The 283358-nt window shown below is 48.2% G+C and overlaps 7 protein-coding genes, 1 long non-coding RNA gene and 1 other non-coding gene across 28 annotated transcripts; 5 read left to right on the top strand and 4 right to left on the bottom strand.

Moving 5' to 3' along the window:
- Positions 1-548: 548 nt before the first annotated feature.
- LOC137775326 (uncharacterized) lies at positions 549-20002 on the bottom strand. 3 transcript variants are annotated; one of them, XR_011076002.1, is made up of 4 exons: positions 19910-20002; positions 15073-15221; positions 5645-5700; positions 5222-5302 (listed from the first exon to the last, which is right to left on the bottom strand). It is a non-coding gene; the product is annotated as an uncharacterized lncRNA (long non-coding RNA). The 3 variants fall into 3 exon arrangements; XR_011076004.1 differs by lacking the exon at positions 19910-20002 and adding an exon at positions 15324-15420; XR_011076003.1 differs by lacking the exons at positions 5222-5302; positions 5645-5700 and adding an exon at positions 549-684.
- Positions 19653-53351, top strand: FAIM2 (Fas apoptotic inhibitory molecule 2). The gene is made up of 12 exons (XM_068561100.1): positions 19653-19890; positions 23185-23380; positions 26070-26173; positions 26592-26656; positions 27119-27172; positions 33200-33250; positions 33586-33625; positions 34124-34161; positions 34699-34786; positions 35080-35175; positions 36875-36928; positions 49694-53351. Exons 1-12 carry the CDS (start codon positions 19876-19878, stop codon positions 49841-49843), a joined length of 951 nt encoding a protein of 316 aa, XP_068417201.1. The 5' UTR covers positions 19653-19875; the 3' UTR covers positions 49844-53351.
- An 18570-nt stretch (positions 53352-71921) lies between these two features.
- BCDIN3D (BCDIN3 domain containing RNA methyltransferase) lies at positions 71922-82134 on the top strand. Its single transcript, XM_068559644.1, has 2 exons — positions 71922-72202; positions 75513-82134. The coding sequence occupies exons 1-2, from the start codon at positions 71969-71971 to the stop codon at positions 76155-76157; spliced, it is 879 nt and encodes a 292-aa protein (XP_068415745.1). The 5' UTR covers positions 71922-71968; the 3' UTR covers positions 76158-82134.
- A 7312-nt stretch (positions 82135-89446) lies between these two features.
- NCKAP5L (NCK associated protein 5 like) lies at positions 89447-120078 on the top strand. 10 transcript variants are annotated; one of them, XM_068559642.1, is made up of 13 exons: positions 103857-104027; positions 106654-106715; positions 107834-107962; positions 108684-108752; positions 108856-108894; positions 109614-109733; positions 112660-112773; positions 113884-116513; positions 117476-117638; positions 117900-117981; positions 118332-118640; positions 118716-118858; positions 119160-120078. In XM_068559642.1, exons 2-13 carry the CDS (start codon positions 106680-106682, stop codon positions 119376-119378), a joined length of 4053 nt encoding a protein of 1350 aa, XP_068415743.1. In that variant the 5' UTR covers positions 103857-104027; positions 106654-106679; the 3' UTR covers positions 119379-120078. The 10 variants fall into 10 exon arrangements, with proteins under 10 accessions (XP_068415739.1, XP_068415742.1, XP_068415743.1 ...); XM_068559640.1 differs by having other exon boundaries at positions 103935-104047; positions 107801-107962; XM_068559638.1 differs by lacking the exon at positions 103857-104027 and adding an exon at positions 89447-89529 and having other exon boundaries at positions 118332-118858.
- A 16496-nt stretch (positions 120079-136574) lies between these two features.
- On the bottom strand, positions 136575-156127 carry TMBIM6 (transmembrane BAX inhibitor motif containing 6). The gene is made up of 10 exons (XM_068561723.1): positions 156039-156127; positions 143912-143999; positions 143402-143510; positions 140884-141004; positions 139606-139654; positions 139404-139501; positions 139117-139196; positions 138677-138777; positions 137908-137983; positions 136575-136777 (listed from the first exon to the last, which is right to left on the bottom strand). The coding sequence occupies exons 2-10, from the start codon at positions 143965-143967 to the stop codon at positions 136754-136756; spliced, it is 714 nt and encodes a 237-aa protein (XP_068417824.1). The 5' UTR covers positions 143968-143999; positions 156039-156127; the 3' UTR covers positions 136575-136753.
- A 23464-nt stretch (positions 156128-179591) lies between these two features.
- FMNL3 (formin like 3) lies at positions 179592-234464 on the top strand. 4 transcript variants are annotated; one of them, XM_068560216.1, is made up of 27 exons: positions 179592-179953; positions 212840-212923; positions 215054-215134; positions 215411-215487; positions 218656-218739; positions 221501-221653; positions 222867-222975; positions 223165-223241; positions 223594-223687; positions 224773-224847; positions 225428-225538; positions 225841-225987; positions 226422-226523; positions 227501-227780; positions 228235-228303; positions 228393-228517; positions 228717-228919; positions 229698-229932; positions 230071-230139; positions 230267-230347; positions 230452-230581; positions 231198-231358; positions 231675-231776; positions 232133-232225; positions 232516-232639; positions 232774-232890; positions 233545-234464. In XM_068560216.1, the coding sequence occupies exons 1-26, from the start codon at positions 179828-179830 to the stop codon at positions 232863-232865; spliced, it is 3084 nt and encodes a 1027-aa protein (XP_068416317.1). In that variant the 5' UTR covers positions 179592-179827; the 3' UTR covers positions 232866-232890; positions 233545-234464. The 4 variants fall into 4 exon arrangements, with proteins under 4 accessions (XP_068416317.1, XP_068416316.1, XP_068416319.1 ...); XM_068560215.1 differs by having other exon boundaries at positions 225838-225987; XM_068560217.1 differs by lacking the exon at positions 179592-179953 and adding an exon at positions 180903-180921 and having other exon boundaries at positions 225838-225987.
- On the bottom strand, positions 185547-185653 carry LOC137776013 (U6 spliceosomal RNA). Its single transcript, XR_011076135.1, has one exon. It is a non-coding gene; the product is annotated as a U6 spliceosomal RNA (small nuclear RNA).
- Positions 234465-234744: 280 nt separating the features above from the next.
- PRPF40B (pre-mRNA processing factor 40 homolog B) lies at positions 234745-255236 on the bottom strand. 6 transcript variants are annotated; one of them, XM_068559945.1, is made up of 26 exons: positions 255164-255235; positions 249054-249134; positions 248017-248160; positions 247641-247706; positions 246924-246951; positions 246674-246699; positions 246427-246537; positions 246018-246138; positions 245912-245936; positions 245480-245680; positions 245122-245251; positions 244974-245038; positions 244270-244434; positions 244062-244170; positions 243540-243690; positions 242689-242822; positions 241905-242019; positions 241665-241756; positions 237392-237508; positions 237027-237164; positions 236723-236818; positions 236387-236473; positions 235992-236169; positions 235679-235740; positions 235422-235597; positions 234745-235320 (listed from the first exon to the last, which is right to left on the bottom strand). In XM_068559945.1, exons 1-26 carry the CDS (start codon positions 255164-255166, stop codon positions 235290-235292), a joined length of 2652 nt encoding a protein of 883 aa, XP_068416046.1. In that variant the 5' UTR covers positions 255167-255235; the 3' UTR covers positions 234745-235289. The 6 variants fall into 6 exon arrangements, with proteins under 6 accessions (XP_068416046.1, XP_068416045.1, XP_068416047.1 ...); XM_068559944.1 differs by having other exon boundaries at positions 235422-235565; XM_068559946.1 differs by having other exon boundaries at positions 235422-235565; positions 246066-246138.
- Positions 255165-282875, top strand: FAM186B (family with sequence similarity 186 member B). Its single transcript, XM_068561943.1, has 7 exons — positions 255165-255442; positions 255492-255688; positions 274058-274240; positions 276376-278029; positions 278510-278702; positions 280784-280962; positions 281669-282875. The coding sequence occupies exons 1-7, from the start codon at positions 255165-255167 to the stop codon at positions 281856-281858; spliced, it is 2874 nt and encodes a 957-aa protein (XP_068418044.1). The 3' UTR covers positions 281859-282875.
- The last annotated feature ends 483 nt before the right edge of the window (positions 282876-283358 follow it).

Genomic DNA, 283358 nt, shown 5'->3' with positions numbered 1-283358 from the left:
ATTCAATATCAGTCTCCAGTTTACACGCTCTGCTGCCATCCTTCCCTCCTCCCTCCAGCCTCAGCTGGGGGAAGGGAGAACTGAGTACTCTCCGTGGCGGTCCTGAGACACCCTTGGGAGTTCCCCCAGCTGACCACAGCCCCGGGCCTGCTCAGGGCTGAACGTTGGCCTTGGGACAGAGGGACCACTGTGCCCACCAAGGGAGCAAGACCTGATGTCCAGCGGCCTGGGGTGGATTCTGGGTCCACCTCATAGGCGGCCTGTCTGTGGAGTCCAAAGCCACTCAGGCTTTCCAAGCTTCCTGGTGAACAAATGTAAAAGTACCTGCACGTGGCAAGTGTTCAAAAATACCAGTTGAGGTTTCCCCAGGGGCTGAGGGCTTGTGGCTCTGGAGAATCCCTTCTTCACCCAACCACCCGCCTTGGGCTGCAACGTGGGCTCATCTGCCTTGGTTCTAGCTAATGAATGTTTTCTCAGGGTTTTAGGGCAGTTAAAGCAGTTCACTGTATTTAATTATTCATGCAACAAATATTTATTGAGTACCAGTCATGTGCCAAGCAGTGTTTTAGGCTCTGAGATATGTCAGGGAAAAAACAGACCGAGATCCTTGACCTGGCAGGGCTGACCGTACGGGCAGTTAATTAGACGGCGCCTCTCTGCCTGTTCTCCTCCACTTTAAGCAACCTGAAAAGAGATGGAAAGAAACTGTCAACATTGGAAAATAACAGTGCTTACTCTCCCATGTTACTTTCACCCCTGTCTTACCACCACAGCTTGAATTTAAGTCATGTCAGACGAATGTAATAAAAAGTGTGTGCTCTTCCTCAAAAAGTTAAACACAGAGTTACCATATGACCCCAAAGTTCCACTCCTGGGTTTAGACCCAAAAGAGTTGAAGTCAGGTGTTCAGACAGAAACTTGGACACACATGTTCATAGCAACATGATCCACAATAGCCAAAAGGTGGAAACAACCCAAATGGCCATTAACAGATGAATGGATAAACAAAATGCAGTATATCCATACAATGGAATATGATTTAGCCATAGCAAGGAATGAAGTACTGATACCTGCTGCAACGTGGATGAAACTTGTATATGTTACGCTGAGTGAAAGAAGCCAGGCACAAAAGATCGCAAAGTATGTGATTCCATTTATATGAAATGTCCGGAATAGGCAAATGTGTAGAGACAGAAAGTAGATGAGTGGTTGCCAGGGGCTGCGGGGTGGAGAGAGAAGAATGAGGAGTGATTGCTTAATGGGTACAGGGTTTACTTTTGGGGTGGTGAAATGTTCTGGAACAAGAGAGTGGTGGTTGCACAACATGGTGAATATACTAAATGCCGCTCAGTTGTACACTTTGAGACGGTCGAATGGTGAATTTTTTTTTAATTAATTAATTAATTTTTGGCTGCGTTGGGTCTTTGCTGCTGCTGCTGCTGCTGCGTGCAGGCTTTCTCTCTAGTTGCAGCGAGCAGGGGCTACTCTTCGTTGCGGTGCGTGGGCTTCTCATTGCGGTGGCTTCTCTTGTTGCAGAGCATGGGCTCTAGGCTCGTGGGCTTCAGTAGTTGCGGCACGCGGGCTCAGTAGTTGTGGCTCGTGGGCTCAGTAGTTGTGGCTCGCAGGCTCTAGAGCGCAGGCTCACTAGTTGTGGCACACGAGCTTAGTTGCTCCGAGGCATGTGGGGTCTTCCCGGAGCAGGGATCGAACCCGTGTCCCCTGCATTGGCGGGCAGATTCTCAACCACTGCGCCACCAGGGAAGCCCCATGAATAATATTTTTGTATAACAAATATGCCCTGAAGGGTGGCAGAATACACCATCTCCAAATAGACCCCTCTGACATAAGGATTATTTTGAGCTAAAGGCACTTGAAAAACAGCAGATTCGGAAAGGGCATTCTAATCTCCTCTTTTCTTCCTGAAAACAGGACATTAAAAACTCCCACGTGAAAGATTCCCTCCCTGTACCAAGAAAAAAAGATACATTCTCTTAAGGTTTGTCAAAGTCAAGAGCCTTTTGTACAAACAGACCTTGTTAAAGTAACTCTTATTTTCCTTTAGCCTCACCATATAGTTTGGTTACTTTTCCACAGTTGTCTCTCTTTGTTCAATCCAGTATAAAGGCAGTAGTTTTCACCACTTCTTTGGGTCTTATAGAAATAAAACTTATAGAAATGTGTATGCTTTTCTCCTGTTAATCTGTTTTATGGCAGTTTAATTCACAGGCCCAGCCAAAAAACTCTAAGAGGATAGAGGTAAATTTTTGCCTCCCCTACAGTCCCAAATATTGTGTGGGACATACTTATAATAAATTTGTTTTGGTTGTTTATCCGAAATTCAAATTTAACTGGGTGTCCTGGATTTTTATTTGCTAAAGTTGGCAGCTCTCGCCATTGATCAGCCAGTAGAACACTTTAATGACCATTACATCAGCTGTGTGCTGGCCTTTGCAGTCAAGGTCACACCCACAAGCTGGTATGACCTTCCTCTCAACAGATATGGCCTGGTGGCACACTTGACACCTCAGTGGAGTGAGGTACAAATGCTGCTGAGGGGACGGTCAGAGGCAAGACCAGAGAGTGAGCTTGGAAGTGGGTGGAGGCTGGCTTTGGGGAGACCTCAGTCAACAATAGTATTATTACTCCCATTTAACATCCAAGGAAACTGAAGCACATTTATTTAAAAATGTATTGAGCCCGATATCTCTCAAGGCCTGAGAGGAGAGGTTAATTGATTTACACAGGGTCCCCCAACTGGTAGATAATGACCTGTTGAACTCTGGTGGTCACTTACCTCTCTTGTTTGAGAATCTGAAACAACACATTGTATATACATTAGAATTTTCTGCATCTGTGTTTATCTCCTTTCCTACCCAGCTCCACTCCTCCAAGCCCACCACCCCAGGCTGGGACCCCCAGGCAGGCACAGTCTTATTTATCTTGGGATTCCCAGCCAGAAGCTCAAAGTGAGTAATTCCAGGGACAGTTATTCATGCGGGTCCTCTCTTTCCTGGATGCTGTACCCTAAGCCGCTGCTTCCCTGCGACAACGAGAATGACATTGGTCACATGCTCTCCACCTGCCCTGTTCCCCTGCCTCCAGGCCACGCATACCTGGGGGCCCTGGAAGGAGTTGGGAAGGGAAGGACAGATACTTGAGTGGGACAGACGACTAGGCGAGGCTGAAGACGCTTAGGATTAAGGAGGGAAAATACAAAATGCGTACCTATACAAGTGACGCTGTTTTGGTGTTAGCAGTTCTGGCATTTACTGTGATGGGTGGTCCCTAAAATGAAAGTTCAGTGGGGGAGAGGTCAGGGCAGGGACAGCTTCAGGGTCAATATCAGAGTCAAGATACTCAGGGAAGTGCTGAATATGTCTTAACATGCTAGAGCAGCATTGCATGACCGTCTCCTTCCCCTCACCCCACCCCTAACTCTCGCCCACTCGGCTCCAGTCACAGTGGCCACCTTGCAAGCACACTGTTGTACCAGGGCCTTTGCTCTAGCTGCTGACTGCTCAGAGTATCCTTTCCCCAGATATGCACTCAGCTACTCCCTCGCCTCCTTCAAGTCACCTTTGCTCATACTACCGAATGCTGCAACTCCTCCCCGAACCAACACTCCTCATTGTACTTTGCCGGTGCTGCTCTAACTACTAGAAAATTTTACCTATTTATCTTGTATTTTGCTCACTGATTTATCCCAAAGCTGCAGGATAGCGCTTGGCATAGGGGGTACTCAATAAACATGTGTTGTATTGAATTTATTGAACTGGATTTGGAAGGGACCTTGATAATCTAGTTGTTTCTAATCAGGTGTGCTTTCAGAGTTTCCCGTGGAGCTTGTTAAAATACCCCTACCTGAGTCCCTTCCCTGGATCTCCTGAGTCAGCTTGAGATGCTCCTCGAGGCTTCTGACATTAAAAACCCCTTCTCTGGGGCTTCCCTGGTGGCGCAGTGGTTGAGAATCTGCCTGCCAATGCAGGGGACACGGGTTCGAGCCCTGGTCTGGGAAGATCCCACATGCCGTGGAGCAACTGGGCCCGTGAGCCACAATTACTGAGCCTGCGCGTCTGGAGCCTGTGCTCCGCAACAAGAGAGGCCGCGATAGTGAGAGGCCCGCGCGCTGCGATGAAGAGTGGCCCCCGCTTGCCACAACTAGAGAAAGCCCTCGCACAGAAACGAAGACCCAACACAGCCATAAATAAATAAATTAATTAATTAAAAAAAAAAAAAACCCTTCTCTGGTGCAGTCTCCTCACTTAGCAACGGGTTTAAGGAGGGCCTGCCTTGCTCAAGGTCACAGCGAAGTCAGGGTCTGAGCTGGCAATCCCCAAACTCTCCCCCACTGGGGCCCTTATTAGTTCTTCAGGCAGATCTGGGGGAACCTCCTAGTGCAGCGCGGGGAACTCTCAGTTCAGAATATTAGTTATCAGAGTGAGTGTCTTCTGCTTTTGTTCTCTGTCTAGTTTTCTCCACAGCACCTCTAACTACTAGACATTTTACTTATCTTGTATTTTGTTCACTGATGTATCCGAAACCTAGCACATAGTTGGAGCTCAATGAATATCTGTTCTTATTACTTGCTGTCATATTCTTGGTAAGAAGTTGTTAGTTGCTTTGTGGCCTGAGCACGTCTCATAACTATTCTGAGCCTGTTTGCTAATCTGCAAAACGGCTAGCTCTCAGGATTGACATGAGGCTTCCACCTGATAATGTACCTCGAGAAGCTCCTTGTAAACCACAGATCACCATGCAAACCCAAGTTATCACCGTCATCAGTCCTCTTGCTTAATGCCTCCCATGGTCCCACACCTTCCCCTGCCCAAGGACAAAATTCCAGCTCCTTGTCCTAGAACCTGACGTTTCTACCTTGGCCCCAGCAGCCCCCTCACTCCATTTGCTGCCCCTCCTCCCTACACACCCTTCACTCTGGCCACAGAGTTAATCACCATCCTGAACAGGCCATACCTTTTCACACCTCCACACCGTCTCATAAACCGTTCCTCCTGCCCGGAATGCTCTCCTCCCTTTGCTACCCAGAGAACTGCAGCATCGCCTGCCTCCACAATACCCTGCTTCCTTGTCTGTCTGTACCCAATATGGAGTTGGGCAGCCTGGATTAGATTCCTGGATCTGCCACCTGCCTCAGGCAAAGTTGCTTAACCTCTCTTAGCCTCAGTTTGCTCATCTGCAAAATGGAGATATTAAGAAGACCCACCTGGGACTTTCCCGGCAGTCCAGTGGTTAAGACTCTGTGCTTCCAGTGCAGGGGGCGCGGGTTCCATTCCTGGTCAGGGAACTAAGATCCCACATGCCAAGTGGTGTAGCCAAAAAAAAAAAAAAAAAAAAAAGACACACCTTTTCTGGATACTGTGAGGATAACTTAGGGTCTGGCCTCCACCTGGCACACAGCAGGTGCTCAGGAAATGCTGCTCTTGGTGTTCTTATTGATACCTCCCCCCTCCCAGCTGCACCCAGGACCTCTGCCCTCCCTACCAGCCAGGTAGGACCTGGACTGTCCTCTAAGACTACTCGAGGGCCACCCAGGCCTCTCTGGGGAAGCAGAGGGAACTTTCCTGCCCTTACTGATTAACAAAGGAATTAGGATGAGAACCATAACAGCAGTGGACATAGAACCTACCAAGAACAGCTGCATTCTTAGGCAAGAGGCCTGCATCTCCGCAGTTGAGGGGGAGCCTGGGGAGGGAGAGAACACAGCTGCAACAGAAGTTTTGCCCCCTTCCCCATGTGCCAGACCTGACTGTGCTCCATTTCTGAGGGGAAGTGCCAAGGGGCAACGATAGGCCTGCTCGCCCTGACTTTCCCAGGTTAGTTCCTTGTTCCATCCCTCGCTCCCATGGTGGTTACTTCTACAACCACCAATAATTCTCACTAATTATGCACCAACCGCAGGCCAACACCATGAAAATAGGGTACCGGCTAAGACTGTGAGCTTTGGAGTCAGGCCAAGGGCCTGGCATGCAGTAGGCATACGATGAAAGATCATCACCAGCTCAGATCTTCGCAATAACCATCAGATGACGGTGTGCTTTGGAGCCAGACTGCCCTGGGTTCAAGTCCCTGTTCCACTTCTTTCTAGGTGTGCAACCTTGACAAATTGCTCAACCAATTCATATTTTAGTTTCCTCCTCATCTCTAAAATGGGGATGATAATAGCTCCTACCTCATGGAGCTGATATGAGGATTACGTGCCATTATGTCTTTTTTTAAATTTTTTAAAAAATTAATTAACTTATTTATTTGTTTTTTTTTATGGCTGTGTTGGGTCTTCGTTTCTGTGCGAGGGCTTTCTCTAGTTGTGGCAAGCGGGGGCCACTCTTCATCGCGGTGCGCGGGCCGGTGCACGGGCCTCTCGCTATCGCGGCCTCTCTCGTTGCGGAGCACAGGCTCCAGACGCGCAGGCTCAGTAATTGTGGCTCACGGGCCCAGCTGCTCCGCGGCATGTGGGATCTTCCCAGACCAGGGCTCGAACCCGTGTCCCCTGCATTGGCAGGCAGATTCTCAACCACTGCGCCACCAGGGAAGCCCGCCATTATGTCTTTAAAGAACTTAGCACTATGCTTGGACGATGGTAAACACTCAATAAATATTAGTTATTATTAACCGTTTTCCTCTTTGGGGCATGAGGAAATAGAAAGAAAAATTAAGTAACTCTACCAAGGTCACCAAGCTTGTAAATAGTAGAGCCAGGATTCCACCTCTGGGTTGTTTACCTCCGGAGTTGGAGTTCTCTCGGCTTTCCCACGGTTACCTTTATTTTTATTACCCTCATTCAATAAATTTCAGCCAACAAGTTTTAAACTATATCCTAACTATAGCGGCAATGATTTGAAACGCTTCAAATATATTTAAATTCACGAGTTCATGATTTTTTTAAAAAATCGATCACTTTTGGGGATGCTAAGGAAGTAACTCATTAGTTTGGAAACTGTAAATAAAGGGAAAAGAATCAAGCACTGATCTGCTTTTCCTGTATAGTTTATAAAAGTTAACTCAGGTTAACCAAATAGTTGAGAGAGGCAAGTTTCTCTTAGTAAAAGAATTTTAGGGACTTCTCTGGTGGCGCAGTGGTTGAGAATCCGCCTGCCAATGCAGGGGACACGGGTTTGAGCCCTGGTCTGGGAAGATCCCACATGCCGCGGAGCGACTAAGCCCGTGCGCCACAACTACTGAGCCTGAGCTCTAGAGCCCTCGAGCCACAACTACTGAGCCTGAGTGCCACAACTACTGAGCCCGCGTGCCACAACTACTGAAGCCCGAGCGCCTAGAGCCCGTGCTCTGCAGCAAGAGAAACCACAGCAATGAGAAGCTGCACACCGCAACGAAGAGTAGCCCCCGCTCGCCACAACTAGAGAAAGCCAGTGTGCAGCAACGAAGACCCAACACAGCCAAAAATAAATAATAAATAAATAAATTTATTTTTTTAAAAAAAGAATTTTAGCTATTAAATGCGGAGGAAGATGGAATCTCACTATTCTGCAACCCCTAATGAAATACTGGAGGGAAGAACTGACCAGCAGCACTGCTCACATTGTCTCTGAGATGGAAGAACACACCATTGCCTACGGGGTTACTGTCCCACATGTTGAACCTGAATCACATCGAGCCTCTAGACAGAGGGGTGCAACAAAATTCCAGACAGTGGGAAACTCTACAGAACAAATGACCTGGTTTCTTCAACAAATATATTGTAAGGGGTGGAAAAAAAGAGGAAAAGGGGGAACCTATAGTTTAAAAGAGACAGCAATCATTTGCCATATATAGACTTTATTTGGACTCTGATTTAAACAAATTGTTTTAGAAATGAGACAATTAGAGAATCTGAACAGTGATTGGATATTTGATGATATTGACATATTATTGTGAATATTTTAGTAATAATGGTAATGTGGCTATTTTTAAGTCCTTTTCTTTTAGAGACACATACTGAAATGTTTACAGATGAAATGATATAATGGCTGAGATTTGCTTCAAAAGAACCCAGGGGTGGACTTCCCTGGCCGTCCAGTGGTTAAGACTCCACGCTTCCACTGCAGGGGGTGCGGGTTTGATCCCTGGTTGGGGAACTAAGATCCTGCATGCTGCGCACGGGCGGCCAAAAATAACCCACCAGGGGTATGTTGGGGGTATAGATGAAACTCAGTGACCTGATAATCGCTGAAATAGGGTAATGAGTACCCTACTTCGTAATGAGTTCATCATATTATTACTTCATTTTTGTATGTTAAAAAATTTCCATAATAAAAACTAAAAGAAAAAACTGAATGATACAAAACCATTTTGTCTCACTAACCGTGCCTAGTTATTACTCTTCTTTGGGCCTCATTTCCCCAAATGTGAAGTGAGGGAGCTAGACTACTTCTAACATTGAGTGTTTACCGTGTGCCAGGCACGGTTCTAAGTCCTTGATTTGTTTTCAGTCATGGAATCTCTGAACCACCCTATGGGCAGGGGACCTGTATTGTGCCCATTTTCGAGGTGAGGAAGCTAAGGTCTAAAGCGGTTAGCTAACTTGCCCAAGGTCACACACAGCAAGTGGAGAGGCTGAGAGTTAAACCCAGGCGTTCCAGCTCCGGAACCCCAGTGCTTAAGTTCCACAATAGGTTGCTCTCAACACGCAGCACTAATCATCCATCCCTCTGAGCTCCTCTGGGGTCCTTTCTGTATCCTCAAGCCCTCCCTGATCCTGCTGCCTCCTTACCTTGCCTGCTGCTGGGCAGAAGAGGCTCGCTGAGGGTGGGGGCTGTGGGAACCTGGGAACTGGACCCCACCTCGAGACTTGAGGTGTGTGAGAAAGGAGCTGATCCATGACTTGGGCAAGGGTGGGGTCCTGGCTTGAGATGGAGGCAGAGCTGTGCCAGACAGGAGTAGCTGAACCTGCTGAACTCTACCCCAGGCACGTGTGCACACCTGGGGAAGCACCAGGCCAGGGCTAGAGGGCTGACTGCAGGAGGGGGAGGAATCTGCTCCCTTGAAGGGAGCAAAGAGGCAGGAGGCTGGATGCAATGACCTCGGGGTGTCCTCACTGGCTGTTCCCTGTTGTCTTCAGCTCCTAAGGAGTATATACGAGTTTGGCCTGGCTGTTCTCTGGAGACTATAATTTAAGATTTAAGAATTAAAATCTCCAAATATTCCAAGTGCTGTAGCCACCCAGGCGGGCCCGGCAGCATCTCAGCACCATCCTCTGCTGTCTGGATTCTCTCCCCATCCTATCCCTTGCCTCATTCCTTAATGCAGTGCCTGTTTTCAAGCGCTCACCCTATGGTAGGCACTGTGCTTGGCACTGAAGATATGAAGATGAATAAAACAAGCTCTTATTTATCTCGGGGAGCTCATAGTCTTCTAGGGAGGCAGACATATGAACAGAGAAATATGAATGTGAAAGAGAAAATACCTGCTCCAAACTCCCGTCTTCCGGGAGCCTCGTCAGCACAGCTATCCCCCTGCACATCCCTCCCCATCTCCAGCCTAGTCTGGATGGATCTTATCTCAACATGTCACAATCCCTCTCCATCTGAGTCTCCCCCATAACATCTCCCCATGGGTTTTCTCTCAGAAGAGTGGGCAGTGGGGAACGGTTCAGTCTAGATCAGCACAGTTCAGTAGAAAGAAATATGTGAGACACAAATGCACCTTTGTAATTTTTTTTTTTTTTTTTTTTTTTACTTAAAAAAAATTTATTTGGGCTTCCCTGGTGGGGCAGTGGTTAAGAATCGCCTGCCAGTGCAGGAGACACGGGTTCGAGCCCTGGTCCGGGAAGATCCCACATGCCGCAGAGCAACTAAGCCCGTGTGCCACAACTACTGAAGCCCGCGGGCCTAGAGCCCGTGCTCTGCAACAAGAGAAGCCACTGCAGTGAGAAGCCCGCGCGCCGCAACGAAGAGTAGCCCCCGCTCGCCGCAACTAGAGAAATCCCGCACGCAGCAACGAAGACCCGACGCAGCCAAAAATAAATAAGTAAATTTATTTATTTATTTATTTATTTATTTATTTATTTATTTTTGGCTGCGTCGGGTCTTCGTTGCAGCACGCAGGACCTTCGTTGATCTTTTCTTACGGTGCACCGGCTTCTCTCTAGTTGTGGTGTGTGGGCTCTAGAGAGCATGGGCTCTGTTGTTGTGGCACATGGGCTTAGTTGCCCCATGGCACGTGGGATCCTAGTTCCCTGACTAGAGATCGAACCCGCGTCCCCTGCATTGGAAGGCGGATTCTCAACCACTAGACCACCAGGGAAGTCCCACATTTGTAATTTCAATTGTTTTAATACCCCCATGAAAAAAGCAAAAAGAGCAAGTAGAATTACCTTTAATATTTTATTTAACCCAATATACCTAAAATACTGTCACTTCAATATGTAGTCAATATAAAAGTTTATGAATAAGATACTTTACATTCGCTTTTCATACTGTCTCAATAGCAAAAAAGCCCCAGACAACCTTGATTAAAAAATAGGCAAAGGTAGGGGGGAAAGGGGGGGAGGGATAAATTGGGAGATTGGGATTGACATATACACACTGCTATATATAAAATAGATAACTAATAAGAACCTACCGTATAGCATAGGGAACTCTACTCAATACTCTGTAATGACCTATATGGGAAAAGAATCTAAAAAATAGTAGATATATGTATATGTATAACTGATTCATTTTGCTGTACAGCAGAAAATAACACAACATTGTAAATCAACTATACTTCAATAAAAAAATTTTTTAAATAGGCAAAGGAATTGAATAGACATTTACATTTCTCCAAAGAAGACATACAAATGGCCAAAAAGCATATGAAAATATACTCAATATCACTAATCATCAGGGAAATGCAAATCAAAAATACAATGAGATACCACATCACACCTGTTAGGAGGGCTATTATTTAAAAAAACAACTTGATAACAAATGTTGGTTAGGATGTTGAGGACCTGGAACCCTTGTACACTGTTGGGAGGAATGGAATGTAAAATGGTGCAGCCACTATGGAAACAGAATGGCAATTCCTCAAAAAATTAAAACTAGAACTACCATATGATCCAGCAATCCCACTTCTGGGTGTTTATCCAAAAGAATTGAAATTAGGATTTCAAAGAGATATTTAGACTCCCACGTTCATTACAGCATTATTCACAATAGCCAAGATGTGGAAACAACCTAAATGTCCATCCACGCATAAATGGATAGAGAAAATGCGATATATATATATATATATATATATAGTAAAGTATGATTCGACCTTACAAAGAAGGAAATTCTGCTATATGTGACAACATGGATGAAACTTGACGACATTATGGTAAATGAAACAAGCCAATTGCAGAAGGTGAGATGCCGCATGATTCCCTTTTGTGAGGTATCTAAAAGTCAAACTCATAGAAGCAGAGAGTCGAATGGCGGCTGCCAGGAGGTGGGGGAAGCGGGCAGTGGAGAGTTGCTATTTAATGAGTACCAAGTTTCAGTTATGCAAGATGAATAAGTTCTAGACATCCCCTATATAATATTGTGCCTACAGCTAACAACACTGGATTGTACCCTTAAAAATTGGTTAAGAGGGCTTCCCTGGTGGCGCAGTGGTTGAGAATCTGCCTGCCAATGCAGGGCACACGGGTTCGAGCCCTGGTCTGGGAAGATCCCACATGCCGCGGAGCAACTGGGCCCGTGAGCCACAGGTACTGAGCCTGCGCATCTGGAGCCTGTGCTCCGCAACAAGAGAGGCCGCGACGGTGAGAGGCCCGCGCACCGCGATGAAGAGTGGCCCCCACTTGCCACAACTAGAGAAAGCCCTCGCACAGAAATGAAGACCCAACACAGACATAAATAAACAAAAAATAAATTTAAAGTGTGATAATTGTATTGTGGTACGTTTAAAAAAAAAAATTGGTTAAGAAGGTAGATCTCATGTTAAGTGTTCTTACCACAACAAAGTTTTTTGTTTTTTTTTTTAAAAAGAAGTCAAAGTGCTCCAGAGGCACTGACCCAGGTCAACTTGCCCTCAATTCTAGCTTCCACCCCTGCTGTAGGGGCACCACCTGTGCCCCTTGTTTTCTTTTCTGGGCTCGCTGCAGCCCTTCCCCCAAGTGTGACAGAGCCCTCAGCACAGTGTCCGGGTTGGAAGGAGGAGTCCACGGCTGGCTGTCGGGCTTGGCAGCCAGACAGCCTGGGAAATGGGACCCTGCTTGGGAAATGGGACCCTGCTTGGGAAACGGGACCCTGGGCCGGCTCACGCTCTGGACTCTCTCCAGAAAAAGTCTGCAGATCTGTCTTGCGCTAGTGACTATCATCTCTGTCAGCTGTTCCAGGAACAGGTCTTTTTTTTTTTTTTAACTGAGGCTGATCAAATACTTGCAGCAGGCCTGGGACATCTCCCAGACCTCACTGTCACAAGTGCTGCAGAGAACAGGCTGCACAGCCTCAACCACACAGACACCACTGAAATATTTACGAGGCTCCTGGCTCATGAAACAGAGCTTTCCACTCAGGAGAAAGGGAAGGGACACGGCACATGTGAAGACCTACAGCATGTCACACCACTCAGGGAGTTTTACTTTTGGCTCAGTGGAGGAGCTGCCACTAACCCCATCTAACTGGTTAGAAAACCAGTATCTGAGGCAGGACCCCATGTGGCTTAGAGCTGGTCTCTGGGGTCCAGCTGCTGACTGCCAGCTGTGGGAGACCTTGGGCAAGTCACTTCACCTCTCCAAGTCTCAGTTTCCTCATCTGTAAAATGGAGATAAGAGGACCTACCTCTGTTGTCAAGGACTAAATGAAACAATCCATGTAGCACACTTAGCTCAGTGCCTAGCATTTAAGTGCTCAATAAGAGTTAGCTATTATTATTATTATTATTCCCCCAGTCACATCACCCTGTTCTCCACTGTTCCTAGGTCTCTTTTCCCCACCATTCCTCTCATGGCCCAGAACCATCTTTCCATGTTATTCCTGTGGGGATGATTTGCCCCCTGCTAGCAACCTCCTGGAGGCTGAATGCTTACCAAAAGAAATGAATTGCTAATGGTGGAATCTTGAGCCTGGTGTCCTCTTGGCCAAGGGCAGGCTGGGACAGGGGTCCGTCAAACCCCACCTCTTGGACAGTTGTCCGTGTGCCTGTGAATACAGCTGCCTTCCCTAGATCAGCCTCCAACCTCACCCTAGGCTAGGCCATCTTGGGATTAGCACAAAATTGGTACCTCACATTTTCCTTTCTCCATGCCTTTGTGTGCCATTCTCCTCTGCTGAAGGGCCTCCCTTCCTATTTCTGCCACCATGGTCTCTGTCTATTAAATTTTACTTTTTTGTTCCAGATGCAGTTGAAAAGCCACCTCTCCCAATCCCTTCTCATCTCCCAACCAAATATAACCACACCTCTTTCTGAACCTCCCCAAACCATAGTGTTGATAACCATCAATCATGCATGGTTTTGTCTGAAGGATATTGGGGGACAAACAGCAGTCTCTGCTGTACCTGACATTCTAGAATTTTATGGTTCTTTGTGGTATGCAATATAAGCTGGTGTTGGTTACAGGCTTCTGAACAATGATGGAGATGGTGCCCATTGTTACATAGTAGGTGTGTTAGACTGTGAGTTCCTCGAGGGCACAGATGGGTGTTCTGCACCTATGTCTCCCTGACACCCAGCACGGAGCTGGCTCACAGTAAGTTCTCGGTAAATCGTCTTGAATGCATGTTCACAACAGCTCCTGTGTGTCATGCCTACTGTGTCAGGCACTGTGCTAAGCCTTTTCCATATGGCGGCTCATCGAGTCCTCACAATCGCCCTATAAGATAAGCACTAATATTCCCCACTAAGAAGTAAACCCCGCAGGGTTGAGAATTGCATCTTTTGTGTTCGCTGCTGTATATACATGAGTGCTTGAGATGTAGTAGGCCCTCAGTAAATATTGGTTGGATGAGTGAATTAATTAATGGATGTCCATTACTAAGCTCCGAGAGGTTTAATGACTTGCCTAAGGTCACTCATGTGATAAGTGGCAAGGTCAGAATTTGCGCCCAGATGGACCTGGATCCAAAACCTGTATTCTTCACCACTGAACTCTAGCAGGTGGAAGAGATGGGGTGGGTGCTGAAAGGATCAAGATAACACAGTCCTACCTTTAAGGAGCTTTCCATCTGGTGGAGAAGCAGAAATGCACACGCGCAGCACACGGAACACAACAAGTGATTGTACAACCTGTGACCATCCCGGGAATCAGGGAGGGCGGGCGCCCACACCAAGACCCAGGGGAAGGAATGACTTCTCAAGGCACTCAACACTGCCAAGAGCAGCAAGAATGCGGTTTCACTCCATAAGCCACCCTTGCAGCTGGGAAGAAGGGTGATTCAGGGTGTTGGTGCTTGCCAAAGATTTCGTGTCCCTGAGCTTCGGAGACCATATCTGGGGAGGCAGTGTGTCCTGGGGTGAGGGGAGGGGAAGGCAGGAATGGACACCCCAGCACAGAGGTGTTGTGCAATCAGGTTATGACTGGCCAAGACAGGATGTCGGGCCCTTTGCTGTAGGGCTGGGGGGGGGTGGGGCGGGGGGATGGGAAGGGGGGAGGGGAGGTAGAAAGGGCCTGTAAGGATAGCAATGAGAGGGGTAGGGGGTCAGGGACCTGCAGGGCAGAGATAGGCTTCAAAACCTGTGGGAGGCAACAATGGCTGAGGCCCAGGTATACACAGGGGGTGCATTGGTACGCCAGAGCTGGCCCGGACCACCACCTCTTGCAGCCCAGCCTGAAATCTGCCCACTGCGAGCCACTGGGCTCTAGACCCTGCCTCTGCAGTTCTCTCTTCACCCTCGGGCGCAGGCGCTGCTGCAAGCTGGGTGTGCAGGCTTGAGTGTATGGGGGATACGGGGGAGGGTCTGGGGAGGGATGACTGGCTAGCTCTGATTCTGCCCACCTAGGAAGACTGGGAACGCCCAACTCCTCCCCCTCACCCAGTCTAAGTGTTGCCACTGAATCACTCTTGGGCTGATGGTCCCCTGCTGGGGTACATTCATTCCTCTTACCTTGGCTTGGCCCCCAACATGTCATGTAACTTTGGGTTAGTCACTCACCCTCTTTAGCCTTTCTCTTCTACGGCTGTAAAATGAGAAGTGACGCCGCTGTCCACACCATCGGCCTCCTCCCCTGGCACCTGCCCCAAACGGAGCTAGCTGGCAACCACAGCAGAACAAGGATCGGGATGGGCCGCCACAGTGTGAGCCTGAAGGGAAGGAAATGAAACAGCTGGAGCCCCCATGCTCCCCTGCCCGAGGAGCAGCCCTGAAGACACTGAGGCATGGTCTTCGAATCTCTCCACTCCCACCTCCGCTTGGTGGCTGAAGACGGTGACGGGGATTCTGGAGGCAGGAAAGAACTTCCTTCCATCTCCTCCATCCCCCAGTTGCTGCTCCAGGCCTGCTCGACCCCCCTTCCCTCCTTGGCCTCGCTCTCCAGGAATGTCCTCACATACTCTGTGATTCAGCCACTGCCCACATTCTAATAATGGCTGGTAGCCGCTCAGTCCCCGGCACCCATATTGCTCGACTCCGTGAGGCCCCAGGGCTGGGCTCCTGGGCAGAAGGGGCAGTGGTGTTCCCCTAGAATCCAGTGCATGGTGCCCCCTGAGCTGCATAAGGCCCTGCCTGGACCTCTTGACGACTGCCTACGGGACTTCTCCACCTGGATGTCCCACGGGCACCACAAACTCAACCTGACCCCATCTGAGCACATCAGCACCTTCCTCCCTTCTCATAACGGCACCATTCGCCCCGAGACTCAGCCCCCATCTCTTCTGATGTCCCTTCACCCCTTATCTATGTCCAGCCTCTTCTCAAGTCCTGTCAATCCTGCCCCAAGCCGATTGCCTCTCTCCATCTTTTCTGCCCCTGGATTGTTTGTCTCACTTTAAAATTACCAAACACACATGGAGCACTTGTTATATGCCTAGTCCTGTTCTGAGTGCTTTACCAATACTAACTCATAACCTTCATTTCACAGAAGAGGAAACTGAGGCACAGAGAAGTGAAGCATTTTACCCAGCGCCTGGACTTGAGCCCAGGCAGCCTGCTCTCAAGTCTGGGCTCTGAGCGCCCCTCACGGGAACTCTCCCGAAGTCTCCTTGCTTGTCTCTGCGCCTCCAGTCTCTTCCTCATTCAGTCCCTCCCACGTGTTGCTCACAGATGCATCCTTCTGCCCTTCTCGTTTAAGAAAATGCTTTAATGACAAAAGTGACTCCAGCAGTGTGGTCTTTCTGGAGCATGCCCTGCTCAGAAAACCTTGAAACCTGCCCCTTCTCCCCCAGCCCCATTTCCCTACTTCATGCTAACAGAATAAAGCCAATTCCCTGGGCTAGGGATTCAAGGATGTGACCCCAACGAGCTCCCAGCTCCTCTGGGGAGCCCCTCACTGTTCCCGGCTCCCCTCAGGCACCCTGTCTTCTAACCTCCCTGACGGCACCGGTTCCGGCCCCGGCACTGCACGGGGGTGAGTTCTGAATATGTGATGGATCGTTCCTCCTTGAGGAAAGGCTGCAGGTCTGATTCCTCTTTGAACCACCAGAGCATCTACCACAGTGTGTCGCACAGAGATAGGCACGACACACGTGATGAATGAATAACAGTGGAGCCAAGCTGCTTTATGAGGGTGGAAATTAATTATTTCATTAAACGACATTTGTGGAACCCCTAAGGCTAATAGCTCACTTACGCTGAGAGCTTATTATGTGCTGGTCACTGTGTGAAGCCCTTCATATATATTATCACTTAAACCTCTCTGCAGCCTTGTGAAGTCAGTACTATCACTATCCCCCATTTTATAAATGAGGAAACTGAGGCTCTGAGAGGGGAACTAACTTGTCCGGAGTCATACAGCCTTCAAGTAGAGAAGCTGGAATCAGAACTGAGGCTACCTGACTCTGAAGTCCGTGCTCTTGATCACCAGACCTCACTGCCTCCAGAGGCCAGCAAAGTGATAGACAAACATTCCAACATTTGGGTGATGTCTGAAGACCACATAACGGGACATATAAGTGATGTCAAGGTCATAGAGTCCAACATCTGAGAAACATCATAGCACTGACAATGTCAAAATGTCTGAGGAATATAAGGATTGTATATAATGTTGCCCTTTACTCAGCCAAACATTTACCAAGCACCCATTACATCCATGCCAGGCACTATTTTAACCCAAGGGTGTAGTGCAAAAATGTGTTCTCTCATATAGTTGATGGGGGGGGTGGGTGGAGAGAGAGAGAGACCAAAAAACTAAACAAAAAGTATATGTCAGATATATACACTACCAAATGTAAAATAGGTAGCTAGTGGGAAGCAGCTGCATAGCACAGGGAGATCAGCTCGGTGCTTTGTGACCACCTAGAGGGGTGGGATAGGGAGGGTGGGAGGGAGATGCAAGAGGGAGGAGATATGGGGATATATGTATATGTATAGCTGATTCACTCTGTTATAAAGCAGAAACTAACACACCATTGTAAAGCAATTATACTCCAGTAAAGAAGTTAAAAAAAAATTATATGTCAGAGGTGACAATTGTCATGGAAAAAAATAAAGCTGAGTTAGGAAAAAGGGACTGTCCAGTGAGCTGGGTGGGGTTACATTGGTGGCACTGCTACTTTTATAGGATCAGGAAGCCCCCCTCCCCACCCCCCAGTAAGGTGAAGTCTGAGCAGATCAGTGAAGTAAGTGGGGGAGTGAGCCATGCAGCGACGTGTAGATATCTCAGGCAGAGGACACAGCAAGTGCAAAGGCCTTGAGCTACGCTTGGCCCAGTCTAGGAACAGCCAAGGAGCCTGCGTGGCTGGAGCAGAGGGAATGGGGAGAGAAGGAGTAAGCAAGAGTCACAAACACAGGAAAATGCCAAGGCCTACATAAATTCAGGCTCTGTGTAACACTGCACGTCTGGGTAACAGTAATAGGATTCATTCATTCCACATGCCTGGCACTGTCCTCAGTCCTGCCAACACAAACACTGCTACAGACAGGATCTCTTAGAGTCTAACGGGGAAACAGACAAACTCCACAGTGCCACGGTGACAGGTGCTATGTCAGGGCGCTATGAAAGTACAGAAGAGCACATCTAACCCACACTAGGGACCAAGGAGGCTTCCTGGAGGAGACGGCACTTGAGCTGCCAAACAGGAGAAGGAAAATGCTCCAGAACACAGATGTGGAGAGGGAGGGGAAGGCCAGAACCTGGAATGCTGGGCAGAGCTTCAGCAGCAGTGCCAGGGCCAGGGAGCAGCTTGTGGGAGGAAGGGGTCAAGGAGAAGGGCTTGGGGAGGAAAGTGATGGGATGGGGAGGGGGTGGGGAAGGGCTTGGGTGTGTGGGGACTGACAGAGCATCTGCACAGGGAGGCCCAGGTTTAAGCAAGTGTGTTGGAAGTTGGTGGTTATGGAGTGGGAGATACCAGGTGAGTAGAGGTGATAAAAAGACTTCAGCAATTTACCTGCTGGCCCAGGGCCCTGCTATCTCACCAGCCATTAGGTGGGTCCACCTGGGAGATGACAGGGAAGCAGAAGGTAGGGGGCCACCCCCACCTGCACCAGATCTTGGTTTCTCATCCCATCCTACAAGGTTCAGATCCTTCTTTTAGGTAGATCTCTGTGTCCTCACCCTGGGGCAGCTCCAGGAGATTCCTCAAATAATAATAACTCAAATACTCACAACCCTTTGTGGTCTTCAGTGTGCTTCCACCATCATAACCCCTGTGTCTCACAGTAAATCTAGGATGGACAGAGCTCCGCTGTTATCCTCCTTTCCATAGGAGATGCTGCAGCTCAGAGAGGTTAAGGCTTTGTCAAAGTCACACGGCCAGTGGGTGACTAAATTGGGACTCGAGCCCAGCTCTTGAGATTGCAAATCCCACGGTAACACTGCAGCAACTGCAGAAAACAAGGCCCGGTGATGGCCAAGTCCCAAGGATAAGACTGGGAAAGGGGGTGGGACAGGCTCTGGAATGAGGAGGAGATGGATACAGGGGTGGTGGAGGCTGAGAATGGAGGCAAAAAGGGAGCAGTGTAGGGGGTTGGAGAGGTTTTGAGACAGACCTAGAGGCCTCTCCAGAAAGATCTGGTAAAATGTGCCAGCAGGGTTGAAAAAAATAGAAGCTGCATCCTCCTAGCCCCATGTCTCTGTGACAAGGTAGGGAGGGGCCTCTTGCTCCCATTTCACAGGTGGGAAAAGGGAGTTAAGGAGAGGTGCCCACATGGCTTGCCCAAAGGCCCACAGGAACTTAGGGCCCAGGGGGCCTTTTAGAAGCCGGTAGGGTAGACAAGACATCGGAGACTTCTCCCACTCCAGCGTGAATGACGAAATAGAGATGATGAGAGGAGAGGTGGTGATGGAGAAACCAGGGCCGCATCCAAAGAGGGAGGGGAAACAGGCAGAGGTACAACGGAGCCTGTCAGCGGCAAAGATGGTGGAGAGATAAGGCCCTGACACCCAGCTCCAGTTACAGGCAGACAGCATCAGCTGGTCTGGTGTCACGGACTCCCGGCGCCTCCTCCCGCCCGCTTGGACCCATCCACTTGGGCAGTTCCGCAGCGCAGAGCTGCCTGGTCCCTGAGGGGTGAGGATACCAGGAAGGAGGGGGCGGAAGGAAAGGGCTGTGCGCCGCCTCCTCCTCTTCCGCTTGCAAATCCGCAGAGGCCTCCGCCGCAGCCTCCAGGCCCGCCCTGGCCCGCTCCTCCCCCCATCTCCCGCCCCCCTCCCTGCGCCTGGATGGTATGCTCCGGTCCTCCTGGCCCGGCTGCAGTGGATGTTGCTAGAACCCACGCGGAGGAAGGAAGAGACGCAGGCAGGCTGCGGTGACCCAAGCGGCTGCCCCTGCCTCAGGGACCCCTTCCCGGAGAGACGGCACCATGACACAGGGAAAGGTACCGGCATCTCCCCCACCTGCATCATCCTCCATCCTCTGGTTCCCCCACCTCCCTGTCATCCTAAGTAAACTCTCAGGACCACTGTAAGCATCCTCCCTTGGCTCTTATGCGAAGGTCCTGCGTGGTCCTTGCTGAAGTCAGAGGCCCAAAAGGCCTGTTTCAAGGAATGGGTTGTGGCCTCTTCCTGCCCACCAGGCTCACCTCTCCTCCCATCTACATTCCACCAATTGCTTTGGCATCACAGGAGCCTTCACAGACGCCCACATCCTCTTAAGGAGTCAGCTTAGGCGGCTGGTGTGTGTGTGTGTGTGTGTGTGTGTGTGTGTGCGTGCGCGCGCGCGCATCCCCAGGGTGAACCCTGAGGGGCAGTCCCTATGGGGCATCCCCCACTCTGTCCAATCCCAACCCCACCCATATTATACTCATTTTTACACCCTCCACAGAACACCCCCCACCCAACTCCCTGTCATTATTCCATATCTGGATACAGCCCCTGTGGTTGGGGGGTTACTATGGCAACCCTGCTTCAGGATGTTCTAATTTTTGTTTTGGCTTTGGCCAGACCTAGGACTGAATGGGACCGGATAAAACATCTTCTCTTTTTGTTCCTGTTTTAGGCCTGAAGTGTAGGGGAGGGGCTGGGGCAGAGACTTGGCTGGCCTAGTAGGGTTATGTAACATCAATAGCCTGTGGAATTATACAACTGCCAGGGCCTGGGGCAAAGAAGGAGGGTCCTCTGGCCCTCTGCTTGGGGGTGCTAAGGATTGGGCAGAGAAAACAGAAGAAGGGCCTCCCCTCCACTCCCCCTTCTTTTCTCAGAGATGAGCCTCAGAGCCAATGGCATCTTTCCTGGGCTCTCAGACACTCCTTTCACTGTTTTTTAAGCTCATCAGGCCTCAGAATGATGTCATTGGGTGATACCACCTCGTGCCATTTGGACAGACTTCACTTGGTAATGCCGGATGTTGGGGGGCCAGGGCCTAGGGTCAGCAGGGTGGTTGTTGGTGAGGAGGACCAGTCTGGACTGGGCTGAAGTCAGAGGTGATAATCCTTTTCCCAGGCACAAGCCCTGGGTCTGGGCTCAGAGAACCTTGGTTCCAGTGGGCTGAAATGGATTCTCCTGGACATGACCCTTCTGATCTGGGTGATGAAGGGGGTTGGGGAGTAGGAGGGATGAGCCCTGGCCCTACTCCCACAGGCCTGGGTTCTGAGGCCCTTCCCTAAGGACGCAGGGGTGGGGTTCACCATGGTGAAAATGAAGAGCTCCCCGCTCTGTGGATTCTCTCCCTCCATTTCCCACCTCCACCTCCACCAGTCACTTTGCTGACGCTGCTTCCTGTCTTGAGGTGAATGTATTGCCCCTGCCTCCTCTGCCCCTCACCCCCAGCTTGCTCCCAGGCTTTCTGATGATGGAAAAGACCCCTCCAGTTCAGTCATCCTCAGGGCTGGATGGAAGCAGGAACCTTCTGGTGCTCTTCCATCTCTGGGCTGCCTCAGCTAAACGCTGCCCGCAAAGAAGGAACTTTGCAGCCTTCCTCAGTGGCCCTGCAGGTTTAACTCATTCTTTTTGGAACCAGACCTAAATCCCGTTTGTTTTCTGAGGTTCAGTCCTTTTGGTGACGTTTCAGTTTTCATACCATCCCCGCCTCCCCAATCTTCCCTTCCCTGGCGGCATCATTCGGGCCCTCCCAGCCCCTATCTTCTCACCAAAGCTAAACTTGCACATTGTGGAACCGGGACCATATCTGAGTGTAAACAGACTTGAATTTTCAACCTGCCATGGGTTATTTCCCACTGGGCCTCAGTTTCCTCATCTGTAAGATGAAGGAAGGAGCTGAATGAGGAGGTGCTTTCCCTTCCATCAGTGACAGTCTGATTCTCTTCTGGTTTGAGGGAGAGGCTGAGGTTCCAATAGCATGAGGCCAAAATGGACTCTTAGCCAGGAGCCTCTTGCCCCTCCGCTCCCCTGCAGCCCCCATTCCTCTTCCTCTTTTTTTTTTTTTTTTTGTCTGCGCCGCCCACAGCATGCGGGATCTTAGTTCCCTGACCAGGGATTGAACCCGTGCCCCCTGCAGTAGAAGCATGGAGTCTTCACCACTGGACTGCCAGGGAAGTCCCCCTCTTCCTCTTTTTTCCCTCTCCTCTCCCCTTTCTGTTTCCCTGCTCTCCCATCCCCACCCTCCTTGGTTATCTGCAGCCCAGCAGAAGGAGGCCAGTCCCAGTGGACGGTGCCTGGGCTCTGCAGCCCGGTGGGCCATGTGTGGCTCTGAGTCATTCTTCCTCTCTGATCCTCAGTTCCTTCATTTAAAAACAGGGATCAAAATACAACGAGCAAGGTAGCAGGGAGATTCAATGAGAGGACCTTCCATTCAGTAATACTTTTAAGGGCCTACTACGCTGTGCCAGGCCCTTCCCTGGACCCCAGGGAAAAGGTGGAACCATATGGCGCCAGTCCCTGCCCTGGGGACAGTGACCACCAATGGTGGGCTCTCCTAAGAATTTTCTCCTTCCTCAGTTCTTATCCAAGCTCCAGTGTGTGCCCCTGGCCAGCCCTGACCCCCCTGGAGCTCAGTTCTCCCATCTGTGAAATAGGGAGATTCTTTTTTTTCCAGATTTATTGGGGTATAATTGACAAATAGAAATTGTATATATCTAAGGTGTGTGATATTTTGATATACATATAACTTGCGGAATGATGACCACAATCAAGCTAGTTAACACAGCCATCACTTCACACAGTTACCTTATGTGTGTGTGTGTGTGTGTGGCAAGAACACTTATGATCTACCCTCTCAGCAAATTTCAAGTACACAATACAGTATTGTTAACTATAGTCACCAGGCTGTAATTAGATCTCCAGAACTTTTTCATCGTGCATAACTGAAACCTTGTGCCCTTTGACCAGTATCTCCCCATTCCCCCCACCCCCCAGACCCTGGCAACCACCATTCTACTCTGTGCTTCTACGAGTTCGACAATTTTAGATTCCACATACAAGTGAGATCCTGCAGTTTTTGTCTTTCTGTGTCTGGCTTATTTCACTTAGCGTGATGTCCTCCAGGTTCATCCATGTTGTTGCAAATGACAGGCATTCCTTCTTTTTTAAGGCTGAATAATATTCCATTGTATATATACCCCACATAAAATAGGGAGTTTCTTGTCTGCACCACCGCCGTTCCTAGTGCAGGTGAGAAAGTACCCATGGAAGTTCCAGAAATTGAGGGGCTGGGGAAGAGGACTTAGAAGGTGCCCTCTCCCCGGTGACTGTCTCTCTCTGCCTCTACTCCACAGCTCTCTGTGGCTAACAAGGCCCCCGGGACAGAGGGGCAGCAGCAGGCGAATGGTGAGAAGAAGGAGGCCCCAGCAGTGCCTTCGGCCCCACCCTCCTACGAGGAGGCCACCTCTGGGGAGGGGCTGAAGGCAGGAGTCTTCCCGCCAGCCCCCTCGGCTGTGCCTCTCCACCCCAGCTGGGCCTATGTGGACCCTAGTAAGTCTCTCAGCTCCTGGAGGCTGGAGCATCAGGGGGAGTGGTGGGCCCAGATGGAAAACCTGCGTAGGAAGAAGTTGCCCAGAAATAGACACACTGTGTGGTTGTTGTATGAGGCTCTGATGTCAAAGGCTTGGGATTTGGAGGACTGTTCTGAGGGTAGGGCAAGGAGAGCTCCATGAAGAAGGAGTGATACAGTTTCTGCAGTCATAGTTCTCTTGGATGGAGAAGAGGGGCTTTTTCAAGTCACCAAGCTAGGGCAAAAAGAGGGGGCAGATGGGGGAGAAAAACCAGGGGCTGGTCTAGAAGAAAGGGATGCAGAGAGGGAGTGAGAGAGGTCAGAGTGGACACAGGAAGGAGTAGTACAAGGCTACAGCTAACTGTGGCCTCAGCTGGGGCTGGCTCCCTGGGATCGTGGGTACAGTTTGCTGACATGCTGCCTGATCTGAAACCTGTCCCCCTGGAGGCCCCAGGGTTGTTTAGGGCGGGGGCCTGAGGATCCACTTCACCCATCACTCTCCTTGTCTCTCTACCCTCCCCCAGGCCTTAACTGGGGGCGGGAGAGCACGATGTGGGGAAGGTGTGTGGATGCCAGCCTTAGCGTCCCTCACGGCCAGGCACAGTTCCTAGGCCGACCCGCCGTGGCTTACACCAGCTCCTTGCAGACTAAGAATCGCGGCCGGTGGGGGCCCCTCTGTTGGGTGTGGCAGCCTGTGGGAGCTTTGCCTCAGGGCTGGGAACGTACAGCTCCCGCAAGCTACAGGGAAGTCTTCCTCAGCCCCTTCGGCCTCCCTCAGCAGCCCCTCGACCCCCTCCCCCACCTTGTCACCCCACCCCCACCCCCAGCAGAATTCTAGAAGGCATCCTGGGGACAATGCCTCAGACAGTCTCTACTCACAAGGAGCGGCCACCATGGTCCACACCTCCCACCACAAAGCCCCTCGGCCCAAACCCAAGCAGACCCACCCCACCGTGACCTACTGGAGGGCCTTTGAAGGTCTGGTGTTCATGGGAGCCCTTCCTCCTGCCCCTGACACCCACAGGACTGCTTTTTCTCTCCTTTTCTCCCCCTCTGTGGCCTGGCCATTTGGGCTTTGGTGGGGGACGTGGACAGAATGTGAAGGAGTGAAGGATAAGAGGTTTAGGGTCTCCAAGCCCCAGGTTGGCAGTGGGTCCACCTCCCTCCCCCTTCCTCATTTCCCATATCCTGGTTGCCAGGACTGGCTGCCTTAAGGAATGTTTTCCAATGAACTGTCAGGGCAGAGGAAAGCAGCTCATTTCAGTCAGCATGTAACAAACATTTACTAAGCGTGCACCAGGCACCATGTCTGGCACTGAGCTAATTTCTGGGGATGCATTGATTTGCAAGCCCTTCCCTCACAGAGCTGACAGTGTAGACAAGTAAATGGATGATTACCACATGGTGAAAGGCAGTGATGGAGGCCTTGGCAGTTCAGCTAACCCGCCTGACAGTCAGGGAAGACTTCCTGGAGGAAGGGGTATCCATGAGGGTAGTCCTGAAGGATGGCATGTATTAGCTTGGTGAAGAGGTGGGAAAATGAGTGTCCAAGGCTGAAAGAAAGAATGTGCAGGGGCCCAGAAGCAAGAGAGCACATTACTGAAAAAAATATAGTCAGGCTGGAGGAAAGTAGAAGGGAGTAGTGTGCAGTGGGGCTGGAGGGCTCGTGGGAGGCTAAGTAGGCTTTGTTAAGGAACTTGAACTTGAGTAAAAGGCAGTGAGGAGCCATCAAAGAGTTTGAAGCAGGACAGTGCCGAGGTCAGATTTGAAAGACCAAGACAGGCTATTGCTGTGGAGGGGAAGGTCATGGAGAACTGGCAGGGATGGTGGAGAGCAGAGTGGACACATCTGAGGCCTTAGGAATGACCCAGACGAGGGATGAAAGAGAGAGGGTGGTGTCGTCAGCATCAGGCACAGAGCTTTCACTTTTATCTCGTTTCATCCCCATGAGGTGGGTATCACCAACCCATATCACAGAAGAGACAAAGAAGGCTGGTGACTTGCTCAAGGTCACACAGCTAGTCAGTCTTGGGGAGGGATCCACGTGTTTGCTTACAGAGCCCATGCCCTTCCGAAAGCCTGAGTTCTGGGACCAGGCCCCCAAACTTCACCCACACCCACACGCCACTTCTTGCCCTTGTCCTGGCTCTATTTCCCCTCCAGCCTCCCCACATCTCTGGTTCCCAGCTGGAACACCAGCAGGTCCACCCCACCAACGAGTCCCCAGTTCCCACCCCAGGGGCCTCAGAACAAGCCGGGGTAGGACCCTTGACTCTGGGATGTGTGAGGTAGCCCCGGGGGAGTGGCTGTCCTTCTCTGATTCTCAGCCACAAGGGAGCCAGAATGTCCAGGAAGGGGGATGGGGGGCACAAGGGGGAAGGGCCACATTTGTATGGCAGAGCTTGGGCCCCAGGGAGCCCGCGCTTGGGTTGGGAAGGGGAGATGACAGTTCCTTCTCAGACTCGGAACAGGAAAGGTGAGGGGCAACCTGGGAGAGATCTGGGATCTCTGTGGGATGGGATGGGGTTGGGCAGGAGGAGGTTTGAGAATGGGGCTGGAGAGAAGGGCTTTGCCTGGTCCAGAAAACCAGTCTGACGAAAGGTAGCTCTGAGCCGTTGGGGGTGGTGTTTATGTGTGTGGGAGCGCTCATGGCCCTCCCTGCCCACCCAGGCAGCAGCTCTAGCTATGAGAGTGGTTTCCCCACTGGAGACCATGAGCTCTTCACCACCTTCAGTTGGGACGACCAGAACGTTCGCAGAGTCTTCATCAGAAAGGTAACTGCCTCCCCCAACTCTCCCAGACTGGGAAGCTGGGTGGGGGGAGCCTCTCGAGAAGCTGCTGGCCCAGTCTCCTGCCCAGAGGCCATCCCTCTCCCCATCCTTGTGATCCCAGCTGACGGCACCTACTGGGAAGTTGGGGTGCCCACTGCCCCCTGCTGCGGCTGAACACGTGGTCTCTTCTCTCCAGATCCCATGGGTGTGGGCTCTGGAGCGTCTTTGCTGTCCTTTCGCCTTGTCCTGGATTCATTCCGATGCCCCCTAAGAAGGAGGGTGGAAGGCCCAGGATGCGGCTCTGGAGGGTAGATCGAGTTGCCAGGAAGTTGGGGTCTCCCTGAGCCTTGCTGGGGGCTTGAGCCTCCCTGGCCTCCAACAGGGCCCCCCAAGCTGAGCGGAACCCCCCTCTCACCCCCAGGTCTATACCATTCTGCTGATCCAGCTGCTGGTGACCTTGGGTGTCGTGGCTCTCTTTACCTTCTGGTGAGTTGGCTGTGTGGACCAGGACGTTCCACGGGTGGTGGCGCCAGGTCTTGGCCTGGGGAGGAGGGTCCAGAGTCAGACTGTTCTTAGAACCGTCTGCCTGAAGATGTTGGTGCAGGGCAGCGGCCCACCTCATACTGGGAAGAACCTTGGACCGCGCACAGGGAGGGGTTCTCTGTCCAGCAGGGGGTGGCCCCGTGCTTTCTGGGCCTGCAGGTGTCTGTGAAGCAGTCGTTCCTCTCAGATGCAGCAGCCCTACACCTGGGCGCATCCAGGTCTCAGCCGGAGACTGGGAGACTGTGGCTGGAGCTCCCTCCCCCACCAGGGGTGTGGTCTCTCCTTTCTTCCTCTCAAGTCCTGTGAACTGGCAGGCGGGGCGGGGCGGGGGGGCAGGTACAGATGTTGAACCAGAAGTGGAGACAGAGGGTAAATTCTGATTCTCTCTCCCTCCCTTCTCTGCAGTGACCCCGTTAAGGACTATGTCCAGGCCAACCCAGGCTGGTACTGGGCATCCTAGTAAGTATACCCAGGCCCCTTCCCAGAACACCCTCCGCAGCCAAGGTGGGAAATCTCCGCTGACAGAATCCCAGCCCATGACCTCTCCCCATCCCATAGGAACTGCCTCACAAGAGCATGGCCAGAAGGGGCCTTCTGGGGTGTTTAGAGCTGAGGGGGAGGGGAGGAGACGGGCGTTGGTTCTGGTGCCTGCACAAGGACGGAAGGGTGGAACTGGCTAGGGAGACCCAGACCTTGGCCTGGAGGAGAAGGGGGGCTGGGACACCTTGGCCCACACTAATGATAATGTTGCTACTCAATATTAACATAGTTGTTATTAATGCTTGTGAATTATTTATCATAAGAGCTACCACTTATAAAGTGCCTAATAAGAGCTGGGCATTGTTCTATGTGCTTGATGTGCAGTGTTCCATTCACTCCTCAGAAAACTAATCCAGTGTTGCATTCACTCCTCAGAAAACTAAGCCTCAGAGAGGTTGAGTAATTTGCCCAAGGTCACACAGGTAGGCAGTGGTAGAGCTGGGATTCAAACCCAAGATTCAGGTTGAGGCTTGTACTCTTAATCCCTCTGCTTGACCTCTGCTTCCCCTCGAGCAGTTGGCTCTTGCTTGTTCTATACTCTTTAAGGAACGTAGCAGGTAACTTGAGAGGTTATTCTGACCCTCCTATGTGGGCAATTAAGGAGTCATTCTGGATACTTCCAGGCCGGACCACCCTGTTCAAAGCAGAACTACTGTCAGCAAAGTCTCCTTCAGCACCCACTGTGAGCCCAGGCCAGAACTGGAGCTGTTGGGGAGGAGGCCTCTGCAGGGGAAGGGAGTGGGCATACAAGGCAGCCTGTGAAAGAGCAGCGTTCAGAGGAGGGGGAGCCCTCAGTCCATGTCGGCGGGTGCGCCTCAAAGGGTGAGCCAAGAGGCCTGGGGACCGGGGTGACTTAAGCAAAAGCATGGGAGTGGGAGCACACGTGGCACATTGGGTAAATTAGGGACCGGGCTGGCGGAGCACAGCAAGCCTCCATGAGGGGAATCGGGACATCCCAGGGAGCCGCGAGACCTTCTGGGGTGGAGGCTCTGAATGCCCACCCAAGCAGCTTGCGCACTACAGCTGTCCCAGGCCTGTTCCTGGATGGGGATCTGGTGGGAACGTAGGCTCAGCCCAGAGCCTCCTGGACCACCCGAGCCCAGAACAGTCCCAGAGTGGGTCTCCAGTTAACAGAAGCCAGCCAAAGGCTGACAGGAAGGAGGCATCCTGGCCCCTGGGGCTCCCCAGGGGAGCGGAGCGGTGGAGGAGAAGCTCAGCCAAGTTGGGGGTCCCAGGGGAGGAGACATTCACACCCAGAGCCTTTCTTAGGGTGCAGGACAGAGGGCCTGTCTGCAGACCAGGCAGGGAGGCGGGCGTCTTGGGGGACGGGGGGCACTGTGGGGGAAAGCTAATGAGGCCCCAGGGACTGCCACCCCGGCCAGCCCCCGTGGCGGGTTGGCATGGCTCCCGGCACGTCAGCACCGCCTGGCAGCCTCTGCGCCCTGCCACCTCGGGAATGCGGTCCCCAGGCCCCTCATCAGGCCTCCTGCGGGAGGGTCTTTGGAACTCTGTGTCCTAAGCAGATGGTGGCAGGGGGACAGTCCAAGAATAAGCAGGCTCTAGAATTGAGGGCAGAGTCCACCCCACTGAGGGTGGTGTGAGAATTTGACCTCTGAGTGGTGAGAGGTCCTTCCTCCTCAACATCTCCAGGCAGAAAACAGATGCTGTCCCAGACTCAGGGGTGGATGGGTGTGGAGAGAAGTCGGAAGTGTGCTTTCCATGGAGTGTCGCAAAGCCCTAAAGGTGCTTGGGAATTCACCACCAAGATGCTGCCCTGTTCTCTAGAAAGCCAGCCTGTTGCTCTGCCCCACCCTGCCCCCTCCCCACGTCACTATCCAGTCCTGAGTCTGCCTCTGGGTCTGAGACCTAGCAGGTCTGACACCTAGTGGGTCTCACGTCCTCCAAATACCAAGCCCTTAATAGCAGTAAGAATAAAACAGGTCTTTTTCTATGTATGAAGCACTGTGCCACGTGATTTGCAGATATTCTTCATTTGATCCTTAACAACAACCCTACGAGGCAGATACTGTTTTTATCCCCATTTTATACGTGAGAAAATTGAGGCTCAGAGAGAAGATGTTGCTTCCTAAGCAGCAGAGCCAGGATTGAACCCTGTCTTTCTGATTGAGAAGCTCGTGCACTTCCCCTCCATGCTCTGCTGCCTCCCCACAGCCTGGGACTGGTCCTGGAGCATCATAAGTTGGGGGAGGACACTGGGTTTGGACCCTGGCCTCCACCTAAGCCTCGTGCTTCGGTCTTGACATTCTGTAAACAGACCATGGCTCTAGCTCAGGCCCTGGGGCCCAGGCTCTGACAAGCAAGTCTGTCTTTCACTTCTTCTGTGACTTATTCTTCGCTCCCTGGGATGGCAGCCTTCCAGCACCACCCCCCTCCCCCCAGCCCACGCTTTCTCCAGGCCCCAATCATCTCCCTCAGTGGGCTCTCGCCTTATTGTCTGATTGCTCCCTCTGAGCCTTGGCAGCAGGAACTGCAGGTCTCCCTACCGTGCGGGGGAAGAGTAAGGGCTGTGGGGTGGAGGTGGGGGGACCGGACAGAGGAGGAAAAGTGTGAGACCAGACTTGGGGGAGGTGGGTCCGAGCCTCTCCAGGAAGCTGTCAGTTAGCCAGGTTCTAGTTATAATAATAACAACTCCCATCTTCAGGTCCCTACCCAGTGCCAGGCCCTGTGCTCAAGGCTGGACTGCATGCTCTCATTCGGTCCTCGCTACAGCCCAGTGAGTTGGTACCAGTATTCCCCTATTACAAAGCAGGAAGCTGGAGCTCTGCAATTAAGTAGCTGTTCAGGGTCACACGATAGCGGTGGCAGAGCTGGGATGTGAAATGCGAGGGTCAGCCTCCCAAACTGCCCCATACGCTCCAGGTCATCCGTCCCTCTGCCCTTCCTCCCGACCACTCGTCTTGAGGGTTGAGGAGCTCTGGACCAGAGAGAAAAGGAGGCTGGGCCCTGCCCTCAGGAGGCTTCCAGTCTGGCCAGGGAGACAGGCCCCACACCCAGGATACACATAGACAAGGGTATTATTATTATTCTTCTTGTTGTCGAAGTGACTGGTGACTCAAGGGAGACCAAAAGAGAGCAGATGCTGGGGTATTTCTTAACAACTGGGGCAGGACGACTCCGCTGTTCCTCACGGAGCAGGATGGCCTGCAGCCCTGGCCCTGGCACTGAGAACCCCTCCGTCACTGCGACAGTGGTGATGCATCAGTTGAGAACCACTGAAGAATAGGAGAGGGTGAAGATGGAGGCCTCCTGTTCACCAAATCCAATAGGCTTGTCTCAGCCCCTACATTCCCTGTGCTTCCACATTTCATCCAGAAACATTTAAAGATCGCCTGACCCGTGCCAGGCCCTGGGTTGGATGATAGGTTGTTCCAGATGCTACATCTGGGTGGGGATCAGATGAGCAGACCCGTGGGGTGTGGGCCGCAGGCTTTGGTTGAGTTATGACCGTGGTGCACAGAGGAAGCCCCTCCAACCTCAGCCCCAGGCATCCTCGCCAGTCGGTCCTTTCCAGCAGGGGCAGAGAGCGGTGGGCACACTGTGAGGGTGCAGAGGGCAATGAGAGGGTAGATGGAGGGGTGGAGTGGGGTGCGGGATGGGCTGGAGAGGTAGGCGGGGGCGGATCACGCAGGGCATCACCAGGTCTTTGGAATTTTAAACAGGAGCGTCACATGATGGGATCTGCCTATGGCTTGGAGAGTGGAAGGCAGGGCTGGAGGCAGAAGGACCAGATAGACAGAGATGACCCGACCTAAAAGGGTGGTCGTGGGGATGGAGAGAAGGGGACAGATTTGAGAACTGCCTGGGTAGAGGATCAAGAGGTCCAAGTGATTAGTTGGGCATGGCAGGGTGAGAGTCAAGGCTGACCGAGGTCGCTGGTTGGGTGACTCGGAGGCTGCATGACATCCTCTGCAATAGGGGATGCAGGAGAAGGAGCAAGGAAGAGGGCAAGTTCGGCTCTAACCTGCTGCATTTGGCATGTTTCTGAACAGCCGTGTTTGCCCAATAGGCAGTTGGTTATTCAGGTCTGAGGTTGAGAAGGAAACTCTAGATCAGAAATATGGTGTGTGAGTCATGAGCATCTGCCTAATAAAGGGAGTCCCAGGAATGAGTGAGCCCACCCAAGAGGATCATGAAGGGAGACAGTCTGATGGGAGAGACCCTGTGCTGAAGGAGATGGAGAAGGAGTGACCAGGGAGGTAGGAGGGGACCCAAGGCTGTGTCATTGTGGAACCAGGGAAACAACGAGAGAGATCAGATGTCAGCATGTCCAGGTCAGATAAGGATGGACAAGTGTCAGTTGGACTCAACAAGGTCATAGCGATGTGGCAAAGCCAGCTCTCATTAAGTGGGACAGGGGCTGGTTTGTTAAATTGAGGAGTAATTGTGAGATGGAGAAGGTGCCGTGAGTGGAGACAACTTTTTCAAGAAGCTTGGCTGTGAGGGTGGATAAAGTGACAGTAGCTGGAGCCGGGAAAGATGTTGGTTAAAGATGGAGAACAGCTGAGGAGGTTTGTGAGGGAGAAGATGTAGCAGTCGATGGCAGGGCAGTGGAGGGTGTGGGACCCAGAGGCTTGGGGGGATTCACCTGGGATGGGAGGAGGGACAGGAGGAAGGACACATAGATGCAGGACGTGATGTTTGCAGGCGGCAGGCAGGGAGCCAGTGGAGCCCCACCTCATCTCGAATCTTTCTGGGGCACATCAGGCCAGACCAGGCAGGAGAGTGAGGCAGCCTGGGAGGTTTGCAGATGAAGGAGGATGGTTGGCATTGTTGCTGTAGGGGATGGGTGAGAGAACCGAGGAGGGAGATGGGGAAGGAAGACAGGTGCCATGTGTTGAGGGCACACTGAGAGCTGGAGACCATGCATTGGTGTTGGCACCAGTCTAGGTAGACATGAGCATGCCCCACCCTTGGGTCTTCAGCCCTCATGTCCCACCTCCTGGACTGGCCTCCACCTCCACTGCTCTCCAGAAAATCCTTAATCCTCAACCCCAGTCTCTGGGTTCCACCTGAGCTTCCTGCCAGTTTCCCAATGGATATGGCCACCTGATCCAGAAATTCATGCCACAGGTACTTCTTGCTGTGCCAGGTGCTGGCAGGACAGACAAGATCATTGTAGGTAGTGACAGGGCCAGGGAAAGGCCTAAAGGAGGCAGTGTTGGGTGGTGGTTATAAGCTAGGACTCTGGAGGAGAATGCCTGTGTTCTAACCCTGCCTCTGCCATGTGGTAGCTGTGTGACCTCGGACAACTCACCTGGCCTCACTGTGCCTCAGTTATAAAGTGAAGAACATGCTTCCACTATAGATATTCTTTTCTACTTTGCTTTTTTCACCTAACAATATATCCTGGAAATCACTCCATATTAGTTGGTAGATATTTTCCGTATTATTTTGTTCAGCTGTATAGTCCTCCTCTGTGTAAATGTACCATAGTTCATCCTGTGTATTTTGGGAGTTTCTGATATTTTATAAAAATAATGATGTTAACAAAAAAAAAAAAAAAAAAGAACGTGCTTCATAGAGAAGATATGAGGATTATATTAGCTAATACTCATAAAGCATGTAGCTCTCTGCCTGGCATATAGAGAACACTGTATATGAGCTTTCCAAAATATATATAAGTAGTAAGATGTTGTCTGGGGGGAACCACTTTGCATTGGGTGGTTAGCTATCACATGGCACCCAAGATTCAGTATTTCTAGAAGCAGGCTCGTCTTATTCCCCTTCCTTTCTTTTGGAATTATACCATCACCCTGCCCATTGCAAGGTTCTAAGATGATCGTGCGCTTAACCAACCCCTGCCCCTGCCCCGTGGCACCCTGCTTGGTGCCCTGTAGGCAGGGGTGGCAGAGAGTGGAATGAGCAGGGGACTGGGTGGAGGGCCTTCAGGGAGGACCAGCTCACCCATCCATCTGTCTCTCACAGCGCTGTCTTCTTTGCGACCTACCTGACCCTGGCCTGCTGTTCTGGACCCAGGTATGATGATGGCTTGAGGAGCAACATGGCTTGTGGGAACATGAGCAGGACCTTGGAAGTTCTGGCCCCAGTCCTGCTCGCCACCAGTGCACCCCTAAGAGGGCCCCATCCTTCTCTGGGTTCCCATCAAGCAGGCCTGCCCCTCCTTCCTTTACTTGGCACCTCAGAGGTGGGGGGAGGGTGAAGGCACAGATGGGGGTACATGGGGATGTGGCTGAAGGAAGAAGCTCCGGGGAGTGGGGATGAGTTTGTCGGAGAGCACTTGTACAGCATGACCCAGCCTGTGCTGCAGGCACCCCCCAACTCTCCTCTGAACTCGGTGGCTTGCCTTACAGGAGGCACTTCCCCTGGAACCTGATCCTCCTGACCATCTTTGTAAGTGATGTGGGAGTGTCTGGGGACAGATGCTGAGTGGGGATGGAGGGAGGAGGGTTGAAGGGTGAGCTTCGAGGGCTAGGAGTTGGAGATAGCCGATGTGAGGTCACTGGGGGAGGCAGGGGTATTTTCGCCCCACTTCTTCTGCAAAGACACCCCACCCTCTCTTTCCAAATGGCCTTTCTCTCCCCACTCCATCCACTCTCTCTTTCCATTGTGATTTTGTTTTTAAGAGGTTTGTATGGGGACTCCTAGAGCTATGGATAACAAGAGCCGGCGGGGGGGAGGGTGTGAATCTTAGAAAGGGGGAAGAGCAGGGCTGCAGAATAAAGAAAGGGACAGCTGGGACCTCCTTCACCGGGAGAAATCCTGGAGGTAAATGTGTGTGTGAGCAAAGCAGACTCAGAGTTGAGGGGTACGCACAAGGGGTGGAGACCCAGGCTGGCCCTTGAAGGTGTCTGGGCCCCCAGCATTCCCTCATCCTGCTTCTCCTTTCAGACCCTGTCCATGGCCTACCTCACTGGGATGTTGTCCAGGTAAAGGGGCCAGGCGGAAGGGGGCTGGCCACACCCCGAGGGGAGCTGCCCCAAGCACAGTCCTTCCGGGGAGCGTTTGGACGGGGGGTGGGTGTTCAGGCAGGCAGGAGACGTTGGCTTAGGGCGCGCTCCTCCTGCACTCTGCCTTCAGGACCTGGCCAGGCTGGTGGGTGGGGGTGGGAGACGGAGGAGAGCCAGGTGACACCTCTCAAGCTGCAGCCGAAAAGACCCCAGGTTCACCATCACACAATTCCCTATAAGCCACCTCCAGGCACCGGCACAAACCCCTCCCCACCCCCATTTCCACCTCTTCAAGATCCTTCTAACAGGATTTTGAGTCTGAGCGTGATGGGGAGGGTGGGTCCCAGTAGTAAGGATGAGGAGGCAGAGAGAGGGGGGATCCTGGGAAAGGGGAGAGGCTGGGGGCCAGAAGTCGTGGGATCAGGTCCTGGCAGAAGGGGGAGGGCCTGGGAGGAGGGCGAGGGGAGACCAGAAGCCCTGGCCCGAAGCCGACCCCCTGGCCTGCCCGTCCTGCAGCTACTACGACACCACATCTGTGCTGCTGTGCCTGGGTATCACGGCCCTCGTCTGCCTCTCGGTCACCGTCTTTAGCTTCCAGACCAAGGTCAGCCCTGGGGCCTTCGGGCCGAGGAAGGTTGGCAGTGGATGGGGTGGGTGGCGCTCCAAGCTTGGATTCCCTAGCTGGGGGAGATAAAAGGCGTGAGTAGTGTCTGGGGAGGCCACCTGGGATGGGAGGGGGAGGAACGCCAGGTTCTGGGGTGAGCACAGGAAGGTGGCCTGCTGCAGAGGCCTCGGCCTTCTGGCCAGCACACTGCCCAGCCGGGGCCCCCAGGAACGCCAAGCCATTCTGTGCAGGCCTGAGAGGCCCGGCAGCTGACGCCCATCCCATCCCTGCAGTTTGACTTCACGTCCTGCCAGGGTGTGCTCTTCGTGCTGCTCATGACTCTCTTCTTCAGTGGCCTCATCCTGGCCATCCTCCTGCCCTTCCAATACGTGAGTCTCCAGGTCTCCCAGCCGGCCCCATGGGGATGGAAGTGGGGGGGGGGGACTGCTGGCCCGAGGGTGCTGTTTCCTCCTACACCCTCCAGGGAAGGCCGGGAGCCAAGGGCTCACAGCCTGCCATCCTGTCCTGCCTCTCCTGGCACCTGCCCTGGGCTGGTTGGCAGTGTAAGCAAACAACGAAGCGAGGCTTTTCTTGACAGGTCTGGGCACCTGCCCACTCCACAAGCCACATCCGCTTCACCTTTCCCATCTTCTCCACTAGGGGGGGAGGTGAGGCTGAGGGGGAGGGCTCGGATCACTTAAACCCTAGGCCAGGGAGGGGGCTCCGGAGCTCCATGGGGCCCCCAGGCCCAGAGGAGCCCTGAGGAAGGGCTTCCTGGGACTCTTGGGGGATCAGTCAAGTCCAGAGAGGCAGGATCTGGCTGTCCAGGCAGGCGGGAAATGGGACAGTGGGGCTCCGAGCATACCCCTGTCTCATGAGGGTGTCCGTGGGGACAGCTGAATCTCAGCTCTTTAAGAAGTGTCCGGCCTGCCTGGGACATCCCATTAAGACTGCTCAGGGCTCAGTGACCCATTCCAGGCACTCAGGCTGCTGCAGGTGGAGAAGGGGCAGACTGAGGGCATCACAGGAGGGGGTTTGAACCCTGGGAACCCAAGAGAGCAGCTGTTGGACCCGTGCTGAGGGCTCAGGGCTTGTACCTGCCGCGGGCTCCTCTTAGCTACCTCTAGTACGGGGGTCCCCCACTGCCCCTTTTCTGCCAGGCTGAGAGCAGTATTCCTCACTCCCCCTCCCTACCCCATGCTGCCCAGCCCCAGATTATTGCCTCCCAGTCCAGAACGTCAGGATTGGTTCTGGCATTTCCTTGGCTCTTCCCAGGATCCTGTTGACGAAGGGAGGAGCCGGAGCTGGCCTGGGGCCCTCTGTGTATCTAGGATGGGGCGGGGGGCGGGGTACAGGAAGGGGACCCAGAGCTTCAAAGAACCCTTTATTGACCCGGGTCAGGCTGATGGAATGCCTATGTTTCCAGGAATCTTCTGGGGGAAGGCTCTTCAGAGGGCACAGCTGGTTTGGCACCTCTTGCAAGGTTCCCGCACTCAGCTGGGTGCCCCTGAGGCCTGGGGGTGTGGGCAGAGGTTGGGAAGGGGTGCTGTTCCAGCCTCTGCAGGCAATCCCATCAAACACAGCTGGCAGGGATGCCAGATGCTCCCCCCCCCCAACCCCTGGGCCTAAGTCTTTGTCCCCTTCTACCTGAGCCCCTTTACCCACACAGGCAGAGCCAGGAAGCTCCCGACATGGGGACAGACAGCACAGGGATGAGTCCACACTGGGAGAAGGGCGCAGCCTCAGGCCAGACCCAGGCTGGGAGGACGGCAGGGACCCCATAGGATGAGTCGCCCTGGGCCAGCCTGAGCCTGGGGCTGTGTGTGGAGGAAAGAAGTGCTGGCCCGTCTGGACCTCCCCTGCCAGCCCCTCCAGGATCACTGTTATCCTGGGGCTCCCCCACCCACCGTGAGCACACAGGGGATTAAGGACCTCTCAGTCTGGGGCTGGGTTTGGGGGGGTGAGAGGGGGCCCCCACTGGGGAGGTCTGTCCCACACCCTCCATCCTCGGACTGATCCCTTCTCCCTGGCCCTCTGCCGCACTGCCCATCTCGCCATCCTTGAGCCCATTTTTTGTCTGCCCCGCAGGTGCCCTGGCTCCATGCCGTGTATGCCGTGCTGGGAGCAGGAGTGTTTACGTTGGTGAGTGTGGCCTCCTGGGGACCCTGCCTTCTCAGCCTCCCACCGTCTCCTCAGGCCCCTCCACCATCCCTATCTTCCTCATAGTCCTCTCCTCTGAACCCTTGTGAAGGACCAGTGGGCGCAGAGGGGCTCAGTGCTGCTCAGGTCTCTAAGACAGACCAGCTGACCTGGGCAGAGGGGCAAGGAAGGTTGTAACAACAACATTGATGCTTTAGACAGAGCTGGGAAGAGGTACCCCTGGCTCCTGGGGAGGTTCAGTGCTGCCTGTGGGAGTGGGAGAGTGAGGGTGTCCCAGCCGCATTGACTAAGTTAGTCCTTGCTCTGCTGGGAGTAATCTGGGAAGGCTTCTTGGAGCAGGGGAGATTCCAGGTACCCTGTGACAGATGCACTTAGATTGAGCTTGTCCTTGGCTGTCCTCACCAAACTGAGAGTGTTAATGATGATGATTATGGCTGTGATAACAATGATAGCTGGTATTTATTGAGCACTTGCTTCTCCCACAGCAAGCTCTGCACATATACTGAATCCTCACCATAACTCTATAAACTAGGTTCTATTGTTCTCAGATTAAGATGAGGAGCCTGAAGCTCAGAGACTTTAGATGACTTGCAGACAGCATACAGCATCCTAGGAAGTGGAGGGTTAGACTGGGAATATGCACAGATGGCCCCACAGCCCCACTCAGGGTCTGAGGCTAGGTGGGGAAGGGAGTGGGGTGGCTGGAGGCAGATGCCCGGGAGATGGAAGGTGACCAGGGGCAGATGTCTGCCTAGAGCAGCCCAACACAGGCCCTTTGCTCAGTGGGCTCCCAGCACCTGAATGCAATGGTGCTCCAGGGCAAGCGTGTGTTGGTGACATCCTCTTGCGGGGTGGGGTGGCATCCAAGGTAAACATCCACTGCCAGCGGGAGCAGTGACCAGACTCTCCTCTCCCTCCCTGGTGTTTTCAGCTCAACTCAGTCTGGTCAGAGTTCTGGGCTTCATCACACGTTCCAGAGGCTTATGGCTGACAGAGTGGGGGAGCAGAGATAGGGGGGAAATGGGGGTCAGAACTATGAGCAGAGACTTCGGGGGTGTGGATAGGGATCGAGCCAGGAATGGGGGTGTGGTAGATTCATTCATTCATTTTCACAGGTCTTTATTGAGCACCTACAATGTGTGAGGTGTGTGCTGTGTGCCCAGGATGCCACAGTCAGCAGGAAGAGCACAGTGCATGGCACATAGTGGCACTCAGTAAATATCTATGGAGTAAATGGCCTCCAGGCTCAGAAGCTGAGGGCTGGACAGGACTAAAAAAGGGGTCTAGTGAAACTTCAAGCCTCTCATCTTAGAGATGAGAAAACTTAACCCCAAAGAAGTTAAGTGATTTTTCTAAGGTTTCCCTGCAAGATAATGGTAAATCAACTAAGTGTGATTGGCCTTGGTCAAGACTAGGGTGACCAACTTATCCCAGTTTACCCAGAACTTTCCCAGTTTTAGCACTGAAAGTCTCACTTCTTGGGGGAACCCCCTAGGAGCTCCAAGGTTGGGCAAACCAGGATGGTTGATGATCCTACAACACTAACTTCTCTGGCTCCAGAGAAGTTGAACCCTGGGAACCCAGGAGAGCAGCTGTTGGACCCGTGCTGAGGGCTCAGGGCTTGTACCTGCCGCGGGCTCCACACTCTTTCCTCCACACAGTACCTGCTAAAGACAAATTTTGATGAAAAGGTTGGGGTGGGGGGGGTGTCGGCTAGGAGGAAAGGAAGAAGGAGGGTCAGACTGAGGGGAGGGAGACTGGGGAGGCCTCAGAGGACAGCGTTTGCCAGGGACAAATGGAAGAAGAGGGGTCCGTGCCGGGCAGAGTGGGAGGAGGGTGAGCGCTGCTGGAGCGTCAGGGAGTTTACTTGGCTTCGTGCTGATCAGGACACAGCATGTGTGTCAGCTATGCGGGGAGGCTGTGTGTACAAGTCGGGTTGGATGAACAGTAATCCTTTAAATTTGTTTAATAATCCCTTGCATTATTAGAATAATAAAAATAATCTCAACCATCTGTTCCACCCTTTACATTTTACAAAGCACTTTCACACCTATTACCTCACTGGATCTCCATCACAACCCAGGAAGGGAGGTAGTGCTGCTGTTAGACCGGTTTTTACATGTGAAGACCCGCTTTCCACATCTGAAGTCCCGGGTGTTAAGGGGCTGGCACAGGGTCCCACCTCCAGTAAGGGGCAGATTTAGGACAGGACCCAGGTGTCCTGTGCCCAGCCTGGTGCCGTTGCCAGAACCCCCATCGTCCCTCTCAAAGAGTACAACTTCTATTGGCTTGAAGTGGGGAGAGGCTGGGGTGATCTCTCCAGCAATGTTCCCCTTCCCTCTCTCGCACCATCAGTATTGCCCTCTCTACTGGATTATTTCCATCTGCATAGAAACAGGCTGTAATTTCTCCCAACTGAAAAAACAGCAACACACAAAACACTCTTAACCCACATCTCCCTCTAGCCCCACCCCAGTTAGAGCAAAGCTCCTTAAAATGGAATCTACACTCTCTCCAATTCCTCTCCTCGCTTCCTCCCTTCTCTCTACTCAGTCCTTCTCCCATTCTCTCTTACCCTCTTAAAAGTGCTCTCTCCGCGGTCCACAATGGCCTCCCTGTGACTGAATCCAGCGGTCATTTCTCAGTCCTTATCTTGCTCGACTCTCAGCAGCATTTGATACAATTGCTCATTCCCTCCCCCCAGAAGCATCTTCTTCACTTGGTATCCAGGCACCAGCTCTCCTGGTTTTCCTCCTTCTTCCCGGGTCACACTGGAGGGCTCTGGGGCCATGGACCGTCCACACTCACTCCCTAGGGGATCTCAGACTGTCTCAAGACTTTGAATACCATCTTTTATGATGATGACCCTAAATTTTACATCACTAGCCTGGAATCCCACACTAGACTTTCCAATTGCCTACTCCGTGTCCACATTTGGAAATCTACTAGGCACCGCAAACTTAATGTGCACAGAGTTGAGCTCCTACTCTTCCCCTGAACCCCTGCTCCTCCCACAGCCTTCCTTGTTGCTGTAAGTGGCAGCTCCATCCTTTCAGCCACTCAGGCCAAACACCTTGATGACACCTCGACTCCTCACTCTCCCCACACCCCACAGCTGGCCCAGCAGCAAATCCGGTTGGCCTCACCTTCCATCTAGAATCTGATTGCTTCTCTCCACCTTCACGGCTACTTCCTGGTCCATGTTGCCATCACCTTCCACCTGGATTATTGAAATGGCCTCCCACGGGTGCTGCCCGGACAGTCCGTGTCCCACACCACAGCAGCTAGAGTGATCCTGTTAAACATTAATGAGGTCAGGTCATTCCTCCGCTTGGCCTCCAGCAATCGCTCTCCACTGCCTGCAGGCCCTCCCTGACCTCACGGCCTCCCGCTCCCCGTCACCCACTTGCTGCCGCCACGCTGGCATCCTTGCTGCTCCTGAGGACGGCAGGCTCACTCCCAGCCCAGGGCCCCTGCACCCGAGGTTGCCTCTGTCTGTTCCTTCCCATCTGCTCACAGCTCCCTCTCTCCCCTCCTTCAAGTGTTTGCTTTATTTACAATCTCTTGTGCTGAGTGTGTACACATGCACATGCAGGCACGCACACATGTTGCTCCCTACGCCCCTGTTTCTCCATAGCACGTCTCATCCTCTGACATACTACACATTTTTCTGGTTTATTTATTGTTTGTCTCCGTCCAGCAGAATTTAAGTTCCTTGAAGGCAGGGATTTGGGTCTGGCTTGCTCATCGCTGCATCCATGGTGCCTAGAACAGTGCGTGGCGCACAGCAGGCACCCCTAGATGTTTGCAGAATGAACAGACGCCTGAGAGGCCAGGTCCGGCTGAGGCGCTGTCAGAGTGAGGCAAAGAAAGCATGGGTGCGTAGCTGACTTAAGCATCAGTCTTCTGTGAGTCACAGGGGGGAGGAACCACTGCACCTAATTACTGTTAATGTCTTATTAGGAGAGCAACACTCCGACAGTTTTGGGTTCATCTGGCAGGTTATGTAAACAATGGTTAGGAGCACGTGACGTCAATGCCCCAGTCACATCTCCTGCCCTCTGCCACCTGGCTCAAAGGAGGGACAACCTGCAGCCCGTCCCCTGGTTCCCATGGTGTGGGGAGAGTTGAGGAGGGGCTGCTAGACTCATTCCCCTCCCTCCTCTCAGTGTCAGGTGGGTGGAGACCTACAGAGGCCCAGCCCCATAAGAACTAAGGTCCCCATTCCTCCCCATTAACCTCAACTCAGAAGGTCCTTGACCTCAATCTGATCCTGCTTCCAGCATCACTTCTGTCCTTTGGAGTCTGTGGTCCTGTAGCTTCAACCCATCCCCAGAACGAGTGCCCAGCACCCTTGGTCTCTCCATCTGCCCATCCTGGCATCTCCTACCCTAGCTGATGGAGAATTCTCAGCACCATGAGGGGCCGTTCCAGCACTGCAGCTAGGCAAGAATTTCACTCAGCGATCCCTATCCTCCTTGCTGCCTCGAGGAGGATGTGTGAGCAAAGGGAGAAGAGAAGTGTCAGAGGCGGGCCCAGATCCCAGTGAGAACCACCCCAACCCCCAGCAGTCGGGGCCTTGGAAGGGCTGTGAGCAGCAAAAGATTTTCTCCTAGAGACCTCAGCCCCTCCCCCGAGGCACTCTGCCATCTTTGAGAGCAGGGCCGCCCAGATGGAGTAGGCTGAGACTGGGGAGGTGGGGAGCCAAGGCCTCTTAGGGCCGTGGTCCTGCCTGCAGGCAGGGGCCCCTCCTGGGCCTCACCCTGACTAGCCTTGGCACATTCTCAAGAGGCTTGGGTGTTCTCCCTCACCCTACCACGTAACCCGCCTCTAGGCACTTAGACTCAAATGCCAACGGAAGTGGGTGAGTCAGACGAAAGGTACTGGCCTCAGGCTGGCCCCCTCCTCCTCTCCCCTCTAGTGCCCTCTCCTGGAGTGCTTTTCTGTAGAAGCTCATGGAAAGTGAGGCAGAGGAACATGAGGGCTAGGCCGGGGTGATGAGGCAAGGTGGAGGGGCTTGGACAGAGCAGGAGGGTTGAGGCAGGGAGAGGGGGAGAGAGAGAGAGAGAGCGAGGGAGCACAGGTGGCACCCAGGGCCTGGCCAGCTGGTTTCCTGCAGTGACTGAGCCTCTTTGCCTACATGACTCTGGACAGGTTGCTCTGCCTCAGAGTTGGTCCTTCTTTGGGGAAGCTAAGTCTCCCAGCCACTTAAATCAGGAAGCCAAGCCTGGATACCTAGGGAAGAAACCAGGAATAGGACTTTAGAAATTAGGTGATGGGCCCAATGGGAACAGCACTCTCTCCTGCCTGCCCCATCTGGCCAGTTTGAGGACCTCAGGAAACACCAGTCGCTATGCTTTAAGGAAGATTAGTGAGAAGCCAGATTAATGAATAGGAGAGAGGCTGAGAGATTAGTTAGGAGGCCACTGCAGTGTCCCAGGGTCAGGGATGGGGCGGCACGGAGGACCTGTGTGGTCAGTACTGGATGCGTCAGGGCCTGATGGTGTTTGGATGAGTGAAGCTTGGATAGGAAGATGCTTTGTTTGTGGAGGTGCTGGGCCTCCAGTGCTAGGTATTGACTTCTGACCATTGAGGGGACACACACAACGGTCTGCTCTCAGTTCCTAGAAGAAAAGGAACACTGAGACTGTGAGCCCTCAGAGAGACAGGGACCTCCCTGCGCTGAGACCCAGAGAGAGCACACCCAGACACACACACCACACACACGTACACACCACACACACATACATACTACACACTCACACACACACCACACACATGCATACCATACACATGTCACACACCACACACACATACACACACACCACACACATGCATACCATACACACGTCACACATACCACCACACACATGCATACCATACACACGTCACACATACACACCACACACACATACACACCACACACATGCATACCATACACACGTCACACATACACACCACATACACACACACCACACACATGCATACCATACACACGTCACACATACACGCCGCACACACATACACACCACACACACATGTCATACACACATCACACACACACCACACACACACACCACACACACATATACACGTGCACACCATATACACATCACATATACACTACATACACACACACCACACACGCATACATACCACACACTCACACACACATCACACACACCACACAAACATACATACCATACACACATCACACATACACACCACAATACATACACACATCACACATACACTCCACACACACATACACACACCATGCACACATATACACATGCATACCATTTACACATCACAAACACACTACATACACACACCACACACACACACCATACACATGCATGCACTGTTGGCCGCCAAGCTGGATGAAAGCCCCATTTTCCTGACTCTCAGCCCAGCATTCTTTCTACTCTGTCTCCTTGTCCATTACACAGATGGGAAGATAGAGGCCTAGAGAGGTCCCCCCACAGCAGGAGGGCCCAGAGAGGCCTTCTCAGCCTCTGTCACCCTGAGGCTAGGCTTTGGGCAGTTACTTCCATCCAGCCCCAACAGGGACTCTGTGTGTCCTGTGAATCTTCCCACAGCATGTGAGGGATTTGGGGAAGAGACTCCAGTCTGCCCCCACCCCACCCCTTACCCTGCTTTTCTAATGGGGGCTGTGATAGATGCCCTGCCTTCTTCACAGTTAGAGAAACATTTTGAAAAGTAAAAATGGCTGCACAAACCCAAGGCAGGGGTATCACTTTATTTTAGACTCATCTTTATTTCATTCAGAGTTTAGAGACTCTTTTGCCTCAGTGGTTTACATGAGCCTGAAAGATCCAGTGAGAACCTACTCTGTCCTGCCGCCCACACTCTGTCACCACAACAGCCCTGATACCCACCCGAGGCCTCATCTGAACCCACTCGAGATTGAGTGGATTCCTCTGAGGGTGACAGGAGGGAGGGTGGATTGACCAGTAATTGCTCCTTCAGGGGGAAAGTGCACTCGTGTCCGCCTCCTGGACCTCACCTGAGTCTCACTTCCTGAGACACTAATCCTCAGAAACCAATGCCCTGCTCAAACCAAGCCTTTCAAACCAACACCCTGACCCGGAGAAGGTGAAAGAAGCCCCCCAGCCCCAGTGCTGGTAGACTGAGGGAGGGGTGATTCAGAGTCCCTGTAGGGAGCAGGGCAGGGGAGCATCTACACAGGCATACAGGGGCAGAGCCGGGAAAGGTGCTATCAGGAGGGCCAGGGGGGCTCTCCAGGTGGCCACGTGCACCCCACCCAAACCACAGTCAAGGCCTAGCTCATCCTCTTACCACTGTGACCTTTGGGCAAGTTACTTGATCTCTCTGTGCCACATCTTAAAATGAGGCTAATATTAACTATCTCACAAGGCTGTGGTAATGCTTTATAAGGTAATATATGAACAGAAAAAAGAAAACAGCCTAGCACCTGGAACATGGTAGTCTCTCAACTACGATGGTAGCTTTCACCCTTATTGTAAATGTTAACCTTATAATTCAGAACACCAGATTTTGGAGCACAGTAGCTGGGTTCAAATCCATTCTCTGCCACATTCGAGCTGTGTGGACTGATCAAGTCATGTCACCTCTCTGTGCTTCTGTTTCCTTATCCGTAAAATGCAGATAATAATAGTACCCACCTCGTAGGTTGTGACTTTTCAGTGAATTAATATGTGCAAAGCAGTCAGAAAGTGCCTGGCATGTCATCAGTGATCAATAATATTACCTGTTAGTAGTAGTCAGTTGCCTAAGGTCATAGGCAAGCTTTGAACCCAGGTCTATGCGACTCCCCAGTCCGTGCTCTTAAGCACTGTACTACACGCACACCCTTCCTCTTTCACATACCTTTTCACACTGCTCCCCTTTTATCTTGGGCCAGACTTTCTGGCTCACATGGCTGCCAGACCCTGTTCCTTTGGTGGTGGTGACCCACCTGGGAGTGCTCCCCAGGACCCAGGGCTGCATGCGGAGGTCGTCTGTGCCATTTAAACTTTTGACACCCAGGTCGCTGAAGACAAGAGAAGTATCTTCTATGGGCCCCAGGCAGGTCTCCACTCAGCTCCCCTCTCCTTGTCCTGCATCCCAACTGAGGGCACAAGGGCTTAAAGCTGGTAGTCTCTTTTCTCTGGAATCCTCAAAGCCCACACTCACCTTCTAGCCCAGAAAGTGGGCGCGGGGCCAGGTGGGCCCAGCGCTCCCTGCATCCCCCCAGATAGCCTGCTAGGCTCTTGGCCATGAGCTTTGTTTACACTTCTCACCTCTTCCATCCTTCACAGACACACACACACACACACACACTCCATGCCCCAAAGCAGTGTCACATGGTGGAAACAGAATGGGACTGTCTGTCCTCTCAGCTGTGTGAAGTGGGTGAGTCATTTATACTCTCTGGGCCTCAGTCTCCTCAGCTCCATGATGGAGATGATCATGCAATACCTGTCCCAGGGGATTATGGTGACAGTTAAATGAAAGAGTTCACAAACTCTTCTTTTGTGTTACTTTAACCTTTCTCTTAATTTTTTCTAATATAATGTATGAGTACACTTATTCATATATTTCATTTTTTAAAATCTTAAATAATATAGATAAAGCAAATGTCATTTGGCCGTGTAACAGCTGTGATCAGTTGTCTCTCCTTCCAGACCTTTCTATATGCATTTTATAGGTATATGCTATGTAGGCCCCTATAACATATAGTTTTGTGAGGTTTTTTTGTTACATAAACGGGCTCATGCGATTTGGATTTTTCTGCAAGTTGTGCTTTTCTCATAAGAGTGTATATCAGAGATGTTTCTGCTTCAGCACTGCTGCCCACAGTTTACTTCACAATCCCCTGGTTGATAGAGGTTGGGTTTGTTTCCAGGATTTCACTGTTAGAACCAAGGCTGCCGTGAACAGCCTTGGGTGTGCTGCTTTGAGCCCTTATGCTGGCATTTCTGTAGGATGGACATGGTCCACGTATATTTTTTATGCTGATTCAACACATTGCAACCCCAGCTTTTTGTATTCAGTGCCTGTTTGTTGGTGGCTCTGAGCTACCCTTTCCATGGCATGGCTCCCCCAGAGCCTCTCAGCCTCATTTCTGGGAGGCCAGCAGACATAAGCCTGGATGAGGCAGGGTCAGGCCGAGTGTATGGCCGTGGGACCCTGACCAGGTGCAGCCCTGGCCAATAGGGTGAACCAGGAAAGTCTGCCTTTGTCTCCTCTGCCCTCTGTGCGTGCTTCCTCCCTCCGTTCAAGCCCACCCTCCCTCCTTCTCTGTCGGAACGTGGGAGACAGGTAATCTGGTTCCAGCTAGATAAATGACCATCAGCAAGTCATTCACCTGCTATGAGACTCCTTTCCTCATATTTAAAATAATAAGGGTGAATATCCACCTCCTAGAGTGAATTGGGCAAGTGAGATAAAGGACTAGCGCGTGAAAAGACGGTTCAGATGTAAGTTAGTAGCGTCCTCGTCCAGCTCCTGCCTCTTGCCCCTGACCCACATGCCCCTCCTGCAGGGTCTTGTATCCAGTTGCCTCACAACTCAAGCACCTGCTGTCCTCTTTTTTTTTTTATGACTTTGGCAGGATTGGGGAATTTTTTTTTATATATAAATTTATTTATTTTACTTATTTATTTTTGGCTACATTGGGTCTTCGTTGCTGCGTGCGGGCTTTCTCTAGTGGCGACGACCGGGGGCTACTCTTGGTTGCGGTGCGTGGGCCTTTCATCATGGTGGCTTCTCTTGTTGTGGAGCACGGGCTCTAGGCGTGCGGGCTCAGTAGTTGTGGTGCATGGACTTAGTTGCTCCGCGGCATGTGGGATCTTCCCGGACCAGGGCTCGAACCCGTGTCCCCTGCATTGGCAGGCGGATTCTTAACCACTGCGCCACCAGGGAAGTCTCCTGCTGTCCTTTTAGGTGTCAGTGGTCAATCTGGTCGTTAGCTCTCAACTAAGATCTTAGCTGCCAACTAAGATGTTAACTATGACCAAGATATCTGCTCTCAGCCAACATGTTAGGGAACAGTGCTCATCACCCAGGGAGATTATCAAGTTACTTTCCCCTATGTGAGTGCATGTTCGTAATGTAATCTCTGATCATGTCTTTTGCTTTCATGTTCCCTGCAACATAGTAGATGCTCAACAAATGCTGCTGGGAATAAATGAATGGAAAGCCTTCAGCTGGCTTACAGGCATGAGGTTGCAGTGATGGGTGTTACTGGGCAGTGGGGTTGAAATTTGTGGCAGGCTCTCGCAGATAGCCCATGTAGATAAGCATCCATGGCCATTGGCCAAGGACAGGGGCAGAAACCATTTCATTCCTCTTTTCTCCAAGAGAAAAGCCATCTGGCTGTTCTAGGAGGCTCCTTGGAGAGGCCACCCCCAGACCGGGTCAGGTCCAAGCCTTCTAGTTGAGAGATTCAATTTCATTAGCTCACCCAGGGGTGACCAGGCTCTGGGAAATCAACCAAGCAAGCGACTGATTGGTAAGCCAGATCAGCAGTTTATTAACTTGTGCTGGCAGCCGTGACTGCTAAGCAGCCTGTAGCATTGAGTCAGCCCCTCTCCTTGCCTGTTCTTGCTACAGAAGGAAACTTTACCTGGCAATCCAAATCAAATTGAGAAGGAGCAGAGTAGAGTGGAGTTAAATGATGCTAAAAAATAACAATAGGGGCTTCCCTGGTGGCGCAGTGGTTGAGAATCTGCCTGCCAATGCAGGGGACACGGGTTCGAGCCCTGGTCTGGGAAGATCCCACATGCTGCGGAGCAAGTAAGCCCGTGAGCCACAACTACTGAGCCTGCGCGTCTGGAGCCTGTGCTCCGCAGCAAGAGAGGCCGCGATAGTGAGAGGCCCACGCACCGCGATGAAGAGTGGCCCCCGCTTGCCACAACTAGAGAAAGCCCTCACACAGAAACGAAGACCCAACACAGCCATAAATAAATAAATTTAAAAAAAAAAGAATAACAATAGTTGATGACACATATGCTGTCATACATTTACCCTCAAAACCACACCATGGTGTGGTCGTCATTACTGTCCCATTTTGCAGGTGAGGACACTGAGGTCAAGTGGGTGATGGCTCCAAGGTATAGAAGCCCAAACCCAGGCATTCCGACTCTGGTCCTGTATTCTCATGCCCTGAGCAGGGCCCCCTCAGCCCTGGCTATGGTTCTCCATTTGCCTGCTGTTAAGGCTACACAGCTTCCCTAGTGACATTTCTGCCTCCTTGCTGAGTGGCAGGAGACCTGAGTCTCAGCAGCAGCGCACACAAGCTCTCTAGAGGGCTCCTCTCCTTCTGCAGATATAACAATAAAACTGCACTAATAGCCACCATTCATTAAGTGCTTACCATGTGTCAGGCACCTTGCCAGGCACCTTGCACACATTATCTCACTCTCACAACATCCTCAGGAGGCAAGCACACTCATCTCCCTTCTGCCGAGGCGGACTCATGGGCTCAGAGCGACTAAATAACCTGGCCCAGGATCCCAGAGCTAGTGAGTAACAGAGCTGAGACTGGAATCCAAGTCCGTCTGACTTTCAAGCCCACACTTGTAATCACCCCCACCTCCCCGCCCTCAAGGGTGACATGCCTCGATGTCCCACATGCTGGAGCTGCTCCCTGTTGGAGCCTCTGGCCCCTGGGCTCCAGCCTCTGTCCATCCATCCCTTTGCCCCACTGCTCCTGCCACAGTGAATTCCTCATTCTGCACACCACCGCCCTCACCTCCAGGGCTTCCCCAGGCCTGCTTAGTCTAGCAAACTCCTACTCATACTTCAAGCCCCAGGGAAAGTGTCACCTCTCCCGGGCCACCTTCCCCCTGCCCAATCAGCCCTAATTATGGCATTTACCAGGTTTTACTGTAATCATCTGTAAGTGTCCCCCGCTAAGTGGTGAGCCCCCGAAAGCAGGCATGATGTGGTGTTCCTCGTTGTCTGCAGCTCTGAGCAAGTCACTGGGGCTCTTGGGGGAGCCTGTTTCCTGGCAGGAAACACATTAACCCTGGGTGCTGCCCATAAGCTGCAGAGCAGAATGGTTAAATGAGCGGGCTCTGGAGCCAGCCTGCTTGGGTGCAGATCCTGGCTTTGCTACTTCCCAGCTGTGTAACCTTGGTTAAGTACTGAACATCTCTGGACCTTGGTTTCCTCTAAGAAAGGTAGAATCCCTACTCAATAGGGACATTATTAGGACAAAGTAGGCTAATGTCTGTAAAGCACCTAACAAGTGCCTGCTCCCTGCTCACTGTTACATGGAGCATTCATTCATCCTCTAAGAGTAGGGCCCTGAGGGAATGGCAAGAAGACTATGCCTCTGCTTGAAGGTCCCCTCCTCCAGGAAGCCTTCCCTGACCCCTGACACACTCACATTGGTCAGGTACCTGTTATCAGCCCCCTGTGGCACTTTGTGTTTCTCTTTGTTACTCACCATACTAACAATTACTTTCCCGCTAGACTCTAAGCTCTATGAAGTCGGGGTTCTTGTCTGTCTTGTTCTTTGCTGCATCGGTGGCTGGCACATAGTAGGTGCTCAGTAAAAAAGTGTTGAATTAGGGATGGAAGGTGTTGGGAAAGTGCCATATTCTGGGCTGTCACAGGAGGGTCACTGAGCAGCCAGGCAGCCCGTGATAACAAAATTGGGGGTGGGCCTGGGCTGGGACACTGGGCTCCCTTGGTCAGTGTCACAGTGACCAGACCTTCTGACCTCTCTCTCTCTCTTCCCCCTTCCCTCAGTTCCTGGCATTTGACACCCAGTTGCTGATGGGTAGCCGACGCCACTCGCTGAGCCCTGAGGAGTATATTTTTGGAGCCCTCAACATTTACCTGGACATCATATATATCTTCACCTTCTTCCTGCAGCTTTTTGGCACCAACCGGGAATGAGGACCCCTTCCCACCCCCCCTTCCTTCAGAGAATGCCCCCTTGCTGGTCCTCTGACCCTCCCTGTGCTCCTGCCAGCCCAGATATAAAGCTAGCTGCCAGCCCAGCCTTTGGCAAGCCTGCTCACTTCCCTCAGCCAGCCCTCATCCTCACCCTCTGCAGCTTGTACCCATGCCATCAGGGGCCCTGCGGTACCCAGGTCACACCATCCCCTGTGCTGCCCCTTCCCCCCAGTTATATCTCCCAAACTGAGACAGTCGAGGCTGGAGGTTCCTCTGGGTTTGAGGACGCAAGGGATGGGTGGGAGAAGCCCAGCAGGATTTCAGAGGTGGGAAAAAGATCCCAGGAAGCCTGGCCAAGGCCTGCAGCCCCACCATGATTCCTCCTGAGGCTGCCACAGCTGTGGGACTATGGGACACACTGTCCTGTGCCCACCCCCTGCCTCTTCTCCCTCCTTCCAGGTTAGGCTTTGACATTCGGTAAGAAAGGGGTGGGGAGGACAACTGGGAGACAAGATGTGGGTGCTCTGCAGTGGGGGGACGGGGATAATGGGTGAACAGGATGGCTGTTCCAGGCTGCCCATCTTCTCTCAGCTCTGGGACCAGCGGCTTGTTCTAGGCACCTGAGCCCTGCAGCAGAGAGAGGGGCAGGAAGCCAGTGCCATCCGTGCTTGCCTTGGTTTACCCTCCTGGGTCATGACACAGAGCTGTTGGGGCAGGAGGTGGGGGCAGGGGCCCTGCTACTGAGTGGGGACCTGTCCTGAGACTCCAAAGGAGGTGGGAGCAGGCAGCCAACCAACTGGGAGGCCTGGGCTCTGCAGCACCGCTGACTCACCCAGACCTGCATCCTCCTGGGAGGCGTGGCAGGACTGAAACCAACATCCGCTCACGTCTTCTCTTAAACTCCCAGGCTGCTGCCACAGGCCTGAGGCTGAGTGAGGGCTTGGGCCCTGGAGGACTGGGTATTCTAGGGAAGGGAGGCTTATCTAGCAACTGAGCCAGCCCCATCAGGAGGGAATCCGGCCCTGCCTCCAGCCCTTCCCCACGGTCTTTCTGCCCATCTCACTTCCTAAAACCTCCCCCATCCTCTGCCAGTTGCTGGCTTATCCCCAGTCAGGCCTCCTGAGGCCTCCATTGGCAGTGCCCGTGTCCCTTCTCCTAGCTTCTCTGGCCACTCAGGCCAGAGGTCTAGGCCGGTTCACTCCTTATCTCCTCATCTCTCCAATTTGGAAGCCGTCCAGCTGATGTTAACAACCAGGGCAAGTCCCTCCAGCTGGTCCCCATGTGATGGGGTCGGGTCTCCTTATCAGCCTCTGGGCGGCTGAGATCTCAGGCAGGGTGTGCGTCAGCCACCCAGCCCCCTGCAAGTCTGCCGGGGAGTGGACCAGGGGGCCACACCTGGGGGAAGCGTGCAGCCTGCCCTTGCTAGCGGCTAACTGGGCCAGTGGAAAGTTACTGTGTGGAGTCAGGGAGGTTCAGAGTGGATACCTGGACCCTTCCCTGGCCTCTCCCTCCAGGGTTGCCTCTCTCCCCATATGCCGGTGGCTCTGTTTGCCCCTGGGGGTGGGGGGATAACTAGGTATGTTATCTATGTGTTCCTGATCCCTCCCTCTCCACCCTTCCTATTTCCAACTTTTAAGAAATATTGCAGAAGCATTTGAAGCTTTGTTCCATCTTGGGTATGAGGAGAGAGGGAACCAAGAATGGATGGCGGTGTTGGTGTGTGAGGTAAAGGCAACTGGGAGCACAGGTGGGATGCGCCCTGCGTGCTGGTCCAAATTAATCCATTACGGCAACCCTACGAAGGTAGTACTTGGCGTATCCCCATTGCAGAGAGGAAAGCTGAGGTGAAGGAGAGGCTTGGTCCAAGGTCATACAGCTAATAGACTGGATGGGGGCTGGAATGAGACTGGATGGTCAGGCCCTGACAGCTCGGGGGATTCGTTGTCCTCGTTACCACCCCTGGCCTTCCATCCCCACCCCACCCCAGCTACCACCACCAGATTTTGTACTCTGTAGTTTCCACCTTCTAAACACAAGCTGGGAAGCAGGATTCTGGTGTCTGATTTCCAGCCTCATTGCCAACAGGCTCATGGTATTAAGCAAGTGTTTCTTACTGACTGTGATTCAGTTTTCCTATCAGCAAGATGGAAGACCGTGGCCAGAGTGCCGCAGGGACAGGCACCAGAACACTTATTTGCACTGACTTCCTTATCCAGTTGCCACCTCTCCTCTGAGGTCCCCTCGATTCCTCTCCTAATCTCCAGTTCCAGTACTAGAGGGGTTACTTCTCCCACCCCTTGCCCTGTAATTCTCAGCCTGGGCTTTGGTCATGCTTCCCAGAATCCACTTGTCAAAACCCTCCTCTTCCTAGGACAGTTTATGCAGAAGTTGGGGACTGAGAAGCTTTTCCAAGGCTGAGCTCCAAAAGCATGAAGGGGGAGGCAAGCACTCAGCAATAGACAATGTGACGGGGCAACTCAGGGCCATCGCACAGCAGAGTATGCTGCAGAGTCTCCTATTCTGGGTCCTGAGAGGGGTCCAGGACCAGGGGTCCAGGTCTGAGCTGGCAGCAGAGCCAAGGCTGAGGCTCCTGGGTTCCACCTGTACTGAAGCCATGAGGCACCCCAGGGACACCTGGATGGGTCTTGGAAGGAGGAAGGGTGGGGAACAGGAATGCAGGATTACAAGAAACAGAGAAACCGAAGCTGGGCAGGTGCCACAAGCTGCAGAGGAGGAGGGAAGCCTGCTTCCTTGCCCGGGAAGGGGTGGGTTGGATTTTATAAAACTGCAGGCAGCCAAGAATCTGACCATCTGTGATGCAGGTTAGAGGTCTCTTACTGAGGGGAAAACAGAGCAAAAGATCCTCTCCTGGGGATTGTAGATGGGGGGCCAGGGAGGTACACACAAGTCCCTGGCCTCTAGCACCGATTCCCAGGCTCAGGTGTGGCTCCTGTATCGCCTGGGGAAGCCCCTGGAATCTTGGTTCTGCCATCCTCAGCTTTTGCTCCTGGGGGCATCAGGATCAGACAGACACCCTTGTTCCAAAAGGCTCCGCCTCTCCCTCCCTGGCCCACCTGGGATTTCACTCAAGCACTTTGCTGCCCCTCAGTGGCTGCCTGAGGAAAAGCAGGGCCTGGTTCTGCAGGCGAGAAGCAGAAGGATGTGTGGCCTGAGGTTTGCGGGCAGGATCTGGCCACTGGCCTTCATTCCCGGCTCTTCTCGGATCACCCCAGACCACTCTCTGCCTCAGCCTCCTGCTGTTCCCTTCAGTCCAGCACTGTCGTCTCTCAGACACTGTTTACCTGTCTGTTGGAAACCACTCCTGTGCCACCCAGGCCCAGAGCTTTCTCTCGAGTGTCTGAGGGCAGAGACACACCCCCAGAAACAAGCCCTTCAGGCCTCAGCTCCTCCAAGTTTCCTGGGATCTGCGCTGTTCCTTTCCCTGGCCTCACCTTCCTGGTCCATGACTGACAGGAGATAAGAATAAAAGTAATAATGACACCCGAAACTTCTCCTTTGCCTGCCTTTTGCTCGTCCCCTTGGATGGCTCAGGGAATGTGTGTGTGTGTGTGTGTGTGTGTGTGGGGGGGGGGGGCAGTGTGAGGGGTTCACGCCAGAGCTGCTGCCCCTAGTGTAGCTAAGTGAGAATTAAATCTCCACGTTCCACACTGGCCGTCCTGTCGATATATATAGACCCTTGCTGGAGGCCCTTGGGATCCTTGCACCTGTGACAGCCCTGACAGAGGCTCCTCCCAACGGAAAGCCTTCCATGGAAGGCTGTTCTTTTGTGCGCAGTTCTGTTAGAAGATTCTTCCTTATTTTGACCCAAACTCTGGTTCCCTAGAAGGAAAGCCTATGTTGTACCTGGAAGGATCCCCAAGAACAGCAGCTTTGAGAGTTGCCTCTCCTATGAAGCCTTTCTCAATCCTTCCCCCAGGTGCCCTGGCCACTCCCTCCTCGGAGCCCTCCTGGTCTGTACCACTCTAGCTGCGTTTTAACCTCTCCTTCTGTCTCCTCGTATAAGACCTGAGCTGCTTGAAGGCATGAACTGTGTCTTGTTCACCCTTGAACTCATAGGTCTTATGGCAAATGGCGTCAATAAACAGCCTTTGAATGAATGGAGGAAGGAATGAATGAACCCCCTCCAACCCTTTTATTTTACCTAAGAGGAAACTCCGGAACAGAGGGTGCAGTGACTTGTCCAAGTTTATGCACGAGTGAGTGACTGGGGGTGGGATTACAGGGCACAGGGGGTGATGATTACATTACCAAGTTCCTCTGAGGAACTCAGGGCTGAGCGTGGCATGTGGGAGGGGACACATCACACTGGGGCAGTGGGAGACCTTATCTCGCCTCCGACAAGGTTTTGGTATCAGTGCAACTGGAGCAGGGAAAGGAGCAGGGCAATAGTTAGGGGACTCTGAAGAAAGAATAAGTAACATGTATTAAGCACCTCCTGAGTACAAAGCACTTCCATAGCCGGCAGGAGATAGGAGAGGGAGAAATCACCAGCGGTGATTACAGGAGAGAAAACATACCCGGACAGCTCCAGACCACTTAGCTGAGAGTCCCAAATATTAATAAATGTGCTCTAACGTAGCCCCAGCAGGAAAGCAAGTGCTGAGATGTGGAGCAGTGGAAAGGGGAGGCCTCTGTGTCGGGGCTGGAAGTGAATGAAGGCTGAGGGGCCTGGATGGGTACAAAAGGAGGGATGGCAGCCCAAGCCGGCCACACTGGGCTCCCTCGCCACCGCCTGCTTCCACCCAGCCCTTCAGTCTCACTCTATTTACCCATTCTGTCTTCACTAGTTCCTAGGGCTGCTGTAACAAATTACCACAAACTGGGTGGCTTAAAACAACGGAACTAAGTTATTCTCCCACAGCTGTGGAAGCTCGAAGCCTGAAATCAAGGTGTCGGTAGGGTTGGTTCCTTGTGGAGGCTCTGAGGGAGGGTTCATTCCGTGTCTCTCTCCCAGCGTCTGGTGGCTGCAGGCAGTCCTTGGTGTTCCTTGGCTTGCGGTTGCCCTCCAATCTTTACCTCTGTCTTCAGCTGGCCTTTTCCTCTGTGTCTCTGTGTCTTGAATCCATCTCTCCTTTCTCTCATAAGGATACTTGTCATCGGATTTAGGCCCACCCTAAATCTAGGATGATGATCTCTTCTTGAGATCCTTAATTACATCTACAGAGACCCTATTTCCAAAAAAGGTCATATTCACAGGTACCAGACGTTAGGACTTGGACATCTCTTTGGAGGGGGTGGGTCACTATTCAACCCACTAAACCATCCACACCCTTCTGGCAGCTGCTGCCTCGACTGGTGACCTTTGTGTACATCCTCCCCACCCCAGGAATGGTCTTCACACTGAGGTTCTTCATTCCCATTCCCAGGCTCCCAAGCTAGGCTGGAGAAATTCCAGAGCTGAGCTGACCTGATCTGGCTTACACCTGCCATCTGTCTTCACTCAAGTCTGGCTACTCTCAGCAAACCTGTGTTTGCCCGCTCACTAATTGTCCCCTACCCCCATCCCCACACACAGACGGCTAAGATCCTTTCTTCCCAGCCCACCCTCCCCAACCGCTCCTGGGGTCTCTGCTTTCTTTTCTGGGAAAACCCTGCCAAAAGGAGCAAACCTCACCCTGTCTCAAAATGAAGAGGACTTTGGACTCCTGAACTTCTGTGGGCAGGAAGCAAGCTGAGAAAACAATTCAGAGGCCCCACCCCGACTCAGAGGCCTCCCCTTTCCACAGCTCCACATCTCCTCAGCACTTGCTTTCCTGCCGGGGCCACTTTAAAGCACATTTACTTGGGACTCTCAGCTAAATGGTCTGGAGCTGTTGAGTATGGTTTCTCTTCTGCAACACTCCTGGTGATTTCTCCCTCTCCTATCTCCTGCCGGCTATGGAAGTGCTTTGTACGCAGTAGGTGCTCTGTGCCCCTTTGTTAGCTCCTTTTCCACCACGCTAGGGAGGCATGTGTGGGTGCTCTAGCCAAGAGACCAGGCTGAGCCCGGTCTTCCAGCCATGCTCACCAAGTGGCAGCCATGTGAGGGAGGAAGCCGTTTTGGAAGTAGATTCTCTCACTCCAGCCCCCAGACATTTGAGTCTTCCCAGTTGAGGCCCAAGACATCACGGAGCAGAGACAAAGCATCCCCTATGTCCCCTGTTCAAATTCCTAATCTACAGAATCTGTGAGTACAACAAAATTGTTGTTGTGTTATGACACTAAGTTTGAAGTAGTTTGCTATGCAGCAACAGATAAATGGAACAGAATCTGTTCCCTGGAAGTGAGGCACTGCCATAACAAAACTTCAAACACACAGCATTGATTTTGGGACCAGGTGGTAGGAGATGCCTGACGAGTCTCAATGAGACTGTTAAGGAAAGCTTGAAGGGCTTCCAGGAGACTGCATATGAAGGTTCAAAGGAAATTGAGGAAAATATAATTGAAACCCAGAGGGACATAGACCCTTGTTATGTCACGGTAGAAAGTTTAGCAAAACTTTTATCTACACTCATGTGAAAAATAGAAAAAGATACCTAATGAACTGATGGATCTGGCTAAGATAATTTCCAGGCAGACGCTGAAAGGGTCAGTTGGCTTGTTTTGGCTTTTTATCACAAGAAACAGATAGTGAGAGAAAACCTAAAGAAGGAATTATTCCGTTAAACAAAATTTGGAGGAGATATAAAAAGCCTAGGACAGTCTTTCCAGCCAGCAAAGAATTCTCAAAGTAGTAAGGGCCTCAGGACAAAGATCAAATCCAAGGCACTGTCAGGAAAACATGGTCTGCTAGCAAAGATGAAGCCAAAGGTGTTGACTGTACAACCCTTTGTTAAGACCTCAGAAAGATCTAAGATGGTGCCTCATAGAATCTTTCCAATAGACAGAAGCACTCCTAAGGATCTTAAACACATTTGTTGCAAACCAGCTCTGATAAACAATAGGGCTACTAAGGATCTTAAAGATATTATCCTTCAGCAGCCTCACTGGGGGCCCAAGATAGAGAAGGCCTTGTCTTAAAAGGATTTATGAGTGTGACTGTTGTCACTTATTGGACTGATCCTCAATAAGATTCATAGAAAAACCACAGAGTTTCTAAGACAGTTGTATTTGTAGTAGCACCACCAGTTCAAATGGAAAGGGACAGAAACAGTACAAAATGAAGAGGCCTCTGGACTCCTGAACTTCTATGGACAGGAATTAGACTGAGAAAACTATTCAGAGGCAACGTGGGCTACTTCCTATGGAAAAGAAGGTGACTCGGAAGGCAAAACCAAGAAGGCCAGAGAGTACAGTTAAGAGCCACAGAGAATCATTGCCAGAGAGCAATTTTGGGCCCTAGTCAAGGAATGGGCAACATGTGCCCAGAGGAAGTTCAAAATTGCTACAACCGGTGTCTGCTGTATCCCTCTCATTTCCTCCCTTTTGAACCAGAGCAACTATTGTGGTTGTCCCATCCCTGTCCCCCTACTGTATGCTGTGGTGGGGGGTGGGATATGGGGATAAATAACTTGTCTCTCTTCTGAAGTTTTCAGATTGAGACCAGCCTTACCCAGGAACCAAACCTGAAGAGCCTCAAATGCACATAGACTTGGTTTAGATGTGATTCTGGACCTCAAGCTTGAGCCTGATGCTGCAATGGTATGAGACTTTGGGGGGGGTCTTAGGAAAGGTTGGGTATATTTTGCATGAGGCCTGAGGATACAGTGGAGGAGTTTAAAACAATGACCTCAAGTTCTTTGACCAGTGGAATGTGATAAAAGTGCTGCTGTGTGAGTTCCAAGAGTTCTCTGGCCCAGCAATTCCAGCAGAAGTCCTGGCTGACCCTAATTGGTCCTCCCTGGTTCAGAAGTTCTCTGCTGGACCAATCACTATGGCACTAGGGTGGAATGCACTGACTGACTGGATCTAGGTCATATCTTTATCCCGGGAGCCACACTCATTGATAGGAGTTGGGGAAGTGAGGGTTATTTCCCCAAAGGAAAATCAGAGTATGGTTCCCAGGAGAAAGTTGAATGCCAAGCAGGCAAAAACAGCACATGTCCATCACCAGAGGACAGACACCCTGCCCTCAAGGAACTCAGCATAGTGGTATGGAGATGTCAGTGAAGTAACCAATATAGTAAGTGCCATTCTATTATAGTTAGATAGGGAATTAGAAAAGCCTTCTCAGCGGGAAATCCCTGGCGGTCCAGTAGTTAGGACTCTGTGCTCCCACTGCCAGGGGCCCAGGTTCAGTCCCTGCTTGGGGAACTATGATCCCACAAGCCGCCGTGTGGCCAAAAAAAAAAGTCTTCTCAGAGACCTTTGAGCTTAAAAGATGAGCACATTTTAGTCAAGCAGACAAGAGAGAAGAGGGCCTTTCAGACAAAGAGAATAGCTGAAACAAAGGCCTGGTGGCATGGAATGTTATAATGTGTTAGGGGATGGCAAGTTGTCTGGTGTTAGCTGGAGCACAGGGGGTTTGAAGGGAATGGAAAGAGAAGACGCTAAAACATGGAGAGGAGTCGGGATATGAGGAACCAAGCAACACTCTGCCAGGGAGATGGAACTAGATTCTGTAGGCAGTGAGAACACTGTAGATGGTTAAGTAGAGGAATGACAAGATCAGATCTGTGTTTGGGAAACAACTCTGGAGGATAATTTGGCCATATTTATCAAGTGACTTTTAGAAGTATATACCCTGTGTCCCAGAAATCATACTTCTAGATATTTATCCTAAATAAACAACTGGATGAATGCCAAAAGGATACAGATTGTCCACTGGGATATTGTTCATAAGAGTGAAAATTTGGAAGCATAAATATTAAACAATAAGGGACTGTTTAACAAATTGTGGTACACTTATTGTATGAACTACTAAGCAGTCATTAAGAATGATAATATGGGTAAATATTTACACAGAATCACAGTATTACATAATACTAGATTAAAAAGCATATTGCAAAATATTATGTAGAGTGTAATCCCATTTTTTATTTTTTAAAATATATTTTATGGCTCTTCCTTATAGTAAACTGCCAATGAATAAATATAGATGGAATGAGAGAATTAGAAAATTACCATTTTGTAATAATTGATTCAAGCAAGAATCATTAAATGAATGCTAAACTTTTAGGTGAAAGTTTCATAGGGACAGAATATTAATATAGTTTCAGCTTATCTCCACACAGATTACTTTCCTCTTTTTTTCTAAGTTTTTTTAAGGTAACATTAGTTTATAACATTATATAAGTTTCATGTGTATAATACTACATTTCTGCTTCTGTATCCCATAGAGCATGCTCACTACCAAAACTTTGGTTTCCATCCATCACCATATGGTTGATCTTCTTTACCCCATTTGTCCCCACCACTACCCTTTCCCAGCTAGTAACTACTACTCTTTTCTCTACAAGTTTGTTTTTGTTTGGTTTGTTCATTTATTTTGTTTGGTTTGGTTTTTTGTTTGCCTGGTTTGTTTTTGTTTTTGTTTTATAAATTTATTTATTTGGGGCTGCGTTGGGTCTTCGTTGCTGCACGTGGGCTTTCTCTAGTTGCAGAGAGTGGGGGCTACTCTTTGTTGTGGTGCACGGGCTTCTCACTGCGGCGGCTTCTCTTGTTGCGGAGCATGGGCTCTAAGCACGCAGGCTTCAGTAGTTGTGGTGCACAGGCTCAGTAGTTGTGGCTCGCGGGCTCTAGAGCACAGGCTCAATAGTGGCACACGGGCTTAGTTGCTCTGCGGCATGTGGGATCTTCCTGGACCAGGGCTCAAACCCATGTCCCCTGCATTGGCAGGCTGATTCTATTTTTTTTTTTTAACATCTTTATTGGAGTATAATTGCTTTACAATGTTGTGTTAGTTTCTGCTGTATAACAAAGTGAATCAGCTATACGTATACATATATCCCCATAACCCCTCCCTCTTGCATCTCCCACCCCTCCCACCCTCCCTATCCCACCCCTCTAGGTGGTCACAAAGCACCAAGCTGATCTCCCTGTGCTATGTGGCTGCTTCCCACTAGCTATCTATTTTACATTTGGTAGTGTATATATGTCCATGCCACTCTGTCACTTCATCCCAGCTTATCCTTCCCCCTCCCCGTGTCCTCAAGTCCATTCTCTACGTCTGCATCTTTATTACTGTCCTGCCCATAGGTTCTTCAGAACCATTTTTTTTTTTAGATTCCATATATATGTGTTAGTATACAATATTTGTTTTTCTCTTTCTGACTTACTTCACTCTGTATGACAGACTCTAGGTCCATCCACCTCACTACAAATAACTCAGTTTCGTTTCTGTTTATGGCTGAGTAATATTCCATTGTATATATGTGCCACATCTTCTTTATCCATTCATCTGTCGATGGACACTTAGGTTGCTTCCATGTCCTGGCTATTGTAAATAGTGCTGCAGTGAACATTGTGGTACATGACTCTTTTCGAATTATGGTTTTCTTACAGTATATGCCCAGGATTGATGGGTCATATGGTAATTCTATTTTTAGTTTTTTAACGAACCTCCATACTGTTCTCCATAGTGGCTGTATCAATTTACATTCCCACCAACAGTTTGCTTGTTTTTTATATTCCACAAATGAGTGAAATCATGTGGTAGTTCTCTTTTTCCATCTGACTTATTTCACTTAGTATAGCACACTTAAGTTCCATCCATGTTGTCACAAATGGCAAGATTTCATCCTTTTATAGCTGAGTAGTATTCCACTCTGGGAATCTTTATCCATTCATCCACTGGTGGGCACTTAGGTTGTTTCCATATCTTGGTTATTGTAAATAATGCTGTGATGAACATAGGGGTGCTTATATCTTTTCAAGTTAGCATTTTCTTATTCTTTGGATAAACAGCCAGAAGTGGGATTGCTAGATCATTTCTAGTTTTAATATTTTGAGGAACTGCCATACTGTTTTCCATGGTGGCTGCACCAATTTACATTCCCACCAACAGTGCCCAAGGGCTTCCTTTTCTCCTCCTTGCCAACACTTATTTCTTGCCTTGTTATTTATTCTAACAGGCATGAAGTGATATCCATTGTGGTTTTGATTTGCGTTTCCCAAATAGTTAGTGATAATGAGCATTTTTCATGTGCCTGTTGGCCATCTGTATGTCTTCTTTGAAAAAATGTCTGTTTAGCTCCTCTGCCCATTTTTTAATCAGGTTGTTTGTTTTTTTGTTGCTGAGTTGTATGAGTTCTTTATATATTTTGGATATCAACAGCTTAATGGATATATCATTTGCAAATATCTTCTCCCATTTGATAGGTTGTCTTTTTGTTTTGTTGAGGGTGCAGAAGTTTTTAGTTTTATGTAGTCCCATTTGTTTATTTTTGCTTTTGTTTCCTTTGCCTGAGGAGACATATCTAGGAAGATATTGTTAAGACTGATGTCAAAGAACATACTGCCTTCTTACACAATTTATGTAATTTTTGGTATAGAAAAATTAGTAAATCTAGATAAAACAAATAATAAACAAATACAGGGACAAATACAGAAAACATACATGTTTTCTTCTAAGAGTTTTATGGTTTCAGGTTTTACATTCAAGTCTTTAAATCTACTTTGAGTTGATTTTTGTGTATGGTGTGAGATAGTAGTCTAGTTTCATGTTTAAGCTGCCCAGTTTTCCCAACCCCATTTGTTGAAGAGATTATCCTTTCTCCATTGTATGGTCTTTGCTCCTTTGTCATAAATTAATTGTCCGTAAACCCATGCATGGGTTTATTTCTAGGCTCTCAATTCTCTTACATTGATCTATGTATCTGTTTTTCTGCCAATACCATGCTGTTTTGATTACTGTGGCTTTGTAATATAGTTTGAAATCAGGGTGTGTTATACCTTCAGCTTTGTTCTTTTTTCTCAAGATTGCTTTTGCTATTCAGGGCCTTTTGTGGTTCCATATAAATTTTAGAATTTTTTTGTTCTATTTCTGTGGAAAATGTCCTTGGGATTTTGATAGGAATTGCATTGAATAGGTAGATTGCTTTAGGAAATACGGACATTTTAACAATGCTAATTCTTCCAGTCCATAAGCATGAATTCCTTTCCATTTGTTTGTGTCTTCTTCAACTTCTTTCAACGTCTTACAGTTTTCAGTGCACAGGTCTTTCACCTCCTAGGTTAAGTTTATTCCTAGCTATTTTACTCTTTTTGTTGCAATTGTAAATGAAATTGTTTTCTCAATTTCTCTTTCTACTAGCTCACTGTCAGTGTATAGAGACGCAACAGATTTCTGTGCCCTGTCACTTTACTGTATTTGTTTTTTTAAAATATTCATTTATTTATTGGGCTGCGCCGGGTCTTAGTTGCAGCATGGAGGATCTTTGTTATGGCATGCAGGATCTTTCGTTGCGGCGCACGGGCTTCTCTCTAGTTGTGGCACGTGGGCTCTAGAGTGTGCAGGCTTAGTTGCCCCGTGGCATGTGGGATCTTAGTTCCCCAACCAGGGATCAAACCTGCGTCCCCTGCATTAGAAGGAGGATTCTTAACCACTGGACCACCAGGGAAGTCCCTTTATTTGTTTTATCTAGATTTACTAATTTTTCTATACCAAAAATTACATAAATTGTGTAATAAAATATACTGTAAAGGGAAGTTAAAAAAATAAATAGAGAAAAAAAAAAGGAAGGAAGGAGGGAAGGATGATAAGAGGAAAGAAGGAGAAAGGGAGGGAAGATGGAAAGGAAACTATTTTTATCCATTATACAACTGATAGGCCTTTCAGTTCTGGGAAATTTTCTTGAATTATTTCTTTGCTAGTTCTTTGATTTATTTGCTAATTCTTTGACAGATAGTTTGATAGTTCCCTCAGCTTTCTCTTTCTGGAACTCCTATTATTTGGATATCAGACCACCTAAGCCAGACTATATCTTTTGTCTTCTATTTTCCATTTTTGCCTTTTTTGCTCCACTTTGTAGAAGACTGCCTCAATTTTATCTTCCAACTACTCTATGGAGTATTTCGTTTCTGCTATCATATTTTTAATTCCCAAGGCTTCATTTTGTTCTTTAAACGTTCTTTTTTCCCAATATTTTGCCGTGAGAAGGTTCCAAACATATAGAAAAGTTGAAAGAATTTTATGGTAAACATAACCATCACTTGGATTCTATGTTCTTTTTCTAGCTTGTTTCATGGATGTAATATCTCTCTTAATTCGTAGAGAATGTTAGTATTTTAGGATTTGGGGGATATTTTTCTTCTCCCTGCATGGTCTTTGCTCCTCTGACTTACTTGTTTCTAGGCTGTTTGAACTCTATTTTTCATGTTAGAGACTTTCCTCAAATGTCTGATGATCTAGGGTCATCTGCTCTACTTTGAGTGGGCCCCCCGATGTGATACAATAGGAAGTACATCCCCACCTAGTAGTTTTCCTGCCAAAAATCAAATCTCAATCTGAACAAGATTCTAGAGCTAACCAAGAGTTTATATAGTATACAAAAGTTGAGAAAATTATTACATGACTTCGACAATCCAGAATATGGGAAATGCTACAGGACGAAATATCTAATTTCTTCAACAAATAAGCTGTAAGGTTTTTATTTTTGTTTTGTTTTGTTTTGTTTTTTAACGAGGGTGGGTACCAACAGATTGAAAGTATAGAGGTACGGAAGAAATAAGATTGGCTGTATGTTTGATAATTGTTGGAGCTGAGTAGCAGGTACATGGAAATCATACCATTCTCTCTACTTTCACATACACTTGGAATCTATTTTAAAAAGAATGGGGACCTCCCTGGTGGTCCAGTGGTAAAGAATCTGCCTTTCCAATGCAGGGAATGGGTGTTTGATCCCTGGTCAGAGAACTAAGATCCCACATGCCACGGGGCAACTAAGCCCGCGCACTACAACTACTGAGTCTGCACACCACAACTACTGAGCTCATGCGCCTCAACAAGAGAGCCCATGAGCTGCAAACTACAGAGCCCGTGCACTCTGGAGCCATGCACCACAATTAGAGAGAGAAAAACCCACACGCCACAACTAGAGAGAAGCCTGCGCACCGCAGTGAATGGTCCTGCATGCTTAAATGAAGATCCCATGTGCCACAAGTAAGACCCAACACAGCCAAATAAATAGATAAATAAATAAATAAATATTAAAAAAAAAAAAAAGAATGACTGGGGCACTAAAAAGCTCTGAGCTGGTGGTAGGGTTGTCTCTGTGAGCTTCACTAGTTCTGGCTGGGCCGTTTCCCTAGAGAAACCCCAGATGTCAGTAAGTTTCCCCAAGCAGGGCTTCCCTGGTGGCACAGTGGTTAAGAATCTGCCTGTCAATGCAGGGGACAAGGGTTCAAGCCCCGGTCCAGGAAGATCCCACATGCTGCGGAGCAACTAAGCCCTTGTGCCACAACTACTGAGCCTGCGCTCTAGAGCCCGCGAGCCACAACTACTGAGCCTGCGCGCCACAACTACTGAAGCCCACATGCCTAGAGCAACTACTGAAGCCCACGCGCCTAGAGCCCGTGCTCCGCAATGAGAAGCCACCGCAATGAGAAGCCCGCGCACCGCAATGAAGAGGAGCCCCCGCTCCCCACAACTAGAGAAAGCCGCAGGCAGCCACAAAGACCCAATGCAGCCAAAAAATAAATTAAAAAAAAAAAAAAAAAAAGTTTCCCCAAGCAGGCTCTCTAGACCTCCCACCTGAAGGGTGTAACCCTGGCTGCCAGTTATCTGGAAAGTGGTAGGGCGAGAAATCTGGGGTTTTCAACATTTACTGTGTAAACTTTCACTTAAGCCTGCAGCAGGTTATCCTTGCCTCCAGTGGGCTGGTGTCCCCCAGACCAGAGATTCTCTATTTTACCCCATCCACTTTGCTGCCAGGGTTGGAGGCAGGCGGGGGCATAGATGGCTACATTGGGTGGTGGAGAGGGTGAGGGTGTAACTGCTTCCTATATTGATTCTCTAATAATTCCTCTTATTTTTTTAACTGTTTATTTTGAAACAATTATAGATGTACAGGAAGTCACAAAAAGGTATGGTGAGGTCCCCTGTACCCTTCACTGTTTCCCTCAATGATTACATCTTATATAATTATACCACACTACCTAAACTGGGAAATTAACATTGGTACAACATGTGTAAATAGTTCTGTGATATTCTATCACATAGATTCATGTAGCCACTGCTATAATCAAGATACAGAACCATTCCACCACCACAAACATTTCTATTAAGCCACCATGATATGGTCACATCCACCCCCCTTACCCTAGCAAAGCACTGATCTCTTTTCCATTTTCTATGATTTTTTCATTTTGAAAATGTTATGTAAATGGAACCATGTAGTTTGTATTTTTTGAGATTTTTTTTCACTCAGCATAATGCTTTAACATCCATCGAAATTGTTGCAGGTATCAATAGTTCATTCCTTATTATCACTGAGTAATAGTCCATACTATAGATGTACCATGGTTTGTTTAACCATTCACTTACTGAAGGACATATTGGTTCTTTCCAATTTTTAGCTACTACAAATAAAGCCACTATGAACAGTCACATAAAGGTTTTGTGTGGATATAAGTTTTCATTTCTCTAGGATAAAAGCCCAGGAGTGTGATTGCTGGGTCATATGGTAAGTGTATGTTCATTTTTTTAAGAACAGATTTATTGAGATATAATTCACATACCATCTAATTCACCTATTCAAAGTGTACAATTTAGGGACTTCCCTGGTGGTCCAGTGGTTAAGAGTCCATCTTGCAACGCAGGGGACACCAGTTCAATCCCTGGTCGGGAAACTAAGATCTCGCATGCCGCAACTACTGAGCCCACATGCTCTGGAGCCGGCGCACCACAACTAAGACCCGACGCAGCCAATAAATAAATAAATAAATAAATATTTAAACATAAATAAATAAAGGGTACAATTTAATATTTTTTTCATATATTTAGAAGGTATGAATAAACCATCACCACAATCTAATTTTAGAACATTTTGTCCCCCCAAAAGAAACTCTATATCCATTAACAGTTAATCCTCATTCCTCCCAATTCCAATTGTTGTTTGTTTGTTTGCTTTTAAGAATCTGCCAAACTATTTACCAGAATGCCTGTGCCATTTGACATTCTCACCAACAATACATGACAGATCTAATTTCTCTGCATCCAAGAATTCAAGCATTTGGTGTTGTCAATATGTTTTTATTTTCACTGTTCTAATAGATGTATAGGGATAGCTCATGGTGGCTTTAGTTTGCATTTCCTTAATGGCTAGTGATGTTTAACATCTCTTCATGTGTTTATTTGCCTCCAGTGAAATGTTTCCAGATTTTTTTTAATGTTTCCAGATGTTTTTTAAAGCTTCTAGATGGGTCCATGAAGTCTCTGAGAAGCAGAGGCCCCCTCCACCCTACCCTTGACTCACATTGAATTGAGACGTGAGGGAGAAATAAACCTTTATTGTGGTAAGCCGCTGAGATTTGGGGGTTGTTTGTTACAGCACTTAACCTACCCTCACTAATTCGGTTCCAGCTTTGGAGAAATTGCCTTGACCTCCTGGGTCTCAGTTTTCTCATCTGAAAATGAGAGGTTTACATATCCATACATTTATAAATTGTATGGATATTATTTCCAAGTGGTTTAAAAATCTACAAGGATTAATTGCAGAATTTCTCAACCATAATAAAAAGTAAATTCTCCATTTATAGATGGTTTGTGTTCCAAAAGTCCAGGTATGAGTCCCTTATTGGAACATTGTTTCTGGGAGAAAAGAGATTTAATATTTTAAAATATGCATAGATTCCTGCTTAACCACCAGTTCTGAGGCCCCCCTAAACCCCAGCTGGAGGTAGTGAGTGAGGTGGGAGAGCAGACACTGAGCAGAGGCTCTGGGTTGTGATTAGAGAGGGACAGGATGGGAGGGTAGGATGGGCTGGACCACCGGCCAGGATGTCAGCTGTGCAAGGTTCCTTGGGAGGCCATAGATGCCATTATGCATGTGAATAGTTCCTAACTTGGTTATTTCAAATTCTACATATACTTCTTCATTTTAACTGTGCTTGGATACATGTTCTGTGCAGGACAGAGATGGATTTACCATGGAGCTAATGAAACTCAACCTTCAGGGTCCTCACTCATACCCAGGACCCTTCCAAGGCCTTAGAAATTTTTCTAAGTGTTTACAAGGTCATTTGATTTTACAAAATTTGAAAAAGTTAAGATATTTTAATTGCAGTTGATTAAGACTGCTGTTTCCACTTTGACTTACCCTCCTTCACATTTCCCCTTCTGTTAGATGGCACTGGAATGGCCACAGGCATTCTTGGAATCCAGTTAAGGGGAAGTTTAGTTGGGGATACACTCTGTTTGGGATCTGTTCACATGGTTTACAGTCACTTCCATGCATAGTTGACCTATTACAGCTATTACCTGACGCCCAGATGAAGGAATAGCTCCAGGAATCTCTTATCTGCCCACCGTGCTGACTCACCTGAAGTTGTGACCTGAAGGTGCAAGGCCAGAGTTCAAATCTAGGTCTAAAGGTGTCCTACTGCACCTGGCACCAGAAGTGTGTGGGAGTAGAAGAAAATCAAGTTTTGAAAATATATGAAGCCGAAGTCAGACAGAGAAAGGCAAATATCATATATCGCTTATACGTGGAATCTAAAAAAATGGTACAAATGAACCTAAACAAAACAGAAATAGAGTCACAGATGTAGAAAACAAACAAACTTATGGTTACCAAGGGGGAAAGGGGGGGGGGAAAGGATAAATTGGGAGATTGGGATTGACATATACACACTACTATATATATAATAGATAACTAATAAGAACCTACTGTATAACACAGGGAACTCTACTCAGTACTCTGTGATGACCTATATGGGAATAGACTCTAAAAAAGAGTGGATATATGTATTTGTATAACTGATTCGCTTTGCTGTACACCTGAAACTAACGTTGTAAGTCAACTATACTCCAATAAAAATTAATTTTAAAAAAAGAATATATATTGAAAAAATAAACACATTTTCTTTAAAAAAAAAAAGAAAAGAAAAGAAAAGAAATGTATGAGGCCAGAAGCTAGTCTGAAGAAAACTCTTCCACTTGTCAGCTGTACAAAAATATAAGCAGAGGATCCTGTCCTTATTGACATCCAGTCAAAACAAGTTTTGTGGTGTCAGCAATATACTCAATAACACAGCAAATATCATTATATATGCATTCTTTTCTCTTTTGATAAGAGCTGTGCAAAATACAAATTATCAAAACTCCTATCTTTACACCTTTTGATGACTTGACACAAATTACTGATATCAATGCAAATAATAAAAAACTCATAATTCACCATTTATAATGAGGTTTTCAAAGACAAATTGGCTAGTAAACGTAGTCAATTTGAAGAGCATAGTCCCTTCACAAGAAAATTTGAAATGCTCTGAGATTGTATAGCTCCTAGATGAAAGAAACTTGATCAAGGTTTTTCCCCAATTTGGTAACAAACCTAAACATTTACACGACATTGCCAATAGCAAATCATGAACCTGAAAGAAACTTTTCTAAATGATCAAATAATAAAAAGGCAAATTTGATAAGACTGAATCATCTTTCTAGTCCTCTTAGTGAAATGATATTTTCAAATCATTACCATGTGAAGAAGCAATCAAAGCCTATGCAGCCAAACAATGTAAGAAAATAGAAATATTCAAGTGTGACTGGCATTTGATTCATCAAACTATTATGGGAATTTTTGTGATGTTTGTGGTATTTGTCAGCTTTTTAAAAATTGTAATTTGTTGTGATTTGTTTTCTCATTGTAAATATTCACTTTCATGCCTATCTTTGTAATTTTTTTCTTTAAAGCACTGCCCACCCACACAATTGTATAAGCATCAGGCTCCACACAATCTAGCCAGCTGCAGTACAGAGCATGCTCTTAGGTGCTATTACAGCTATTTGAGGTATTGGGGCTGGTTACTTAGGCCCCAGGCCCCAGCTGAGCATTGTCAGGTCACTTGGGCTGATCAGGCTCTGAAAAATGGGCACAGGTTCAAAAAGTCCCCGGAGTGAGTCAAACTCTAATGCCTCTTTATGGGCTCACCTCTAAGGCATTTCAGGTCCCCAGTAGCATTACCTGGCCCACTCCTATCTTTACTTCTTGAGGCTCCCAGGATCAGGAGGAGCCTGTCATTCACCACCTAGGACTGTTGCCTATTCCTTTTCGGGTGAACAGTGTTTTGAGAACTCAAAAACCATGCCCATGTCCTTGATGAAATTAAACTCTTTACTGGCAAATATATATATACTGTGTTTAAACAGGCAAAGAAAAAACTGCCTACAAAAGCAAGGTGATTCCTGCTCTTTGGAAATTAAGGGTTGCCGAGTGTTTGTGCTAGCATCATCTAGTGACAAAAAGGGGTAAGTTCAGCTCACCAAAATCTGTCAAACACTGGGGAGAGAAATGGTGGTGCTGCTGTTCCCCCACCCTCCCCTGCCCCCCTTTTGCTAGAAGTTGTGCAGAATGTTGTGGTTAATTCAATCCCACTGTGACTTTTGGTCATTAACTTATGTCCTCTCTGTCTGATAGAGCAGACAGAGATGAAAGTATGAAATAAAAATTGAGAGGAAAAGGGACAGGGCCTATTTTAACCTCTGATGGTACTGTCTGCAGAAGTCATGCTTCAGTCCTTGGAAGAAGTTCAGCAAATCGCTAGCCTCGAAGCTGGAGGCCCCTTGAAGATGGCTGGCCAGGTGGGGAGAGGTCAGCACAAATCTGCAGACCCCTGGCTGAACCTGCTGGATACTCTGGCCCATCCTGGCTGCTGACTTGAACCTGCTACCTAGGCCGATGCCGTGCCCCATCCTGCCCCCTCGGCGCAGTTTCTCACCAGCTCAGTTTTTTTTCTTATCTCTGGCTCAGCCCACATTTTGCCTAGTTCCATTCCACCAGTTCTCTTTCAGTTCAGTTCCCTTCTTTCTTCCTTCTCAGTTTTCCCAAATCAGACCTGGCTTTAGTTGCCTACTTGCAACCTGTATGGAGTTTGGGGTTTTTTTAAATTTTATTTCATTGCCACAAGAATACTTAACATGAGATCTACCCTCTTAACCAGTTTTTAAGTGTACAGTGCAATATTGTTATCTATAGACACAATGTTGTACAGCAGATCTCTAGAACATATTTATCTTGCATAACTGAAACTTTATACCAGTTGACTAGCAAGTCCCCCTTCCCCTCACCCCAGCCACTGGTAACTACCATTCTAGTCTTTGCTTCGGTGAGTTTGACTATTTTAGATACCTTATATAAGTGGAATCATGCAATAATTGTCCTTCTGTAACTGGCTTATTTCACTTAGCATAATGTCCTCAAGGTTCATCCATTTTGTCACATATGGTAGGGTTTCCTTCTTTTTGAAGATGAATAATATTCTACTGTATGTATATACCACATTTCTTTTATCTATTCATCTGCAGATGGACATTTAAGTCATTTCCACATGTTGACTATTGTGAACAGTGTCACAATGAACATGTGAGCACTAATATCTCTCCGAGATCCTGATTTCAATTCTTTTGGATAAATACCCAGAAATGGGATTGCTGGATCATGTAGTAGTTCTATTTTTAATTTTCTGAGGAACATCCATACTGTTTGTCATAGAGGCTGCACCATTTTACATTTCCACCAACAACGCACAAGCATTCCACTTTCTCCACATCCTTGCCAATACCTCTTGTCTTTTGTTTTTGTTTTCATAATAGCCACCCTAACAGGTGTGAGATGATATCTCATTGTGGTTTTGATTTGCATTTCCCTGATGATTAGTGACACTGAACATCTTTTCAGATACCTGTTGGTCATTTGTATGTCTTCCTTTGGAAAACTGTCTATTCAAGTCCTTTGCCCATTAAAAAAAATCAAGTTATTGGTTTTTGTGCTTTTGAGTTGTAGGAGTTCCTTATATATTTTGAAAATTAATCCCTTATCAGATAAATGGCTTGCAAATATTTTCTCCCATTCCATAGGTTGCCTTTTTACTGTCAGTGGTTTCCGTTGCTGTGTAGAAGCTTTTTAGTTTGATGTAGTCCCACTTGTCTATTTTTGCTTTTGTTGTCTGTGCTTTTGGCATCACATCCATGAAATCATTGCCAAGATCAGTCTTGAAGCCTTTCCCCTATGGTTTTTTTTCTAGGAGATACACAGTTTCAGGTCTTACATTTAATCCATTTCGAGTTGATTTTTGTGTAAGGGTCTACTTTCATTCTTTTGCATATGAATATCCAGTTTTCCCAATACCATTTGTAGATATTGAGTTTTCATTCAGCATATACTTATTAAGCCTCCTTGGGTCAGGCATTATGGCAGGTATAAGGGATTCAGGCTGAGAATAACATAATGGTTGCAAGTACATCCTCTGGAGCCAAAGTGCCTGGGTCAAATCCTGGTACTATCATTTCTAACTGCAACACCTTGGGCAAGTTACTAACTTCGCTGTGCCCCAATGTCCTCATCTATATAAAAGGGATATTAATTACCGTTCTTTCCTCACAGGGTTGGTGTGAGAATTAAATAAATACACGTAAAGGGCTTAGAAAGGTGTCTAGCGCCTGGTAAGCACTCTTAAGTACCGGCTCTTAAGGCACAGTCCTTGCCTCTCAAGAGCCCACAGTCTACAGTTGCCCCTGTCCACCTGACCCACGTGGCAGGCAGGGCCATCTGGGTCTTCTGGCACCTCGAGTGACCCATAGTTCCTGGCATCACAGGATGAACCGGGTGAAGTTCCAGTGTCACAGATTCACGCGTGACCCTGGACAAGTAAACTCCTACTCTCTGGATCTCACATGCATTTGTAAAGGAAGGAAGCTGGACCAAAAGTGACTTCCAAATCCCAACAACCTCCTTGTTCTGGGTAGTCCAAGTTGAAATTATGTCAGCTTGAGCAAGTCACTCAACCTCTTTGCGCTTGTTTCACCAGAAAAATGGGATAATATTACTAACCACCTCCCAGGTTACGGCGAGGGTTCCACAAGCCAACGCAAACCCCAAGCTTCTGCGCTGGCTCAGGGGAGGCCGCCTTTATAGTCACTCGCCTTTGCCATGCAGCGCAGGCGCGCTGGAGCCCGGACCGCGCTCGCCGAGCCTGCAGGTTCCCGACTTCCGGTTCCGAGGGGACCCAGAGGCGAGACTGAGACTAATGGCGGCGTCCACGAAGCAAGCCACCGGGGGCGTTGAAGAGACCGCGGCGGAAGAGGAACCGCGAGTTCTGGAACCCGGGGCCGCCCCATTCGGAAATTTCCCTCATTATTCCCGCTTCCACCCTCCAGAGCAACGGCTCCGCCTCCTGCCTCCAGAGCTGCTTCGCCGGCTCTTCCCTCAGAGTCCCGAGACAAGGCCGATCCTGGGGCTCGACGTGGGGTGTAACTCCGGGGTGAGTGACGGGGGAGGGATCGGACGTCGGTCGTGCCGAGAGGTTGGCAGCCTTCACATCCACTGGGGTTCCGGCCTGGGCGTGGCACCAGACCCCTCACAACTTTCCCAAAATGAGTTTAAAGGCGTAGTGTTCGACGCCGTGTTGCTGCTACCTCACCTCTAGGGTCCCAGCACCATCTCTTTTAGGAATCTTGGGGAGGAATCGTTTTCAACTACGTTCCGAATTCCTGCGTCCCCGCCTCCGCGCTTGCGGCCTCTTGGCAGAACGCCGGGTGGGAAGGGCCACTGTGCCTGGGCTTCCAGCGCTTGCCTCCTGTCCAGCGTGGCTGGCGACCTGGCTGGGGGAGAGGGGACTTCCCGAGACCCAAGTTTGGGAGCGTGGGGTTGGGATTGGTTTACTGGGAGCCAAGGGTGACAGAATCATGCCGGGAATCAAGATTAGTGTGAAACAGTGCAGAATGGACCCTGGAGCCAAGTGGATATTTATTTTAAAAGCAATCAGTTGGCTGAGTACAGTGAAGAAGATCGAGAAAGAAAATAAAGCACCCTGCGGGAGGAAGGCATTGCCACATTTTCTTACCGCAAAGTATTTTTAGGCGTAAGAATGATTATAGTCAAACCACAAGCAAAATAGCGAAATGTCTCTCTGACACCTATTTGTAGCCACTAGGATATCCTAGAGGAGCAGGCATTCTGACCCTATGATTACAAATGCTTCAAAAAGTTAGTACCCTCACTCCATTCCAGACCAGGAGTGGGAGGGGAGGAGGAGAATTTTATCGTGTTTCTGGCCTTAGGCAGAAGAGAATTTGGTAGAGGGTTGAGGGCTGTAGGCACAGGGCTGGTAAATGGGAGGGAGACATTTGGACACAGGCTAAAAAGCTGGAATGAGCAGATGGGTGGGTGTCTGGCTGTCCCTTGCAGACATTTCTCTACTGTGATGATACAGCAAATCAAAGGGGAAAAGAGACTGGGTTTAAGACTTGGGATTTCATGAAAGGCATTAGGAAACTACAGGAGATTTTAAAGTTGAAAGTAGTATACGTGTACCTTAGGGGCCAGGACATAGTTGCAGTTAACTAGGGCAGTGGTTCCCAAACCTGGCTGTACATTTAGGGAGTTTTTTATTTTGCCTTTAAGAAAAGATGCTTGCACTTGATAAGACCAAAAAAAAAAAAAAAATTTCAAAATACAAAGGGGCATATAGTAAAAAACAAGTCTCTACTCCTGACCCTAAATCCTCTTCTCCTACACAATGGCAACTGCTGTTTATAATTTCTTGAGTATACACCTTATGTGTACACAAACATTTATGTATGTATAAATATCTCACCTCTTCTAGTTTTACAAATAGTAGCACACTCTTTTGCACCTTGCTTTTCATTTAATAATTTGGAGATCACTCATGTCACTACAGTCTTTTTTAGCAGCTTCATAATATAGATGTGCGATAATTTGGGGGGTGCTTTGTTTTTAGAATTTTAGATTTTAGAAATTCCTAGGCCCTACTCTAGACCTACTGAATCAGGATCTTGGGGATTGAGCCCTTGAGTCTGTGTTTTCTTTTTTAAGCTTCCAGGGGTCTCTAAGATTGGGGAATTGAGGATGGAGAGGATTAAGAGATGTGGTAGAGGAGGGACTGATGTGATGAAATGACTGGTCAAACATGGGGCACACCCAAGATCAGATAGGAGGAGGAAGACAGCAGAGAAATAAATAGAAAGATGGGGAGATATTTTTAAGCAGCATAATCTTCCTACTCAAAATGTGGTCCTTGAACTACAGCATCAGCATGACTTGGAAGTTTATTAGAAGTACAGAATCTCCGCCCCCAACCCAGATCTACTAAATCAACATCTTTATTTTAATAAGATCCCTAGCTGATGTGTATGCCTATTGAAGTATGAGAAGCCTGGTATGGAGGAAAGTGCTTAATGTTGCCTAAATCCTGCCATGTAGTAACCATGTGACATTGGACAAGTCACTAGCCTCTGAACCATAATTTTTAAAATACAGGTGTTTTTGTGAACTATGCCACACATAGAGAAAAGTGCACAAAACATAAATTCACACTTTATGAATTATTATAAAGCAGACACCTTTATGACTACTGTCTATATCAAGAATAAAACATTGTCAGCTCCCCAGGAAGTCTGCCATATGCCTTTCCCTGCTCATAAACGCCCCTCTCCACCCAGAGAGCCCAACTCTTATTATTATTGTTTCCTTGCTTTTTTTTATAGCTTGCTATTTTTGTATCCGTAAACAGTGTAGTTTAATTTTGTCCATTTTCGAACTTCATATACATGGAAGCTTGCCATGTATTTTCTTTTGTGTCTTGCTTTTTTGCTCAGCATTATGTATTTGTGTGAGTCATCCATGTTGCTGCGCTGAGCTGAATTCCTTCATTTTTAATTGCTATCGGGTATTCCATCTTAATCCATGCTACTATTATTGGACATCTGGATTGTTTCCAGCCACACTTTCTTCACCTGCACAAAGGGCATAAATATTTTCCTCACAGAATTGTTGCACAGAGCAAATGAGGTAGTGAATAGAAAAATGCCTTAAAAAAACAGATTAGAACATGAATTTGAGTTAGTTATAATGGTTATAGAAGTCAAAGTTAGAGAAAGGAAATAGTGACTTGTTTAAGAGTCAAAAAGGTGCTAAGATGGTGAAAATCACAAATTATTGGATTTGGCTGGAAGGAGGTCAGCAGGTAATGGATGCAAAAGCAGAATAAGTCTCAGAAGGGGTTGGTGAAACATAACACATGTAGCAAAATTGAAGCTGTAGAGTGAAGGCTGACTGAAGACTTTGGAATGCAGACTTTCCCAACCACAGGTCTGAGAAGTAGATTTTTATAAGATGGTGCTTGCTCTGTTCTTCACCTTCCTGGTAAGGAGCACTGGTTATGCCCCTGCAATCTTTTCCTCCTCCCTGGGGTCTGAGATACTCAAAAAAAGAAAAAGATAGTGAGTTTACCAGCATATTACTTAAGCTGGAAAATACTGCTCTGGACTCCTTTGCTGCATCCATTGGGCTGTAACTTTCAACCACACAACCCATCAGTGTCAGGAAAGTATGGAGATGATGCATTACAGCTTGAGACTCCTGGAGGGCGCTGAGAGCCTGCTTTGTGGAAAACTTTTGGAGGGCAACCTCCTTAGGCTATAGTTTAACAACCTTACATCCTATAAAGCCAGGAGTAAGTGGCAGTCTCAATGGGAGGATAAGAGATATAGGTTTCTCTTCCATTCACTGGTTGAGAGCTGCAATGACAAAGCTCTTTTGGATTCCTCTAGGATCTGAGTGTGGCTCTATACAAACATTTCCTTTCCCTACATGATGGGGAGACCTGCTCAGATGCCTCAAGAGAACTCCATCTCCTCTGCTGCGACATAGATCCAGTCCTCGTGGAACGAGCTGAAAAAGAATGCCCTTTTCCTGATGGCTTGACCTTTATCACCCTGGACTTCATGAATCACAGGACCCGGAAAGTTCTCTTGAGCTCTTTCTTAAGCCAGTTTGGACGCTCAGTTTTTGATATTGGCTTCTGCATGTCAATAACCATGTGGATTCATCTGAACCATGGGGACCAAGGCCTTTGGGAGTTCCTGGCCCACCTTTCTTCCCTGTGCTGCTACCTCCTTGTGGAACCACAGCCCTGGAAGTGTTATCGGGCAGCTGCAAGGCGTCTCCGGAAGCTGGGCCTCCATGATTTTGACCACTTCCGCTCCCTAGCTATCCGAGGTGATATGGCCAATCAGATTGTGCAGATCTTGACCCAGGACCATGGCATGGAATTAGTATGCTGCTTCGGCAACACCAGTTGGGACCGAAGCCTTCTGCTCTTCAGGGCAAAACAAGCCACAGAGACTCATCCGATCCCTGAATCACTGATAGAAGAAGGGAAAGAAAGGAACAGAATAAGATTCTGGAGACAATGAGATGGGAGGGAGGATAGAGATATTGAAAGGGTTTTATGCAAAGAATTAAGTTCATTCTCCTTAACTCCTGATAGTTAGGCAGCTTTAAAACTGGGCAGAAGCTTTTTAAATGTCCAGGACATGCAATGAAAAGAATCAGTATCTTCCTCATTTGGGGGGATGATCCCTGAGGAGAATATTCATGTGGGGCAATGATCTGTCCTATCTGGAATGACCTAGAGAAAGTGATCCTGGTTCTGGGATATGCAAGGGGCTGCTTTTGGTGGTTATTTAGGAAGACTTAGACCAGGTTAGCCTTAGAATGTCCCTTCCCTGGTCTCCTTAAATCTGATCTGCCTTCTTCAGGCTTATTCTAGACTTACTCATCCTGTCTATGAGACAAAACCTCACAATACAATCTGGAATGAAAAGTCACTGGGCTGGCTAAAGGAGAAGCTTTGGTAGGAAGAACATCTTTCCAAAGCAGGTCAAGTTGCCAACATGCCCAGGCTGAGCACAGCAGTTATAGATACAGTACTAACCAAGATGCATCGACTAGCATTTAAAAGATATTTAAAAGATTAAATTATGAACTCAAAATCCAACCGGTACAAATGAAATGAATGAAGTGGGATTGTATACAGTATATACAATTATATTTTATATATAATAAAAGTGACTTGAGTATGGTTGAGAATGCCCTGTGAATCTGGAGTAGAAAAGAAATTTCTGCCTTTAACCACTCTACCCATGGAGGTTTCAACTCAAGAAAAAGAACCTCACCCAAGCTCAAAACAGAAAACATGCCAGCGAGTAAGTTAATTCAGGACATTTTTTGTCAGTGTCCTCTGTCAAAGCACACCAGTATGGAGGTAGGGGGCATATACCAGTATGGGGGTGGGAATACGTGCAGAGAAGGCTACACAAAATGCAGCCTACAATTGGATGGCTACAGCGTCAGTGCTGTGGGATAGGTGTCACTGATGTCTGGCAGGTGTTGATTTTTAAAACACCCATGAGTCCACTTCAAGGGAAAGTGGAAGATAGAGAAGATTTGGTGGAGAGAAGATGGAAAAATAAAACATACCTAGCTAAGAAGGGAGATTGGATTGATGAGCTTCACAATCTCTAAGATCCTGTTATTTTCTGAGTTGATGTTATAGAAGGAGGAACAGGGAACAAGAGAGTCTGAACCACCAATTAGAGGTTGGACTTCTTGAAGAAGTTAGTAAAAGTTCCTACTAAGGAATTTGAACTTTATGCAGAGAGAGCAGAAGCCAGAGCAGTTCCTAAATAATAGGAGGATGGAACCAAAACCTTCATTTAGGAAAACCAATTTTTCTATTTTGTGCAGGATAATTGTATGGTTGGTGCCATTTCCAGTCTCAGTTAGACTCTAATACTACTTCTCAGTCTTTTTATATTGCTGCTCCTGATCACTTTTATCCTAGAGACTCTTCCAGACTTTTACCCTTCTGCAGGCAGGCTCTTGACTCTATTCCTGCTCCATTAATCTAAGCAGGTGACCTAACCACCAACTAGTGCCATTTTTGTTTACTGTGTCAGGAAGTCTTTTCTTGCCCTCAGTCTTGAACCCCTTCATCTTCCCTTGTTTTCACTTCTAAACTTACCCAGTGAGCTTTTACCCAAATAACCTCTGCCTAAGTTCCAGATCCCAACCTCTACTACCTCTCCCAAACTGTATTTTATTAAGGATCCCCTTGGTGTCTCCTTGGCCTCATTGAACCTTGCTGTCCACCTACCAACATGCTCAGTTCTCGCTCACCTTCAAAACCACCAACTTTTCCTGTGTCCTATCTCCCTCTCAGCCTTATGCAATCTCCATCTCTTCACCACCATACATGAGCAAAGCCCTTGAAAGAATACATGCCACCGCCTCTGCTCCCTCATCTCCCATTCATCAGTAGCCACCTGAATGCCATATTTTGAGGCCTCTTTCCAGTCTTCCTCCTGGGCCATGGAACCATTCAACACTATTGACTCCTTCCTTATTGAACCGCGCTCCCTTTGATTCTCTGCCATTCTGTGCTATTATTCTCTTCCAATCTCTTAGTTTCTCTCTACACCTTAAGCAATTGGTTCACATTTTAATTTGCATAAGCATTACCTGGGGGAGTCCTGGATTCATCTCTAGAAGCTGTGATTCAGGTCAGAAATGGGGCTTAGGATTCTGGATTGGTTTGATTTGGGTTTTTTTGCAATTTTTATTGTGGAAAAATATATGTAACATAGAATGTACAGTTTTAACTGTTTTTAAGTGTATATTCTGTGGCATTAAATACATTCACAATGAGGAATCTTTTTAACAGGCATGCCATATGATTATGATGCAAGTCGAAACAGACCACACTTTGACGCTTAGGGTCCCTTAGGGTCCATCCAGTCCTCTTCTACATTTTTTTCCTGGGGTGAGTTCCTCCACTCCCATACCTTTAACAACTACCTATATGCTAATAACCCCCAATAGTTATAAGCCCCACCTTCACAATTCCAGATTAATATTTTTCCTGTTTTGTAGTCATACTCCCCTAGATAGTTCTTTGGCACCTCAAATTCAACATATCCCAAAAGCAAACTCATTACCCTCATTCCAAACCTAATCCTATCTCAATTGTTGGCATCCACCCATTGCTCAAGCTTCAAACTTCAGTTAATTCTCCTCATTTATACTTCCCACACTGAAACAGTCACAAAGTCCAGTGAATTCTACCAATAACATGTAAGTTCCACTTATTTCATCCATGTGGCTGATGCCTACCAAAGGTTTCTATGTTAAATCCTCTACCCTCCAATCCATTCTGTCTTGCTGCTAGTGTTCCCTTTCTCAAATATCTAGCTATGCTAGTATTATGCTTAAAAACCTTCAGTGGTTTCCTAGTGCCTAGAGTCCTGTCCTTTATCCAGTGCCTAAACCAATATTGTTCAATAAGGTAGCCGCTTGCTATTTAAATTTAAATTAAGGAAAATGAAATAAAATTTAAAATTCAGCTCCTCCGTCCTACTAGCCACATTTCAGGTGTTCAGTAGCCCTGTGTGACTAGTGACTACCTTATTGGACAGCACAGATATAGAAAATTTCCATTGTTGCAGCAAGTTGTATAGGACAGTGCTAGTCTTCATGCCTTTCCTCTACACATCAGCCACACTGAACTTCTTAGCACAAACTCCTGCTTCCCTTCTCTCTCCCCCAACTCTCCCACTTTGCAATGTGGTTCAACTGTTTGTCCTAAAAATGGCTCAGATGTTACATTTTCTCAAAAATCTTCCCCAACTCCTATAGCAGTTTGCATTTGTTACTATATTCTAGTGAGGACTTTGCATAGAGGCCTCTATCACAGTGTTTACCTCATTATATTATAATTGTTTCTGTGCCTCTTCCCCACCACCAGGAGACTGAGCTCCTCAAGCCCAACTTATTTTTGTATACCTAAGCCTAGCTCAATGTCTGACACATGGCAGGCAGCTGAGAATTACTTGTTGAATGAATATATGAGTGAACAAAAAAGAAATGCACCCGAATTCAAGTACTGAGAAGAAAAGGGAGATCTATGATTGGGCAAAAGACTGCCCAGGATACTGTAAAAATGGGGAGAAATTAGAAAGTCGAGAGGAGGATAAGGTTAGCCTTTGGCATGGATTTTTGAGTTATGTTTCCCAAACATCTTTGAGATAAGACGTCCATTTCAAGGCCTTCATTATTGATAGTTTGGGAGAGGACAGTGGATAAAGACTAGATGTAAAAATTTGGAAGTCATTCACATAGAATGATTGAGATTTAATGAGTAGTAAATTTAAAAAGTAAGTGGATATAATAGGAGGGGACAAGATCCTAGGCTTGGGGGCTGCTAATACTTCTTGAGTGAGGAAGAAAGGAAGAACCAAAAGAGGTCTGGTTAGGGCTTCCCTGGTGGCACAGTGGTTAGGAATCTGCCTGCCAATGCAGGGGACACGGGTTCAAGCCCTGGGCTGGGAAGATCCCACATGCTGCGGAGCAGCTAAGCCCTTGTGCCACAACTACTGAGCCTGCGCTCTAGAGCCCGCGAGCCACAACTACTGAAGCCCATGTGCCTAGAGCCAGTGCTCCACAAGAGAAGCCACTGCGTTGAGAAGCCCACGCACCGCAACAAAGAGTAGCCCCCACTTGCCACAACTAGAGAAAGCCCGTGCGCAACAACGAAGGCCCAATGCAGCCAAAAATAAATAAATAAATAAATAAATTTGTTAAAAAGGAAAAATAAGAGGTCTGGTTAGAAACAGGAAAATAAGAAAACAGAAAAAGATAATAATATAGCACCGTGTGCCAGACAACAGAACTTTTAAAATCCTTAACCCTATGGGGTAGATACTATTATCATCCTCATTTTGCAGATGTTGGAACTGAAGCACACACAGGTTAAGTGACTCTCCCAAGGTCACATACCTTGTAAGTGGCAGAGCTGGGCTTACCTAAGCAGTGTAGCTGCAGAGACTGGGCCTTGGCTACCATGCCTTGAAATGTCATAGAAATCAAGACTGAGAAGAGACTCCAGAGAGCCAGTGTAAAAGAGCATGGACCTTGGAGTTACTGTGCTTCCTCAAATTATGTGTTCAGACCTGGGAATAAGAGACCCAGCCAGGCCACTCTTAGCTATCCCTGATGTTCTTAGAATTCCCCTCGCAGAAATCAGGCCTAATTCTAGGTTGAGTACCTAGTAGCACCCCTGCTGCTGTCTACCAGTTAAATAGGCACATATAGCAAACATAGACACTCTTACGTCTCCATAAGTCCTAACTACCCTCTTACTGTACCCTTGACTTGACAGCAACCCTGACCTTCCCCTGAATTCCCAATCTGCCCCTAGCTTTGACTTCTGGGTAGGACCTCAAAAAAGTAGGTTTCATGCTCAGGAGGTAGGGATTCCAAGGCCAACTCTAGGATGTATTAAGATCCCAAGATCAGTTAGATCCTCCTCAGCCTTCTGGGATTGAGTTTGGCCTGGGAACAGAGCAGTGGAAAGAACATCAGGTTTGGAATCAGGATCTGCCAGTAACTTATTGTATGACCACCCTATTCAATTCATTTAACCTTTCTGAGCCTCAGTTTACTCATCTGTACAACTGAAATAACAAGACCTTCCTTTTCCTATGCCCAAATGTGCTAAAGGATATGAAGGTAATCTGCAGAATATGGATCGTTAAAGTGCTGTTACATTCTAAGCATGCTACAGACCACAACCATGCCTGTTAGATCAAAGACTTACGAGAAAAACATCTCATCTCTGTAGAAAACATGCATCTTAGTATTTCAAATAATTTGTTTTTTAAGATGAGGGAGTAATAAGTAGTTCAACTTCAGCCTACAGAGCATTTTAAAGGAAGCAGCGCTGGGAGGGAGAGAGTGATCGTTGCTAATGGAAATGAGGTTTATGATGGTTGCAGAGTGATAACAGTGATTATAGACGTGAATTTACCTACTTCTCTGTAGATCTTAATTTAAGAACACTTTGACACCTTGTGAACCTGCTGGTGCTCTCTCCCTTCACCAAGGCAGTGCAAAGAAATATATATGTGCTGTGGCAGGCTGAATACTGGTCCTCCAAAATGTCCACATCCTAATCCCTGGAACCTGTGAACGCTACCTTAGATAGCAAAACGGACTTTGTAGATGTGTACAGTTGTGTAGATTACGGATCTTGATTAAGGATTAAGGATTTTGAGATCAAGAGATTAATCTGGATTATCAGGGTTGGCCCTAAATGTAATCACAAGTGTCCTTATAGGAGGAAGGCAAAGGGAGATTTGACCACAGTAGATGTCATGACAGAAGCAAGAGGTTGGAGTAATGTAAGCAAGGGCTGCAAGCCAAGAAATGCAGTTAGAAAAGGCAAGGAAATGGATTCTCTCCAGAAGCCTTCAGAAGGAATGCAGCCCTGCCAATACCTTGATTTTAGACTTCTGATCTGTAAGAGAATAAATTTGTGTTGTTTTAAACCACTAAGTTTGTGATGATTTGTTACAGCAGGAACAGGAAACCAACACAGGTACTCTGACTACAATGAGACTAGGCTACACGCCAAGCAGCACCAGTCTCGGGTAACTCCTGATGGCAGGAAACAGCCACAGCGACCAAAGGAACAGGCTGGGGCTCCATCTACATGGGTAACTGAGGAATCTTCGATCAGTAAAAGCTTTGGGAGATCCTTCAGCATCTGAACCCGACCTCTTCCCTCCAACATTTCTATTGGCTGAGCAGTTACCTGACGTGTTGGGAGGAACTGTTGTATTTGAAGTCTGTAGCTGTTAGTTTCAAAAAAGATGTGTAAATAGTGCTTATAACGATGAGGTCTCGGTACCAAGAAAGTAATGATTGTGTAATGGCCTAGGAGAGCCCTTGGAGAGGGTAAGAATATCTTTGGCTTCAAGAAAAGATCATCTTTATCCTCAAAACAGCCTAATTTAGGAACCAACACCAAACATGACAAGAGACTTACTGAGGGACAAGAATGAAGAATGGTCCTGGATATACTTTAAATATATAGATATGTAATCCAGTATATTAAAAAATTAGCATTTCAACATGCAGTCAATATAAAAATTATTAATGAGATGTTATATTATTTTTTTAATACCATCTTCAAAATCTAGTGTGTATTTTATACTTACAGCTCATCTCAATCTGGACTAGCCACATTTCAGATGCTTAGCCACATGTGGCTAATGCTACACATTTATGGCAAATCAAAAAGTAATTTATCAAGTTCCTGCCATATACCCAGCATGCTTTTAGCTGCTGTGGAGGGTAAAGAAAAATCAGTTAGACAAACCGGGACTTCTAAAGGTTAGATTTGATTCTTTTAGCAACTATGTTAAAGTTGAGGAGAAAAGGAGAGGCTCATACATGGTAGCACGTGATCATGTGAGCTTCAGAAAAGGAAAAATCTTTGTGGACTACAATGGGCATGGAAGAATTTCTGGAGCGTATGGGATTTGAGCTGTCCCTGAAAGTCATATCTGCAGGTTCTGCATCCACAGATTTAACCAACCATGGATCAAAAATATTTGGGGAAAAAAATTCCAGAAAGTTCCAGAAAGCAAAACTTGAATTTGCTGTGCACCTCTGGCATAGCATTTACATTGTACTTACAACTATTTATGTAGCATTTACATTATATTAGTTATTATATGTAATCTAGAGATGATTTAAAGTATAAGGGAAGATGTGCATAGGTTATATGCAAATAGCACATTTTATATGAGGGACTTGAGCGTCCATGGATTTTGGTATCAATTGGGGTCTTGGAACTAATTGCCTATGGCTACCAAGGGACAGCTGTATAGCTTTTGCAATGATAACAAGAGGGACAGGAGCATGCCCTATGAGACATGTAGAAAGGAACCTCTCTGCAAAGGTACACAGGAATGTGTGTTTTGTACATTGAAAACAGAAAGGACTGGCTGGTCTAGAATGGAGATGTCATTCTGAGCAGCAGTGAGAAATAACAGTGGTCTTTGCCATTTAAATAGATTCTGGATGGAATATTTATTTATTATTTTAAAATATTTTAAAATTAATTTTTATTAGAGTATAGTTGCTTTACAGTGTTGTGTTAGTTTCTGCTATACAGCAAAGTGAGTCGGCTATACATATACATATATCCCCTCTTTTTTGGATTTCCTTCCCATTTAGGTCACCACAGAGCATTGAGTAGAGTTCCCTGTGCTATAGTTAGGTTCTCATTTATTATCTATTTTATTTATTTATTTATTTTTTAAAGAGAAACCCTTCCAGTTAAGGCATTTGTGCTTTTTTTTTTTTTTTTTAATATTTATTTATTTAGGCTGCGCCAGGTCTTAGTTGCGGCATGCAGGATCTACTTCCCCGACCAGGGATTGAACCCCAGGACCCCTGCATTGGGAACACTGAGTCTTACTCACTGGACCACCAGGGAAGTCCAGTTATCTATTTTATATATAGTAGTGTACATATGTCAATCCCAATTTCCCAATTCATCCCACCCCCTTCCCCCCACCGGTAAGCCATATGTCCATTCTCTACATCTGTGTCTTGATTTCTGCTTTGCAAATAAGTTCATCTGTATCATTTTTCTAGATTCCACATATAAGTGATATTATACGGTATTTGTTTTTCTCTTTCTGACTTACTTCACTCTGTATGACAGGCTCTAGGTTCATCCATGTCTCTGCTGGATGGAATATTTAAAGTAAAAAGAAAACCGTAAGCATACTAGAGAAAAAAGGTAATTTAAAAAATTGGAGTACATCCTAAACACAAAAAAAACAAAAGCCATAAAGAAAAAGATCAATAAATTTGACTACCTAAGGCAAAGGAAAAAAAAATTCCAATAAACTCACATGATAAACTCCCAACTAGAAACACTATTGGCAATACATGTGACAAAGGGCAAATTTCATTATAATACAACCAACTCTTATATATCTATTAGAAAAAGACATTCACAGAAAATGATAATGGCAGATAAACACCTGAAAATTTGTTTAATCTCTCTCTTTGTTTTTTTTTTTTTTTTTTTTGGCTGCGTTGGGTCTTCCTTGCGGTGCACGGGCTTCTCATTGCCATGGCTTCTCTTGTTGCAGAGCACGGACTCTAGGCGCACAGGTTTCAGTAATTGTGGCTCTCAGGCTCAGTAGTTTTGGCTCGTGGGCTCTAGAGCTCAGGCTCAGTAGTTGTGGCACACGGGCTTAGTTGCTTCACAGCACGTGGGATCTTCCCAGACGAGGGCTCGAACCCGTGTCCCCTGCACTGGCAGGCGGATTCATAACCACTGTGCCAACAGGGAAGTCCCATACTCCCTGGCTTTAGTTACCACCTATGATCTGATGTTCTGATGACTCACAAATGTCTTAGTCCAGATATCTCTAGTCCAGATATCTCTTCTGAGCTTCAGAATTATTTATCCAACATCATCGTATATTAGTACTTCCCAACATTTCCCACATCATGGCACGCATAGAAAATGATGGTGTTTTCGTGGCAGTCCACCTTACTGAGACTGCTGTTTGTTGGAGGGAGCTTGTGCTGCTCTGAGTGTTGAGAAGATCAACATGCAGCACATCTGTAACCTCTTCCTGAGGCACAACAGTTGGGAAGCTCTGACCTCTTGGATAGACATTTCCACTTGGACGTCTCCCAGGCATTTCATTGTCAACATGTTTGGAAGAGAGTATATCATCTCCCAAACCTGCTCTTCTTCAGGTGTTTGATATTTCAGTGATTGGCCCAAAGGTCTTGGCTTAGCACTCTGCTTCCCTCTACTTCCAATCCCAAGACCTCCTGACTTTAATACTATTTATTTCTTGAAGTCATCTCCTCTCCATCATCACTATCATTTTTCTAGTCCAGAGCACATCGTTTCTCATTTTTCCCAATTACTACAAAAACTTTCTGTCTGGTCTCCCTAACTTCAGTCTTGCTCTCTCTTGTCTGTTCTCCACACTGCAACCACAGCGATCTTTTTAAAATGCAGTTCTAATCATGACACCCCCTTGCTTAATACCATTCAAAGGCTCTGCATTGCTTTTAGGATAAAGTATGATCATCCCCCTACTTATCTTTTCAATCTTATTGCTTATCATACCCGACATGAATTCTTTATTAGGTAGCTAATACTATATGCATAGTTCCTGGGATACAGTAAAGACTCAATAAGAATTTTCGAATAATGAAAATGAGGAGAAAGGGGTTCAAGGACCTAAGCAGATCCATCATATCTGTACCAGGTATGAGGTTTCAAAGCACATACTGGCAATGCTGTCAGAACCCAAGGAACATGTTGTCCTATGTAGAAGTAAGCAGCACTAGCAAAGATCTATTCCTATTCAGCAAATGGACCAAATAATAGCCTCTTCCCGGCTCCTTTCTTCCTCTTAGTGAGCAGGAAAGACATCAAGAATGCACTCAGAGGACCTCCCTGGTGGTTGAGTGGTTAAGACTCCCTAGTTGGGGAACTCAGATGCCACATGCTGCGTGGTGCGGCCAAAAAAAGAGAGAATGCCCTCAGAGTCAATCCAACCTGGAGAATAGTCAGATTATTAAAATCTTTCGAGAGGTCAGTTACCAACCTGACCATCTCCTGATGTCAGGAATTCTAAACTGGGGTCAGTTCATCAACCAATGTAACACAGTAGCCAAATGGCTACAATGCCAAACTGAGGAATGAGGATGCTCCAACACTGAATGAAGGAACACATAGTATTGAAGCAGAGGACCCCATTCAAAGTACTGATGTGAGCAGTGAGGGCATGGTTCTCTGAGATGCCATTGACCAGTCATTCATCAGCACTATCTGTACCGTTAGACCATGCCACCAAACTGGCTTGTTACCAACAGCTTGCAGCAACCAGAGACCTAAAAGGCCTAGCTTGGTTTGTAACATAGATAACTCAAGTAAAGAACAATTTATGATTAGTGGTATATAACAAGGTGGAAAACCAACATTGGAACTTCAGTGTAATTTTTAATAAGTGAATAATACAACTAAGTGTGGTAATTGAAGTGTGTTGGGCCTCATCAAAGACAGAAAGCATGGAGCAATGGTAGCTATACTTCTTTCACCTCCTGTCAGTGACGATAAAGGTCTGTGAAGCATAGAGAATCTGCCCAAATCTGAATGTCTAAACTTTCAAGTGTGTAAGAGCCTTTAAGTTAAGGAGAATAGGTACTTGTTCTGACAAGTGCAGATGTTCCAGCTGTGTTTATTAAACAGGGGCGAACATCTGAATGTAAAGTAAAAAATCATCTACATGGTTTGTTTGCTTCCCAAAATTTAGTTATTTGGAAACATCCAAAAATAGTTAGAAATGCCTGGCAGACTCTTAAGGTTTTTCTACCCCATGGCTTTGGAATGCAACAGATTAGTGGACTTTTACTGGACTTTTAAGCCCTTGGAGGAAACGATCATGTGTAATTTTTGTTGTAAACCCAGGACTGGGACACGGATTCCTATTCAATAAATGTTAGATGATTGAATGAATAGAATTAATCAGTGCTGCAGGATTCCAAAGATGCCACTAGCTATAATCAAGAAATAAGGTGAGCTTTCTCAAAATGAAAACACATTCACAAAAAGATTTGCACAAGAATATTTAGAGCAGCCTTATTCATGATAGCCCCAAACTGGAAACACCCAAATATCCATCAATTGGAGAATGGATAAACAAATTACAATATATTCATACAATGGACTGTTACTCAGCAATATAAAAGAATAGACTACACATGGCTGAATCTCAAAAACGTTACTAAGCTAAAGAATATAGACACAAAAGAGTACATACTGTATGATTCCACTTATGTGAAATTCAAGAACAGACAAAACCATGGTGATAAAATTCAGGAAGTTGCAGGGGGTGGGTGTTGGTAGGTGCAGGGTAACTGACTATACAGGGGAATGAAGGAATTCTTTGGGGTGATGGTTCGGTACCTTGTTTGGGGGGGTTACATAAGTGTATATATTATTGTTGAAATTCACCAAACAAAACACCCAAGATCTGCATTTTCTTGTATGTTAAGGATAAATCAATTTTAAAAATTGTTTTAAAGCAAAGGTGAGGGAGCTGGTGGGAGTAACCTCCACGACATCTTCTAGGCTCCAATAATCACTATCCTCAGGCATTCTTTTCATCAAGCTACCTCTATACTCAAGAATCCAAAATGACTTATTTATTTATTTATTTATTTACGGCTGTGTTGGGTCTTCGTTTCTGTGCAAGGGCTTTCTCTAGTTGCGGCAAGTGGGGGCCACTCTTCATCGCGGTGCGCGGGCCTCTCACTATCGCGGCCTCTCTTGTTGCAGAGCACAGGCTCCAGACGCGCAGGCTCAGTAATTGTGGCTCACGGGCCTAGTTGCTCCGCGGCATGTGGGATCTTCCCAGACCAGGGCTCTTCCCAGACCAGGGCTCGAACCCGTGTCCCCTGCATTGGCAGGCAGATTCTCTACCACTGCGCCACCAGGGAAGCCCCCAAAATGACTTTTTAAAATCACCTGTCCTGTCAAATCCATATCCTTTTTCTGATCTCCTCCATACAAAACTTCCTCCATTAACTTCTCCCACTTCCCACCCTACCAATGTTCTCTGCTCACTGTCGCATGCAGATAATTTGCTCTTTCCTACCTGAATCTCCTTGTGTCCTTACTTCACCTGGATCCTATTCAAGTTCTCTCTGCCCTTCAAATCCCATTTTAAATTAAGGAGCCTCCTTCAGAGAGGCACTCTTGGTCAATTCTAGCCAATTTGAGCACTCTGTGTTCCCTGAGCTTTTATGTTCATTTATTGGATAATACGGTGCTTTAATACATCCTGTGTATACCCGCAGTAGAAGCAATTTTAATAAAATGAGCAGAGCCTGTGGCTAGGGATCCCTTTGTATTTCTCTGCAGAATCCCCTTCAGAACCTGCACTAAGGGGCCAGATTGTGAAGATTATATGGTATCCAGACAAGGGCAAATAATTGTTTAACCAAGGACCAATGAGAATGATATCGAAGGGAGCTCTGAGGCCCTGCAGGGCCCTAGGTGGGCTGTTTGCTTTTCCTCCTTCAAGCACGCAGTTAGTTCAGCAGGGAAGGAACTCGCCCCCACTGAGACAGCAAGTGGCTGAGAGCAAAATTGTATCCTTTTTCTGGTCAGCCTTCCCTCCTCCTTAACCAGTGAGGAAAAGGCCAGCACTGCTCTGAGAGGCGCAGAGCCTGTTCTCAGCGCCCAGGTTTCCATATTGCTGGAAGGACCCGATCTGGGAGGAAGAAAAGGGAGATGGGAGCATTTAAGGCCAAGCAGTCACTCAAGCCTCTTCCCTTAGATTTACACCCAACACGTATGCGGGAAGGCAAATTACAAACACCGACGCTCACAATCACATATACACGTGCACGCCCAGCCCTACAGAAGCAGACACGCATGCCCACGGGTCCGCGTGCACCTACTTAGTTTTCTCTGCTATAGATGCCCCCCATTCCACCCCCGCTCGGCCCAGCCCGGCTTCTCCTACCCCGGCACTGGGGAGGTTTACCGGGCCTGACCCGGCCAGGTCTGGGAAGTCTGTTTCGCTATAGGGGGGAGGCGAGGTCCTTTCCTCCAGGGCGGAAGCAGCGCGCTCGGGCCGGGCGGACCTAGCTCTCGTCCTGGGAACATCTGGAGGGGGCTGGGAGGGGCGCGCATCCAGAGTGAACGTGGATTGGCTGCGCGGGAGGGGGAGGCGGGGTTTGAGCGAGGGGCGGGGCTCACTGGCCCCTTTAAAGCCTTGACATCAAGAGGCGGCCCCAGCACCCCCCTTTTTCTCTGCCCCCCGCCCACGAGCCGCGGCCATGGACCTGGCGGATCTGGCCTGCCCTGGCCCAGCTCAACACCTGATTTCGGTGAGTTCTGGGCCCACTTGCGATTTAAAGGGCGGCGAGTGGGGGTGTCTGTAAGCCCGGGCTGGGGGTGAGAGATATGGAGGGTAAGGCTCTTGTGGCAGCCTTGGGTCGGAGAGGGCGGCGCGGCTTCCTGCCGGACCTCGCTGGCCTGCCCTCCCTCCCGCCTCACTCACGCCGAGGGGTCCGGCCGCGACTCTGTCCACCCCCACCCCACCCCACCCCACCCCCTCCCGCCCCTCGCGCCATCCTCGCGCACACTCCGTGGCCCCGGAAGGGAAACTTTCCGGAGAGGGGGATGTTCCGGGGGCCGGTCTACCGCCCCCTTTGAAAGCACTGACCTTGCCCCAGCTGCGCACCCCACCCCACCCGCATCCCATCGTACGGGTGCCGCTTAGCGGTGCCGGGTTGTTGCGCGGGGGAGGCTCTCCCCAAAGCGCAGGCGCGTAGACGAGCCTCGGGCTTCTCTTCGCACTCCTTGCTGTCTCCGTGGCCTGGGGCGGTAGGGTGTGGGAGAGGTGGGGGGAGGCGGAGAGATCGGGGTCTTCCGGAACGACACTTCAGTGGCACTGAGGGATTGCGGGAAGGAGAAGGGTAGCCGGGCGGGCTGAACACTAAAGAGAGGCTGAGGAAGGGAGAAGGGCTGGGCAGGGAGTGAAGCCAGGACAGCTCTTGCAGGAAAGGCTCTCTGGGTCCTGGCTGCGGTGCCAGAAGAATGCAGAGAATTTATCTGTGCCCGACACTGCACTGGCCTAGGCCGACTAGGAAAGCGGCTGTCTGAACCCCAGCCCCCGTGGTCTCTCCAACCCTGGCACTGCCCCAAGGGCACGGAGGACCCTTACCTCCCACAGGCCTGGTTTTCCAGGTGTCTCAGCGCTATCCACCAGCCTGTGCAGCTGCTACTTCTTAAATGCCTGCCTTCCTGAGTAGCCAGGGGTCTTAGGCTGCCCGGTTGTCTGGCTGTAAAGGCAATGCTTCTATGCCCTCCCTACCACTGCTCTCCCTCCCCCACAGGTCCTCCTGCTTAAGCACAGTTGTCTGACAGAGATAGTGGTGGAAACAAATGCCTGGGACAGGTGTGGTCCTGGAGGACAGTAGCTAAGGGTCAGTGTCTAATGGTTCTGTGGGCAGTACTTTGGGGAAAGTGAACCTAGCCCAGTTGCCTTGTTGCAGACCCTCTCTTGCAAGATATGCCAGCTGACTCAGAGACTCCTTGTCTTTCAAGAAAGGCGACACAAAATTCACTTCTCATATTTATTGGGTGCCTGTCTTTCTAAGAACAACGTGGGGTTAGTGGGTTTCTTACCTCAGAGAAACACTTGCATCCCTGTCTAGGGAGATATCCCCACTTGGTTCAACTTTGTTTTCAGTCTATGGTCTGTGCATGAGGTGGTGTGAGCCCTCCAGCATCTCTCTCCAGCTCAGGCCTTTGGAAGAGAGTGAGAACCTGGAGAGGCAGATGGCCTGGGCTGCAGGGAAGAAGGCCCTTCTACAATAGGCAAGCGGAAACCAGTGTGTATGAGGACCAAGCTGTTATCACTGTGCACTGGGAGAAGCTCTGGTCCCTGCTCCTCATAGGTTGCTGTGTGACCTTAGCCAAGGTAGTTTGCCTCTCTGGTGCTCTTTTCTACCATCTGTAAAATTCAGCAGTTGGATTAGAAAGCGCTACTATTCCTTTCCACTTTTTGACATTGTGTGGCTCCACTGATGAGTGAAATTGGAGGGGAGTAAGGTCCTCCAGCAGGGTGGCTAAGTTTGAAGAGGTAAGTTGCTTAGGAGTAGAACCTTGGGTGGAGGGGCGCAGACTCCCTTTTCCTGCCTAAGAATAGCCACTGTGCTGCTCACCCCTGGTGCCTTGGAGTATGAACTGCTGCTGTCTGGGATTTGGCCCACCCATCAAGGCCTCTGGTGAGACATCCTGGCAGGCCAGTCTTTGAGCTGTGCCTTTGGGGAGGGGTTGAGAGAGGAGGAGGCAGCCAAGGGCCAGCAGGGGAAGCAGATTCCCAGGAGACAGTTTGCATCTCAGCTGTTGGGACTTGTTTTAGGATCTGGGCCAGGGAGTACAGCACACTCATCTACCCTGTTATGGGAAGAGGACAAGGAGAGCCCCGCTGCTGTTGCCCATCCCACCCGCTGGCCCTACTCACCTCACCTCTGTACTCACACCCCCAGCTCCCAGGCAAGGGGCGTAAGGAATCTTCCCTGCTGCCCTCGCCCAGCCAGCCTCCCAGACCCTGCCACGCCAGCCAGGCAGCAGCAGGGAGAGGCTGCCGCAACCCCACCTTTCCCAGACTCCTTCCCTCCTGGGGGGTAGAGCTTTCTCAGGAGTCAGACTCTCCAGGTTGGGACTTGCTCTCTAGCCCAAGAACCAAAGGCCTTCACGTTCTCCTTGTTTGTTTTCATCCTTGGCTTCCCAGGTGCTGAGGGGGATGTCAAAGGAGAGGTGGTGGTTAAAAAGGTCGTGGGATCGGTTGGATGTGAAGCACATTCTCCTGCATTGCTTTTCCCTCTGCTAGCTCCCCAGGAGCCCTCTTCCCTGGGCCCTGCTGCCCATGAGAGTGAAGCTACAGCAGGAGGTATTTAGGTTAGACCCCAAGGAAACCTTCCTCATTGCTAGAAACCCCTGGGATGGAGAATGGAAGCTCCCAGGAAGGTCAGTTTCCCAGAAAGTGGTTAACAGTGGAGTCCCTGTCAGAGTGAAGGATGTGGCTGTTGCTAGGCAGAGGCTGCCGTTTCCTCTTGGGGTGTGGCTCTGAGGCCAGCCAGCCAGAGGCCCCGTTAGAAGCAGGAGGAGAAAGGAATCTTGCCTGATAGCGAAAGAGGGGTCCCTGGCCCCATCAGCCTTGGGGCACCAGAAGCGCGTCTCTCAGAACAAATGCCGCTTCTGCCCCCGCTTCCCCGGCTCCTCCCCTAATTCACCACCACTACCACTGTCTGCTTTGACAATCCTCACCCAAACCTGGCAGACTCCTCCAGCCCCAGTCTGGCTGCACTAATGGACTGATTGGATTTGCTATACTTGGAGTTTGGGATTTCTGATTGAACATGCAAATTTATGTAAATCAATCTGGGATCTGCCACTACGTCAAAACAACATAGAGTCACAGGCTGGAAGGAATCCTAGAGACAGTCTAGTCCAATGCCCTCATGTTAAAAATGGGGAAACTGAAAAAAAAAAAGGTGGGGAGTACACTGAAGTCTAGAGGGGGAAGTGATTTGTACAATGATGAGTGTCAGAGGCAGGGCTCCTGACTCTGGTCTAGTGTTTTACATTGTACCATTCTGCCTTAATTTCTTGTGCATGAGGGGGCCTGGCCAGATTTAAGGCAGAGAGGGCAGTTCTTGAACCTGAGATTGTGGAGAGCTAAGCCCTTAGGGGTCAGAGTGTTATCTCAGGGTACCCCATGGGCTCGGGCCAGCTCTCTTAACATGCTGAAGAAAAACAACTTCAAATTCCTTAGAATAACACCCTTAATATTTTTCCCTAGGCCCTACCCTGGAGGGTTGGAAGACAAGGTCTTTGGTTGCTCCCTGGCTTGGCACTTATGGTTCCCCAGAGCTGAGATTGTGTCTGTTCCCAGCATCTGTCACAGTACCAAGCACGTAGTAGGCTGCAGCTGGATCTGCACAAGCAATGCCTCCATCTTTACATTTCATCCACATTCAAGTGTGTGCTGCTTCCCTCCACGGCCACAGTGGGAAAAGATCTTTGGTCTTCTGTGACCACCCTCCCCTCCTCTCCTGGAGGAGGCACAGACCAGCTGAGCCTCCTCTGCCAGTTTCTAAAGCAGTGACCGACTAGGCAGGCCTTGCTGTAGAAAAGATCTCATTATTTTAAGGTCAGTGCCAAAGGTGGGTGGGGGCCGCCGAGATGGGCTTGGGTCCCAAAGAAGCAGTCTCCCCACTTGACATGATTTTGATCTGATCTACCCACCTGGCTGCCAGGTGCCTCCTGCTCCCACTTCATGGACTGCGCCTGTCACATGGGGCTATTTGGAGAGCTGAGCCCTCACTTAGCCTGTAGTGCCTGTGCATGTTGCAGAGATGGCGGAGATGCTCAAAGCAGCTGTTGGCCTGCTTTACAGTGCTTTGGGAGAGTAGTGTTTTGGCTCAAGATCAGAACCCTGGACTCCCTGCCAAGGCTTCCACCAGGCCCTGGCAGCCTGGGGAGGGGGCTTGGGGCACATATTTGGGGTCTTCCTCACCTTCACCCCAAACCCAGGTCTGGCTGACCCTGAAAGAAGTGCCCTTGTCTTCAGCACCTTCCCAAAGCACGACAGATATGAAGCCAGCACCTCTAGTTCCTCACTGCCCAGTGGCCCTCGGCACCTGTATCCTTAGCTCCGTATGAGCCAGATCTTTCTCCCGGGGCCTCAGTTTCCCAGTCTGTGCTGATGGATTTATAAGACATCATCACTGGGGTGTGGCACCTGCTTGATAATTAACGTTTTCCCTACTCTGGGAGTTACACAGATGGAAGAGGCCTGAGGAGGCCAGGTTGTTATTAAGGTGAATTATCATTGCTGCTATTCCTGATTTCTAAAAATCCAGCAGCGGCTGAGAAGAGCCCAGTCAGGCACAGCTCCCTGAACCTTATGCTGGTCCTTAAGCTCTGGGAGTTCTCCAGGACTCGCTAAGCTTTAAAAAAAAAAAAAAAAAAAAAAGTATAGGTATTTTAAAAGGAGAGACGCTTCATTCTGCTGCTCATGCTATTGCCTGCAAGACTTGAGTGGTGAGTGCTGCTTGGGGTGTTGGTCTGCAGTTCTCACTATAATGCAGGGCTTGAAATTGTCCCTCCCTGAAGACCCTCTGGGTAGGAGAATGATGAGGTCTTTCCTGGAGGGGAATGTGAGAGGCCCTGGAATTCCTGGGGTGTGGCCTTGGGGTTCTCAGCAGCTGCTGTTCCAGGGGCTGATTCATTTCACTCCCAGCTGGCTTGATGTGAGGGCTGTAATTGGCCCTTTTGTGTGAAGATCTGTTGAGACACCCCCAGAACCTGCCCGCGGAAGCCCCGGGCACTTCAGGAGTCCTTTACCCTACCTTACCCCCACCTGCCCCAAACCTTCCCCTTGCCCAAGCTCCCACCTCTGCCTCTGCCCTTGGCCAGACCTTACCCCCTTCCCAAGGGTAAGAATGAACCCAGCTCTTATCCAGGCGGAAGTAGCCCTGACTAACTTCCTTTTTTTTTTTTAAGATTTATTTATTAATTTTTTTTGGCTGCGTTGGGTCTTCGTTGCTGCACGTGGGCTTTCTCTAGTTGCAACGAGTGGGGGCCACTCTTCATTGCGGTGCACGGGCTTCTCATTGCGGTGGCTTCTCTTGTGGCGGAGCACGGGCTCTAAGCGCACGGGCTTCAGTAGTTGTGGCTCGTGGGCTCTAGAGCGCAGGCTCAGTAGTTGTGGCGCATGGGCTTAGTTGCTCCACAGCATGTGGGATCTTCGCAGACCACGGCTCGAACCCGTGTCCCCTGCATTGGCAGGCGGATTCTTAACCACTGCGCCACCAGGGAAGTTCCCTAACTTCTGAATAGTTTGTTGCTACCAGTGCCCACCACAGCGGGGGCTGGGGGTCCTCTCCCCTAGGTCGGGGAGAGATTGCTGGGAAGAAAGAGAGTAAAGACACTGATGTTCCTTGGCCAGACCCCACACTCATCTGTCTAGACCTCCTCACCCCTCCCTTGTCCTGGGGCCTGGTCCTTACTTCCTAGCATGGGAAGAAGAGAGTAGTTGGCCCCATCTGGGAGGGGCTTTAGAAATCACCTGGTCAAGTGGTTATTCCTTCTAACTTTTTTTTGTTTTATATTCTTTTATTTTTTCACTAGATTTTTTTTTACATAGTCCAAAGATCAAAATGATACAAAAAGGCATACATTGAGAAATCTCATTCCCCCCTCCACCCCCTTCTCCCTCCATACATAATCACTTATTAATTTCTTACATGTCCCTTGTTTTTTAATACAAAAATAAACACAAATATATATTCTTTTCCCCCCCCTTGCCCAAAAGATAGCATATAGAATATACTGTCTTCATCTGTCACCAGTTGGCAGTATCTGCGTGTACAGAGATTTCTTCTGCCACCATGTTGGGACTCTGGTTTCTGACGTTCACCACCCACCTCAGGGTCCCCCAGTCGACCCCAGACCAGGAGCAGCGTTCATTTACCTTCATATACCAAACTTCATTCGGATGCCAAAACCAAGGAATTCTCAAGCTATGGCTAGCTCTTACTAAGTACTAGGTGTGGTGCCAGACTCTGGGGGTACAGTGGTGATCCCAGAAGTCCATGTTAATCAAATAATTAAACAGTTAAAAAGTTACAGCTGTGATGGAGGCTGCACAAAAAGGACAAGTACTGTGAGACCAGATAATCAGAGGCCCTACCCACCTTGGTGTGTGAGGGATGTGCATGTGTTAGGGGCAGGCACGTGACACAGCACAGAGCTGGGGCAGGAGTCTGGGGCCAGGGCTGCAGAAGTGGTACCACGTGACCTGGGAAACTGGGTTTCTCAACTTGACTTCAGTGGTGTCTCTTCTCCCCACTACCCCAGTCTGTGGGACGTCCTGGACCCCTTGAGTTTTACTGTGTCCAAGACAAGAGGCCCCCTTCTCTGCCAGATGGTGCTGAAAATGCCTACTCCCCTGCCTCCACCCCACTGCCTTCTGTTTCCCCAGCTCTGGGCCTGTGGGCTCCTGAAGCTAGAGCCTTCCTTTCCATTGCAGGCTGAAGGGAAGTTGGGGGGGTGTTTGCTTCTCACTTCCTCTGTAGACGGCACCTCACTTCCTGTCCCCGGGGCTAGAAGAAGGCTAAAGCTCTTGGCTTTGCTGTCCCTTCCTCTCTACCCCCCTTGCTTTCCTGGGAAGCCTGTGGGGCCCATAGGAGGAAGGCAGCATCAAATCCAAGGGCTTCTCCCTAAAGGCCCTGCCGGGCTCCTCACCCCCACGTCCCCCACCCCACACAAGGGGACCTCTCTTCTCAGATGCAGTCCATTTCCAGACGTGATCTCATCCTCCTCTTCTATGCCCTCTGGGAAGAGAGGAGTCAAGAGAGAGAGCTCACCCCATTTGACAGATAAGAAAACTGAGTCGGGCGTTTCTAGGCTTCATCTAGGGGCATGCAGTATGGCTGAGCCAGACTGGAATCAAGGAAGCCTGACTCCCATTTATGGGCACAAACGAGCAGAGCCTAGTCGGAATTGTGGGTGAACCAGAGCTACTTTCTCCTCTCAAGAGCAGAGCTGGCAGCTTAAGAGGTCACCTATGGGCTCTGGCCAAATGGCACCCACTGAGTCAACACTAAAGCTGCCTGGACAGGAAGACACTTGGTTGGCCAGAGCCCGTTCCCTTTGAAGAAAGAGGCCAGGATATGACGCCTGCGGGAGTGAGCACTAGGGACTGAGCATGGGGGGCTGGCTGAGTGTATGCCCAGCTCTTTGGGGCCTGCAGGTGTAGCCTGAGAGCCAATAGGCTGTGCAGCCTCCCAGGCCCTTTTTCTCTTGGATCGGAGAGCAGATAGCTGAAGTTGCAGTTGTCAGCTCTGGTATGGTCTCCAGGAGCCTCTGTGCCTCTGTTCCTCCTGTGGGGCCCAGCATGTGTCTCCGGTTACACCCAGGATGTTGAAAAGATGCTGACTCTCCTGTTCGGTCAGGGGGTAGGAGATGAGTTGGTAACTGGCATGGGCCAGGGGACCAGGAAACACTCACCTTCAAATGCCCTTCAGTCCAGCTGTACTGAGTCATTCTGTTTCCATACACACCCGGAGACTTCTGCCTCCTGCTGCCTGGAATGACCCCCTTCCCTTTTCCTTGTAGCTAAACCCTATCTGTCTATAAAGGCTGAGTTCCCTAGATGCTCAAATTCTGAAAAACTGTTCCAGCTTAACATTTCTCTCCTGATTTTTAAAGTTCTCCAAAGACTTCTCTTGTGGAACGTCCTTCACAGTACAGCTATTTACCTACATGTCTTACATCCTCTACTAGTCTGAAAGCTCCAAGAAGTCTGAAAAGAACTGACCCATCTCTAAATTGCATCCCAATACCCAGCACTGTACCTCCCACTGAGTGATCTGTCCAGAATATTTGCAGAATGAATAGTTTAGTCCCTTTGCCAGAGGGCATCACTGAGACCTGGGGAGAAGGTTGAGAGCTTGGAAAAGGTCATATCAATGTTCGGGACAAATCTGAAAATGTCCTTGCTCACCTCTCAGTGTGGCTTGTCATATGGACCTTCAGAGCCACTTGGGTTGGGGGCCGTCACTGGGGATCTTTAAGGGAACCTGATGAGTCCACTGTACCTTCTCACCTGTCCTGTCTTTCTGGTCTTTTTCTGTCTGGAATGAAAGGAGATCACCAAGTTCAGGACCTCGTTGGCAGGAGCAGTGCCCTGGCAGGAAGTAGGAGGGGAAAAACGAAATATAAGCAGGGCCCTTCCTCAGGGAGCTCCCCTTCTAACAGCATGGAAGTTGCCCCTTCTCTCAGGGAGTACTAGAGAACAGGATGCATTACAGTTTGAAATACTGATCCTGCAGGAGGCACTTGAAGAGAGATCAACGTGGGCCACGTCAGTCCAGGATAGCTTTTCAGAAGAATATTGCTCTGCGGCCAGCCCAGGGCAGGGCTTCCAGGGCCATGTTGAGGGCTTTTATCTGTCCCCAAAGCAGTAGGAGGTCACGGGAAGATTTGAAGCAGGAAGGACGCAATCAGATTTACAGTTTTAGAAAGAAGATTGCTAGAGCTCCCTTGGAAAAGAGATTGTGGCAGGGAAAATACAAGATCAGCCTGGAACATCTTCTCGTGCCAGAAAGTAAGCAAATGTTAAAAAATAAATAAATAAACTTTTTTTTTTAATGGAGGCATGTTGAAAGGACACAGGAGCCAACCTGAAAGCATCGCCAAAGCTGGAATTTAAGCAGTAAAATAAGTGGTGATGATAATATTGGATTAAAATCCAAAGAATAAAATAATGCCTGTGAGTCCATACTCATACAAATATGGAATTAAGTAAATAAATGGGAGTGAAGAGACAGCTTTTTCTTACAGAAAACTTCCAATTAATAAATTACAAGGAATGAGGGAAATCGAAAATTATTGTTAGGGCACCATAGTAATTGCTGCAAGCAAGATCCACTGATGAATCCTAAAATGAGTGGGTGAAAATTTAAGCAGAAACAGGATTTTGCATGGTCACAAAGTATTGCCCTCCCCCCAACTATTTATTATTACAAAAGAAAAAGTATGTTTTCATTCTACAGTACAGAAGCACACTAGTAGACGCCACCTAACCAAGTGATCAAGGTTAACATCACCAGTAATAAGACATCTCAGCATCATGTATACACACCCCCTGATAGAATGCACTGAGAAGGGCACATCACCTCTGTGATATTCTTTCCCAAAATCCATAACCTCAATCTCATTGGAGAAAACATCAAACAAACTCATATTAGGAAATATTCTCCAAAGTACTGACCAGTTACCTTGCAAAGTGTCAAGGTCGTAAAAGACAAAGACTGGGAATTCCCTGGCGGTCCAGTGGTTAGGACTCCGCGCTTTAAGCACAGAGGGCTTGGGTTCGATCCCTGGTCGGGGAACTAAGATCCTGCAAGCCGCTTGGAGCGGCCAAAACAAAGACCGAGGAACTGTCATGGATCATAGGAGACTAAGGAGTCATGGTGATTAAGTACAATGTGGGATCCTGGATCGGATCTTGGGATAGAATACCAATGGAAAGGGCATCAGTGGAAAAACTGGTTAAGATCCAAATGAAGTCCGTGGGGGTTTTTTTTAATATTTATTTATTTGTTTACTTATTTATTTTGGCTGCACTGGGTCTTAGTTGTAGCATGAGGGATTTTTAGTTGTGGCATGTGGACTTCTTAGTTGCGGCGTGCGGACTCTTAGTTGCAGCATGCATGCGGGATCTAGTTCCCTGACCAGGGATTGAACCCAGGCCCCCTGCATTGGGAGCGTGGAGTCTTACCCACTGGACCACGTGTGGGTTTTTTTTTAAATTGTTTTGCTAATGAATGATGTAGAACAGTGAGAACATGCTGCTATGTCTGTTTGTTTTTTTAAGGTATACACACATACACTCACAAATAAATAACACAGAAGAAGAGGTGGAAGATAGCTGCAGAGAGTGGTAGACAAGGGAAACGTTGTCCAGGAGGAAGTGGTCACTATCAAGACAGAGAAAAGACAACCACAGAATAGGAGCAAACATTTACAAATCATATATCTGATAAGGGACCTCTGTTCAGAATATATAAAGAATTCTTACAACTCGACAGTAAAAAGACACATAACCCAACTAAACGATGGGCAAAGGGATCTGAATAGACTTGTCTCCAGGGGAGATATACAAATGGCCAATAAGCCAATGAAAAGATGCTCAACATCATCAATCGGAGAAATATAAATCAAAACCATAAAAATCACTTCAGGACTTCCCTGGTGGTGCAGTGGTTAAGAATCTGCCTGCCAACGCAGGGGACAAGTGTTCGAGCCCTGGTCTGGGAAGATCCCACATACCGCGGAGCAACTGAGCCCGTGGGCCACAACTGCTGAGCCTGCGCTCTAGTTTCCGTGCTCCGCAACAAGAGAAGCCACCTCAATGAGAAGCCCGCACGCTGCAACAAAGAGTAGCCCCCACTCGCCGCAACTAGAGAAAGCCCGTGCACAACAACAAAGACCCAACACAGCCAAAAAAAAAAAAAAAAAAATCACTTCACATTTACTAAGGTGACTTAGAATCAGAAAATCAGACAATAACAAGTGGTGAGGATGTGGAGAAATTGCAGCCCTCACACATTGTTGATGGAACTCTAAAATGGTGCATCCACTTTGGGAAACAGTTTGGCAGTTCCTCAAAAAGTTAAACCTAAAGTCACCATACAACCCAGCAATCCCACTGCTAGGTGTATACCCAAGAGGAAATGAAAACATCCATCCAGACGATTTGTACACTGGTGTGTACACTGCTTAGAGCAGCATTATGCACAATAGCCAAAAAGTGGAAACAGTTCAAATGTCCATCAGCAGCTGAATGGATAAACAAATTGTGGCATAGCCATACAATGGAATATTATGTGGCCATAAAGAGGAATGTAGTACTGATACATGCTTCAACAGAGATGAACCTTGGAAACATTATGCAGAGTGAAAGAAGCCAGTGACAGAAGACCAGCTATTGTATGATTCCATTCATATGAAATGTCCAGAATGGGGAAATCTATAGAGACAGAAAATGATTAGTGGTTGCCTTGGTTTGGGTGTGAGGGGCTGGTAACTAAGGAGTAATGAAAATGTTCTAAAATTGACAATGGCCATGATTGTATATATCGGTGAATATACTGCAAACCACTGAATTGTACACTTTAAATGGGTGAGTTGTGTGGGAGTTGAACTATGTCTCAAAGCTTTAAAAAACGTAGTCCAGCAGGAAGTGGCCACCAGAGGCATTTGTGCTTGAGAAGGCAATGGGGACTGAAAAATATTGTAGGATTTAGCGTTGTGGCAGTTACTGCTGAAGTTTGACCAGGTTGAGGAGGGAGTGAGAAGTGAGGATGGCTTTTTTTGAGAAGTTTGGCTGTGAAAGGCAAAAGAGGGCAGTATCTGGAGAAATGTCAGGGGGAAATTATTTTTAAGATGAAAGGTACCTGAGAAGTTGTAAAGGTAGATGGGAAAGATCCCTTCAGGAAGTAGACCCTAAAGACATAAATGGGGAGGGTCTGGGGTAGGAAGGATTGGCCTTGCCTGGGAAAAGGGCAGCCCCTCTGCTGTAACAGGAGGAGAGAAGGAAGTACAGAGGATTCCGATGGGGCTGGGACTGGTGGCGGGAGGTTTGAGGGGTTTCCCCTCTGCTGGCTTCAATCCGCTGGGGAAGCGAGGGGAGGTGGTAGACCAGAAGTCTGAGGCGATTGGAGAGGGTGTGAAGTAGTCGTTGCAGAGAATGAGAGAGCAACTCTAAGCCTTGGTAAGAGTGCCAGGAGGACTGCCCATGTGGCTGAGATGGCCTTCCTTTGGTGAAGAGAGAGTGAGAAATAGTGTGAGCAAAAGCCTGGGGACAGGAGTGTGAAGTCCTGTCCTTCCCTTCCCTTCCCTACTCTAGACTGGAAAGAAGCATTGACCTCGAATGCTCAAGTCAAGGAATCCCAGGGATCTTCTAACTTCGCTGTCCAGTATAGTCGCCACCAGCTGCATATGGCTATTTAAATTTAAAATTCAGTTCCCCAGTTGGACTAGCCGCATTTCAAATGCTCAGTAGCCATGTGTGGCTGGTGGCTACCATATTGAACAGCATGAAATAAACATTTTCATCATCACAGAAAGGTCTACTGGACCACACTGTTCTAAGAAAAGTGATTCTTTTCAAACTATTGAGTCTAAGGACCCTTCTACAATATAAAAATTGAAGATCCCAAAGAGCTTTGATTCATATAGATTGTACCTATTGACATTTACTGTCATACAAATTAGAACTGAGAGTTTTAAACATTTATTTAATTCATTTAAAAGTAACAATAAACCCATGTTAACATATTTTATGAAAAATAATCATATATTTTCCAAAACAAAAAGTAGTGAATGGCATTGTTCTTCATTTTTGCAAATCTGTTATGTTTGACTTTATAGAAGGCAGCTGGATTCTCATATCGGCTTCTGTATTAAATCTGTCATGTTATCACATATCACGTAGTCTCTGGAAAATGCCACTATATACTCATGAGGGAATGAGAGCTAAAAAGGTAAATAATGTCTTAGTGATATTGTGAAAATAGTTTTGACCCTGAAGATTCCTTGAAAGGGCCTCGGGGTCCCTGGACCACACTTTGAGAACCACTGTTCTAGAACAACCTCCACTTGGCATGAAGGAACGTATCCTTGAGAAACTGAGTGATTTGCCTAAAGTCACACAGCAAATAAATTGCATTGTTGGGACTAGAAGTCTTCTGCCTTCTGGTCTGAGGCTTTTTCCAGTACCCTTGGCCGGGCTAGGATGGGCCTGCTGAGCTTTTGGGAGTGGGGCCTGGGCTTCTTGGCTGCAGAACCCCTGGTGTGTGGCCCTATAAATAAACCCATTGTGTCTGTCCGAGCCCCTTCCCTCTCCCCACCCCCAGCAGTTGCTTTTATTGTTGGGTTATGCTGTGAACAAGGAACGTTGAGGATCTGGGGGAGGAGAGATAAAGGGTATTGAAATCTATAAGCCTTTTGAGCTCATAACACTACTGCCCTTCCTCCTGCCCTGCCTGGAAAGGCAGGGGACTGGCCTACTGTCAGTTTGTAAGAACCTATACCATGGTCTGGAGGTTCTTGGAGTGCCTGTGAAGAGGAAGTTGGAGGAGGGGTGCAGTGGGCCCCTTCCCCACGGACACTTGCCTCTCAGAAGGGCTATTGTGTCTTGGGGCCAGTTGTCAGGAGGAGGAAAGGAAATTCTTGTCTGCCTCTTTCCCTGAGGGGGGAGGAGACCAGTTGGAATACTTAGGGCTAAAAGATGCTTTAGGCCAGATTAAGGTGGCCACTTTCAGGCTAGGAATGCCCTGGGGCCTCAGTCCTCATTTTCCTCCCCACACCCCAGGGCAGCGCAGGGCTGATCTAGTCTGGAAAGGAGTGTTTGCTGTGGGTGAAGAAGTGGCTGTTTACAAGTAGACTTTTGGGTGTGACTGGGATTTCAGAAAGCAGCTGGGGGATGGGGGGAGCAGAGGGGAAATGGTTGTGTTACGGATGATTCTGTTATTAAAGTGAGCTCCATCTCTGCCTTCCCACAGCTGCCCACCCCTCCCCCACCTCCTGGCCCCTTGCTTTTTTCCCTAGAGGACTCCGGGGGGAACAGCTGGTGAGTGAGGGGCTCATCAGGGCCCAAAGGCCTTGGCTAAGGGCCAGGGTAAGGGAGCCTGGAGGACAGGCTTGCTGCCATCTCTCTGGCCCCTTCCTCCCAGGTCTGGACTCTGAGTTTAGGGAGGGGTCTTGTGGGTGCCCGGGCTGGGGAGGGGGTGGGAGCTGCAGAGTCTACGCCTTTGATCTGGCTGACTGAAAGGCCAGGACAGTCCCATCTTTTGGGGCTGGGGGGCCTTCCATGAGTGACTAGGCTGAAGAGATAGTGGTCACCCAGATTCACTCAGGGATGGGGCTGTACCCACCTCATCCCCGGGTTACCCAGAAACCCCCTGAGCAGCTGTTCCCCCTTCCCTGTCTCCGAAGGAGGGCCAGAGAGGCTCTGCTCTTCCTCCCTTCCTCCCCCTCCCTCCCCTCGGCACTGAGGTCACCTCCCTCTGAATCAGGCTTTTGCGGGGGCGGGGTTGCCCGTTGGCAGTTCTGGCGGGAGAAGCCTCCCATTCAAGCTCGAGCTCCCACCCACTGCAGCTCCATCCCTACCCATCCTGGCCAGCATCATGTGTTCCAGACCTACATCCACCATGTGGGATATGGTGTGGGACCACCAGAGGAAAGCCTGAAACCAGGGCCATCCTGAAAAACCCAGGCCAGGGCTTTTCCTGGGCCCCAGGTGGGCTGAGCACAGAAGCTGTGAGTAGCAGTTGTGGGGCCTGAGGGAGGACGAGGGTGCTCGGCCCTGGGGAGGTGGGTCCCACTGACCCTGCAGGGACAGCCACTGGGGAACCAACCTGAGTTTTTTTGTTTTTGTTTTTGTTTTTTCTCATGAGATTTGGGTCGAAAACCCAGACTCTGAAGGGCCAAATTCCTAATTGGGCTCAGATTGGGAGCTAGAGGTGGTATTATCTCTCTCGATCTTAATGTTCCCTAGAGGAGGGTAAAGACGCAGGAAGTTTTCTTTTCACCATAGAAATCTTGAGCTCAAACTCACCCTGCTCACAGCGTGCGTGTCTCCCCAGCGCCAAGTTTAAATGCAGGCCTCTTCCGAGTGACTCAGCATCCCAGGCTGACAGCTTCCTGCCTGCCCTCTGCTTGTGGCCCTGCAGACACAGAGAAAACCCGTCGCCCTGAGTTGGCCGGACCACTTTGGCAGAGGGCAGAAAACTTCTCCCCAAGGTGGGGCTGAGTCACAGCCTGCCTTCAGCCGACATTTCCGGAGCCTCTCCCAGGCCCTGCTCAGGATACGGAGACCGACCCCCATGACCGAGCTGTTGCGCTTAGGGGGCTTGTCCCTTGGAGGGTCTCCCCTAGGTCACAGTGGGACTCAGGCCTCCCTGCCCTGGCATCCCAGGGGCTCAGATCAGGAGGGTGGCAGTAGTTGGCTTTGTGGGGTGTGTTGGGTCCCTGCCCTCCTCAACACGCGAAGCCACATATACCTACCTACTCCACAGCCAGCCCTCGCAGTCTGGGCCTCATGCCTAAGCTGGATGCTTTTTTATTTTTATTTTTTTAAATTTTATTTTAGGAAAAGATACCCTCCTAAACCACCTTCACCCTTAGTTTGGTTTTTGTTGTGTGAAGAAAACAAAGACTCGAGGTTTCTACTGTTTTATCTTTCCCTTTTCTGGCCTCCAGACACTGCCCTGTTCATCCTACTCCCCTCCTTCATCCCACTGGTTTTTTTCACACTCCCCACCCCAGCCCCTCTATTCCTGGAGGTGTCCACTGGGGAACTAAGTGGTGAGGGGGCTGAGGGGACGCTGGTGATCTGTGGGGACAGGCCTCTCCTAGAGCAGTGGGAGCCTCTGCCTGGCAAGAGGATGATGGCCCAGAGATGGGTGATGTGGGGTGGCCTGGAACTGGTCCAATGGTGGAGGTAACCCGAGGGCTTTTTTAGTTTTAACCCCTATTTGTGTATGTGGGAAGGAGGATTTTTCCTGAATTTTTTTCGTTTCTTTTGAGGCCTGTCCATTTCTAAATATATCAAGCATGATAATGTTGCGAGCAAAATGAAGTTATACTTGATACATTTTTATGACGTTAAAATAACAAAGGACTTTAGATTGTGGCAGAGTGTTAAAAATAAGCATTACACAGTTTTTCCTTTTATTCTGGTTTTCAGAAGCCCCCTTCCCATTATTGTGCACACATGCTTGTTCTCTCTCCCTCCCCCACCCAACCCAGAAAGGAGCATTCTCCCTTTCTGCTGTTACCCTTTCTCTTTCTAGGGTATCAGGCAGAGAAGAATGAGGACTGGGCTGGCCCTGCAGCTGGAGGGCTGGCAGGGAGGGGGTTGGAGAGGAGGAGGCCCCTGAGGGCAGGGCAGAGGGGCAGCACCTCACATCTTCAGGAGACCCTCCTGCTCAGACCCCCAGGGTGAGGGGCCTGGGACTCAAGGGTCCACTTGCAGGTGAACCGCTGAAGTAGCAGTGGGCTCCAAAACGTGAAAAGCCTCCATTTATTGAGTCCATGCAAGACACTCTACATACGTTATCTCACTTCATGCTCCAACAACCCTTTGGACTAAGTATTCTGATCCCCATTATACAGGTGAGGAAACAGATTTTGCAGAGTCAGATTCTAACCCAGATCTCTCTAACTGCAAAGCTCTGAGAGCACTGGGACTAACTACACGGAGCACACAGTACCACGTGTGTGTACAGAGAGGCTGCATAGGAAGGGGGGACCCAGGCCCGTCCACTGTGCTTTGTGAACCTGCCATATGATGTGGGCAGCATCCTTTGCCTCTGGAGCCTGCTTCAGACCAGGCTGGCACCCCCGCCTTGCCCTCCTTTTACAAGGTCGATAAGAGAATCAGATGCGATTGATGATGCATGAGAAAGTGCCAGCACACAGGATGCACTCTGGGTATGTGGGTGTAGCTTCCTGTGCCTCAGTTTCCTCATCTCACATATAGGTGTGGATAATAGCACTTAATTCCCTTTGTAGTTATGTGGATTAAAGAAGAATTTTGGAAGGGCTGTGTGGCTGTTCATTCCCCTCTGGCTGAGAGCTGGGGACGTTTGCACTGGCTCTTTCCTCTGCCTGGAATGCTTTTCCCATTCCAGGATTTCATCCAGCCTTCATTCAGGTCTCTGCCTTGCTGTCACCTCCAGAGCCTTCTTGGAACCTGATGTCTGTTCATTGGTTTATCTGGTATTACCTGCCTCCCCCAATAGAATGGGAGCCTCATAAAGGCAGGGCTTTCTCTGGCTTGTTTATCCCTATGGCCCAGGATGCCAGGCAGCAGGAACCCAATAAATGCATGGCTGACATCGTCTCCCTCTGTGTCTCCACAGGCAAGGTGACCATTCTGGCTGCTTGCATGAGTGTGCCAGCCTGGGTGAGAAGGCAGAAACAGGTGAGAGGCTGTGGAGACTGTGCACGCTGGTGGTGGGGACTGGAGGAGGAGGGCTGGGGTGGGAGAGGCCGCCCCTGTGCCCCACGGGAGGGAAGAGCATTCAGAGGCCTGGTAGCTGCCGAGAGCTCCTCTCTTCCTTGGTCCAAAAGTGCTAAGCCCCTTTTGTGGGAGCTGCAGTGGGTCAGGGAGGCAAGTAGTTGGTGGTAGACTGGGGGCCTCCAACCTTTTATGTTAGGAAGGGTTTCCCATCTACTGGAAATTTCTACAATATTTGTGCAGAGGAAGGAAATGAGTACTTTCCTCTAGCTGAGAAATTGAAACTCAAATGGAAGGTGAAGACTAGTCAGGTAAAGCCAGTCACTATGGCAACAGTTTGGGGGCAGGGGGGTGGGGATCACATAATGCGATACAGGTCAGAACCCTGGCTCTATGTGCTCAGGCAGTGACACACTAGTCTGTACAGCTGTCAGTCTGTCTCTTATATGCCACGTATCACACCAAGAAGTGTGAGTGTGGACAGTGAAGTGAAGACAGTGTCCCTGCCCTCGCAGAGCTGACAGTCTTGGGGGACAGTCACAGAGCCGTGCGGGAGCAGTACCTGACCTGGCCTTGGAGTGGGGGCCCTGGAGAATGAATAGGAAGGAGCTGGCCAAGCAGTAGGGGGGGTAGGTGTCAAGAGACCCCTGCGGAGGGCCCAGCGTGCACAGAGGCTGGTCCCCCGGGGCCTCGCTGCAAGCAGGGAGTCTTGGAGGCATGCAGGCCACCTCCCACTCTGCCCGAGAGGATACCGGGCGCCAGTCTGAGGCCAGCGTCAGCGGAGAATTCAGGTTTCTTGGCTCCTGGCCAGTGTCTGTGTGACCTGTGAGAGGGCGAGAACAATTATAGGGTTTTATAAAACAATGGTCTCTGTTCTTGAGATGGGAAGAGTGTGTCTATGTGTCTGTCCCATGAGCAGGAGTCTTAGCCTGACCCTGAGCTGTTACAGTGTCCGTGGCACGGGGGTCACACTGATCCAAACTCCGAGAATACTGACAACCTTCGTCTCTGTCCTCCTCCTCCTCCGCTCACCTCCCCGTGCCCTGGAGGAGCCTGCCGGGGCTTCTCTCACTTGTCCCCAGGGCCTGATGTCGGAGGCCATGGACCAGCCAGCCGGGAGCCCTGGAAACCCGAAGCCGGGAGAGGGTGGTGAGGGCAGCATGGAGCCGGGCACCTGCCAGGAGCTCCTGCACCGGCTGCGGGAGCTGGAGGTGGGCCACGGGGCCACGGGGGGCAGCAGTGCTGGCCAGAGCCCTGGGGAGCTTGGGTGGGTTCTGGGGTGTGGGGGGACCTTCCTCTCAGGCCGCTTTGCCAGGCTGGAGCAGAGCTGAACGTTTCTCTAGCAGAGCCCCTCTGAGAACCCCTTTCCTTGCTCTGCGCTCTGCAGCCTGTGTGCCAGCTCAGGACAAGAGGCGTGCACAAGGGTGGGGCCATCCTAACCCCCTGAGTGTCTCCCTTCTTTACCCCTCTTCTCCCCTGCTTTCATGCCCCTGCTCTAGGAAGGGGGTGGCCACAGAGGCCACAGAAAGAAGGGTCTCAGGAGTTGAGGGACAAAGACATGGATCCTTAAACTAGGCCTTTTACCACATTCCTAAGACCCTGCCCTCCTCCCTCCAGGCTCCTCTGCCCTCTCCCCAGGGAAATAAGGGTTACTTTTGGCACCTCCCACCTTCGGTCCTCCTGGTTGCTGTGTCTCCCCAGCCCCTGCAGCCTCACTGACTGAAGTTGGGGTAACAAAACACCAGCCATCTCAGCTCTGCCTTCTTCATGCCCTGGGGCTGCAGGCCTCCCCCTGGCAGAATCAGACCAGAGCCAAGAGCTGGGGCAGGGGTAGAGCTAGTAGACTCCTTGCCTCCCCTTCCCCAAGAGGGACTTGCCCGGGGGAAGAATGATCCCTTAGCCTCCTATTTGCCCTCCTCCTCCTTCCTGCAGGCAGAGAACTCAGCGCTCGCCCAGGCCAATGAAAACCAGCGGGAGACCTACGAGCGCTGTTTGGACGAGGTCTGTGGAACTGATGCTCCCCACGGGGAGGATAGCTTGTCGATTCCAGGCAGAGGCTGGGTTGGCTGACAGCTCTTCCTCAGCTCTGCCTTTCTGTCCCCAGGTTGCCAACCATGTGGTGCAGGCGCTGCTGAACCAAAAGGTAAAAGGCCACAAGAGACGTTCTCACCCTCTGCCCTGAGCCCAGACGCCCTGGGAGGAGGCCCTGGGTACAGCAGGGGAGGTCCTTCCTGTGGACCCCTGTACCTGCTTAGATAGGGAATAGAGGAGGGTGGAAATGGCCTCTTGGTCCTCCAGTGAAGTCCCCTTTCTCTGTCTTGGACAGTCCATACTGTTCTACCTGGCTAGGTAAGGCCAAGTCTCTGAGCTATGGTAACTTTGATTTGGGCTTGAATCCTTCTGTTATCCTGGCCCCAACTAGTTTCTCCAGGTTGCGATAGCCCTGATAGCAATGTTGATGTTGTAAGCATAAGGTGACATCTAAATATTTACTCAAGTAGTGTGGGTAATTTCTTGACATGTGGGCCACTCTGACCCCCAGGTCTTCCTCTGCCTTATATGGGCCCTTCTTTGACATGTGCTTTCTAAGAGGCAGGGGATTGGCTCCAGGATTGTGAAAGTTGCCAAATGGAACGGAATTACCTCTGACCAGGGGTGGTAAACGTTAGAAAATTTACCATCCCCAGAAGATGTGATAGCCATAAACATAGGCAGGGTCAGCTCCCTCTTAGAAGGAGGTTGCAAGAGAAGGGCATGCCCAGCAGGAGTGCCCGCTGCTCTGATGAAGGTGACTGTGCTCATACCACTCTCCCTCTCCCCACCATCCTCTCTTTGTCTTCCTCCACCTCCCGGGGGTGGCAGGACCTGCGGGAGGAGTGCATCAAGCTGAAGAAGAGGGTATTTGACCTGGAACGGCAGAACCAGATGCTGAGCGCCCTGTTTCAGCAGAAACTTCAGCTCACAGCAGGCTCCCTCCCTCAGGTGGGCGCAAGAGATTCTCCTTCCTTCCTCACATCTCGGCTTCCTGCCTCCCCCCAGCCCTGTCAATATCATCACCCTCTCTTCTCCCAGACACCTACCGAAGTAGGCCGTCAGCCATTGCCCTCCATTCTGGGGGCTGTGGCCATCCAGGGCAGGCCGACCGAGCCTGATAGATCTAAGCCTTAGATGAGGGGGAAACTTCCTGAGTTCCCTTAAGCTTGGCTCTCCCCCACCTCCCAGGTGCTCCCCGCCCAGCTGGATGGTATCCCTTCTTGTTGACAGAGAAGGTCCTTGCTTCCTCCGCCCTCAGATGGGTGGAGGCTGAAAATGCAATTATTTCGAGCTCCCAAGGGGCCCCTTTGGCCACTGCGTTGCCTTCTTCTTGGCCAGGGGCAGGGGTGGGGCCGGGTGTAAGGCACCCAGTGCTTGGTGTCACAGAGAGGTCAGGAAAGGCACTTCACCCGGATGACTCTGCGCATGCCTAGCTGCATGTGCTCACCCACTGACCCAAGCATGGCTGCAGACGCTGTCCCTGCTTCTAGCCCTGAAACCTGCCTTACCCAGGAGAAGCAGGAGGCTACTGGGAATGAGTCCTGGGCTCAGTTAAGCTGTCACTTGGGGTCCACTCTGTCAGGAAGCCCCAAGGATGGGGTGAGACCTGGGTGGATCAGGAGCAGCTCCAGGTACCTGAGGTGAACGGTGGGTTCTGAGGTCAACCAGCACACCGCCAACCCACCCCGACCTTGACAAGAAGAGAAACACCTTGTGTGTATGTCTGAATTTGTGTGTCTGTGATGCAAACCAGGCAGCTCTTGGCCCCCAGATCCTGAGCAGGATGCCCTCAGCTCTCTGGGAAACCTGACCCCTGGCAGAGGAAGCGTCTCACCACCATGGCCTTTCTGCAGCCCCTGTCTCACCAGGCCGGTGCAGACCTGGGTGAATCAGCGGCAGTGACTCTGCAGCTCCCCCTGCCCTGGGTCTGTCCCTGCTGTAGGGTTGACCCAGGAATCCCCAGAGGCCTGACCCACACCAGCCAAGCTTACCCTGTGGTCCATACCCTTCTCAGTGACTGATGATAACAGAGGTGTAGATCATCCTGAAATCGTTTGTTTTTTACTTAAATGAATTCTGGGATTTGAACTGGGAATTTTTAAATGAATTTTGGGGTTTGGGACCATAGATTTATCTTCCCCAGAAGTAACATGACATAATGGAAAGAGCACGAACCTTGGCCTCAGATAAACTTGGGTTGGGTCCCTAACTTAGCTAATTCTTAGCTGTGTGACCTTGGGTAAATTATTTAACCACACAAACCACAGGTTTTTTCCCTTGTAAATGGGGATAAAAATACCTATATTGCAGGTTGTTGTGAGGATTAAATGAGATAATATCTAGTGCTTGGCCCGTAGTAGATAGTCAGTGACTGGCGACTAGTTGTCATTATTAATGTTATTTCCAAGTTGTGCTTTGCTAGGGTGGAAGCTCCATTGAGCAAATGCTAATTAAGCTCTCACTGTGAGCAGTGCCTTTGCCAACAGGTATGGAATTGGACAGAGCTGTGGCCTGTGCAGAGCGAACGTAACCGCTGAGAGCTGGGGCTGCTAGACACTAAGGCAGGGCTACAGAGTGTGACACTGCTGACCAAGAGCCCAAGGGGCAGAGAGGCCATCAGAGATGGGATGGGGAGGGTTCCTTGAAGGAGGCGACGTCAGACCTGGGCCCTGATGGATGGGAGATTTTAAAAGACTGCAGTAGGGGTCTGGGAGATGGGGTACCCTGTGGAAGGAACAGAGCAGGGAATCCTAGGGAGCCAAGAGTTGTTTAGCTGGACTTGAGCAAAGGATGTGTAAAGAGTGAGTGGGAGAGAGCTAGGGGTGGCATCAGGGAAGAACCAGCAGGCCCGGCCGGAATGCCGGCAGAGGGGTTCAGACTTGTCTCTGGAGGCAGTGGGCAGGCAGAGGAGGCTATGAGCACAGAGATGCTTTAGACAAAGAAGAAAAAGATGCTTTAGGCTGCCTTGTGCACAGGAGATTGAAAAGCCACCCAGCCAGGTCAGAGAGACTGAAATGCTGAGCAGCGTCCAGGCCAGAGGTGTGAGGATCGTGGGCCGCAGGAGCGGCTGCAGCTGGCCAGGCTGGAGGGGAGGCAGAGACACCACAGAGACAGGATTTAACAGCCATGGAGAATGACACGGGGAGAGTTAAAGCTGACCTGTATCTAGTCGAGATGCCTAGCAGAAGGGGAATGAGAGAGAAGTGATCCATGATTAAGTAATCCATGATTAAGTGGTTAGGACTCTGCTCTTCCACTGCAGGGGGCGTAGGTTTGATCCCTGGTTGGGGAATTAAGACCCCACATGCCGTGTGGTGCAGCCAAAAATAATACTACTTTTGTAATCCTCAGAGCAGAGATTTCACATGAGGCCATTCAGGGGAGACAGAAGTGTGATAACTCCCACCATCTCTTTTCCAGGACCCAGTAACAAATGCCTCTTCCGTTAGTCTCAGCCAACCCTGTGGATGCTGGGTCACGGGTAGTCAGAACAGGAAGGGGCCTCGAGGCTCACCCTCTCTGTAATCAGGGAGGAGGCCCCTCAGAAAAGCAGAGGGTCCTGGAGGCTCGCTGGACACCCGGGTTAGGCCTGCCACTGCCTGCTGGCCCGGGGGCACTCCTCTTTCTCCAGATCTCCCTACCCTGTCCCACCTCCCGGCCACCTGGGCTTGCACTTCTTTAGTCTACCTGTGCTGTGGTCTCCCGAGGCTCCTCTGACAATGTGGTGAGAGCCACACCTTGGGCCAGGAGACGTCACCGAAGGAGCAGACTTGGAAGAATGTTTCCCTGCCCCTGGATGGGAAGCCATAGCTTCCTGTGGGAGTAGGGACCTGGGACGGACAGCACCTGTGCTAACCTCGCCTCTCCCCTGCAGATCCCACTCGCCCCACTCCAGCTGCCTTCAGAGCCACCAGCCACCCCCTCCCTGAGCTCCGCTGAGGGACCGGCCACCTCGCTGCCTCTGGGGCGCTGTACTGGGCAGAGAGAGGTAGGAGCGCTGGGCACTGTGGTCTGTGGCTCCGCTGGCTCCGGGCTCGTCAGCCGGTGCTCCATGGCTGTTTCCTAATGAGTCCCAGGGGAAGGGCTGCTTCCGGGCACACAGATTCTTGTCCAGGCTGGGTGTGAGCCCTCAGCTGTCAGCCTCGTACCAAGAAAAACAGATCCCCACCCCCAGCCACTGGTCTTGCGAGCAAAGGCGTTATAGTACAGCAGTCAGACTCACAGTTAATACTTCCTGAGCTCTTAGTCTGTGCCAGGCACTGTACTGGACACCTGGATCTCATTTATCTTTTTTTTTTTTTGGTAATTTTTGGCTTAAATTTATAATCATGCACATATTTATTTATCCCAGTCCAGAACTATTATTCATTCATTCTTTTGCATATCTGGTTTCATTTATCTTATTTTGTGAGATTAAACATAATCACCATCCTATTTTACAGGTGATACAATGAAGCTTAGAGATTAAATAACTTGCTGAAAGTCATATAACTAGTTAAGCAGCGGACCTGGGTCTTGAACCCGTACAATCTGGCTCCAGAGCCCATGTAGTTAACCACTGTACCAGACTAGACGGGGCCTAAGAAGGGGCCTGGGAGAAGCAGGAAAGGGTTTGCAATGGAGTCATTCCCAGTCTGCTTCTCCACGGGGATCAGCGCAGCAGGACAGCTGCCTGACCTGAGGAGGCCCGGGCTTGCCTGCAGCAACTGACTTAGGACTTGGCCACATCACATCCCTTTCTTGAGTCTGTGTTCTTTCTGGAGACTGAGAAATGGACAGGCCTCCCTCTCCTGGGGCAAACATAGATTCCAGGGTCGTAGGTGGTCAGCCCTGCTAACCCGCAAATACTGGTAGGAAGTGGTGCAGAGATAAACAGAAAGGGAGGTGCCCACCCAACCCCAGGTGTACCAGGAAGGACATTTGGGGTAACCAGGACTCAGAGACTCTTGAGGAAGCTTTCCAACATATCCCAGAAGCTATCAGTTCCTTTTGGGGACACAGACAAACCAGGCCAGCTCTGTTCCTGGCATACTCAGTTATGCCCGCTCGGGTCCCTGGCCTGCACACGATCTCCTCCTCATGCCATTTCTCCCCCAAGGTGTGTTGGGAGCAGCAGCTGCGGCCAGGAGGCCCAGGACCCCCGGCCGCCCCACCCCCAGCGCTGGAGGCCCTATCCCCGTTCCTTCGAAAGAAAGCCCAGATCCTGGAGGTGCTGAGAGCCTTGGAAGAGACTGACCCCTTGCTTCTGTGCTCACCTGCCACCCCCTGGCCGCCTCCAGGCGAGGGTTCCGGCTCCCCAGAGCCCATCAATGGCGAGCTATGTGGCCCACCTCAGCCTGAACCCTCTCCCTGGGCCCCCTGCCTGCTACTAGGTCCTGGTAGCCTGGGAGGCCTGCTGCACTGGGAGCGCCTCTTAGGGGGCCCAGGGGAGGAAGACAGTGCTGGGCGGCCCTGGGGCCCTAGTAGGGGCTCCCCACAGGCCCAGGGCACCGGTTCCGGGCCACCCTGTGCCCCAGGCAGCAGCTCCTCCTCCTCTTCTGATGAGGCAGGTGACCCCAGCGAGGCACCCAGCCCTGACACCCTGCTCGGGGCCCTGGCCCGCAAACAGTTGAACCTGGGCCAGCTCCTTGAGGACACAGAGTCTTACCTACAGGCCTTCTTGGCCGGGGCTGCTTGCCCACTCGGCGGGGACCAGCCGGGTCCCAGGCAGCCATCCTCCCCAGACCAGGGGCCCCCACAGCTGTCCAAGTCCAAAGGCCTCCCCAAGTCAGCTTGGGGAGGGGGTACCCCGGAGGCCCACAGGCCGGGCTTTGGTGCTACCTCAGAGGGCCAGGGGCCCCTCCCCTTCCTCAGCGTGTTCATGGGTGCAGGGGACGCCCCCCTGGGCTCACGGTCTGGCCACCCCCACTCCTCATCTCAGGTGAAAAGCAAGCTCCAAATTGGCCCCCCTTCTCCGGGGGAAGCCCAAGGACCCCTTCTGCCCTCTCCAGCCAGAGGTCTCAAGTTTCTAAAGCTGCCTCCAGCCTCAGAGAAGGTACCCAGCCCAGGGGGCCCCCAGCTCAGCCCCCAGCTCCCCCGGAACTCCCGAATCCCCTGTCGGAACAGTGGCTCAGACGGCAGCCCCTCCCCGCTGCCGGCCCGCAGGGGTCTGGGCGGAGGAGAGCTGTCCCCAGAGGGGGCGCAGGGCCTGCCCACCAGCCCGTCACCCTGCCCCACAACCCCAGATTCTGCACAGCTCAGACCTCCCCAGCCAGCCTTGTCCACTACGCTTTCCCCGGGACCAGTGGTGTCTCCTTGCTACGAGAACATTCTGGACCTTTCCCGGAGCACCTATAGGGGGCCTTCCCCAGAGCCACCTCCATCCCCGCTGCAGGTGCCCACCTACCCACAACTAACTCTGGAGGTGCCACGGGCCCCTGAGGTCCTCAGAAGCCCTGGAGTCCCCTCCAGCCCCTGCCACCCAGAATCCTGCCCCTATGAGAGTGCCCAGGAGAAGAGTTTGGACAAGGCAGGCTTGGAGTCTCCCCACCCTGGCCGCAGGACCCCAGGCAGCTCGGCCAAGAAACCTGGCCAAGGGCCGGCCCGGCGACATGGGGATCCTGGCTACACACCTCTGCGGGACAGACTAGCAGCCCTGGGGAAACTGAAGACTGGCCCCGAGGGGCCCCAGGGCCCAGAAAAGAATGGGGTGCCAGCTAGGCCTGGCACCGAGAAGGCCCGGGGAGGAGGGAAGTCAGGGGAGAGCACTGGAGACACAGCGCCCTCTGCCTCCAGGCCCCCTGAGCAGCCAGAAGCCAAGGGGGCCCTGCGGGGGGCCGTGGCCTTAGGCACAAGCAGCCTGAAGCAGCAGGAATCTGGGCTCCTGGGGGACCCTGGGTCCCGAGTCTACTCTTCCCACTCCATGGGGGCCCGGGTGGACCTGGAGCCTGTCTCACCAAGGAGCTGCCTCACCAAAGTGGAGCTGGCCAAGAGCCGGCTGGCAGGGGCCCTGTGCCCCCAGGTACCCCGCACCCCTGCCAAAGTGCCAACCTCAGCCCCCAGCCTCGGCAAGCCCAATAAGAGTCCCCACGGCAGCCCGACAAAGCTGCCTTCTAAGTCGCCCACCAAGGTGGTGCCCCGACCTGTGGCCCCACCAGCCACCAAGGAGCCCCCGAGGCCTGACAAGGGGAAGGGCCCACCCTGGGCAGACTGCGGCGGCACTACGGCCCAGCCCACACCCCCAGCGCCTGGCCCTGCCGACCCAGGCCCAGGCCCTGAGGGGCGGGCCCCACACTCGGCCATTGAGGAGAAGGTGATGAAGGGCATCGAGGAGAACATGCTGCGGCTCCAGGGCCAGGAGCGGGCCCCCGGCACCGAGGCCAAGCACCGCAACACTAGCAGCATCGCCAGCTGGTTCGGCCTTAAGAAGAGCAAGCTGCCAGCGCTGAACCGCCGCACAGAGGCCGCCAAGGGCAAGGAAGGGGCTGGCGGGGGCTCCCCGCTCCGGAAGGAGGTCAAGATTGAAGCCCGGAAGCTGGAGGCTGAGAGCCTCAACATCTCCAAGCTGATGGCTAAGGCGGAAGACCTGCGCCGGGCACTGGAGGAGGAGAAGGCCTACCTGAGCAGCAGGGCCCGGCCACGGCCCGGGGGACCAGCGCCGGGGCCCAGTGCAGGCCTGGGGCAGGTGCAGGGCCAGCTGGCCGGCATGTACCAGGGTGCGGACACCTTCATGCAGCAGCTGCTCAACAGGTGAGAGCCTGGGACCAGCTGGCAGGGGCTTGGTGGCTGGGGGCCCTTTTCCCTACACGGGCATCCCTGGGGTTGGGACTGCCTTTCCCAGGACCTGGGGCTTCCCAGAGGTCAAAGGGTGTAGGAGGTCAAATGAAATGGCACCAAAGCATCCTGAGGGTTAATGGCCTGGCCCAGAGGAGAGACTGGGGCCTCGAACAAGGAGCAAGGGGTTTGTGCCCCAGCTCCCCTCCTCTCTGGCTGGCTGACATTCAGCTTGCTGAGACCGAGTTTCTCATTTGAGAAGAGTTAACAGTCCACATTTTCTTGGATTGTCTTGAGTCAGATGAGGCAGCCTGTCTGAGGTGCAGCATGCAGTAGTTAAGGGAGTGCTAGTACCTAACTGGGTTGATGCAGGTCTTCTCCCTCCGGTGTTTTCTATCTATCCTGTAGAAAAAGGAGGGCTCCCTTCCCATCTTGCCCTTTGGCACCTGCCACAGACTCAGCAAGGGAGCTGTGGTTTAGAGAAGGGGCTACCCCATCTTGGGGTTGCTGTGTCTGGGCCAGGTAAGGCAGAATGTCCTCAGGAATCGGGCTCCAAGTAGGGTGTGGTTTGGACAGCAAGTGCGCTCAAAGTCAGCTGGGGTAGGCAGGGTGTGTCACATGTGGACCAGGATGTGACCGCGTCTGCTCTCTACCGGCAGACATTGTCGGAGAAGTCTCTAGGCTTGACCCTGGGTAGCTTTGGGGGAGTTCTCCCATATTCCCTGCCCCTGCTGATCCTCTGGAGTTTTCCCTGGGGTCTTGGCCTGTTCCTGGTGTCAGGAGAGGTTGATGTGGGAAGCCACCAGGGATATGTCCCCTTCCCCAGGGGCAGGGGGCAGTGGGTGCCTCGCTAGGCCCAGCACCAATGGAGGGAGGGAGGCCAGAATGTGTGAGTGGGCCCGGGCCTCCCTCACGGCAATCTGCACTGCCGCCCCTAGGGTGGATGGCAAGGAGCTGCCCCCCAAGAGCTGGCGGGAGCCCAAACCTGAGTATGGTGATTTCCAGCCAGTGTCCTCTGACCCCAAGAACCCCTGGCCGGCCTGTGGGCCCCGAAATGGCCTGGTGGGCCCTCTTCAGGGCTGCGGGAAACCTCCTGGGAAGGTAAGTTCCTGGGGCGGGGGCTGGGTGGAGGGCCTGGCTCTGTGGCCCTGCCAGGTCTCTTACCGCCTGGAGGGCTCCCCTTCCTTGGGACCTGGAAGCTGCTGGATGCCTTTCTGGTCTCCCGAGGAGAATGGGGAGGGGAGAGGGCCTCCTGAGGGCTGGCAGGTTGCCAGGACTCTCAGACCCATACTCCAGGGATCCTGATGGAGGGGATTAGGGTGGAGGAGGAATGGGCTCTGAGGTCTCCTGTACCCTGTACAGCCAAGCAGCGAGCCGGGGAGGCGGGAAGAGATGCCCTCAGAGGACAGTCTGGCTGAGCCAGTGCCCACCTCACATTTCACAGGTCAGCAGGGTCAAGGGCCAAGTCTGGGCCAAGGCTGGGACCTGCCCCTTACCCCCTGCTCGCTTTACTCCTTCCTGTCACCACAGCAGGTGCCAGGCCCTATAGCATCTTGGTGCCAAGCATCAGTGGGCACTGGGGCTGCACAGGAATAAATCCCTCCCTGCCTCATAGGGTACCTGCCCTGCCCTCTTCCCCAGGACTAGGGGAGGTGGGGCAGGGCAGGCAGGGATGACTGAGCCGGTGGGGCCAGGAGGGGCCCTGACCAAGGGTGGAACCTGGGCAGGGGCAGAAAGCCAGAGGGGCTGAGCCGCCTGCAGCTTCACATCCCTGACTTCCCCTCCCCTCCCCAGCCTGTGGCTCTTTGACTCGAACTCTGGACAGTGGCATTGGGACCTTCCCGCCCCCAGACCATGGCAGCAGTGGGACCCCCAGTAAGAATCTTCCCAAGACCAAGCCGCCAAGGCTGGAGCCCCCGGCCGGGGTGCCCCCAGCTCGGCCCCCACCCCTTACCAAAGTCCCCCGCCGTGCCCACACACTGGAGCGTGAGGTGCCTGGCATAGAGGAGCTGCTGGTGAGCGGGCGGCACCCCAGCATGCCGGCCTTCCCCGCCCTGCTCACCGCTGCTCCGGGCCACCGGGGCCATCAGACCTGTCCCCACGGTGAGTGCCTGGGCAGGGGGGTGGGCCTCTCTGGGAGCTCCACCCACCACCCATCTTCCCCTTGTCCCTGGATAGATCCTTGTGAAGACCCTGGCCCTCCTGCTCCTGTCCAGCTGGCCAAGAACTGGACCTTCCCCAACGCGAGGGCAGCCAGCGGCTCCTCTGACCCTTTCCTATGCCCGCCCCGACAACTGGAGGGGCTGCCCAGGACCCCCATGGTGAGCATGGCCGAAGGGGAAAAGGGAACAGCAGTGGAGGGCAGGAGGGAATGACGTGGGGTGAGGTACAGCTCTGTCCGGGAGGAGGACTGAGTGGGCAGCCCACCCTCTCCCCCGGCCTTCTCACACCCCTCTTGGGGAAAGGGCTTCTCTCCCTTCCAGAACCTTGGTGGGACTGTAGGGCTGTGCTCAGTCGCGCCTCCAGCCTGCTTCCTCTGCAGCGCCCCCGTCAGGTGGGCAGAGCCTCTCAGGCGGGGAGGGGTAAGAGGAGCTTCCTCCCGAGCCTTCCCTCCTTCCCCAGGCCCTGCCCGTGGACGTGGACGGAAAGCGGAGCCTGGAGCCCAGCCGCCCAGCCCCTGCGCCCCAGGGCCCAGCGTTTGGGGGTAGCCGCACCCCCAGCACATCGGACGTGGGCGAGGAAGGGAGAGTGGCCAGTGGGGGTCCCCCGGGGCTGGAGACCTCAGAGTCTCTCAGTGACTCACTCTATGACTCGCTGTCCTCCTGCGGGAGTCAGGGCTGAGCGGTTGCAGCGGCCACGCCCCGCTCTGGCGTCGGAGACCGAGGACTGGGCCGGCTCGCCTCATGCCCCGCCCCCTCGGGGCCCGTGGGGCCCCTCCCTGAAGGGACCAAGGAGGTAGATGGACAAGAAGGTGAAGGGGGTCCCCGGCACGCGCCACTGCCCGCCGCTGCTGTGGAGGAGATGACCGCTCTCAGCTCAGGGAGAGACCCCACCCTTGGTCCCTTCTCTCACCCAGAGTAAGGCTCTTCCTCTGCGGGACTGGGGGTTCAAGGCCGCTGTGTCCCGGCCCCCAGCTCCCACTTCAGGCTGAGCCATCTTGTGGTGCTGGGCTTCCTGCCCACCAGCCGTGCCATCTCCACCCACCCTGGCAGCTCCCCTGCCTCAGAAGGCCCGTGCTGGTGGAGTTCAGGGGCGAGGGGTCAAGTTGCCTTCTCTCTGTCTGCCCCGGCCCTCCCCGCTGTCTGGATGGTGCTGCCCTCTCCTGCCCCATGTCTTTGGGGCCCATTTGTCTGTCTTTTTTGTTGGTTTTTTTTTTATATATTAAAGCACCTGGCCCAATCTCCACCCGCCCGCGCCCCCACCCCCCACCATCCCCGCACTGCGGTTAATTTATCTGTTGTTAAAAACGCGGCTGCTCTGCTTCCAGCCTCTGCTTCTGCCGTATCCCTAATAAAACGTGGAGGCCCCTCCGTGCCCCTGACTCAGCTCATTCTGTGGGAGGACTCAGGGATGGACAGGCAGTTGAAGACTGCGTGGGCCCCAGGGTGCAGGACTCCAGGGCCCTGGACTCTGCCCCAGGCTCCCTTGTGAGGCAGCTCCCTCCACCAGGGCCACTGGCTGGAGTCACCCTAGAAGGTAACTAAGGGTTGGGGAAGTGGGGTCTGTTTAGACCTGGAACGGTGCCTGGGGGTGGGGCAGTTCCCCTGGCCCAGGGCTTGGGCAGGGCAGAAGGCTGGGCTGCCCCTCAGAGGGAAGAAGATGGGGAGGGCAGCTATGGGCATGTGCTCAAACCCTGGACATACCAGGTCAGGTGGGACGTGCAGACTCTGAGCCTCAGGGGCCCAGGGGTGGACAGAGGTAAGTGTCCACAGCCTCCCGCTGTCGTGAAGTGAGGCACAACTGGGCCTCCGACTTGCCGCCTTCTAGTCTCTCCACAGACTTCGGGCTTTCCTCAGAGCTTCTCGCCCCTATTTCTACCTCAGATTTCAGCCGGAAGTTCCCCTGGCTCTCAAATTCTCACTTTAGGATGGGGAGGCCAGGAATGAGGCCGTGTGGAAGGGTCTAGGCTTCTAGGAGTCGTTCCGGACTCTCCGTGTGACGTGAGAAGGCCATGGGGTGGGTGGTTGTCGCCCTCCAGCCCTTGGATTTCCTGTTAGGCGTGGAGTTGGACAATGACCCGAAGGTGACCCAGGTGGCCCCAGCCCGTCTCACATTGGCCAGTCAAGTTGGGCCTAGGAAGGCCTCCTTCCGGCCCAGGTTGTAGGATGTGGGGTGACTCGTCCAGAGCAACCCCCCTGCCGTTGTCTGCATTCACCGCCTCGCCATGGCATACCGTCTGGAGGCCACCTGGGCATCATGCATGCTTAACACCCCTGGCCTTGTGGCTGGGACTCTGGACAGTTCATCATGGAGGTAAGGGGCCCTGTACTGAATACATGGTCTTTGTTAACATCACAGGCTTGCCAAGCTGAGGTCAGGGGTGCCTGGACAGGGAGAAGTGCTGGGCCTGTTCACAACTCGGTTATACCACTGGATGCTGTCCTGTGCTCTGACCAGCCCAAGGAAGGTCATGGGCGGGGAGGTTGTTAACGCCTCCCTTTATACTAACTCCTTCCAGCAGTGTCTCTCCAGCCCTGAATGGTCCAGAGAGCAGTGAAAGAACTCCCTGTTAAATACCTACCGTATTGCCAGCCTCCTGATTCATTTAATAGATGAAGACATTGAAGCTCAAAAGCATTCAATGGGGGAATTTCCTGGTGGTCCAGTGGTTAAGACTCTGTGCTCCCAGTGCAGGGGCGTGGGTTTGATACCTGGTGGGGGAACTAAGATCCTGCATGCCACATGGCACAGCCAAAAAAAAAAAAAACATTCAGTGGTTTTCCAAGGCTGAGAAGTGATGGAGCCTGGTGGGAGTGATTCTTTTTGGGTGTGTAACTTTGCTCTCTTCTGCCAGGACTTTAATCTCCTCCTCCCTTTTTGGCCTCGGATCACTTCTGAAGGGCAGGGCTGGAGAGCACTAGACTGGGCGTCAAGAGTCTTTCTTAGCCACTGAGTCTGGTTCTGTGGGGAAAGTTACATCCCTTCTCTGGGCCTTGGTTTTTCTTATCTATGGACGATTGGGAAATTGGACCAGACCAGCTTTCTCCTCAGCTCTCGGCTGTTCCCACCCCTCTCCCATCCAGGCCGTTCTCCCTCCTGTTTCCCTAAGTTGATGTCGTCATTGAGGAAATTAACACGACTTAGAGAAGGGTCGAGTCAGACGTCTTGATTTTCTCCAAATGTCAGGATCGCATTTTCTTCTATCTTCTGCTTCCAGGTAGCTATCCCACTGTCCCTTCTGCTTTTAGGGGCTTAAGGATGTTATTACCAAGCTGCTGATCTCTGCCTCTTGCCAGGCGGGCTCAAAGAAGTCTACATGCTTCTCTTAACTTTTTATTTCTTGGTTTCTTAAGCCCTTTATTCTGTTTGAACCTGATAGATTACCTCATTTCCTTGTTAAAACAGAATTGTTCGCCTACAGGATATTTATCCTACTTCCTTTCCGGGAAGGAGCTTGGCATGGTGGGTTCGTCTCTGGACTCCACCTCCTAAAGCTGAGACCAAGGATCCGTGCATGTTTCTGTCACCAGGGTCTGCTCAGTCTGCTGCTGGGCTCTGTCCTGCAGTGTTTGCAAATGCAAGGTGGCCTCTTAGGCCCCAGGGCAATGTGGGCCACCTGAGAAAAAGCTCAGTGCCAGTCACCAGGGCAGAGTAGCATCAGCCACACCTGGTACCTGGAGCCAGCCCTTCCCTACCAACTCTTCCAAGGTGGGCAGCTCTCGTCCCTAGGTCCCCCAGTGTGCTACTAAGGGATGCTGGGCCCAGACAAGCCACCCCTGGCGCACATGACTGTGTGTGCCCTCCACACAAACAGAATATTCCATCTGAAATAATTCTGTGGCAGGGGACACACAGGTTAGTTCAAGACACTCCCGGGAAACCAATTTCTCTTTGTACTTCAGGGAAGGGTTTGGCTAAAAGACCACTTGATCCTCACTATGGCAGGACACTTGATATCTCAGTTTGCAACCTCTGCTTGCAGGATTAAGGTGACCTCACTTTTTTCTCCATGAACAATGGGTGAATGTTTGCCTCACCATTGTGTATGACCCTTTCTGCTGGATTTCCCAAACAAAAGAAGCCCAAACTTCCAGACCCCCCTTCCTTGTCCCCCATAAATGGCATCAAGTCATCAGCAAAAGACTATAAAAAGGTTCCAGATTCCACCTTAATGGGTACCCTGTCTCTTGCAGGAAATATCCCAAAATGTTAAGTGAGGTTTTCTGTGGGTTGCCAGTGGTTTTTTCTTCTTCACCCTCTTCTAGATTTTCTACAAATAGTGTTTTGTTTCCTTTGTCAAAAAGGTTTTAAAGGAAACGATCATTCTCTGCAGCAAATTCTAGGTATATATCCCCTTCTATAGTGCTGGGTAAGTTAATTCAAGCATATAAGTAATTTTTTTTAAGACATATGAATTTAAGTATAGGTGAGCATTTCTTTGATCTTGGGGTAAGGAAGACCTTTTTTAAAAACCTTTTGTAATTATTAAAGACATAGATTATAAAAGTGCATGTTCATGGTTTAAAAAATAATTGAGATTGAATAGAATATTCATATAAGGAAGAGGAAGAGCCTCTCATATTCCAACTCCCAGTCTTACTCCCCAGACATAACCCAAGTTGATTGGAATTCCTTTCAAATCACTTTTTTTTTCTTTGAGAATTATGTTTTATTCGGTGGACATTCTGAGGACTTCAAGCCCAGGAGACAGTCTCTCAGATAGCTCTAAGGGACAGCTCCCTCAAATTGCTTTTTAAATGCACACACACGCAAACACACAGAGCATGTTTATGTTGACCTTTTATTAGACAATGAGATTATTCTATAATTACTGATCTGCTTCTTTTAGCACTTACTAATGTATCTTGGAGATCTTTCCAAAGCCCATGAATGTCCATTATCCTACACGGTCTTCCATTGTATGGGTGTGCAATGTTTATGTGTTTTACCATGACAAACAATGCTGCAGTGAACGTATGCATATGTGTCTTTGGCCACTTGTGTATTTCCATGAGATAAATTCCTATAAATGGAATTGCTGCATTACAGAATATGCTTAATTAAAAAACTTTTATAGGTATTAACAAATTGTGCTTCATCAACAATGTATAAGTGAGACTATCTTCTACATCATTGAGTAGTATCAAACTTTTTATTCTTAGCCAGTTTGGTAGGATTTAGTGATCATGTCTTGGAGTCTTGGAGCCCAGTGTAGGGACTTTGGCTTTTACTCAGAGTGAAATGGAGAGCAATTAGAGAGTGATAAGAATAAACTGTAGAGGGCAAGTCTGGAAGCAGACCAGTAAGAAAGCCTCTTGGGCAATTCCAGTGAGAGACGGGGGCCTGTTCCAGGGCAGAGGCACTATAAACAACAAGATTTGCTAATGTAATTGATGTGGGGAAAAGAGGAGAGTCAAGGATAACTACGACATACAGATGGCCAATAGGCACATGAAAAGATGCTCAACATCCCTAATTATTAGAGAAATGCAAATCAAAACTACATTGAGGGGGGCTGCCCTGGTGGTGCAGTGGTTAAGAATCTGCCTGCCAATGCAGGGGACACAGGTTCGAGCCCTGGTCCAGGAAGATCCCACATGCTGCAGAGCAACGAAGAGTAGCCTCCGGCTTTCCGCAACTATAGAAAGCCGGCGCGCAGCAATGAAAACCCAAAGCAGCCAAAAATAAGTGAATAAATAAATAAATATTTTTTTTTTAAAAAAGGATAACTCTAAGGTTTTTGGAGCAATTGGTAGGAAGAAGTTGCCGTTAACTGATATGGAAAAGACTGTGGATAGAGCAGACTTGAGGGAGGGAAGATCAGGAGTTAAGTACTGGATGTGTTAAATTTGAGATGTCTGTTGGACAATATCCAATGGAAAATGTGGAGTAAGCAGTGGGTTATAGAAGTCTAGAGTTCAGAAAAGAAGCCCGGGCTGGAGATATAAATTGGTAAGTCATCAGCATATGGATGTTATTTAAAACCAGGGGACTGTATGAGATCACCAAGAGAGTCAGAAGAGGAAAGGTCTGAGTCCTAAGCCCTGGGATAGTCCATCTCTTTAGAGGTCAGAGGAAATGAAGCAGAAGCAGCACAGAACATAGTGGTAAGGTACTTTGAAACTATGTAAATATTTCACTTTCATCAAACTTTCTATTTATGCATTTATTTATATCAGTGTGGACTCATGGTGTCCTATTTTATTCAATAGTTTATAATCCATTACTACCATTATTTACTTTGGTGCTCAAATTGTCCATGATTTGGCCAGTAGAATCCCTTTAAAACTGGCTTTTGTTTTGTTTTGTCTTTTGACAAATCTCCATCATTCTTTTTGAGTACATACTTTCTGGTGTAACATGTTCAAGGTTCATCTTCCCAAACCCAGCCCTGAAATCAGCCATTTTTCCAAAGAGCCCTGGTTTCTTTCAGTGGGGAACAATCTCTAGAAACCAAGATCTGGGGGCTGGGTGTGCTCATTATTATGGGGGAGTTGCTGTTCCCAGGCTCTAAGAGAGGGTTTCTTAAAGATAGAAGTTAAAGCATTTTCTTATACTTATGGGGATGACAAAATAGAGAAAATTTGATGATGCAGGAGAGAAAAGAGGAAATTGTTGGGCTTCAGTGCACAAGTGGACTTAAGCAGCATCCACAGGTACAGGAAGGCAGGTAGGTGAGTGTATGTGGTGGTGTCTACTTACAGAAAAACTTTATTTATTTATTTATTATTTTTTGGCTGCGTTGGGTCTTCGTTGCTGCGCACGGGCTTTCTCTAGTTGCGGCGAGTGGGGGCTACTCTTCGTTGCGGTGCGCGTGCTTCTCATTGCAGTGGCTTCCCTTGTTGCGGAGCACCGGCTCTAGGTGCGCAGGCTTCAGCAGTTGTGGCGCATGGGCTCAGTAGTTGCGGCGCACAGGCTTAGTTGCTCCACGGCAAGTGGGATCTTCCGGGACCAGGGCTCGAACCCATGTCCCCTGCATTGGCAGGTGGATTCTTAACCACTGCGCCACCAGGGAAGTCCCAGAAGAACTTTTATGATTGCTTTTATTTTCTCAAGGAAATAATCACGGTCATTGGCCAAGAGGAAGAATGGGAGAAAGAGTTGTTGGAGGTTTGAGAAGAAAGGAGATAGAATGAGTAGTCATCTAGGAGCTCAAAAGTTAGTGAATAGGCTAGAGAATATAGTAGGATTACCAGGCAGCATGAAGGGTCCACTTGAGGTGATTAGGAATTAAAAGTGAGACTTACTAATATGAATGTGTTGGGGGGTTTTCTCCTGCCATATTAGGTACAGAATAGGGAGCAAGTTGGATTAGCCAGGGCTGCCAGTTTGCTAAATAAGTGCAACAAAGAGAGAGAGGCAAGGGAATCGAAGATACATGCATGGAAGCGATTCTATTAACTGGCTGTGGGCTTTACACTGGTTAAAGAGGGAAGAGAGAGCAATAAAGGAGAGAGGCATGAAGGGAGGTAGAATCAGTAGATTGAAGGTCCTGGTGGAATCAAAAGAGTTTTGGAGATATAGTACTAGGGGGAATGAGTTGGAAAGATGTCGGGAAGAAAAGAGGTGATATTCAGAGGGTGGGATGCATGAAACTGAGATTATGGGAGAATGGGAGATGTTACGGGTTGAATTGTGTCCCTCCCCTCCTTAAAAAATATTGAAGTCCTAAACCCCAGTACCTTGGGAAATGACCTTACAGAAGTAATCAAGTTAAAATGAGGTCATTTGGGTGGGCCCTAATCCAAAATGACTGATGTCCTTATAAAAAGTGGAAAATTGGACACAGGGAGAATGCCACGTGAACATGATGGCAGAGATCAGGGTGATGCATCTGCAAGCCAAGGAATGCCAGTGATTGCCAGCAAACCGCCAGAAGCTAGGGGAGAGGTCTGAGAGGAACAGATTCTCCTTCAATAGCCCTCAGAAGGAAGCAACCCTGCTAACACCTTGATCAGATTTCTAGCCTCCAGAACTGTGAGCAAGTTACTTTCTGGTTTTTGAGCCACCCAATCTGTGACACTTTGTTATGGAAGCCCTGGGACACTAATACAGAAGGGTTGCAGTTATGGGTAATGAGAAGGACCAGGGGATGACCATGGGAGTGAGTGGCTCAGATAGGGTAGAGGGCAAGGTCATTGGAAAAGAGGTCATGGAATGCAGAGGCCAAGGTATTGGGAGGATTACCTCTGTAGATACTGAGAGCTCTCAGAATTAGGACAGAATTAGCATCAGAGGGGGTGACAGTGAGGCAGGAGCCAAAACCTCAAGAAATAAGAGGAAGTAACCCAGAGATTGATAGACAAGTGGAAAAGAGGGGTATGGTGAGTGGAATAGTCCGTTGACATGAGATTCAAAGCTGAGGGACTTTAGGGAAGAAGAACGGTCTGAAAGCACTGAGGAGTACAGGGGGTGCCTACACACCCTCTGGCCTCATGGCACAGGGGCTGAGGGAGAGAAAGCAGTGCCCACTTGAGAGGTCTGCAGGGAGGGCATCCTCAGGGAGAGCCAGGAGGTCAAAGGGAACATTCAAAGAGGCTGTGTCCATGAGAAGTTTGCTGATGAAGAGCCATGAGCTCGAGAGGGCCCAGTGGAAGGGTTTCAGGAGACAGGAACAGAGCAGGGAATGTGCAGGGCTGTGAGGATCAGAGTGTGGGAGACAAAGGGTCATCCCACGTCAAGAGGATAGACTACAAAATATGGTGGCACGTTTATCAAGTTACCACAGAGGGACTCTTTTTTCACTGTAACCTTTTATACCTTTTGAATTTCATACCACGTGTATGGGGAAATGGTGGCGATGTGGAATGGTCACTGCAGACAGAGGAGAGGGACAAGGGTAAGGTCAAGTCAAGGATTTTTCAGAGGAGGCTGGAGCCCAATGGAGGCTGAGAAGCAGAAATGTCCAGTGGCACAATCTGCAGGAAAGTGGGATTTTTGTGGTTCCTGTTTCTTCTCTTAGCAGGGTGCAGAGGCCTGGTTCTAGGACTAGAAAAGGAGGATTGTGGGCTTAGTGCAAGGATGGGCTTTGTTGAGGTGGCTGGTGATGTCATCCACCATAGGCTCCATCTTGAGCAATAATAATAACATATAAGAGCAAACACATACACAGCATTTACAGTGTGCCAGGCACTGTTCTAAGTGCTCACACATATTAATTCAGTTCATCCTCACCACAACCTTTTTAGGTAGGTATTATTTTTATCCCCATTTTAATATGAGAGTGAGGCTCAGAGAGCTTACGTAAGCTGCCCAAGGTCAAAGCTTGTCTGTGGAAGACCTGTGATTCAAACCCAGGCAGTCCAGCTCCAGAGTCTGCATTAAACAAAGACAGGTGATGCCTGAGGGGCCTTGAAAGGAGCAGGATAAAGTGGAGGGGTTAAGGGGCAGGACTGGAGTTTCAATGCACCCAGAATGCAAGGGAGAGAGCATGCGAGAGCTGGGACGATGTGGGCTGTGGTCTGAGAGTGGAAGAGTAGACGTCTATACTCTGAGGCTAGCTGAAATGAACCAGAAGTGAAAGTCCTGGGAGGGGTGAAGATCGAGGAACCGGGGAGTGGGTGGTGGAGGACCATCCACGGGAGCACAGTTGAACACAGGTCTCTGATAAGTGCCGCGGATGATTCCTGCGGGAGAGTGAGTGGGCAGGGAAGAGTCTGAGCAGAGGGCAGCTGGGGCCTAAGGTGGCAGAAGCCACCAGAAAATCGGGTTTCCGTCGTTAACTCGTAGGGTAGCTAAGAGGGTAGCACTGGGGGCCTTCTCTAAGGCGGAAGCAATCCAAGGAGTTATTGAAAAGCCTCAAATTCAAGTACGCCGCATATGTTCTTTGTTTGAGATTCTTCAACGTGAAAAGAAAAAAATCATTTCCTACGGAACAGTCGGAAAATACATGGCCACCAGGTGGCGCAATAGCGGCAGCGCCCATCTAAGAGGTTTGCAGGCCTGAAGTGCCACCCTGTGGCGAGAAGACGAGATGCAGGGTGCCCTCCCTTCACCACACACCGCATCCTGGCTGCTCTCTCCCCACACCCAATACACGCGTTGCACAAAGTACAGAGAACATGAATATGTGGACTTGGACGGACGTAAACTGTCCCTGTCAGAGTCTGTTTCACCTGGAACCTCCCTCGCCAGTCCAGCCCCAGCTGGACCTCAGGGTGGGCACTTTTCCCACAGCCAGTCCCAAGGCAGGCAGCGTTGGCAAGGGAGCAGAAGGGACTCTGGGCCTGGTTTGCCTCTCTCTTCCTGCCCCTTCTGAAGTCAGGACACTCTGCAGGGGCCCTTCCGCCCCATGCCGGGCCTCCCCTTTCACTCCTTCATTTCCTCATGCACCCATATTGTCGTTCACACAAGGAACATTCATTGGGCACCTAGTAGGTGTGAACACTGAGCTAACTGAACCAGGGACCCAGGGATAAATGTGGCATGTCCCAGCCCTTGGGACTCACAGTTCTGATGCCAGTCACTGGGTGATGGATCGTAGGAGAGCGTGGGTAGTGCTCTGATGGAGGGTGCCCAGATGCTGTGGAGGCCCCAGAAGGGGCTAAAACCCGGTCTTGGGGGCTCAGAGAAGGCTTCCTAGATGAGGTGGTATCAAAACTAAGAACTGCAGGGTGGGTATGATGAGTCAGACCAAGTGGGTGTGGGTGAGAGTTCTAGGCAGAAAAATAAAAATACCAAGGCCTAGCAGTGAGGGATCAAATGGAACATTCTAGCATAAATATGAGTTTATTATGGCTGGAGGACTAAAAGATGAGAGGACAGAGGTAAGCAGGAGACTTGAATGTATGATGGGAAGTTTGGACTTCATCCTGACAGCAAAAATGAGTCATTGAAAAGTTCAGTGTTTGCCATCAGAAAGATTCGTTTAGAAGTAGTGTGCAGAGTGCACGGGAGAGACCCAAGGCTGGGGCACTGGGAGGCCGGTGAGGAGGCTGGAGCAATATTCCAGGCAAGATTCAGTAGGGCCTGCACCTAGGCAGCAGGAGTTGGGTTTGAGGGTAGTGCACAGATTTAAAAGATTTCCATATACTCCTTAAATGGTGAGGTTCCTGGAGTTCCACTGGGCTCACTCAATCTTCATAAAATAATGCCTTTGAGATCCACCTGAGTTGTATGTATCTATAGCTTTTCCTTTTCATTGCAGAGTAGCATTCCATCGCTACTCTGCATGTATTTACATGCATGTATTACTGTTAGTTTGTACATTCCCCTGTTGAAGGATGTTTGGATTGTTTCCAGTTTTTGGCTATTACAAATAAAGCTTCTCTGAACATTCTGCCCAGACTTTTGCGTGGATACAAATTTTTATTTCTATAGGATAAATACCCAGTAGTGCAATTGCTACGTTATATGGTTAATACCTGTTTAATTTTATAAGAAACTGCCAATTGTTTTCCAGAGGTTGTACCATTTTACCTCACCACTTGGCAGTGTGAGGGATCCAGTTGCTCCACATTCTCACCAGTACTTGGTTTTATCACAATTAACAAAAAAAAATTTTAGCCATTCTCATCAGTGTAAAGTGGTATTTCATGGTTGACTTCATTTGCATTTGCCTAATACCTAATGAGGTTTAAGAGCTTTTCATGTGCTTGTCTGCTATTTGTGTATCTTTTTTGGTGAAGTGTCTGTTCAAGGAGCTGACTCGTTTGTATGGGTTTAAAATGTGTCAAATCATCCACATCTCTATCCCTGACTTCTCCCCTGAGCTTCAGATTTATATGCAAAGGCCTCCTGGCACGTTCGTGGAAGTCCCTGATGGTGGCCTTCTCAGCATGTTCAAAACCAAAAGTGCCATCCCACCCCCAGTCCTGGGCTTCCCCAGTGGAAGAGGTAATGCTTGGAGGATTTACTACTATGTGCCAAACACCGTACTAAGTGCTTTCTTTACATGTTTTAATTAACTTAATCTTATGGGGTATTATCCTATGAGGTAAGTCTGTTTATCCTATGAGGTAAGTCTGTTTTTACCTCCATTTTACACAGGGGAAAATGAGAGACAGAAAGGCTGACTGACTCTCCCAAGTTTGCAGAGCTGGCAAGTGGCTGGTAGGACCGTCCAGACACCTGAGAGTTACCCTAGATTCTTCTCTCTCTTCTCTCTGCATCTATTCATTCACTACGGCCTGGACATTTCACCTCCTGAATATTTTATTTCATTGTCTACCTTCCTATCCTTATAACTACTGCTCTATTTCAGACCATCTTTTCTCTTGCCTGGACCATTGTTAAGTACCTTTTTTTTTTAAACTTTCTATTATAGAAAATTTCAACCGTACAAAAAAGTAGAGAGAATAGTACAGCGAATATGTCCATTGCCCAGCTACGACCAATATAAACTCATGACCATTCACTTCATCTATACCCTCCACTCCCTGCTACCACACAACCTCATTATTTATTTATTTATTTATGGCTGTGTTGGGTCTTCGTTGCTGCATGCGGGCTTTCTCTAGTTGCAGCGAGCAGGGGCTACTCTTTGTTGCGGTGCACGGGCTTCTCATTGCGGTGGCTTCTTTTTTTGTGGAGCCCAGGCTCTAGGTGTGCGGGCTTCAGTAGCTGCGGCAGGAGGCCTCAGTAGTTGTGGCGCATGGGCTTTGTTGCTCCACAGCATGTGGGATCTTCCGGGACCAGGGCTCGAACCCGTGTCCCTTGCATTGGCAGGTGGATTCTTAACCACTGCACCACCAGGGAAGTCCCTAACTGCATTATTTTGAAGCGAATCTCAGACAGCATATTAATACATCTATAGATATTTCAGTATGCACCTCTAAAAGATGTTTTAAAGAACATCATCACAATTACATGATTAGCATTATTTATATTAATTATATTATATACTTAGCATTAGCAATACTTTTTTTTTTTTTTAAGTTACTCTTATTTATTTTGGGCTGCATTGGGTCTTCGTTGCTGTGCACGTACTTTCTCTAGTTGCGGCGAGCAGGGGCTACTCTTCATTGCGGTGCGCAGGCTTCTCATTGCGGTGGCTTCTCTTGTTGCGGAGCACGGGCTCTAGGCGCGCAGGCTTCAGTAGTTGTAGCACGTGGGCTCAGTAGTTGTGGCTCGCGGGCTCTAGAGCGCAGGCTCAGTAGTTGTGGTGTACGGGCTTAGTTGCTCCGCGGCATGTGGGATCTTCCCGGACCAGGGCTTGAACCCGTGACCCCTGCATTAGCAGGCAGATTCTTAACCACTGCGCCACCGGGGAAGCACCAGCAATACTTCTTTAAATCCTCAACTATCTAGTTCGTGTTGGTATTAGTTATCTATTGCTGTGTAACTTAGTGGTTTAAAATAACAATAAACATTTATTGTCACTCAGTTTCTGTGGGTCAGGATTTCGGGAGCAGCTTAGCTAGTTCCGGCTCAGTGTCTCCTGAGATTGCAGTCACTTGAAAGCTTGACAGTTCCTGGAGGATCTGCTTTCCAGGTTGCTCAATCACACTGGCTGGCAATTCAGTGCTGGCTGTGGCTTGGGTCCTCTCTGCAAGCACTCTCCACCGGGCAGCTTGAACGGCCTCAGAACCCATGCCTGGTTTCCCTCAGAGCAAGTGCACCAGAGAGCCAAGGAGGAAGCTGCAATGCCTTTCATGACCAAGCTTCGTAAATCACACACAGTTCAGCAGCATTCATCCCATTATATGTACCAGCCTGCTTCCACGTAGAGGGTGTGAATACCAGGAGGCCAGGATTTTTGAGGGGTGGGTGGGCATCCTGGAGAATGGTTACCACAGGTTCAAATTGCCCCAGTTCTCCCTCTCTCTCCCTCTCTCATTTACAGTTGGTTTATTTGAATCAGGATCCAATTCAGGTCTACATCATTGCATTTTCTTGATATGGCTCGTAAGTCTTAACCTCTAGGTTCCTTTCCCTCTATTGTTTTTTTATATTTCGTTCTTCCTTCTTTGCCTTTTCTTTTTCTTAAAAAAGAATCTAGGTTGTTTGTCCTTAGAGTTTTACTAGGTTTTGCTACTTGCATCCCCATTATGTCATTTAACATAGTCCTCTGACCCGTCTTCCCTGTAAACTGGTACTTGATCTAGAACGTAATATGCCTGAGATTCAACTTTTTTTTGGAAGTGTTGCTTACTTGCATCAGGAGGCATATGTCAGGTTGTCTCTTAATATGATGTTGGTGGCTATTATCATCTCCTAGCTTCATTATTCCGTCAGAGGTTTACAATAGTGATACTAATCCTATAATTCCTTCATGTAATAGCTGGAGTACTTCTATAGAGAGAAACTTTTACTTACTTTTTGATTACCCTGAAGTACAGTTTATACAGACAAGAGAGGATAAATGCTGCTGTTTATTGACAAAGTGACTGGTTTCTAGCATCCACCAAAGCTGACCAATATTTTTAAAATATCATGAACTTATGAGTTTATTGATGCTCAAATTATCCCATCTTCGGCCAGGAGGAGCCTCTTTAGATTAGCCCCTGAGTCCTTCTGAATGGTACTAGTCATCTTTGACAGCTCCTTTGCTTTCTGGCATAACATTATGTTCCAGGTTCATCTTGTACATTTCCTGGGCCATTTCTCCAAGGAGCTCTGCTTCCTTTTAATGAGACAGGAGAGGGACCACATCTGGGCATTAGTGTATAATTGCCTTTCAACTAGCCCCTTTCCCCCAGTCTACTCTCTAGTCACCTGAGATGTGAGGACTTAAATCTGACCATTCCCTTGCTCAAAGCCCTTCAATGCTCTCTGCTGCCGTCAGGACAAGGCCAGCTCCTTAGCACCGAACAGCAGGCCCTCAGTTATTGTTTACCCCCTCCTTCTCATTTCCTACTGGTCCCCTCCGTAAAATTTACAACCCAGCAATTGCACTCCCAGCACTCCCCATGCTGAATCACGCTCCTGTGCCTTTTCTCATACTAATCCCTTGACCTGAAAACACCCACTCCTACCACTGCCTTTCTAACCTCACCACTTGTCTCACTTGACTCAATCTTCGAGATTTCACCTTAGTTCAGGTATCATCTCCAACACACTTTTCCCTGAACCAGGAGCAGGGCTGTCTCTGTTGTCCACGGCCCTGTGTTTACCTGTAAGAACTTAATGTCTGCATGTAGCTCTCCTGCACTGCTCCGCCATGATGACTGAAAAGCAGTAACTATATCCACCTCTAGCCCCAGCATGGAGCACGTTACCTGGCGCCAAGTGGGCGCCCCCATCTGACCCCCTGCTTCGCAGAACAGACTGTCTATTCTCCCAGCACAGACATCCTTCCACTTCTGCCGCCCACCGATGCCTTCCCCACTCTAGCTCAGCCTGCAGGTCTGCTAGGCGTGGAACAAGCTATGTGTTAACCTCTTCTGTTTAACTTGTGACTGGTGGGCTAGTTGGGAGAAGACTAAAAGGGAGCTCACTGCCCTGCTCTGGTTACAAAGATTGAGGGTGCGAAGACAGTACCTGAAACACCTCACATTTCCTGCTCCACCTCAGCTGGGGCCTCAGCCAGGAGTCAGAGTAACAGGAAGCTGTTTACAATGAGGGTGACAACCAGAGGGCAAGTGTGCCAAAATGGAGTAACCTGACCGTAATGCAAATTTTGGTTTATAATCACATATATAAACTCTACGAGGACAAGGATTTTTATATTTTCACTGATGATTTCTACCGTCGAGAATAGAGCCGGGCCCAGTGGGTGACCACAGATATTGCAGACCACGATACTTGCAAAATCAGTGAATTGTCATGCTTTTTCCATTATGCATCCCCAAATGTCAAAGCTTGGCTGTATACTGGAACCAACTACACGTGCTGCTACCATGAACCCCCTATGATAAAGGCTGGGTAGGAGGACCAGAAAAAGGCCTGGGCTGTGTATGGAACAGAGAATATCCCCAACATTTGTGGCAAGCTGGGGCTACAGACTGAGAGGCCCAAGTGGGGGTCTCTTTATTTCTATTCATACCTAGAGCAAACTTAATCCTATCCTACTCCCAGCCCCAAGAACAAGAAGTCAGACAGCCCCCCAAACCTCCCGTTCAGCTGTGGCCCTGAATTTCACACACACTTACACAAGGAAAGGTTAGGAATTTTCTTTATTTTTTACAAATTAAGACTATGTAGATTCCATATATTTCTGAATCAAAAACACCTTTGTCTTCACAGTATGAGTTAGAGAATACAGCCTGAGCTGGAAACCAAGGAACTAGAAAAGAAAGTGATAATTACAGTGATTACTGTATTAAAAACCTGTTAGGCATTTTCTTTAAAAGTAGTTTTTTATATCTTGTCATTCTTGGCACTGCTTCTAAAGAAAAACTCCTTCATCCCAAGCAAAAAAAGCACAAGAGGTGGAGTTTGGCTTCAGGAGATGTAACGCATATTCTCAGGCCTAGCAGAGAATCAACAAATGTATGGAGAGTTGCTATTGGGGGCTGAATGGGAAGGAAATCCCTTTTAGTAAATTCTCAAGCCACAGGCTGGAGACAGCAGCTAAATCAGAGGGCAGCATCCTCTGCAGAAGCAAGACATTCTGAGTGGCATGCCACTCCAGGAATCACACAGCCTGGGAACAAAACTGTTTCATGGGATGGCACAGTGATGTGGTGTGCTGTGAACCAGTAGCCACTGGGTCAAACTGTGTACTGGTTGTGAACAGGGGAAGCCAAAAATGGTGTCCTACTAGCAATGAGTTTTCGATGGCTCAGTTCCCCTTACGTTGAAGCCCTGTGAGTAGCCAGAGCCACAAATGCTCCCAAGGCTGCCTGACCTTCTGTGCCAGCTGGCTGTGGCAGCTCACAGGGAAGGAGCTGGTGACCCCATTAGTAATGCCCCCCTACACTTGCAAACACAGAACTGTAGGAAAGCAGAAGTCTTGCAGGTTTGGTCGCCCAGCCCCTGCCTAAAGAAGGCTGCAGATTTCTGCAAACAGGTGAATAGACCAAAACCTGAAGTGCATCTGTAAAATGGACATTTACCTACTGCCCCAAATCTCTGACCTGACACTACCTATTAGTGCCCAAGATAAGACAAAAACGCACCTAAGGACTGTTATGAATGCTGCCTCCCAAGCCATCACAGCCCGTGCCACTGGTGTGAACAAAGACCCACTCAGTTAGTGGGGGAGATACTACTCTCCCCTGCCCCAAACAGGTCCTCATCTGGGTGTCTGGCAGGATTAGTCACAATTACCTCAGAGGCTCAGCCATGCCCCTTCTCTATCCTTCCTCTCCCGGGACCCTTAATCACTGCCACGTGGTAGAGGCCACTCAGTAACTAAGGTAGTGATCAATTTAACAAAAAAATGGGGAAGTCTGGGAACTCTACATTGTATCTTGCCATACATAATCAGCCATTTCATAGACGCCTGACAAGAATTTCCCTTTGTGCTGAAACCCTCCCACCCCACGGATGGAAAGCAGGCAGATTCCGAGGGCCAGACAAGGGATTGGAAAGGGAACCCACACAAATCCACACTCCTTTCGTGACAGCAAGGCAGAAAGGCATGTCTGCCAGACCAGCAGTGACTCGGGCAGCTCAGGGGAAGCAAAGCATCCACCAGAAGAGGCTTTTCATGTTCTCTGTAGGGGTTGGCAGCTCAGACGTAATAAGCCTGAGTAACAATGGGACCAGCAAACGTCTTTCCAATGGAAAACACACTGCCTAGTCCCATAGGAAATGCGCATAAAGCAAACAACGCTGAGGGAAGAAGGGCCGAGCAAGGCGTCTCTACCAAACGGTTCAGGTCCACTCGGTGAAGCTCAGTCCTAAAGCGGACTCCTGGAGTTTGCTTCCTCTGCAGATCCAGCTCCTCATCACGGCAGACTGGCTGCCTGAGCAGAGGAAGAGGCTAGGGATGGGGGATGACAGAAAAGGGAGTGGGGAAGAATCCCAGAAATATGAAGCCAAACTCCAAACTATATTTTGCTAATCATTTTTTTGATCAAAAAATTCAAAATAGAGAAAACCACAAAGTACAAAAGCTTTTCTGATGCTTTTCATTATCACAGAACACGCAACCTGTATGTAATGTGTGCAAAGAGGAAATGAGGGGCGGAGGGAGAGGAAGTCAAATTGGGGAAGGCTGGATGGTCATTTCACTTCTTCTCCTTCTTCTTATCCTAGAAATGGAGGAAAATTACCCAATTAACTTCTGGCATTGACATTTAAGCTAAAACTCTTGAGTCAGCCGATACCTCACTGCCTTTGGTTAGTGATTGGAAGGGATCCGGACAGTAAAAAGGGAGGAGAGGTGCTCCTTCAGTATAGGAGGAACTAAATCTTAACCATCTTCTGCTGGTGGTCTCCCAAGTCGCTACAGACTTGACAACAATAAAGGTTAAGCAGTTGCTCCCGTTGCTACCCCATGAGTAGCTAGGTGGGCTGCCTAACCACTCCTGGTTACTCACGACCACGACAGCTCAGATCCCAACCACTGAAGGTTGCAGACCAGCGGTCTACCCTAAAATAACTAAACGAGAGGCCAAGACCAAGCCAAGATCAACTTTCCATTAGGCCTGAGAAGAAAGCATAAATCCTCAGCATAAATCAACATTCGAAATAATATAGTCCAGTTGAACTCTTCATTGCACTGGGGGGGAAGCCCAGGGTATCATTACATGGATGAAAGGGATGTTGTTTTGACTGAAACTGCTTGGTCCTCAGTCCAATCGCAGTACAGACCAGAGGACCACCAATCCCATCTGGTCAACTGCTTCCATCACCACTGCACCGACTCACATTCCACCTTAAGTTCTGTAAAGAAAGGCCTGTGCTTTTATTTGTTCCCCTGCTGCTGGAGTGGATGATGTTTGCCACTCACTAACCCTATACAGAATGCCTTTCTTGAAAAAAATTAAGACTAACAAATGGGTAAAATTGGCCTATTTCTAAAATATATATACAAAAGCTGGTGGTATTATATAAATCCTCTAGATTATCTTTTTGAGTCACAACTATCTTTACAGCCTTTAAATCCTTCATATAGTAGATTGTTTCTTGTTGCCACTGAAGCTCTTTTCCTTTTGATACTAATCTCAGGGATTCATTTAAAAAAGAAAAAAAAAAAAAAAAGGATGATTTTTACTTGTTCCTTTTTCTCCAACAGCTAAAGACTTCTAGTTGAACTCTTACTCAGTGGCCTGCCTTACAGTTACCCTGGACCCACACAGTGTGAGCAAGTTCTCAAGCTTTAAGTACACATAAGATGCCGAGCTCAGGAGCCAGTCTTTCATCTTTAGGTGGTGCTAACCTTCTCATTCATAGCCAGGATCATCATGAGTTTTCTGAAGAGAGTAACGAAATCTAAGAAGAGGTCAACGCAGTGCCTGAAAGAGAAGAACCAGGTCACAAACTGCACTTCCCACTTTCCTTTATCCACAAGCCCACAAAGGTGCAGAACATAGAAACCCCGCCCCAACTCCAAGAGTCAACTTCACCAGCACTCCACCACCAACTAAGTAAAACTCTAGTGTCTGAGATCCTCTTCAACTCAGCGAAGCCATGGAGCATAGAGAAAAGAAAATTTAGACTCTGCAGAGGCCTGAGTCTGAACCTGGAACTACCATTAACTAGTTGAGACTTTGAGAGGATTACTACATTAAAAAAATTATATGCATATCTTCTTCTCATTGTTAAAGGTTTAAAGAATACAATAGTATAAAGAGTAAAAGGTGAAAGATCCCTTTCCCTCTCCTCTGCCTAGAGGTAACCACTATTCAAAGTATGGATAATTAAATACATATTATTAGTCCAACTTTTAAAAATCTGATGTCTTTCAGGAATTGAGGGAAACGATGCTTTTTGGTGCACAGTTCCAAAACCATGGATATCCTATCATGTATGCCCCTGAAGGCTGGCCACATAAGTCAGCCAGTGCCATCTGGTCCTTCTTATTCCTACCGATGTGGAAAGAAAGGTGAGTCAAGCAAAAGATCATCCCAGAGATCAGAAAAGAGTCGTCGAATGGAAGAGTATGCCTCCCCGCTTCATGCTCATTAAAGACCAGGTTTCACACTCACCAGATATAATCTTTATCTCCACTTTCAGCCTTTTCAATAATGAGTTGAGTATCAAAAAGGACAAAGCCACACATGACCACCAGTCCCACATACAGGTTTGCCTAACAAAAGAAGAATGAGATGAGGTTACCACGTGGTAGACATTGTAAAGAAAAAACAGCCATACCTCCTTCTGGCCCTTGGCCACTTGAAAGTACATCGAGCGCTAACCCTACTGACATTAACATTCGTGGGAACTGAAGCCACAGTGAAGACCATATTACTTCCCTAGGCACAATTCTGCACTTCAGAAGGCTCCGTCCTGGGAGGGTGAGTGGCGAGGCTTCAAGAGCACTGCCCCACAAAGATGAGAATTCTTAGTCTATCTTGGCTATAGGGGGTTAAGCAAGAAAAAGAAATGCAAGGTAAATGGCTGCTGCAAAGTTATATGCAAATCTCACCTGGAAAAGCCAAATGGATCTGAAGAAAAGGTTCCCCAGGGAAGACAAGAGCATCAGGCTCATGGCTGACATCAAGATACCTGTAAGAGAAGACAAAAAGCCATCTTGAGAAAAGCCAAAGCAAAGTAAAGCAAAGCAATCCCATTAAGGGCATTCATTACTTTCCCCCCAAAATGAAGGCTTTCAATTTCAACCCAACAGTCACAAGTTGGAGGTGAGGGGAAAGGTCCTAGTGAGAATTCTGGCTAAAGTGGAGACCCTCGCCCTATTTTCCAGTCCACACATACCTCCCAGAAAGAGGTAGCTACGGCGCCTGGCATAGAGTGCACTCAGGGTGAAGCAGGTGAAGATCATTGCTGTGCCCAGGAAGGCGGTGGGAAGGATGCTGTTAAGGGAAAAGACCATTATATCAAAGGCTACAGGTATACAACCTATATTTAGAAGGTATATTTAGAAGGTATATTCGTAAGACACTAGTAACATAGTTACCTGGGGTTGATGGCAATGCACAAGTCCAGAGCAGGGCCCAGGCCAACTCCTAGAAAACAAAAAGCCCCAGAACACAGCATTAACACCGATTTTTGAAGAGGACTCTCATCCAAAAGCTGATCATCAATAGCATGGGCATGCCTACAGTCCTAGAAAACAACAAAACAAGTGGACTAACGTAATTAAATCTCTCTCTCTTCCATCCTCAACTGTTTTCCAGAGAACAAATACTTGACTGAGTTATTTATGGACAGACCTGCACAACTGTCCCCTTGGCTGAAAATCATAGATGACCCAGGAGGAATAGACATTAGGAAAAATGAAGCAGGCACGTCAAACATTTTCCAGCTAAATTATAAGGCTGCAAAACTCTGAAGAGCAGTGATGTGAGACTGTAATGTAGGCCAGATCAGGAATTAGATGAAAAGGATAAAGAGCAAAGCAGTGCCTTGTGGCCAACAACCTGTAGTCATGCAGGCTGACTCCCTCTGTAGCAGAAAAGGCCAGACCGGTTCTGCAGGTGGACACCTGCCAACAGGAGGGTGCGGCGGCAACCTGTTCCAGCTCCAATCTCTCCTCTACTCTGGCTTTTCTCTCCTTCTGATAATCCCACCCCTTTAATACCTTCAAAAACTAGCTTTCCCTGATCTAAAAATCTTAATCTCTAAATCCCTTCCTTTCTACAATTTCTTCAACACTGTATAGATTAGACGCACTCAGAACAAGTTGTACTAACTCAAATGTTGCTTTGCAAGTACTTTTACTATGTATCTTGAGACCTGTTTTCCTAAATGACAATTCTAGAAGATCTGCGCTTTTAATTCTTTCCTTGAGAATCAGCAAAGTGCCCTGTAGGATGGATCTCAATGTATGACTTTAATTAACTGTCCACAAGATTCAGAACAGATGCTCCTATGATAGTTGCCAGTGTGAGTTCAACTAAGTCAGATTCTTGGCCTAGTTTAGTCCCATGTCCACCATTAACAAGTTACGCTACCTAAGCTCTTAAACCTCATTCATTCAAGCATACAAATGCTTATTTTTGGATACAAAAGTAGAAGTCACAGACACTAGTCACAAAGAGCCCTCTAGATGGGGAAGCAAGATGCACCTCTATGAAATAAGAAAGCAATACAAGGCACACTCAAATACAAGATAGGATGGTACAGTGTGCCAGTTGGGGTGCATCAGAATAAATATATATCTTGGGCCTTAATCTAAAGAGATACTAAAAATACAGTGTCCCTCCCTCAAAATTAAACCAATCCCTTAACATACCTGTAAGGAAAGCAAATCCAGCAAGAAGTCCCAGTCTTTTTTGCTCAGTTTCATGGCTATGAGGTGTTGCCATCAGCCAAATCATCAACCCCAGGGATCCCAAGGCAGAGAGCAGGCCAGCCTGTTAGATCCAGTCAATAATTAAACACTTGAAAGTATCAAATTTATTTTGCAAGAGACCTTATTGGGTTCAAATATTCACCTGGACTTCCTAATATTTGCTTCTAACCTGGAGGCAGCAGAAAAGGCAGTGAGGGCTGAGGAGAAAAACCAGAAGCTTGGAGGACAAGGTCAGGACCATGGTGGATGCTGGAGGCAGTCCATCAACTGTAACTGCCCAAGTCAAATTATGAGTCTGACCCAAGAAACAGAAAAGATGAATCAAAGTGACAAGTGCTTGAAGCATATTCCAATCTGCAGAACAAGTAGGAATGACCTCTTTTTGATCACTTTAAAACACACACACTCAAATGTATATACACACACACAGAAAAAACTGAATGATTGTGCCCCCCCCCCTCAAATTCATGTTTAAATCCTAACCCCCAATTTAATGGTATTTGGAGGTGGGGTCTTTGGAACGTGATTAGATCATAAGGGTGGAGCCTTCACAAAGGGAGGTTAGTGACCTTATAAAAGAGATCCCAGAGAGCTCCCTTGCCCCTTCTACCATGTGACGACACAGGAGAAGATGGCTGTTTACACAGGAAGCTGGCCCTCACCACAGAACAAATCTGCCAGCACCTATCATGATCTTGGACTTCCCAGCCTCCCAAACTCTGAGAAACGTTTGTTGTTTAAGCCACCCAGTTTATGGTATTCTGTTAGAGCAGCCTGAATGAACTGAGACAGAGAGTAAGAACCAAAATGTTAAGTTAATTTAGGGTGATGGGATTATGGAGTTTTATATTTCCTTCTTATCACTAGTCTGTTTTCTAAATTCTCTACAATGAACATGCATTAGTTTTATAAGAAAAAAAAAATTTTGTTTTAAAGCAAGTGGGAAAAGTTACAAGCATTAGAAAGAGAGGAAAATCATCAAGGATATATGTAGACACCAAAGTTCCTTCCTTCTTTTAAAGGTAGTCAATCCTCAGTTTTCACAGTAGTTCTGCTCTATACAGCCACTGTAAGCAATGAATCAGTGATACTGAACAAATGCTCCTGGAGGAAACAAAGGTTTAAGCTCTTTCGAGCCTCTTGTCACATTTTTATCAACTGGTCGATACAAAACCTTGTCGTATATGTCTTTTCTGTTTAAAGACACTTGGATATATACTGTTGACTCATCAACATAGAACTCGTGCCCAGCCGCACTGTAATTCATGCCTGAACACAGCTTATGTAACACACGTATTTTCTCTATAAGGCACATCACAGTCTTGCACTTAGCAATACCACTCAGCACTTTTTAGCACTATGCCTGAGGCCATTTTAAACATCAAAATCACCAAGAAAAATTATAAGAACGCAGGTGGCACTAAACAGACTATGAAAAAGACACTTGTTTACAGTATGAGAGCTTGAAAGAAGGCAGTGTTGCCTTGTTCAACCTCAGCCAGAACATGGTGCAGTGGACAACTCGAATTTTTTGCCACTCTGTGTATGGCTGCAAATGTCCACAAAAGCACCATGAGAACTGATTTTAGGGTTACAAATGAATTCTGCTGAGTAGGTAAATCACAAATACGGAATCCATGAATAATGAGGATGACTATATTACTTAAAAAAACAAACAAAACACAACCAGAAACCAAAAGAGCCACTTTTGCCTAAAAGGTAGAAAATGTTTTAGTCTGAACTTGAGGGATCAAAGCCCTATCTTTGAGTGTCTAGAGTAATTTTTCACACAACCTCTGCCAGGAGATGCCTGGGCATGGGGATGCCTTGATCATGCCACTCCTCAGCAGTGGCAAATGCCAACACAGGCACACCCCTGTACTTACACTAAAAAGGTCACTCCAAAAGGGACAAGTCTTGGTTAGTGAGCTTCAAACTTTTTGATTATTCCTCAACCATCCCTTTTATTGTTTCTAGCCAAACTCAAACTCTCACTCAACAAAGGAAAATGAGTTTATCAAAGAATAAAATGGGCCAAATCCTTAAAGGTCTCAACCCTGTCTCTCCTGATAATCATACAATCAGTGTTCTGTATCCAACTACTACACAGTCATTCAGGCAAAAAAAGAGGAAGAATGGAAGAAAAGATAAAAAGGTTACTGTGCAAAACCAGCCCAGCACGCAGACCTCTCCCCAGTGGGTGGGGGTCTTGTGTGTCAGCAGCACAGCGTTCAGTGTCAGGGTCAAAACATCCTGTTTTCAGTATTTAGAGAGGGCAGAGTTGCCAGAAAAATTAAATGGTTCTGCATGTCCTGATTTACAACTGGCTCTGGCTGGGTTCAGATCCCAAACTACTGAAAAGTATTAAGGAAGGACATAGGCTTGTACCACCCTGCTGAGCTAGTTTCTTCCTAATGCGATTTGTGCCACAGCAACTAGAGGAGAAAACCGCTCTTACCTGAATGAAATGGGTGACCACATGGACATAGGCCCCGGAAGCTGCCACAAACATACAGAGGGCAAAACTGGCATAGACCTTCTTCAGGTGCTGCTGTGTCGAGGGGGTTCTAGGAAAGAATGTTAATAATGGCCATTACTCCAGGACCAATCTCATCTCTAAGCTAAGATTAATTTTCCTTCTTCTTCCCAGAGAATATGTGAAAGTTTTGGTACAATAAAAAAAGAATGCTTTGAAAACTAGGTTAACAAACAGAAAATCTTAAATGCTGAGGAAGGCCCCAATGCCCAAACTATGAACAATCATCACCCAAACTATAATAACTAAATGGCTTTCCAGCGACCACACCGCAGCCCTTAGAATTTGGGTGCTTTTATCAGATCCTCTGGATTCTAGCAAAGTTAATATGTTAGTTTATACGTACAAAAGTTAATACATCAGGAAAAGGAAAAGAAACAAGATATAAAAGGAAATGTAATAAGGAAGTACAGTCAAGGTCAAAGCACTTACATGTGGGAAAATTTAAGGAGTGCATCAAAGTTGATCTTCCGATCAAATATGTTCATGATGCTAGAGTCTGTGGGACACAGCCTCCACTCTGTGGAATCAAGGAAATAAGAAAAGTTATTTTAAAGATACAAGGACACACAAAATAACAAACAACTTTCTTATGAAAAATAGCAACATACAAGTTTGGAAAAATGAAAGTTATATCTAGAATCCCACTGCCCTAACACCACCACTTGTATTTTTATGTATTTCCTTCTAGAATACATTTGCAATCATACGCAACCATTTTAAAGGGGACAGAGGAACCCATCTTCTTCTCCCCAAACTGTTTCATTACTAGCATTTGATTTCTATTCTTTCAGAAGATAACCTGCCCCTTTAAAAGACAGTTTGTTTCTTTGAGAAATTCTCTATTAGCAAGCTAGTTAAAGGGACCCAGTCTTACTGGAACATAAAGCAACTTGTCATTTTTTCAAGATGCCAGAGAATTCCCTCAGCAAAGGCACAGAAGCTTAAAGATAAAAAAGAAAAACTATAAAGCTGGGTCTGGCACTAGGGCTTGCATTTTTTAAATATACATTTAGAAACTTTCCACCCAATGCAATTTAGAACTGAAGTGTAAGGGAGCCACAATTTTAAAAAGAGGAAAGTTCCTCCATGAAAAAGAAATTTGTGCAGAGAGAATTTTTTAAAACACAATTTCAAGACCTTTCTTACAGAAGAGTTGGAATAGTACAAGGAATTTCTGCACACTTCACCCAGATTTCCGAAATGTTAGTATGTCACCATATTTGCTTTATCCCCCCCTCTCTATATAGCAATATATGGAGACCTTTTCCTAACTATGCAAGACACAATGCCTCTTTACACCTAAACACTTCAGTATGTATATCCTGAAAACAATGATCAAAATCAGTAAATTAACAATAATACAATACCATTCTCTAATCTACAGATCTTATTCAGATCTTGTCAACTGTCCCAATTGTCAGAAAGGGCATTTTAAAACTGAACTACAGCCAGGTTACATTACATCAATACCATAAAGTCAGGATCTTAAGTTTTGCTCCCTCCCGTATTGCACATGCAATCCTAAATAAACACATTTAACCTATAGAACTAAAAATCTAATCAAGAGCTTTCATCCTTCCTAAATATCAATGCTCCAGATTCTTATTAGACCCATAATACCCATTCATTTCAAATCAGCCAAAAACGGGGGAGAGGAGGGGATTAAAGCTAAGCTGTTTGAAAGACAGGCCTACTACTCACACCCATTCTATCAGCACCTAGCCCAATACTCAGCAAAATTAATCCAGGCAATAAAAGTTACAATCCCCAAACTGACTTCCTGAGGAATCCTGGGCCAGTGGAAAGATGCCATCCTTAGAGTTCACAAGCATCACTACCGCTTGTTTCCTGAGGCTCTCTCTCATATATGGAACAATTACAATGGCTGGCTTGCTTTCTCTGATTTCCTCTTTCCTTTCTCACTAACATCCCTACTCACCTCAGTTGTACTGTTAGTTTTGTTCTGAAGGATAGATACAGTGAGAAGCTGCAGAACCTACTAAAGCTGTTCCTCTCACCTCTAAATCATGGGGCTCTGGGCCCTCTTGATCTAGATGGTGCAATGGTTGCAGGCTATTGCACGGCCAACCAAAGCCTTCCATAACCATGATGAATCCGTCCTCTAGAGAACACACTTACAGGATGGCAGAATCCAGCACCTGGAAAGTGTCTTTGTTTAAAGCTTCCATTAACAGCCTTAATGACATCCCTAGACAGAACTTGCAACAGCACTGAAGCAACCTTCAGAGCCAAGTTTCTCAGTATTCACAACAAAGCTAGAGTGCCTCTTGCTTCCAATTTCAAGAGTTCAAGTGTGTGTGTGGGGGAGGGTGTGTGTTAAATCCTCAAATACCCTGGGGATTATTAGTCAGAAAGGGGCAACACTCTGTAACCAGACCCCCCTGAATGGAAACTGTGGGAGGGGAGAATGGCAGTTTGCTCTCTGGCATATTGATGTAATGTAACCAGGCTGTAGTTCAGTTTTAAAATGCCCTTTCTGACAATTGGGACAGTTGACAAGATCTGAATAAGATCTGTAGATTAGAGAATGGTATTGTATTATTGTTAATTTACTGATTTTGATCATTGTTTTCAGGATATACATACTGAAGTGTTTAGGTGTAAAGAGGCATTGTGTCTTGTATAGTTAGGAAAAGGTCTCCATATATTGCTATATAGAGAGGGGGGGATAAAGCAAATATGGTGACATACTAACATTTCGGAAATCTGGGTGAAGTGTGCAGAAATTCCTTGTACTATTCCAACTCTTCTGTAAGAAAGGTCTTGAAATTGTGTTTTAAAAAATTCTCTCTGCACAGGGGGTACTGACTGTCTCTCTTACAACTGCTGATGGAAAAACCAAAACCATCAAAGGTGGTGAGGATAGGGACAGAGGTATCAAATATGAATTTCTCCATGATTTAGTGCCTTGCAATTTAAAATCATTAAAAAATTAATTAAAACCAGTTTTCCAACATTACTACCAACTCTAAAATTTAAGTGAAATATGTTAATCACCAAATTTTCTAGATGCAAAGGTACACAGCAATTTTAGTAGCAGCAGCTTCATGGGGAAAAATGCAAGAAAGTATACATTTAATAATTATGACATGATGTATATATGACATAATTTCAGAACTATTAAAATTAGAAGGGGAAAAAGTTAGGTCTTAGAATCAAGGAAATATATGACAGTTTGCTCTCGGTCTGTTCCAAACAGACAAGAACTAACATACAGATAAGTAATGAGTTAAAACTGTTCTTATAACTTTTGCCAGATAGACTAAACTTACCAGTTTTCTATCTTAGCCTCAACTACTTGTGCTCAGAAGCTGTAGAGAAAAGATATCTACCATTTCAATGGTTCATATGCCAACTCAACTGAACAAGATTAAATTGCATTCATAACTCAAAAATAGCAGCTCCCATACCAAAAGTATTTTCAGTCCCAGGGACAGTCAGCTCTCAACAGGGCCTGAAGTATTCAAAACCGTTAACCAAGTAACTCAGCTAACATTCCAGAGGGGCCCCCCATAGTTAAGCAAAAATCTTGGTTTTAAAAAAAAGTACAGGGAATTCCCTGGCAGTCCAGTTGTTGGGACTCCACATTTTCACTGCCGGAGAGCCCAGGTTCAGTCCCTGGTCAAGGAACTAGGATCCTGCAAGCCGTGCAGCGCGGCCAAAAAAATAAACAAAATAAAAAATAAAAATAAATGTAAAAGTACATTAAAATGATAAATTTTATGTTATATATATATTACCAAAATAAAGGGAAAACGTATACCTACAAGTTACTCAAAAATTATTCATTATAGGACTCCCCCTAACATACACTGAAGCCCACTACGGAACGGATACCAGCATTGGTCTGTCTCACCCTGGACCCCAACTCGTACAGAGTGCTATACTCAAATCTAAAATAGGGAGGTGGACAGTGCCTCAGAGACTCATGGGAAATTTGCCTGCACTGCATTTGTAAATGAGAAGTAAATGTTCAGGTGTTACATAACCAAATTCCTTTTATTTAGTTTAGAGACTCATTTTATGCCTTCATCCTTTGAAAGGCAGAATACCAAAACTTGTCAAAATTTGTCATGCATATATTGCTCAAGCTTTGTTGGAAGTGTCACCATCCGTGGTTCCCCAGGCCAGCCTCTCTGCCAGAGCCACCCAAAAACAAAACAAAAAACTTATTGCACAATAGGACTTCCCTGGTGGCGCAGTGGATAAGAATCCCCCTGTCAATGCAGGGGACACGGGTTCGAGCCCTGGTCTGGGAAGATCCCACATGCCACGGAGCAACTAAGCCCATGTGCCACAACTACTGAGCCTGCGCTCTAGAACCCACACGCCACAACTACTGGAGCCCGTGCGCCTAGAGCCCGTACTCCGCAACGAGAAGCCACCGCAAGAAGCACACACACCTTAACAAAGAGTAGCCCCAGCTAGCCGCAACTAGAGAAAGCCCGCGTGAAGCAACGAAGACCCAACGCTGCCAAAAAAAACAAAAACAAAAAAACCCTTACTGCATAGGTTTATCAAGATAGAAAAACTCAAGTAAACACACTGTTTTGAGTTAGGTATTCCTGGGGTCTGCTTTTGTTTGAGGAGGGAAGGGCAGCAGGGGCAGGTAGGAGGAGACAAATATTCTTATCAATTAACATCTTTGTCTTCTTACATATTGTTAAATCTCTTGTTGTTTTCTAAGAACCTTCCTTACCCATGTCCTAAAACAAAATATTATTATCAACAGCCAAGCCTTAAATTAAAAAAAAAAAAATTCTCCTCAATCTTATTCCAACACCTATTAAGTACAATGCATATGAAACATGGCCAAGTGGCCAAAAGCTATGCAAAACAATCATGCATTTAGTATTCACTTTTTAAAAATCCTTGCCTTTGAAAAAGAAAAGCTTACTGACTCCTGTAGCCAGCCCAGAAGCTGCCTCAGTGTATACAATTTAACAACATTAAACCAACCAAAGAAACACTGTTCACGCATTTAATTAAACATACAGTGCATGAATTATATGGTTCTTCATTCCCGTTGTAGTTATTCAAACATCTTGAATCCTGTTCCCACACACCCAAAAGGGACCAAACTGATACTTGAGAGAAGAAAAATCTCATGTGGTTAAAAAAAAAAAAAGGTGGTGGGGGCCGGGGAATTGTAATTTTCTTAGTAGTTCTTTCTACTGAATAGTTTGTAGAGTCTACAACCATGTCCCTAGCATAGTGGTTAAGAGCACAGCCTGCTGCGTTTGAATCTTGGCTACTTCCTTAGCTGTGTGATGGAGCAAGTCTCTGGCACTTAACGTCACTGTGCTTCAGTTTCCTCATTTGTAAAATAATAACATTTAATATTCCCTACTTCATACAGATGAGGACTAAGTGAGATAATACAACATGCTAAGAATAGTGCTTCGTACATAAGAACAGCTCAATATATTAACCATTGTTTTTACTAGTGTAATTCATTACTCTCATGTCCTCAGTGCACAAGTTTCCCCCTTTTCTTAAATTTTTGTTGTTGTTTATAATCATTTAATGAATGTTCCAAACACACCCTTCACAGGCTACAGGTGATGATTTTCCCTTTTAGAAGTCTAGTTTTAGGGACTTCCCTGGCAGTCCAGTGGTTAAGACTTCGCTTTCCAATGCAGGGGGTGAGGGTTCAATCCCTGACCGGGAGCTAAGATCCCACATGCCTAGTGGCCAAAAAACCAAAACATAAAACAGAAGCAATATTGTAACAAAGACTTCGAAAATGGTCCACATTTAAAAAAAAATCTAGTTTTATAAGACATTTATCATAGGCCTAATATACATATGCTCTGTATTTTAATTTTAAAAATGTATTACTGAAGAATTAGAAATGAAAAAGGAGAGTAACAACTAACACTGCAAAAATACAAAGGATCATGAGAGATTACTACAAGCAACTATATGCCAATAAAATGGACAGCCTGGAAGAAATGGACAAATTCTGAGAAAAGCACAACCTCTGAGGCTGAACCAGGAAGAAACAGAAAATATAAACAGACCAATCACAAGCACTAAAACTGAAACTGATTAAAAATCTTCCAACAAACAAAAGCCCAGGACCAGATGGCTTCACAAGCAAATTCTAACAAACATTTACAGAAGAGCTAACACCTATCCTCCTCAAACTCTTCCAAAATACAGCAGAGGGAGGAACACTCCCAAACTCATTCTACGAGGCCACCATCACCCTGATACCAAAACCAGAAAAAGATGTCACACAGAAAGGAAACTACAGGCCAATAACACTAATGAACATAGATGCAAAAATCCTCAACAAAATACCAGCAAACAGAATCCAACAGCACATTAAAAGGATCGTACACCATGAGCAAGTGGGGTTTATCCCAGGAATGCAAGGATTCTTCAGTATACACAAATCAATGTGATACACCACATTAACAAATTGAAGGAGAAAAACCATATGATCATCTCAATAGATGCAGAAAAAGCTTTTGACAAAATTCAACACCCATTTATGATAAAAACCCTCCAGAAAGTAGGCATAGAGGTAACTTACCTCAACATAATAAAGGCCATATATGACAAACCCACAGCCAACATCGTTCTGAATGGTGAAAAACTGAAACCATTTCCTCTAAGATAAGGAACAAGACAAGGTTGTCAACTCTCACCACTATTATTCAACATAGTTTTGGAAGTTTTAGCCACAGCAATCAGAGAAGAAAATGAAATAAAAGGAATCCAAATCGGAAAAGAAGGAGTAACGGTGTCACTGTTTGCAGATGACATGATACTATACATACAGAATCCTAAAGATGCTACCAGAAAACTACCAGAGTTAATCAATGAATTTGGTAAAGTAGCAGGACACAAAATTAATGCACAGAGATCTCTTGCATTCCTGCACAATAATGATGAAAAATCTGAAAAAGAAATTAAGGAAACACTCCCATTTACCACTGCAACAAAAAGAATAAAATACCTTGGAATAAACCTACCTAAGGAGACAAAAGACCTGTATGCAGAAAACTATAAGACACTGATGAAAGAAATTAAAGATGATACAAACAGGTGGAGAGACATACCATGTTCTTGGATTGGAAGAATCAACACTGAAAATGACTATACTACCCAAAACAATCTACAGATTCAATGCAATCCCTATCAAACTACCAATGGCATTTTTCACAGAACTAGAACAAAAAATTTCACCATTTGCATGGAAACACAAAAGACCCCGAATAGCCAAGCAATCTTGAGAAAGAAAAACGGAGCTGGAGGAATCAGGCTCCTGGACTTCAGACTATACTACAAAACTACAGTAATCAAGACAGTGTGGTACTGGCACAAAAACAGAAACATAGATCAATGGAACAGGATAGAAAGCCCAGAGATAAACCCACGCACATATGGTCACCTTATTTTTGATAAAGGAGACAAGAATATACAATGGAGAAAAGACAGCCTCTTCAATAAGTGGTGCTAGGAAAACTGGACAGCTACATGTGTGAATGAAATAAGAACACTCCCTAACACCATACACAAAAATAAATCAAAATGGATTAAAGACCTAAATGTAAGGCCAGACACTATAAAACTCTTAGAGGAAAACATAGGCAGAACGCTCTATGACATAAATCACAGCAAGATCCTTTTTGACCCACCTCCTAGAGAAATGGAAATAAAAACAAAAACAAATGGGACCTAATGAAACTTAAAAGCTTTTGCACAGCAAAGCAAACCAAAAACAAGACGAAAAGACAACCCTCAGAATGGGAGAAAATATTTACAAATGAAGCAACTGACAAAGAATTAATCTCCAAAATTTACAAGCAGCTCATGCAGCTCAATATCAAAAAAACAAACAACCCAATCCAAAAATGGGCAGAAGATCTAAACAGACATTTCTCCAAAGAAGATATACAAATTGCCAACAAACACATGAAAGGACACTCAACATCACTAATTATTAGAGTAATGCACATCAAAACTACAGTGAGGTATCACCTCACACCAGCCAGAATGGCCATCAAAAAATCTACAAACAATAAATGCTGGAGAGGGTGTGGAGAAAAGGGAACCCTCTTGCACTGTTGGTGGGAATGTAAACTGATACAGCCACTATGGAGAATAGTATGGAGGTTCCTTAAAAATAGAACTACCATACGACCCAGCAACCCCACTACTGGGCATATACCCTGAGAAAACCATAATTCAAAAAGAATCATGTACCACAATGTTCATTGCAGCACTATTTACAACAGCCAGGACATGGAAGCAACCTAAGTGTCCATCAATGGATAAATGGATAAAGAAGTTGTGGCACATTTATACAATGGAATATTACTCAGCCATAAAAAGAAACGAAATTGAGTTATTTGTAGTGAGGTGGATGGACCTAGAGTCTGTCATACAGAGTGAAGTAAGTCAGAAAGAGAAAAACAAATACTGTATGCTAACACATGTATATGGAATTAAAAAAAAAAAATTGGTTCTCAAGAACCTAGGAGCAGGACAGGAATAAAGATGCAGATGTAGAGAATGGACTTGAGGACACAGGGAGGGGGAAGGGTAAGCTGGGACAAAGTGAGAGAGTGGCATGGACATATATACACTACCAAATGTAAAACAGATAACTAGTGGGAAGCAGCCTCATAGCACAGGGAGATCAGCTCGGTGCTTTGTGACCACCTAGAGGGGTGGGATAGGGAGGGTGGAGGGAGATGCAAGAGGGAGGAGATATGGGGATGTATGTGTATGTATAGCTGATTCACTTTGTTATAAAACAGAAACTAACACACCATTGTAAAGCAATTATACTCCAATAAAGATGTTAAAATATATATATATATAATTGAATCACTAATTCACAGCTAGCTATATTCTCAAGGCATAATATTTACCCAAATGAGAGAGTAAAATTACATGGGGGGGAGGGGGAGTCTAAGAAAATTATAAACTGGAATTTAAAGGAACTTGGTAAATCTTACTACTGATTAAAACGACTTTTGTTTAAATGCCATGCCTCTCCTCTGGCACATTTACACTGTACCTCCTGTCCCCCAGGACCACAAAGGTGTTTTGAGACAGCCTAATGACCACTAAGTGATAATCTGATGTGGTAGAGAATTTGATGAAGTAAATGTTTGTTTATTAGCTTGATGCTTTCCTTGCCACCCCTAGGAAGTAAGTCAGTTTGATTTCAAGAAATCCAAGAAATTCTGTCTCGACTAGGGCTGGGCTTTGACTGTCCTAGATCTGGACTCCAGATGTCCCAGCCCATCCCTTAACTTGACCCAAAATCCCTGGATTAGGTAACCCTGAATCTCTAGGAGGCTGCCTCAGAACCAAACCAGTAACTGGAGATGGAATCCCTACTTCCTTCAATAAATTATTATTTTTTGCATCAAACTGACACTGCTGAATCTCCCTCTCTATAAGCACAACTGTTTGACAGACAGTGAATCACAGAATGGTCCCAATGTCCTAAATACATAATCCTCCTCCAGTATAAACCAGCAATCCCTGCCCAATAAAACCATATTTAGCCCAAATAAGAGTAGACATAGATTAGGACAAACAGCACACTCACTCAGCCCTCATCCTTGAAGCTCTTTTTCCCCCAAGTGTTTTGGATTCCAGTTAATTGTTCAGGAACTTTTCTCACACTTTTCACTGTAAGCAGCCCCACACTTAAGTCTCTAGAATAAATCTAGACCCCCATCATCTAATCAAGCGTTGCGACCACAAATCAACATTCCCCAGCTGGCTCAGAGAGGAGCCTACCTTAATAGAGGGTCACTGAAGTGGCCCTAAAAGCAGTCTCTACAGTTTTTCTCTCCTTGGTTCGAATATTGTTTTTGAAAACAAAAATGAGTATGTATAATATAAAAACTACTTCATGAAATTTGGTTAGAAACTCTAGAGGAAAACAAGGTGGAGTAAAAGACACTTCTAGCAGATTCTATAGCCAAGTCAAAGTAGCAAAGGAAAATTTAGCAGGATAGTGCATCAAGAGAATATTCAGTGTTTTCCCAGGAGACTAATACCCTTGGGTAGTTTATGAAATAAAGTGAAACTCTTCAGGCTAGCAATAGTACCTTTTATAACAATACCACTGACTGCATTTATATGAAATTAAACAAAATTTCAAAGTGTTTTATTATATACACTATTCCCTTTGATCATCACACACATGAAGAAAGGGCAAGAATGATTAGTCCCACTTTAAAGATTAAAAAGTAAGTTCAAAAAGGCAGAATAGTGGCACGAGCACTCGATTTGGAGTCACAAGTCCTGCCATAGTCTACCACATAACTTTGGGGAAATCATTTTACCTAAGGTCATCTAGGCTTCCTCATCTGGAAGGATGATTAACTAACACCTGCTCTACTAAGCTCATTGAATGCCAATAAGAAAATCTGTGTGAAATTATTGTAAAGTGCTAAACACTTTACAATGGACATTAAATGGACATTAGTACTGACCAACATCAGAAAGTTGAAATAAATAGTAGAGCCACGGACTTCCCTGGTGGCGCAGTGGTTAGGAATCCGCCTGCCAATGCAGGGGACACGGATTCGAGCCCTGGTACGGGAAGATCCAATATGCCGGGGAGCAACTACTGAAGCCCGCGCGCCTAGAGCCCGTGCTCCGCAACAAGAGAAGCCACCGCAAGGAGAAGCCCGCGCACCGCAACGAAGAATAGCCCCCGCTCGCCCCAACTAGAGAAAGCCCGCGCGCAGCAACGAAGACCCCTAATGCAGCCAAAAATAAATTAATTAATTAATTTTAAAAAAAAAATAGTAGAGCCAGAACCAGGTGAGGGGTCTTCTGACCTCTCAAGCCTGGTGCTCTTTTTACTATTACACCCTACAGTAGAGCAAGTTTTCCTTAAAGCAGTTTCAGCTATAGGTCAAGAGAAATTGTAAAACAACAACAAACATATGTTGATTCCTATTATACTTTTCTATATTTTTCAGCATTTCTACAGTAAGTACGAACCATATGCATAAATCAAGAAAAGATGTGGAAATGCTGACCAAATATCTGGATTAATTTTACCTTTCCTATTCTTTAGGAGAGTGAGACTTCACTGGATCAATAGTGGGGAAGGGAGAGAAGGGAAGAAAGAGGGTACTAAGCCAGGTTTCCACAACAAAATGAATAATGGAAGAAGGAAACTCTGAATCCAAATTACAGACTGCATTTCTCAAGGATTCAACCATTCTGACCCCACTGGAGGAAAATGGCAGAGAATCTAAATGTCAACATACTCCTGAGGCCAGGCCAAAAAAAATATTAGACAAGGAGGAATAATAAAACACCACAGAGGGTAAATCAAATAATTACAGAAATGTGTTTGCAGAAGCCGTAAGAAATGTAGTTATGAAACTTTTATCTTTCTTGAACTTAATTCTTAAACTACACATACAACCAAAAGATAAACTTGAAATAAATAAGTAACTAGAAAAGCCCATTCGCCATTAACCTTTAACCTTGAAATTTTTGTCTACGTTTCAGGCACAGTCAGCTCTTCTACGTGATTACACATTCACAAGTTAACTATTGCTGGAACAGAGATTCAAGTTCAGACAGGTTTTTGTTGTTTGGTCAATGAAAGGCTCATGCGGCAGGCAATGCAACCTGGGCTGGCACCGGGCTGCAATTCCTCACTTAATAAACACACAAAAATACCACAGCTCCAGCAAGTACGTCCAAGAAAAAAAGAAAAACAACCGCCCAACGACGCCTTTCCTGAGCGGACTTTGAGAAAGACGCCCACAAGGCCCAGGACCAAGCAAAGCCAAAGCCACCTCACCTGTCCAAAAGTAACCAGTCAGACCTGAGCGGGGCTGCCCTGGGGGGCTGGCAAGCCAGGCCTGGCCCCGGTCTCTCCTCACCTCCCGCCTCTGCTGTTGGCTTCCAAGAAACTAAGGAGCCTCGCGGGTCACAGAGGAGTGTGACATCACCCGCCCCGCCGTGACAGGGCAGCCTGCCGGACCAGGCCCTCCTGAGTCCCAGTCCCCGCCGCTCACCCAAATGGGGCCCGGCCAGAGGACCCCCAGCAGGCCAGGGATCTGTCGGGTGGGGCGGCGATGACCACAAACCCGTAAGGTTTCGCTTTCATTCTCCTCGGAAGGAAGGTGCGGGGGACGTGCCCTGAATTCAAGGGATCGAGGCTGGGCCTGGGCCGTCTACACCGGGCGGAGGAGGAAGAAGAGGGACGCGCAATGGGGGGGAAAGGCCAAGCAAGAGTCTTCCCTAGCGCTACCGTGCAGAATCCGCGCCTCGACGCCCCCCAGAGACCCCTTGGACTCGTCCCCGCCCCTCCCCCGCTCCGGTACGGTTGCGCATGCGCGGTAGTAGTTCTCGTTTTCCTCCCCTCCCCGCCTAGCTTTCCGGAGTCCAGTTGTCGACCAGGGCCCACTTCCCCCAGGATGCAGTCAGTCCGAAAACGGAGACTACTCCCACTCTTGCTCAAGCAATAACTGCTAACCCTCTTTCCATTTCTCACTCCCGGCTTGCACAGTCCTAGCTTCAGACGTACCTTCTGACTCGCCGCTCAGGAGCCCACACAGCTCTCCTACCACCGGATGTGCTTCTGACGCTCCCAGGGTCAGCTCCGGACTCTTTACCTCGCGTCCGCCCCTCGAGGGAAGCCCCGCCCCCGCGTTCCGCTTAAGGCAAGTCCTCATTGGCAGTTGGTTGCACTTCTGCCTTTCCATTGGCTATACTTGTATAAACAACGGCTGCTTACTTCAGAGCCATTTGCTTAACGCCCGTGTCGATCAAGACTCTAGCCGCCAACCAGCGTCGTAGCGAAAGATATCCGCCTTCTTCCCTCATAGTAAGAAAGGGTCGCGGTCCAAAGCCGCCTCTAGTGGACAAAAAGAAGAGGGGCAGCCCCACCCAAGACACAGGGCAAGTAATTCAGCCTCCAATACGCGCGGTAGGATAGCACCGCAAAGTCCCGGGATTCTGGTTTAGGCTGGTCATGGAATGTTAAAGGGGGCAAGAGATTCAGAGAACATAGAAAAGCGCTCTCACAAGGGCCAATTTACCGTGAATCTAGTGAAGCTTAGAAGGCTCAGCGAATTCTCCAGCAACTCGAGGAGGAATTAGCAGCCCCAGTCCTGCATCGGACGCACGGACCCCACCCTGGAGATCACCCTCTAAGCCTAAGTGGTGGTCCTGGGGTCTTGGGCGGGGCCAGGGGGTTGCAAGGACCACCTCCCCATCCACCTTGCTTGGGGGAGGTGGGTATTAGTGCAGCGGGCGGGAGGGGAACCAGTGTGGCTATCTGGCTGAGCTGCTCTGGCAGCCCTGAAGAAACTAAGCCAAGGAAGATCAAAGGACTGGAGCTCCCCGAGGACAAGAAGCAATACTTGCTCAAGAACTTATAGTAAGGAGTTCTGAGACTGATTTTAAAAAAAAAGTTTCTGCACTATCAATTTTTTTCAAAAACTTTTTTTGCTAATTTATCTTTCTAGTATCGCTTAATATCTTATAAAAATAATACAACATGGTCATACGAAGAGGCAAAGAGTATGCAGCCAAAAAAAGTAGAAAAAGATAAAAAAGCTTATAGTGGTTGACAGGCAAGTTGGTAGTAATAATGTGGGTTTTTTGAATTGTGTTATGTTTGTGGTTTTGTCAGCATTTTAAAATCTGTAATGATTTCTTATTCTAAATAAATATTGACTTTATTACATAATTTTGTATTCTTTTTCTTAAATACAGCATTATAATTGTAGATGTTTGGGGCTGCACAAAACATAGATCCACCCCTGGCCCTCATTTTACAAATAAGGAAACAGGCCCATGGACAGAAAATGTTCTGGCAAAATAAGAGAAGAAACTTAGATTAAGCATTTGATCAGTGAAGATCAAATCAGCATGCAGGATTTAGGAAACTGCTTTCTAGAAGGATAGAATAGTTTTTTTTTTTTTTTTTGGCGGCATCTCCCCGACCAGGAATGGAACCCGGAACCCGGGCCCTCAGCAGTGAAAGCGCACAGTCCTAACCACTGGACTGCCAGGGAATTCCCTAGAAGGCTAGAATAACTATCTTTTCAGTAAAGAATACAAATGGACAGGGTATGATTCTCGGTACACAAATGCAGATATGCAATGAACATTTTATTTTCTATAGTGCAACATAATGTTTACTCTGAACCTTATTCCACTGGAGTGGGAGAAAATACATTATCAGTCTTCCTTGAGGTTTCTCTCCCTACCCCACCCTAATTTCTGCCACATTTCTGGGGCTAAAGTGCTTGGGAACAGGGCCTATCTGGTTCCTGGTCATCAGTTCACACAGGTTGCTGCAGAAGTTTTTACCTTTGTACTGGTGTGGCCCTTTCAGGTACAGCAGTAACTATTTCCTTGCCATACTTAAGCCGCAAGAAATCTTTTGTCAAGCTAATATTGAATTCTCCACCTAGAACAAGAGGTTGCTAAGAGTTTGGCCTGTACAGTGTTGACCGACATAGTTTATTCATTCATTGATGACATAGATTATTCCCTCCATTTCTGACTCAGGGTCTCTCATGAGGTTGCAATCAGATGTCAGCCAAGGATGCAGTTATCCAAAGGCTTGACTGGAGCTAGAGGAATTACTTCCAAGGTATGGCTGACAATTTGGTGCTGGCTATTGGTAGGAGGCCTTAGATCCTCTCCAGATGGGCTCCTCCATAGGGCTGTTTGAATGTCCTCACAGCGTAAGGGCTGGCTTCTCCCAGAGTGAGCAATCCCAGTGATAGAGAGAACTAGGTGGAAGCTTTTTTTACAACTTATCTTCACAAGTTGCAGAGCAATCACTTATAATAATACCCTTATTCCCAGACCCCTGTCCTGGGTCATGTGCCTCAGAGGGCCTCATGCTTTGGAAGGCCTTCCTGGAAATTTTCTAAGTCTCCCTCATGTGCCTGGGACCAACCTGGGCCAGTAGTGCCATCAAGGCTCAGCCCAGACCAGTTCCTGCTGAGCCCTTGTCCCAATTTCTCCCCTTCATGGGGTTCTCCAATTCCAGGGTGCCCAAGGAACTCTGAAACTCATGCCTGTGTCATTATCCCAAGGCCCTGTGATCAGGTCTCAATTCCAAGAGGGCATCCTGGTGAGCTGATCACTCGTGCTAGCCAGCACAGTATTTCTTTTGTGGAATCGCATGAGATTGGGTCTCCAGGATCATGCTGACATGCCTACTTGTGGGTCAGACAGAAGATGAGCTCAGGCCTCTGGGCTACCAACAGTCTTCTACTAACCTTTGGGCTTGAGTTGTATGTATGGGTCCCTGTATTGATCCTCTCCTGTCAGTGTTCTGACTGTGGAGCTGTGTGTGGTCCATAGCACCAGAGGACAACAGAATGAGAGCGGGCATCTTTTATCCTGTACATCACTACACTCAAGCCACTCCCACCCCCACCCGCTGCCCACCCCACCACTGGCACCCAGGGTAGTCACTCCATCTCCTCCAAAGACTCTGGAATGTATGTCAGGCAGTCCTCTGGGAGTAGCCCCCCCTTCCTCCTCCAAGATCACTTCTGGATGTTTTTGAGACTGTTGCTGCACAGTGCCAACAGGCCCTTCCCAACTAATGTCCTCTTTTGCTTCTGAATGCTGTGGTGATACAATGTTCTCACCCATGTCAGTCTTAAGTCATGCCAAAGGAGACATGCACAAATGACATCATTCCTCTTGCTCTATCCATAATGTGTGGAAGATAAGGATGTGGTTAACACTGAAAGAAATCACAGTCTGGGAATGCTGTGATTATGGTTTAAAAAGTATAAGAGAAGATATGGTTAGAAGAGGTGTTGTTCTATGCTTATGGTATAAAATTCTACATGAAAATTTAACATGACCATAAAACAAATTACTGTTCAAATCTTCTTGCATATTCTGGGTAAGACTTGCATTTGTGATCACCATAAACAAAGCACAGTAATAATTTTTGAGAGAGTCATGGGTGACATGTGGATAACATGGTGTCATGGGTAATGATATAACCTGGAGAAAACAATAGTATAAGGGAACTACAGGAACAAGAATATCTATATTGTTTCACTATAAACAGAGTACAAAGACCCTTGGCATTGTATTAACAGTGTTACTAAACAACCCAATCAAAAAATGGGCAGAAGATCTAAATAGACATTTCTCCAAAGACATACAGATAGCCAAAAAGCACAAGAAAAGATGCTCAGCATTGTTAATTATTAGAGAAATACAAATCAAGACTATGATGAGGTATCACCTCATGCTGGTCAAAATGGCCATCATCAAAAAGTCTACAAACAGAGCTTCCCTGGTGGTGCAGTGGTTAAGAATCCGCCTGCCAATGCAGAGGATACGGATTCAATCACTGGTCCAGGAAGATAGCACATGCCACAGAGCAACTAAGCCTGTGCTCCACAACAAGAGAAGCCACGGTAATGAGAAGCCGGCGCACTGCAACACAGAGTAGCCCCCGCTCAACGCAACTAGAGAAAGCCCGTGTGCAGCGGTGAAGACCCAATGCAGCCAAAAATTTAAAAATACAAAAAATAAGGTTTAAAAAAAAATGTCTACAAACAATACATGCTGGAAAGGATGTGGAGAAAAGGGAACCCTCCTATACTGTTGGTGGGAATGTAAATTGGTACAGCCACTATGGAGAACAGTATGGAGGTTTCTTAAAAAACTAAAAATAAAATTACCATACGACCCAGCAATCCCACTACTGAGCATATACCCAGAGAAAACCATAATTCAAAAAGACACATGCACCCCAATGTTCATTGCAGCACTATTTACAATAGCCAGGTCATGGAAGCAACCTAAATGTCCATCGACAGGGGAATGGATAAAGAAGATGTGGTACATATATACAATGGAATATTACTCAGCCATAAAAAAAGAATGAAATAATGCCATTTGTAGCAACATGGTTGAACCTAGAGATTATCATGCCAAGTGAAGTAAGTCAGATAAAGACAAATATCATATGATATCACTTATATATGTAGAATCTAAAAAATGATACAAATGAACTTATTTACAAAACAGAAACAGATTCACAGACTTAGAAAACAAATGTATGGTTACCAAAGGGGAAAGGGAGGGGGGATGGATAAATTAGGAGTATGGGACCAACACACTACTATATATAAAATAGATAAGCAATAAGGATTTACTGTGTAACACAGGGAACTATATTTAATATCTTGTAATAAACTATAATGTAAAATAATCTGAAAAAATATATATATAATTGAATCACTTTGCTATACACATGAAACTAACACAATATTATAAATCAACTATACTTCAATTTTTTAAAAAGTGTTACTATTACTTTTCTCCTTGTAGGAGATGTGAAATTAGCCAGCAATCACACATTTGACAGTAAAGAACATGAAGAACATGATTTCTGAACCTGAACAAGAAGAGATGATACCTGGACACTGAAGAATCACCACATCCTCTGATGTGTACAATAAACTGATTGCTATCCATTATTCTAAGTCTTCATCAATAAGTCATTATACCTCGTATAGGCTCATAAATTTGGTAATCCATTTTAAAAATGAGATATAATTCTCATACTATAAAATTCCTCCTTTTGGAGCTCGTACAATTCAGTATTATTTTTTTAGTATATTAACAAGGTTGCGCAACCATCACCACTATCTAATTCTAAAACATTTTTGTTACCCCCAAAAGAAACCCTGTACCTGTGAGCAGTCCTCCCCATTCCCCTTTCTCCACAGTGTTGGCAACCATTAACTCCCTTTCTCTATGAATTTGCCTATTCTGGACATTCCATGTATTAGAATCATACAATACGTGGCCTTTTGTGTCTAATTTCTTTAACTTAGCATAATATATTCAAGGTTCATTCAAGTTGTAGCATGTATCAGTAATTCATTCCTTTTCATGGCTGAATTACATTTCATTGTATGGCAATACCACATTTTGTTTGTCCATTCATCCATTGACATTTGGGTTGTTTCCACTTTTTGGCTATTATGAATAATGCTGCTGTGAACATTCATGCACAAGTTTTTGTGTGAACACATGTTTTAATTTCTCTTCGGTCTATTCCTAGGAGTGGAATTGCTGGATCTGGAGCCATAATTGGGGTGGTTTTTCTAAAATGGCCTTGAATGCTTGACACTTATCAAGAGATTAAGTCTATTTCCTCTCCCTTGGATCTGGGCAATCTTATGACTGCTTCCCATAATAGACTACAGAAGAAGTAGTGCTGTATAACTGCCAGGACTAGCTCATAAATGCTGTGCAGCTTCTGCCTGTTTCTCTTGGAGCGCTTCTACTTGGAATACTCTCTGGAGACTCTCTTAGAACCCAGCTGCTAGCTTGTGAGTCTAAGCTATTTGAAGAGGCCATGTAAAGGTTCTCCCACCAACAGTTGCAATTGAATCCAACGTCTGAGTCATCCTAGCCCAGATGTTACACATGTGAGCAAAGGAGTCTTCAGATGATTCCAGCCTCCAGATGATTCCAGCAATCCAAGTCTTCCCAGCTGATACCCTGCTGTGCCCTATCCAAATTCCTATCTCATAGACTCCACAGGCCTAATCAAATGATTGTTGGTTTATGCCAACTTTGGGGTGGTGTGGATAAATGTGGTCTTTCTACAAATAAGTAAGAAAAAGACCAAACCAACAGAAAAATGGGCAAAGGGTATAAACAGGCAGTTCACCCAAGAGAAAACCCAAATGGCCAATAAACACATGAAAATATATGTTCATTCTCACTAGTAACTAGAAAAATGCAAATTGAAACAATGGTATACCATTTTACACAAGATTGACAAAATCAAAAAGTCTGACAACTCCAGTATTGGTGAAGAAGTGGAAAAACAGGAAATCGTATGCTATTGGTGTAATGAAAAACTAGCATAAACATTTTGGAGAACAATTTGACAAGATCTAGCAAAGCTGAAATGAACATACCTCATAACTTCTAAGTATATATTTTAAGGCATATGTATAAAGATACAAAACTAAGGCTATTTATTGCAACATTTCTTGAAAGAAAAAAATTAGAAACACGGTATATTTATACCATGCATTCTCAACAGGGGCAATATCACCCTGACAGGGGTGAAAATTGGTTCTTAGGGGTGCCAAAAATTAGATGTGGTTTGTGGTAGTGACCCTCCAAAGTTCAATCCTATCCAACAAAAATCTTATTCCTTAGTATTTAATTTCTGTTGTTGGGAGAAATTAAAATTAAATGTTATTCATTTAATAACTCATAATTAGTGAAATTTTCCCTTTGGGGGAAATTACAAAATAAAGGTTGAAAAACAGATTAATACAGTGAAAAACCGTGCTGCTGCTACAACAAATGTAGTACGTTTATATATATCAACATGGACTCCTCTTGAACACAATGTGAATGAAAACAAATTACATAATGTTACACGCAAAATGGTGCAATTGACTTTAATGTAAAATAACACCCAGAACAATACTATATATTGCTTAAATATATACATAGCAAAGTTTTAAAAAAAAAAAAACGGGCTGTATAAACATTAGATTCGTGACAATAGGGGTCTCAGAGGAGAATGCTTGGTGAATGAGATTAGGGAAAGGAAGTTTCAACATATTTATAATATCCTATCTTTTTTTAAAATAAATTTAGTTATTTTTGGCTGTGTTCGGTCTTCATTGCTGTGCGCGGGCTTTCTCTAGTTGCAGCGATTGGGGGCTACTGTTCGTTGCAGTGCGTGGGCTTCTCATTGTGGTGGCTTCTCTTGTTGCAGAGCACCGGCTCTAGGCATACGGGCTCAGTAGTTGTGGCACACGGGCTCAGTAGTTGTGGCTCACAGGCTCAGTAGTTGTGGCTCACAGGCTCAGTAGTTGTGGCTCACGGGCTCTAGAGCGCAGGCTCAGTAGTTGCGGCACACAGGCTTAGTTGCTCTGTGGCATGTGCTATCTTCCCGTGCCAGGGCTTGAACCCGTGTCCCCTGCATTGGCAGGCGGATTCTTAACCACTGCGCCACCAGGGAAGCCCTATAATATCCTATCTTTATGAGAAATTATCTGAAGAAAAAGTTATGAAATCTTAACATTCATTAATTCTAACCAATAGGAATGTGGGCATTTATTTTTATTCTCTGCACTTTTCTGGGGTTTTTTTTCTCCCAAACTTTTCAAATTGAAAGAAAATGAAAATTTAAATATTAAAAAATCCTTTTTGTTTTAGGTGTATGTGCAGTGCATCTGTTTTGAGTGGGTCTTTGTCAGTGAAATCCAATTTAGCAAGATAGAATATGAATGGATGAAGCAGACAAGGTTTGCATATAAAACAAATAGTTTTTAAAAACCCTGCCTGCTTCACCCTCTGCTCTCAGGCCCCTACAGACCTCCCCTCCATCCTGTCTCTAATCCAGGGGAGGGAAATTCTTCTTGGTTTGGTGAAATGAAGATCCTTCTCTTTTCTTATCTGGCCAAGACACTATGCCCACGCCCTTGAGTATTTTGCCAATGAGCGAAATGCTTGGCAGGCATTATTTGTACACCGACCCTGTCCTACTTGCCATATTTTCCCCCAAGGCAATAAGCATAAAGCAAACTAACTGCTTGATAGGGGAAAATAGGGGAAAAATAAAGGGGAACATCTTAAAATGTGATTTAAGGCACTCAGCCATAGCTGCCATGTTTGGAGTACTTACTGTCTGATAGGCACTGTACTTTAGATCCTTTTACAACGTTGTGAAAAAATTTTTAAATATTTATTTATTTATTTGGTTGCACCGGGTCTTAGTTGCGGCAGTTGGGCTCCTTAGTTGTGGCATGCGAACTCTTAGTTGTGGCATGCATGTGGAATCTAGTTCCCTTATCATGGATCGAACCTGGGCTCCCTGCACTGGGAGCACGGAGACTTAACCACTGCACCACCAGGGACGTCCCACAACATTGTGAAATTTAAACTGACAAGATTCCTAAATTAGACTTTGTTTTTTTCCCCCTTGCTTCTTTATTTGTCCACATCACTGTCTACCCTTTGGTTCCCATTCTACCCACCAATGACAAGCTCAATTACCTAAAAGGCACCTCCCAGGAGAGCCTGGAACTTGGCTTTTAGAAAGCATAGAAATATTCTTAGGAAATGGCTCAAGGAGACTGTTTCTATATAGGACAGAGGCCCAGGGAAATGGCCATCACCCAGCTCACCTGAAGATCCTCAGTGTGTATATGTCCAACCTAAAGTTAAGGGAGCATTTACCTGGGTCTGAGAGGTTTCCCAGGATGCAGGACTTTCAGTGCTAAAAGTAGGACAGGCAAATTGGGATGATTGGCAGCCCTAAACCTGGGACAGAATTGGGGTGTAGGATGGAGGGCTAGGCAGGGAACATGGCAGGAGAAGAGAAAGCTAAGTGACCTCCTCCCACAGAAATAAATTTGAAGGAAAACTCTGTTGAGTTTCCAATTATTTCAAAGAGCATATATGCAAATAATGACCAAGAAGCAAAAGACCTCAGGAAGATCTCTTAAACCCTGTAACTTCCTCATATTTGTAATGTTATTGTTTGGCTGTTTTTATTAGTGAGCAGAAGCAAAACGTGTAATTATAGGTTAATTTTTTTGTTTTTACTTTGCTTTCTGTAATAATACTAGTTAATATGTATTGTGTGCTGCTTTTTGTATGCTAGACAGTGTTTAAGATGCTTTATATGTATAAACTAATTCAATCCTTGCAGACACCCTGCAAGGCAGGAGCATGTATTACACTTAAGATGAGGAAACTAAGACTCAGTCCACCCAAGGTCACAGAGCTCAAATTTGAGCTCTGGGCACCTCATTCTGAAGCCCATACTTTTTTTTTTTTTTGGCTGTGCTGGGTCTTAGTTGTGGCACTCGGGATCTTTAGTTGCGGCATTCAGGCTCTTAGTCACGGCATACGGGATCTAGTTCTCTGACCAGGGATTGAACTTGGGTCCCCTGCATTGGGAGCATGGAATCTTAACCACTGGACCACCAGGGAAGTCCCTCAATCATTTTTTTTCCCATGTGTTTATTTATTTATTATACAGCAGGTTCTTATTAGTTATCTGTTTTATACATATTAGTGTATACATGTCAATCCCAATCTCCCAATTCATCCCACCACCCCCCACCACCCCCTACTTTCCCCCCTTGGTGTCCATACATTTGTTCTCTACATCTGTGTCTCTATTTCTGCCTTGCTAACCAGTTCATCTGTACCATTTTTCTGGATTCCACATATATGTGTTAATATATGATACTTGTTTTTCTCTTTCTGACTTACTTCACTCTGTATGACCGTCTCTAGATCCATCCACGTCTCTACAAATGACCCAATTTCATTCCTTTTTATGGCTGAGTAATATTCCACTGTATATATGTACCTCACTGAAGCCCGTACTTTTAATCGTTAAGCTATACTGCCTCTCACTGTAAAACTGGCATGTATTTGCATGTTAATGCAATTTTGTAAAGTTTTGTCTTTTTTTTTTTTAAATAAAATCTTTGAAATAAAATAGCAGTTGTACTTGACTTTAAGGGCTAAGGGAGATTAAGAAATGGTGGGGAGGTGGGAAGACAGCAACAGACTCTTCATCCCAGAAGTTAGGGAGGAGGTGAAAAGCAGGCTGGATTCCTCAGCCTAGGGCAAGGATGGAGAGGAGCAGAAGCAGGACAACTTGGAATGACTGGGGGCCCTACTCTCAGCTTAACCGTAGGGAGGCTGAGTGGTTCCCCAACAAATGGCGATAAACATGGCTTCCCTGAGGTCACGTCTTCTGAATCTTACACCTTTCCTTGTCTACTTTTATAGCTCCAGTCCCTCCTTCAAACTCACTGACCCTGTTCTGCTCTATGGTTATGAGAACAAGCAGCTAACAGGAAAAAAACACATTAAAATCCACATCATCACCTATAAATGTGTGAGTATTTAACATTCTGTTTAAGATTCAGGAGGAGCCTTTTCACTTCCCAGATCTCATTTGCATTTCCACTGACATCTGAAGGACAGGAGTGAAGAAAATTGAGCTTTCTTTTTCCAATTACAGTATTGTGGGCTATTATTACTGAAGACTGGCAGGAGAAAAAAACTAAAAAATATAGTTTGCAAGATTTTTTACTATCAACTCAGTCCCTTTTAACTTTTCAGAGTGCAGTGATTAACAGTAACAAGAGTATTAGAAGAATGCTTTACTCTTTTCAGAGTAATTTTCCATCTGTCATTTCACTTTATCTGTATAACAACTCAGTGGAGAAGGTAATGCAGATATTATTAGTTCCATTTTACAGATGAGGAATCTGAAACTCAAATAGATTAAGTTAGTTTCTGTAAAGAGCTATGAGAGATGCTTCATTCTTAGAAGTAATTAGCTCTCTCTATTTTACTGTGGCGCTTCAGTCTGAGTTCCAGATAAATTACTTTAGTATCTCCCAGCACTCTAAAGTCTACACTCTTCTATCCAATCACCACGTCCAAGCCCCGAACACTTGGCCAACCTCTTCGTCTGCTTTCCCTGGTCCTGCCTCTGACATGTAGTGCAGGTAGTGAAACAGAGCAAAGGGCTTGTGTGCCCAAGGCGCAGAAAGCCAACCTCTGACAGCAGGAGTTTGCAGCAAAGTAAGGATTTATTGCAGGGTGCCAAGCAAGGGAATGGGAGACAAGCTTCAGATCCTTTCCCACTCAGTCTCTGAGTTAGGGGCTTTTTAAAGGGGGAGAGCAAAGAGGCTGGGATTAATCATCATCTTGTGACAGTTCTGTGACTCTTCTTAAGCATAGTTTTGGAAGCCAGGATATCTCTGGTTTATGAGTCTCTGGCCAGGTGGTCCATGGCTTGGGGGTCTGTTAGCTCATCTTGCCCTGGAGAAACAGTCTGAGTTTGTATGGTAGCGATATTATCTACAACAGCAATTTTAGTCATTAACGCTGTTATTGACAACAGCAATTTTAGCCATCTGACTCTGACTGATTATCACTCAGTTAGTACAGGATTGAGGTCAGAGGGGACCGGAAAGGGAATAAAGTTTTGGATAGAGAAGTTAATCATAAACTCCATAGGGAAACTCGGTTTTAGGGGGACTCGGTTTCAGTAGAAAGGCACTACATTTGTATAACTGTTGCTTACTGCACTGACTTCTTGAATCACTATTCACAAAATGACACAAATCTTTTCTTCCTTAAGGCTTTAACATATCTTTTTTTCTTTGGCTTACTGTGATGGTTTTAAAATAGGTCCACAAGTTCCTTGACACTTCTCCCTTCAAGAGGTGGAGCTTAATTCTCCTCCCTTCAAGCACAAGCTGGACTTAATGAGTTGCTTCTAATAAATAGAATATAGATCTTCCTCAACTTACAGTGGGGCTATATCCCAATAAACTCCAAGAATTGAAAATATTTTAAGTAGAAAATGCACTTAATATATCTAACCTACCCAGCATCATAGCCTGGCTTACCTTAAATGTGCTCAGAACACTTATATTATTAGCCTACAGTTGGGCAAAATCGTCTAACACAAGGTCTATTTTATAATAAAATTTTGAATATCTCATGTAATTTATTGAATGCCATACTGAAAGTGAAAAATATAACAGTCGTATGGGTACAGAATGGTTGTAAGTGTATCAGTTGTTTATCCTCATGATCACATGGCTGACTGAGAGCTGCAGCTCCCTGCTTCTGCCCAGCATCAGGAAAGAGTATGGTACTGCATATCAATAGCCTAGGAAAAAATTAAAATTGAAAATTCTAACTACAGTTTCTAATGAGTATGTATCACTTTCACACCATCATAAAGTTGAAAAATTGTAAGTTTAACAATGGTAAGTTGGGGACTACCTATAAAGTGGAAGTGATGAAGATTAGGAAGACTAAGTCAGAAAAAGCACAGCAGCTTCCTCTCTGCTCTCTCTCTGATCACTCATGACCAGCTGCCATGTCAGGAGGACACTCAAGCAGCCCTGTGGAAAGGCCCAGGTGGTGAGGAACTGAGGTCTTTTGCCAACAACTAGCAAGGAACCGAGGCATCCTGCCAACAGCCATGTGAGTGAGGCATCTTAAAAGGAGTCAAGGGAATTCCCTGGTGGTCCAGTGGCTAAGAATTGTGCTTTCACTGCCGAGGGCGAGGGTCGGGGAACTAAGATCCTGCAAGTCACGCGGCGCAGCCAAAAAATAAAAAAATAAAAATAAAATACACCACACTTCCCTGGTGGTGCAGTGGCTAAGAATATGCCTGCCAATGCAGGGGACATGGGTTCAAGCCCTGGTCCGGGAAGATCCCACATGCTGTGGAGCAAAAAGCCCGTGCACCACAACTACTGAGCCTGCGCTCTAGAGCCCACGAGCCACAACTACTGGGCCCGTGCACCTAAAGCCCATGCTCCGCAACAAGAGAAGCCACCGCAATGAGAAGCCTGTGCACGACAACCAAGAGTAGCCCCCGCTCGCCGCAACTAGAGAAAGCCCGAGCGCAGCAACGAAGACTCAACGCAGCCAAAAATAAAAAGGTAGTCAAGCCTTCAAATGACTGGAGCTCCAGTCGATAGCTTTATTGCAACCTCATGAGAGACCCTGAGTCAGAAGTACCCAGCAAAGCCTCTCCCAGATTCCTGACTCTCAGAAACTGTAGGATAATAAACGTTGCTTTGGTTGTTTTTGTTTCAAGCCTCAAAGTTTTGGGGTTATTTGTTAGGCAGAAATATATAACTAATACGCTTACTTAGTTTCCATTCTTGATTCCAGCTGATGATGTGACATAGCTTGAGAGTTTCACAGCTTGAACACATTTGGGTGCCAATCCTTGGGGTAAAGAGAGGAACTAAATGACAAGGAGATTCTGTGGAAGAACTAGGCACATGACCTGATTAGTGTTTTAAAACCAACATTCTAACAAAAGAGAACAAGAGTGGCATCCAAGAAAGGAGTTAAGCTATTGGAACAGAAAAAGTGAGAGAGAATGAGGGCTTGGACTAAAATGGCAATTTGTGAAGATGGAGGGAACCAAATGCATATTTTACTGTATAGGGAAGTTTTGTGTTTTGTGTTTGGGGAAGACTGGGGGAAGGAAAAACAACCTGGCTTCTGTCTGAAATCACTTTCTTCGGGGAAGCCAATGCCTTCTAACTGCTGAATCCAAAAATCCAAAGGCCTTTTCCTAATTCTTCTCCTCCCTGAAACTCTGTGTTCCTTTGGCTTTGCTGGCACAGCGTTACCTGGCTCCCCTTCACCCTCTCAGACTGTATCATCTCTGCCTTTCCTCCTCATTCCTCCACATCTATCAACAACAACACATTCTCTCTTTCACTCAGGGTTAGAACTTGCAGTTATTCTCAACTGTTCTCTCTCTCTCTTCTTTCTTCAACAAATATCTGTCAAATCCCTAACATGCACCAGATTCTATGTTAAACATTAGAGATGCAAATAGGCACGGCCCCAGCCGTTATGGAGTTTTCACTCTACTGGGGAAGACAGACATCAAACAATCACATAAGTGAGGCAAGTGAGGGAGTTCCCTGGCGGTCCAGTGGCTAGGACTCCGCTCTTTCTCCGCTGGGGCCGGAGGGAAGGGGGTGGGGGGTGGGGGGTGGGGGTGGGCTGGGCAGGTGGGGTTTGATCCGTGGTCGGGGAACTAAGATCCCGCAAGCCACATGGTGTGGCAAAAACAACAACAAATCACGTAAGTGAATATACACAGGGAGTATAGGGTTTTTTTCCCCCCAGTCCAAATGTCTCTGCTTTAATACTTAAATAACTTTATTTAGGTATAATTGGTATATAATAAACTGCACACATTTAAAGTGTATAATTTCGTGAGTTTTTGACATGAAACCATCATTATAATCAAGATAATGAACATACCCTTACCTCCCCAAACTTCCTCATGCCCCTTTGTAATCTCTCTTGCCTTCACCCTCCCTTATCCCCAGGCAACCACTGATCTGCTTTCTATCACCATAGACTAGTTTGAATTTTATGTAAGTGGAATCATACAATATATACTTTTTTTCTTTGGCCTCTTTTTTCTCAGCATAAATTTGAGATTCATTCATTGTGTGGTACCATAGTTCATTTCTTTTTATTCCTGAGAAGTATCCCATTGTATGGATTACCATAAATTGTTTATTCATTTACCTGGTGATGAATTCCGGGATTGTTTCCAGTTTTTTTGTGTTTTTTTTTTTGTCATTATAAATATGGTGCCAAGAATATTTGTGTACAAGTTTTTCTGTGCTCATCTGTTTCTTCTTCCCTGGGGTAAGTATCTAGGAGTAGAATGGTTGAATCATACGGTAGATATATGTTTAATTTTTTAAAAAATTGCCAAATTGTTTCCAAAGTGGTTGTACCATTCATTTTACACTCCCACCAGCAGCGTATGAGAAATCCAGTTTCTCCACATCTTCATCAACACTCAGATCAGACTTCTGAATTTTAGGTGTATGTATAGTGGTTTCTCACTGTGGTTTTATTTGCATTTCCCTAATGACTAATGATGTTGAATATTTTTTCATGTGTTTATTTGTCATCCATATATCTTCTTTGCTGAGCAATCCTCTAAATCTTTTGCCCAATTTTTTTATTGGGCTGTTTGTTTTCTTATTATTGATTTTTTAAAAACATTTTTGTTTTTTTAAAATTACTTAATTATTTTGGCTGTGCTGGGTCTTCATTACAGCGTGCGGGCTCTCTAGCTGCGGCCCAGGGGCTTCTCTAGATGCAGTATGTGGGATCTTAGTTCCCTGACCACGGATCAAACCCAAGCCCCCTGCATTGGGAGCGCAGAGTCTTAACCACTGGACCATCAGGGAAGTCCCATTCTTATTATTGATTTTTGAGAGCTACTTCTATGTTCTGGATACAAGTCCTTTGTCAGATATGTGATTTGCAATAGTTTCTCCTAGTTCGTGGCTTATTTTTAGTTCTCTTAACAATGCCTTTCAAAGAGCATTAGTTTTTAATTTTGATGAAGTCCAGTATATCCATTTGTCTTTTTAAGGATTGTGCTAAGGATAACTAAGAAATTTTGCCTCACCCAGGTCACAGAAAAGGGCAAACTGTAGCCTGAAGGAGAAGACTGAAGAGACAGGGCCAGAGACAGTCACCAGGGGGGCCCCTGGGCAAGGGGGGTGGGGGAGGAGGAAGAGACCCAGTTGCAGGTGATTAAGACATTGGGTGGATTTTCGCACAAGCAGAGTAGTGGATATGGTTTATTAGCATTCAGCATATATTCCCACATTCCCAGCATGTATTTTCCTTCTAGTGTGCTTTCCTATACTGCAGAGGCTGAAAAAATAAGGATTATATTTCTCAGAACACCCTGTAGCCAGTCAGATGTACGTGGGTGAGATTTAGAAGGCAGAAGTGAGACAAAGGCCATCACGCTGCTGCTTGGGCTATTTCTCCAGGCAAGCAAGCCCATAGAGATGTGATCTATTTCTACTGCAGTAATCCAATGATGTCTCAAGCTTTGCAAATATTGAGAGGTGGTTGCATCAGAGTGTAGCAGCGGCAGTGTCCTGATCATAGATTCCAGATCCTTGGATCACAGCTGGCAACCACTTGTTCTCAAGCCCCATCATCAGTGGAGACCTCTAGGTGCCCCACCCTCTCTGACTACGGCAGAGGTAGCACCTTCCCTGGCAGAGCACTTTTATCATGTTCTGGAGCTCATTGCTAGAGTTTCAGCCCAGAGTGGGCCCCTCTAGACTTTCCAATTGATTTTGTAAGCACCTATGTCTTCATATCCTTGTACTACTTGGAGGGCTTTTTTGTTTCCTGCATTGAACCCTCAGTCATACAAGCAGTCAGACTGTATCTGAGAGGAATGATGAAGAGTAAAAGGGCTCAGTGGTGTGGGAAGAATGTCACAATGTATGAAATCATTCATTTGTTCAATGAGCATGTAACAGACACAAAGTGGGCGCTGTTGCTAGACACTAGGAATATCAGCCTGCCCTGAAGGAGCTTACACAATCTGATGATTCATGATCTGATGATAGAGATATATTAGGAAACTATGTGCTCACAGACATGTTCTCATCAAATTTGGAGAAGTCATGAAAGAGGTGACCTGTAAGCCTAGTTTTGATGGATGAATAGGAATTAGCCAGCCAAGAGGAAGGGGAAGATCCTTCTATCATTAACAGTTTAAGTTATTATGAAAAAGTTTTAAATTTCTGTATTCACATCCCCTCCACACACACACACACACACACACACACACACCTCCCCAGGAGAGAGAAGTAGAGAACAGATGTGTGTCTCTAAAGACCTTAGAGGAGGCGGCTGGGGATAATGTAGGCGCTTCCTAGATGGGGAGAGAGCAGGCGGAGGCAGGAGTTTGAAAGCGTTTTGAGTAAGGGGGTGGAAGCAGTTGACCTAAGAGAGATTCTGGGCTTCCCTAGAGACGAAGGGTAAGGCAACCTCAAGCTGGCCTCAACTTTTCAGTCCTCTTTACCCCCTCACTTCTCACAAGAGAATCAGAATGGCATGGGATTCCGAGTCCACAGCCAGGTTCAGTGCCAGGGTCTCTGCTTACTAGCTATAAGGTCTTGGACATATTATTTAACTTCTTTTAGTCTGTTTACTCATCTATGCAGTGAGGATAATGATAGTATCTCCCTCCCACAGTGTTGCGAAGGTCAAACCAGATAGTGGATGTGAAAAAAAATGTTGTAAATTATAAAGCACTATAAAAATATTAGTCACTATTATCAAATAGGTACCTAAGTCTTGTTGATTCTATCGCAGGTATATCTCTGTTATAGACTGAATTGTGTCCTCCCCAAATTTGTACGTGGACAATGTGACTGTATTTGGTGACAGGGCCTTTAAGGAGGCAATTAAGGTTAAAGGAGGTCATAAAGGTGGGGTGCTAATCCGACAGGATGGTGTCTTTATTAAGAAGAGGAAGAGACACTAGAGCCCTCTCTCCATATGAGTACAGAGGAAAGCCCAGGTGAGGGCACAGCGAAAAGGCAGACACCTACAAGCCAGGAAGAGAGGTCTCACCAGAAACCAACCCTGATGGCACCTTGATCTTGGATTTCTAGCCTCCAAGACTATGAGAAAATAAATCTCTGTTGTTTAAGACACCCAGTCTCTGGTATTTTACTACAGCAGCCTGAGGAGATTAATGTAATCTCCGCCTCTCCCCTCCCCGCGCCCCACCCCAACCTGTTTTACTTCTCTACATCCCCCGTCCTGATTCTGTTCAGGCCCTTGTCTTCTCCGTATCATCTCTGCAGACCTCTCTGTATTCTCAAATGCTGCTAAAGGAATCCTTCCAAAGAGTATACTTAAAAACTGACTAGGGGCTTCCCTGGTGGCGCAGTGGTTGAGAATCTGCCTGCTAATGCAGGGGACGCGGGTTCGAGCCCTGGTCTGGGAGGATCCCACATGCCACGGAGCAGCTGGGCCCGTGAGCCACAACTACTGAGCCTGCGCGTCTGGAGCCTGTGCCCCGCAGCGGGAGGGGCCGCGATAGTGAAAGGCCCGCGCACCGCGATGAAGAGCGGTCCCCGCACCGCGATGAAGAGTGGCCCCCACTTGCCGCAACTGGAGAAAGCCCTCGCACGAACCGAAGACCCAGCACAGCCAAAAATAAATAAATAAATAAAAATAAAAGTAGCTATAAAATTAAAAAAAAAACAACAACTGACTAGGACACAGGACTATCTACAGCATAAAAGACTCAGCTGAGCATGAGACTCCTCTAAACTTGATTCCCATGCCTTTCTAGCTTTGTCCCCTGTCCTCCCACTACATACCCTATGCCCCAGCCTCAATGAAATTCTTACCCTTGCTCAGACATTCTGTGCTCTTTTCACAGTTCTCTGTTTTCACCTGTATGGTTCCTCCTTCCTGAAATGCCTTTTCCCCTTCCTGATCACCCCTCCTTCCATCACCTTCTCATTCACACTGTCTCACTTTTTCCACTGGCACCTCTATTTATCCTTCAGCCCTGGATCAAATGTCATCTGCTTCCTGAAGCAGCAGCACTTTGCACACCCTTCTTTTTTTTTTTTTTTTTGCACACCCTTCTATTACAAAACTTATCACATTGTTTTGTAAACACTATTTTCAGAGTCTTTCCTACTAGATTCTGAGAGCCTGAAAGAAAGACACTTATTCATCACTGAATCTTCTTTTGTACTTGAAACAAAGCAGGTACTGAATACGCATGTCTTACATAAACAAACCAAAAAACCCCACAGCCCAGACAAGACATACACAAAAAAATTAAACAACAAAAGGCAGTAGAGGAACCACGAGTTATTTATCACAGGTATCCTCCATGGCACCTAGCCCAGTGTCTTGCATGTAGTAGACTCTCAGTAATATCACTGAATTAAGTTCCAAAGGAAAAGCAGAGAAAATAAGAATTATGATCATTTAAATCTGGGAGAAATCCAGGATGGGATTTAAAAGCTGGTATCCACTAAAATAACACCCATTATCCTATCTGGTGCCTTCAAACTTCATCCATACTCCTCCTCCTCTCTACCTTACCTCCTCTGCTCCAGACTCTGAGCTCTTTTGAAGTGGGGAAGGGGGAGTCTCTCACTCATCTTTGTATCTTGCCTTCTTTATCTACTGGTATTTAGCCAGATGCTTTGCATGTGATAAGCATCCAATAGAGTTTGTTGCATTTTCTTAAATACCAAAGATTATGCTGAACCTGGGGTGGGGGTGGATTTGAATAGGCCGCACAGAAGAAAGCAGAAATCCAGATCAAGGACACAGCAGGAGTGTATGTGTTTCCTATTGTTGTTCTAACAAATTACCACAAACTTAGTGGGTTAAAACAATACAGATTTATTATCTTACAGTTCTAGAGGTTAGAAGTCTGAAAACAGGTCCTACAGGGCTAAAATTAAAGTGTTAGGGCTGTGTTCCTTCTAAGAGCTCTAGGGGAGAATCTGCTCCCTTACCTTTTCCAGTTTCTAGAGGTTGCTGCATTCTTTGGCTGGTGACCCTGCATCATTCTAACCTCTGCTTCTGTTGTCACATCTCCTTCTCTCATTCTGACCCTCCTGCCTCCCCCTTTAAGGACCCTTGTGGCTACATTGAGCCCACCCAGATAATCCAGGATAATCTTCTCATCTCAAGATCCTTAACTTAATCTTATCTGCAAAGTCCCTTTTGCCACATAAAATAACATATTCACAGGTTCTGGGGATTAGGATGTGGTACTTTGGGGAGCCATTATTCTGTCTAGAACAAAGCTGAAGACATAAGAATGCACAGCTAATGTTAGGAGATGGACCTTTCCAGCTGAAGCAAAGGGTTTCTGAATATTAGAGCCAGGTAAGATAGGAAAAGTAGATTGAAGAGGCATTGGGGTTTGGAGATGATACAGATCATTGAAGACCAGATTAAGTTTTGGCTTTATCTGTGTAAAGTAAGAAAGCTTTGAAGGTGGGTGAGCAGAGAGTTAACAATGAAAGAAGTAATCTAGCAGACTCCAGAAGACGCTAGAGTATGTATATTTGGTGATCAAATAAAAACAAAAATAAAAGGTTTGGGACCAAGAAACTGCACCAAAGTGAATACATTGCTGTTTACTCTCAAGTCTCCTTTCTGCTACATGTTCCTTGAGAATCCATAATAAATGACTGATGAGTTATTTCCTCTCTTGAATTCTAAATTTTTTGTCTAGTGGAAGTCTTCAGTTGTGCTATAACTCATCTGTCCTAGAAGAGTCTGCTACAGCAATTGGGAAAGTGTATTTGGGGTGGGGGGGAGGAGGAGAGGGGATAAGATGTGAGTTAATTGATTTGTCCAACTGACTGGAGGAGGCTGAGCTTTTCGGGAGTTTCAATGGTTTGCAAAGACAGGGATTTCACTTTTTGGTTGTAAACAATAGAAACCTAACTCAGACTGACTTACAAAAAAGTAGAATCTACCAGCTTTAAATTGCATCAATATGCTGATGATTTTTATTTTTAAGCAATTTTTTTGGGGGCGGGGGCGTTTGTGCTGGGTCTTAGTTGCGGCAGGTGGGCTCAGTTGTGGCATGCAAACTCTCAGTTGCTCCGCAGCATGTGGGATCTAGTTCCCTGACCAGGGATCGAACCCGGGCCCACTGCATTGGGAGCTCAGAGTCTTAACCACTGCGCCACCAAGGAAGTGTCCTGATAATTTTTTTTTTTTTTAGAATTTTAAGTCATTACAGCAGTTGCCTCTTTATTTATTTATTTATTTATTTATTTATTTATTTATTTTAGGCTGTGTTGGGTCTTCGTTTCTGTGCGAGGGCTTTCTCCAGCTGCGGCAAGCAGGGGCCACTCTTCATCGCGGTGCGCGGGCCTCTCACTATCGCGGCCTCTCTTGTTGCGGAGCACAGGCTCCAGACGCACAGGCTCAGTAGTTGTGGCTCACGGGCCTAGTTGCTCCGCGGCAAGCGGGATCTTCCCAGACCAGGGCTCGAACCCGTGTCGCCTGCATTAGCAGGCAGACTCTCAACCACTGCGCCACCAGGGAAGCCCTGTCCTGATAATTTTTATAAGTTTATTTATTTTTGGCTGTGTTGGGTCTTCGTTGCTGCGTGCGGGCTTTCTCTAGTTGCGGTGAGCGAGGGCTACTCTTCGTTGTGGTGCGCGGGCTTCTCATCGTGGTGGCTTCTCTTGTTGCGGAGCATGGTCTCTAGGCTCACGGCCTTCAGTAGTTGTGGCTCATGGGCTTAGTTGCTCCACGGCATGTGGGATCTTCCTGAACCAGGGATCGAACCTGTGTCCCTGCATCGGCAGGCAGATTCTTAACCACTGCGCCACCAGGGAAGTACCCCCTGATGATTTTTAAATTGATATTGCCAGCCTGGATCTCCAGTCTCATACATATCCAAATGCCTAGTGGCTAACGCTACTTGGATGTCCAATCAGCAAATCAAGCTCAACATGGCCAAAACACTGTTCCTGATCTTCCCTTTCTGGCTGTCCCTCACCAAATCTACTCCTCCCACAATCTTTCTCCATTTCAGTTAATGAAAACTCCACTCTCCCAGTTGCTCAGGTCAAATGCTTTGGAGTTAACTTTCATTCGCCCTCCACATTCCAAACTGTCAAATAATTCTATTGGCTCTACTTTCAATCCATTGAAAATCTGACCATTTCTCTCTAACTGTACAGCTACTACCTCACTCCAAATCACCATCATCTCTCACCTAACCTAACTGGTCTTCCTGCCCATGCCTCTATTCAGTTTATTTTCCATGCAAGAGCCAGAAGATCCTTTAAAACGTAAGTTAGATCATGTCACTCGTCTGCTCAAAATCTTCCAATGGCTACTGATCCTACTTAGAGAAAAACCAAAGTCATTGCAACAGCCTACAATGCCCTGCACAATATGGCTTCTCGTTACCTTTCTGACCTCATCTTTTACTACTCTTTCCCTTGCTCAATGCACTCCAGCCACATTGGCCTCCTTTCTGTTCCTCTAACACATCAGGCATAGTATGTACCCGTCATTCCCTCTGTTTGGATCATTCTTCCTCCAGATAGTCACATGGCTTAATTCCTCACTTTCTTCAGATCTTTATCTAAATGTTATCTTAATAGTGAGGTCTGCTCTGATCGTCCTATTTAAAATTGTAACCCCCTTCCACCTCTGTCCCCTTTCAATTTTATTTTTATTAACATGGATCACTAACATCTGTACATTTTACTTATTTAGTTTATTGTTTACCTCTTCTCCTACCCAGAATGTAAATTCCAGGAGAGCAAGATGTATGCCTTTTTTTTTCTTTTCTTTTTTTTTTCCTTCGGCCGTGCAGCGCGGCTTGCAGGATCCTAGTTCCCCAACCAGGGATCAAACCCTGGCCCCCAGCAGTGGAAGCACAGAGTCCCAACCACTGGGCCACCAGGGAATTCCCTGTATACCTTTTTTTGCTCACAGATGTATCTTCAATGCCTAAAACAGTATCTGACCTATAATGAACTTTTCAGTAAATATTTGTTGAATAAATGAATGAAAATGGTTGGAGTCAGGTTCTCAGCATGCTATTAGAACTCTCTATCTCTTAGCTTCGCTTTCCTCTGCATTGACTTCATTCTCAAACAGGCTTGAGGTGTTACGGGTAATGGCATGATGGCTACCAGCAGCTCCAGATTTACATTCTCACAATTCAGCAGCCTTAATGGGAAGAGAGTGCCTCTTTCCTGATTATTCCAGTGAAAGCCTTAGAAATGAGTTTTATATTCTGGCTTGGGTCAAGTGTCAATCCCTAAAACAGTCTGTAAAGGTAGAGCAAGAAAATGCTGTGACTGGCCAGGCCTGGGTCATGGGGCTTCCTGGGATGGGAGTGAAGTTCAGCTCTACGTAGACTGAGAACAGGGGAATGTAGTTCCCTAAAAGGAAATGGGGTGCTATCACTTGAAGAAGAGGGATGTAGATTTGGCCGGCAGAAACAACAGATGTCCATCACATCATAAATGATGACCCACCCAGCAGACCTAGTCCAGAACAGCATTCTTCTCCTGCCCCTCCATTTTCACCTCCAACTAGATCAACCCCTGAACGTTGGTAAGATCCTCTCCTCCTAAATGCCTTTTCACCTGTCTCTGTCAGTTAAGGTATTCCCCGTCCCTAAATGCCCGGTTCAAATATGATCTCCCTTACCATGACTCTTTAACAGATGGGGTCTCTCTCCCACTTCTGAGCATCCCAGTTGTTTCTACTTCTCTTGTCGTTATCTTTTCACACTGTACCCTATATCTTACTTATTTGTACACATTATGAGCTGTTCTGGAAAAGGGCCGTTTCCCGCGTCCAAGCCGACACCTCACGCCCTCAGCAACTGCGGTGATTAGATACGCACCAGGGCCGCCAGGGCGCGCCAAGCGCCAGGCGCGAGGCAGCCGGGGGCTGGAGGCGCTGTGATTGGCAGTTGCGGCAGTCAATCGGGCGCAGGCGGGGGCAGGGCGGGGCGGGCCGTCCGAGAGGCCCGTGGGCGAGAGGCGGGGCCTGCATGAATGGGGCGCGAGGCGCGCGGCTGCAGTCGGCGCTCGGGGGGGAAGCGGGAGTCCCGGCCGGGAGTGGGTGGGAGGAAGCGAGGTGGGGAGGGGAGGGAAAGAACGCGGGGGGCGGGGAGGGGCAGCGCCGGGGCGGCGCGCCGAGAGCGGCGAGGCGGCGGGTGTGAGCCAGAGCCGTGGCCGTGGTTCCTGTCGCTTCGGTGCCGCTGTCCGCTGCGCCGCCTCCTGCCGGACCCCGAGAAGCCCCCGACCCGGCGAAGGAGTCGGGACTGGGGTAGCCGGCGCTGAGGGAGGAGTCGGGTCCGAACGGCCGCGCCAAAGACCCCCGGGCGTGGAGGTGGGGGGCTGAGGCCCCCGAGGGGGCCCCGCCGCTATGGGCAACCTGGAGAGCGCCGAGGGCGGCCAGGGCGAGCCTCCCTCTGTCTCGCTGCTGCCGCCGCCCGGCAAAATGCCGATGCCTGAGCCCTGTGAGCTGGAAGAGAGGTTCGCCTTGGTGCTGGTGAGAGCTGAGCCTAGTCCCTTCCCCCTCCTACCGCCCCGCAGGTCCCAGCGCCCCGGGTGGGTTCCTTGGTCCGGCCCACCCCTTCAGTCAGGGCCCCCGATGGGTCTCGGCCCCCAGCGCCTTCCCAGGAACCTCTGAGCAGCCCCGTCGGGGACCTCCCGACCGACGCCTCAACCGCTGGACACTTAGGAGGAGGGGTCCCCAGCCCGGGACCGCCCCAGGATCCAGACTTCTTCCTCTGCCCTCCCCCTTCTGCCGCCCTTCGCACTTCTCCTCACTTCCCTGACAGTCTCCGCAGGTCCCTAGGATTCTCATTCCTAAACCTCTGGCTGGTGCGGGGGAATTCAGAAGCTCAGGGCCGGTCCACTCCCCAGCCTAAGTCCGGGTTCTCTGACTGGGGAGACCGCCTCTCGTGTTAACATGGAGGCTTTCCAGGGAGTGGGTCCTACTCCCAGCCCAGACCAGATGTTTGGGGGAGAGGAGGGGGAATGGAGGGGGACTGGCAGCTCGTGAAGGGGGTGGAATAAAGAGTGATGCCATTCTACTTATTTTCAGAACGGCCTGCAGGCATCCTGCAAAGTTACAGTGGGTTTGCCTAAAAGAGCTGAACATGTGGATAAGCCATTTCACTAGTGTATTTTTCCAATTGAAACAATACACAAACCATCCTGCCTCCCCCCCCCCCCACCCCTTTTATGTTAAGCCCTAGTGGCTGGTTTGTATTTTTTGCCTGTGCTTCTTTTTAGTCTTTCTGTAGGTTCCTAAATGATCTGTATGGATGAGTTTTTAGAGCTGACTTTGGGATTCTTCTTTGATGTGGGAACTGGACATTGATGTCGGTGGCTCTGTGGACAGAGAGCATCTGAGCTGGTATCACTGAGATGGAGGCAGAGAATATGTCGGAGCTAAAAATGAAGTTTTGGAGAAAGAAAGTGAGCTAGGTGAAGGAACGTTTGCTAACAGAGGTAAATCTTAGAGAAACTTGGGGAAATAGTTCCCAGTTCCTCAAAAAACTCTCTAAGAGGCAGTGTTAATGCTGCCGTTATTGTTACTATGGCCTGAAGGGCTGACTTTGCCTTTGCCTGTGAGGAGGGTTAAGTTGTGACTTAGCAGCCTTATTGGATTTCATCTGCTTTGGAATAGGAAGATTAGATCTGTTGGCACCAGTGAAGCTGTCTAGAGATCCTGGCCTCTCAGATGGTGCAGAGCCTGACATCACCCCACTGGCACCATAGCCAGGTCAGAGAGGGTTCACGGGGTTCCAAGGGGAAGCTGGCACCTATCTGCCCATCAGCTCTGTGAAGGGCCGAAGGGATCTGGGCCACATGTCTTGTGGCCCTCTGCATTTCCTCCAGCATCCTCAGGGGGATGGGGTGAGTCAGTGATTACTAATGTGCTGTGGCCATCTCAGAGGTTGAGGAGAGCCTGGGACTTGATGCCCTTGCAAACAAGAGCTCAACTGTTGGGGGAAAAGAGTGGGAGGGAATCTGCCCTCCAGTGGGGGTGTGAAAACCCCCATGGAGTGGCATGAGGTAGCTACAGAAATTGGAGAAAAAGGGATGTAAAGGGATGTTCAGAGGTGGACTGGGTAGGGGGCTGCCTTAGGTAGGGGCTACCAGGCTGTGTGTTGTGAGAGCTCAGAACCAGAGTTGGTCATGTCCTCACTGGAGTTTGGTTGACACATTTGTTTAGATGGCAGATTAATGGCTTAATATTTACAAAATGCGTATGGTATCCTGATTACTAGCCAGAGAGCCTAGGTCAAACCGGGGACCGTACTACCCACTTGCAAGCCTAACTTTCAGCATAAAGTTTTGATTTGTTTCCTCGTGGGTTTTGTTTTGGTCTTGTTACTGTGTGCCTGAGCCGCTGCTGACGGGGAGTTGGAACAGGGCAGGCCAGGGCTAGTTAGCTGTCTTAGGAAAGGAGGAGATTTTACCTCAGTTTTCCAACACAGGGAAATCCTGCTTTCTTGGGGATTTGAGTTCTTCACTAGGGACTCTTAAAGATCCCTCTTTCCTCTGTTCCTAAAACATGTCCTTTCCACTATCCTTTGGGAACAGTACTGGCTATTGGATGTTTGACCCTGGACCAGGCTCAGATATATTTCCTGACAGTCAGGAGAAGCATAGTACAGTAGAAAAAGCAGGAGCTCTGTCTTAGCAATCGTCTTAACCTCTCTGAGCCTAAGTTTGCTCATCTGTACAATGAGACTAATGATTCCCATCCTGGTGGGATTTTGAGAATTAAGTGAGGTGTGTATATAAGGTGCTTGGCACCCAGTAGGTACTCAGTATAGATTAGTTTCTTTTCTTGATTGTGTAAAAGAGTCAGACAGGTTGTTGCTTTTACACCATTTTCTTCCCCAGATTGATTTGGTTTATGGACAAGCTATTTGTTGGTTTTGCTGAAGTGATGTACTGGTGTCCTGGTTAAGCATATGGATTTTCAAGTCAAAGTGGGCTCAAATACTGGCTCCTCACAGTCTCCAGTTAGAAAAGTGTTTGACCTCAATCAAGTTACTTAATCTCTTTGAGTCCCAGTTTCCTCTTACAAATGAGGATAATAATAGTATTTGCCACATGAGGTTATTGTGTGAATTTAATGAAACTAGAAGTTAAGTACTTAGTTAGCAGAGTCTGGCATCTACTGTATGCTTGGTAAATGGTAGTTTTTAAATGTGTAACTCTCTGCAGTGACTCAGATCTGAGATCACTTGTATTCCCAAAAAGGTATTTTAAGTTCAGAGATCTGATGAAACTAGTTACCCCATTCTGTATAGCCAGACTCAGGGTATGCTGCTGCTGTCACATGAAGGGCTTCCCCAGTCCCAGTGTATCTATGGAAACCCCCCCTGAAAAGCACCCTGGCTGGGGAAGTTGTATCATTGCTGAGTCAAGACCACAGGCTCCCAGCTTTCTGGTGCAGACACATGATCTGACCCACAGCCTGTCAGCCGAGGTTGGAGAACTCGAGGTCTGAAGCCATGAGGTGATTTGTGCAGGACATAGTCCTACCCCAGCCCAGTGCCCTAATCCAGGGCTTTCCTACTGGTATGCTGGGATACTGATCCCCTCAGCCCTGGCAGCAGCTCAGGTCCCAGATTGGTCCCGTCTGGCTGGATCAGCTTCCACCATTTACCCTGTGTACTGTGCAAATAGTATTTTCTAGGTGTGCCCTGATATTAAAAAGGTTGTGAAGCTGCTGTGTTACACTGTTTCCTTGGGATCCTTCCTTACCCCCTGTCTTGGCAGCAGCCCCTATTCTGTTGAGGACTGATAAGTTTAGGATGGTCAGTTATTGGAGCTCCTCTTTATTAATACCAGGATGAGAGCCGATCTCTGGTCCGGTAAAGCCCCCCTCTGTGTTTTGGTCCCGACTAGTCTACTACCTTAGTTGCTCAGAAGCTAGTATGCTGGCCAGTACTGGCCTTTCCTTAGATAGAGAGGGGAGGCAGAGGGCTTTAATGACTTTAAAAGGATAGCTGTCTGCCTTTGCTGTGTTTGCACCCTGATTTTTCTGTTTACTGGCTTACTACAGATTTGAAACGAAGTCTAAAGGTTCTAATGCCAGAAAAAGCCCTGGATATCCCTCAAGAGGAGGCTCTCAGGGCATGAGGGTGGGGCTGTGTGACAGGCTGTCCCTGCCGTGGCCCCTCCTTTCACATTTCCCTGGTAGACTGATGACTTGGGGTTTTGCTATAAGTGTAGCGTTGATGTGGGAGCTAAGCTGGCCTGGGTGCTAGTTGTCAAGAGGCTTTGAGAGGCCTCCTTTGACATAGAAAGGGGCTGGGAAAAACTTGGACTAGATATCAAGTTCCAAATCGCCATGGTGGAAATGTTTTTCCCAGCTCTGGGGATTGTGGTGAATTAGTTCAGGCTGGGATAGGACTTGGGGGAGGGTAAGGGCCCTTGACAGCTGTCAGAGCAACCCCCTTGTTTAGAGACCCCACTGAGAAGACCCTAGGGCACAGAGAAACCTCATTCCTTGACTTTCCCATATGACCCTGCTTTAGATTGGGGAGGTGTAGGGGTAGGTGGGAGGGAGATGGAACTGATGCAGTGGACTCCTTGTGATTTGGGAACGTTTTCATGGCTCAAAGGGAAACTCAGCTTTTTTTCCTTTTTTCTCTTAAAGTAATATTCATTCTCTAAAAACAAGTTTGGGGAATTTAGAAAGAAGAAAAGATTGAAGATTTAGGTTGAAGGAAAAAGTCCATATTTTCTCCATTCCTTTAGCAGATGGAGACAATGTGTTTTAAAACTTTTCATGTTTTTGCCTCTGCATAGGGTTTTTTTTTTAAATTAATTTTATTTATTTATTTTTGGCTGCGTTGGGTCTTTGTTGCTGCGCGCGGGCTTTCTCTAGTTGCCGAGAGCAGGGGCTACTCTTTGTTGCAGTGCGTGGGCTTCTCATTGCGGTGGCTTCTCTTGTTGCAGAGCACAAGCTCTAGGCGCACGGGCTTCAGCAGTTGTGGCTTGCGGGCTCTAGAGCGCAGGCTCAGTAGTTGTGGCGCACGGGCTTAGTTGCTCCACGGCATGTGGGATCTTCCCAGACCAGGGCTTGAACCAGTGTCCCCTGCATTGGCAGGCAGATTCTTAACCACTGCGCCATCAGGGAAGCCCTCTGCACAGGGTTTTGTACAGTGTTGTGACAGTAACGTGTGTGTGTGTGTGTGTATGTATACACACACACATATATTTATCCAACATGGCTTTTTTTTTTTTTTTTTGCTTTTGTTATTTCATTAGTTTTCCCAGGATAGTCACTGTAAACATTTTTAAATGCTTGTACAATGGTCCATCAAGTGAATGTACCATTGTTTACTTAACTCTCCTCCTATTGTTGGACATTTAGGTTGTTTGCCTCTGTTTGCCATCATAAACAATGCTGTGATGAACATCTTGGTGTACCTTTTCAATAGTTAGAGTTTTCCTTGGGATAGAAACCCAAAATTGAACTTCCTAGATTGTAGGATATAATGTTTTTAAGGTCCTAAATACATATTTACAAATGTTTTTTTAAAAAGAGAGTAGTTCATGTGAGTGTCCTTAAAGGGAGGTTGGAGGATTGAGGATAGCTTCTTTTCTCCTGATTAGGAAAATGAGACATATTTATTAAGCAAATTTAGAAGTAAAAAGTATGAAAAGTATAAAACATATGGAAAAGTATGAAGAAGAGCATTAAAATAACCTGTAATCTCTCCATTTACTGTTAACGTTTTGATGTACTTATATATTTTATTACTGCCTTATATTTCTCTCTGTCTCTGCTTTTTGCTACTGTAATTAACACTGTGATGAACTTTCTGTGCATAAATAGTTGTGGGCATCTCTGATTATTTCCTTGGGATAAATTGCTTTTAAAGGCCTTTGAGAAGTATGCCTTCTAAAAAAGTTGTACCAGTTGTCTTTTCCACTGATAGTGTGTCTCCCTTTCTCCATAAGCTAACCATTACTGAATGGTTTAACTTTGAACACCTTTGCCAGTTTAATTAGTGAGCAATGGTATTTTGTTTTAATTTGTATTTCTTTTAACATTTCATCATAAGTGTTTTGGCCATCTTTTTTTTTTTTTTTTAAACATCTTTAAAAATATGGAACGCGTCACGAATTTGCGTATCATCCTTGCGCAGGGGCCCTGCTAATCTTCTCTGTATCGTTCCAATTTTAGTATATGTGCTGCCGAAGCGAGCACTTGGCCATCTTTTTTATGTGTTCTTAGCTCTCTGCTGGGGATTTATTATACATACATATTTCTATGTAATAAATGTATATGTTTCCACACTTGTTCATTATAAAATATTTTTCATATATGAAAGAGCATATATAACTATTATGTTAGATTAAAATAATAATGAAATGGATAACAGTGTATCCACTGGAGAGTTCTTGGAATTGCTTCCTGCCCCTTAATTTCTTCTCCCTGCTATTTTATCTGGGATGAAAAAGCCCTTTAGCTCAGGACTTACTGGGTCTGTTTCTGCAGCTGCAACAGTCCAGGTGGCAGCCACACCAGTGCTTCATAGCTCTGTCTGTGGGGAAACAACCGCTGCAGCTGGTGAGAACAGGAACTGGTCGTGGTGGAAATAGCTAGTCTTCAGTGAAGTGAAAAAAGAAGCCAAGCTGGAGAGGAAATGAGACCACAGATCCTCCCCTGCCCCTGGGGTTGCCTGGGAAGGCTGGTCGGAGCCAGGGCCCCAGTTCCGTGGTCGAGACCAAAGAATCTGCCCCAGAGCTGACTGTAGTCAGCCCAGGTGACAGCAGTGCTGGCGGCCTGAAGTCAGCGTGTTATCTGATCAGCCAGGCTGGTCACCTCCATTCTGGGGAATGTTTCTCCTAAGTCTGCGCTGAGCTGTAGCAGCGCCAGGGAAAGGCCGGGGGTTCATTCCAGTTCGGAAATGCACTTCAGAGAAGAGGAAGGACCTTTTTCTTTGAAGATAAGAGAGGGTGCTGTCTCTACACAGCCCCCGCCCCCTGCTCCTTGCTGGGTACTCTAGGGCCCCCTCTTTGAATAGCACCACATGGGAACTGAAGGGTTTCGAGGTTGTCATCCATGAAGAAGAGGCTTCCAGAATAGAGATGAACTAGGCAGCTAGATTCCCTGAGTTCCCATTTCCAGTCTCTCTGCCTCCCTCAGCAGAGCCACATTTTTCTATCTTGTTTTCCTTCCATGGGAGAGTGAGTCCCCCAAGAAAGATACAAAGGTATTAGGCTGCCTCTCTGTCCTTGAAATACTCTGTCTGTGTCTCCCACACTCCTCTCTACTTCTTCTGTTTTCATCTTTCAGAATCCTCTTTCCAGAATCTCTTAATGCTTTCTGTCTTCCATCACTTTACAACGAAGGTGTGGGTTGGAAGTTTGTGTGGTGGGTAGGGGAGGACCTGGACAGGGTTTTGGCAGAGCAGTTTCCCCCACCCCCTTTACTAATATGCATACTCTTCTCAGTTTATAAAGTACTTTGAGGTACTTGAAGGGTGTTCTAAACAATGTTCAGAACCACGAGGGCATATCAGAATTATTTATGTGACAAATTTTGCAAGTAGAGGAAGGATTTAGGCTGTTGTATGCTCGCGATGGTTCAATTCTTGTCCTCATCTCTTTCCTCGTTCCCTCCCCATCTCTTTTACCACCTTCTCACCCTCACTCAGGTTATTGACAGGGCTGGATGGGCTGGTGGTCCTGCCTCTGGGTCCCTAAAAACATTAACGGGGAAGGAATATACTCTCTTCTTCCCCTGCTTGCTCATTTCTACTCAGATCTAGACTAGAGAGTGTCATAGCCCTCCTCCAATTGCTCATCCCATCTCTAAGAGCTGGGCATGAGCCTTGTGTTTGGGTACTTTCGGAGATGGTTATCTTGTTTTAAGGACTAGCTACAGTTTAGAGCAGAGTTAGTTTCTGCTCAGTTTTTACCAGTTTCCTTGCAGGGAGCTGGAGAGCCAGTCCCTAGATCTTCCCAGTATTTCCCGTGAAACCTTAAAAAAAAAAGCTGTCCTGGAAGGAAGTAGCTGGTTTGAGACTCTTGCAGGCTTAGGATGTTTTGAAAGAAAAAACATCAGTTTTGGAATCGGAAGACTTGGGTTCTGGTCCAGCTTGATAGGCTTTTTTTTTTTTTTTCTTTTCCCCCAGCTGATGACCTTAGGCAAAGTCTATAACTTTTCTGAGCCAATTTCATCCTCATGAAATTGGTGATGATAATATCTACTTTACAGGGTTTTGAAGATGTTTAAAGTAGACAACGTAATGAAAATAGTTTATAAAGGTTCTACAATTAAATGTTTGTGGCATATACATTACCCACTGTATACCACCCCTATTCCCATCAGTTAAAGTGGTTTTCAGCTTGGGGAGGTACTGTCCCAGAAGGGAGCTTTTGGCAAGTGAGGATTTTTGGTTATCACACTGACTTGGAGTGGGGAGAGGGGAGTTGCTTCTGACATTTAGTGCCCAAGGGCTGGGGATGTTAACCATCCTACAGCGTTTGGGTCAGTCCCACACAGTAAAGAATGATCTTACCCAAAATGCTGATAGCACTTCTGCTGAGAATTATCTTCTACTAATCTGTACCTCTGTTGTCTTTTTTTTTTTTTTTTGGATAACTCTGTTTTTTTTGTTTTTTAAAAATTTATTTATTTATTTATTTTTGGCTGCATTGGGTCTTCGTTGCTGTGCGCGGGCTTTCTCTAGTTGCGGCAAGCGGGAGCTACTCTTCGTTGCAGTGCGTGGGCTTCTCATTGCAGTGGCTTCTCTTGTTGCGGAGCACAGGCTCTAGGCGTGCGGGCTTCAGTAGTTGTGGCACGTGGGCTCAGTAGTTGTGGCTCATGGGCTCTAGAGCGCAGGCTTGTTTTTTTTAAAAATTTTTATTGGAGTATAGTTGCTTTACAATGTTGTGTTAGTTTCTACTGTACGGCAGGGTGAATCAGCTATACGTATACATATATCCCCTCTTTTTTGGATTTTCTTTTTTTTGTTTTATAAATTTATTTTATTTATTTATTTTTGGCTGCGTTGGGTCTGTTGCTGCGTGCAGGCTTTCTCTAGTTGCGACGAGCGGGGGCTACTCTTTGTTGCAATGCACGGCCTTCTCATTGCAGTGGCTTCTCTTGTTGCGGAGCACGAGCTCTAGGCACGTGGGCTCAGTAGTTGTGGGTCGCGGGCTCTAGAGGGCAGGCTCAGTAGTTGTGGCGCACGGGCTTAGCTGCTCCGCGGCATGTGGGATCTTCCTGGACCAGGGCTCGAACCCATGTCCCCTGCATTGGCAGGTGGATTCTTAACCACTGCACCACCAGGGAAGTCCCTGGAGTTTCTTCTGTACCTCCGTTGTCTTGTGTCCCAGTTGGGGATGAAGCTTTAAGAGCAGTAAAAGTAAAGGCAGAGCAACAGTTTTTGGTGCTTTCTTGGTTTTCCCATTTCCTATTGCACCTCCAAGCAAGAGGTGGACCTCCATCTTTTTATTACCTCTGTCTGTAGGTTTAAGGACTGATTCCCTGGTTCCTTCTGTACTGTGGGCTGTACCCTAAAACTTGTCAAGGAGCAGTTTGGGGAATACACACTTCACTGCTGACCTTTACTAACCCCATCAGCTCCTCAAGCCAGGGTAAACGTTCTTTTAGGTTGGGAATATGTTTGAGAGCTTTTTAGAGAGTGCTTCTGGATCCTTTGAGTAAAAGACTCTTTTGAAAATCTGATTAAACTTGTGACCCCTAATTCTGTGCACACATACAGTCCTTTGGGGGTTTAAAACCCGTTCTTGGATCTGCTAGGGAATCCCTGGCTTTCAGCCTAGAGGAATGGGAAGGGAGAGCTGGGCGAGGAGAAGCCACTGCAGGAGCTCCTTGACACAAACAGTACTCAATATTTTTGTAAGGGGAATGGAGCCCTTACAAAAGGGCTATCAGTTCAGATAAAATGATGCCTCTGTTGGTGGTTCCAAAAAAGAGAGCTTGTTGAAACTTGGTTGACTGCCATTCAGAGGGAGATACTCTGGCCCTTGGACATCTTAATTTAACTTTTAAAAAAAAATTTAATTAATTTATTTTTTATACAGCAGGTTCTTATTAATTATCTATTTTATACATATTAGTGTATATATGTTAATCCTAATCTCCCAATTCATCCCCCCCACCCCGCCCCGCTTCCCCCCTTGGTGTCCATACGTTTGTTCTCTACATCTTTGTCTCTATTTCTGCATTGCAAACCGGTTCATCTGTACCATTTTTCTATATTCCACATATATGCGTTAATATACGATATTTGTTTTTCTCTTTCTGACTTACTTCACTCTGTATGACAGTCTCTAGATCCATCCACATTTCTACAAATGACCCAATTTCGTTTCTTTTTATGGCTGAGTAATGTTCCATTGTGTATATGTACCACATCTTCCTTATCCATTCGTCTGTCGATGGGCATTTAGGTTGCTTCCATGACCTGGCTATTGTAAATAGTGCTGCAGTGAACATTGGGGTGCATGTGTCTTTTTGAATTATGGTTTTCTCTGGGTATATGCCCAGTAGTGGGATTGCTGGGTCATATGGTAATTCCAGTTTTAGTTTTTTAAGGAACCTCCATACTGTTTTCCATAATGGCTGTATCAATTTACATTCCCACCAACAGTGCAAGAGGGTTCCCTTTTCTCCTCACCCGCTCCAGCATTTGTTGTTTGTAGATTTTCTGATGATGCCTTAATTAATTAATTAATTATTTAAAAAATAAATTTATTTATTTATTCATTTATTTATTTTTGGCTAAGTTGGGTCTTTGTTGCTGCGCGAGGGCTTTCTCTAGTTGTGGCTAGTGGGGGGTACTCTTTTTTTTTTTTTTTTTTTTAAAGAAATTCACGTTCTTTTTTATTTATTTATTTATGACTGTGTTGAGTCTTCGTTTCTGTGCGAGGGCTTTCTCCAGTTGAGGCAAGTGGGGACCACTCTTCATCGCGGTGCGCGGGCCTCTCACCACCGCGGCCTCTCTTGTTGCGGAGCACGGGCTCCAGACGCGCAGGCTCAGTAATTGTGGCTCACGGGCCCTGTTGCTCCGTGGCATGTGGGATCTTCCCAGACCAGGGCTCGAACCCGTGTCCCCTACATTGGCAGGCAGATTCTCAACCACTGCGCCACCAGGGAAGCCCGGGGGTACTCTTCATTGCGGTGCTCAGTCTTCTCATTGTGGTAGCTTCTCTTAATGCGGAGCATGGGCTCTAGGTGTGTGGGCTTCAGTAGTTGTGGTGCACGGGCTTAGCTGCTCCGCGGCATGTGGGATCCTCCCAGACCAGGGCTCAAACCTGTGTCCTCTGCATTGGCAGGCAGATTCTTAACCACTGCACCACCAGGGAAGCCCGATGCCTTAATTTAACTTTGACTAAGGACACTTTGTGGTGAGGTCTTCCCCTTTGAGCCAGACCCTCAACCTCCAGGAACATCCAGGTAGGGATGACAGGATGTACTTTGACAAGCCAGGGGAACCAGTGGCATCCTTGCAGTGAAGCCCAAAGGTTAGGTCATATCCTATGTTTTGAGGTACTATCTGCCCAAAGCCGCAACTCTCTCCAGCAGGCCTAAGGTCTCTGGGAAAATCCAGGCAGTTGTGGCTTCCCAGGGTGTGCCTTAAAGAGGACTTCGACATCCAGTCTCTAGCAGTTACTTCTATGCTTAAATCCTTTTGCTTTCTACCTTACAAACAAACAAACAAAAATTACCTATATTTTTTTTGACTGCTCAGAATATTTCATACCAAAATTTTTGAAGAAAAATTCAGATCTTTTGGGGGCTTTATTATGAAAAAAAGTTTTTTTCAGAACAACATTAAAAATGTTCTTTTTTTATGGGTGGAGTCTCCCATCTCATCCTTATAGGAATGGCTCAGTTTCTGGTCTCCACCAAATGCCTAGATTTAACTTGTATAGGTTAAGGAAAGAGAATTCAGCATTTGTCGGGTATATGCCACATGCTTTTACATGTATTATCTCATTAAACTTGACAACAATACTGTAAGGCAGTTATTTTACTTTTTTTAATTAATTTTTATTGGAGTATAGTTGCTTTACAGTGTTGTGTTTCTGCTGTACAACAAAGTGAATCAGTTATACATATACATATATCTCCTGTTTTTTAGATTTCCTTCCCATTTTGGTCACCACAGAGCATTGAGTAGAGTTTCCTGTGCTATACAGTAGGTTCTCATTAGTTATCTATTTTATACATACTAGTGTATATATGTAAATCCCAATCTCCCAATTCATCCCACTCCCCCTTCCCCCCTTGGTATACATAAGTTTGTTTTCTACATCTGTGTCTCTATTTCTGCTTTGCAATTGTTCATCTGTACCATTTTTCTATATTCCACATATAAGTGATATTATACGATATTTTTCTCTTTCTGACTTACTTCGCTCTGTATGACAGTCTCTAGGTCTATTCACATCTCTGCAAATAGCACTATTTCGTTCCTTTCTATGGCTGAGTAGTATTCCATTGTATATATGTACCACATCTTCTTTATCCATTCCTCCGTTGATGGGCATTTAGGGTGTCTCCATGCCTTGGCTATTGTAAATAGTGCTGCAATGAACATTGGGGTGCATGTATCTTTTTGAATGCGGTTTTTATTTCTGTTTTACAGGTGATGAAAACAGGGCTCAGAGGGGTTAAGTAACCTTGAGAAGGCCTCAGCTTAGATGTCACTTAGAGAGGCCTTAAGTAAAAATTTTTGGTTAGATTTTTTGTTAATGCTAAAAGGACTGCTAGAAATAAAACTTTTTTTTTTTTTTTTTTTGGCTGTGTTGGATCTTTGTTGCTATGTACAGGCTTTCTCTAGTTGTGGCGAGCGGGGGCTACTCTTCGTTGCAGTGCACGGGCTTCTCACTGCGGTGGCTTCTTGTTGCGGAGCATGGGCTCTAGGCGTGCGGGCTTCAGTAGTTGCAGCTCGCAGGCTTCAGTAGTTGTGGCGTGTGGGCTCAGTAGTCGTGGCTCGCAGGCTTAGCTGCTCCGCGGCACGTGGGATCTTCCTGGACCAGGGATTGAACCCATGTCCCCTGCATTGGCAGGTGGATTCTTAACCACTGTGCCACCAGGGAAGTCCACAACTTCTAAAAGATGCTTAATCCTTGATTATATATATATATTTTAAAATGCCTAGAAAAATTTCTGGAAGAATACAAGTAAATCTAATAACAATGATTACCTCTGAAATGTAGGGAAGGAATCATAATAAGAGGAACAGGAAAGTCAAAGGGAATTTAGCTTTATCTATAATGTTAACATTTCTTACAAGGAGAATGTATTTATATGTCAGTTATGTAATTAAAAGTTAAATAAAAAACTGTTAACCTCATTAGAAATCAAGGAAATGAACATTTCAATGATACACTTTTATACTAATCATCTGGGCAAATTTTTAAAGATTGACAATGTCTGTGGTTGTCATTAGTGGTACATTAATACACCATTAGTGGTAGTGTAATTTGGTACAGACATTTTAGAAGACATTTTATAGGGTCTACCAGTTTCAAATGTGCATACCCTTTAACTTGGTCATCTCACTTCCAGGAAACTGTCCTACAGAACTGTTTATACATGGGCACAAAGATGCATGGAAAGGATCCTCAGGGCTGCATTGTTTAACAGTGAACACCTGGGAAAAACCTGATTGTCCATTTCTTGTCCATATCTGTTTCTCTTCCATTCATCTGTTTACTCCAGGCAACTACTGAGAGTTATCCTTAATTTTTCCTTCTTCCTTCTCCATACTCAGTCTAGTACTCTGCCAATTCCATCTCCAGAATATGTCTCAGATCTACCCATTCTCTCTTCTCTACTGCCACTGCCTCAGTCCAAGCCGATGTCAACTCTGGCTTGTATTACATGCAAACAATTGGCCTCCCAATTTCCTCTACTGCTCCTTTCTCCATTCTCCCAGCCATTCTTTGCAAAACAGCCAAATTTAAAATATAAGTCAAATAGCATCATTTTCCTACCTAGAAATCTTTAATGGCTTCCTTTTGCACTAAAAAAAAAAAAAGCAAACTCCTGGCCTTGGCCCTTAAGACTGCATTATTTGGCTCCTGCTGACTTCTTTAACCTTACTCACGCTCCTGATTGCCAACCTCCACATTAGCCTTCCTTTAGTTCAGGACAAGTTCCTTTCTTGTCTCAGGGCCTTTGCACAAGCTGTTTCCTCTCCTGGAATGCCTTGTCCCTGGATCTTCAAATGGCTCAATCTAGTTTGTGCTTCAGGGCTCAGTTTTAATAATGCCACCTCTCAGAGAGGCCTCTCTTCTTTATTATTCTTAGCATCCTTTTAACTGCTTTTGTATTATTTTCCATTTTAAAATTATTTGTTTAATTACTTGCTTATTATCTGTCTCCCCAGACTATTGACTCCATGAGGGTGGAGACTTTCTGTATGCTTATCACTGTCCAGCCAAATGCCTGGCACCGGCTAGGCACTCAATAAATGGTTGCGGCTGATGGGAATCTCGAAGATGTGTGTGTGTGTGTGTGTTTTTTTGTGTGTGTGTGTATGTATAAATATAATCGTCTAAAAAGGGAATTAAAAGAAGAGTATATATAATGCTTTATAAAGCCACATGTTTGTATGTAAATGTTTAGAAAAAAGGCCTGGAACAGTCAACACCAAGCTGTTAGTCCTTGTGGTGACCTACGGAGGGGGATGGATAGGGTTGGGGGCCGAACAGTGACTCCTTTTTTATTCTATAAGCTTTTGAGTTGATTAATTTTTTAACAATATGTACCCATGTATTTGTTCCTCCTTTAAGGGAAAAGGAGGAATAAAAATAGGGGAGGAGGACTCAACTTCTATTGCAGAAAAGAAAGCTCCTCTCTCTTACTCTCTGCGCTGACCCAAAAGAAGAGAGCAGCAGGGAGAAAGGACACCAGTGAGGTCATTCCCTGCCCTGTACTGAGCTTGGCACTAGTTTTCATAGTAGAAAGAATCCTAAGAGATGCCCTTATGCCCTGAGGCTATATTTTAAATTCTTAAATGTAGGCCCAACCTTGGTCTCCCAGACACAGCCAAGTTGTATATTTTTAGCCTGTTTCATTTCTAGGCTAGTGAAAGCTGCACCTCCAGCCTCAGTTTAGCAGGTGAAGTCAGCAAAGAGAATAAACGAGCTCTGGGCTTCACTGCAGCTAAGCTTCTCAAAGTTAAGTCAGTTCAGCAGCCCCAACCCCCAAGGAAACTATGTTCTCTAGATTCTTGTCTCCCAGAAATATGGATAGTTAATCATTTTCACAGATGCTGTTCATTGCATGCTAATGGTATGCCAAGCATCTGGCAAAGCTCTTTATACACATTATCTCATTTAATCACCATAACTATGAAGTAGTTATAATTATCTCCATTTTATAGATGAGGAAATGGAGGTCCAGCAAGGTTAAATAGCTCACCTGGGATCACACAGCTAGTAGGTGGTGACGTCAGAATTTGAATCCAAGCAGTTTGACTCCAAAACCCACATCCTTAACCACAATCTCCTTCTCTTTCCAGGGTCACCACCCGCCCCCACCCCCCCATCCCCCGTACCCCCCCCACCCCCCGTCCCCCGCCCGCCTTCAGTACTGCTTTGGTGGGGATTGTGTACATTACGGCAGAATACAGGGAAAGTAGAACAAGTCTTCCTTTGCTAAGAGGTGTGGTGGGAAGATTTGGGCTTTGGAGTCAGCCAGACTTGGGTTTGAATCCCAGCTATCCCACTAGGACTTTCACTATTCAACAAGTATTTCCTTTTTTATTTACTGTGTGCCAGTGATAGCACTGGGTATACAGTGGTGAAAAATATCACCTCTGCTTTCATGGAGTTTATGGGAATGCAGATATTAAGCAAATAAATACTTAACTACAAGTTATATGTCCTCGGGAGGCAAAGAACAGGTTGTTACGAGAGAGTATAACCAAGGCTCCCCTCTAAATGAAGGCCAGAGGCAGCCTTGGAATCTCTGAGAGACTTTCTACTTTCATTCATTTTCCTTCCTTTCTTGATTTATTAAGGAAACAGGTCTTAGGTGCCTACTGTATATACAGCACTTTCTCGAGTGCTTTGGAGAATACCAAAGAAATAGAAGATAGTGCAAGTTGGAGAGACAAAATAGAACTGTACTTTGAACAACTAGAGAATTAAAACAAGTGGGTGTCCTCAGATTATCCATGAGGCTCTCTATGTGCCTCAGTTATTTTATCCATAACATGGGATTATTTGTCTTGCCCAATCACATGTTTTTGTGAAGACCAAGTGAGATCATGAAGTGATGAGGTGCCACACAGCTCCAAGCACAGGAGGACTAGAGGGTTAGGGAAGGATTAGCGTGGCGTGGGATTGCTAATCAGGCAGTGCTCTCAGGAAGACATGGACTGTGTCAGGTCTTACAGGGGACAGGTGTGGATCAGGAGAGAGGAGACTGAAGGCCAGAGCAGTGTGGGAGGGGATGAAAGAGGAAGAATTAGCCAGGTATATGAAGGACGGCCAGGAGCCCCACCTGCTGGGGTAGAGGATCCTCATCTCTTGCCTGGTCCATTGTAGTAGACTCCTTAGTGGTCTCTCTACTCCAGTCTTGCAGACCCAGCTCCACCTTCCTGCCCCCCATCCCCCATTCATCCTCATAGCCATGTGTAAAGATCTGGGTGAGAGGTTTTCTAGGAAGAGAGAGTAAACCTTAGGATGGGAAAGAACTTTGCACATTCGAGGAACTGAAGGAATGCCAGATTGGTCAGCAGGGATGCTAAAGAGAGTCGGGTAAGGCAGAAGAAAGGTGAGCAGGGCTCAGGTTATGGAACCTTATCAGCCTTCATAAGGAGTTTGGGGAGTGACCCGATCTGCTTTATAGTGTTAAGAGTTCACTGTGTCTGCCGTGTGGAGAGCCCTGGAATCTGGCTTCCCTCTGGGCACCATGTTGGCCTGAGTGAGACCGGGCTCCTCAGTCAACTCTGCCCAGCAGAGTGATCATGGCCTCTGCTCTTTCAGGTTTGACTGGTGTTCACCCCTCCTTCCTACACCCTCCTCAGGCCAGAAAGGGCAGTACCTCTGCTAGGCTGGCCCCAGTGTTTGGCGTGCCTGTCCATGGTCTGAGCCTATAATTTGGTGGGTTGGCTGGTTACAAAAATAAAAAGTGTGACCTATAACTAAAGCTGAGTGGATTCAGTAAAGAGGGAGCTTTTAATTTGCAGGGGTCCTGGGCTGTATTTAACTGGAGGAGAAATGTGTCTCCTCCCTAAGCGCTGCTCCATTTTCTCCCTTGAGTACCTGCTCTGCAGTGAGTTAGGGTTTTTGGGCCTGGGGGTGAGCTTTAGGGAGATATTTCGAAGGGAAGTTAGGGTCCAACAACAGGTTTGATGGCGCTTCCTGGGAGGTTGGCATTATTCAGTCTTGCCTCATATAACCCACTTGGAGGGAAGTAGAGTTTTTAAATGTTTGATTGAGTGATCACTCATTTATTCATTCAACACAAATGTATTGAGTGTTTACTCTGTGTTTTAGACATTAGGGATCCCATAGTGAACAAAAGAGACAAAGGGACTTGCCCCACAGAGTTCACGTTTTTGTTGGGGACAACAATAAACACATATACAGGTCTGTCATAGAATGTTGAGTAAGGATAAGTGCCATGAAGAAAAAGAAGGTAAAGGGGTGGAGAGTAAGAGGGGCACTATTTTAATGAAGTGGCAGTTTGAGGGGTTGAAGTACAGGAGAAAAGTGAAATAGTGAAGACAACTTTCTGTGGACTGTGGACCCCAGCTCCCGAGAGTCCTCCAGGACAGGGGCTCTCTGAGCAGGGCAGGGTTAGGTCCGTGCTCATCGGGGGGCCTGGCTGGTTCCTAGCCCAGGTGGGCCCAGTCAGAGCCTGTGGTTGCCTCTTCCCGGCTCCACTTGTCAGAACTGTCTGCAGGGCTGGGCAGGGTGCTGATTAACTGTAAATAGATACTTGTCTTTCCAGGGCTCCTCAAGCCTGATCCTCTCAAGATTTCCTGAAGTCACCGTGTGTTCTTGGCTAGAGGAGGACTAAGAAGTCTGGCCTGGGAAGCTGCAAGGAGTGCAGGGGTTCCTTCTGCCTGTGACTGCTGCTCACCAGGCCTTTTTCAGGGGCTTTGGGGCTCAATGGATTTGGATTTGAATCCCGCCTCTGCCATTTATTAGTTCTGTGACCTTGGGCCAGTGCTGTAACTTTCTCAAGCCTCTGTTTTCTTTATCTGTATAATCAGGATAAGAATACTTGACTTCTAGGGATTTGGTGAGGATTAAATAACATATGTAAAGGATCCAGGGCAGTGTCTGGCATAGTGGGTCCTCAATAAATTTTAAGTTGAAATATTCTAAGACCACTAACCTCTTAAAGTCAGGGGTCTGGTATTAAGGAGTCCAGCGAAAATATTCAAGAAATATGGATTATTATTGATGGGTAAGAGACTGGTTCTGTGTACCTCAAAGTTGTAAAATCACTAAATTGCACACCACATATTAGTCACCTTGCTTTCCTACTCCATGTTGGCCTTGTCATGACCTCTGCATGGGCCTTAGGATCTCCAGGAACTAACGTAGCCCTTGGCCTATCCTTTAGCACATTTTGTCTCTAGTACAGCCATGGAAGGATCGGCCTTTAAGAGTCTTCTGGACTGGGGAACTTACCAAGGCCAGAATAGGCAACATAGGACTACTGAGGTCCAGACCTCTGCTCCTGGGACTGTATTGAACTCTGGGGTGGTGGTGGCCACTGTTATGTGGGTTCATTTGCAGATTGAAGGGATCACAGACTCCCTTCCCCTCAAAACCAGCCTCAGAGTGAGGCCCAGACAATGTTCTAGAATTGATGGACGAAAGATAGCTAAGTGGGAAAGAGCATCTTAGTTTGAACCTTCTGTGTCCAGAGTATGCTTGGGCCCCTTACTTTGGACAGACTTCTTGTTAATGGTTGTGGTTATTTTGTTTTTACTTGCCGCTCAGCAGAATCAGCCTCACACAAACACTCGTTATCCTCAGGCCCTTGGCAGTCAGGGCACTTGGTGAGTCCCTTGTAAAGTGCTCACGTCTACAGATTATTTTCTGATGCATCTGGCATGATTTCCAGATTGATAGTGCAATAGCAACTATCAATTGCTCCCTTTGGGCTTGGCTAATTACTGCTGGCATCGTATGTAAGGAATTAAGAATCTCTTATGCTTTTACGGGGCAGCAGGGCCTGGTGAGCTCCCAAAGCATTTATCTGTCATTTCCCCAGAATACTCTTGTTAAAAGTTGTGAGCAAAACCTCAGGAATTGAAGGGTAACCAGCCAGACAGTATTGGGTGGCATTTGGCTTCTCAGTTGATTCCCTCTAAGAATTGTAAAGAAACCATCTAGTACTTGTTGCCTACAGATGCCTGTAGGGAAATGTCAAATGGTGTCATAATGTTGTAAAAGCACTACTAGCTGCTTCTGTCTTGGAGGTGAGAGAGCAAAGAGGTTATTCCAGCCTTATCCTATGGCGAGGTGAAAATTTACTCAGGACTCTGGAGGGCCTCTGGAGGCTGCGAACTGAGAATGGCGCAGGTGTCATCTTCCTCGCCTGGAGACAAGGAAGGGAGAGGAATGCAATACCAGCCCTCAGAGGCTCCCGAGTGCAGCATGGTGTTCATTCTCTCAGCAAGCACTTATTGAGCACTTAGGATTGTGTTAAGTGCCAGAGAAATAAAGATGACTGAGACAGTGTCTGCCCCTAGGAGTTCAGTCTGGAGGGGAAGACAAACACATTAAACGTCTAATTGCAGTCTTCAGCTTGGGAAGCACAGTGGTGTAGACATGCAGGAGCATCTGGGGAGCACAGGGAAGGGCTTGGGGAATACTGCTTGTAGGAGGAAATCTTTGCTGCCTAAAGGGATAATTAGGAGTTGGAGAAAAGTGTGGAAGAGAAAGCAGGTAGAGTGGCGGCATCAGGGTGAGACAGAGTGATGTATTCAGAGAATCCTCCCGCAGCTGCTCGGGGCTCTTGGAATGTAAGGTGTAAGGCAGACAGTGGTGGCGGGGTGGGGCTGGCTAGAGTAGTAAGGAGGGCTTTGAATGCCATGCGGATGGACCATACATCATGCTTTTTGTTGGAGAGTGGCATGGTCAGATTTTGAGGTGTGAGTGGGTCAGTGTGGCAGCCATGGGAGGGGAATCAGAATTGGAGGTGGGCAGCCGAGTGGGAGGCCTTGTAGTGTGGTGATGATGCTGGGAGACTGAACCAGAGCTGGTTTGCATGGTGGAGATGATAGGACAGACTCAATAAATAGTTTAAAAGATTAAATTTGGGGACTCAATGATGGATTAGATTTGACATTGGAAAGGTAGAGATAAGGGAAAAGGGAGGAATTCAGGATGATACCCAGATTTCTAGCTTGAGATAGAAATGCATATTTGAGAGTCATTGGTGTCTACGGGTCAAATAAAATTTGGGGCCAAAACATTCTCATGCCTCTCTCTCTATTCCCACAGACAGCACAGCCCTTCAGGGACTGGGAGGGACAACTCCTGAGACTTATGCAAGGTCACAAGGAGAGAAACAGTTGTTGAGAAGAGTAGTTAGCTGAGGGGGCCGAAAACAGAGATTTGTGGTAGATCAAACCTCAGGTTTGCAGACGGCGGGTTTAACCTGCAGAAGTTGGGAGACAACGGGGAGGTGAGGGACTTGAGATAAGGCGGAACACGAAAAACAACTTTCTTTGCAAAATCTCATCCCAAAGGTTAGAGGAATTGTCCCAGATCACTCAGCAGAGCACCTTAGTTAGTCAGTGCCTCAATTCTGTCCCCCCCAGATTCTGGTCCCAGCTTTCCTGTGAATCCTCTGGGTGGCTGTTGGTGTTTGCAGTCTTACCTTTCGGAGGGGCGTGTGTGCAACTGCTCTAACCTAGAGAATTAATAAGCGTGTAAATAAATATATTTAACCTATACTCTTCAGCTACATGTATATACTCTCTCTTTTATGCATTTTAAAGTACTGTGAAATTATATTTTACGTATGTGCTTAGAAGCTGTCTTTGAGTCACCTGCAACTCCTTGGAGTAGCTCCTCCCAGTTACCATTTATAGAGCCCTTCTCCTGGGCCAGGCACCGTGCAAACTCCTTTTCATTCTTTCGCCCCTTCACTTAATTCTTATAGGAGGTAGAGATTATGATTCACATTTTATAGATGAAGAAACTGAGATTCAGAGAAGGCTAGTAACTTTCCCACTGTCTCATGAAAAGTACCAGGATTCAAATCTAGGTCCTCTCTGTTCCAAAGCCCATGCTGTTATTTATAGCTCTCTGAATGTTTAAAATGCCGTTCAGGTATGAGGGAATTGTCACCTTGTGGTGTCCAAGAGGGGAGTCCCCTTGTCTTTTTGCTCTGCACGGTGTCCCTCTTACTCTGAGACAGAAGCCTTGAACTTCAGGTGTTCGGCACACATACCTCGTTCAGCTAGTTTCACCCAGTCTTGCTGGACAGGGAGGCACCATTTAATGATCAACCAAAGCCAGTCAGACAAATACAGGTGGACCTTCCCAAGTTAGAAATGGAGATTTGATTTCTTTGTAAGGAGATGGCAGGGTATGGTGGAAAAAGCCATGCCCTGGCAAAAGTTCTATTGGAGGCCACATATCTGGGTTTGAATCTGGGTTCTGCCACTTTCTGTATGACTTTGAGCCAGTTGGTCTCAGATTCTTAATTCTCTCACCAGTTAAACAGGCATAATACCACTGCCTCCACTGGTTATTAAGAACAGTAAGTGAGATTTTGTGAGAAAAGTGCCTGGCATATAAGAGACGCTCAGTAATGTTTTCCTCCCTATCTGTGGCCCTGAGTGAATATGGCACCTAGGACACCAGACATTGAGAGAAGCAGACAAGATTTAGGGTCTCTCTGGGGTGGGAACTCTCAGAAGGCTACTTCCAAAGAGGTGTTTTTCTAGCTGGACAATCAAATGAGATGTAAAAAAGCTGGGGCATTCAAAGATGGGGTAGGGTGTGGGCAGTCATAACCTCTGTGTCGAGCTCTGGCCTTAAAGTCATGAGGAGGGACAATGTTGGGAGGGTGGCTTGTGGATCAAGAGCAGACTGGGGTCTTTACGATTCCTCCCCAAAGAGGAGAGGAGCACTGAGGCACTGAGATGGACCTCCATTTGAGAGCAATTGAAAAAGCAAGGAGAGACGAAGGACTTGTAGTGCCTCTCCCCAGCTGACATGACTGGTGACAGATGTGAGCCCATGCTGGGGCATAAAGCAGGAGTCATGCCCCTCCCACATGTAGTCTGGATGTAGGAAGGGATTCATTAAGTTTTATGTTTTGATAATAAGCTCCTGGGTTTATGAGACTCCTAGAAAGCCCAAGCCGGGCCCCCAACTGGTACACTGGGTGAGATGGAGTGCTGCCCCCAGCCGGCCTCTGCCATCCACACAGGCAGCTCACAGCACCTATTAAGCTTTTTCTGTGTGTCAGACATCCTTCTCTCGGAACAGGTGTGGTCAAGGAAAGTCTATGCCCTCACAAAGCTTACAGTCTAGTTCAGGAAATAATACAGAATGTGAGTAGTAATATGAGCGTGCAGTAATTTTTTTTGTGAAATCTTATAATTAAAAGATCTAGCATAGTGCTTGGCCCAGGGTAGACGTTTATAAGCCATAGTTTTCGCTTTTTTGGTAAATATACAAGAGTTATCGCAAGGCAAAATAGGACTTCCAGTTGGCACAGTGTATGATGCCTAGAAGACGCTAGTATTGAAGGAATGATTGAATATAATTGTGGATGGGAAGCAAGGGCAGGAAGCTCCACAGAAGTTCAGGGGAAGGAGTGTGCAGAGGTATGGGTTGTTTGGAGGGGGCTTCATGAGGAGCATTGATCGTATTGATCCTGAAGGATGCATGCAGTTTGAGAAGGTTCAGAGAAGGGCTAAAACAATTGGTTGTCTCAGAAGAGGCATTGTATGGGAATACAAACTCAGGGTCAGACCTGGATTCAAATCTCATCTCTATCGCATACTGGCTGTGTGACCCTGGGTAAGTTCCATGGCCTGCCTTTCGAAGCCTTTGTTTCCTCACCTGTAAAATAGGAATGATGTTAGTCCCAACTTCATAGGGTTCTTGTGAGAATTAAATGAGATAATTGTATAAAGTTCTTCCTTTTTTTTTTAATATTTATTTATTTTGGGGCTGCATCAGGTCTTAGTTGTGGCATGTCGGATCTTTTGTTGCGGCACGTGGGCTCTTGATGGCAGTGCAAGGGCTTCTCTCTAGCTGTGGCACGCAGCCTCATTAGTTGTGGCGTGAGGGCTTGCTAGTTGTGACACGAGGGCTCAGTAGCCCCGCTCAGCATGTGGGATCTCCGTTCCCTGACCAGGGATCGAACTAGCGTCCCCTGCATTGCAAGACGGATTCTTAACCACTGGACCACCAGGGATGTCCCTCATATAGAGTTCTTATCAAAGTTTTGTCAGTAAATGTTAGCTTTTGTCATTATTTTATCATTTTAATAGTAGTATCATTATTATCCTACTCATGCCCACCTACTTACCTTAGTTCCCTAGACCTTGTGTCATCTGGCTGTTCCCTGCCTGCTGTAATTTCCTCATATATACTTTTATTCCATTATTGTAAATCAGGGACTCCCAGACTTTTTATGGTGTTTTGTGTGTCTGTGTACTTGAAATTGCTATGTCCTTGCCTAGCATATCACCATCTTCCCCTGCTTCATTGCTTTTCCTGCCTTCCTCCGGCTTGATGTTTTAAGACTAAATCCTATAGCATTTCTTCCAGGAAGCCTTACTCAACTCTTCTGTCTATTAGATTTTGCGTCCTTGGGATCCTACAGTGCCATGTGCACCTGTTTCACAGCTGTGCTGTATGCACTCATCCGTGGTTTGCTTGTCTACCTTGCCCTCTGGATATAAACTTCCTGAATGTAAGGATCCTGTCCTATTTATTTTTATATCCCCAGCTCCTAGCTTAATGATTGACATATTGTTACTTTCCAGCTAATTGTTGAATAAGAAGTCCAAACCCCATCCCCCCAAAAAAACCATAGCTAGCTTTATGTGTACCGTTTACTACCTACTTCTGACTTAAATGTTTTACATATATTAACTTTAATCATCATAGCAACCGTATGAAGTAAGTATTATTTCTACCTCCATTTTATAGATGAGGAAACTGAGACTCATAGAGATTAAGTAAGTCTCCCAAGGCCACACTAGTAAGTGGTGGAACCAAGATTCATACCAGGGCAGTGTGGCTCCTCATTCTGTGCTTTAAGCACTCTGTGAGATTTGTGATAGGATATTTATTGAACACCCAAGAAAAGGTGAAGAGACATTAGCTATAAATTACAACTCCATGAACATATTTTAAAGGCGTTAGTAAATGTGTGGAGATGCTATTAGGGGGTGAGTGTAGACCTTACCAGTCTCGCTTATGAAAGATTTGCTAGAGAAGGTGGGATTGGATGTTGTGAATTGGATGTGGGGCATGGCTGGCAATTGGGAAGGAGATGATCTCTGAGGATAATGTAGAGTAGAAATCTTAGGGGCAGGAAAAAGAGGAGTATATGTATGGGGAAATTCAATTTGCCCAAAATTTATTGAGCACCTACTACAGTGATAAACAAGCTGGTGATGATGGTCCCTGTGCTCAGGAGCTTGTGGTCTAGCGGGCTTTAAGAAGATGAGTCTGGTTAGAAGATGAGTCAGGGGAGTGTCTTAGATTTATAGCGTGAACTGAAGGACAGAGTTGAAACTCAGAATGAGAAGTGGGAGTTTGCTGAGGGAGAAGCAGCATTAAGGAAAGTGATTTGGGCTGTAGCACATAAGGCAGATTATAGGAGAGGGACCAGAAATAGCAAGGACAATTGTAAGAATTTGGATAATCCCCTCCAGAAATAACCAGGGACTGAACCAGGGACTTGGTGATGGGAGAGGTAGTAGCAGGATCAATCAGTTATTTATTAAGCACCTGCACATGATTCAAAGAAGGATAAGGCATGACCATTACCCTCCAGGAGTTCATGTTCTAGTTGTAAATAAAGGAAATACACACATGAAAAGACACTATATGACTTCATTCAATTTGTGTTAAGATCCATGGTATCAGTGACCAGCTATTTTTTTCCTCTTTGCTTCACTCATCTGGATTTCATTTCCAAGGTCACCTCATGGTTCAGAATAGCTGCTGAAGTTCCAGCCATTACCTCTGCATTCCAACCAGCTGGAAGGAGGAAGGAGAAAAGGGTATACTCCCTCCCTTTAATGATACTTCTCAGAAGTTGTGCACACTACTTCTGCTTGCATCCCACATGGTCACATAGCCACACCTGAATGCTATGGAAGATGAGAAATATATTAATTCTTTTAATTTTTTAAATTTATTTTTTAAGTTCAAGTATAGTTGATTTACAATGTTGTGTTAATTTCTGCTGTACAGCAAAGTGACTCACTTATACACATATATACATTCTTTTTTATATTATTTTCCATATGGTTTATCCCAGGATATTGAATATAGTTCCCTGTGCTATACAGTAGGACCTTGTTGTTTATAGAAATATATTAATTCTGGGTTGCTAAGTGCTCAGCTGAACATTGGAGGTTCATTAATAAGAAAGGTGAGAAGAGGTTGGGGATAACAAGCAGGTCTCTGCCATATCATTCTTCACATATGATTATGCTTTGGAGCTCAGAAGAGAGACTGAGCTGTTTTGGGTAGTCACAGAGTTGGATTTTGAGTCAGGTAGTAATAGGTAGGGATTCAGAAGATTGGGGAAACGTCAGTTACAAGCAAATCCTATGGCAAGAGCGGCTGTTCCAAGAGAGAGTCCAGGAGAGAATGAGCTGGTCAGAGATGCTGAGGCCAACCCAGGGAGAATCTTACCTGTGAAGCTCTTTCTTATTTAAGATTCTAAGAACAGTAGGCCAAGGAGTTTAGGTTTTCTTGTGTACATGGTAAGGAGTCAGAGAAGATTTCTGAACTGAAAAGAAACATGATTTATCTTATGTGCTAGGAAGTTTAGAAATTTCATCCACATGCAGTTTGGAAGTAGGGATGCCAGCTAGAAGGTTATCCCAGAAGGTCAGGAGTGAACAACAACAAGGGCCTATCCGATGGTGGCAGTGGGAATGGAAGGGAAGGGAAGGTATGGATGAGAGACCCTGGGAAGGACACACCCTGGGTCCTAGTGGTAATGGGCTGTGGTCTGAGGAGAGAGAAGAGGATGCCTTTTGTAGGATGTTACCCCAGAAACGTTGTGTCCTCTGTGAGGTAGCGCTGCCTATTAGGGCTCCCCTGGCGGGAGGGCAGAATGTCATGAAGAGAAGGGTCGACTTTGGTTGGCTACCGGGATGATGTGAGGCTCTGCCCCAAGACTCCTTAGCTTTGGAAAGCCAGCTGCCCCCAGCAGAATAGTTTCCATTCTGCGTAACTGGGGACTGTGTGGGTCTGGCTAACCGCGAGGAGGGGCTGAGGAGCCAGCAGATAGATCAAGTTGCTGTGGCAGTGACTTTTCAAGCTGGGGCTTGGGGCCCCTAGCTAACAAAAGTTCTTCTATCTGAGACTGTGTGCTTCTTGATTGAGTAGGCCAGAAAGGTGTCCTTAGGGCCAGGTTACCTGCCAAGGTTACCTGATGTCAGGTGTGAGGCCGACAGTGTGGCAGAGGGTAGAGCTGGGGGGCTTTGCTGGCCCTGGGGACATGGCCAACTTCCTGTGCCTGCTCAGGATCCGACGCAGGAGTGTTCCAGGGTGAAGAAGAGGCCTCGGGGGGTATAGTTGTATTTGGATAAAGCCACCTCTTTGATTGATGCTGGCCTTCTAGGACCTCTCCTTTACCCGACTTCCCTGGTGTGAGTTGCAGAGCTCAGCCTGAGACATCTGGCGAATCCATCTCTTTTTCCTCCAGGCTGCTCAGGGACTTGGCCCGTAACTGCTCAACAAGTCATTTCTGGTTATAGAGTCATCAGTGACCACAGAAGCACGTTCTCCAGACAGGGCTCTGAAAGCTGGTTTTTCCCTGGCAGCTTGTCCCCAAAGTGATAGCTTCAAGTAAACAAAACCAGAAAGCCAGACCTAAGCCATTACAGACACTTAAGTCGAGGAGCACCCACTTTTCTGATGTCTTTTGTCATAAGGTACCCTAGCAATTTTCCCATAAGTCTAGTAGGGTAGCTTAGGCCTTGAGGAAACCGTGCGTGTGGCTAGAGCTGTGTCATACCCATGAGCCCCTGTGCATGGGTCTGCAGATGGCGGGAGGTGAGGAGGGAGGGGGAGCTGCACCATTGAGGCTGTGGGGTTTGGTAGCACCAGGGCAGGAAGCCTCGAGTCCAGGGAGGTGACTGCTGCCGTCCACCCCTTCCTATTCTTGAAGTGTTCATCCCACTCCGTCACGGGCAGGGCTACCTCTTCCTCCAGCCAAGTGTCATGAACTGTTATTGTGATTTCCTTTCTGCTGCAGGATACAGTTCTTCTCCCAGAGCCTTTCCCAGTTGGCTCAGGCTCATTCCAGACTCTGTCTCAAGTTATCTTCTCCAAACCTGAGCTCTGAAAAGAAGGATGGGAGGGAGGCAGGTGAGGAGAGCTGTCCTGAGCTTCGTCTCCCAGGTTGGCAGCAAAGCCAGGCTTGGGCTCGGTCTGTGGGAGCTGCAGTGAGACCTGGCCACCGACCTGGTCTGCTTCCTCCCCTGCGCTACTCCCGCCAGTCACGGGGCTGGGGGAAGGTGTGGGTGTTTGCAGGGACTGCTGTGTTTCCCATGTCTGGACCTTCTTAATTTTAGTTCTCGGACCTTTGATCAAACTCTCTGATTTTTTTGGTTTCCTTTTGCCAGGATTGTACTTCTGGGGGGCAATTAGGAGGAGCTGTGCTGAAACAACGAGATAAACAAACAGTGACGCAGAGGCGGCAGCAGCGTAAGCAACAGGCTGGGCCTGCCGTCTGCGCCGGCTGGGTGGAGGAGGACTCCCGCCCTGCACACTGGCCAGCTGGCTTGTGTTAAAGCGCTGGCTGAAAATAACTCTCATTGTCTGGGAGCTGCTACTGCGCAGGGCTGGCAGGTCTGGCTGTGGCCGCCAAGGGGGCCGAGGCAGCAGGGGCTGGTACCTCCCACCTCCTTGGGCTCTTGCCCTTTGGGAGCAGTGCCCAGCTGGCCACAGCTGCGTCTACTGCCCACCAGGAGAGACACGTGGAGAGTAGGCCGGGCCACTCCTAACACTCTGTCCTTTTGGTGGCTGGACATGGCCCTTTGTGCCTGCCCAGTGTTGCCTGTTTCGCCATTGACTTGGGGGCAAGAGATGTGAGGGGATCCTGGCAGGAACACAGGGCGGGAACGCAGGGCTCCAGCTGCTCCTACAGCAGTCTCCTGGACCTCCAAAGCTGGGACCTCACCGCATTCTCCTCTGCCATCTGTATAATGGGCTGATCTGTGGATGCCCGAGAGGCTTTGCTGGCCGCTGTGACCCGGAGCTGGGGCTCAGCAGCATGTAGTGCCCGGGACAGTGCCTCATTTCATCTCTGGGGAAGTTCTGGACTCAGCTTCCCAGGGCTCCCCACCCCCATGGGCTGAGCCTGGCGGCTGGGGCTACCACACTGGGGAGAAGTGGCCAGCCGTAGGGGACTTTGTGGGGAGGTGGTTCTGAGAGGGAAAACATCAAGAAAACCACCAACTCACATTCTGTATTTGCTCAAAATAGACAGCCCTTTTCTGCCTTCCCTCAAGCCTCCAGAATCCCCCTCACAGGAAAGTTTCAGACATCTCTCTCCCTCTTCTCAGAGGAGCTATGCCATTTTTGTCTCTATTCCTGAGATTTATCATGATTGACTGGGACCAATAGAAGCAGCTGGGAATTTTGGGTGGTTCTTATTTCTGTTTGTTGGGTTTTCCCCAGGCCTGGCCCAAGGAGACTGACAGAGGCAGGGGTGAGTCCCAGCACAGGAGCCACAGCTTTGAAGGAAACTCCAACCCTACCGGCATTTCCCTTCCCTGCAGTGGGAAGGAAACGAGGAGGGGCCAACTGACCGGGGGTGCAGAGCAGGAAAGGGAAAGGAACCTCTGCGACCAGAGCCACCTCCCTCCTCCTCTGCTTCTCTGGGGCCAACAGGGGTCCGGTGGGGAGTAAGGAAGCCTTGCTGGGGGGACTGGGCCCTTTTGCTCCCACAGAGCCCAGGAAGGGGTTGGTCCCTGAGCAGGGCACTCTGCCTGGCCTCAAACTGGCAGTAAACCGGAGCGGCCTTGCCGGAGAAGCATCAGATCCACCCCTTTCTGCTTCTTCCTGTTGTAGATTTTTATTATTAGACTTCTGGCTGGTTCCCTCTGATTTAGGAATCAGTCCCGGAGTTGCTTTCAGTCTGAGTTCCTCTTCCCCCTCTCTTCCCATCTCCCTGGGGTCTCCCCTTCCCTCCCCAAGGACGGTGGTATTTCATTGCCTCCTAGGCTTAGAGGAAACCAGAGAGGGATCAAAGGAGGGGTAAGGGATTGCTCTGTCCCCAGAGTGTGGAGAAGCGGTGCTGAAGGAGGAGGGACAGAGGCAGAGATAGAGGGACAAGCCAGGAGCAAGAGGGCAGGTCCTTGGGATGTCAGAACATTACTCAAGGTTTCTAGGAAGAGCGGGGAGGGAACTGTGTGTTCCAGACACATACGGACCCAAAGTATTTATCATTTAATCCTCATAAAACCCTGTGAAGTCGTGAGATTGTCTCCATCTTATGGACGAGCTCACTGAGGTTCTGTGACTCTGAAGAGCCCAAAGTTGATCTTGGGCTCTCTGATTCCTCCTTCAGTGCCCCCTGCTCCGAGACAGCTGAACCACCTTTCTGTTCAGCAAGGATCTCAGAGAGGAGTTAGCAAGAACTCAGCCCAGCTTCTGCCTCAAGAGAGTCTGAGGTCTCTGCGGAACCACGGCAGGAAAATGTCAAGGAAACAAACCTCTGACCGAGACCAGAAGGAACTGTGTCAGATTTGCTCCCTGGCTGTCCCCGGAACTCAGGAAGCTGCCCTTCCTCAGGACGTTGAGCCCTGCTGGCCTCACGCACGTTTTCTGGTGGAGGCAGAAGCCCCGATGCCCTGGTCTGGCAGGTGGAGAACTGCCAGGCCCTGGTCCTGCCCCCTAGCCAGTGGCTCCCACCCCCCAGTCAGTGATGGACTTCTTGTGAGTGTTGGAGGCTGGGAATTCCCCCACCCACCTCCTTCCCCATCACACTTCGGCCCCAAAGGAGCAGAGAAGACCACCATCACTATCCAGAAAGTGCCACCGAGAACTCTGGACTGGAGGATGTGGGCCTGTGGTCGGAGCTGATTCATGCTTCTGCCACCCATTTCCATACACTGGTGTCCCTCTCTCCTGGGCATCTAAAGTTTGGCCAGGTCCCTGAGGTTCCTCCTCCATGCTCTTAGGCTAGGGTTCCCAAAGGTGGTGACTCTGCTTCGTCTTTGAAGCCATGGGGGGACGTTTTCTCACCAGTTCACCTGGTGGGGAAGTGTGAGGCCACAGCAGCTGACAGTGGGTGGCTGAGGGAGGAAGTTGGTGTAGATGGGATGTGATGTCTGCCACAGTAGCGACAAGCTCCCGCCCCCGGCCCAGTCGCGTTCTTCCAAGGGAGACAGACAACTGTTTTCTATCTTCACGGCACAGACTTGGGAGAAAGGAGCAGATGACAGTGAAGTCATCTCAGGACGCACTCAGAGCCAGAACCAGGCCTGGTCTCACTTGGGCTCAGCTGGCAGCAGCCTGGCCCTGGTTAGGTGGGAGAACTTGCTCTGGGCCACCTTTGATCTTTGGGTCCCTGTTCTGTTGTGGCCTCCTGCTCCTGTCCTGTTATCCACAGAGACATGCTGAGATTGGCCCTTAGCAAAGTAATTCCAGAGAGAACATCTGGGGTTGTATTTGACCGTCCGGCCATCCCTGCTACATCGGCAGTCGGGAGGATTCGGTTAGCCCCTCCTGCCTGCGGAAGCTCAGGCAGGTTAACAGGGCAGCAGAAACCATGGGGAGAGGTGTGAAGTGGTGGTCTCTTCCCCTTCTTTTCTTCTCTTAACCTCTTCTGTATTCCTAAGTTCTTCCACTTCTAAACACTGAGCAGAGATGCCAACGCTACTTCCTTTTTTGAACCATAGTGGCCCTGTTTCCAGCAAGGAGCTGGGCCCAGAGCTCAGAACCGGGACATCTTAACCATAGGTTTACCATCAACTTACTCTCCACTCAGTGCCTGTCACAGGGTTAGACATTATTGGGGGTTGGAGATCGTATGAATAGACACAGTCCTTTAGGAGCTAGATGAGCATACAACTGGCTTAATAGTATGTATGTAAATAAATGCATAATAAATAGCTACATGTAACAGAAATAAATGATGTTTAAGGATTTTCTTTTAGTTTCTTAGACAATGGAGGCCCCACTCCCAGGATACTCCTGCTGCTTTTGGAATAATGCAGGGCCTGTGTGACTCCTTGGGATCCCGGGCACGCATGATTCATGTTCCCAGGGATGAGGATGTCAAGGAGTGGGCAGAGGTAAACCAAGTGGTCACGCTTCGTTTACCCAGGAGTTAAGAGCTGAACTTGGAGCAGTAGGTAAAGGAGAGAAAGATGAGAGGAAGACCTTCCAGGTGGCCTGAGTGTGCTGGGGGAAGAGGCCGGATTTGTGGGCAGTCACGTGGGTCATCAGACAGCTCTGATACTTCAGGTAGGAGATCATATCTGATTCAGGAGTTGGGGGTGGGGTGCAGGTGAGTGATCTGCCTTTGGAGGCAAGGGCTGTGACCTGCCACCAAGGCAGCCGCCCGACTGGCTAGAGGAGGGCCTTGGCTGGACGGGGGTAAAAAGGGGAAGGTAGGGCTGCTGGTCTGGGTGGAGCTCGCCCATGGATGCCTTGGCTTTTACTCACTTACACTTGTATTCATTTATTCACTCAGCAAACAGTAGTGAACAAAATAAAATGACTCCTGGTCTGTCCTGTACTCTAGGTTAGAGTGTCTCAACGAGGGGTTGGGACACTTTACTGTGTCTTAAGTAATTGGGAGTTGTGTCATAAGTAATTGATACTAATAATTAAAGTCCTGAAATTTTGTAAATTATTTCCTTAAAAATTTGAGCAGTTACCTTTATGTTAATGTTCTACTCATTCACTTGTATCCTGATATGAGGGAAAGGGGTAGACTTGTGGCATCTGCACAGGCTGTGGGTGGCTCAGGATTCACTCGTGGGCGTACGTGGTGCAGGAAGCCTGCTCAGCTCTCAGACCGTGGGGGAAAATCGATTGAAGGTTGTCAGTTTAGACTGGTAGCTTTCAAACTTTTTTGCCCGGTCCCGTGTTAAGAAACACATCTTACAGTGTGATCTGTGTGTGTGTGTGTGTGTGTGTGTGTGTGTGTGTGTGTGTGTGTATGTGTATACATAACATATAAAAAGAAACAAAACTTCATGAAACTTATTTTATTTATCTATTTTTGGCTGTGTTGGGTCTTCGTTGCTGCACGTGGGGCTTTTCTCTGGTTGCAGTGAGCGGGGGCTACTCTTTGTTGCAGTGCACGGGCTTCTCATTGTGGTGGCTTCTCTTGGAGCATGCATGGGCTTCTAGGCACGCGAGCTTCAGTAGTTGTAGCACTCGGGCTCAGTAGTTGCAGTACACAGGCCCTAGAGCACACAGGCTTCAGTAGTTGTGGCTCGCAGGCTCAGTAGTTGTGGCTCGCAGGCTCTAGAGCACAGGCTCAGTAGTTGTGGTGCACGGGCTTAGTTGCTCCGCGGCATGTGGGATCTTCCTGGACCAGGGATCGAACCTGCGTCCCCTCCACTGGCAGGTGGATTCTTAACCACTGCGCCACCAGGGAAGTCCATGAAACATTATTTATACTTCCTACTTGCAATGAATTCTGGTATCTTCAATTCTATTCTATTTTAATCTGTTCATTTTCTTTTTTAAAATATAATTTTTATTGGAGTATAGTTGATTTACAATGTCATGTTAGTTTCAGGTGTACAGCAAAGTGAATCAGTTATAAATACACATATATCCACTCTTTTTTTTTTTTTAATTCTTTTCCCATATAGGCCATTACAGAGTATTGAGTAGAGTTCCCTGAGCTATACAGCCAGTTCTTACTAGTTATCTATTTTATGTATAGTAGTGTGTATATGTCAGTCCCAATCTCCCAGTTTATCCCTCCCCCCCACCCCCTGATAACCAATCTGTTCATTTTCATTTAAAATAAAGTTACTCTTGACTGACTAAATTGATTCCACGACCTGTGGTTTGGAAAACATTGCTCAACCAAGCTGAAGCAAATATGAAGGGGAAGCAGGAGGATGGTCATGCCTCTCTGAGCCTTCCTTATCAGCCACAGAGTGTCAGGGTGAAGCCTGAGGGACCAGGCCTGAGGGAAGCCTGTCAGCCCTGTTGACTCAGGTTCTCTCCTCAGAGCTCCATGAACCTGCCTCCTGACAAAGCCCGGCTCCTGCGGCAGTATGACAACGAGAAGAAGTGGGATCTGATCTGTGACCAGGTACGGGGTTTGCGGTGGGTCCGGAAGTGGGGGTGTGTCTTGAGCTGGACGAGGCAGCAGGACCGTGGGCATTGACTGCAGCTCTGGGGTTCCTTGAGGAACCCTGGCCTGGGCGTAGCCTCAGTCCATGCTTACTTCCTGTTCCAAAACGCCTCTCCTAACAGAGACAGGGCTGGTAGGCCAATAGCTGCCACAAAGCATTGTCTTGATTTCTTCCCAGTGAGCAGCAGCCTCGAGGAGGTTTGTGTAGGTCTGAGGGATAGGGTCTGCTGTGGAGGAGTTTGGTGTTTTTCCCAGCAGAGCTTGTTTCTGCCTTTCCCCAGGGTGAGGGCTGTCCCTGGCTGGGAAATCCAAAGCACCGTTTTTCTCTCACTCTGCTCCAGACCTGGCAAATAGCAGGATTTTCCCCATTATTTACAGGCCTCTAGGAATGAGAAGCCCCAGTCCTCTAGTCTCCTGTTCCCAAATCTCAGAACATGAGGATTGGAAGCTCTCCCTACATGAAAGTGTTTAGAGCCAGAAGAGAAAATAGAGATTATCACTTAGCTCAGAATCAAGAACTAATGCCCGCGGCCTTGCTCTTTCCCCTGCACACATTTGAAGATCACAGGTCATGAGTTTCTGAACTCAGGCAGGCCTGTCTGCACTGCTGGAGAGTTGGCTTTTAGTTCCTTACCTCTTGGGAGGTATGGAAACACCTGGCACAGAGTGGAGGCAGTCTGTTTACCCAGCACTTTCTGATGGAGTTTTGTCATAAACATAATTTTTTTCAAGCCCTGAACAAAATCACAGTAGCTAACATTTATTGAGTACTTATTATGGACCAAGCACTTTATATATATATATATATATATATATATATATATATATATATATATATATATATATATATATATATATATATATATATATATATATATATATATATATATACACACACACATACACACACACACACATATATATGTAGAAATATTTAATCCTCACAAAAACCCTCTGAGGAAGGCACTGTTACATTTTATAGAAGCAGAACCTGAGGCTCAGTAACTTGCCTTTCACTGGTAGGTGATGGAGTCAGGGCTCAGGCCGCCAACTCCATCTGTGCTAACTATTCCTCTGCTTCCCAAGTCATGCTGCTTGACCTAAGGTAGAATCATGCTTCAGAGAACCTAGTCCAGGTCGCTCCTTCTCCAGGGAAGGCCCATTTCCTTGAGTTCTGCATTAAGAAGAGTTGGTGAGCACGGTGAGCAGCTACCTGGGGTTTGGAGAACAGTAGCCCTTTGGTACTGAGTTTCTTTAATTGATAATCTCTCAGTCTTTTCTAGGTCACATAATGTCAGCTCTTTCTCAAACCTTTCCTTTTTTTCTTTCATTTGTTTTTAGGTTCTGTTTCCTAACATTATATCATTCTCCTGGACCCTCTCCAGCCCCTAACTCTTCAGATATCTCTGTTGTGGAGGCCCTTACAGGACCAGAATGCTTAAGAGTTTTCCCTGAGTTTTCCCTTGGGTCAGATGAGGGGGTTGGGCCACAATGGGGAGCCTGTGCCCTGTGTGGAAGGGGACGGAGCAGTGATCTTGCTGAAAGCAGCCTGCAGCATTTGAGGTTGCTTGGATTGTTGGGGCCTGGGACCTGGGCAAGGAGCAGAAAGTGTGTTTGCACTCCTGAGCTGTGTTAACACAGCAAAACCAGTCCAGTCCCAAGTCTGGACTCAGGGCTGAGAAAGTTGGCTTCTACAAGGCCTAGCTCCCCTCCCCTTCGCCTTGCTAACCCCTGTCCATTAGCTGGCTAGGAAGTGAACAACATTTCCCAATCATGTCTTTATTTTGGGTGCTGTTTAGAGCTACGTAATCCCCGCATCTTCTTAGCAAGCAGCAGGCTCTTAAAATAATTTTTAATGTAGAAAAATATTTTAGGCTCAGGGAGTACTAATTGAAGGAGGAGAAGATGGCAACAGATGAGAAGTAGCTGAGGATAAGTCAAGAAGGGGAACCTATGGTTTGGGTGATGTTAAGGGCCAGGTGATAACTTTAGGCGTCCCCTCACATCAAACACTGTGAGTGCCCTACTTCCTCAACACCCCCCTCAGAACCTTGGGTGTCTGTGTACACACACGTGTTTCCCTTACAGGAACGATTCCAGGTGAAGAATCCTCCCCACACTTACATCCAGAAACTCCAGAGCTTCTTGGACCCCAGCGTAACTCGGAAGGTGAAGTGCGAGGCAGGGAGGCCCCGTTTTGCTGCCCTTTACAGTCCTGTGGGGTTTAGGGGCAGACCGTTTGACTTGGGTTGGGACTGCTTCTGAGCAATGGGAGTTGGGTTTCTGTGTTCTGAGGCCATGGCCCTGGAGTGGCTGGCTAGTAACAGAGGGCAGGACTCTAACTGCCCTCTTGTACGCCTTCCCTTTCCTTTCCTACCCCTTTTGCTTGTATTGTAAAGTTGGCTTGGGGACCTCCATCAGTGACAGAAAATTCCATGTTTACAGAAGTTCAGGAGAAGAGTGCAGGAGTCAACCAAAGTACTGAGAGAGCTGGAGATCTCACTTCGTACCAACCACATTGGGTGAGTCAGATTTGACCATCAGAGCCTTTTCACCTGGCCTCTTAGGACCTGGTGTCCACTGAGGATAGTTTGCCTGTTTCATCTCCCTGCCATGGGGCAGATTTGCCTCTTGAATGGCTTTTATTTCCCCAGAGAGCTTCAGACTGTTCCTTTTCTGGCTCTTCTCCCCCTCAGCTCTGCCAGCTGCTGACTGGATGCTGCTGGCAAGCTTGGGGCCTCTCCTGGGGTCCTCAGCCTGTGGCTTTGAGTGGAAGACATTCCCACAGCAGCTGAGGCTGGAGTCTGCCTGTGGCCTGGGGCTGGGCCAGGGGAGGCCCAGAGAAGGCTGGGGATGGGGGAGTGTGCTGCATTGGGTAGCCGAGACCTAGTTCATGGACTGTTTGGTGCCCGGAAGATTATTTGCTTGATTATAAGACAATTTTAGTTCATTAGCAGAAGCAGCTTCCTGAAGTACCAGGGAAGATCTAAGGCAGTGGGGGCCAGGAGCTGAACACCTTCCGTATTCACTGACCAGGGTACTGCCAACCCATTGACTGGGCCCCTAGAAACTACATGAGTCTTTTTTGCCAGAGAAGTGGGGAACCGGGACCTGCTGAACAGACAGAGGGCTAATGCGTGAGATACAGTGAAAGACGGCTGTGGTCTCAGTTTTATAAAACCGTAACCAGGCAGAGTAAATATAGTGAAAGTGGGAGAGAGAGAGAGAGAGAGAGAGAGAGAGAGTGTGTGTGTGTGTGTGTGTGTGTGTGTGTATGTACACCAAGGACAGTGAGGGACACCTGATGGAGAACTGCAGGCAGGGCTACAGGCCTGACCGAGGGGCCTGGCATGAACATTGAGAGCTTACACAAGTGAGAAGTCGAGCCTGGGGTCGGGGTGGAGGTTTCTGGGCAGGTTCCAGCCCCAGGGTCCTGGGCTTCCTGAGAGCAGGGGTAGAAAGAGCAAAATGACATAATACGCCTTCCCCTCCTGTCCCCTCCCAGGGCTGAGGCTGCCTGGGGTTCTTATGGAGGCTACTGTATGCAGCCAGCTGCCTCAGCAACAGTTGTAGGGGAAATGGCACAGGAAAGAACAGGAAAGGGACAGTTCCTGGCCTCAGTAGCTGTGCTTGATGGCCAGAGTTGGCTTTCACACCTCATCTGTGAACCAGACATTGAGAACTGACCTGCTTGGAAATGTGTAACTAAGCCTTCACCTTTATTTGGTGAAGCTCCTCAGAAGGAAAGGAAGAACTGCAGAAGCCTCATCAGCTACCCCACGTGAAAGAGCAAGAGTGACACAGATGGCAGCTCCAGACACCGTCTACCACCCTGCATTGCTCCACAGGGCCTTTACCCCTCCCCGCTCCCTTCTCTCTCAGGCCCTCCTGCCTTCCTTATTAAGTCCTGCTACGTGAGGATGGGGGTCTGCTTTTCTCAGGAGAGGGCCACAGAGCAGTGCGGGGCAGTCCCCTCTGCCTGCCCCTTCTACCTGGTGCCATCCGCCCTGGCCATTGGCCAGGAGCTGGGGCCAGAGCAGCATGGTTCCCAGGCCCGGGCCTCTTGGCAGTTGGCACACAAGCTAGAGGTCTGGACCTGGTCCTTGGTTCCCAGGAGCAGCTTAGTGTCTGGCATTTTAGGAGCTCCTGTCATCCGGACTGTGGCTTCTCTGGGAGAGTTATGTGGGAGGGCCCGGATCCGTCCCGGATTCTGGGGCAGGAAGAGTTTGTCAGGCTGTCAGGCTGGGGTGTGGGTGCTTCAGGGCAGTAGGAGCCCAGGGCAAGGTAGGGAGAGGAGGGTCTTGCTTCGGCAGCAGCCTGATCAGCCCCAGGCCTGCAGAGATGGGAGCTCGGGCCTGGAGTGGGCGGGCTGGGAAGTAGGATTCCAGAGCCTCTCCTGCTCCTCCTCTCCCTGGTTTGTATTGGTTTTGCGGCCTTGCCTAAGTGCCCTTTAACCTCTCCTTAAAGTGTCAAGATCCCGAAAATAGCAGTGTAGACTCAGACAGGAAATGAGAAGGGGGTGGGGAGCTGGAGCGCAGACAGACAGGAAACGGGAGGCCTGTCGGCCCCCAGAGAGGAAGCTAACTTCAGGCAGCTCCGGTGTCAGTCAGCCTCAGCCAGAGCCTGCTGCCAGATCTGAGCGGGGCCTGGTGCTCTGGCCCGGCCTCTCTCTGTAGCCCGGGGTGTGGCCATCAAACATGGCGCTGGTGTTCCAGCTGTGGGGGAGAAGCGGTCTTGCAGGGCTGTTTGGCGCAGCTGGCCTAGAAGGACACCTGGACGCTCAGAAGGAACAGAGCACAGGAGAGTCAGGGTTCATCCTGAGAGTTTTATGTCTCTCTGGGTCCTGTATATCTATAGGATGAGAATGAGCCTGTCCTGTAACAGTCCTGGGACTCGCTCCTGACTTTCCTTCCAGGGATGTCTGAGTTCAAAAGGCCTGAAGGCAGAAGGGTGAAAATGCCCCGGTCCACTGTCTTTAGGGTGCCTAGTTGTCTTCCCTCCTGCCTCCCTGGTTCACCCTCTTAGTGGCCAGAGCCATTCTGGGGTTACTTGAGTTCCTGACTGTCCCCGCATCCTTTTCCTATTCTGCCAGACTCACCCTGACAAAACACTGAAGTCCCACGTATCCCTCTGCTCACTACTTCCCAAAATACCTTTCCTTGAACTTGGTGGAGAGCCTTTTGGCCCAATATGCCTCTGTTCCAGACTCTCTTTGACCCTCCCTGCCTGTCTTTTAACTGAGACTTCTGTCAAGTCGGGGACCTGCTGGCTTCTGTCAGAAACAGCTCTGCACAAGGGCTACAGTAAATGCTCTGTCTAACCCTCAATTCCTCCCAGGAACGTGGCATCAGGACGGTGCGCCCAGCCACGTGCTGGACACCAGAGACCTAGAAAATGATTGAGTGGGGCCCTGGCCCTTGAGGAGGGGGCTCCTGAAAGCTGGTTTGGCTAACATGGTGTTGGAAGGCCTGTACCTTTCCTCATCCCTGGCTCTCCCGCCTAGGGACGGTCCAGGCCGGTGACGTGACCATGGCTGGGTCTGCCACAGGCTTTGATCTTCAGAATTCTCCCAGCCTGGTGCTGAGTTCCAGAGGATCCAGGAGGGGGTGTCGTTTTGTCAGAGGCACCTTTTCCTCCTCCCCCTCAATCCACTTTAGCAGACCCCTCCACTATGTTTCCTTTATCTGTAGGTGGGTGCGGGAGTTTCTGAATGATGAAAACAAAGGCCTGGACGTGCTGGTGGATTATCTGTCATTTGCCCAATGTTCCGTCATGTGAGTACCACCTGGGACTAGGGTTGGGGAACGGTGAGGAAGGACATGGTCCCATTCTGCTTTGACGAGGAAGGGTGAGCTTGCAGTAGTGAAGATGGGAATGGGAACCCCAGGCAGGAGGGGAGGACCCAGGCAGCAGCGTGGGAGTGGACAGGCGGCCAAGGGGCTGTCTGAGATCAGTGAAGAATGCCAGGTGACTGGAGTAGAAGGTGCATTTTGGGGAGCAGGAGGAGAGATGTGGAACGGGAGCTCAGAACCCGAGCCCAAAGGATCCAGACTCCATGCTGGGAGCCGTCCAAGGAAATGTCCTGGCTTCTGGGAGAGATGCCCTGTGGGATTCGTTTGCTTTGGGAGAGCTAAGTCTTCAAGAAGCAACTTTGGGTCTCCAGTTGTGAGAGGGTTACTCCAGGTCACCCCAGGAGCAGTGAGCATGACCTTTGACGCAGACTGAACGTGAAGCATTCAGTAACCTTTTTCAAGCAGGTGGGGGGTTTGGAGGCAGCTGGAAGTGAATTAGCACAGAGGAGAAGGCAGTGTGGGGTAGTGGAAGGAACGAGGGCTTTCAAGTTAAGACAAAGCCCAAAGCTGGGTGTGGGTCTCTTCTGTCCTTTACTGTCTGCGTGACCTCAGGCAGGTTTGCTGAGGGCCTCTTATGTAAGAGGAGATCCATATTCCAGGGTTGCCATAAGGATTAGATGATAATGTGTGTAAAGCAGTTGTAGTATTTGGAACATAGTCTATACTGTGGTAGCTGCTTTTTATATGTTAATTGTTATTATTTAAGGTGTTGTTCCCTCCATAATTACCTAAATATATGGAAAGAGGGATTATATTGATCGTTCATGGCATGGCCAACACATTCAGACTTAGACCCAAGGCTTACGTCAGCCCTCGGGTGACTGATCATCCCGGTTTGCCCGTGACTTTCCCGAGTGTTAGCGCTGAAAGTCCCGCGTCCTGGGGAACTCCTCAGTTCTGGGACTCAGCCCCAGCCTCGACTTCCACTTTTCTTGCTACTGTCTTTGCCCCTGGGCTGTTCTCCTTCCTCAGCAGGTTTTCACCCTCATCTCCTTAGGGTTTCGAACTAATGCCTCTCCTAGGTTTGGCCTTTGTCATTTTTTCCAGGTCATCCCCTGTTAAAACCAAGAGTGGCCCACTCCCCATTCCCGTCCCTACAGAAGCCAAGCCTCATGATCCTCCTATCCCTTAAAAGAAACTCACTCTTTTTATAGAAAGAAATGAAAAACATTTGCTGAAGCGATTTTTTTTTAAATTCAGAGCTTTTATAGCAAAAGATGTAGATTATTTTTCCAAATAAGCATATCTTGTTTCAAAAGCAAACAAATTCCAGCTGCTTGAAACCAAAATACACTGGAACCTCAGTATTGTAGTGTCCACAGCAGTACCTTTGACTGTGTTTTTAAAAGAAAGACTCGGAGCAGGTGAGGTAAGAGTGTGTGTTTTGGGAAGGGTTGAGGGGAAAAGAGCGAAGCCAAGTAGAGTTTGAGTGAAGGCACTTATTTGTAAACTGCACATCCCAGCTCTGGGGAATACTATTATTCACGGAGGGAAACCACTGGCAAGTGGTTTCCCTGTCCGGGAGACTCCCCTGATGTCTGCTTGAGAGCCCCGTTAAGCATGTGATCGTCAGGATCCTGAAGTCTGCTCCTGCTTCCTTGGGAACACTCAGGCATCTGCAGATACCGCTTCCTATTTCAGAAAGCCTCGGCCTCTGTGCCTTTGACCCTGGGGCTGTGCGTGTCTGAGCAGAAGCCTCCTTGGGGGAAGAGCCTGTAGGAAATGCTTGCTCAGTCCTGGGTGACCTACTGGGGGAAGAGGACAGGAAAGAGGAGTGGGGCTTGTTTCTCAGAAGGGGTAGATCCCGATGTGGGGATATGTAAAGGAGAAGGCCTTGTGGGTTTGTGATCTTGAGCTGTCCTCCTTGCCCTGGCTACACTCCCGAACTGCTGATGGTGGGAGATGTCTGGTCCCAGAAGCAGGAAGTGACATAGAAACCATCCCAACTCCTGTGGGGACTAAGGACCCCAGTTCACACCCTCGACCTGTGATTTCTTCCCCGAGGGAAGCTGAAGCCCAAGGAGCCTCTAAACCAGAAAAACCTAGAAGCCTTAAGTAGAACCATGGAAAGAAAACCCGGTCATTAAAACCCAGTGCTAGGATGAGACCATGGTGCTTTTCCTGAACATAGAGGCCTGTCCCACTCTGGCTTTGTCAGGACCCCCGTTCCCTTCCACTCAGACCTGGCCTTGTGAACCTAGTCCAGAGCCACCCGGGCCCCACCCTCAGGGCACTGAGAGGCCCCTTTGGCTGCTGCCATTTGCCCCCTAGTAATCCCTTCAGTTGGCCTGTTCCCCACCACTGCTCTGCAGGGCGGATTCTCCAAGGGGAGCGGCAGCTTCTCTGAGATGCCCCTCTATGGCTGGGAGTGCAGAAAGACTGCCAGCTCCCCGCGTCCCTTCGGGCCCGTGGGGAGGTGACTCCTGGAGGCCAGTGGGGGGCAGCGGCTGGCCTCGGTCAGCACCCGCATCTCCTCAGATCCCCCTCCTGGTTGCTGCCGGTGACTACTCTGCCCTACTCAGCCCTCCTGACCAGGGTTGGGTCTCTGCTGCCCAATTCCGCTTTCTCTTCTGCTGCCCTTGCTTCTTGTTGCCCTAGACGTCTAAAGGGCGGGGGTGGGCTCGCCGGGCGGCTTGGCACTGAATTTCTCCTGTGTGTGCGCTTGTGTCCCTTCCGGCTCCAGGTTTGACTTTGAGGCTCTGGAGAGTGGTGACGATGGTGCATTTGACAAGCTCCGGTCCTGGAGCAGGTCCATCGAGGACCTGCAGCCACCCAGCGCCCTGTCAGCCCCCTTCACCAACAGCCTCGCTCGCTCTGCGCGCCAGTCTGTGCTCCGGTATGTGTGCTCTCGCTCTGCCTGCCTGCCTCCCACCCTCGTCCCCGTCCAGGTCTTGGGTGACAGCGGTGAGTGCTCATGCTCCTCCCTTCACTCTTGCTTCCAGGCTCAGCTCTCTTGCCCTCTGCCTGCCAGTCTGTCTCTGGTCTGTCCTCTCTGTCTCCTTGACTCTGCCCAGCGATCTGTCCTGGGTAAGTACATCACCCTCGGCTGTGCCCACCCCATCTGGGGTTCCAGCCCTCCCCTCTCCTCTCCCCATCTCTGGGGGCCCCTCCGTTCACCATTCTCACTCTGCCGTTCCTCCAGGCCTCTGGGCAGGGCTTGTCCTCACCCAGCTCCTTAGTCTTCACCAGCTGGTCCAGCACCTGCCCTCATGTCTGTTTCCCTCTGCTCTGCACGCAGCCCCATCAGCTGCCCGGAGACCAGCTCCCACCCAACCTACTGCTGCTCACCTTCCCTTCACTTCTTCCTTTAGGCCTTTTTTTTTCCTCCAAGGCTGCAGCGTGTTCATTTGTCTGTAGTATCTGAAGAGCCATCCTGCCCGGAGGCAGGTGGACGGACCGGATGATTTCTGAGAGCCCGTCTTACAGAGGGAGGCTTTCCTTTGGGTCCTATGGCCCTTTCCATGGCCTCTGTCTCTCAGCCATGCTTTTCTCCTAGTCTTCTTTGGGTTTTGCCCATTCTAGTCATGCACGAGCAGATACCACTTGTGTTTCCTTTTTTTTCCATGAAACATCACTAGGGGCAGTCAGATGTAGTCCCTAGCCCTTCTATAGCCTTTGGGGTCTGCTCTGTCTTTTCTAGGACATAGATGTGGGATGGGAGCTAAGATGCCCCTGCCCCAGGGAATGTGTTAAAGATGCAGTGACTAGAAGGAGGAGGAAGGATGGCTCAAATGAATGTCTCCTGGACCCATCTTGAGGTCTAGGAAGGCCTACACACCTCGTGTTGTATTTTGGAGGACGTCTGGGCTTAGGATGGTTTGGGCACTGGTTGTAATGCTGGGATCCTGGATAGTTAGCTGACAAAGACCTGTTCCAGGGAGGTGAAAACAGTGGAGCGCCCTGCCCCCTGCACCTGCACCCCCTGCATCTCTCTGGGCTGCTGGTGCAAGGTCCTCCGTCCCCCTTTTCTTCTGCTGCTGAGGGGCAGCCTGCTGTCTGGGTGATGGCAAGTGCTTCTAGACCCTTCACCAGCAGCCCCTCTCCCCCAGGTATAGCACTCTCCCTGGGCGCAGGGCGCTGAAGAACTCCCGCCTGGTGAGCCAGAAGGATGACGTCCACGTCTGTATCCTTTGTCTCAGAGCCATCATGAACTATCAGGTAAGGCGACAGCACTAGCCACGGGTGCTCTGCCTCTTCTGCCTCATCTCCCACACCAGGAGAGCTAGGAAGGCACCAGCTTGTAAAAGACAAGTTTGCTGGTGGGCCTGCAGTCAGGGAGCTCCGGCTGGGATCTGCCATCCCCACCGTCACGGTCTCCCCTCCTTCTGTCCTTTCCCCTTGCTACAGTATGGATTCAACCTGGTCATGTCCCACCCTCACGCTGTCAATGAGATTGCGCTCAGCCTCAACAACAAGAATCCAAGGTGAGTTCCTTCCCTCCCCTTTCCTCCCCGCTCTGCCCAGGACTCTGGAGAACTGGGCTGCACTTGTCCCTGCCAAGAAGTCCTGCCTGGCCTCAGGTCCTGTGGCCTAGGTCAGCACCTTGGTTTGGCCCCTCACCTCTGCTGGAGGAGGAGTGTCCTGCTCTCCTCTGGTCTACACAGCTCAGGGAGGGAGAAGGCCTGCCTTCCCCTGCCTTCTTTCCCAAACCCACCCTCTCCCTCACCACCGAGGCTGTCTCTACTCTCTTGAAAGGACTCACCCAGTTGTGGAAGTGAGCTGTGTGGTGGCCAGGGTCAGGGGCTAGGGTGTTAATCTTCATTCTCCACCCCTTAGGACCAAAGCACTTGTCTTAGAGCTCCTGGCAGCCGTGTGTTTGGTACGGGGAGGTCATGAAATCATTCTTGCTGCCTTTGACAATTTCAAAGAGGTCAGTTTCCTATGCGCGCGTGCATGCGTGCATGCGTGTGTGTGTGTGTGTGTTTGGCGGGGAGGAGGTGTGAGCCAGGTAGGTAAGCGCCCTTTCCTGTGATCTCACACATCCTAGGGATTTTAACAGCCTAGTGCTTTTAGCTAGGTAGTCTGCCCCCTGCTTTTTTAAACCAAAACCCAAACTTCAGTCTTACTAGATCTTGTGTCGGGAAAGCTCCTGATTGGCCAGCGAAGGATGCCCTCACTTGAGGGCTATAGTCCAGCAGTTCTAACCTGCTGTGCAGCAGAATACCTGAAGAGCCTGTGTTAAATGCACAGACCCCTGGGAGGCCTGGCCATCTGTGCTTTAACAGGCTCCCCAGGTCGTTCTGAGGCAGTGAACCCACTGGTAGAACCCGAGGCAGTTATATTTGTAGTGGGAGGAGAAGGCAAGCAGGGGTCCTCCTGGGGTGTTGGCTGTCGTTGGTGAGGGGAGAGGGAGCTCCGACTTGGAATTCCCCAGACTCTGGGCCTGGCTTTGAAACCCCCATCTGCTTGAACGTAGGATTCCTCGACATACAGCTGCAGCTGCTGGTCCCACCTCTTCCTCCTTTTTGGACCTCTTCCCTAGCATCCATTGTTCAAGCCAGGAAATGGCTTTTCCTCCGTGAAGCCAGAGGCTCAGAGGAGTCTCTGGACCCCTCTCAGCACAGAGGCTTTCCTGCACCCAGGCCTCTCTCCTGCGTCCCCACTAGGACTTCAGCCTCCTGCCTCGGCCATGGCCTCCAACCTTCCTCCACCCTCCCTCTTTCCTTCAATAGCTCGGCAACACCAGACCCCTGTGTTTCTTCTTGGCCTACCCTCAGAGGCACCCAGAGCCCAGACTAAGGGCCCACGCTTTACTGTGCTCCCTCAGGGACCCAGAGCAGATGCCAGGTCCCAGGCTTTCTTCTATCATGTCCCAAGTGACCCGTTACATAGAAAGAACTGTGGTTACACTTGGTCTGAACCAGTCCCTTTGCTGGATGTTCCTGGGAACCAGGACTCAGGGGCTTGGGTTCTGCATGGGACAGATCCTGTTACTGAGAAAGTTTGCTTGTTCAGGTATGCAAGGAGCTGCACCGCTTTGAGAAGCTGATGGAGTATTTCCGGAATGAGGACAGCAACATCGACTTCATGGTGAGGAGCTGGTCCTGGGTCAGGTGCATGCCCAGCAGGGCCGCCTACTCCTTGAGAACAGGGGCTGGGCCGACAGCATACTTTGATGTTCTGTGTAGGACCTCGAGTGGTTCTCTACTCAGTAAATGCTCCTTGTCCACTCACTCACTCACCCCAGAAAGCTTTGAGAAACTCCAGGACAATTTCTGTCTTGGGTCTACCTCCTTTCCCCCTTTGTGTGGCCGTACTGTCCCTGATTTGGATCCTTTCTGAGCTGCTTTCCTCTTCCCCAGCTTTTCCTCTAGCTTCGCTTCCCTTCAGTCTAGGGTATACAGCTAGTAGGGTTGTCTCAAGGAATACCTGCTGGTGTGCAAAGGAAATCAGCCAAATATTCATTTACACCTATTTCTCATGTAATTTACTTGTCTTCATAAAATGAATATTAAGTTTGACGTTTTTTAAGTTAAAATTCTCTTATTGCTCCCTGAAAGACTTACCTTTTTTACTCCTTTTGATTATCCACCTGATGATGCTGGCTCTAACAGCTGCCTCCCCTCCATGTCTCGGCTCTCTCTGCCCCTCTGGGCTGCTCCTTCCCCAGGTGGCCTGCATGCAGTTTATCAACATCGTGGTGCACTCGGTGGAGGATATGAACTTCCGGGTCCACCTGCAGTATGAGTTTACAAAGCTGGGGCTGGAGGAGTTCCTGCAGGTGAGCTGGGCTGGAGTCCTCACGGGGTGAGGCGCTTCGGGGAAGAGGACCAGCTTAGCTGTATCACAAGGAGTTTTTCTTTTACAAGAGGCTAGTCACGGATGCTCCCGGCACCCGGCCTGTCTTCTGTGACCTGGGACTCTGGCCTTTGCGCAGAGGGCTCCTCAGTCAGTCAGCTCCACAGGGCGAGAATCTGACACGGCTACAGTAGGAGCTCCCTGGGTCCTAGGCTCTAGGAAGGGGTCATAGAGGCTGATGAGGAGGCTCCCCCAACTACTACTCTCTCTGCTTTTCCCCAGAAGTCAAGGCACACAGAGAGCGAGAAGCTGCAGGTGCAGATCCAGGCATACCTGGACAACGTGTTTGATGTGGGGGGTCTGCTGGAGGATGCCGAGACCAAGAATGTGGCCCTGGAGAAGGTGGAAGAGCTGGAGGAGCATGTGTCCCATGTAGGTGGTCCTCCTTTGCTGCCAGAACCACTGTTGAGGGTGGGGAGAGAGTGGGGACATCTGAGTCCCAGGAATCCTGAACTGACCTACTTACCTCCCGATTGAGCCTCAGGGAAGCCTCAGAATCCACTGGGGCTCTCTAGCGCATGCTCTGGCTGAGGCACTAGTTCATCCGCGGTGGAACACACATTGACCTCAGGATTGGGTGTGAGGTGGCCTCAGGCTCGAGAGAGGCAGATGTGGCCATTTGCCTTGTACTATTTCATGTGGTCTCAGACCCTGGGCCCACAGTAGTGACATAGGGAAGCCACTGGGCCAAGCTGCCTTTGGGGCCCTGGGTGGAGGGGTCGGGCCTGGGTCCTGACTGGGGTTCAGACTGTACTGAGTGCCCAGACTTCAGGGCCATCCCCAAACCTGCCCTTCTCATCCTGCAGCTCACAGAGAAGCTTCTGGACCTAGAGAATGAGAACATGATGCGTGTGGCAGAGCTAGAGAAGCAGCTGCTGCAGCGGGAGAAGGAACTCGAGAGCATCAAGGTACCAGGTTACATGGGGAAGGGAGACCCTGACTGGTACTGGGTGCTGGGGCCTGGGGATCTTGCTTTTCGTTCCTGAGTCATGTCAAGTCCTCGAGAATCCAGATATTAATTCACCCCTGAGGCACTCAAATGAGGGTGGGCTGATGATTTCACCCCATGTTTTAGCTGGAGAGGGAAGCTGGAGCCAGAGTGGGCCAGACACACACACAGGAGGGTGGGAGCAGGTGGGGCACCTCTGGAGCCCCTGTCTCCTCCTGCCAGCCCACCCCCTTGCTTCTCCCTCACCCGCACCTCCACGTGCTTCCCCAGCCCAGCGTAATGAACAGGCTCAGAATAGCCCAGGTACTTGGGGCTGTTTATTAGGATATCCACCAGGTATCCCAAATTGGAGAGCAGGGCCTCCTCACATTTCAGTGTCTTCTCTGTCCCTTACCTAACTTTTTGTTAGTTATAAAATCATGCCCCAACCCATCTCTTCTTCCACAGGAATACAATTATGCTGGCTCTGTTGAGCTCAGTACATATCTGCCAAGCCCCTGCTAAGAGTCTGAAGCACTGAATTGGGAGTATGGAGGATAAGGCAGGGTCTTGTCTGTAGGGGGCTTCCAACTGAGCGACTATACAAACTAAATGAAATGAGAGCAGGACTGAGGCACAGAAGGCTGAGAGCCGCCATAGCAGGCTGCTGGTGGGTCAAGGAGAGTTTCACAAGGGCAGCCTTCTACCTGGGCCTTGAGGGACCAGTGAGACTGGGCTGGAGCAGTGAGGAAGGACACTGCAGGGTGCCAGCCAAGCAGGCTTGCTCTTCGGCCCCCCCTCTTTGGTTCTGCTGCGTTCCAGTTTTCCCTGGGTTTCTGCCGCCCTCTGCCTCTGAGCGCCCTCCCAGAGACCCCTGGGTAGGAAGTCTCACTCCCAGGAGCATCGCCTGCTGCGCCTTCAGGCGCTCTTTTCTTAATGGTGCTATCTGCCCAATAGGAGACTTACGAGAACACGAGCCACCAGGTACACACCCTGCGGCGGCTCATTAGAGAGAAGGAGGAGGCCTTCCAGCGCCGATGCCACTTGGAGCCCACCGCCCGGGACCTAGAGTCAGTGGGCAGCGAGGCCCTGGCCCGGGTGGGCCCTGAGGAACTGAATGAGGGCATGCCCCCCTCCGACCTGGACCTCCTGGCTCCGGCCCCGCCCCCCGAGGAGGCCCTACCTCTGCCTCCGCCGCCGGCTCCTCCCTTGCCCCCTCCACCTCCCCCATTACCAGGTAAGCAGGACCCTTACCTGGTAAAAGGCAAGAGGTGCAGCCTTATTGTGGGGCCAGACCAAAAGCCCAGTCAGCAGCATCTCCACAGGGAGAAACTGGGGATGTGGCTGGAAGGATGTAAAGTCAGGTGGGAGAGGCTGAGGGAGGGTTAGAATCCGAGGGAGGCTCAGGTTACTAGGGAAGGGATGTCTACGAGCAGATGTGGATCTGTTTTAAGGAGCGTAAAGATGCCACTCCTGATTCCTCTGAAGACATCCAAGGAGAGGGCTTAGACCAAAGCAGGAGAGAGTGGGTCAGAGACAGCACGACCTGCCCTGTCAGTTAGGACCCCTGGGAGCCACTTGGGCAGGGAGTTCATGCAGCCTCCTTCCCTGATAGTCTTTAAGGACAGGTAGGGCAGACAGAGGGGAGTCTCTTGGCCCCTGGGTCACTGTGCTATTTCTTCTTTTCCCAGACAAGTGTCCGCCAGCCCCACCTCTCCCCGGCGCTGCTCCCTCTGTGGTGTTGACAGTAGGCCTGTCAGGTGAGTGTCCCGAGGGCTCTGGGCAGGGCTGGTGGGACCGAGGGAGTGTGTCCTTGGCTCCTGCCTCACTGATCCTCCTTCCAAATTAGCCATTCGCATTAAGAAACCTATCAAGACCAAGTTCCGGCTGCCTGTCTTCAACTGGACCGCACTGAAACCCAACCAGATCAGCGGCACTGTCTTTAGCGAACTTGATGATGAGAAGATCTTGGAGGTAGCAGGGCCTGGGGCCCTCAGGGCTGGGGTTGGGAGCTGGGGACCAGGTTGCCCTTTAAGGTAGATCTCTTGGCTTTGGAAGAGCCCTCAGACTCAGCCCTCCATGTACCAGAGCTGAGCTGATGCTGGTGTGCTGCCAGGGGGTCCTCTTGTAGGATGAGGCCACAGCATTTTCCCTTCTCATCAACTCCTGCCAGGACCTGGATCTGGACAAGTTTGAAGAACTGTTCAAGACAAAAGCCCAGGGCCCTGCCCTTGACCTCATCTGCTCCAAGAACAAGACAGCACAAAAGGCTGCCAGCAAGGTGACCCTGCTGGAAGCCAATCGTGCCAAGAACCTGGCCATCACCCTCCGCAAGGCTGGCCGCTCAGCTGAGGAGATCTGCAGGGCCATCCACACGTGAGGCTCCCACTGACCTTGCCCTGGTCCCCAGCTAGTTGGTAACCCACCTAGGATCTCCACCTAGGATCCTAGCCTTCCCTGGAGTCCATTGACAGAACTCCCTCAGTCATCCAGTGGCTTGGCCAGAACTTACTGCATCTGTGCTGTGTGCCAGGTACTGTGTGAGGTGCTGGGGAGTAAGCCCAGACCTTCATTCAAGGAGCTCCCAGTCTAATGGGAACAGTCCAGTAACATTGGGTGACAACACCAAGGTAGTGGAGGTACAGGCAGCTTTGGGAGAACAGGGAGGGCCAGGTAGCTGAGCTTGGTGATCAGGGAAGGCTTCCTGGAGGAGGTGATGTCTCACTTGCGACCTGAAGGATGTATATGAACTCCAGGTCAGGGCCTGGAGGGAGAGGCATGGTGCCCTGAGTACTGAAAATTGACTCTGGCTTTAGTGTAAGGAGGGGAGTAGGAGAGACAGAGTAGAGAGGCGAGTGGAAGTCTTGCAGGCTGGGCCTCCTAAGCCACGTGCAGGTGTTAAGACTTCTCCCTAGTTGCAGAGGGAAGACATCGAAGGACTCTTAAACAGGGCATGGAATGTGACCCTAGGATTGCTACTGGTGCTGAGTAACACCAGTCCTGGAGTTACTGGAGGTGAGACAGTGAGTCCTCTGCCTCTGGCTGTGTGCTGCTCAAGACCCCACCCTCCGTCCTTATAGGAGCTGAAAAATGAAGGGATGACAGATAATGTGGGCAAAGGCAAGACCTGAGGTGGTCCCTCCCTCCTACACAGGTTTGACCTGCAGACACTACCCGTGGACTTCGTGGAGTGCCTGATGCGCTTCCTGCCCACAGAGGCTGAGGTGAAGCTGCTGCGGCAATACGAGCGGGAGCGGCAGCCCCTGGAGGAGCTGGCGGCCGAGGACCGCTTCATGCTGCTCTTCAGCAAGGTGGAGCGGCTGACCCAGCGAATGGCTGGCATGGCCTTCCTGGGCAACTTCCAGGACAACCTGCAGATGCTCACGCCGGTACGGCCCCCACCTGTATCATGGTTGTCTGCGGCCGCCCCTCCGCCCTTTACCTGCTGGTCGCCTCCCCTGCCAGCCCCTCCCTGACTTTGCCGCATCCCGGCACGGGGCCACTCAGCTATTCATCTTGCCTTCCAGCAACTCAATGCCATCATTGCAGCCTCTGCCTCCGTCAAGTCCTCACAGAAGCTGAAGCAGATGTTGGAGGTGGGGAGAGGTTGGGATGGAGGTGCCGGGGGTTCCCAGGTCCTGGGTGGCGGCCTGGCGCTATACAGAGAGGAGGAAGGAGCCCTCGGGTCTTGCCCTGAGGTCCTCCCGTGCCTCTTTTGGACAGATCATACTTGCCCTGGGGAACTACATGAACAGCAGCAAGCGGGGCGCCGTGTATGGCTTCAAGCTCCAGAGCCTGGATCTGGTAAGATGGTGGGGACAGCAAGTGGCCAGGAAGCTGGAGGGGGCAGCGGCTGTGGAGCCAGGGTGTTCAGCCCTCTTGCACTGACCCCTCTCCCCCTCTACCAGCTGCTGGACACCAAGTCCACTGACAGGAAGATGACACTGCTGCATTTCATTGCCCTGACGGTAAAGGAGAAATACCCAGACCTGGCTAACTTCTGGCATGAGCTGCACTTTGTGGAGAAAGCTGCAGCAGGTGAGGGGAGCCTGGCCCAGCAAGCCTGCCTCGTGTCCAGCTCCGGACAATCCCTGGAAGCTATGAGGAGGGGGAGCACTTGGGTGCCTTTCTTTCTTGCTTTTGTTTTCTTTTTTCCGACCACTTCAAAGTTTTCCGCTGGGGCCATGGGCAGGGGCCACCCCAGAGGGAGCCTTCCTACAGGCACCAGGCCCCACCCGGCCCTTTCCACTTGGGTGCTGTGGGAGCGGGACGGGAAAGGCAGTGGAGGCCCTTCACTGCCAGCTCCCCCAAGCTGGCCCCAGAGCCTGTGTCTCTGTGATGTATGTGCAGTGCTTAGAAAACCCATGAAGCCCCCCAGACCTAGGGTGGCTGTTATTTTTGGCCCCCTCATGAAACTGGGGCAGGCCTGGGGCAGCTCTGTTTTGGAGCCCAGCAGTCTGCGGCTCACCTTCCCTTGCTACCTTCGGGGTCAGGAGCCCGCGGCCTCTTTTCCTTTTCCTTGCCCCTGTGAGAGCTTGGCTAGCTTGGTTCGCCCCTCTCTGTCCACACTGGTAGCTCTGGAAGTGGGGCTCCCATGCTGAGCGGGAGGGCTGGAGCTTGCTGTAGTCCTCAGCCCGGACTCTGGTGACAACAGTGTCCCTGGAGAACGTGCTGCTAGACGTGAAGGAGCTGGGCCGGGGCATGGAGCTGATTCGGCGGGAGTGCAGCATACATGACAACAGCGTCCTGCGCAACTTCCTTAGCACCAACGAAGGCAAACTGGACAAGCTCCAGCGCGATGCCAAGACAGCCGAGGTGAGCACAGGGTGGAGGCGGGTGGGAGAGGCTGGGGCCAAGGTGCCGTGCGCCTCTGGCGGGCTTCGTTCTGCTTCCTGGGTCAAAGAACTTTCGTCAAGCAGCTGGCTGGCTGATCGTGGGGGAGAGGGGGCGCTGGGGGTGGCAGGCAGCTGCCTCTGGAGACGCACTCCAGGGGGCTTGGCGAGCCCCTAGTTCTTTGCCCTCCCACAGGGGCTGTGGGGGGCTGCGGCTTCCTGTGGGCCTCCTGCCCCTGCTGGGAGCCGGGCTTCTCGTTCCCCACCAGGCTGACCCCTTCTGCCCACCCCCTCCCCAGGAGGCCTACAATGCTGTTGTGCGCTACTTCGGTGAGAGTCCCAAGACCACGCCTCCTTCTGTATTCTTCCCAGTATTTGTCCGATTCATTCGTTCTTACAAGGTGAGCAGAAGAGAGGCTTTTAAAGAGGAGTTTGGCTGAGAGAAAACTGGTAGGGGGAGAGAGGGCTGGGCTTCAAGCTTGGGCCTTTTCCGTCTCCTCCTCTGAGTCCTGCGAGGGAGCGATGGAAGCTGGCCACAGGCCTCTTAGCTGTGAACTGGTGGGTAGGGTGGGGGCCCAGGCCCTTCCTGTCATTGTTTGGGGCAGGAAGTGCCCCTCCAGAGAGTGGCCACCTGGGGTTGCTGGTCCCACCGACACCCACTCTCCACCCTCAGTGTCAGCCCCTCCCCTCACAGCCCGTGTGAGCCACACACATACACACACACACACACCCCGCCCCCATCTTTCATGGTTCTTAGGAAGCAGAACAAGAGAACGAAGCCCGCAAGAAGCAGGAGGAGGTGATGCGGGAGAAGCAGCTGGCTCAGGAAGCCAAGAAACTGGATGCCAAGGTGGGTGGGACCAAGAACTGGGGCCTGGAAAACACGGCAAAGGATTAGGAGGGGGTGGAGCAGAGAGCTGGAGAGGAGATGGAGAACTGGAGCCCACAGACCACCCAGAGGGCCTGATGATGGAGTCCAAAGGGATGGAGAGGGGGGCTATGGGAGGGGATTCCTAGGCAATGATGGGGGCTGGGCTGGCGAGCACAATCAAGGGCATCCTCAGACTGCATCTTGGGGCAGGAACTAGCCCCGTGGTACGTTAGCGGTGACTCCCTTTCCCTCCAAATGCTCGGCTCTAGACCCCATCCCAGCGGAACAAGTGGCAACAGCAGGAGCTAATTGCAGAGCTGAGGCGGCGCCAGGCCAAGGAGCACCGGCCTGTTTACGAGGGGAAGGATGGTACCATTGAGGACATCATCACAGGTGGGGCCCTTTTCCGTCCCTGGTGCCTGGCCACTGGGCCCAGCTCCCAAACCCCAACCATAGGCCTTTGGGCCCTCCTCCTCCCACCCCACCCCCATGGGGCCTGACCACTGTGTCTCTCTCCTGGGCCACAGTGCTGAAGAGTGTCCCTTTCACGGCCCGTACTGCCAAGCGGGGCTCACGCTTCTTCTGTGATGCAGCCCATCATGATGAGTCAAACTGTTAACCCCCAAGGCTGGGGCCCTTGACAGGTACTGGGCACCACAGCTGCCCTCTCTGCATGCCCACCTCCCAGGACTCCTGCTGGGTCCCACAGGTGCCTCCTCTCCTGCATGACTTGGAACCATTCTCTGGCAGCCTCGTGATGGGGACACATACTCCTTCCCTTGCATGCCCCATGCTCTGAGAAGCATGGCTTATCCCCTGCATGTGCCCTCAGGGAAGTGGTTCTCTCTCCCACTAATGCTGTCTGGCTTCAACTAAGACCCAAGGGGTAGGGAGTTGCCAAAACAGGCAGGACCAGGCGTGCCGCCACTGATCACTGAGGCAGAGTCTCTGGTCCTGGGCCCAGGTATCATTTGTCCTTGCCTCCTGTAAGAGCTCTGGCAGTGGCTTCTGCCCAGGGGCATCAGATGACCCTTGACCTGTTTCCTGATATCCAATCTGCCTGGGGTCTCTTCCTAGCTTCTAGATCTTGCTGAGTCCACCTTGTTTCTGTCACTCCCCAGTGGCCTCTAGTACCCCCACCTGTTCTGAACGTGCAGAGCCCGCCCCAGAAATCTCCCTGACCATCCCCTCCAGTCTCTCTCGACCTCACGGCTGGCTCTGCCTGTGTGGCTAGGCCCTCAGAAGGTGGGCCTGGCCCAGCCTCCCTGCCTGTTCACAGGCCCCTGTTTCCCCTACAGGCCTCCACCACCAGCCCCTTGTCGTTTGCCACCAAGCCAGGAGTGCCGCACCGCCCGCTGGCCCCCCTCGGGCTCCAGGCCCCCACTGAGACCTTCTTGGAGGCAGAAGCACTTCAACCCTGAGTCCTTCAAGTCCAACCAGTGGACCTGAAGCCCTGGAGTTGGCCAAGGGCCCAGCAGAGGGCTACGCTGCTCTCAACCCAGTGTCCACCCTAGCTCTCAAAGCTGCATCTTGCCTGCCGCCACTGTGGGCACTAGGTCTTTCAGGGCCTGGCACTTCCCTGGTGCCTCCAGTACTGCACTTTGCTCCCAAGGTCTTCAACACCATTTCCTCAAGGGTCAGCTCAGGGCTGGAGAAAACCATTTCCAGCTTTAGGCTATGTATGGGCACCTAGGCCCACCATCACTAGAGCCAGAGGGACGAGAGGAGAAAGCAATTTTCCCTTCTTTTTTCCCCCCTTACTTTTTGCAACCCGATGGTCAGCTGCGATCTAGAAGTGTCCAAGCTTAGGGAGCCCTGGGGCCCTGCCAGTCTCAGATCGTCTTTTACCAGGAGCAAGGCTCTCCTAAGCCTGGGCCGTGTGCCCTAGTGATAAGGGGAGAGGAGAGACGCCACGCTCCCTGCCCTTGGCCCTTTGCGTTCTAGGCTGACTATCCATGCCGAGGTGGGCAGAGGACTAGTTTTCTCTGCCTAGAGAAAGGGTGTGCCAAGAACGTCCTCACCTCCTTCCCCCAGCTAGGTTTTGTTGGCAGGGGCGGGGTCATGTCGGTCTTAGCTATTTTCTCCGTCCCCTGCCGGTTTCGTCTCGGCCCCTGGGAGGGAATACAGGGGCCCACTCCTTTTTGTACATGTACCACTTCCTTCTCTCTTGTACATAAACTCCAGACTTTCCTTCTCTCAACAAAGGCTTGAAATACCAGGCCTGACTCTGCCTCCTCTTTCTGACTGTGGGGGGCTAAGCTGGCCGTTTAGGCTGACCCAAGCCACGGGGATAGAAAGGAGGCTGGGCAGAGCTGCCACGCTTGGGGGAGGTGAGTGCGGAAGCCTGGAGAAGGAGAACCTGGCTAGATGAGCTCCAGCCACACAAAGGGAGGCAGGCCTGCTGTGAGGCACCAGTGCCCCCTGCTGGCCATGCGGGCACCTGTCCGGCCCCAGCCGGCCCCAGTGCAAGCACATGGAGAAGACAAAAGAGCCACTGGTGACGTTATAAATATTGTTATTTAAAAAACAAAAACAAAACCAAAATGAAACACACATACACTGGGCCCCGGGGCTGGAGGAAGGAGTGGTGGTGCCCCAAGGACCCAGGCAGGCAGGAGCAGGTACTGATGCTAGAGGGTAAGGTCCCCACCCTCTGCCACCCAGGCTGTGTCCACCAGCCTGTCACTCTTCCTGGGGGCCCCTTCTCACATTTTATCTACTGGCACCACCCACCCACGTGGCATTCACCACCAATCGCTGGTCTGGGGCTGAGGGCAAGGACCGCACTAGCTGTCCGGGAAGCTGGGAGGACCCTTGAACACCGCGAGCAGCCTTGGGAGGTGCTGGCGATGGTGTGTTGGGGTTGGGGCTACTTGAGGAAAAGTGGACACAGACCCAACTAAGGAAGAAGTCTGGGGCAGACAGTGAGGGTAAACTAGGCCACAGCCTCACACAGACCCGAGGCACGGTGCCTCATCAGGTCACTGGTGGTCATCCAGCTGCTGCAGGAGCGTCCGCCGCCGTCTTTCCAGCTCACCCTCGCTCAGCTCGCTTTCCGACGTGTCCCAGCCCGTCTGGTGGAGCAAAGGCACAGCTCACCCACAGCTTCCCCCCGAGGGCTGCCGAGGCCTGGGCACAGCGCTGACTGGGCTGGGGCCGGGTGCCTGCCTCTCACCTTCTCCTTCTTGATTCCAAAGCCTGCGGAGCGGTTAGGGAGCTCTGCCCGCCGGAGGTCCCTGTCCTTGTCCTGCTCTGGTTCTTTCTCATCACTCTCCTTGCCCGCTTTCTCCTCAGGGTCTGTCTCGCTCTCAGGACTGTTCTGTAAGAGCCCAGAGCCCGCCTCCTCAGTTCCTGTGGAGAACAGCCCGGGAGGCGGGTGAAGACATCTCATAAAATAGCAGGGCCTTGGACGGAAGTTCCTTCTCTACGCACCGACTTGTGTCTTCTCTTCTTAGTTCTCTTTTTTGGTTTCTTGACTTTCCGAAGGCCATGATCTGGAGACAGAAAAAGCCCCACTAAGTCCCATGGGAGAAGGGAGGCCTCATCCTTTTCTCTGCTCATTCTTCACAGACAGGGACCTGTCTGAGGAAGTCTCAGTCTGGTTTTCCTTCCTTCTCTCCGTTTCCTGCCTGGGCAGGGACGGGAAGTTCTCCTTACTCTCCGACAGGTGCAGCCCTCCCAATCCACTCTACCCTCAGAGGGCGGGGCTCCCCGAAGGCCTCCTCTTCAGCTCCCAACAGCTTACCTGATCCAAGGAGAAGGCGGGAGGATGGGGAACCCCGTCCCCCAAGGGCAGCACCCCCACTTTCAACAGAATCAAGTGAGGAAGAGGGCTCAGAGCCTGACTCCGAGGGGTTCCGCCGCCTCCGCCTGGGGGGCCGGAGAGATGGTGGGGGCAGCTCCTCATCTTCTGACTCAGAGCCCTGGGGAGATCGGCAGACACGTGTCAGCACAGAGGTTACCTGGGCTCCAGAGGCCCTCAAGTATGGGAACTGGGGACAGAGAGGAGAATCCAGGGCCAAAGGAATCCTCAAAATCTTCCTCCAGGGGAGGTGATGTAGGGGAAAAGCAAGAAAAGTGGCTCTTATTTCCCCCAGACAATCCAGCCTCACCCCACATCCTTTCTACCCGCCAACTCACTGAGGGCGAGTGGGAACGCTTGCGATGGTGCTTCTTGCCCTTTCTGCCATGTTTCCGGCCTTTGCTGTGGAGGTGCTGGCATTCAGTCTGGTGGAGGCAGAGGGAGGGGTGAGGAAGGTTAGCCCCAGGAAGGACCCTGCATTCTACAATACGGTTTTGCCTCCTCTTCTGAGGCTAGGGCCTTAGCTCTATCCAGGGTACCCTAAGACCTCCCCTTCCTTAGTTGTCCGGGAAAGGAGAGCCCTGGTGATAAGAGGTTACCGAGGCTTCTGTTAAGCTAGCCTCAGGTGTTCAAGAGCCTGGGGCAGATGCAGAGGACGAGAAGCTCTGCCTCACCTCCAGTACCTGCAGGAACTCCCGGAAGAGCCGGATCCGCTCCGACTCCAGGGTGATCTGCTCAAAGGCTGAGTCGCACACAAAGCGCTCACGGACCTTGAACAGGAGAGCACTGCTGATCAGACCAGCCCCAGCACAGCATGGATGCCGCCATGAGCACAGGGCAGGGCTGGGGCAGAGGAAGGAAGGGAGCCGAAGCTGGCCCCGAGCTGTGCTATGACTGGGGTGGGTCCCCGGTGGTGGAGAAGCACCGCTGCCCTCAGGACTGAGGGGGTGGTGTTTGGTGCCAGGCTGCAGTCCTGACCTCTTCCCAGGCAGTGCCCAGCTCCACAGCAGGCACAGCCTGCCTCAGCATGCTTCGAAAGGCAGCTTCTCTGCGCCGCAGCCTTCGTGCCTCCTCCTTCTCCCGCTCTCTCTCCCGTGCCTCTGCTTTCTCCAGCAGCTGAGGGCAGACAGGACACAGAACAGCGTCACCCAGGAGGGTGGGCGCCCCGACTCACCCAGACATACCTTAAAAGGTGGGAAGTTGGAGCCTGGGCTCCTACTATCATTCCCTGAACTGGGGGGAGAGTCACACTGGGGCAGTGAGTGAAAAGGCACGGAACAAGAGTGAGGGACGAGTTCGAGAACGGAGCCCTGGCTACAGCCCCACCCCACGCGGCCCCTCACACTATTGAAAGTCAGCTTGATGTTGCCTGCATCCAGCGCAGCAGCCCTCTTGTCAAAGCTTATGACGTGGGCGAAGTCCTCAAAGGCTGTGTTCACCTCCACGCAGAAGCCCCGGTCCTGTGGGCACAGCAGCGCATGAAGCAGGGTGCACCACAGGCCTGAACCTGAAGCTGGCTGGCCTCCAGGGCAGGCAAGGGTCAGACTACAGGATGCTCAAGTAGCCCCCTCCCCCAGAAGGGATCCACAGGAACGGGATGCACTTGGAGACCAAGTCGTCCAAGTCCTCACCATCTGATAATTAAGACTCCCATGCCCACCCCTGGCTCGGTTGTCACAGGGAACTGGAGGCGGGGGTTGGATCACAGGGGCGGGTGTGCAGGGTGTGTGTGTTCCCTGTGTGATTGATGCCTGTGTTTCTCACAATTAATTCTTTGTCCCTTTGGCTTAAAGCTTGAGCCCCTGCTGGGTCCTCCTGCTGCTCAGTAAGTTCCTTGCATTCCAGCATCTGCAGGTCCCACCCTTTGGCTGTATTTATTGAGTGCTTACTATGTACCAGGTACCATGCTGAGTGTTTCACACGCACTATCTCATTTAATCCGCACGTATCTGAATTTAAGCACAAGTCCTAGTATCCTAATTTTATGCAGAAGAAGAAACCAAGGTTTGGAGGAACTAGAGCAATTGCCCAAGGTCTTCAGGGCTAATATACGGCTGAACGAGAATTCTACGTCAGGTCTTTCTAACAACAAAGCCCCTACTTTTGAGCACTACACCCACACAGATCACTTCATCCACGGGAAAAATAGAGGCCATCAGGTGTACATCTCCCAAAACACTATTAAAAACACCACACACAGACCTGACGCTGTGCTTCTCACCTAAGCCTCAAAACACCCCAGTGAAGCAGAGGCTTAGGAGAGTTCTCTCACTTGGCCCAAGATGACTCAGTGGAAAGCGGAGCCACTGGCGTGCGAGGTCTGGGGCACGGGCCCAGGTTCCCTCCCTCTCCCTCCACTCAGCTAGAACTCGCCCCGGCCTTCCTGCTGATGGCAGAGGTGCACTCTTCTTGCTTCTTCCAAGAGAACTTCCTCAACCCATGCTCTCCAGCCCTTCTCCTCAAATATACCAATCTCTCTCGCTTAGGGAACTGCAAGCTTCAGTCTCACCTCTTCACTGGCTCCTTCCATCAAGTACACAGCTCACCTAACCTGGAACACCCTGCTCTCACCTTCCTCAAGCTAACAACCTCTGCTTCTTTCCCTTTATTTCAAAATCTTTAAATGCAGCACAAAGGAAAACAAACATTTGTTAAGCCTACTATAAGCAAGACACTCAAATGTTACTTAATTTCACGACCTTGCACGTGTATCACCCCCATTTTACAGATTAGGAAACTGAGGCTCAGAGACATTATATAACTTGCAGAGGTCTCAACCAATGAACAGCCAGGAGTTACCCAACTCTAAAGCCTGTGCTGCACTCACTCTGCCCTCTTCACGGACACTGCTCTCCTAGAGGTCGCTCATGTCCCAAGAGTCAACTCCAAGGACCCCTTCTTGTTCCCCACTCTTCTCTTCCTCTGTTCACTTCTTCAGTGCTCCCCTCTCCAGGGTCCCCTCCTGTCTCTGACCTCTTTTACCACCTCGCTTGCATATGCTTGTTCCCCTGAGACCTGCAGTTAGTCTTTTCAATCTACACTGTCCCTCGCAATCTCATTCCCCGCCTCTCTCCTGATTTTCAGACCCATACTAGACTGGATATTTCGCAGACACTTCAAATTCAGCAGATCCCAAGAGAATTCATTTCCTGGGAGCCCCCCACCCTACTCCCATGGATCTCTCAGGCCCAGATCTTCTGTCTTTCAGCTATTCCAAGTCCAGGACTCTGCACTACCCTATGGGATGCGAGGTACCATCACAGTCTGCCTGGCTGGTAGATGGTCTCAGGGAGCCCTGGGTTCATCTGCCTTCCATAGGCAGGAGCCCAAAACGGGGAAGAGGAAGGAGGAATTGTCTAAAGAAGATTCTTTCTCAGAAGGTGTGGAGACACAGGACTCAGCAAGGATAGGACTCCCACAGGCCTGTCAGCAGTACCGGCCGCTCTGTGGCTAAAAGTTAAGAGTCCAATAAAATTTAGCTCTCCTTGGATTAGATATTTCTACTTTATATAATTATCCTATTTAAAATTTGGTACATGCTTTATTCCTCCCTGCCCCAGGTTGCTTTTGAGAATAATTCCAGAAGTGGAATTCCTATTTTCTCCAGCCCTGTTCTTCCTGCTTAATCCTTACCAATGGTGCCATCGATCCACTCCTGACATCTCCGACTCACTCCTTCCTTCCCTCAGTTTCACAGAAAAATCCGTCAATTCTACTTCTGCGTGACTCTAGCCTACTGGTTTTAAACTTTCTTTTTTAACAGCAGAAACATTTTTTTCCATAAAAATCTTATGCAGAACCTCGATGTATAAAAGAGAAACAAGCTGTTACACTTGAAAATAAAGGAAGGAGCATAAAGTGCCCCCCACTCCCCCACCCCCTCCAGCTTGTCCCAAGGCCCCTCTGAGGAGACCTAGGGAGTTTCAGAAACTACTGGAACATCACAGTTCTGCTCACTGGCCATCCCCACTGCCCCCGCCGAGCTCACTCCCACCTAGATCACTGCAGCAGCTCCTGCCTGGTCTCCCTACTCACCCCCCATGCTTCGAACCCTGCTTTGAGTCCATGCTGCCCGGATTTTTCTAGCAAATGGCCCCAACAGCAGGAAAGTGGTCTGGGGGTGAGTCAGAAGAGGATGACTCAAGCTCAGAATTTATCTTGATCACTGGTCACTAACACTTCTAGTATCCTGAGGCTTCGAGTCCTGTCCTCCTACCACGCCTATCCCTAAGCATACAAGCACTCTGGCTGCAAGCGCTGCTCTACACAACCACCTGGGCTTTTCCAAGACATCAGCTGATCACATCATTCCCAGCTCCCCATTACTTACAAGATAAAAATCCAAATTCCTTATTTTAGCATTCAAGGAATTTTACAGGCAGGGCTCTCCTTCCCAACTGGGGCATGTGGTTCCAGAGAAACAGAGGAAGCCACAGGACAATACGATACATCTTACCTAATGGTAAGTAATTTTAAAATATTAAGTTTATATTAACAGAGAAGTATTATGGTATTAAAATGCAACACCTGCATGAATTTTTAAGGCAAGACACAGGACTTTAAAGAAATGTGTGTGCAGTGGGACATTCCTTGCTTTATTCTCAGACCCTCTCCACCTCAGGTACCAAGTTACTCCCCTTGGTAATCAGGTGAAGTCTGAAGGAATACTCCCCATTTTTCAGACGAGGAAACATGCTCAGAAAGATTAAGTAATCAGCTCAAGGTCACATAATTTCTAAGTGGTTAAGCTGGACTTTTACCCCTGCAGTCTGCCTTCACAGTCTTGCTCCTAACCACTATTCACACTGCCCTCTCAAACCCATGAGAATGGTCTTCACTTCCACAAAGAAACATGCTTCTCTTTGTTATCTTTTTCTGAAACATGGGGCTCTCTTAGTCCATCACTCACTTTTCCCCCTTTGATAGACATGGATATTGAGAATTCTCCAACGTGCATGTGCGATAGGAAATGGCAGGTGAATTAGCTCCCACATCACGGAGGTGATAGGGAGGAGTGAGGATAGATAAGGAGGACAGGCCCCTTCTAAAAGGCAGTGGCATCTCAGCTCAAGTCCACTGAATGCCTCACAAAACCAGCCTAGTGCCGCTAGATAATCCAAATTTCCAAGAGACGCTGAAGATCCAGATTTTAATTGTAATCTCTTGATTTTAAAATGTTAGCATCAAATTCCAAATTTTTCTAAAACTCTGTACAGGCAGAAGGAACATATCTGTGGGCTACGAGTTTATGATTAGCTGTGCTTCTTGCTCCTCTTTGCTCCTGTGGTACCCTACGCCCAGGACCTCCACCCTCCTCCACCTACTCGTTCTTAGAGGTGCAGTTCAAATGGCAATTCTTTCCATTCTCTGTAGTAACACTTGCCCCTCTGTATAGCCATTGTCATGTCTATCTTCCTACTAGATCATGAGCTCCTTATGGGCAGAAATTGTATCTTATTCATTTGTGTGTCCCCAGCGCACAGTAAAGGATCACAGTAGCTATCTCCTGAACCGAGCTGCAATGCTCCCACAAAACAGGCCTTACTGGGGAGTTCTGTCCTGGAAGCTTGCCCTGCACCCAGCCTGCCTCCATCCACAGGCCCAGGCTTCCCTCACCTTAAGGATGTCCTTAATGATCTTCTTCTCATCATGGAATCGTGCCTTCAACTCCTCCACATAGAACTTGAATAAGTCCAGAGGGGTGGAGCCTGCGGGGAAGGGAGGGAGGGGGGCCTGGCGGGCGGCAGCTTCCCAAGGCTTGAGGGTGGGGTTGAGGACAGGACCAGGGAGTGGGAGTGCAGAGAGGCTGGCAGGGCAGAAAGCCAGGCCAGAGGAGGGGGAGCCCGGCTGCCTTACCCGGCTGGCCCAGCATGTTGGCAAAGCGGACATCAGTGCTGACTGCTGGGTACAGCTCCATCCAGGTGGACATAGAGTGCAGCTGCCCTGTCTCGTGCAGCTCATCCAGGAAGGTCTAAGCAGGGAGAGGCCAGTTACAGGGAGAGTGAGAAAGGGAGGGAGGCAGAGCCAAAGACTGGGGAAGAAGACAAGAGCTGGCAGAGAGAGGCAGGGACAACCCAGACTGAGGAAATGCAGGCAAGAGGCAGAGATGAAGAGATACAGATGGGGAGGCAGAGAGCAATGTGAAAGCAGAGAGTGTAAAACAGAAGGGGACAGACTTAAAATGAAAATGAGCCGGACCGGGAGGCAAAGAAGCGGAAACTTGCCTGCAGCATTATCTTCCCATGACTTGGTTTCAACTTCCCAAATGTGTTACAGCCAAGTAACCCCCACCACTACCAACACCAATGCCACCTCCAAGCTGGGGGACAAGCTAGCTATGCCTGTCTGGCTCCCCAGTGAAGGGAAGTAAACTTGGCCTAGCTGGCGAGCCATGCTTGTAGGGCGCTCTCTGCTGGCAGTTTCTGGGTGGTGCATACATCTAGTCTCCCTAGAGGAGCACAGCCCAAGGTAGAGGGGACACAGCGGGAGCAAAAGTGCAGGCACAGAGAGGCCTTGTGGAGCTGGGACAGGGCTGGGCATAGAGAAAGCAGTGGGACTGGCCGAGAGGAGGCAGGGCACGGGTGAAGAGGTGGCGGTCTGGGGCAGAGCTGAGCTCTGATCCAGAGGGCAGCAAAGATACCTGAAAGGCCTCCCGGTTCTTGCGCTGCTGGCGCCGCTCCCGAAGCCGGGCCCTCTCCCGCTCCTCCTCCTCCTCCCTCTCCAAAGCACGGATGTGCTCCTCAAAGCAGATCAGCGCATCTTCCTTGTCCATGTCTAACCACAGGGAGGAGGCTCAGTGGGCACCGCACCAGCGCGACACCCTCTCAGACCCCGAACCCCCAGTGCTTCAAAGATGCTGCCCCTGTAGGTGCTGGGGACACCCAGGGTGGTGGGGTTAGGGGAGCAGGGGACTCTGCAGGAGAGGCTATTGGAATGATGGTTCTTGAGGAGGGTTCCTTGATTATATGAGAAAAAATTAGAAGTGTTCAGCTCTTGTGAATTTGGTTACTAGAAGTCATCATACGAAAACAGTTATCTCAGGATCTGAGGTTTTATTTTTTATGGGACTGGGAATCAATCAGGCTTTGATACAGCTTCAGAAGGTGAGTATCTGAAGATACTGCCTGTGATGATAGGCCAACAGCAGCTTATTGCAACATGTGTGACCACTTGAGACCCACCCTACCAAGCAATTTAAGACCATATTCACATGAGCTACAAAAATCATCTCCAAGTCTTCTGATTCCTACCCCAGTGCTCTTCCCACAAGGACACACATTGTCCAGGTCAACAGTGGACCCTGGAGGGAGAAAGGAGGTGTCCTGAAGCATTCTGGGATCTCCAGAGTCCAGAGAGGTTCTGGACTGAGTAAGTGCTGGGGACTCCTAGACATCCAGGAGGGCAGGAGGTGCAGGGGAGTGGTTTGAGGCTGGTGCTGGGGGTCAGTGAGGAAAAGGGAAGGGACAGGAAGGAGTGGAGACCCAGGCTTACTCTGCAGCTGATGGTCCTGAGCAAAGCTGGGGTTATCCATGAGGTACTGCTGGGCCTGGGACCATGTGGTTTGGAAGTTGACGCTACTCATCCCATCCAGGATGCTCTTCAGGGCCTGGATGTTGCGGCGCCGGAGCTGCTTGGCCTGTTCCTAGGGAGCCACAGGGTCAGGGTGAGGCAGGGCAGGCCGGAGCTACTCAAGTGGGCCTGGGCAGAGGAACACCTGGGGAAAGGCAGGCAGCTTGGGGACTCTGGGATGGCCAGACTCGAGGCCTTCATGTCCCCAGAAAGGGGAAGGAAACAGGTTACAGACCAAACCCTCAGAGACCTTCCTGTCCTCCCACACCCAGAGCTGTAGGCCCAAAGCATAAATGTGGGATGTGTAAGTGCCACACCAACTTCTGAGTAAGGAGCTGGGACCCTGGGGCAGCGAGAAGTGAATGGCTGGGTCCACAAGGAAGCAAAGACATGGAAGGTCTTAGATGAGACTGTGACTGATGGATCCAGCCCAGTGACTGTTACCTTCTCCTTCTTGGCCAGGAAGAAAAGGACATCATCATAAACCTCTTTTCGATCCCTCTCGGGGACCACAGCCCAGACCTCCAGCTCCCCAAAGGTCTGTTCTGCCCGCCTGTGGAGCATATGGGCTGTGAGTAGGCAGGCAGAGAACAGAGACTGGGCCCGCGGGTTCTCAGGGTTCCCAGGCCCCACCCCAGCCCGGCCCCCTGACCGGTAGCGGGTGGTGGAGGTCATGCGCTCATGCTGCTCCAAGAAATGCTGCAAGGTCTGCTTGGCCTCCTTGGCTTTTAGCCGGGCCTCTTCCTTCTCCTCCTTCTCCCGCTGCGCCTTGTAGGCATTGAATGCCTGCTTTTTCTCACTCAGTTTGGGCAAGGCACTGGGGTGGACAGGGTGGGAGTGGGATGGGGACAGAGGAGTCAGCCTGAACCACGCTGCACAGCCCACAAAGCAGGGTCATGGCACACTGGGGACAGGTCTCATAGAACTAACTGAGGTGTCCATGCATGGGCACAGCAGGCTGCAGGAGCTCCAAGGGCACAGGGAGGCAAGACAGGTAGGTCTCTGGGATGTGGGGAGGGGTAAGAAGCAGTGAGGGGACAAGACGCGGCTCTAAGACACTGCTAACACTGGGCCCTTTTGCTTTGGGGTTCTCAAGTTGCAGTCAGGCCCCTGCCCTATCCAGCCCCCTGTTTCCCCAATCAATTCAATTCAAATCAATTCAATTCAACAAGCATTTATTGAATGTCTCATGTCAGATCCCTTTCCCCTCCTTCTCCTGGAGGCTCTCCAGCTTCTCTTTCCCAGCACACTCACCAATCTATCACTCTCCTCACTCTGGCCCCCTTGGGGTTTCCTGGGGAATCCCTGGCTCAGCTGCCCCCATGAACAAGGTCTGGAGGGCCTGCCCAGACCTACCTGTAACGGGGGTCGGTGACCACCATCTTCATGGCCTGTTCCCACGAAGCATTGGAGGGGACAGCCTGGAATGGAGCAGGCAGGGGTCATGGGGCCTGCCCATCTCTTGCCCCCTCCAGGCCTACCCTGGGAGCCCCACTCTCAGCACCTTATCCCTCAGCAGCTCCTTGAAGGCCTGCTTTGCCTTCTCCCGATTGCTCCAACTGAGGCCAGACCTCTCCGGTTCTGGCTTTGATTCCTCTTCCTCCTGCTGTGGTGGCTGATGCTGTCCAGCAGAACTGGGGGGCAAAGGGGAGTCAGCCACAGTGTCCCCCAGTCCCTATAGCTTTCAGTGCCCTGCGTGATCAGGACACTCCCCCTTGCTCCCCAGGGAAGCCATTTTCTGCTCCTCAGAGGTCATGCCCAGATCTTCACCCCCTTCCCGAGAAACCTGGCAGAGGTCAAGGGTTGAACCCAGCTGGGAGCCTGAGGCCAGCGTCTGGAATGCCATGGGGGGCAGCCCTCACCTGCTGGGGCCCTCCTCCGGCTGCTGCAGGAACCCCTGCTCCAGGGGCTGGGCAGCCTCTGACACATCGCAATCTTCACTCCCACCTGGCTCAGGTTCTAGGAGGCCCGTGGGCACCAAGGTGGGGCCAGGTGGCACAGGTGGGGGGTCAGGCTGTGGCTGAGGAGGCTGAGGCTGTAGTGTCCGTGGCTGCTGCCGTTTCCTGCAGGTGAGCCGGAAGGGCAGTGTCCAGTAGAGCAGGGACAGAGGTGGTCAGGGGCTGGCTGGTCTTTCTATCCTGTGAAGGACTGGGGCCAGAGCAGACCACTCCACAAGGAGACTGAGAGCTGGCTCTTCCTCCCACAGAGTAGGGATCATGGGGAGAGGCCACTCCCACCCCTTAGGTGGCCCCAGGTACGGGTGGATAGGTAGGCAAGGTGGGCAAGTCACTCACCCTGCAGCCTCTTGTTTGACTAGAGCTGCAACAGGAAAGGATAACATGGTTATAGGGTAGCAAGGGCCACACCCAGAGCCCCTGCCTGGGCCCACCCCCTCCTCACCCTCCAGGTCATCCAGGTCCTTGGGCCGGGTCCAGCGGGACTCCTTACTCTGGTTGTTATAGTAGTAAGGTTTGCCTGTGTCCGACTTGTACTCTTTCCAGGGACACTGGGATAGCAGGAGCTGTAAGAGGATGGGCCAGGGAACATCAGTGGGCTGGGCATACCTTCCAGCCACAGTTGGGGGAGCTAAGGGGACCCAGTGAGTAGGGGACACAGGAGTGTTTAGCGACCACCTGGCCTGGCTCATCATGGGGGAAGGTGGACTTCCTGAGATCCTAGGGAGGTCGGGGAATGGTCAGGAATCTTGGGATCAGAGGAACCACGTGTATGGTTAGAGACTCAGGGGAAGCCAAGGACGTGGAAAGGTCAGGGCAGCTGAAAGGAAGGGACAGAAAGCCCCACTCAGGACCTCCGCCTTGGACTTGAGCACGCTGGGCTTCTCCCACACGGACTGCTTGTCGTCAGCATTGTAGTAGTAGATGCGCCCATCAGGGGCCACATGCTCACTCCACAGGGCCCTCTGGGGGAGGGGAGGGTGCACAGAATGGTGGTCAAGGCCCCTTTCCCAAAGCTTCTTCTCCTCACCCCAAAAATTTAACGATTAGCACCCCTTTTCAGCCTTTCTACCCAGAGACCCCTGAGCTGAAAGAACTCACCGGAGGGCCCGTCCCAGCCACAGCAGCTGGAAAAGAAGCCAAAGGAAACATATTAAGTCCTTTCTCCAACCCCTATCTGATCCCCATCTATTCCTCCCTTATTCCATCCCCAGTAAATATCCCCTGGTCCCATCAACATCCCAGGATCCCTGGCATCCCAACAGGCATGATCCGGGGTGGGCTCTAGTCCATGGTCCCCTCTACCCCCCAACCTCCGAGCCTGGGGGGAACAGACCCCCAGAAGACTCACAGCTGGCGGTGTCCGCACCTGGAGCCGTCTGCCGAAGAAAGAGGAGGGGGAAGGGTTGGGGCCAAGCCCAGTGGCCCCCAAGACCCAGGCCATGGGGGATGAAGAAGCAGGCCAGGCCAGGATCCAAGTATCCTGCTCCCAGGGATCTCTGCTCCCTAACAGGCTTCCCCTGCCCTCTGGGGCCATGGCTCTAAGACCCCAGAGGGAAATTGCACAGCAGCTCCTTTCTTCGTTTTCAAGTGAGAGTATTTTGTTGAGTAAACCTCCATGGCCCATCTTTTCCACAGCGAATACCAAATGCCACATCCTACCCAGGCTCTACTACACTGAACAACAGCATAAGAAGGTACAGAGAGATCCCCAGGTACTGCTGCTTCCTCCAGAGACACAGAAGATGAAGACGAAATTGAATTCAAGTGTCCACAGTGCTAACTCTGTGAGGGTAAGCAGTGTCTGGCATGAGTGTGTTTCCTTAAGGGAGCTGGGCATAGCAGAGGCAGTAAAAAGAGAGAATGTATGTGGCTTTGGGGAAGAGTGAGAAACTAGAAGAGCTGAGTACATGGCTGGACTGGAGAGGAGGACTCAGTGTGGGGAGTGCAGCTGGGCCGAGGGTGGATGCGATGAGAAGAGGGAAAGAATGGAAGCCATGTCCCTGTTCTCCAAGTCAGGCCCACTGGGCTGCAGGGCAGAACCTACTTCCTGTCCCCCAGTGCTTACCGCTGCGGTGACGGGCACCGCTGGCATCAGCATTCCTGGCATCATGGGTGGTACCATTCCTGGTATCTATGGATACAAAGAAGACAAAAACCAGCTACTGAGGTGAAGGTAAGCACAGGCTGTGAAGGGTCCTGAGAGATCCTGTCGGGGCTGTGACCCTCACATGGGCACCTCCGCAGGCAATCCCCAGGCTCTGGGCTCTTAGCTGAGCCTCAGAGTGTCCTCCAGCCATTCAGCAGACAAATCCACCTGGGCCTGGCCCCACGTTCCCTCCCTCCCCACCCCAGCTTCTCAAGTCCAGATATCCACTCTCACCTCTACCCGCAGCTAAAATGACAAGGGTTTTCTGAGGCCCTGGTACAGGGGAGAGGATTACCTGTGTGAGTGGTGGTGGCGCCCCTATTGGTGGAAGCATTGGGGGCATGATGCCAGGTGGCATGGGAGGGATGGCCGGTGGTCTCTGACTCATTGGGGGGAGCCCCATTGGAGGAAAAGGTGGGGGGATTCCTGGAGGAGGCATCTGAAAATGAGGAAAGGAAGAGATCCTGAGCAGAGAAGACACTGCTTTGCACCTGTCAGGAAAGAGCCACTCGGCTCCCACCCCAACCCTCCACCCTGGCTCTGAGATAATTCCAAGGTTTCGGTTTGAGGGGCATGAAACCACCTCCCTCCTCACCACTGAGACTGATAACAGGGGGTCCCTCTGGGTATAAAAGGAAGCACGCAGCTTCTTGAGGCAGGGAAGGGAGAGGGAAAAGGGAGGCAGAACTGCCACCAGACTGCAACTGGAAGGCTCCACTGCTTCAATGACTGTCCCCAAAGAGGCCTTTCAGATGCAGGGCCAGAGGCAGGTGTCCAGTCCCAAATCCCCCAGTCCCCTGCCTCCTACCTCTTTTTCCCAAGTTTGATGACCACCAGTTGCTATTCCAGCCTTACTTTTTTGTATAAAGAATACAGACAAGGGGAATTCCCTGACAATCCAGTGGTTGGGACTCTGCACTTTCACTGCTGAGGGTGCGGGTTCAATCCCTGGTCAGGGAACTGAGATCCCACAAGCCGTGAGGCACGGCCAAAAAAAAAAAAAGAATATAGACAAGGAGCAGTGAAAGAGAAAGACAGCCCCACCCTGCCCTGCCCTCACACTAAAGGGGTCTTTTCCCATCCACTTCTCCTTTCCCCAGCCCCTGTGTGTCCCAAGGACAAAAAGACAAAGGGAGAACTGTCAACTTTATGGACTGAGAGCTTAATAGCAGCTCCTCCCACCCGGATGCCCAAGCAAAACCATCCCTCATCCAAGGGCAACAGAAGGGTGCATTACACAAAAACCATACTGGCGATGCAGCAGTGCTAGGGACTAGGGAGTTGGGGGTGCAGGCTGGAAAAGCCAAGCCCAGGGAAAGACATAAAACTTACGAAGGGTGGTGGCATCATGGGGGGCCCCGGTGGGAAGGGGGCAGGCGCTGCTGGGGGCCGGGGACCAGAATCGGGAACCGACTGTTGAGGGAGAGAAAAGTCATAGGACCCAGGATGGGCAAAGAGATGGGCTTTTGCAGAAGGGAAGCAGAGGCGTGAGGATGAAAAAGGAGCAAAAGTTCAGAGGAAGGGTCTCCAAGCCCATTTTCCTGCCTGCCCCCAGCTCTGAGCCCTGGGTAGCTCTGCTGTCTCTTCTGCTAGCTCAGAGCCAGCTGGCTGAGCTCCTTCAATGTCATCTTTATTTTGGAAGTTTCCACTTTGCCAAAGCCAAGAAAAGATGGAGGAGGCTCTACTACAGGCACAGATGGGCTCTTCCCAAGGCTTTTCACCCACCCTCCTGCCTGTGGGCAAGGCTGTGCTTCCCTTAAACCAGGCAAACAGAGGTCTCTCATTCCCAAAGTACTCAGGGAAGAAGTGGCCTCTTTTCCTGTTCGCCTACCTGAATTCACCCAGTACAGAGACTCAACCCAAAGGTCTCTAAACATAGTCACTAGTCCTTCCTAAGTACAAGTTTCCCTAACTCTCCTCTCTTTACTACCAGCCCCCTCCCCTAATTGGCCTCATCTTTAGTCACTCACTCACTCTGATATCTTCCATTCCCATTCCCTCCCTCTTCTCTTTAGCTTTACTCCCCAGCCCCCCCACTCAGTGGCCATCACCTCCCCTACAGATTCTGAGCTCACGTCCCAGTGCACGAAGCTTTGAACAGCCTAGGTCTCCCTATCCTACACCTAATGGCTAGCCACATCATCCCACTTAGTTCTCAACCTAAATATCACTTGCTCTAAAAAGCCTTCCTGACTCCATTTAAAGCACTTCCAATTTATTCTGATCCCCTTTTTAGTTTTCTTACATAAACAATTTTGTAATTATTATGTTTGCTTGGATATGTTTCCCCTTACCAGAGAATAATAACATTCCATGAGGGCAGAGATCGTATCTGACTTGTTGAAAGCTGGATTCCTGGTATCTGCCACAGTATCTGGCACATAATAGGTACTCAACAAATATTAAGTGAATGAACAAACAAATGAAGGAACAAATCCTCTTTATACAGAACCTTCCGATTCTAAAAATTCATCCTATAGATATAGCCCTACATGTGTGTACAAGGTTTTCAGATCCACATTATTTGTAAAACCAGAAGACTATAATAGCCTAAATATCAGCAAGGAACTATGGAATTTTACACAAACGTAAAATGGAATACTATGCAGTCATAAAAAGAACGAAGAGGCTCATTGTCTTGATAGGTAATAATCTCTAAGATACATAAACAAGTGGGGGGAAAAAAAGCAAAGTGCAGCAAAGTTTTATTACTTGTATACAAGTGGGAGACAAAAGATGGCACACAAGAAATGAGAATGGGGACACAGGTGGAAAGGAGAATTCTGTTTGCCCTTTTGTAACTTTGAGTATGACTATATTTACCCTTTCAAAAAATTTTTTAAAGTAAACTAGGGCACAGAGATGCAGCTAAAAGGCTCTGCCCTTCCTCCTCTTTGCTTGGAAGGCGGGGGGTGGTAGGGAGGAGTCCCATAGAAAGGTGGGAGCTGGCTCACTGCTGCCCAATTTCCCTACTTTCCCAATTATCCCTATGGTATGAAGGCTCAGCATTTAAAAATGCTTCTCATCTCTACTTTTAGCAATATCTGTCCTTCCTCTCTTCCCACCCATCTTGTCCTAAGAAGAGAAGGGTAAGTCAAACTACTCCAATTTGGATCACCTTTTCACAGGGTTCACATACTCTAAGCCCTGTATTCAGACCTGCTCTTGCCCCCTGAAACTTTCTTCCACGTGGAAGTCAGAAACCAATCAACACGGGAGGAAATCCAATTCTCTGTGCCACGCTTTCCCACCCAAGCTGTCTCAGGATCCTCTCTAACCTCCCAGATGCTACATAACCATCTTTGGGTCCTCCCAGGCTCCAGGGTCACCCATCTCAGAGACTGCTGCCACCATTCATACAGTTGTCCAAGACAGAAATCTGTGAGCCACTCACCACACCTCCTTCTTTCTTCTCAATACATCAATGAGTCCTGTTAATTTTACCTCCTAAAGATTTCTTGAATCCATCTATTTCTCTCCGTTTCCTCTTCCACCCCTACCACCCTCTTTTTTCATCTGACCTACTTCAGTGGCCTCTTGACTGGTCTCCCGACACCCACTCCAACCTCAGGCCACGCACGTTACTCCCCTGCTTAAAACTCTTTAATGCGTCTGGGAGGCTGTGGCACGTTTGCTCCCCAACTGCCTTGCCTACTTCACCCATGCTGAGCTCCTTCTCTCAATCCTCCCACCTCAGACATTCACCTCTGCCTGGGGCAAGCTTCCTTCCAACCCCACACAACTCGCCTACATATCCTTCACATCTGGCAGTCGTCATTTCTTCAGGAATGCCTATCTCCAACCCAGCGGACTAGTCAGAGCCCTCTTTTACACACTCAGACACCATGTTACCTCCTCCTTCAGCAATTATCCACTGGAATTTTACAGTTATTTGTACAATTCTGATTGTATTCTTATTTTATGTGGCACTAATAAAAAACAAATGCTGCCAATTAAATTATGATACTCCACTGATTTTAAGATGCATCTTGACTTCAGAAATGTTAAAATGTGAGTCTTAGAATCAATGTAGTATCTGACACCTCCACTAGGCTGAAAACTCTAAGGGGCAGGGACTCTGGTTTTGCTTACTCCAATATCCCATGCCCATTGTATTTTCCTCACCACCCCCTATTGGCACACAGTATGTGCTATTATTTCTTGACTTACTGACTGGTCTTGGCAAGTCCCACAAAACAAAGCCATCTTAAGGTCTAGCAGTTATTCAGGGAACACAGAATGTCAGAACTGGAGAGGACGCTGGCAACCACCCTAGGCAGTCCTCTTTTTTCAGATAAAAAACTAAGGGGGATTAATTGGTCCCAGGGCTGGATCCAATCTGCCCTCTAGCCCTACTCCCTTAAATGCACAGTCCTTACCACAGGAAGCAGGTCTGTTTTCTTCACTCTAGCATATCCCCTGAGACCCATGTGGTTAAACCAGGAAGGTTCCAACATTTTCTTGCTTGAAAACCAGTGGTGGGTCCCTATTGCCCACCCTACAGAATCTCTCATCTCATCTCATTCAAAGCCTTTAAACAAGACCCATCCCACACTCTCCTTGGCTCACCCTGACTCAATGGCTCCCCTCCTCCTCTTTGCACAGAAACTGTTAGATTACTCCATGTGTTTCTTTTACTCTTTGTCTCTTATTTTGTTCAAGATGATCCAATAGTCACCTCCTTCAGGTTACCTTTATGACTATCCTCCACACATACACACACTCCTACCTGTGTCCCCTCAGGATAAATGCTGCACTACTTTGCACAGAGTGACGTGCTACTCTGTGGATGTCTGCTGGGTGTTTCACATGGGACTGCCTGTCTCCCTACTCAGGTGGGGATTTCCCTACATTTAGGGATTGTGTTTTCTCCTTTTAAGCCTCCTCTGAAGTGTCTAGTCAGGGCCCTGCACACAAAGTGCTGTGACAAGATGCAGACTCACCCCTAAACTTATTTTTGCATACTGGAATATCCTAAAACAGACCAATGTGTATGTGTGTGCACACGTACCCAGGTACATTTGTATAAATTCTCTGGGTAAAAGCTGACCGTGATGTGAGAGAGAGGCAGTTTGGCAGAGGTCTGTGTGGCTGGGGAAAGTGAGCTAGAACCAAATACTGGCACGGGAAAACCTAAACAATTTTAAAAACTAACTGTATATGACCATCTTTAACTTGGAATGGAGACCCCTGGCCAGGATCCAGACACTAGCCTGTTTTGGACAGTTCCCCAGAGAGGACACAGCAATGGAATGAACATAAATTACTATGGAACTTCCAAAGCCCTCCCTTCCCTAAGCCTCCCCTGTGCAACGTGTATGCTTTCTTTCCTGAAACACCCATGCCCCTATCTCACTTGCTGCAGTGCCTACACAACTTCAGGTCTTATACTTCTGTGTGAGAATCTGAAGACGTAACTTGTGTGAGAGAGGGATATAGGAAAGGGGGCTGAAAGAGAAGCAGATCATGTGTCTTCCCTGGAACAAAAACACATTTGTAGGCTGGGGACAGACAGTGAAGAGATAACTGATCATCTGATCATCGTGTTCACCTGGGCCAGTTGAAGGATTTTTTTTTTCCACCCCCCCACCCCCCCACCCCCGGCCCCGACAGATACAATCAGTTTTTTCTCAGCCTCCACATCTGAGGGGCATCTCAGAACTGAAGATTCAGAAGAAAGAACAAAAGGAGAAAAGGAGAAGACTGGAGAGACAGAAGGAAGAGAATGGAAAGAGGGAAAAATAACATTTAACTGAGTGCTTATTATGAGCCAGATACCATGCCAAACATGCATTTAATCCTTGCAACTATATTAGAGGTTATTATCCCCATTTTACAGATAAAGAAACTGAGGTTCAGAGAGATCAAGTAACTTGACCAAGGTTCCAAAAGATTAAATGGCACAGGCAAGTTTGGAATCCAAGCAGTCTGACCCCAACGCCTGTGCTTTCAACTACTCCACAAAGCGGCCTCCCAGCAAGGACGATAGTGCCACAGGTATTTCTCACTTTCAAATTCATTCCCCTCTTTTCTTTTTTACCCCAGTCCTCACACAATCCTGAAATCCTGAGACAGCCAGGGGATCCCAAGGTTGGCCAGGTCTGACTCACTCCCTGAAGGGATTTGTGCTGGAAAATGAAGGCTGGGAGGCACACCTCTCAGAAAGAGGTAGCCATCATCAGAAAGAAAAGTATCATGGAGGCTGAGAGACCAGCTGATTACCCTGTGCTCTAATATCTACCTGCTGCCCTTCTTCAGCTGCCCCAAACAGCACCAGCCTCTCCCTCCCTGTTTTCGAGACCATTCTAGTTCCCACTCCCCTGTACCAGCCTCATTATTCATCCTGTTCCCCAAAGATACTAGAAAATATCTTCTGTTGCTTCTCTCTGATCCTGCCATCTCATCACTCTCCTTCTGATGAACAGAATGTTACTTCTGGTCTTCATCTTTCTTGGGTTAGGTCTCAACCCCTCCTCTACTGAGAGTTCTCCCATCCCTCCAACAGGATTCCAGAGGCGCTGGCTAGCCTGCCCCAGCCATGCTTTGTGCCTACCATCCCCCCACATCCCTGGGGATTTTCTGCAGCCCCAGCTGAAGCCCTAGCCTCCATCTTCGTCCTCCTTTGCTTCCCCACATCCTAGAACCCATTCTCCTGAACTCTCTCAAGAACCACCCCATTTTGGAGCAGAAAGAGATCTGGGATATCATTCCCATGCATCTTCTTTTTTTTTTTTTTTTTTTTTTAATCGATAGTAAATCTAAGGCCCAAAGAAAGGTAGTGACTTGCCCAAGGTCACACAGAGTTGTTACAGAGTTTGTTGACGGCAGAGCCAGGGTTGGGACCAAGGGGCCTCTGCTCTCCCATTTCTTGGACTGTCCAGCACTGCGTGGGGGCCGGAAGCCTCTCTTTCCTCAGGAAACAATGCCCCCTCCTCACCTCAGGAGACAATGCGGGGAAATGAAGGAGGGGGTCTCCAAGAGGTCTTATGGGGCACCCAGGGCTTCCAAAGGGTTCAAGCACTGAGTCTGGGTAAGGGGCATGTCGCACGCCAAATATCCCAGGAGGGGAAACTGTGGCCCCCAGCTTTCCCCTAGTCCACCGGTTCCCACATCTCTCGCCCCCTCTTCTTTCTCGACCTTTCTCCACAAACGCACTCTTCGCATCATCCCTTCCTCCTCCTCACCCAGTCCCGCAACCCTAGTTCCCCTCAACACCCCCACCCTCCGCCATCCTCCATCATGGCCTCCCCCGCCCCTTCCCCCCCAAATCCCCGCCCCCTCCCCCCTCCCTGGCTTCTCTCCCTAACCCCTCAATCCCCTAGCTCTGCCCCGGGGTCCCGGGTACCCCCGGCGGCCTCCCCGCCCCCCCCGGCCCCGGCCCGGGCCGCCGGGGGCGCTGTGGGACCGACCCGGGCCCCTTCACACCCGCGCGGGGACGTTACCATGCCAGAGCCTCCGAGCAGCTGGGCCGGCTCGGCCCACCCACCAGTAAAAGCCGCTCTGATTGGCCGGCCGCAACCGGGAAGGCGGGGCCAATGGGGGTCGCACGCCCTGGTGGCCGGGGCTCCGGTCGCTCCCGCCGACCAGCCGGGTCCTCCACCGGCCCAGAGAGCCCCGGCCCGGCCCCGCCCCCGGCGCGGAGAGCAAGGCCCCGCCCCTGCGCCTCCTGGTTTGGGGTCCGCCTACCGGGGGCGGGGCGCGGGGCACGCCCGCTCCGCGCTGTGAGTGACGGCCGGAGGGCCGACGCTAGGCTGCGGTTCGCGGCCTGAGCTTGGGTCCCGACCCCTCAGCGCGCGCCCGGGACTCTCCTGCCTTCCCGCCCTTCCCACCCTTCCCGCCGGCCGCCTCCAGACCTCTTCCCGCCGCTTCTCCGCCTTCGCGGCTCGACTGCAAGGGCGCGCGGAGCGGCTGGATCCCACGCGCTCGCTCCCAGGACCAGAGGCTGGACCCAAGTATTCATTCCGAATGTAGGGATATCTTTACACTTCACAGAGCGTTTTTTTGGTTCGATGCGTAGTTATTTTTAGCACTTTAACTAATTCACTCATTCAGCAACTACTGAGCACCTGTTATGTGCCAGGAAGTGTTCCAGGCACTGGGCAAATAGCAGTGGGGGAAAAAAAGCAGACAGATCCCGGGAAACTCCTGCCCTTGTGCGGCGTACAAGTGCTTCTTACGTGACCCCAAAGTTACTTCTTTTGAGATTTGGCTCCCACCAAGCTGTGAAATCGTGAGGCGAGGGGCCCAATTTATTTTAGGAATAAAGATGTGAGATAAATGTTATGTTGTATAGGTAAGGGAATTATAACCTAAAGCTATTTAATGACTGCTGAACGTCTCAGGGCTAGTAACTTACAGAGCTTCAGGCATACGGGTGCAGAAAGGTCGAGCACCTTCTGTCCAAGGCCCGGGTAAAGGTGTTTCTTTTTTCCTTTATTTATCAACACTTAATTGAGCCTGTGCTCCGTGCTTGGTACTGTGCTAGGTCCTGAAGATACAAAGAAGTCTCACCTGGGTCCAATTCCAGGGCGCTTAGAGTCTAGCAGGGGAGAGGTAGGAAAACAACCAACACGAAGTAGAAGTCCTAAATTAAAGGTGACAAATGGGAGGAAAGGAAGAGAGTCATTCTTGGGGCCGCCGTAGAGAGAAACTTCATGTGGGTGTTTTGTTTTTGTTTTTGATTTTGGCAGCGCCGTGTGACTTGGGGGGATCTTAGCTCCCCAACCAGGGATGGAACCCATGCCCCCTGTAGTGGAAGGGTGGAGTCCTAACCGCTGGACCACCAGGGAATTCCCAAACTTCATCTGGTTTTCATTGTAATACCTAGATGGCCTCAAATGAGGGCCTAGTCCTGTTGTTTTCAAACATTATTATTGAGACCTCTAGGCACAGCAGAAGTGGTTCAGAGGTTCCATAAACTTTTATCAGTCACATTTTATTTTTACAGTTTTTTTTTTAAATTTACTTATTTATTTTTATTTCTGGCTGTGTTGGGTCTTCGTCGCAGTGCGCGGGCTTCTCATTGCGGTGGCTTCTCTTGTGGAGCACGGGCTCTAGCCGCGCGGGCTTCAGTAGTTGTGGCACGTGGGCTCAGTAGTTATGGCTCACAGGCTCTAGAGCGCAGGCTCAGTAGTTGTGGCGCATGGGCTTAGTTGCTCCGCGGCATGTGGGGTCTTCCTGGACCAGGGCTCAAACCCACATCCCCTGCATTGGCAGGCAGATTCTTAACCACCGTGCCACCAGGGAAGCCCAGTTTTTCTTTTTTTAATGAGGTATTTTTTAGAACACATAGACACCTGTGTGTCTATATATAAATCTTATATAATTATTTTAAAGAATCAAATAATTATATAAGATTTGTTAAGAAAAACAGAAAAGCCCTGCCTCCATTCTCTCTCCCTCCTGGGAGGCAGCCATATTCAGCTCTTTTCAACTGTTTCTTCTGGCATTTACCTTCATATCTCTGGCCCTCCTCCAGCTGTGTCCCTCCCCTCGGGGTGAGGAGTCCGAGGAGATATGTCCATCCAAAGCCCACTTCCCACCTTATAGGTGATATTCTGAATACCTGGGACCCTGGAATTCCCTGCCCAGCTTGCTTCCTGGGCCTGCACCAGCTTCTTCCTTGGATCTTTCCTCCCCAGGGAGACCTTGCTGATAGCGTGGGCATCCCTAGGCCTGAGGGGTAGCCAAGGGGCAGCTATGCACAGCAAGAGGAGTGAGCACAAGCTGGGGTGTCCACAGGACCCTGTGTAAGGCTCGCTCATTGCAGGACAGAAGCAAGGGCAGAAAGGAAGGGGGTCAGGCAAGAGCCAGGGGCTAGGGGCTGCTATTTTCTACTGTAGAACTCGGAGGAGTCCAAAAATTCTAATTTAGAACTTGGCCTTTTAGGTAGGTCCTTATGAAAGTATATTTGTGAAGTTGGTTTAGAGGTATTTTATTTAACAGTGTGTTACCTTAATTTGTAACATTAAGATATGTAGTGTATGAGAGTCTCCATCTGTAGTCTGCCCCAGCCCTCACAAGTAATAGGGGCAGATTTGAGGATTGAACTCTTCCCTGCCTCTCTTTCCAGTGCTTATACCTTATTCTCATCTCCTATCTGCCAAATTTAATTTGCTCCTTTTTGTTAGTTCAATTTGCAGTTCTCACAACACTGTGACTGCATATGCTATTCAGAGTTGAGCCATATAGAAAACTTTGATTATTCTTCCTTTCCTGCACTTTTTATGTTTCCTGGAATTAATAATTACCTTGGTATTTTTCATTTGTTTAGTTTTCTATGTATTTATCTCAAAATCTTCCCCCAGTTGCCTAAATCCCTTCTCAGAATATCTAGACACAGGAGATATTCTATCAACTTCATCTCCTTGAGGACATCTCTGCTGGAGACCTCTGACCAACACCAGTCTGAGTTTATTCCCCCGCCCCCACACACACACATCTGCAAGCTACCATCTCGTTTCTCATTGCTGGGCATTTTCTTTGCCTTTCTCCTTTGCTGGATCTTTTATTTGCCAGTTTCCATATCTTTCTCTTTCTTGACTTATTCCCTCTTTTTGGAGGAGACCATCTTCCGGAAGCTTCCTCAGAAAGGAGGAGGTAAATTGTTTTCAAACTTTGCGTGTTTGACAACACCATTATTCTATTCTGACACGATCCATTGTTTCGCTGGGACTTGAATTTCTTTGGAATTATGATGGCATTGCAACGTGACCTTCTAGCTTTGGTCATTGCTCTTGAGATGTCTGAAGTCTTTTAACTCCTTATCCTTTGTAAGTGACTTTTTCCCCCTCTCTGAACCTCTCCTTGTCTCCAGTGTTCTAAAATGGCAGTGATATGTCTTAGAGAGGCTATTTGTAGTGCTGGGCACTCAGTGCCCCTAACTTCTGGGAAATAATCTTGAATCATCCCATTAGTGATTTCTTCGCTTCCATTTTCTTTCTTATTTTTGGAACTCCTATAATTCAGATGATGGATCTGCTGGACTGGTCCTTCACATTTCTTGTTTTTCTCTCCTACTTTTCATCTTTTTTGTCTATGGGAGATGTCCTCAACGTTTATCTTCCTATTCTTCTACTGAGTTTTTCAATATTTTAAAGAGTTTTATTACTCTCACTTTATTTTTGTTCTCCAGCTATTCCTTTTTATAGCATCTTATTTTGTTTCAAAGTTGCAATAGGTTATCTCTGACACTATTAATGATGGTTTAAGTTTTCTTCTCTTGCATAATCACTGTTTTCTCTAAATTTCTTTTTCTGTGGTTTTGATCTCTTTCATGTTAGATTCTTTGGTTGAAGGTCTTATAATCCCTGGTTGTCTGCTCACATTTAAGGATGGGTTACCAAAATCCCAGTGAGGAGCGTTTGTGCTCTGTGGGCTGAGGTACATGGGTGGGGCTTGTCTCCAAGAGCTTCACTGCAGGGAAACTCTGATGTCACATCTTTAGGCCTTCCTTCTTGGGGTGGTCAGCAATCTGGCACAACTAATTCCATTTGCCGTATGGTTGCCCCACTTCTGCCTTAGGATTCATCCTTCTCTAGTCTGTCAGCAACCACTCATCCATATGCTTAACAGCTTCCTAAAGTATTTTGCTCGTCTCCTCTCCTGTTTCCCTGTCTTTGTGCACTTATGCCTTAAAAAAATCCCTTTGCTATAGTTTTAGTATATTTTTAGTAGAACAAAATTAGATACGTGTGTTCGATCTACCATTTTTACCCAGAAACTTTAAATATATTTTAAATATTTTTAAAACGGTAGTTTAAAAATATATACACTCAAATGTCCTACATATCAAATTTTTGGGTTTGTCAAAACAAGCTTGTTGACATCGAATGATCTTATAATACAGAGATATCATGAAGTTGAACTTACAAATGTATCCTAATAAGACATTGCTTTTATCTGTTTTAGATAGTGAGGTTCTACAGAAGGCTTTGCTTGCAAAAGGGGGTTAGCTGCTTTTTACAAAAAGGTTTAGAAACATCTCTTCTGGGCTGCTGATCAACTAGTGTGACCCTTGAACTGTGGTGAAGGTGCTGCTACTGGCCTGAACTGCATGGGAGAGGGGCTTGGAGGAGGGAGCATCCCAGCCCCAAGGGTAAAGGGAAGGAAAATAGAGAAGACTTGCCACCTGAGAAAAGAGAAAGAGTTATTTCCTTATACCCTCCTAACTTCCAGCCCCTTGCACTGTCTGCCCACAATCCCTCCACAGTCTTGGGCATTATAAAACATTGCATTTTAAAAAATCAGCTTTATTGAGGTATAGTTTACACATAATAAAATTCACCAGTTTTAAGTGTAGGGTACAGTGAATTTTCACAAATGGTACAGTCATGTAAACACCACCATAATCATGACATAAAACATTTCCTTCCCTCAGAAACGTTCTTTGTTCCCTTTTGCAGTCAGTCGCTTCTCCCTCATCTGGCTCCTGTCATCTACTGATCTGCTTTCTGTCACTATAGTTTTGCATCTCTAGAATTTCATATGAATGGAGTCATACAGTGTGTGGTAGTTTGTGTCTGCCTTCTTTCACTTGGTATAAAGCTTTTGAGATTATCCATGTTGTTGCATGTATCAGTAGTTCATTCTTTTTTAATGTGAAGTAGTATATTTCATTGCATGGACATACTGCAGTTTGTTTATGCGTTCACCAGTTGATGGACATTTAGGTTGTTTGTAGGTTTGAGCTATAACAAATAGAGCTGTTTATAAATATTTGTGCATATAGATCTGTGTGTGGACATATGTTTTCATTTCTCTTGGGTAGATTTCATTTCTCTTGGGTATATACTTAGGAATGGGAATTGTGTGGTAATGTATATTTAACTTTTAAAAAACTGCCAAACAGTTTTCTAAAGTGGCTGTACCATTTTACATTCTCACCAGTAATATACAAGGGTTTCACTTTCCCAACATCCTCAACACTTGGTATCGTCACACTTTTTACTGAGGTTAACAAGTCGTGGTTTTGTTTCCCTAATGACGTTGAGAATCTTTTCATGTGCTTATTTACCATTTGAATATCTTCTTTAGTGATGTGTCTATTCAAATCTTCTACCCATTTAAAAACTGGATTGTTTTCCTTCCTGTAATGGAGTTATGGTGGTTCTTTATGTATTCTGGATACAAGTCCTTTATCAAATACATGTTTTGCAGATAATCTTTTTTCCTGTCAGCGGCTTCCATTTTATTTTCTTTTATGTCTATGTTATGTCTGTGTTTTGCTTGTAATGTTTTGTCTGGTTTTTGTAGCAAGGTAATGCTAACCGAATAAAATGATTTGAGAAGTGTTCCATACTGTTCAGTTTTCTCAAAGAGTTTATATAGAGTTGTATTATGTTTTCCTTAAATGTTTGGCAAAAAATTTACCAATAAAGCTGTCTGGGGCTGGAGTTTTCCTTGAAGGAAAGGTTTTTAATTATTAATTTAATATCTTTAATTGATTGAGGGCTTTTCAGGTTTTCTTTTTTATTGAGCTTTAATAGATTGTATCTATTAAAGGAATTTGTCTAATTCACCAAGTTTATTGGCATAACGTTTTTTCATAATACTCTCTTATTATTCCCACTGTAGAGTCTGTAATGGTGTCCCCTTGTTATTCCTGATGTTTGTAGATTGTGTCTTTTTTTTCCCCTGGTAAAAGCTGGCCAGAGCTTTATCAATTTATTATCTTTTCAAAAAACCAGGTTTTGGTAATTGCATTGATTTTCTCCATTTTTGTTTGTTTTCTATTTTATTTATTTTATTCTTAACCATATTATTTCCTTCTGCTTGAGTTTCTCTGTTCTTCCTTACCTAGTTTCTTCCTCTAAGCACTGCTTTGGCAGCATCCTACAAATCTTGATATGTCATGTTTTCATTTTCACTCAGTTCAAAATTTCATAATTTTCCTTGTCATTTCTGCTTTGATTCATGGATTATATAGAAGTGTGTTGTTTAATTTACAAATATTTGGGAATTTTCCCAGATATCTCTCAATTATTGACTTATAGTTTAATTCCATTGTGATCAGAGAACATATTTTATATGATTCTAATCTTAAGTTTATTGATATTTGTTTTATGGTCCAGATTATTATTCCATATACATTTGGAAATAATGCATCCTGCTGTTGTTGGGTGAGATGTTCTATAAATGTCAATTGAGTCAAGCTGGTTGATAGTGTTTTTCAAAACCTCTATATCCTTACTTTTTTTTTTTTCTACTTTTTCCAATTCCTGAAAGAAAAGTGTTGAAATCTCTAACTCTAATTGTGGATTTATCCATTTCTCCTTTCACTTCTATAAGTTTTTCACTTCATGTATTTTGAAGCTATGTTATTAGGTATATATATATATATATATATATATATATATATATGGGATTATGTCACCTTTATTAGTTAACACCTTTATCATTATGGAATATCCCTCCCTTTTTATCTTTGCTAATCTTTCTTGTTCTAAAATCTGAAATTAATATAGCCACTCTAGCTTTCTTTTGATTAGTACTAGCATGGTTTATTTCTTTCCATCTTTTAACATATATGTATCTTTTTATTTAAAGTGTGTTTCTTGTAGACAGAACATAATTGAGTATTGGGCTTTTCTTAATTGAATCTTATAATCTATCTTTTAATTGGCTTGTTTAGATCATTTATTTGTGATCTAATTTTTTAAATAAATGTATGGGTTTTAAAAAATTAATTTATTTATTTGGCTGCATCGGGTCTTAGTTGCGGCATGTGGGATCTTTTGTTGCGGCACACGGGCTCTTCGTTGTGGTGCACGGGCTTCTCTCTAGATGTGGCACACAGGCTCCAGAGTGCGCAGGCTCAGTAATTGCAGTACGTGGGCTCTCTAGTTGTGGTACTTGGGCTCTAGAGCTCGCCAGCTTAGATGTCCCGCAGCATGTGGCATCTTAGTTCCCTGCCCAGGGATTGAACCCACATTCCCTGCATTGGAAGGCAGATTTAACCACTGGACCACCAGGGAAGTACCTATTTGTGATCTAATTATCAGTATGATTATGTGTAAAAGAAGGAAGAAGTGGGGAGGGAGAGAAAGGGAAAAAAGGGGAAAGGACCCCAGATTGGGAATCAGAAAAGCAGGTTGAAGTCCTGACTCTGTACTTCCCAGCTCTATAACTTTAGATAAGTCTCATAACTCTGAGCCTCAGCTGGCTCTACATGTTTGTAAGGATAAATACGTTATTTGTAACCTACAACATGCTCTGAAATCATAAGGGATTAAAGGACCATCCAGTGCCAGATGTATAGATAGACAGGTATCCATAAACCAGGGTGTGACTGCCTCAAAGACGGAACTAGGTCTCACTCTTTTTTGTATTTCTAGCATCTAGCCCCATGCCTGGAACATAGAATGTTACCAATAAGTGTTCGTTGAGTAAATGAGGCAATGAAAGAATTAACTTTGAATAAGTGAATGAATGATAGTATATAAAAGACAAGTGGGTGTCAGGTGACAAGTTGTTAAGTGGCTATGGCATTGCCAAGAACTGAACTTACAATGTTTAATTCCTTATCTGTTAAATGTTTCAGTAACATGGAAGAATAATTTGCACATATATGTATTTTTACTTACATATTCATTAATTCAACAAATGTTTATTAAGTGCCTACTATATACCAGGCAAAGTTCTAGTCCTGGGCATACAATGATGTCCATTTTAATCATTTGTTTTAAAAAGGCCTCTGGCACTGATGATTACCTTCAGTGACAGTGTTGGTTAAGCCCTGACCCCTGGTGCAAATTGAAATATATTCTCATTAGTTATTGATTGGCTGTAATTTTTTTTTAATTAAAAGTTCTTTGGGAAACGAACTTTTTCTAATTGCTGTTTTCTACTTTTAGCCGTTAATATTTAGTTTGGGAGCATAACATTTAATGATTTTTAAAAAGCAACAGGTCAAGTTAATATATATTAGGTGATAGATTAAAAAGCTAGATAATCAAGCGGATAGATGACAGGGAGTCATTCTTCCAATCAACCTGATGATGTCACTGGAGAAAAGAAGATCAGTTGGAACGTGATGTCTGGCAGTTACAGGGAGCTGTGGCTAGGAAGAGGGTACTCAGGAGCTGCCCTGGAGTCCTTAACCCCCAAGCAGCCAACATCGTGTGTCCAGGCCCCTGTACCAGAGACACAGGACCTCTTTGTGACTGACAGAGTGATCAAAAATGGAGAAAGACGAACCCCCACTGTTGGTGACCCCTGCGTCAGTGAAAGCCATCATCTCAAGAATTGAGGCTGCCCAACTAACTCGGGCTCAGGAGGTAACCCCTTGAGATGAGGGTGTCACCCTTCTGTTGGGGTCTGATGTGGAGGCTGGGGACTGAGCCCAGATTTGGATAAGATTCCAGCTCTGGGCCCTCAGGGGTCCTGGGATCCTCAGCAAGCTGGGTTTGTGGACAGACTAGTGGAGGGTGAGCTGGAATCAAACCGCCCCCAAGGCAGGGATCGGCCCAGGAAGCAGGCAGCCCACAGAGAAGCCCTAGGTTGGCCCTGAGACACATCATGGTGGGTCCTACCGGGGCAGGAGGAGGGGCCCAGAGTTCATGATTGGGGTCTGTTCTTGGCAACCTGTCCGAGTGCCCCAAGCTGAGCCCTAGAAGCTCGCAGGGAAATGGCCAAAGATTCAAATCACCCTGCACGTGAGCCTCTGGTGCATTTTTTTAATGGGAGCCTCTGATCCTGAGGGTTTCTTGGGGCCTCATTTTTCTAGTCTGTTGCCTCTGGATCCTTGTGAGGAGAGATGTGGAGAAGTCCCCAGCAAATTCTGAAATTCTGAAGAAATGTTCGCTGTGGATTTTTAGTATTCTCTCCCTGAACTGGTCTTAATAATCAAAATGACAGTAATTAGAGCTAACACTTATTTTATGTGCCAGGCGCTGTCCTTAGTGCTTTACAAATACTGGTTCATTTAATCTTTACAAAAACCCTGTGACATAGGTACTATATCTCCACTTTACAAATAAGAAAACTGAGGCCCCAAGAAATTAACTGACTTGTCTAAGATCACACTACTAGGACATGGCATCTGGCGCCAGAGTTCACACCCCAAAACACTACAATCTGCTGCCTCCCATATAGGATATTTCTTCCCAGCTCTCAGACATCTTGGACAATGTCAACTGTGTCATCAACCGCTTCCAGGAAGAATTAGGATATGATTTCAAAAAAAAGGCAAAATCTCACCAGACAGAGCAAAAGGGCAAGAACAGATTCATCTTGCTGGAGAAAATTACCTCATTCTCCAATGATGCTAAGACTAAAGAGAAGCACTTGTATGAAATTCTCCACTGGCTAGGTGACTGGGGTGAGTTTGCAGGCTGGGTGCAGTCCTGAGGGCGGGTGCCTTCCCCCCAAGACACTGGTCCCAACTCACTCAGCCTCCTCCTTTCCCCTACCCTAGGTCGGCATTTGCTGGGAGGGGAGGGCAGGGTGGTGGGTGCAGAAGGCGCAAAAGACACATCGCAGCGCCTCTCCAGTGAAACATTGTCCCACTCATGTCGTAGCATATCACCTCTATTCCCTAGAGAGGCAAACAAGTCATTGTCCAAAACATAGTAGATTGTGATATTAGGTGCATATGTGATGAAGCCTAAGTCATGGGTTCATTATTACATCTCATTTTTTAGTAAGATAGAACCTAAATGCAAACTCACACTAGCTGTTTTATTTTTTATTTTTCCAGCTTTACTGAGATATAATTGACAAACAACATTGTGTAAATTTAAAGTGTACATGTGATTATTTTATATATAAACATATACATGTATATAGTGAAATGATTATCACAATAACATATCACCTCACATAGTCACCCTTTGTTGTGTGTGTGGTGAGAATATTTAAGATCTACTCTCTTAGCAAATTTCAAATACAGGCATACCTTGGATATTGCAGGTTCAGTTCTAGACCACCACAATAAAGTGGATATCATAATAAAGTGAATCATGCGAATTTTTTGGCTTCCCAGTACATGTAAAAGTTATGTTTATACTCTACTGTAGTCTATTAAGTGTGCAATAGCATTATGTCTAAGAAAACAATGTACATTAAATATACTTTATCGCTAAAAAGTTCTAACCATCATCTGACAATGCAGGGTTTGCACAAACTTTCAATTTTTAAAAAATGCAGTATTTGCAAACAACAATAAAGCAAAGCGTGATAAAATGAGGTATGCCTGTATACAATACAGTATTATTAACTGTAGTCACCATGCTGTACATTAGGTCTCCAGAACTTATTCATCTTATAATTGAAAGTTTGTACCCTTTGACCAACATCTCCCCATTTCTCTCACCTCCCAGCCTCTGATAACCACCAATTTACTCTCTGTTTCTGTGAGTTCAACTTTTTTTAGATTCCACATATAAGTGAGATCATATGGTATTTGTCTTTCTTTCTCTGTCTGACTTATTTCACTTAGTGTAATACCCTCAAGGTCCATTCATGTTGTTGCAAATGGCAGGATTTCCTTCTGTGTTATGACTTAATAATATAGATCTTCCTTAGCTTATGATGGGGTTATGTCCCAATAACCCCATCATAAGTTGAAAATACCGTAAATTGAAAATGTGTTTAATATACCTAACCTACCAAACATCACAGCTTAGCCTAGCCTACCTTAAATGTGTTCAGAACACTTGCATTAGCCTACGGTTGGGCAAGATCATCTAACACAAAGCCTATTTTATAATAAAGTGTTTAATATCTCATGTAATTTATTGAAGACTATACTGAAAGTGAAAAACAGAATGGCTGTATGCATACAGATGGTTGTAAGTGTATCCGTTGTTTACCCCTGTGATTTTGTGGCCACTTAGAGCTGTAGCTTGCTGTTACTGCCTAGCATCATGAGAGAGTATTGTACCATATATCACTAGCGTGGGAAAAGATCAAAATTCAAAATTTGAAGTATGACTTCTACTGAATGCGTATCACTTTCGCATCATTGTAAAGTCAATAAATCATAAGTTGAACCATCATAAGTTGGGGACTATCTGTATTTCGTTATATATACTACATTTTCTCTATCCATTCATCCACTGACTGACACTTAGGTTGTTTCCATGTCTTGACTGTTGTAAATAATGCTTCAGTGAACATGGGCATGCAGAAATCTCTTGGAGACAGTGATTTTGTTTCCTATGGATATATACCCAGAAGTGAGATTGCTGGACTATATGGTAATTCTATTTTTGTTGTTGTTGTTGTTGTTGTTTTATACTGCAGGTTCTTATTAGGCATCAATTTTCTACACATCAGTGTATACATGTCAATCCCAATCGCCCAATTCAGCGCACCACCATCCCCACCCCACCGCAGTTTTCCCCCCTTGGTGTCCATATGTCCATTCTCTACATCTGTGTCTCAACTTCTGCCCTGCAAACCGGCTCATCTGTACCATTTTTCTAGGTTCCACATACATGCATTAATATACTATATTTGTTTTTCTCTTTCTGACTTACTTCACTCTGTATGACAGTCTCTAGATCCATCCACGTCTCAACAAATGACTCAATTTCGTTCCTTTTTATGGCTGAGTAATATTCCATTGTATATATGTACCACATCTTTATCCATTCGTCTGTTGATGGGCATTTAGGTTGCTTCCATGACCTGGCTATTGTAAATAGTGCTGCAATGAACATTCGGGTGCATGTGTCTTTTTGAATTACGGTTTTCTCTGGGTATATGCCCAGTAGTGGGATTGCTGGGTCATATGGTAATTCTATTTTTAGTTTTTTAAGGAACCTCCATATTGTTCTCCATAGTGGCTGTACCAATTTACATTCCCACCAACAGTGCAAGAGGGTTCCCTTTTCTCCACACCCTCTCCAGCATTTGTTGTTTGTAGATTTTCTGATGATGCCCATTCTAACAGGAGTGAGGTGATGCCTCATTGTAGTTTTGATTTGCATTTCTCTAATAATTAGTGATGTTGAGCATCTTTTCATGTGCTTCGTGGCCATCTGTATGTCTTCTTTGGAGAAATGTCTATTTAGGTCTTCTGCCCATTTTTGGATTGGGGTGTTTGTTTCTTTAATATTGAGCTGAATGAGCTGTTTATATATTTTGGAGATTAATCCTTTGTCCGTTGATTCGTTTGCAAATATTTTCTCCCATTCTGAGGGTTGTCTTTTCGTCTTGTTTATGGTTTCCTTTGCTGTGCAAAAGCTTTGACGTTTCATTAGGTCCCATTTGTTTATTTGTGTTTTTATTTCCATTACTCTAGGAGGTGGATCAAAAAAGATCTTGCTGTGATTTATGTCAAAGAGTGTTCTTCCTATGTTTTCCTCTAAGAGTTTTATAGTGTCCAGTCTTACATTTAGGTCTCGAATCCATTTTGAGTTTATTTTTGTGTATGGTGTTAGGGAGTATTCTAATTTCATTCTTTTACATGTAGCTGTCCAGTTTTCCCAGCACCACTTATTGAAGAGACTGTCTTTTCTCCATTGTATATCTTTGCCTCCTTTGTCATAGATTAGTTGACCATAGGTGCGTGGGTTTATCTCTGGGCTTTCTATCTTGTTCCATTGATCTATGTTTCTGTTTTTGTGCCAGTACCATATTGTCTTGATTACTGTAGCTTTGTAGTATAGTCTGAAGTCAGGGAGTCTGATTCCTCCAGCTCCGTTTTTTCCCCTCAAGACTGCTTTGGCTATTCGGGGTCTTTTATGTCTCCATACAAATTTTAAGATGATTTGTTCTAGTTCCGTAAAAAATGCCATTGGTAATTTGATAGGGATTGCATTGAATCTGTAGATTGCTTTGGGTAGTATAGTCATTTTCACAATGTTGATTCTTCCAATCCAAGAACATGGTATATCTCTCCATCTGTTGGTATCATCTTTAATTTCTTTCATCAGTGTCTTATAGTTTTCTGCATACAGGTCTTTTGTCTCCCTAGGTAGGTTTATTCCTAGGTATTTTATTCTTTTTGTTGCAATGGTAAATGGGAGTGTTTCCATAATTTCTCTTTCAGATTTTTCATCATTAGTGTATAGGAATGCAAGAGATTTCTGTGCATTAATTTTGTATCCTGCAACTTTACCAAATTCATTAATTAGCTCTAGTAGTTTTCTGGTGGCAGTTTTAGGATTCTCTATGTATAGTATCATGTCATCCGCAAACAGTGACAGTTTTACTTCTTCTTTTCCAATTTGTATTCCTTTTATTTCTTTTTCTTCTCTGATTGCCGTGGCTAGGACTTCCAGAACTATGTTGAATAATAGTGGTGAGAGTGGACATCCTTGTCTCGTTCCTGATCTTAGAGGAAATGCTTTCAGTTTTTCACCATTGAGAATGATGTTTGCTGTGGGTTTGTCATATATGGCCTTTATTATGTTGAGGTAGGTTCCCTCTATGCCCACTTTCTGGAGAGTTTTTATCATAAATGGGTGTTGAATTTTGTCGAAAGCTTTTTCTGCATCTATTGAGATGATCATATGGTTTTTATTCTTCAATTTGTTAATATGGTGTATCACATTGATTGATTTGCGTATATTGAAGAATCCTTGCATCCCTGGGATAAATCCCACTTGATCGTGGTGTATGATCCTTTTAATGTGTTGTTGGATTCTGTTTGCTAGTATTTTGTTGAGGATTTTTGCATCTATATTCATCAGTGATATTGGTCTGTAATTTTCTTTTTTTGTAGTGTCTTTATCTGGTTTTGGTATCAGGGTGATGGTGGCCTCATAGAATGAGTTTGGGAGTGTTCCTTCCTCTGCAATTTTTTGGAAGAGTTTGAGAAGGATAGGTGTTAGCTCTTCTCTAAATGTTTGATAGAATTCACCTGTGAAGCCATCTGGTCCTGGACTTTTGTTTGTTGGAAGATTTTAATCACAGTTTCAATTTCATTACTTGTGATTGGTCTGTTCATATTTTCTGTTTCTTCCTGGTTCAGTCTTGGAAGGTTATACCTTTCTAAAAATTTGTCCATTTCTTCCAGGTTGTCCATTTTCTTGGCATAAAGTTGCTTGTAGTAATCTCTTAGGATGCTTTGTATTTCTGCAGTGTCTGTTGTAACTTCTCCTTTTTCATTTCTGATTTTATTGACTTGAGTCCTCTCCCTCTTTTTCTTGATGAGTGTGGCTAATGGCTTATCAATTTTGTTTATCTTCTCAAAGAACCAACTTTTAGTTTTATTGATCTTTGCTATTGTTTTCTTTGTTTCTATTTCATTTATTTCTGCTCTGATCTTTATGATTTCTTTCCTTCTGCTAACTTTGGGTTTTGTTTGTTCTTCTTTCTCTAGTTTCTTTAGGTGTAAGGTTAGATTGTTTACTTGAGATTTTTCTTGTTTCTTTAGGTAGGCTTGTATAGCTATAAACTTCCCTCTTAGAACTGCTTTCGCTGCATCGGATATGTTTTGGGTCGTCGTGTTTTCATTGTCATTTGTCTCTAGGTATTTTTTTATTTCCTCTTTGATTTCTTCAGTGATCTCTTGGTTATTTAGTAATGTATTGTTTAGCCTCCATGTGTTTGTCTTTTTTACGTTTTTTTCCCTGTAATTCATTTCTAATCTCATAGCGTTGTGGTCAGAAAAGATGCTTGATATGATTTCAATTTTCTTAAATTTACTGAGGCTTGATTTGTGACCCAAGATGTGATCTATCCTGGAGAATGTTCCGTGCGCACTTGAGAAGAACGTGTAATCTGCTGTTTTTGGATGGAATGTCCTATATATATCAATTAAATCGATCTGGTCTATTGTGTCATTTAAAGCTTCTGTTTCCTTATTTATTTTCATTTTGGATGATCTGTCCATTGGTGTAAGTGAGGTGTTAAAGTCCCCCACTATGACTGTGTTACTGTCAATTTCCTCTTTTATAGCTGTTAGCAGTTACCTTATGTATTGAGGTGCTCCTATGTTGGGTGCATATATATTTATAATTGTTATATCTTCTTCTTGGATTGATCCCTTGATCATTATGTAGTGTCCTTCCTTGTCTCTTGTAACATTCTTTATTTTAAAGTCTATTTTATCTGATATGAGTATAGCTACTCCAGCTTTCTTTTGATTTCCATTTGCATGGAATATCTTTTTCCATCCCCTCACTTTCAGTCTGTATGTGTCCCTAGGTCTAAAGTGGGTCTCTTGTAGACAGCATATATATGGGTCTTGTTTTTGTATCCATTCAGCCAGTCTATGTCTTTTGGTTGGGGCATTTAATCCATTCACGTTTAAGGTAATTATCGATATGTATGTTCCTATGACCATTTTCTTAATTGTTTTGGGTTTGTTTTTGTAGGTCCTTTTCTTCTCTTGTGTTTCCCACTTAGAGAAGTTCCTTTACCATTTGTTGTAGAGCTGGTTTGGTGGTGCTTAATTCTCGTAGCTTTTGCTTGTCTGTAAAGCTTTTGATTTCTCCATCAAATCTAAATGAGATCCTTGCCGGGTAGAGTAATCTTGGTTGTAGGTTCTTCCCTTTCATCACTTTAAGTATATCATGCCACTCCCTTCTGGCTTGCAGAGTTTCTGCTGAGAAATCAGCTGTTAACCTTATGGGAGTTCCCTTGTATGTTATTTGTCGTTTTTCCCTTGCTGCTTTCAATAATTTTTCTTTGTCTTTAATTTTTGCCACTTTGATTACTATGTGTCTCGGCATGTTTCTCCTTGGGTTTATTCTGTATGGGACTCTCTGCGCTTCCTGGACTTGGGTGGCTATTTCCTTTCCCATGTTAGGGAAGTTTTCGACTATAATCTCTTCAAATATTTTCTCTGGTCCTTTCTCTCTCTCTTCACCTTCTGGGACCCCTATAATGCGAATGTTGTTGCGTTTAATGTTGTCCCAGAGGTCTCTTAGGCTGTCTTCATTTCTTTTCATTCTTTTTTCTTTAGTCTGTTCCGCAGCAGTGAATTCCACCATTCTGTCTTCCAGGTCACTTATCCGTTCTTCTGCCTCAGTTATTCTGCTATTGATTCCTTCTAGTGTAGTTTTCATTTCAGTTATTGTATTGGTCATCTCTGTTTGTTTGTTCTTTAATTCTTCTAGGTCTTTGTTAATCATTTCTTGCATCTTCTCAATCTTTGCCTCCATTCTTATTCCGAGGTCCTGGATCATCTTCACTATCATTATTCTGAATTCTTTTTCTGGAAGGTTGCCTATCTCCACTTCATTTAGTTGTTTTTCTGGGGTTTTTTCTTGTTCCTTCATCTGGTACATAGCCCTCTGCCTTTCCATCTTGTCTATCTTTCTGTAACTGTGGTTTTTGGTCCACAGGCTGCAGGATTGTAGTTTTTCTTCTGGTAATTCTATTTTTAATTTTTTGAGGAACCTCCATACTGGTTTCCAAAATGGTTATACCAATTTACATTCCCACCAACAGTGCACAAGGGTCCCCTTTTCTTCAGGTCCTCACCATTGCTTGTTATCTCGTCTTTTATACATAATAGCTATCCTAACAGGTCTGAGGTACTATCTCGTTGTGGCTTTGATTTGCATTTCCCTGATGATTAGTGATGTTGAACACCTTTTCATATACCTGTTGGCCATTTGTATATCTTCTTTAGAAAAATGTCTATTCATATCCTTTGCCCATTTTTTAATCGGATTATTTGTTTTTTTGCTATTAAGTTGTGTGAGTTCCTTATAGATTTTGGATATTAACTCCTTATTAAATACATGGTTTGCATGTATTTTCTCCCGTTCTGTAGGTTGAGGCTTTTCACTTTGATGATCATTTCTTTTACTGTGCAGAAACTTTTTAATTTGATGTAGTTCCACTTATTTATTTTTGCTTTTGTTGCCTTTGCTTTTGGTGTCATATCCAAAAAAAGTCATTGCCAAGACCAATATCAAGAAGCTCTTCCCCTATGTTTTCTTTTAGGAGTTTTATGGTTTCTGGGCTTGTATTTAAGTTTTTAATTAATTTAGAGTTAATTTTTGTGAGTGGTGTAAGATAGGAGTCCGATTTCATTTTTTTGCATGTAAATGTACAGGTTTACCAGCACCACTTATTGAAGAGATTATCCTTTCCCCATTGAGTGTTCTTGGCTCCCTTGTCAAATATTAGCTGACCGTATATGCATGGGTTTATTTCTGAGCTCTTGATTCTGGCCCATTTATCTATGTGTCCGTTTATACGCCAGTGCCATAGTGTTTTGTTTACTATAGCTTTGTAATATAGCTTAAAATCAGGTAGTGTGATGCCTCCAGCTTTGTTTTTCTTTCTCGAGAATGCTTTGGCTATTTGGGGTCTTTTGTGGTTCTGTATGAATTTCAGGATTGTTCTTCCTAGTTCTGTGGAAAATGCCATTGAGATTTTGATAGGGATTGCACTGAATCTATGGATGACTTTGGGTAGTATAGACATTTTAACAATATTAATTCTTCTGATCCATGAACATGGGTTATCTTTCCATTTACGTGTCTTCTTTAATTTCTTTCATTAATGTCTTATGGTTTTCACTGTAGAGATCCTTCACCTCCCTTGTTAAATTTATTCCTAAGTATTTTATTGTTTTGATGCTATTGTAAATGGGATTGTTTTCTTTATTTCTTTTTTGGATAGTTAATTGTTAGTGTGTAAAAATGCAACTGACTTTTGTATGTTGATTTTGGATCCTGTAACTTTATTGAATTTGTTTATTAGTTCTAATTGTTTTTTGTGGAGCACACTAGCTATTTTATAGAGGGACTCAAGGTTGATATTCAAAGTACTGAATGGATACTGAGCCAAACAGCACTGATGCCAGCTGTAAGCAACTGGTATAGCCATTTGGGTGTGGACCAGCTGCATGCAGCCCTGGAGCCAGATGCTACCCCCGTTAAGATCAGAGTTATCGGATCAGGAGACCTCAGTCTGGTGTGAGGTATGGTGGATGCTGCAGTGTTGGAGGAAGATGGTATAGGGATATGCCCTACCCCTACTCACACTGCCCTGCCCCTGAGGAGCTCTCGGTTCAGTGGTCCTTCAGCTGCCCCCAAGAACTAAGCAGGGCTGTTGACTGCAGTTAATTCATTTAATCGTCCAGATATTGGACTAGGCAATGAGGATAGAGCAATAACAAGATAGGCACATTCCTGGCCTTGTAGTACAACAGTGCTGTTCCATGTCTATGCATATTTTCTACATGGCAGGTCTCATGTTAATCATTTCACTTGTATTATCTCATTTAATCCATACCCAACCCTTTTTTGGCAAGGATACTAAGACTCAGGGGAATAAGTGACTTGCTCAACATCATACAGCTAATAAGAGGTTAAACCAATCCATCCTCAAAGACTGCTGGTGTAACCCCTGTGCTATAGGGCTATTTGGGGCTCCCTAGAGGACATACTATTCGCAGCCTGCATCTCCCACTCTCTCTCCAGGTGACAGTCTGACCTATGAGATCAGGAACAGGAAGAGTGAGGAGGAAGAGGAAGCCCTGGATGAATGGATCGAGGTGATGGAGAAGGTGTTACCTCTCTCCCTCATCGCCACCAAAGGAGGCATCGAGTCTCTCATTTCCGTCTGCTCCACTCTCATTGAAGGACAAAGAAAAGGGGCACAAAGTAGGTTCCAGGAGCACCTGGCAGGGGAGCTGGGTGGGGTGGATGCCACCTCAAGGAAAGAAGTCACACACCAGGGTCTATGGGAGTCTTTCTGATTCTCCTCCATAACAAAAGCTTTAGCTGAGATGGATGGTCAGTGGTAAGAGGTTGGGGTGGTGGACCCAAGCTGAGAAGTGAGCAGTTCTGGGCTGTCCCTCAGGGCTGAAGGAAGGTGTGATGTGGAGACAGGTCCTTGTTGGTGCTCCCTGGAGCTGTGGCCTCATGCAGGTTCTGGGGAACAAGGCTGGAAGGTCAGAAAGGGTGGAGTTTATAGCTAGAGGTAGAGAAACATCCTTTCCTTAAACCAAACCCAGATGCAGAGCCAAGCAGTCTGGTGAGACTCAGCTGGAGGCCCTTCTAGAACCTTCTCGATTGTGGCTACTCCAGAAGTAGCCAGTCAACAACATGGCTCAACCTTGAAATATTACTCCTCTCAGCACTAGAAGGGGCCCGAGATTATCTAACTGCCACATTTTGTAGATGAGAACATTGAAGCTCAGAGAAGAGAAGGATCCACAAGGAAAGCCTGTGGCAAACCTAGGCCCCACGCATAGGTTTTCTGGCTTCTTAATCTTACTCAAGAGTATGGGCTTCGGAGTCAGACAAACCTGAGTTTGAATCCCAATTTCTAGCTGTGTGACTTTGGGCAAGTTACTTCATCTTTCTGAACCTCACTTTCCTCATATGCAAAGTGAGGAGAACATTGCCTACTTTACAGGGTTTCACGTGGTGTGAGGCATCTGGCACCGTGCTTAGAACGCACACTCAGGGCTTAATAAACAAGAGCTAACATTATCATTTTACCATTGATTTCATGACCAGGTTCCTTACCAGTCAAGCAAGGTCGATAGCTGGGGGAGGGAGGAAGCAAGGAAAGGTGGAGGAGAAGGAGACAATCTCTCCTACTATCCTTGTCATATTATGTCTTGAAATATAGTTATTTGTTTACTTGATTTATTTCCTTGCTAGGTTATAAATTTCTGGAGGGCAAAGACTGTGTCTTATTCATTTTTTTAGGGATTAGTTATTGAGCACTTTCTAGGTGCCTGGTACAGTGCTTGGTACTAAACATGCATAATCTACTTACGTCCCATGAAGTAAATGCTATGATTATCCCCATTTTTCAGAAATAGAGGTGCTGAGAAGTTAGGAAACTTGCCTAAAGCAAGTGGTAAGGATGGGATTCAAGCCCGAGTTATCTGACTCTAGAATCCATGCTCTGAACCGTTAGAGCATATGGCCTCTCTGACAGTATTAGCTAAATGCTAGCTTGATTTCAGTGTCATTTAATTTCCATATTTCCTTTAGCCCCTCTTCCAAAGTTAGCCAGTGTTTTGTCTGCCAGTGATGTTCACTGAATGAGAAATGAATGGATGCTCCAAGATAATCACTCCAGCAGCTCTACACATGGTAGATCCAAGGGGATACAACTATGACCATGGACTATCCCTGAGGAGCTGAAGTCTGCATATGAATGGGTTTGAACACAAAGTGCACAATCGGTGTTTATGTACATTTTCCTGCTTTCATCAAAGTATCAAAGGAGTTCATGAGCCCCAAAATGGAAAAAGACATTAGTCATTATAAAAGAATGTGAACCGTTGCAGGACCATGTGATAAATTCTCTACAAACACAGTCCAGTGGTAACAGGAAAGAGAAATACAACTTCTCAGGTGATCTAGAGTCTAAGTGCCAGGTGGGCTTCCAGAATTTAGATAGTTGGCAATAGGTAGCCAAACAGAGATATTGAGACTGGGAAGTAGCATGATAAGAAAAATCACTCTACTCCAGGGAAATATGGAGGATCAGGAGTGTGTTGAGTTGGGTTGAACTGGATTGAATAGGTCCAGACCCCTCTGGGTCCTGCAGGTGCTGTGGAGCTGACAGACCCTGACAAGTAAGCTCTGAGCAAGCTCTGAGCCCAGCAGAGATCTCTCCTGACAGTATCTCCCCTGGCCTCATATAATGCCCCAGCTCCTTATTGCCAAAGCCCTAAGAAGGTTGGATAGGAATTTGGCCAAGCAGGGTGTGGAGAATCAGTATAATTCTTGGATCCATGCGAGTTTATTGCCTTTGTTCTCTCCACCTCTCCTAGTGTCCAAACGCACCTTCTGGCAGGGCTGGCGGGAACAAAGCCCACAAAAAGTGATATCCTGCCCTCAGCCACTGAGCCCAGAACAGATGCTCCAGGACAAGCACACTACCTGCATTAGGGTCTCCGAGGTGAAGTCCATGCTGCAGGAACTCCTGGACTCCACGATGTTCAACCAGGGGGAGGTTCGGGCCATCAGGTACATGTCTGCTGTGGTCGAGAACCTCAACAAGGCCTTGATGCTCCAGCACAAGGAGAACAGAAGCCTGGAGGCCAAATACAGGCACCTGAAAATAGAGATGACCAAAGAACTCAGCAGCCAGAGGCTGTACTTCCAGAAGTCCCTCCAAGTCCTCAAGAGTAAGAGAGATGCCCTACTAAAGCAGGTAGAAATTCTAGGGGGAAAGTACCATGACCTTCTCTTGATGAAGCATGCCTTAGAGTTCCAGCTGAAGAAGGCTCAGTCTGCTAGAGGTCAGGCAGAATACTCAGTCAAAATCTTGGTTGACTCCCCAGCCCCTGCCACGAAAGAGACCCTCCCAAAGAAAGAAACAGTCATAGAGGAAACCCAACAGGAACCCAAGAAGGAGGAGCAGTTTTCACCACTCTCCCCAAGTCCCCTGGCCATGGCCTGGGATAGTAGTGCTAGGCCTTCCACATGTCAACCACTTTCCACCATGACCGTGCATTCAAGGATTGCAGATGTGTACAGCAGCAAGGACACTGAAAATCTTCAGCCTGTGTTGCCATCCTCCATGGATCACAAGTTTCCTAAGAAATGGGAAAGACCGTCAGCAGAAAGCCCAGGCCACAAAGTCAAAGACCAGAAGGACTTCTTCCAGGAAGTGACCCAGGAGAAGGAAGGACTCCAGATGAAGTCCCATTTTCAGAAGCAGCTGTCCCCAGAGAGCTCTAGGAAGGTGGCCTTGGAGAGCAAGCCAGAGCACTGGGAAGAGGAACTCAGCTGGGAGAGGCGAAGGCAGCAGTGGCTGGAGGAGGAGGAGATGTGGCTGCAGTGTCAAGAGAAGTGGGCCCTGCTGGAGCGGGAGAAGCAGCGGCAGTGGCAGCAGGGGGAGGCAGCAAGGGGGCAGCAGCAGAGATCGGACCAGGAGCACGGGGGCCCGTGGAGGGGGCGGGAGCAGACAGGAGAGGACGTGGAGAGAATGGGCTTCATGCCCACCAGTCGATGGAGGGACTTGGAGGAGGCATCACTGGCACCTCCCCCAAGCCGGGCCCAATCTGCTCACCAAGGCAGGAGGCCACACTTGCCCAGGTCCCCTAAGACCCAGCAGCCTGCCCCCAGAAACCAGAGGACCATGAGTTCAGCCAAGTTTACTCAGAAACCACGGGCCCGCTGTGTTCCCACGAAGCCCAAGAAGACGGCCTCCCTTCCTGTCACGGGGACATCCCTCCGAAAGGTGACCCAGCCCCCTTTGCATATATCCCCAGTAACTCTGAAGGGGAAGGTATACCACGTGGATGCGGAGGCCCAGAGGAAGAACCTGCGGCTCCTGACTGAGGAGGGTCAGCTGGGGCTGCCCCACCACCTGCGCAACAAGGTGCGGGAGCTCACCACCACCGCCATGGAGCCGAACGCGCTCAAGCTGTGGTGCCTGTGCCATAAGTACATCCTCTACAGACATTTCCGGAGCCTCCGGTAGGTCCTCCCTGGCACCCACCGGCACCCACCCACACCGCTGCAATATATGGGCAGAGCCAGAACCCAGTGAGAAAGGAGGAGCATGGGGCAAGTGGGATGGGGAGAATAACCCCAGGCCTGGACAAGGTCCCCCTGAGGGAGGGTACCTGCGAAGGACACCTGACCTCGGAGCCTTGGGCAGCCCTGAAGGTGTGGGAGGTCAAGCACTTACACACTGCTCTCCCTCTAGTGAGCTTTCCTGTAAGCCTTTCATCCTGTCTTCCTACTGCCCTGTCCGTAACCCACCTATGCTCCCCCATTTGCCTTACTTTCTATTCCTGTTTCCAGCCCAGCCCAAGCCTCCTCACCTGACACCACCTCCTGCGTCTCTGCTCCCTGTTTTCCCCAGCTCTCACAGACACAGAGTCATCTCTGGTTAACAGAGTTGGGGGCAGGAGGAGGCTCCTTCACCCACTAAATCACTTCCTCTCTTCCCAGACAAGAAGTGATCAACCATGTACAAGTTGTGCAAGAAGCTGGGGCTGCCTACAAGGCCCAGAACCTCTACCTCTTCCTGGAAAACATCGATCGCCTGCAGAACCTCCAGCTGCAGGCCTGGACAGACAAGCAGAAGGACCTGGAGGAGAAGCACCGAGAGTGCCTGAGCAGCATGGTGACCATGTTCCCCAAGGTGGGCCTCCCACCCGGCGACCTTCTCAGGGGTCAGCACAGCCAGCAGGGATGGGGCCAGGGTGGAGCCATGGGGCTGTGGGGTGTACCTGGGCGCGGGGGAGCAGTTGGGAAATAGGAGAGCAGATTAAAGCCTCTGAACCAGGAAGAGGGGAAGGCAGGAGACAGCCTGAGTGTAAGGAAGGCCAGTTTTCCAATCTCCATATATGGGGAGAGCAAGAGAGGGAGGGACCCTCTAAAGGAGCTGGACAAGAAAACTTCTTCTGGAGGGGAGGTAGTTGGAGCCTGCAGTCCCGACTCTGTGCTCAGATTCTCCCTCCCCTGTGGGTCTCCCTGTCCTGCTCTTGTCTGATCTGGTTGCTCTCCAGGCTTGGTCACAGCTGTCTTCTTCACCCTCGTGCTTGCGACTCCCTTTGCTTCTCTCTGGGGACAGCTCCCCTACTTTCTCTCTCTCTTTTTTTTTTTAATGTGCTTTGTTTTTGTTGTTACGAGGTAGAACTTTTTTTTTGGCTGCATTGGGTCTTCATTGCTGTGCACGGGCTTTCTCTAGTAGCAGCGAGCGGGACTGCTCTTCGTCGCGTGCGCAGGCTTCTCATTGCGGTGGCTTCTCTTGTTATGGAGCACGGGCTCTAGGCACGTGGGCTTCAGTAGTTGTGGTGCATGGGCTTAGTTGCTCCGCAGCATGTGGGATCTTCCCAGACCAGAGCTTGAACCTGTGTCTCCTGCATTGGCAGGTGGATTCTTTTTTTTTAATAGTGTAATTTAAATTTATTTTTATTTATTTATTTATTTATTTATTTATTTATGGCTGCGTTGGGTCTTCGTTTCTGTGCAAGGGCTTTCTCTAGTTGCGGCAAGCAGGGGCCACTCTTCATCGCGGTGCGCGGGCCTCTCACTATTGCGGCCTCTCTTGTTGTGGAGCACAGGCTCCAGACGCGCAGGCTCAGTAGTTGTGGCTCACGGGCCTAGTTGCTCTGTGGCATGTGGGATCCTCCCAGACCAGGGCTCGAACCCGTGTCCCCTGCATTGGCAGGCAGATTCTCAACCACTGCGCCACCAGGGAAGCCCAGCAGGCGGATTCTTAACCACTGCACCACCAGGAAAGTCCCCCTACCCTTGACTCTTAATTGACAGTTTACCTGGATACAGAAGTCTAGGTTAGAATTCATTTTCCCTCACAATTTTGAAGGCACTGCTTATTCATTGCCTTCTAGGTTTTGATGTTGCTGTTGAGAGTCCAAAGTCATGCAGAGTCTTAATCCATTGGGTTTGACCTATTTTTATTCTCTAAGGTCTGCCTTCAGTTTCCTCTACTCTTTCCCCTGCTACCAGGGTCAGAAAAGCAGCGAGTGCTGACATGGTCCACAGGAGGCTAGCTGATGGCTTGGAGGGATTGGAGAATCCCACAGCAGTGACTCAGAATCTGCTGAGATCTCCTCTAGGGTTGGGCCAGGAGGTTAACCCCCTGAGTCCTGAGCAGCCATGGCCAGAGTCTGGGGGAAGCAGTGTCCTGAGGGATTCAGTGTTAAGTGCCGGCATCAGGCAGTTGGAAGAGCCTTGGCCATGGGGATATCTCCCAATTCAGTTTCCTATCACCTTATATTAGTCCTGATCACCTCCTGTAGGTGTCTTGACTTGCTAAATTGGTTTTGAGGTTGAGAAGGAAAGGGACCATATATATAATAATTCTTTAGGTGGCTGTGAGGGTTCCTCCAGCTCCTTCCCCAGGGCCAGGGCAGAGGCTGAATGACAAGACAGGAGAGCATTCCTGACACAACCTGGCCCCGTAACATGAGTCTCTCACAGTTCCAGCTGCTCTGGTTTCCTTTAGTTTTTTCCTTGCTGTTTTGCCCATTGTCCAGATTCTCCACAACAAAGGAGAAAACAGGAACTAAACCAGCAAAGAACAATTCAAGGAATTTCTGGGAAATGCAATACCCTGAGGTCCCAGGCTTATCTAATTGGAGGCATTCCCTGGGCCTCACCCTTTCTGCTCTGCCCCAAGTCAGGCAACGCCTCCTCTGGCACTAGAGAGAGGATGAATTCCTGTCTCCCTGATGCCTCTCTGCTGGTTCCTCTTAGCTCCAGCAGGAGTGGAACATTAACCTGAACAACCCTGTGGTCACCTCCCCAAAGTCAAGGAAAAGCAAGCCTCCCTCATCCTTACTGCGGCACATCCATTCCAGCAGCCCCTCATGCAAGCGACACCTGGAGCTCTTTATGACCAAGCACCAGCAATGTGTGCCCCTGCGGATGGCCCAGTAGGTGCACGGAAGCCGGGGGCAGCTGGCTAGGTGGGTGAGCGAGGCAGGGAGCAGGGGTGACCAGACTTGGGGGGGGCGGCTGGCAGCTCAGTGAAGGTACAGACAGGCAAAGCTCACCCCATGAGTTGCAAGGAACCTGGCTTCTTAGCTGCCCACCCAGCTCTGGCCATTGGCCCAGATGGGGGTATGTGTGTATGTGGTGTGTGGGCTTCACGGCACAGCCTGACCAAGTATGTTTCAAACTATGCAACTGAAAGACTCCTGGGACCCACAGCTGAGAACTTACAACCATTTCTACCCTGAGCATTGGTCTGGCACCTGCCACTGGTCCATCCATATAAATCAACCTGATCCTTCCCATCATGTGACCCCTGGGCTCAAAGAGAGACACCACGAGTCTCTGGGCAGCCAAGAAGAGCCACATCCACACCCCCCTAGTGTGGCCAGTTCAGGGCTTCAGGCCCAGGGCATGTGCCTGGAGGAAGAGGGGCTGTCTCGGCAGCCTCTTCCAGTAGTTCCTCAGCTAGAGGAGACCCAAGGAGGTGAGATTTAGAGTTGGGAAGGGAAGAGATGCGGCGAGGAAGGCAGTGACAACTATTTGAGAAGGAAAGAAAACCCTGCAGAGCTTGTTGCTTCCCAGTCTCTCCCTTTCTGTAAGTCTACCTTCTCATCTCTTCTTACACTTTCAACCTTCACACCCCAGCCAACAGGGGAACCAGCTGGAGGCCATCTGGAAGACTGATGTGGCCTCCTCCAGTCACCCAGTAGAAAAGAAGACCCCCACCAGCCTGTCCTGGGACCAGCTAGGGGGGTACCCAGATATTCCCCGGCTGTTGGCATTGGATGTGCATTCCTCCTACCACAAAAGCTTGAGGTCCCTCAAGGCCCGGTAAGATGCAAGGCTGGACGGTTAATCTGGATTCAGGGAGATCTGCCCACCAAGGGCAGGGGCCAGAGTACACACTTCCTGTGTCCAACCGCCCAACAGCTATCTTTCCAAACATTAATAATGACCTCATTTACTGTACCACATCAGACAGAGAGATGCTTACCTGCCTCACTGGCCATGAGCTTGGGTCCCCACACCAGCACCATTCTAGTTCTCTCAAAGGACTCCACACGGCATCTCAGAAGATCACGACAGAAGTCCTTCCTTCCCACTTGCTTCCTGGGCTGCACATGAATTGCTCAAGAGGTGTTTCTTGCCCTAGGCCTGTGGGTTATTGTCAAGGAGAGCCAGGTGCAGGTATGGAGAGATAAGAGAGACCAAAAATCCCAGGATAAACTGGGCCCGTCTTTGGCATTGTCATTTCCTTATTGCCTTCTGTAACTGCCCCTGGGAAGAGCAGCTGAGGGGAGGCGGGCAGGACTCAATGGGCCAACAAGGGACTTTTCTGGTTAGGAAGGTTCAACTCTGCCTCCCTTGGCTTGAAGATGTCAATATTGAAGACTCAAGGCTCTTTCAAGGAGCCTTTCTAGATTACTAACCCCAGCTGCCTCTTGTGGCCCTGGCCCTGCCCCAGTTAAAGATCTTTGACAGGGATGGGAATTCCCTGGCAGTCTAGTGGTTAGGATTCGGTGCTTTCACTGCCAGGGCCCAGGTTGTATCCCTGGTTGGGGAACTAAGATCCAGCAATCAATCAATCAATCAATCAATAATATCTTTGACAGGGAGAGGGCACTGATGCTTGCCAGTGTAGACCTAACCAGAACCAAGGCTGCAAAATGCTGGTGCTGCCCCCATCCTCTTGACAGGAGCTTAGGGAAGACAGGGTGGCATGGCAGCATCAAAGGAGGCTGGTCCTTGGCTCTGGTTCCGCTCTGAAGTGGGCCTGAGAGTCCCAGCTGGACATCAACATTATAGCCCACCTAGTACATAGATACCTGGTTTTCAGTTCCTGAAGCGTTCTCCTGTGTGTGTGTGTGTGTGTGTGTGTGTTCTTGTTGTTATTAGTTGATTTGGATACAGCAAACAGAACTGAGAATAACCAAAACAACTCTGGCAGAGTTTAGTAACCCAGAAATCAACTGGGGCCGCACCCTGCTGAGATTTGGCTAAACTTGCCCCTGACTCTAGCACCCCTATAGTGGTATCTCTCCTCTCTGAGCTCCTTCTCTCCCTCTGCATCCCTGCCAGTGCCTGGGCTCTGCTCAGCATCTGTTTCAACCTGAGACACCAACCCCGCGCACGTGAATATGTGCACATAAATATCAAGTATACACACTCCACTTGACCCCAAGCATTTCATGATCTTGGTAACTTTCTGAAAATTTAGCGGGGTGATAGGGAAAGGGATTCACAGTGAACAGTACCAAAGAGCAGCCTCCTTTCTTCCCCTCTCTCTTTGGTTTAACATGCAAAATTCAAAAACTCTTTCCCATCTCTCATGCAG

Source organism: Eschrichtius robustus, chromosome 13 (genome assembly GCF_028021215.1).
Source record: "Eschrichtius robustus isolate mEscRob2 chromosome 13, mEscRob2.pri, whole genome shotgun sequence".
Classification (NCBI taxonomy): domain Eukaryota; kingdom Metazoa; phylum Chordata; class Mammalia; order Artiodactyla; family Eschrichtiidae; genus Eschrichtius; species Eschrichtius robustus.
This window is presented reverse-complemented; position numbering and strand designations above follow the sequence as displayed.

What these genes read in the sequence shown, in the direction of transcription:
- FAIM2 (XM_068561100.1), top strand. An exon ending in GCAGAGTCTTCATCAGAAAG is followed by an intron (nt 26,174 to 26,591) that starts GTAACTGCCTCC and finishes TCTCACCCCCAG; the next exon opens with GTCTATACCATTCTGCTGAT. An exon ending in GAGCAGGAGTGTTTACGTTG is followed by an intron (nt 36,929 to 49,693) that starts GTGAGTGTGGCC and finishes CCCTTCCCTCAG; the next exon opens with TTCCTGGCATTTGACACCCA.
- BCDIN3D (XM_068559644.1), top strand. Translation starts at nt 71,969, where the DNA reads ATGGCGGCGTCCACGAAGCAAGCCACCGGGGGCGTTGAAGAGACCGCG. An exon ending in ACGTGGGGTGTAACTCCGGG is followed by an intron (nt 72,203 to 75,512) that starts GTGAGTGACGGG and finishes GGATTCCTCTAG; the next exon opens with GATCTGAGTGTGGCTCTATA.
- NCKAP5L (XM_068559641.1), top strand. Translation starts at nt 106,680, where the DNA reads ATGAGTGTGCCAGCCTGGGTGAGAAGGCAGAAACAG. An exon ending in ACGAGCGCTGTTTGGACGAG is followed by an intron (nt 108,753 to 108,855) that starts GTCTGTGGAACT and finishes TTCTGTCCCCAG; the next exon opens with GTTGCCAACCATGTGGTGCA. An exon ending in CAGCAGGCTCCCTCCCTCAG is followed by an intron (nt 109,734 to 112,659) that starts GTGGGCGCAAGA and finishes TCTCCCCTGCAG; the next exon opens with ATCCCACTCGCCCCACTCCA.
- TMBIM6 (XM_068561723.1), bottom strand. Translation starts at nt 143,967, where the DNA reads ATGAACATATTTGATCGGAAGATCAACTTTGATGCACTCCTTAAATTT. An exon ending in CTCCTTAAATTTTCCCACAT is followed by an intron (nt 143,511 to 143,911) that starts GTAAGTGCTTTG and finishes ATTCTTTCCTAG; the next exon opens with AACCCCCTCGACACAGCAGC. An exon ending in GATCCATTTGGCTTTTCCAG is followed by an intron (nt 138,778 to 139,116) that starts GTGAGATTTGCA and finishes TTCTTTTGTTAG; the next exon opens with GCAAACCTGTATGTGGGACT.
- FMNL3 (XM_068560215.1), top strand. Translation starts at nt 179,828, where the DNA reads ATGGGCAACCTGGAGAGCGCCGAGGGCGGCCAGGGCGAGCCTCCCTCT. An exon ending in AGAGGTTCGCCTTGGTGCTG is followed by an intron (nt 179,954 to 212,839) that starts GTGAGAGCTGAG and finishes TTCTCTCCTCAG; the next exon opens with AGCTCCATGAACCTGCCTCC. An exon ending in CTCAACAACAAGAATCCAAG is followed by an intron (nt 223,242 to 223,593) that starts GTGAGTTCCTTC and finishes TCCACCCCTTAG; the next exon opens with GACCAAAGCACTTGTCTTAG.
- FAM186B (XM_068561943.1), top strand. Translation starts at nt 255,165, where the DNA reads ATGCCAGAGCCTCCGAGCAGCTGGGCCGGCTCGGCCCACCCACCAGTA. An exon ending in TGGTGACCATGTTCCCCAAG is followed by an intron (nt 278,703 to 280,783) that starts GTGGGCCTCCCA and finishes GGTTCCTCTTAG; the next exon opens with CTCCAGCAGGAGTGGAACAT. An exon ending in GTGCCCCTGCGGATGGCCCA is followed by an intron (nt 280,963 to 281,668) that starts GTAGGTGCACGG and finishes TTCACACCCCAG; the next exon opens with CCAACAGGGGAACCAGCTGG.
- PRPF40B (XM_068559944.1), bottom strand. An exon ending in AGGAGCTGCTGAGGGATAAG is followed by an intron (nt 245,039 to 245,121) that starts GTGCTGAGAGTG and finishes GCTCCATTCCAG; the next exon opens with GCTGTCCCCTCCAATGCTTC. An exon ending in CAACATGCTGGGCCAGCCGG is followed by an intron (nt 241,757 to 241,904) that starts GTAAGGCAGCCG and finishes CCTTCCCCGCAG; the next exon opens with GCTCCACCCCTCTGGACTTA.